At 44.1% G+C, this 288,358-nt stretch overlaps 3 protein-coding genes and 2 long non-coding RNA genes across 11 annotated transcripts; 2 read left to right on the top strand and 3 right to left on the bottom strand.

Annotated features, from left to right (window-relative positions):
* Positions 1–19,956: 19,956 nt before the first annotated feature.
* On the bottom strand, positions 19,957–63,640 carry LOC119176389 (chromobox protein homolog hpl-1). 4 transcript variants are annotated; one of them, XM_037427646.2, is made up of 6 exons: positions 63,458–63,638; positions 63,155–63,328; positions 59,129–59,242; positions 54,387–54,455; positions 33,323–33,541; positions 19,957–23,597 (listed from the first exon to the last, which is right to left on the bottom strand). In XM_037427646.2, the coding sequence occupies exons 1-5, from the start codon at positions 63,488–63,490 to the stop codon at positions 33,368–33,370; spliced, it is 564 nt and encodes a 187-aa protein (XP_037283543.1). In that variant the 5' UTR covers positions 63,491–63,638; the 3' UTR covers positions 19,957–23,597; positions 33,323–33,367. The 4 variants fall into 4 exon arrangements, with proteins under 4 accessions (XP_037283543.1, XP_075733684.1, XP_037283545.1 ...); XM_037427648.2 differs by having other exon boundaries at positions 23,552–26,071; XM_075877569.1 differs by lacking the exon at positions 33,323–33,541 and having other exon boundaries at positions 63,458–63,640.
* Positions 40,490–45,343, top strand: LOC142775729 (uncharacterized). The gene is made up of 2 exons (XR_012886954.1): positions 40,490–40,811; positions 45,268–45,343. It is a non-coding gene; the product is annotated as an uncharacterized LOC142775729 (long non-coding RNA).
* A 5,780-nt stretch (positions 63,641–69,420) lies between the features above and the next one.
* On the bottom strand, positions 69,421–75,964 carry LOC119176388 (uncharacterized). 3 transcript variants are annotated; one of them, XR_005110479.2, is made up of 3 exons: positions 75,752–75,964; positions 72,889–73,027; positions 69,421–72,150 (listed from the first exon to the last, which is right to left on the bottom strand). It is a non-coding gene; the product is annotated as an uncharacterized LOC119176388 (long non-coding RNA). The 3 variants fall into 3 exon arrangements; XR_012886952.1 differs by having other exon boundaries at positions 75,436–75,848; XR_005110480.2 differs by having other exon boundaries at positions 75,599–75,848.
* A 12,051-nt stretch (positions 75,965–88,015) lies between these two features.
* Fitm (acyl-coenzyme A diphosphatase Fitm) lies at positions 88,016–91,255 on the top strand. The gene is made up of 2 exons (XM_037427643.2): positions 88,016–88,183; positions 88,259–91,255. Exon 2 carries the CDS (start codon positions 88,287–88,289, stop codon positions 89,259–89,261), a length of 975 nt encoding a protein of 324 aa, XP_037283540.1. The 5' UTR covers positions 88,016–88,183; positions 88,259–88,286; the 3' UTR covers positions 89,262–91,255.
* Positions 91,256–110,332: 19,077 nt separating this feature from the next.
* Positions 110,333–257,390, bottom strand: LOC119176386 (uncharacterized). Of its 2 annotated transcripts, none has more exons than XM_037427642.2 (10): positions 257,372–257,390; positions 256,024–256,148; positions 255,392–255,468; positions 255,176–255,254; positions 246,745–246,862; positions 231,647–231,783; positions 218,455–218,667; positions 186,594–187,179; positions 159,287–159,397; positions 110,333–129,669 (listed from the first exon to the last, which is right to left on the bottom strand). In XM_037427642.2, exons 2-10 carry the CDS (start codon positions 256,087–256,089, stop codon positions 129,098–129,100), a joined length of 1,959 nt encoding a protein of 652 aa, XP_037283539.2. In that variant the 5' UTR covers positions 256,090–256,148; positions 257,372–257,390; the 3' UTR covers positions 110,333–129,097. The 2 variants fall into 2 exon arrangements, with proteins under 2 accessions (XP_037283539.2, XP_075733683.1); XM_075877568.1 differs by lacking the exon at positions 257,372–257,390 and adding an exon at positions 256,578–257,246.
* Positions 257,391–288,358: the final 30,968 nt, after the last annotated feature.

Genomic DNA, 288,358 nt, shown 5'->3' with positions numbered 1-288,358 from the left:
TCAAATAGATCGGATCCTGCCGGAATGGTCGTCTGCACACAAGCAGACGCTTCCCAAGGGGCTCAATATGAGTAACGTTTATTTCTTTTTGCTTTCAACATGAAAGTGGCCAACATGAAGGTGCCGTAATCCCGGTTGTCGCCTTGCTTCTATGCATATTTAGACCGCAGCTTTCACTCAGTGACGTTCGTCCGATGTTCGCCAACGTTGAAGTTAGCATTTTTTTTTCTGCGCCACGCATAATGGCCAGTCACAAAATATGTGAGCTAAAGCTTCGCGCAATTGGCAGCTCTCACAATTCGGGCTGTTCGCACGGCCGATTAGGTGGGTGAAGTGACGAGTGAAGGCGACGCCCAGGCAAATCCGGTGCAGTATATTAGCATGTATTCGGCTGATTTTAGCCGGAAGACGAAAAGTAATATCGGGGTCTGTTTCCCGCAGACGCTTGTTTCGATGATCTGGTAGCGGCCAGATCATCAATGAACCATCAATGACCAGTCAGCAACGAATGATCAAACAGTGTCAAAAACTGTTACAACGGCTCGTTTAGACTTTATCAAAAGCACTGGACTAGATACTAGACTTTAGGGTACTATGCTAAGTGGCTACTGTACATACGCACCACCTCTTCTTGTCCTCATCATCATCCTTCATCCCTATTTCCTTCCTCCTTCCTTTATCTCCTAAGTAGAATAGCAGGCTAAAGCAAACTAGCTCAGGCCGACCTCCCTGGCTTCTAATAAATTTTCACTCACACTCATTGATCGCAGCTTTTTTGTTTGTTTGTTTGTTTGTTTGTTTGTTTCCTGACGTGCTTCGGTTTTCAACGCTGCGCGTGCATCGATTAGTGGGAAAAGCAAGCTGTTTGGTCCGGTGAACATCAAAGCTTCGACAACTTATGTGGTTCTGATAACAAGCGCGTTGGCCGAACAGGCACAAAAGCTTCACTTGTACCATTATACCACAACGCGTTGGACCTGCATTTATTTCGGGTGCACACATAGACGTTTCGCCGCTGTGAAGAGAACTTTGCCGGTGTGACATCATGCTGCGATCGCCAGATTTCACGTTGAAATTTAATTTCACGTTATTAAAACTAGCCTTTGCGTGTGTGTGTGTGTGTGTGTGTGTGTGTGTGTGTGTGTGTGTGTGTGTGTGCGTGTGTGTGTGTGTGTGTCAGTGTGTGTGTGTGTGTGTGTGTGTGTGTGCGTGTGCGTGTGCGTGTGCGTGTGTGTGTGTGTGTGTGTGTGTGTGTGTGTGTGTGTGTGTGTGCGTGCGGGCGTGCGTGCGTGCGTGCGTGCGTGCGTGTGTTCAAAGTTTAACGAAGTTTTGATATTGCCGACCTTACCAACTTCGCCTTACCGACCTGCCCAGCCACGCGTATGTGTTTGTTGAATTATTTCTCGGGCCACATCAAGCTAGTAAAAAAAAAACTAAAAATCCGCACCCAAGCTCTACGCACAGATGGTTAAGCAGTGAATCTGAAACGTGCGGCACCGCTGCCTATCACTGGTTTAATCACAACGGTTATCTAAGTTTTTTCTCAGTTGTTGCTTACATCTGCACTGAAATTTTAACTGGTGTTTGCCGCCCCGTGTGTTCCCTTCTTTAGTAAGGTAGCAAATTGGGCTAGTTACATGTAATATACTCATTATGGCCAGCGCGCCTGTAGTTTTTTCAGTCCCTTGCCTTGTTTGCGCTAGCCATCACGAGTGTTCTCGTTGTTGCTCGCCTATCAACTGTTCCGTCTTTTGTTTTTGTTTTTTCTAACGGCGCCAGTATGCCCTACGGCATGGCTAGCTGCAGCTGCATCTTCACAGCGTAAAATTGCAGTTATTCACTTCACCACACATTTTGGATAACGTGGTTGTTAACTGCTGATTTAGGAATATTTCCAAGGCCCTATAGAAATTTCATTTCACTTGTGTGACATGACTTTTGCAGTGCCTAAAGCTGTTCCGTATTCTAGGGAATGGTATTCAGTCCAGTGAACTTTCAGTTAAGTGAACTATTTACTTGGGTCTCTTGAAGTTCACTAAAGTGAGAGTTCACTGCGCGAGGTTAGGGCTGCCTGTCATACGACGGCGTACGACACGGCGCGGGATACTAAACTGCTGCGCACTTAACAAAAACGTGAGAAAGTAGTGGATCGTGCTTGACCTACCATCAGTCGGCTAAAAGGGGCCGTCCGCCACTTTTCTGAGTTATAATTGAGTAGTCTCATCATGAGCTTACGGCGCTTGACAAATTACATGCCACAAAATTTTAGAATCCGTCAAGGGCGCGCGACGTTCGTCGCACGTTTCAAGCGCTTTCTCTTTTCTTTCGTCCCAGTGAGCGCGCTGAAAGCTACGCAGGGAGAAAGATGGCAAGGGACCGTGATGCGTCGATATGTCAGCACGCGTTATGACCTTGAGTTCTTTTCTTTTCTAGTTTTCTTTTCGAACAAGTGGCTTACTTGCAGCATTATAGCAAGCGTGAACGGAGGCTTGTAGCGGCTTCCCGCAACGGTCACTGTAACTGCGCCGCTGACGACATGGCCTCCGAGAAGGCAGGCACGTGGCGTGTTTCTCTCCGGCCGTCCCAATCACCACGCTCCCTAGCAAAAACCAACGACTATCGCCTCGCACGGCTCCCTGGATTTCGTGTCGACCGGTTGTGCTCCTGCGATCTCTGACGACAGCGCAGCTCTCGCCGACTGGCTCGCCCTACGCCATCTCCTGACGCCGACAAGAGCTCTCGCCGAGTGGTGCCCCGTCCTCGAACTCCTGCGACCGTGTCCATCTTTCCTATCTCGATTGATTGATATGTGGGGTTTAACGTCCCAAAACCGCCATATGATTATGAGAGACGCCGTAGTAGAGGGCTCCGGAAATTTCGATCATCTGGGGTTCTTTAACGTGCACCCAAATCTGAGCACACGGGCCTACAACATTTCCGCCTCCATCGGAAATGCAGCCGCCGCAGCCGGGATTCGATCCCGCGACCTGCGGGCCAGCAGCCGAGTACCTTAGCCACAGACCACCGCATCTTTCCTATCTTCTCCTTACTTTCGTATGTGGCTGTCCCTGCGCCTCGCTCTCTCTTCCCGCTCTCTCTATCTCTATACCTTTTAATCCTCTCCTTTAAATCCCGCCTTATCCCCACCCCTCGTGAGCTACTGTTGAGGTGTCCTCCCCTTAGGAGACAGTTACGGGGCTCACTTCTATCTTCTTTTCATTTAAGAATCTCTTACTACTACCTCGCGCACCCGGCTACCGCGGAGGGCGCATTAAGTGAGGGTTAAAGTGGCGGCGGAGATCATGGTATACAGCACAGCACATGAGATTTCAGAGTGGGCATGATATTTTTTTGTTACCTATTTTCGCCTTCGAGCAAGAATCACCGCCAGGATGTTCTGGCTGAACTAAAAGAATATATTTTTTATTACTGCATTCATTTTGGTCCAGTTTGCAAAGGAAAGCAGGACAACTGCTGTATTTTCCTGATAGGTCATTGTAACGAGGGATCATTTCGTCTGTGGCAATATTGTTTTTTTTTTTTCATTACGGTCCATTTTGTCTCGGTGCTAAATACCTCGATTTGAGAAATATAGAGGCATTCTAGCATTCCTCCTTTCAGAAGACTTGTATGGGGGAAAACTGGGCTAATTATCATCGTTGAAGCGTATTGCTCTCCAATCCTGACTCATAAATTCACTCTTCTATCGTATACAGATATTTATTAGGTGGTCAACCGAAGCGCAGTTACGCTCTCTATAACCGAGTGTCCTGGTCATTTCATAAAAGTAAGGTACGGGAGAAATAATTTTGCCGGAATAAAGGCTTCGATTAGCCAATCTAGATTTATTCCCCTCGTATTTCACAGCAAAAGCGCCTGAGTTGTTATCGTCTTTTTTTTTTGTCATGTGAATGTTGACTATGTTTTGGTAGCACAATGGCAGTATCAGTGTCATGTTCATTTACTGTACTCTCGACGGCATCCAAATCAAAGGTTCACACATGTGGCATAATGGCGTCTTTCAAACTAAGTATTCACTGAGGTAGACTACTAAGGTAAGGAAAATTGCAAATTGTCATTGCTATGTAACATCGCCATGTTTAATACCAGGTTTATTTATTTATTTTTTATTTTTTTATTTGATTATTTATTTATTTTCTAAATACTGTTAGCCTTTCGGCTGTTACAGGGGTGGGACATACTAAGAATGACAAACATCAATGCATTCAAATCATACAGCAATTTAAACAGCAACACTTGAACTTGGAAATGTTACATCACATACATTGGAAACACCGGCATTGAGGCTGAAGGAAAAACAGTGCAGTCGTAGTAAGCACACAAATAAATTGCAATAAATTAACATTGTAGACCATGCTTACAGAAAAATATTTTTGAGCCCTTCCTCAAATTTTTCCAGTGAACCACAATGAACCAGTGGTAATGGCAAAGCATTCCACCAACGAATTGTTTTTGGAAAAAAAATGAATTCGCATATACATTGACACGCTGTTTTGGCACTTCGTATGTGTAATTGTTACACTTCTTAGGTTTCTTCCGCGGCGTGGCGTTAAGTATTTTGTTGTGTTTGTGTTTAATTTATTTTTTGACAATAAAAACAAGAACTTCATCCTTGCCGATTGCCGTCGTTCGGCTAAAGTGGGCAGTTGAAGAGAGCGTAGAATTTCCGTTACTGACTCAGTCGAGGAGTACTTTGAAAGAATAAACCTAGCAGCTCGCCTTTGTACTCTTTCTAGCATATTTATGGGGCCGATTTCCGAGGGATCCCACACAATGCTGGCATATTCCAATGTTGGCCGAATATACGTAAGATATGCTGCTAGCTTAACGGGAGTAGTAGCAAGTCTTAATTTTCTTCGCAAGTACTATAGTTTTCTCTCCGCCACCGCACAAATGTTTTCCAAATGGGTCCTCCAATTTAGATTACTGGATATTGTTACACCTAAATATTTTATGTCATTCACGGTAGACAGGCGGGTAGAACATTGGGTGTAATTGAAATGGAAGACACGCTTACTTTTGTCTGTGACGCGCAAAGCAACTGTTTTAGTTTGATTACTGACAGCACCAACTACTGACAGCATCAAGAATATCATTAAAGGTTTTTTGGTCAGCCTCACTGTGTATTTCTTTATAAATTAGGCAGTCGTCTGCAAAAAGTCGCACTGTAGCACTTCTATCTATGCCGCATGAAATGTCGTTTATGTAAGTTAAGAATAATATCGGTCCTAAAACTGAACCTTGCGTTACCCCTGAGGTAACGCTTAATGACTCAGATTTGAAGCCATTTATTTCTACATATTGTGTTCTGCCTGTCAGGTACGCACTTATCCACTGTATTATGTTATAGTTTATGGCTAGGTGTGCATGCTAACTTATTAATTAACTCCCTGCGAGTAACCTTGTCAAAGGCTTTGGAGAAGTCCAGACATATTGCGTCAATCTGAACACTATTATTTAAGACACGCGTGAAGTCATCGACTGTTTCCATTACTTGGGTTACAGTGGATAAATTCTGCCGGAAACCATGCTGATTAAGAAAAAATGTTTTTGTGCCCTCAAGATACATATACATAGCTTTGGATATAATATGCTTTAAAAGTTTGCAGCATACACAGGTGAGGGAAATTGGACGGTAATTTTCCACCTTTTCTTGGTCTCCACCCTTATGCGTTGGCACGACCTTCGCCACAAGCCAGTCGTCTGGCACACGCTTTTGTTCTATTGAGGCATTATATATTATGTGTAAATCGTGCGCAACCCATTCCACATACCTTCGCAGTAAATCATTTGGTATGCCATCTGGTCCGATCGACTTTTTCACGTTCATGTTCAGTAATAATGATACGATGCCTTCATAAGTGATCTGAACGTCAGGCATAACTGTCAACTGAGAAGGAATTGGCGTGGATGCATCACCATCATTAGGACAAGCAGTAAACACTGACTGGAAAAGTCTGTTGTGTAGGTAAGCGATGGAAGAGCAGTCGGTCACGAATTCATCATTGACAACAAGAGAATGCACGCGTCTTGAGTGGTCTTCCTTCTGAGACAAGTGACGCCAAAAACGATGGGGGCAAGATTTCATAAATGTCGGCAATATTTCTTCGTAATACCTTGTTTTTGATTCTTTCAGTTCAGCATGCAGAAGCCTTGATAAATTGCGTATCTTGGATTGATCTTTGTTTACTTTTTGCCTCTGGCGGTTAATGGGGCGCTTCAAATGTATTATCTTCCTATTCATCCAAGAATTCTGTTTATTTTCTTTCTTTCTTTGCAAGGGCACAAGTTGGTTGATACATAGCGTGACAATTTCTTTAAACCTTATCCCCATCTCATTGACGTCACTTTCCTCATTGAACGCATCCAAAGAAAACGACAAGTAATCAATCATGCTTGTATCGTCGGCCTTGTTCAAGTTGCGCACATGTCCGAAGCTTTCTTTTTTGCATGGCAAGGCACCATCAATGCTTATCTCAACTGAAACAAGATTGTGGTCCGACAATCTATGCTCAATTGCAACGTTGTATATGTCGATTCGCCCGTCAATAAAAACTAGATCAAGTATGGAATGCGGATACCCTGCTTCACGTGTACTGTCAGCGACGACATGCGTGAGGTCATGACTGAATGCCATGTCTAAAAGCCATTGGCAGTCTATTGCTTCCTTCGATTTAGTTGAGAATGTGGTCCAATGAATTTCAGGAAGATTGAAATCTTCCGCAATATCCACTCTATTGATTTGATTTGTGGGGTTTAACGTCCCAAAACCACCATATGATTATGAGAGACGCCGTAGTGGAGGGCTCCGGAAATTTTGACCACCTGGGGTTCTTTAACGTGCAATATTCACTCTATGATTCCGGGTAGCAATAACATCAAGGTATTGCTGCAAACTTTCTAGGTATGAACTAGGGGCGCCTGGAGGCCTGTAAACAGCTCCCAAAACAAGGGAAGTTTGAGGTAATTTTATTTCTACCCATACACTTTCGTGGCAGGGTATTCCTACCATAACATTTGCTTCAACATCTTCTGCGGGTAGGATCGCCACACCACCACCTCGTGTATCGAGGGTAGCTTTTTCATGCTGACGATGCTCAATTGAGTTAGCCACCGTGGACGTGGGTACAGGGCGCAAAAAAATGGGTATGCATATGACATCATTTGTAAAGAGAAGAGGGAGCGTATTCTAGCGGACTTTGAGAAGTAATTGCAAATTCTAGGCTGCGTGGCATGCCATGATGTTTGGATCGCCTTTTTTCGGGAGCCTCGACTACCGATCAGTAGCATTTCCTGACCATGCTAAAAAGTGTTATAAGGCCCGTTTAATTAGGTTCTCGTTAGCACGATAGAAGCATGAAGAGTGAACACTTGCGCCAAGAAGCGAAACTGTACAATTAATGCCAACATAAGCTTTGGCACTTTAATGCCGGTCTTATAATAATGCACAGTCTCAACGGTAAATCTCAGTGGATGTATATTACTACATATTGTCAATCCACTGACATGCTAATTAAGTGCAGATTTTATCTAGAGCAGGATTTTCGCATAAGCACTGTTGTTTATGAATGTTCTTATAATGGCAGAATAGTTTCTAATTGATTGGTTGATATGTGAGGTGTAACGTCCCAAAACCAGCCTATGATTATGAGAGACGCCGTAATGGAGGGCTCCGGAAATTTCAACCACCTAGGTTCTTAAACGTGCTCCCAAATCTGCGCACACGAGCCTACAGCATTTCAGCCTCCATCGAAATTGCAGCCGCCGCAGCCGGGATTTGATCGCGCGAACTGCGGGTCACTTTAGAGGGCCTCCGCAACACTTTTTGAGCATGGTCAGAAAACGCTGCCGATCGTAGTAAGAGGCTCCCGACAACACGCGAGCCAAATATTATAGCGCAGTACGTGGCCTGGAATTCACAATAAATTATCAAAGTCAGCTAAAAATTGCTTTCTCTTCTCTCGACCAATTACAGAAAAATTGCGGGACCCTTAAGCTTCACCTTTAAGTGACCTCTCAGCAGGCCCCATACTATATTTCATATTTTAGTTAAACCGTGGAAGTTGTTGGGTGTCCGATGAGAAACATTTTGCCACCGAAATTTTTGTAATCGGTTCATTACAAACTGAAAACACAGCTTTTTTTTTTTTTTTGAAGAGGCGCGAAACGAGGATGAGAAGAGGTGAGCTCGAAACCCTTGCCGTTCCTCCGCGTAGCCTTCGCAAGCCAAATCTCTTCCCTACCCTCTCTGGCATTCGACGAAGAGGTCACGTGCGCATGACGTGCCCGAACAAGCCCAACCCCCGTGCACATGAGCGTCGTTTTATTTTGTGTGTGTGTTGACCAGGGGTGTTTTGAGGTCTACTGCATGTTTCTGCGGGATAGTTTGGAAACGCTTGCTTAGACGCGGTGGAATAGATGAGCACAATGAGTGCGCGAACGCGTTGGAGCGTTTCACGGCTGTCGTATATGCTCGATGCGCTGACCATGGGGACACGAACGCATGCGAAACGCCAGCACATTAGCCCCGTATCTCGTTGCAATTCACGAAAAAAAAAGAAAAAAACGCTAAAATTATCCTATTGCTTGTCGTTATTTATCTAGAGATGTATTAATAGCTTCAAGCAACAAATACGTAAACTACGCATGTCGCGTTAAATAATTTTCGTCACGTCACTTGCCACTGTTGGCAACGTCAGAGCAGATTCGTCTACACAGAGGACCAACGTCATTGCTTCGCCGTGTACGTAGGGCCATTCATACGCGCACGTCATGCCCTCATTCTCAGGGCGAGCGCCCGCAAAAGGAATGAGGGGGAGCAGCGTTCATCATGAAATTTGACCCGCTTCCGCGGCGCGTAGCGTTGCAAATTTTGGCAGACGTGATCGTGAACGCCTCATCTACGCAGAGCGCTTGTCAGCTCAAAATTGTCAAACCTGGTGAGTGACCTTTAAGAGTTGAATGCGATAGCGAAATCCGGCCTCTAGTGCCCCCTTCAACCGCTAAGTGCATACTTACTATAATGTTTTCTTACACGCCCGCACACACACGCGCGCACAAACGCGCGCGCGCCCAAGCACGACGTATCTATAGTAATCTTACAGGTTTTCAATCTATTTAACAGCACCTTTATGACAACTTCATGAAACTTCATGGCTCGTTAGTTGTGGAACACTACTTGACCTGAATGTCCTGCAGGCACATGATTGATGAGCAAGACTGTCCAGTGTGGCCACTTCCCTCTGCTAGAACAGCGCTCTGTTGTAGTCGAGACACGTTTTTCCCAATCTCACAGATGGCACACAGACACACACACCCGCGCGCGAATGGTACATACAGATTTTTTATCTAAATCAACAGTCGCATAGCCTCCAAGATACACGCCACGCGCTTGCCATCTCGGAGGGCATAAAGAGTCGCACAATGCCTCACAGATGGTAGCACATTACCTAGCGTTTGCTGATTGTTAAATCAACGCCTCTGGAAAGGCATGATATGTTTTCCGCTAGATGGACATAGTTCTACATTTTTAGAGCTGTTTGAAAGTTCCTGTGTGCTTTTAGCGGCAATGGCTGCTCTATCCCAGTCTTTTTCGACGTAGTTTGATGGCCTCCCAAATACGCCTACGAATCGCCGAATGGGCTCGTTTTCGTCGTGGCATCTGTCGAACAAAATGCGTTAAAGAGACTCCTTCCACTACATGGCATTTATGTAGTGTTTTTTTTTAAAACAGCTGCAAGTCACACACTTTCCAATGTAATAGAGTTAAATTCATCTGTACGTCAGGGACGTTCACTCTCACCTTTGCTTTCTGCAATTTATCTATTATGTTTTAGTGTGTTTCTAAATTCTAGCATAAGAGGCTACCGATATGCTGCCAACGAAGTTAAGGTTCTAGCTTATGCAGGTGTTATTGCCTCCATTTGCGTTGATAAACACGGCGTTCAAAAAGCAGTCAACACTTCTTTACGCTTCTGTGAGGTCCCTGGCACCAACATAAATTTTGATCAAAGTAGAGGGTCCTAGCTAGGCATGTGGGCCCAAACTCCTTCGGCCTTTTCAAATATTCATTGGAATGCGTCCCTTAGGAGGTACCTTGGTGTGCCTCTCGATAACTATCGTAACAGCGGCCCACACTGGACCGCTGCGATAACTATGATCCGCCGAAAGGTGGCAACATGGCACGGACGAGAGCTTTCCATTTTCGCGAGAGCTAAAGCGTGCAATATATTCCTTGCGTCAAGCTTATTTATATTATGCAGGTGTTGCACTACTTGTGTGCACATTCAAGCCTTTCACAGGATGTTTGCCTGCTTTATTTGGAGCTCTTCCGTGGAAGCTATGAAAAGAGACAATCTTTTTCTTCCGCTTGAAAAGGGTGGTCTCGGCCTGGTTCACTTGTTTCTGCGACAGCTGGTGCTACGATTTTTATACCTCAAGGATGTGTGCCACCCCTTACCTTCAGCGGTTCTTCGAGACCACCTATTTTACCACCTTCCTTGTACTCATGTCACAACAGGAGTTGCTAAGGAATTGCCGGTGTGGGGATTCCTAAAAGAAATTGTTGATACAGCCAATTCTCGAAAGTCAGATTTCGTTTATAGTATTTGTATACTATTGACAGAACAAAGTCAACCGCCGCACTTGTGAACAACCTTTTCTCTGAACCCGTTTGTCGAATGCCATATTCGCTTATGTCTGGTCTCGATGTATTATGTCAGGTACGTAGAATGTGGATATCTCCTTCAGTGAAAACATTTTTTTTTAACTGCACACTTCACTCGACCAGCGAAAACGTGGCTGAATGAAAGATCAATATATGTGCCCTGGACAGTGAATTGTAGACTCTGAAACCAACCTGAAACGATCGAGCATTGTTTCATTCATTGTAGCGATGCATTTTATTTATGGGGCATTCTAAAAAGAACTATCAGAAAATAACTTCCAATCACAGCTTATGGTATTAGGTTCCTCCCTTTCAAAAAGAGTCTGACTGATAATGCTCCTTATGACCTGTTGTTGCGACTTTATTCACTATGGCAAAGTCCCATGATAGATAGACACACCGAGCCTCCACGCTCGACGAGTTCCGTCTTCCGAGAAGCAGCTGCTCAAGTACGCAGTTTTTTTTAGACCTTTGACCCCGTTCCGGAGTGGCGTCTCCTTCTGGACGCTTGTGTATGTTTGCATGACCTTTGATGAAGTATGTTGTGCATAGTTCACCATTACTGGTGATTATTTCATGCATTAAAGAGAAGAAAAAAAGAAAACTGGTGGCCTTGTGGTAGGACACCTGCTTGCTACCGGAACAGCCTGGGTTCGATCCTCAATGGGACCGAAAATGTTCTTTCTTTTATTTGCTTCTTTCTCGATTTTTCGCTCACGGACAATTTTTCCCTCACAACCAACGGGACCGACGCCGACGACGAGCTCTCTAACGCTATCGCGTTAAAACGCTCAAAAAACACTCGAAGAAAGCTCATCTATCAGCCGTTGGCTGATTTGAACATGGAGTGCTCCGTCGTTACAGAGATCGCTGTGGGAGGCCACGACTTGTCCACGCGTGCACGCACGATCACACTGATAAAATCTTCGAGAATTGTTCCCTGGAGCAGTCTAGAATTTCCCCAAAATCAAAAAGGGGCAGAACGCCCCGGTTCTGCGGAGGGGCAAATGGAAATACCGAAGACAAAATGCACCACTTTGGTGCGCACTGCTAGCGCCGCCTAGCGTAAGGTGCGCGCTTTGAATTTGCGCCCCTCTGTGCTCCGTCCGGCTTGTAGCTGTCCGTAGTTGTGCGGTGACTCATGCGACTTGTGCTCACCACGGACGCTGACAAAATACTGACAACTCCGAAGCCGCACGTAGGTTACTGGCACCCTAGTGACACGGGCACAGCCCGGATGATTGCACAATACTGAGAACCCTCAAGCGGCACGTAGGTTACTGGCACCCTAGTGGCACGGGCACAGCCCGGATGCTTGCACAATACTGAGAACCGCCAAGCGGCACGTAGGTTACTGGCACCCTAGTGACACGAACACAGTCCGGATGCTCGCACTATACTGAGAACCCCCAAGCGGCACGTAGGTTACTGGCACCCTAGTGGAACGGGCACAGCCCGGATGCTTGCACAATACTGAGAACCCCGAAGCGGCACGTATGTTACTGGCACCGTAGTGACACGGGCACACCACGTACACTTGAAAACAGCGAGAGCCAATGGAAAATATTGCAGGGAAGCTTAAACTGTACGAGAAAGCAAAGCCGCCATATTCAGCTGCAGTCTGGCAACACTGCCCCACAAGTCTGGCAACCAACGACTTATGCAACGCCAAACAGAACCTTATCGGAAGAAAGCCATATTCGACAGTTATAGTTTACCGTTAGCATAATAGCGGAAATTGAGGGATTGGCGTTACCGTGCAGCAAAGGTTCGTTGCGGACAGCGTCTTATAGTTTAGCTAGCGGGACATCGTTTGCGTGCCTCAGGTGGGATGGTGGCGCCACCAATCGGGGGATTCATAAATTAAAGAACAGTGAAAAGGAAATGAAAACAATGATGTTTGCCTGTGTCACTGCGCGAAGCATTGTTACAAGTTCATTTTAGTAATAATAAAAGTAAATCAATATGAACCACGCACGAAACGCGAAAACATTCATGATGTAGCCAATATTTTTTACACCAATCTCCTGAAATGGGAAGCAATCTCAAAAATTACGCGAGTTTATCCGTAATACTCGGTCATCTAAGCAAATTATCTGAAATCAAGCGGAGCCATTTTAAACAGACGTTTGCTGCGATCGAAGTGAATCTTTCAACAACTACGCTTAAATCACTTCAAAGTGGGCGTCCGAAAGCGGATGTTTACGTACACCATGCTAACACTGTAACGTTAAATATGAAAAATACCGTACGCTAAGCGGTACGGGTAACGTGCGTATATATCTGCGCATGCGTACTTCGATCCCGCTATCACGGTAAGCCCGCTTTCACTGCACATATTCTCCTGTTGTTTACACCCATGGAGGAAGGTACACCCGAATCTGAAATAGAAGGCGCGACTTTCTCTCCGGCGCGAAAACCACGTGCACTGCACAGCACGTGGCGAACCGAAACCATCGGAAGGGGGCTCAACACGCTGAGACCCCTTCCTCGGACGAAATCTCGTCCGAGGAAGGACGAAATACTCGGACGAAATCATTTCGTCCGAGTATTAACAGCGAGTAACAGCTCGTCGACAACGAAGCGAGCAAGAGAACGTGCGCTAGATGCACTAACAACGACGAGTTTGGTGTCAGTGTGTTCCCGTCATTATACACGCACTGTGCAGTCAACACGATCGGCCGCACGCCGCCTTCTTGGATTTCGTCTCTCACGCGGCCGACGCGGCGCCCGGTCACCGTGCCCATGTCCCCGTTTGCAACCAAGGTCACCTAAATTTTGCAACCAAGGTCACTTAAATTTGAGCACGGTGCAAGTGACGCTGAACGCGGATGCTCTAACGCCGAGAGAACAATGCCAGGGACGATCATAGCAAGCGAAACAGAAAATGTGTTTTAATACGCATATCCAAGTTGTTACTGTACACACATCGAACATGAAACTACGTATGTGCACATGATCATCTTGCTGGGGTCAAAAGCTCGATCCGTTGTCAAGAGCAGGAACACTGCAGAACTGTTACTGATCTGCCAGGCGTTCGTCGTGGTTCCGTTCTGTCATGGTGCCCAAACGCGATTTCGCTGAACACTAGAAATACTTCATCCGCCACACAGAACATGGAATGTGCTCGTCTGCGCAGTGTTGAGGCCCCATGGATCGCAAAACGTTCTGTAAACGTCAGGAGTACAATAACGGCCGGAGAACAGTGTGTAACTAACGATGCGGCACAGAGCGCGGATATATTATGTCCGCTACGGCTCAGTACGAGGTCTAAGGAGGCGCACATGCCTAGCCTATACACATGACGCCGCCAGCACCCGCCGCTCACTGCCAGATTAGCTGCACTACATAACACGTAACTTGGGTGGTGACTGGGTGGTTAGAATGCTAGGCACCCTAACGTAACCATAGCAACGCCGCCATTGTGCCCAGTGAATATGGTCGCCATGACGTCATTTTCTCCACACTTCACATAGCGCGCCGGCTGGACATGCCATAGTTTCCTAAATATACCATAGAAGTAACTGTGGCGCTAATGTCTATGGGAGCTGCAATGCATGGCATAGCGCTTCAGTGAGCATGAGAATTATGGGTAGTGCACGGACTTGCCTATTCACCTAGTCAGCCGCAATAAGAAACTCGTCTTCTTTCTCCCTGAGAGGGAAAAAGACAGAATCAGAGAAAAAAAATACAGAGAAAGAGATAGAAAATGCGCGAGAAAGAACTACGTAAGAGGAAGAAATAAAAATGAAAATGCAAAAAAAGACCGAAAATGTAGCGAGCTGAGAGAAAGAGAAAGGAAGAAAAAAATCAAAGCAGGCAACCAGCTGCGCACTTCCAAGCTTGGCACCCCTAGTGCGAAGTTCCCTTAATGTTTTTTTTTTTTTCTTCCCCGATGTGGGGTCACGGCTGGCTTTCAAAGGTTTATAGATCTTTTGAAAGCAGTCTCCCAGTCAAATCCGAAGAGTTGGCAGGCATCCATATCTGAAAACTGCTGCACGTACCTATGTGTCATGACAAGGAGATAGCTAGGGCTAAAGGAGAAGTCCGCAACACAATTGGCAACAGCAGCCCCAACTGTTTAGACAAGTGCACACAGAGTTTCACACACAGCAGATGCCTTCTTTTCTATGCAAGTATTCATTTTGGATGAGGCGAAATATATTTATTGCTCCCAGTATACAAATGTTTGAACAGCAACACAAGAACCAAAATAAAACACACAGAACATAATTTTAAATTCAGGACAAATCACTGGCGACAATGCATATGACAATACATAAATGATGATGCAAATAGTAAAGATGTCCACGTTAACAAAGTAACTACGATTTCGAACTTTATCGACTTGTTCCTGTAGCAAATAAAAAAAGTGATGCTTGCATATACAAAATTTCTAATGACATTTCTGTATTGCCAGTACAATAAGGTCCCTCAATGACTGCTGTCATTGAAAAGAAGGCATATTGGACTGAGGTCACCACTACACTTTTGCTGATTCGACTCTTGCTAATTTGATTTTTGAATAATTCCATCATGATTGAACGACCTTGCCATCAGACATGCATTTGAGTCCTCAATGTTTTAAATGATCTCGCCCATCACCGGACAGACTAGCAAAATGGTGTTTGACATTGATCATTATCACATCTACAATTGCTGAGCAATCATTTGATAACTAGAGGTAATCAACCATGCTAGTTACAGTTACAATATGACACGTTGTTATTTGCAAAAGTGGTTTATAGTGATAGAAATTTAAGAAAATAAGGTTTCATTACATGAGGATCACTAAGTCATTCACCCCATTTTTGGTAAGTACCCAATATATAAACATTTTTCATGTTGTACGAGTACTCAATTTAAAGTAGTTCAAATGCACCAATGTAGTAATTTTTAAACTAATTTTGCACATTAAACCAGTGGAATGTGGGTAAACGTTCAGTTCAACTATGTGCTACAACTGGGTCAAATTTTTCGCAATTAGTCAGAAGGTTGTTGCCCTTCTGTGTCCTGCTGGATGTCTCCACCAATATAGTCAGTCCCGTCCTGGTCAAATTAACAAAGCCGAATACGCGCGTGCGTGCGTGCGCGCACCAACATTGTAATAACGAGATAGAGAGACCGCATCTGTTCCTGGGCCAGCTATTCTTTATCTGGTTGTCTTCCTCTCCTTCCAGCCAGCTTCCCGCGCACCTGAATTCTTGCGTGGTGCGGGTCGTTGTTAGAAGAAAAAAGAAGGCGCTTAATTTCTGCAGCCCGGTAGGGAGGACGGCGCAGCACCGTCTTGGTCATTCTTGGACCAAACGTCGTTCTTGGTTATGACACTCGGCCATGATTGCAAGTGCGTGCAGCTGCCGACAATGCTTTCGGTGGGCAACATTGGCTACATGGCAGCGGTCAGTCACGGCAACGCTGCGACACTGTTTGGAGATTTGCCTCTGTTTTCTGTCAGCCGAAATCTGCTTTGCCAATAAAGTCGGTATTTTCCATAATGCGCCGTCTTATGGAAACTAGCAGAAAATGTTTCCGGTGGGTGACACTGGGTGTGGCGCATTGGTCGTCACACGCCTGGTGGACATGCCGCTCGAGTGTGGCGGTGTGGTCTCGACGCGCGCTTCCGCGCAGAGCTGGAAAATGCTAGCGCAACACAGAATGAGTGCGGGCGGGGACTAACCACGGAAAGTTATGATGCGACGAGCCTGCACCTCCCTTGCTGTTATTGCTCTTTGTTCTGCGTTCACTGCGGTGAAAGATGGAACTCTACTGGCTTCTTACCACGTTATATGCATGAGCGCAATCGTAGCTGAATCTCACACCGACGTCATCGTAGTGGTTCGACAAAATCTCGTTACTTTGAATAAGGTGGACACTGCCGAAATTATCAGTGGTGATTTCGATGACAGACACAGCTTTGTGGTGATCAGCACAGCAGTGTCATAAGCAAGAACAACGCTGGATGTATAGCGCGCGGGCAGCTAGTTGGAGGAAGACGAGGACCAGATAAAGAACAGCCGGCCTGGGAGTGTGTGCTGTCTCTCTGTCTCGTTATTACAACACATACACATACATCACAAAGTGCAAGATACTGCCTCAATGTCTCATGTGGCAATGTTTATTCCAGCTTACATTATCACTTGATAACTATGGCTTTTAAGCGCCTCAATAACAACTCCATTACTTATTTTTATTTCCAAGTGTGCCAAGCGAGCATATAAACAAGTACCAGCTACTGCAGTGTTGCCACAGATTTAACAACAGGCAAGAACACTTGTGCAAGTGCCTAAGATATCGTGGTGTGCATGCTCAGTTCATGAATGTTGGGTGCACCCTCTAAGAACAAGTGCTGCTCTGTACATAAAAAAATCATTGTACTGTGGTGTAGCTAATACTATCTTTGCAGTGTTTTTGTGGCCACAATGTCCTATTGTTGATCACAGTGTAGTGGGTCCCATTCCAAAGAGTAGAGTGAAAAAACTTCTGTCTAGTATGCTTTTGGTGTATATGAACCAGGACCACAGACCATCAGCATCTCTGATAGCCTGGAAGTATCACTCGAATGTGAAACCCCACAATTCATGAAGACTTTAGTAGTTCATGCTGCATGGCATTGGTTGAAGCAACTTAATTTGAAGCAGTGCTTTGATGCAGCCACTTAGCAGCCTCAATTAAATTATGCAGCTTACTGTAATAAATGCTGTAAAGCTTTTTTCACTCCCAAAACCTTTGTGTTGCAACAATCTGCCCAAGCTACTTGAAAATTGTGCCAGTTGAAAAGGCCTGTCTATTCGCTGTCAGAGCTCCACAAAACCTCTTCACAGGCCCTGTCACTCATTTGCATCTAACGATGTAGAAGATTTATATCTATTAAACTTAAATATAAAACAAATTTGTAAATAAAAAAAAATTTCCTTCTCAGCATGGATTTATGCCTTTTTGACCTACTGAACACTGGTAAGGCAACCCCTTATAGCCCATAGTGAAAAAAGTACTTCAGGTAGGCTTCAAAAACACACTTCCTTCATCGCACAAATCTTTTGAATCTACATAGACCACCTCCGATACATGTGTTTGAACACAAGCTTTCATTCTGAGGTGTTCTATATTCCTACTATCATGAAACAGGATTTTTTTAATGGGGCAAAACTACACTAAATCGGGCTTTTACACATGGTTAACACTTCTCACAACACTTATAGCAAGTATTTTTCAGCAGAATATCATGGAAGCCCTGTAGTTACAAGTGTACCGAGAAATTGACATGCTGTTACTGTACAAGCATTAGTGTAAAGAAAATGGTGACCTGGCAAGTCATACCCCATGAAATCACGCAGGTGTCTGCTTTTTCAAATGCAGAAAAGGTAGTTCTAACCAGACATTATTCATTCCTATCAAAAAGTTTTGAAAATGAAAGGACCTCTTTAAATAAATGTGACCTTTTTCAAAATGGCGACTTATTCAGTTACATGCATAACAAACACAAATGGGCAGTAGCAGCAACATCAGAATGCTAATGCCACTCGGGAACACCTCGTCAATTCTGGATCTCAACACACTTAGAGGAAGTCTGTAAGGTTTTTTGTTTTTTTTAACACTGTTTCGAAGATTTGAAATGGCAGATTCTCTTCTGCCATTTCAAATGGCCATTTTCTCTTCTTGATTTCAACTATGGTATCCTTAACCCCCGTTTGTTCTCTAATCCACTCTGCTCTGTTCTTGTCTCTTGAGGTTACACCTACCATTTTTCTTTCCATTGCTCGCTGTGTCGTCCTCAATTTAAGCTGAACCCTCTTTGTAAGTCTCCAGGTTTCTGCTCCGTAGCTAAGTACCGGCAAGACACAGCTGTTATATATCTTCCTCTTGAGGGTAGTGGCAATCTACCTGTCATAATTTGAGAGTGCTTGCCAAATGTGCTCCACCCCATTCTTATTCTTCTAGTTACTTCAATCTCGTGGTTCGGCTCCGTGGTTATTACCTGCCCCAAGTAGACATAGTCTTTTACAACTTGAAGTGCACTACTACCTATCTCGAAGCGCTGCTCTCTTCCGATGTTGTTGTACATTACTTTCGATTTCTGCAGAGTAATTTTAAGACCCACCTTTCTGCTCTCCTTGTCTAACTCCGTAATAATGAATTGCAATTCGTCCCCTGAGTTACTCAGCAATGCAATGCCATTGGCGAAGTGCAGGTTATTAAGGTAATCTTCATTAACTCTTATCCCTAACTGTTCCCAGTCTAAGCTTCTGAAAACCTCCTGTAAGCACACGGTAAATAGCATTGCGGAGATTGTGTCCTCCTGCCTTACAGCCTTCTTGATTGGTATTCTGTTGCTTTCTTTATGAAGCAGTATGGTAGCTGTTGATCCCCTGTAGATTTCTTCCAGGATGTTTATATATACTTCATCAACGCCCTGATTCCGCAGTGTCTGCATGACGGTTGATATTTCTACTTCTAGCTTCCAATTATCACAAGCCTATTACGTCATAAAAAATTTTCATTCCCTGACTTTCCTACCGCAATACACAACGCGATGGCCACAAATAGGCTGCAGAAATGAGAAGGTTTTCCTCCTCTTGAATCAACATATACAGATATATACTGATAGCTTTGCCTCATGGTGGCCTTTGCAAACTGTTGCATAGTGCACCTATTATTAAGTTGCAATCGCTTTCAAAATATAACATTCAAAAGAGAAATGTGTTTTAAACTAATAAAGTATAAAAAGTGTTTTGACCTTTTTCCAGCACATAAGGTGTAGCTAGCATTTGAATGTTCAGTGTGAGAGTGTGTTAAGCCAATGAAAAAGCACAGCCACTGGCATCAATGTCGCACTACCAGATGTCACTTCCAATGCTAAAAATCGCTGTTGTGTGTCACTAAAGTCAAAGCAGAAGGTAGTTTGTCCATTCAAGTAAAATTATACTTTGGGTCCAGCTTTCTACTTATGCCACAATATAGCTTATTCGGTATAGCAGGGCCTCTTTAAGGAATTGAACAATAAATTTTAGAAAGGGAGACTGCAACGCTTGGCATGGGAGCAGTGCATAAAATTATTTCACCTCCGAGTACTAGCAGAGTATGTAACAGCCTGGAGAAAAAAAAAGCCTATGACGTTTGTCATGAACATATCCTTTTTTTTTTTGACACCAGCATGCTAATGAGGTCAAGTTAGTATCAAATTGGAGCTATAACAAAGTATATAGATGACAAGATTGTTGGGTCTCATTGATGATTCATCAGTTTTGGTGTGAGTCTACCAATACAAAATATTTGATTTTGCAGCTCTCTTTTATTAGAATTCCAGTGCCCATCTAAATAAGATTAGGAATAAGCCCAACAAGCCAATAACCTTGACGGTGAAAGCAGCCACAACTCTGAAGCAGTGGTTCCACATAATAAAATAATACAAAAAAACAAGCATGGTCTGCATATAACAGATTATGTACAGATGAGCCTCGTTATTTTGTTCCCATTAACATTACAAAAAAGGTAATTTCTACAGCCTTAAATCTTTTTTTATGAGCTCATGTGTTTCTTGAAAACACAATCTTTTGGCACAAATGTTGAGTACAGCGACTAAGTGCAATTGCATGATACATTTACTGGATGCAGAGTCCTCATATGAATGAACAAGATCCCAGTTTCACATGAAAGGCAAAAGACTGATAGTGACGTAACAATGCATTAGACAAATATACAACGTAAGGTTAAAAATATTTTTTTCAGTAAAATCAACTTAACAAGAACATTAACATGCACAGCATCATGTGAGCAGAGGCAAATGCAAACAGATATTACTTGAACACTTGCTGGCATGATGGAACAGCAGAGACAAAGGTCAGTGAATGAATTAAAGTGACTTGCGTATGACAATTCAATACCTTGTTATCCCCATCAATGAATCACTTTTCGGATGAAACTTCAGCATTTTTTACAGCAACTGCAGATTGTCCATTTTCCCAATGGTATGTTTTATCTGATGCTTCTTTATAAAGAAGCATAAATAAAGCTCTACTGCATTAGAACTAAATGGTCAAAAATGTAAAATATTGTTCAACTGCTTAATATCATTCGACTGCAAGCACACAGCAACAAGGTGCAAATAGCTGTATGATAAGTTTCGTGAACATGTTTGTATGAATGTAGGGCAAGCAATACAATAACTCATGGCAAGAGCCATGTCACCTGGTCCACTAAGCAACTCATTGAAATACCCCATATGCTCTGTCATGATCTGGAAGCATGAAAGCTGTGAGGTGACAGTGATAACAATGGCCCCATATTCATGGGAAACACAAGAAATAAAAACAAATTAACCGACACACCCAACAAAAACATTTTTTAACAATTAAGTAGCACAATTTGCTTTTTAAAAGTAAACAGAAATAAACAAAGTAAACAGGCAAAGAGAAGTAAAAGGCAGTAAAACAATGGTAAATAAACTTATAAGGTACAGGGTGAGCCACTCAAAGCGTAAACATTTTATAAATTAATACCTGATGCCAGTTTAACTTAGGCAAGAAACTTTGCAGCACGACAACATATAAAGACATAACCATGTGAGAGTTAACCATGGACATAACCATGTGTGCCCCAGGGGATGCTCAACCCACAATAGGAAATGTTGTGGGTAACTAAAATAACAATGGCATGGTCCTCCTATTGTGATCAACCCTGACAATGAACAAAAATATGTGCCATCATCATTACAATTCAGTGGCTTAGCATCACATGAGCAAAGACTCGTGTGAACATTTGAGCTGTTTGAATATTTGAATGAACATAACAGTATTCAAATACACGTACACCTGAAAAGGTGCTTTTCATGAGACTGGTGGCAAATGTGATGTGAAACTCCCTGTTCAGGTGGAAGCAGAGGGGTAAAGGTGATATACACTATCCTTAAGACGTGTGCATGTCACCTGTGTCTCAATGAAGTATAATTTTTTAGTTTTATTCAGACTTCGTAGGGAAATATATATAATGCATATTTCATGGTGTCTGATTGACACCCTAGTTACAACAGACCCCAAAAAAATGCAAAAAATGTGCACATCTCGTGAAAGTAGAGCACACATTTTTCAGACATGTGCCTACCTTGGCTCCTCCAACAAATCCGCGCACTACATCGTTAACAATGATGGCTATTTATCTAATGATTCATCTATTTATCTAATACAATTCAGCACTAAACCATAACTTTGATAGTAAATACGCAGTGAAACAGCATTAAGTTAGGTTTGAGAAGCCTAATGAATAGGCGCAGCAGTAAATGCGAGTGTTGCTTATCGTGATCAGGACTGAGATCATGCGAGCAGGAATGAAAAGGTGCTGGGCAGGCCTGCCAGCTTTGTCTGTGCATCTACAGAACAAAACAGGTTGAATAAAGTGTGGCCATTCTGGAAAAGTAGTGTTGTGTAATGTTCTCGTCAATTAACACAACAACCCAAGCAATGAAGTTATTGTTATGAGCCACTGTGCATGAGCCCACCATTGCAAATAGAGGAAGAAGCAGACATGCCGCACAAGACACTGCCAGCATTTTAGGGTCATTTTTCATCATAAAAACTACGAGTCGACGACCACTGTGCAGCTTCAATGTACAGCACTCCTTTACCCCACAGCTCAACCAAATTGTAACGGGAATCACAAGTACACGGGAAACATAAGCGAGTATATTTACAAACAAGCAGCGCTGCCACCAGAAGGCTGGCAGCATTTCGCGCGGCATGTCAGCCACCCATGACGGAGCGCTCATGCACAATGTCTAGAAACAGTATTAACAAGATAGCAGAAACGAGACGCAGTGATCAATGAATGAGTTTCGCCAATGTTACTAGACTAGGTTGAGTTTACAAACTGCGCCGCGTTGCGCGGAACCACTACCGCTTCCGCTTCGACTGGCACAGCAATCGCATCAGACTCCCACCCACGCCCACCCGCCCACGCTTTGTCCCGCGTCTTGTCTCCACTAAAACTGCGTGTATTCTTTCTTACGTTGTCATGTGTTCGGAACTTTTCTGGTGTTTCGTAGCTGGTGATGATGACAGCGAATGCGATGAAGTGTTGTGTGTGCATCTAAGCTGACGAAGTAATGCCAACGTGTTGTGTAAGCGGTTGTACGAGCGGGTACCGAAACGACACAAGCCGGTCGGTCTGCTGTTTCTTCGTCACTCCAAGCGACAAGAAACAACGTTCGGCGTGAAACCGGGCCATACCCAACACCGACAAGAACATCACAGCCATGAACAGAGTATGCTCTTTGCATTTTCACGACCAGGACATTCAGAGAATGTATGTGCATCTGATGAATGGAGAAACTATCGAAATCCCAAGACGTAAGTAGAGCCTAGTTGAAGATGCACTGCTTAAATTCTTCCCTAACTTGCTCTCATATTTATCAAAACCAGCGGAGAAAAGGCGAAAATGAAAGCATGAAAACAAGGAAGCAATGGGGCCACTAACCTTGAAACTGCATCACCGCAATCCAAACAAGCTTCTTGCAGCACAACTACTGCTGATGCCGTAGAAGACTATATGCCCGAGTTGTCCGCGCCATCGTTTAACAAAACTGAATGTGCAAAGCTGCCACCATCATGGCAGAAAATCGCAGTGGGGAACGACAGCAGTAAATTTACAGCATTTTTCACACTGAAGTTTGAACTTAAGGCGCTGCAAATCAAGAAATGCGTTGTTGTGGACAGTGACAGAGTGACAACCGCAAGTGGAAGAGGCCGCGAGGCGAAAGATTTCGTGAGCGTGAACATTGGGACTATGCGTGACCTTAGTGACCTCGTGAGCAATGTGCACAAGCTTCATGCATGCTCCAGATATGATGTACAAGGCAACAGCTGCATGTCACTCAGATGCCAGGTACCTTCCAAGCAGCCAGTGAGTTCATTCTGCCGTACTGAAAAAAAAACAAAAAAAACAGACTTTTGAAGAGATTTTCTCAAAATAAAAAAAGCACGACTGATGACAAAAAGTGTCAAGAATCTGAAAAAAAAAAAAAAGCAATCGGGGCTGCAGCCTCAAGAGTGTCATTTTTAAAAGATGTGGCACAACTAAAAGAGCAGCTGACAAGTGAAAGGTGCACATCAATTAGTTACCATTTAATGTCGCTTCCACACCTCTTCAAGAGCTGTCATTCAAGATGGAAACAAACAGAAGCAAAGAGTGTACAGGAAGTACACTACACTAGGAGCTGGGTGCTCAACTGCCTTCTTCACATTTCAAGCCCAAAAGCCTACAAGTTGATCCAGAAGATTAACTCGCTTCCCCTACCAACCTCCCACCAACTTAACCAAGTAATTTCAGGTGTACCGTGCGAGCACGGTTACAATCATGTGGTCCTGCAAACGCTTGAGGCATTTTTGCAGACAAGCGTGATGTTAGAGTATGGCACAATCGTGCTTGACGAAATCAAACTCGGGAAGGGAGTCGAGGTCAATAAGTGAACATACAAATTTGATGGCTTCGTGGAGTTCGAAAGCACAAAAGAGAAAAGCAAGGCTATCTTGGCTGAGCATGCCCTTGTAATTATGTTTGTCCCTCTATTTTATAATTGGGTTCAGCCCATCGCAAGCTTTGCAACTGGAAGCACAGCTCCTGGTGTTAAGTTGGCCAAGATTGTTGTCGAGTCAGTGCTGCAGCTTGAGCGTCATGGTGCGTCAGCTCTGGCTGTTATGAGTGACTGTGCGGAAACAACCGATGAATGTGGATGCGTCTTAGAATATCGGGAAAGTTGCATCAGCCTGTGAACGAAATTCCACACCCTACACTTGAGAATGGACGATTTTTTCAATTCTTGAGTGATATGCCCCTCATCATAAGGTGTGTGAGAAACCATCTCCTGACCCACACATATGCTAAGGTAACTGAAACAAGATTGAACTAATAGTCGCCGATTGAATAACTTAGAAATAACATGTGTGCAACTTAGTTTTGTCTTTTATCCCACTGCTTTTTCTACCAGGCTGGTACCAACTGCATAAATTTTAAGCACTACGAGCTCCTGTACGATGCTGAAAAGGACAGCCATCTCAAGATTGTTCCAAATTGACCTCCTCCCACGTCAAGCCAAGCAAGCTGGAGAAAATGAGCGTAAGACTTGCAGCACAGGTACGTTACCAATGTCATCCCTATAGCTTGCATTTCCTGCTTTTTTTTTCTTTTTTATTTTGTTGGTATGAAAATGCAAATATTTGACGTTTTAAAATCTTTCTTCCAGTTGCTCTGCAGGAGTGTCGCCATTGGGCTGAAGTTTTACAGGGAGCACCATGCACCAGGCTTCGGGGACAGTGAAAGAACGAAAATTTCACGATGAGAATGACCTGTTCCATGTTCTAAACGCCAAACTCCCTGCTGCTGGCATCTGCAAAAACTCTATGAAAATCCAGGTAATGGGTGTTCTTATGCTTGTGGTTTGTTGTGTTATATTGCGAGCCAAATATATTCGTGGAGCCAATCGTTTCCCGTGCTGCAGGTGATAAAAGACTTCCTCATCATGCTGAACACGACCGAAAAGAACAGTGAGAGACGCACAAAGCTCTTTGCATCTCAGCTGACGACAGAATCCCTCCGAGTGGCATTGATGTCTATGCTGGATATAATCAAGCTCCTGCATGACAAGGACCCAAGACACGTGCCGATTGCAAAACTCAACCAGGGCCTATTGGAAGTAGGTATTTTACGTTAATTTGGATGTAGTTTGTGGCTGCCTTGTTTACAATTGTTTACTTTTTTCCTTGCCAGCTCTTTTTTGAAGTCGTGAGGTTGTTTGGCAGTGATGAAGATCACCCTATGATAGGACACTTCGGCTAAATATTTAGGCTTTTAAGCCTCTTCACTCCCTTAAAGATGGTGACAAAAGGAAATCGCGCTGGCGATGCAGATCCAATTCTTGTCAGCGTGGAGGAGAGCTTTAGCACGAAGAAGCTTGAAGTTCTTCAGCAAAAACAGAAATAAGAGGACAAGCTTGGACAGCTCATCCACACAATCGTGTTGGAGAAGTAGCCAGAAGGGGGCCCAAACCAGGACAGTTATGGCCGACGCACTGCAACTGATGCTGCCGTGCACTACCTTGCAGGATACATTGTAAGGAAAGTAGGAAAGTTTTCCAGTTACCATGACTGCAAAACTCTTCTTGCCACAGATGGTGTACCACATGCAGCCATTTTGAGCGAAATGTTCTCCTTTGTCTGGGTGCCCTCAAGCTGCCTTCGAAAATCCCGATAGCACTGCTTACGCACATTGAGAAGGCTATAGCTGTAAGAAGCAAGTCCAACGTGCTGTTTGGAGACTTCTTTTGGTGCATTGTTGAAGACTTGACGAAAGGTGGCAGCCTTGTAGAGGTTGAGTGTTCTAGCCATTCTGAGCAGCTCTCTGCACGCAATTTAAAATTTCATTTAGTAACTCGGATATTTAAAGTTTCTACAGGCACACAGAGACACGAGTGAAGTTAAAGTTGCCAGAAAGCATGCATAGCTTTTGTTAGTACCAAACAAAGCAATAATATCTTAGGTTTTACGTGCCAACCGCTATGCCACTGCGGTGGACATATGTACCGGCCAGTACTTGAGATTTATGGAGTGCGAACTTGAGTTAACAGAAAAATAGAAGGACAACCAGTGCATTTATTTTTTATTTCATGGAAGTATTAGTGGACAAAAGTAAATAGACCTGAATAAACTAATGGATCAAATGCCTGTTGCTTTGTTACTTTCAAATTCATGCTGAATTGCTAGCGAGTGCAGTGGACAAGATTTGCCCGTTGAGTTAGCATTAAGCAAAATTTACATTGAAAGGGGTGTGCTCACAAGCTCGGAAGCCACAGTTGTCAGTTGCGACGTGCATGTGTTTCTGCACAAGTCATTTGTATTTGTTGTATTCGGCATAGTCAGGGGGGGGGGGGGGGGATTCAAACCCTGCTCCTAATATTTTCAATTTTTGCTTGTGCATATAAACACGCACACATATAAATGCACACATGAACATAGATGATGGTTGAACAGGTTGAAAACCCTCCCGAAAAGGTTTCTGACTAAGCCACTAGTTTGTATAGAAATACAAATTTCTAAATGCTTTGTTCAAATGACTCTCGTCATAACCTTAGCCAAATGGCAAAAAAGCAGGGCATGTGGGAAAGCAGTGAACAATGTTACTAAAAGGTAGCAAAACCACGCACCAATGCAAAATGCCTAATGTTTTGGGAGCTGTGAACTCGAGACTGTAGAGCATGCCGCGTTCGCATTTTGAAGCAAGCACAGAATAAGCGCCAGTGGTTGAGATATGTTGCAGTGATGTATTTAAAGTTTCCCCAAACTGTTGAATGTAAACAAACATGCTCATCGGGCGCCTGAGCACAGCCTTGCGAGTGGCGAGGATGGATCTCCACAGAATGCTTCCGCCATCTGTCGACCAAACTGAAAACGAAGACACAAGCAAAGCACAGCGCCAGCAGAGAGTTTGTAAACTGAACCTAGTCAAGTAACGTTAGGGTTTTGCTGCAGTGTAGACTGAAAGCAAAGCGCAACACAGCATAAACCACTTGCATTTCAGGTTTCACTTAACAGCATTGATTCAACACAGCTCGCCAACAAGAAATGTTCACACGAGCTCAACCAACACAAAATTTTATGTACACATTCTTAAACACAAAAGTGACCAAGGGCCTGCAAATAAATTTCAGAAGCTGTTGGCATTGTAAGAAATGATGAACTTGCATTTCTGCATAAGCATATCTTAATAGCAGACCTTTTAAAATACATGAAGTACAGACATGAACCTGTTTTCTTTTAGACTAAAACAATTTTTTTTTTTCGAACTGGTGAAAAAGCTGGCACCTTTGTCCTGGTTTTATGCAAATCCTACAACTTATTCCAATTAGTTTTGAAGTTACAATATACTCTCATTAAATGGGATCCAAAGATACCAGAAAAATATGTTCCATTTAACAGGAGCTTTGTTCACCGAGAGATGAACAAGGGAGTTGCATTCAGGTACAAAACCAATAATATTCGAAACAATTGCTCTATTTAAGCAGCAGTTCCGCTCAAGAAATTTTAGTTTACTGAGAGTCTACTGTATTTGATACAAATTATTACAACCCTCGAAGCAGAAGTAATGTTCACTCAAACCAAGAACACTGGCACACAATAATTACAGCATGTCAAAAAAGGTGTTGTGCAATATTGCAATATGGGAAAAATTATTGGTGAGCTTGGTGCTACACCAAGTGTTTCAAAAATGTGTTCGTAAGCCTAAAAGAAGGAAAATGCAATATCTGCTTAATGCCTTCATAATTACCTGTTCTGTGGTAGCCCACATCTTAGGACTGCTAGAGACATTATTTAGAGAAATTAGAATTACTGACTTTTTAGTTAGAAGAGATAGGTGATCGGGTGAAATGGGAGAATAGAAGTTATTACTGCGGAGAGCTCTTTTCCACTAAGATGCCCAAAAAGAGGCTGTTGGTAAACCTTGCAATAATGAAATTCAACCAAATCACCGGCAATATTGGAGCACCAAAAAGCGCAACTTCCATACCCTAGCAAATGCCCCAGAACAACGGCACTGTTTCCAATAATGATCGCCGTGGTGCAAGTTCTGCATTTGTGGCCGTATGTACGTGAAGCACAATAACATGGACACAGCAGCTTGTACACCCACCAAGTGAAGTAGGTCAATGTATAATAATGCTTGCACATTTTGGATGTCTCGGAAAAGTACGAAAAGTGCGCTTTTTGAAATTTTGGTTTCAATTTTTATGGTGAAATGAGTCGAATTTCATCTCTCTGCAAAAATTATCACAAAACGTTTTTCAGAACTCTCATAGCAGCAATGAGGTTTTTGCAGGAAGGAGTTTTGCAGAAATATACATCAGAATATACTCGTATTTCACAGTCTGAAAATTTCTGAATAACTTACAACATGGTTTCAAAAAGCACAGATTTACTCAGACGGCACTTCTGGCTCGGAATGAAACAATTTTGCAGGCCTCCAGTGCCGGACAGTACGTTGTGGGCATATATAGTATAGACTTTCTAAAGGCCTTTGACATAAGCCATTCAATCCTCCTTTGCAAACTCAAACAATATGAAATACGTGGAACAGCAAACGACCTGCCAAAACTGTACCATAATCAAAGAATGCAATATATTGATATAAGCAGTGACCAATCATCCCTACAATCAATACATGCAGGAGTACCTAGAGGAACCATTTTACAAGCGCTCCTTTTTACAATTTATGTGAATGATATTGCAATTTTGCAACAAGAATACCCAATTTATTATGCCAATGACATGCCCATTGTCATAATGGGCATGTAAATGGCTGATACTTATTGCAAGGCTGACTGGGTGCTTGCAAAAATAAAAGAGTGGGCTGATGCAACTAGCTCTAAAATGAACTCTAGTACTATCACACCCAAAGGCAAAACTTTCCCAAGACTGAATGATATAAGCATGGAAAATGACACCACAGAGGTTAATAATAGTATTAATATCCTGGGTGCTTCCTTCTCAAAAAATTTAACTGGGAATGAGCATGCAGAGTTCCTGTGTTCTAAGTTGCTTCAGCAGTACATCCAATTACTAGAGTATAGAACATGCTTCCTAAAAAGATTAAAATTTTACTCTACAATTTATTAGTACTTTCCCTGCTTCAGCATTGCCATCTTGTATGGGGTACCACAGGTACGGCCTACATGATTAAAATACATTTATTACAAAAAAGAAAAGATTTGCAAGAATTATCGAAAATGCAAATAAAGTATACAATGCACAAGCAACAAATAATTATGACAATATACCCAGCCCATGAGCAAACGATTACAAAGAATCTTTATCTTATACATTTCCCCATTTACTTAACAGGTTACAACACAAATCATTTGACCCGTTATGTTAATTAAAATCACTCTTCTTGTCAGCAATAGCTAAATAAAGTGTACAGGCATAACATCCAACATAGGAGTGTTATCGTGTACGGTGTATTGTTGAATTACTACCATATTTCAATTTCTGTTAAAAAATCATTTCTATATTATTGTTATTTTACTTTAGATATGTGTAAATATTCAAAATTTCAAATATTTTTTGAATAATTTTTGCTATTCAATTTGATTGGCACTGGAAATTTACTATTCCAACTAACCAAAGACAAATACGGTCAACGTCCGATTGTATTTGATGACCCTTTCAGATTTTAAACATGCTTCAACCCATCACAATCTCGCATTGCAGCAAAGCTGCCTTTCAGGCGCTACTACACTTGCGAATGCATTGGCTCGAAAAAACGTTGGTTCCAACATGGAGATTATACGTAGATGGGCAGAAGTGGGGGCTCAACTGATCCTGTTTAGGACCTGGAACTTGGGCCGGGAGTTCGAAAAATCACACACCCGAAATTTGTAGCATCTAAAATTTCTGATGTATTGACATTTACGAGGCTGCCTTAGAAATCCAGACTATAAGCGAGCACCCCTGTCCACCACATCATTTGAGGATCCACAGAAATTAAAGCAACACTAAAGTCAAATAAAAATTTATGTCAGAGTGAAAGCTCAATGTATGACAATGTCTAAAGCGACAATATTATCAACAGAGGTGCCCTACTTAACGAGAAATTAAGGTAAATGCACAAGAACACATACACCATGAGTAGCACATTTACAAAATGATCCCGATGATATCAGAGTCACTGCCTACAATTAATCACTAGTAATCAAACCAGCTGCACTAAATAAAAAACTTTCAGTGCATCAAGAAACGTTATAAAATGCTGCTTGTTCGTTTCTGTTCGGTTCATGAAAAAAAGAACTGCCAGACGTAACTGTGGAGAACGGTGCAACTGGTTCAAAAGTTCAATTTTCACCTGGTTAAACTGGACAGGTCATGCCATCCAGCACAGCCCAGTTGAACCAAGCACACCTGCCATCTTGGAGGCCATGGCAGAAAATTTTTCAATGGCTATTATTGCTGCTGTGACTCCCACTACTTTCGCTCTGCTGCTACTAGTGCTGTTGGCAGCGCAGTAAAGCCGGGCAACATTGTGTGCAAAAAAGTGACGTGAAAGGTTCCACTTGAAGTGAGTAATTTGAAGTATGCTAACGCAATGCGGACCACTAAAACATAACTTTATTTCAAAATGAGCACTTCCTTGGCACAAACGTAGCATTAAGAGGTTTCTGGACCGCTATTTCAGCAATCAACATCGACTTAGTGTTTGACTTTAGTGTCATTTTAATAGAGTAGAAGAGGCCAAATAAATGGAATCTGCTTTTCACATGAAAATTGTTAGCAACACTAGCTGTGCCCCAAATCTTGTACAGGGGATGGTCAAAATTCCAAGGCCACGTTCTCATAGTAATACCTGGGATAGTGGCCTGGGAACTTTTCAACCCTTCCCCATCCCTGTAAATAAACATATTTCAACCTCTTCATTGCCCAATTCTTGATAAGACAACTATGAAACACCCCCCCCCCCCCCCCACTAACATTTCAACCTCACCCAAGGAAACACTTCCATGTTTCTATCTCATAAGAATATGCTGAGTCTTCTCCAACCTTTTTTTTTTTTGCAATTTCGCTAGAAAGTATTAAAAAATATTATATCAATGTCTGAGAAATATTGAAAAAATATTCTATACAATTCACACTCACACTTCAACATTTGAATTTGCTTCACACCAAAAATTTTGCTATTCGCACAGCTCCACTTTATTGTCTTTATGTTTGGGTTTGAGAAGTATGTGTAATCTTTTTGTCTATATTGCAGTGTATCCTTGTTTGTACCAAACTATATTTTAAAAAGAAATACTTTAGATTGTACACTATGTTCAATGTATCCATCATGTATAACCTGCGTGCTCTGCCATGTCATACCAATAACAAAGGGGGTAGGGACGGCTGTGAAGCTGTACTCACAATTTTTATTTCTGCCTCCTCCTCTCTCAAGAGAAATATAACTTGATTTCATTCGAATTGTCCCATTCGACCCTAGCACTTGTCTCCTCGAATTAAAAAGTTAATCAACACGTTTCACATAACTGCTGCATTTAGGTACATGTTGATCCACTAGGGTTCTTCAACATGCACCTAAATCTAAGTACACACACCTCTAGAATTTCGCTTCTATCAAAAATGAGGCCACTATGGTCGCGATTGAGCCCATGACCAGCGGGTCAGCAGCCAAGCATCATAATCCTTAGACCACCATGGCGGCTCGGCCTGAATCAATGTCTCAAGTCATACTAAGGTGTGGGTGGTGGTGGTGATAGCTTTATTTCTCCCATAAAAATAACACAAAACATGGAGGGAGACCATAACAGAAACTGAAAATGCTGAAGTAAGCGAGAAAATGTCAGAGTCCCCTTTTTCGAGAATCATTGGACACATTTTCGAAACATCTTGTATGATGCCTTTGGCTATACTCTGTTTCAGAAGTTCCGTGCAGCACTGTGGAGGCTACAGGCCTTCTCAACCAATCAGGAGGGCAAGCACATCTAAGTGTATCCTTCCGCGCCCTGTCGTCCGCTAGCAACGTGCGCTGCAGCGAAAGCGGCAAGAGCATCTCGGGATACTGTGCAACTGTGCAGTGAGTTGAGCTGTAATTGTGAAAACTGTTAAATATTTTCCTCGGCACCGTAAAAGCACGCGTCTTGGAGACACTTGCACGTACGCATTTGAGGGATAGGGTTCAGTGGCTCATGTTTCGGTGGAAAGCGCCGCACTAGCCAAATTGAATATGAAAGCATCACGATTCGTCAGATTTTATAAACGAAGTGCCACTCGCGGTCGACACAAAATGATGGCTCTATTCTCAGTGCCTCGCCGTGCTTCACTACCCACTTGTACAGCGCACGCTCGCTGATGTTGGTGAATGCAGCCGGTCTCTTAATGAGAGAGCTCATGCTGGCATTTCTGCCGCCCTCCTTACGCAGTGTCCCGAACACATTTAGAGCCAACTGCTCCCCTCCCTTGTAGTAAAAGTTGATCCGGGAACGATATCACACAGGTGAACCAGGCGCCGCCATTTTGACAGGAGTGACCAAATCTGCCACAGCAGACTAATCACAACCCAAGACTGGGTCCTCCCTGACGCTGTGGACACTCGGGCTGTGCGGACTACTCATAAAAGTTTAGACAGTGTCGTACCATTCCTTCATACTTTATAAGTAAAAACATGACACATACGAGCCACAACAGCATTATTTCTTTCGTCATTTGCATGTTATAGCAAGTGCAAGCAGGAACTCTTTCTTCAGTATCATGAAGCCACAAAAATAGTTTTCTACAAAAAATGCAACAAAATCATCATACAAATCACAGCTACAATACGCAGAGAAGCCTTCAAGTAAAAATCCTCCGACGAGACCGCTTGCAAAAGTCACGAGGACAAAAAACGGGCTATGTATACGGGGCACTACATCTTGCTTCGCAACAACCTGCGTTCGAGAGTCGTGTAGCCTTGAATCTGCTGCACGGAACTTCTGGAACAGAGTATAGACTCTGTGCTAGTTAGGTCTTGCCAACCGATCCTGCTGAGAACTTAGGCACACTGTTGCAATGCACACTGACGAGGTACAAAAGACAATGAGCATCACAGAAGGCATCGCTATAAAATACAGACCCACATAAAGCAGCCCAAGAGGGTTCCTTCTTCTTAATTCATTTTCTACAATGAGAACAGCTGCTCCATGTTCCCAGAAACATCACCTCCCTTGATGTATACAGCAAGGATCACGAAAAGCATGAAAAGGCCCAGAAAGGCGACACGATACAGCACATAATAAATCCTTGGGGGCATGCGTTGAGTCACTTGTTCAGCATTGGGTTCATTCTTGCTACCCTGCAAAGCACATCAATAACAAGCACGAAACAATGTTAATTTTATGCATTTAGCAAGGCTGAAAATGGCAATAACATTTTTTTGCTGTACCACCAGATATTTATTTTTTCGGAATTTTATTAAAGGGACCCTAAGGTGGCGTTCACCATTTTGTACGAACACATTAAGCTGGTAAAGCAAGCCCTAAGGATACCTTGCAGACCAATTTCTACTCTCCACATCCTCTGTGTAATTTATTAGTACAAGACTTAACATGCGAGCTGCTACAGATCACAGTGCCAACGCCAAACGAGCTTTGAACTTGCCACTTTCATTCGATGTAGTATTGTTCCATTATACATAACATCAACGAGCGATCTGATAGGGCATGTTTAGTCTGCATCACCGAACCTCTGGTGGACAGCAACTGTCTGCCCGAGTTACAACGCACTCCTTGTTGACGTGAGCTGAATGACAGCGCTTATCTTGAGGATTTTTTTCTAGGGCACCATAAATTGCCCTCGCTGCATTGCATGCTGCTAATCATTCCATGTTGCAACTGGTGACTTGCAAAGCTGCGACATCATGTAAGGCATACAAGACAACTGGTGAGAAGAGTTGCTTTAGCTGACTGGTACAGTAAGCTAAGCATTGGGCTCTCTCTCTCCATATGATCAATGCCAGGCTACGCATCTGTGGCTTTAACTTTACCTCGGAAGATCCAACCAGACTGCCCGAGTTTACACTTATGAGTGATGGTTCTTAAATACATTGTTATGAGCCAGCCGAAGCAGACGAGTAGACAAAGAAGCTGACATTCCACGCAAGATGCTGGCAGCCTCTCGATGGCAGAGCTAATAGCAAATGTTGTAAGTATACTCATTTCTGTTGCTTGTGTATTTGTTTGCAACAGTTATTCGCTTGTCCGCACACTTATTGGTGTCTACATAATGTAAGTGTACAGGAGAATATAATGGCTGGTCGGTGGCACCTCATGGAGCAGATCTCAACCATTCCGTGATGGGCTTTATCTCCGCTTCTTGAAAGGGCACAGCCGAATCTCATACATGCCATAGATAACGGATGCCACAAAGTGTGTAGTGCCCTGCAGTCGCCAAGATGGCTGTGTGTTCGACGAGTAAAGAAGGAAAGGCAGTGCTGAGAAGAAGGGTAATATAAAACTGCCCACAGCTGTCTTGATACAAGGTGCATTGCTTAATTTATAAGGCAGATGATTTGATAATGCTGTAACCTAAACACTGACAAGCAATGACCACCTGCCTAAACAATGACGAAATGCTAAAAAGAAACCTGGGTTCCTTTAAGCTAGGGAGAAAACTGCATGCGACCTATTACTTCTGTTGGATCACACGAAGAGGTGAAGACTACTTGTAAGCAAAGCACAGTGTAAGTTGTGAATGGTGCACATGTTTTGCTGATAACACAGTTACAGAGCCATTCACCAGTTTTTAACGACACTGATTCCTTCCACCCTACCTGAAAGAGAGGGGGGGAAGTAATTTAATGAGTTTGAAAACAGGGAAGTGTGGTGCAGGGGTGGAAGTTGACAAAAAAGAGCGAACAAGAAAAACGAGATGGCTGCTCTTCAGGACCAAATTGTTGAGATAAATTTGTTATCTTGTCTCTACACATTGTTTGGCATCAAGACAACCCTTGGCACCTCGTTGAGTAGTGAGAAACCCAACACAATGCCCTAGGTGTAGCCCCGGGTCAACAAAGATACCAAGGTGGGGCTCCTACGGAGGTGGACGAACCTGAGTTCAACAAGGTGCATTGGTATTCCATCGAGCAGAGATTTTTCACTTACGCAGACAGCAATGCCATAAAGTGCGATACTGCTTCAGTACAGACCAAAACGCAGGGTGTTTTTGAGAGAACGAAAGCTGGAGCAATATTCTGAAATCATCGCAGAAGTGTCACCTCTGATGCGCGTTGAGTGAATATTGAGGAAAAGCAGCAAAGCGCGGGCACCATCTAGTATTTCCGCCGAGGTGATGCACATGACTGGAATAAATGAACCCGCCTTATCACTGTCGGGTTAGTGGTGAAGTCTAGAATTTCAACAACATGGACAGTAGCTTCTAGAAAACCATTCTTGGTGTATGTGAGCAGCATTTTGTACACCGAAGCTTTCAGCGAGCATTAGCTTGTGCCTGTGTTTTTGGTACTCGTTCCCTAACCAGTGCATATTTGTGTGTACGTATGTGCGTGCAATTTGAACCTTCTAGGAAGATGAATCGTATTTTGCGCATGGTTTATCGGGCATCGACGACATGTTCAGATGTTGATGCGATATCGCTGTGGCAGCCCACTAGAGCTCATGATGATGATGATATATGGTGTTTATTGGCACAAGGGCCATGTGATGGCCAAAGAGTGCAATGAACAATGATGAGGGAAAAGCAATGATACATTACTGATGTGATATGTACAGGATATGAACTATGATACTGTTACGTGGCTGTAAAGAGGCCTAAAATTATGTGTCCTGAGGCGGATTAAAACATAGAAGTATTAAAATCATGATAGTGACACGAGGTGTGTATAGCGGAAATAAAAGGCACTATTCGTAGTGATAAAACTAGATTGGGAAAATATAAAATTAGCACAAATGCCTCGTCAATGCATGCCCTTGAGCCCAAGGGCAGCGAGGCAGGTGCTGTTTTTAATGTGACCACCGCAGCCTCGACCTCTGTACAGAGGTCGTGCTGCGGATCACCTCGGAATATAAAGTGAAAACTATGTTTATCTTTTAAAAACATGAACATTGATTCAAGTTTAAAAAGGGGATCCCTACAGATGAACATGACAGGATGTAATGGAAGTTGCTGTCATTAGGATAATAAAAAGAGCTTTTTAGGGACAAAGCTCTTCTTAGTCTAACCTTGTCATGTGTCATGCGTAACTGAGAGAAGAGACGAGAAAGAAAAGATGGCATTATCTCTCGAAGAGTGTAATAGACGGCGCTGTCTCATAGAAGTACATACAAACTGCAGTTGAGTGAGGATATTCTAGATGGCGCTGTACCGCTACTCTCCAATTGGCTGCTGCGCGGGCTGTGCCTGGGTACAGGGAGAACGAATGCCTCCCTGTTTTCTGCATAGACGCCAAACCTGGTGCATCGTTGGTGGGGCATGGATGAAGCAGAGTGGCGGGCGCGTTGAAGACGTTTGCGCTCAGCTTCTTTGACTCGCATCTCGTCGATGTTACCCCCACGCTGTCTGCATTCTCGAACGCGATCGAACACATGCACAGACAAACGGACGAACGGACACTTCGCCCCACTCATCATCATTCGCTTCGTGGATATGCTGTGATTTTTTTCGTAGAGAGTCTAACTCATGGCACTGAACAAGTATATGAAGAATCGTAAGCGGTTCCCCACACCGTTGAAGCATCAACACTTTTGTTCATGCTTCAGAGAGATGTGGTAGCATCGAATAGTGGATCCGATCAGAGCCCACTGCCGTATTTTCAGTGGCGTACCAACTCTTTCGCGAGTGGGGGGGGGGGCGGGGGGGAGGGCGAGCCTATCTCCCTTGTCAGCCGGAAAATACATATATGATTTCGCTATGTTGTGACATTGCCTCGTGACATTTTCATTCTTCCATAAGAACATAATTAAGTGGTTACTGTTGAGGCGGTAAACTTCGCCTTACTTGGGTTTCCCAGCGTGCAGCCAAGAGTGACCATTGTCGAAAGTGGGGGACTCACGCCCCCCCCCCCCCCCCCCTCGGGCTGATACGCCTATGCGTATTTTTACCATTAAAGAGCACAATCTTTAGTTCTTGTAATGTAAGGGGGTTGTTATAGGCTTGATGCGATGCACCTGTGAGAGGCAGTTTCTGTTTTTCTGCAGACTGTTCTTGTTTTAGGAATGTATCAGAGTAGTTGTCTGAGCTGGAAATGCTGTAAAAGTGTTCCCCTAGTATATCCGCTTGTTCTTGTATTGTAGTCTGTACGTCTGGACTTGTAAGAATGGGTATAGTATAGAATGAGTAGTTGCCCTTAACTTGTTCAGCTGGCCCCAGATTCTTTTGGATGTGACCGTGCTATCAATAAAGGATATGTACTCTTGCCACGATATTTTTCCAGCTTGCCTCCTGATATATTGAGCTTTGGCTTTAGCCTGTCTGTGAAGTTCACAAGGTTGCTATATGTAGGGTACCTCCTAAGGATGCCCCAAGCTTTCTTTTGTAGCTTCCTTGATTCAGTACAGTCACTTGTCCACCAGACATTTCGCTTTTTATGGTCATGATTTGACGATTGTGGTATTGCATTTTTCATGGCTGCTATATAATGACCTCAGTGATTTTATCGTTTATGTCATCGATGCTCATGTCTTGCGAAAGTATGTGTTCTAGTTTCGCATTCTCCTGGAACAGGAGCCAGTCTGCAAGATGGATTAGCCAGCGGGGTGGTTTGGAGGTGAGCGTGGGTAGTTTGAGTGGCGATTCGATGATTTTGGGTAAATGATCACTGCCTTACGAAGATCCCAGCAGTTCCCTTTTAATATCGTTAAAAACAGATGGCAAGCAAAATGCTGAATCGAGGCAACTAAACTTCCGTGAGCCTGATGAAAAGTAGGTTGATGCACCAAAGTTCGAAAGAAAGATGTTGTTCAACAAAATGAAATCTTCAACTATTCCTCTTCTATCTGTTCTGTCACTGCCTCACAGCAAACCGTGGGCATTAAAATCCCCTGCTAAAACAAATTGTTCTGGGAGTTGCATCGTTAAGACTTCAAGTTCTTGTAAAGTTACATGTTCGTGAGGGGCAAGGTAAACAGAGCAGATGGAGATGGTTTTGTATGCTATGATGCTAACTGCTATAGCCTCAAGGGAGGTGTTTAATGCGATGGCTCGAGTGGGAATGCCACCTTTTACAACGATGGCGACTCCTCCTGACAGGCGGTTGGCATGTTCACGCTCTTTTTGAAAAACGTCCAACCCTCTCAGGAAGCTTGTTTTTTTTTTACCCAGATACTTTCCTGGAGACAGAATGTGACAGGCGAGAACGTATTGATAATGTCTTTGACGTCACCTAGACTGTGAATGAGGCCTTTACAATTCCATTGTATAATAAAAGCCATGGTGATAAAGGTAAACAAAAAAAGTGAGGCTTAGTTAAGAAACTGATTTTGAAAAATGATGGTGACCTGTGTTGGGGACAGATACATATTGTTAGCGAGAGCTCTAACTACTCAGGTTACAGGTCCCTTTTTTGGATCAAGAGGATTTTTTTTTTAGCGTACTCCAGAAAGCACTGCCCTTTTGGGGTCAGTGACGCCATGGTTCTTCAATAGACCTCCATAGCATTGTACCAAAAGTGAGAATGATATGTTTAGTTTGGAGCTCTGTTGTTTCATCTGATGGAGATGCGTTGTAAATTGATTACATTTTGGTCTTGAAAGCCCTCTAGAAGCTCCTCATTACTCAAGCTCAGAAAGTCGTCTTCTGAGAAGACTCCCCTACATGTGTTCAGTGAGCGGTGTGCAGTGATTGTGACATCAGTGTTGCCGATGGTGACAAGGTCATATAACTTTTCCATTTGACCTTCGTTCTTCAATTCAATGAGAAGGTCTCCACTTGTCATTTTCTAGACTTTGTAGTCTTTGCCAATTGCTTCTGCTAGAGATTTCGACACGATAAAAGGGGACAGTTTGCGCATACTTATTGCTCCTTCACTACATAGGACGTGATAATGAGGAAAGTAGTCCAAGTCAAATAGGATGGTGAAATAAAATAGTACTTCAGTGCAACCTCTCTTGGGAGGCCGTTCTGGAAGGGCGGGGGAAGGATTCTGCCATTTTTTTTCATATTTGTTTTTTATTTGTTTTTCTTCATTCGTTGTACTCTGTATTGTATTCTCCCCCCCCATGTAATGCTCGTTCTTAAGCCCTTAGGGTCAAATAAGTGAAATGAAATGAGAGAATTTCGAAACTCGCCGGGGCTGATAGCCACCCACCACCGAGTCAACATGGGGACGCAGCAGGTTTAAAAGCCTGTAGGCGTCAGCTATACACTGCCACTATAATCAAATATATATACCCAAGACTGGATATGATACACAAGGTTTAACCCTTGCCGTCAAGAAGGTTTGAAGTAACTGGAAGCAAGGAGCAGACAGCACAGATTAAAAGTAAGAGATAAAGACGAAGATGTGAAGAGAGAGAGAAAAAGGCGACTGCCGATTCTCTCTGGGTGGGTCAGCCCAGGCGTGCCCATCTACGTGATGTTGGGGCCAAAGGGGTGTTTTGCCTCTCCCGGGGACCTTAAAGGTCCAATCACCCAGTGTTGGCTCAACCCTCAGAATCTCCTTTTCCCCGACTTTGGCTAAGCCATGCACGGCTAAGCGTGGGAGAGAGTCTAAACCACCCAATAAGCTCGGGTCCCTGGTGTTGCCACACACCAAATGCCTGCTTGCGTAGGCGCCCCTGCAGGATCCCACAGATAGATAGGTCACCGCTAGACAAAAGGGATGAATCTGTAGAGTGTGTGTGTCCTCTCTGTAAGCTTGTAAATGTTACTTGTGTGCGGCATGATCTAGATACTGGTGGCCAATTTCCAAGTATCGGTTTGATAATATGTAGTTTGTTTTCAGTTTGCCTATCCCATAGGCGCTGCCAGCATGCCTTGAGCTCCCGTCGTAGGAAAAGTTTCATGTCAAGTGCAGGGACGGCCATGCATGTACTGGCGGATGCATGGTCATGCACATACGCAGCTAGCTGATCCGCCACCACGTTTCCAGCGATCTCGCGGTGCCTTGGCACCCAGCACACAATGACATGTCATTTTAGGGTGTTTATCGTGCATAACAGAGAGTAAAGTGACACAAAGGATTTTTATGTTTTTTGAGTATCTTCAAAGCTGTTACGACACTCAGCAAATCTGTGTATACAACCGCACGTTGTAGTTGTAATTCTTTAATCTGCCTGACAGCCACAGATATCGCATAGGCTTCTGCAGTAAAAATGCTTGTTTGGGGGTGCAGCATACCAGAATTTGAAAAGGATGGGTCAACAGCAGCATGGGACACACCAATGTGAGACTGACGCATCTGTAAAAAATTTTCGGCATGTGTATTTGTGTTGGAGTTGGAGGAAGTGCATGCGGATATGTGTAGTAGGTGCCTGTTAAGTCATTTCCATAAAAGATATGTCACAGTCTATAACCTGCCACTGCCACGGTGGCGGATATGCTGCAGGAGCCATCAAACGGTGTTCTGGAAGTGGCAGACCTGTTATCCTCAGCGAGGCTTCTCACACGGAGTAAGTATGGCTGTCTGAGCAAGGGACAGTTGTGGAACAAGGTAGAATTGGATAGGTCATTAATTGTCCGCATTCACCCTGAGATAGTATGCAAAGATATGTAACAAATCTGCAGATGGAGTGACCATTCATTTGATTCTGCGTACAGACTCTCTACGGGGCTAGTTCAAAAAGCACCCATAGAAAGGCCAATGCCTAGATAATGGACAGGGTCGAGCATCTTTAAAGCTGCTGCAGGGTGTCACACGGAGTAAGTATGGCTGTCTGAGCAAGGGACAGTTGTGGAACAAGGTAGAATTGGACAGGTCATTAATTGTGAAGTGAGTGGGGTGTTCCTTGTCCGCATTCACCCTGAGATAGTATGCAAAGATATGTAACAAATCTGCAGATGGAGCGACCATTCATTTGATTCTGCGTACAGACTCTCTACGGGGCTAGTTCAAAAAGCACCCGTAAAAAGGCCAATGCCTAGATAATGGACAGGGTCGATCATTTTTAAAGCTGCTGTAGGGGTGCAACAGCTGAAATATAATTGGAGCAATTTTCGGAGCAGCAAAATGTTATTCTTGGAGCACTAAAATACAAATTTGAAACAGGTTACACGGGAAAAAACATTGAATGTTTATCACAAAAGACCAAATTTGAAGCAGTTTGAGAAAAAAAGCTTATATTTAGAAAAAATTTATATATACGTACAAGCCATTCAACATTCCCTAAATCATGCAGAGTGAATATGAGTGCAGCTATTTCAACAAAAGTAGTATTTTCTTTAATCATCCCACTCAGCGAATAATCTCCACATCAGAATTCACCACGCCTGTCAAATTGTTTGACAGAGTCTGAGGATTCAAATGTGGATCTCCCAAGATGGTCACCATGACTATCGTAAAACTGGTAAAAAAAAAAACTGGCGCACAGTTTTATTTGATTTTCTTTTACAGCTACAGATATGTCATATTCAAATCATTTTGCCAGTAACTTTTTTTAGACATCAGCGATCATATTAGCACTCGCAATCATACGGCATATACACGCATCAGTAATTGAACAAACTGTGCTGTGTCTAGAGCCTACTGCTATAAGCCCCTTCCAAATCTTACAACACCTTTCTGCAAACTGCCTGTGTACTGCGGCAAAGACAGCTTAAGCAGTGTTTTTGCACAAGTTAGAACAAGACCAAAAAATTTCCGTACTACTCCCCCCCCCCCCCCCTTTTTTTTTTTTCACGAAAGGGTTAGGTTTAGGGCAGAACTTTTAGGCTCGCTTGAAAGGCGGGTTCGAAAGGCGCCCTTTGGCTTGGTGACGGCACCGGATATCTATCGCATGTGGCATTGCTATGGCAACTAACGTAGTCATGGCATTAACTAAAGCTGAAACCATAACAAACTCGACGTACTGTGAGTTCGTACGCTTCCAGCTTTAGTTCCTACTGGTTTGTAACATGCCATGGCCACGTTTGCCGACTAGAAAATTCATGATTCCCGCGAAGTGCTGCTGGCTATGGCAACACATTTTCGTTTTGAAGTTGCGTCGTCCCACCGATGGATATCCATTGAGGTCAGTGAACTAGTGGGCACGCGGCATTGTTACTTTACCTGGTCGATTGCATTTTGTAAGTTCACTGGCCTAATGAGTAAATGCATTATACCGTGATTTAAGGTTACGGTTTCCATGCCTGCATCCCTAGACTGATGACAAACTACAGGTGGCCAAAGTGGCCACCATGTCTCACTCAAATTAGGGAAAGAGAAAATTTTGAGGCTGATCGGACATTTTGGCGCAGTATGGCACAATTTTGGCAAATTTCATGATTTTGGCACAGCTCGGTGCACAAATGAGGAATTGTATCAAATTGGCGCAGCAGTTGTTGCACCCCTGCTAATCGTGCCGCAAACTGGTGCGTTATAGCACCGTACTCTAGGCGCGTGTGTACCAGGATTCTACAGAAATTCATCAGGCATTTCCTGTCACTACCCCACATAGTGCATGACAACACTTTCAAATATTCATTGTTTTTAAGCACCTGTTCTTTAAATACTTGATGTTGGTATGAAGGTTAGTTTCATGTCTAATATTAGACCCAGAAACTTATGCTCAGATTGTACAAACAGACGTTGACCATGCAGGTCAATCTCGGGATCGGGACGAAAGCCCCTCTTTTGCCAGAGCAAGACGCAAGTGCTCTTTTAGGCGTTTAGCTTAAAACCAATCTCATCTGGCCATTGAGAAACCTTGTTCAAACCTAATTGAACCTGTCGTTCACATAGAGAAAGTTGCATGATTTATAACGAACTGATACATCAACTACATATGTGCAGTCAAACATAGTGTGTGAGATAGAGAGGCACAAGCATTCTGACAATAACTATTCCACCAAGCAACACATCATTTGGTGGATAGTTGGGATACAATTTGTGGCAGCATCAATAAGAAGACCTGTAAAATACTCTACAGCTGCATCTATGCTTAAGTCACGCATATCAGACCAACTTATGTGAGTAGTTTTTGAAATTGTTCTCAGTCAGCCTTGCCTATCTGCCATCTGGGAATCTGTGCAGGACCTTCATAACCTAATCGTGTGCTCAGAATTATCGGAAAGATGTCACTTCCGTAAGAATTGTTAATGATGTTCCAGTTGAGAAGGGGTAGAAGTGTAGGGGATGTGATGCTGAGATCTATGAACGAGTAGGTGTTGTTTGCCAGACTATAATATGTTGGCTGCTTGTACGATTCAAGAGACACGCACCAGGGGAAAAAAGGCACCGTTCGATTAGACGTCCTCGTGCATTGCAGCGAGGGTCCCTCAATAAATTGCTATGTGCATTAAAGTCTGCGAGGTTCAGATAGGGTTCTGAAAGCTCATCTATAAGAGCCTAGAATTCATGTTTTTGGAGCTGATACTGTGGGGGTATATAGCGAGAGCAGACGGTGACGAGTTTATTGAAAGGGACGGCTTGAACAGCCACTGCCTCAAGGCACGTTTGAAGTGGTAAGTGTGAGCATGCAAATCCTTGATTAACATTAATGGCCAAATTGTTCGCATTAAAAGCATTAGCAGGGGGTTTGGAATGTATGGATGAACAGATGTCTTTGTGTAGCTGGTCTCTATTGTTTATGATAGTTTACTGGTAGCAAATGTGAGTATAAGGTGTTAGGATATCTTCATTATTTCTGCAGAAGACAATTCGTTTGAAATTTGTGACTTTCCAGCTTTCGAGTTCTGTTTCGATAGGTCAAAGAGGCCTCTGTCCAATACAACTCCGCGTGCGGAGTTCATGGATCAGTGAGGTGTTACAGCGATGAGGATGTCACCAAAAGTTAGCAGATTCTTCAGTTTTTCAAACTGTTTCCTGTCACGAAGTTCAAGAAGGAGGTCTCTACTGGCCATTTTTACAACTTTATAATAAATTTTTAAGGTGGCTATCAGCGATCGGGATACTATGAAAGGGACATGGTTCTAGCTGTTTTTTGTTAGTTTTTGTTGGGGACGACTCAAAAAGGAAAATTCATCGGTGTGTACTCGCTTCATAGCGGTACGATCGTTAAGTAAAGGGAATGCTAGATACATGATATTGAGATTTGATTTAGCAGCGGTGGCGGCCCCCTACCACAAAGTTCAACATGGGGACGCTACAAGATTCGAGGCACCGAAGACATGCACACGCCAGCCGTACATCACTACTATAACCAAATGCGCATAGACCAAGAGGTTGACAATTTGCACAGGGTTAACTCAAGCCACCTATGAAAAGTGGGAAGTGACTGAAGAGAGTAGGAGACAGGACAGCAAGGAAAGAGAAAAGTAAAAGGTCAAAGAGAGAGATAGAAAAAGGCAACCACCGATTTCCCGTGGGTGGGTCAGCCCAGGGTGCCGTCTATGTGAAGCCTGGGTCAAAAGGTTGTGTTGCCTCTGCCAGGGGGGCCTTAAAGGTCCAAACACACGGCTTCGACTAAACCCCCAGGATCCCCTTTCCCTGACACAGCTCTGCCATGCATGGCTAGGTGTGGGAGGAGATCGAAACCTTCCCATTAGCTTGGGTCCGTGGTTTCACTGCGCACCAAACGCCTGCCTGTGTAGATGCCCCTGCGGGGAGCACACTACAGCTGAACTCTCTGAGTATGCCTCTTAAAACTCTCAACAAAAATGAATTTCACACAGTCACTTTAAATATTATACTGTGCTTTAAACAATTGCACAAAATATGCTGAAAGCACTTTCAAGAAGTTTTATATTTTAAGTAGCCACAGCCAAGCCTGGCCGTTGCGTACAAGCCAGTGTATGCTGAAAAACACCACACTCGAGTCACTCTGCACTCATACAGACGCTCACTCTAGCGTTGTCAGTCATTCGTAAACCAACGGCGAGTGAAACAATGAAAATGCACTGGTCGGTTATTGAACACATCAGCATTTAAGTCACCAAAGCTGATACTGTCGCCTTTCATGATCATTTCAGAATATGGGCCCAAGTGTGGACACTTGTACACCGATGAATAAAGAACAGAGTGGCTCCAGCTCTCGCTAATGCAAAATATATACTTCGTATCCCGTATCAGCTGCATTGGTGGATTCTCTGGAGTCTAAACAGAGTTGTGTTGCTCCTCAAGGTAAGTTCTCTGCATTCCGTGCTTCAGGGTCATTCCACGCTGCGAGTGCTCATGAAGCCCCTTGCTTGCTTCGTTGTTGCATTGTTCTCAAGCTACGCACTTCAACCCGCTCTGAATTCCAGTTTAAAAATAAGTTACTTTCAAAGGTTGGCCATCCACGAATTTCCGAAAACTGTACAGGTGTGGGTGGGCTCCTGTCAAGATGTGGTTCAATTAGGTACACTTACAGGCTGTGGTGATATCTGAAGAAGCAACAGTACCCATACAAGTCTATCTGATGTCAGATTCCAACCTTCGCCGGTATGTTGTCACCGGCTTGGCAATAGGTGAAAGCCCAAAGGAGGTGGTGAAGTGTTTAACTTGTGTGTTGCACCAAGTGGTGAGTGCCCGTTACATGGGCAAAGGTCGTACGTGTCACTCTAGCGAGTCCTCCAACTCCACCCTGCCCTCCCCTAAGGACATTATTATTCTATGGCAGCTAACCGCTATTTTTTCATTACCAGCCATCAGTAGTTCACTGCAACAGTTTTTTTTTTCTAAACCGGGCATATGTGCTCTCCGTGGCCGTTCAGAGTTGTATTCAACATTGCAGCGGAAGACACTCATGCCTATAAGTGTGGCCTGTGTAAATTAAATGAACCTGAAATAACAGACAAGAGCTGCCCCACTGAGCAACAAGCCACAAAATGTAAGCACAACAATGCTCACTGCAAAAACTCTCAGGCCGCAAACCCATGCACTACTTGTGCAGTGCTCAAAACCAATCGCTTTGCGCCACTTGAAGACAGTGATGACAGTCAATCAAAAACTTTTCTTACACCTCCTAATCACTTAGAAGCACAGACATCTCAAAAACACAGGAGATGTGCCCACACCATCTTCAAATGAAGAAATGGGCACAGATACCGCCTTAGCTGAGCTAGATAAATGCTTAGCATCGTTTCAATAAGTTTGTCATTTGATTACGCACCACCCAATCGAACGCTCGAGTGTGTCAACAGAAGTGTTTTTCATGTCACGTTTCAGCTTGTGACAGTCTAACCCAGTGCCTTGTCTGCAAAAGAGCTGCTACTGTTCGTATCTAAACATCGGCAAAACTTATCAACAGTGCTAACAGCTAATCGTCCAAAATGACTTTTCAGCTAATTAACTAGCCTCTCATTGTCATTAAACAATGAAAGTGTTACAGTTTGAAAAAAAAAAGGTTGGCGAGCTTCATCAGTGTAAGCATGAACAAGCCTTGTTTGTGTGTGAACAAACATTCTGTGTGGGCATTCCTTTTACAGGAGACGAGCTCACTGCCACGTCTCTACATTGTTATGCATTCACTAATCCCTCCATGGACCTTTCCAGAAATCGCAGCCTCGCGCCTTCCCCTGGTGGATCGGCGCTGGGGCATTATGGGAGAGCAGAGTGTTGGCGGTCAGAGCAGACGACGCTTTCCCGCTTTTACCTGCTTTCATCGTGCGCCGTGAGTGGTTTTGGCTAGTGTAAGGAGCTGCTATTGTGAAGAAATGCTTCTTCTGATCGCTCCGACTTTCATTCACGCATACTAGACGGTGTTGTTCATCGCAAATAACCATAATGATCACTGAACATGCCGAATAAGGAAAGCGGCGGACACACTTGCTCGGTTTTGGGATGTGATACTACGTGAAAGTCATTGGACATTTCATTCATAGCTTACCCGCTACAGTGGTCTAGTGGCTAAGGCACTCGGCTGCTAGCCCGCAGGTCGCGGGGTTGAATTCCGGGCCGCGTCGGCCGCATTTTTGATTGCGGTGAAAATGCTTTAGGCCTGTGTGCTTAAATTTCTGGAGCCCTCCACTACGACGTCTCTCGTAATCGCATGGTGGTTTTGGGTCGTTAAACCCCAACACATACTATTAGTTTATTGCTTGGTGCTGCTACATTCCTTCGATGTTTGTGGTGCTGCAGCTAAGTTGGACCTTTGTTATCTGTGTCCTCACTATGATTACGGGGCTGGGATTTTACACTTGCAGCTCACCCTGTAACTAACTATGCGAATTTATTAAGGCGAGAGGCTTAGATACCTTGTTATAAACTCACAGGGTCCCCTATTCATCCATCTAAGATAATTTGATAGAGAAGGCCATCTTCTTTTTCTTCTCAGTCGATGTACTGATCCTACCCCACCAGTCTACGACTGTCAGCAGGGTTTTGCTGTGGGTGCGAACCCGTGTTTCGTCGCGGCTGGGGGAGAGCACTAGTGTAGCTTGGGCGTTCGCAGGTGCCGGTGTGGCTTGAAGGGGGCCAGTGCCCCTCTATCACCCCCTGGCCGATGCCCCAGCACACCTCCGAGGCAGTGCGAAACTGATTTTGCATTGCCTTTATGATAAGACCACATTGCACCAAGCTCGAATGTCGTGCGATGACATGATCACGTGAAGTCATGTGATGTTTTGATGAAGTCACTATTTTTGGCGATGTCTGACGTCATATATATTGTCATCACGCTGTGGTTTTTTTTTATCACTCGAAGTCGCCGACGCGGGACACAAACGGTCGAGTTTCACGTTTGATGAGGCATCTAAGGTTTTCGCCTAAAAACAGAAATTGACCGTTGGTGGCTTTGGCGTCTCGCGGCGTCAGCATCAACAGGAGTGATGCAAAAATCATCGCGTGATCGCATCACCATACGACGTCATTGTGACATCACGGATCACTAGAATGTGTAAGGCGATCATGACCCACGTTTCTATAACCGATTATGACCCCATGATGATGTCATGAGATGACATCGTTGCTTTGCACTGCTTTGTTATGTGATCGGCCCACCAATCACGGAGGCTGAGCAGAGCCAGGTGAGGTGCTGAAAGTTTGGAATGCCTCCAGTCAAATCAGTGCAAAGCTAATTTAAATGCAGAAAACATTCGCGGGGGGGGGGGGGGGGGGGGGACCAATAAATTGACTGAACAAAAAGAAAGAGACGGCTGTCGCCATCAGGCCGCCTTGGGTAAATGCATAAGAAACCCTGCGAGGTTTCTTTTTTTTTATTCGCCCTGTTACGTAGTGTTTATTTTGCTGTTTACTGCATGGTTATGTTCAATCGTATCTGCTTTTTATTGACTGTAAACCTAGAGGTCTCGCCTATTTTTGCTTCATGCATCTCTCTTTTTTTTTTCCTGTGTCAAAGCAAAGAGTCCTAGCTGTAGTTTCATGATTATCGGTACAAAAGCTACACTTGCCATCAGTTTCTTTCACATTTTCAGCTTATGTAAGCACTGCTGTGGCCGTCTATACCTTTCCCACACTGAATTGCTTTTAATAAAATGTCATCAGCATCTCTGGGGTCAAACAACACCTGGATGCCACTATTATTGCCACGATCACCAGCTGGAGAAAAATATTAAAGTCCTTCTGACCATCAACAGCCTTCCACAGCAACGTTTTCTGGCTTAAACCATCTGTGCCCAGATAGTCGGTGCTTATTAGCACCGTAAGAATGTTCATGCTACACAACTTTTTCCTTCTGAATACGCTTGAGGCGAGTTCTTCAGATGTTTCGTCCTTGGCCCTTTTGACAAAGGTGACAGTGATGATTGCATGCTTTGGGCAGCTTAGAGAGGTAGGTCTATACAAACGACAAACTACTAAATTAGCGTAATCATAAACTGCAATGAAACAAGAGACCACAGGAGATAAAACAGTAAAATAGAGTATTGTGTGAATTATGCACACTGCTCATTCTGTTGCATATTTCTTCCAATTGTTAACTAGTTATGACCTTTTGCGCAGTCAGGTCCATAGTTCTTAAGTTAATTTCCAACACACAGTCGTGGAAACAGGAACTACGCAGAGACAGTAGGTTTTGCGCTGTTTGAAAGCAAATACTGCATGCAAAGTATCCGCTCTATGGACATGCTTCATATGGCCTGGGGTTACCTCACTAAGAGCCAAAGGTGTCAAATGGTTGTGGAACATTCATAGATGCACAGTTTGAACTGCTGAACTAACCAGACACATGGTGCCGCGATCATGTGGGTGTTTCTGCCTCTTCTCCCAACCTCACTTGGTGGCTTAGTCACTAGACTAGTGCTGTAAGGGCCACGTCACGAACTGGGATACACTTCGCAGTAACCTAAATGAGTGAATGTCAGGAGCTATTGTGACCAGTGGTTTAGATCAATTAAATTCATTCAAACTGCCACTCGATTATATCTGTTAAATTCATTCAAACTACAGTTTCCAATGCTATTCCAAGTTCTTGGGTAGACGAGTGATACCCCACACCTGATCTACAACTGCTAGACTAGTGGACAGAACCCTGTCATACAAAGACAGCTCCTTCTTTTTGACCAGATTCTTTTGCAGATAGATAGAACCTCGGCCGCATTTTCACAATAGCTAGTAGGCATGAGAAGCACATTTATAAAAGCTACCGCAAGCAAAGGTGTGCACTGCTTAAGACCTTACTTTACAGCTTATTCAACTTTGCGTTCCTTTCAGTTAATGAAGCGAACAGAACAAGTACCTAATTTGGTAGTACAGTGAAATCTTGGTATAACGAACTTCAGAGGGCCACGACAATTCGTTTGTTATTTCGAAAGGTTACCAACGTTACCATTCAGAGAAGACGGCATACAGGTCTGGGGAATTACGAGAGTATCTTACAGATCGACGTCAAGTTCATTCATGCAAACAGCGACCATTCAGCATCACCTCAAAACAGGTGTACACAATGAGCAGCAGAGAGTAGCTCAACTACTGGCCAAGTCATTCTATGTAGACGATTTGCTTTCTGGGGCAGATAATTTACAAGCAGCTGCAGAGCTATACACTACCACAAAGAAAATAATGAATGATCCTGGAATGCCACTCTGGAAATACACAACAAATTGTCAAGAGCTGCCAGACATATTCGACTCAATCTAGCTAGCTCTACCTAACAGCGGTGGACAAACATCATCCAATACAAAAGTCGTCGGAATAGCATGGAACATGCAGACTGACAGCCTTACAGCTCCCACAATATCTTGTCACTCCTGGAGAAGGCTTAAGATACAAAGCGCTTTTTTCTGCAAACAGTATCTAGAGTTTATGACACACTGGGGCTCGTTTCTCCTTTCGTGGTACAAGGGAAGTTGTTATTTTAGCAGCTGTGGGTTCGTAAAGTCAACTGGGATGAAGAGCTGCCAGATGATATAGCAGGACAGTGGAAGAGCTGAAGAAGTGATTTGGTTCACCTTCCCAAAGTCGATGTTCCCCGATGTTCGAAGTCAGAGGCAGCTGATATTCGTGACAATCACGTCTTTGTAGACTCCAGCATTAAAGCTTATAAAGCATGCGTATATATTCGCACTGAGCTAGCTAACGGTGACATCACCACGAGTTTCATTGCTGCAAAATCAAGAATCGCCCCATTGAAGCTTCTCTCGTTGCCACGCCTCGAGCTAATGGGAGCACTAATAGGCAGCAGATTTCTGAATTATATAGAAGCATATGCCCCCTTTTTTGACAGACCACTTTCTTTTATGTGAACAGACCCTACAATTGTCTTGAATTGGACTTCAGCAGATTCATGCAAGCAAGAAGTCTTTGGTAAAAACAGAGTCACTGAAATCAAAGCAGTAATACAAATACAGAATTGTATCTGGCAGCATTTCCCAGATGACGGAAATCCTGCAGATTTGCTAACAAGAGGTGAATCACTGGATGTCTTGATACAAAATAATGTTTGGTGACAAGGACCAAGCTGGCTGCAGCTAAGTCCATCTGAATGGCCAAAGAGGAAACTCTTAACCCCCGAGGAGGATCATGAAATAATTGACTCGGCACATACAGCCCTTCAAGTAGTTGACAAAACACATGAGCGGAGAGCACCAATCTTTGACGTAACACAGCTCAAACTGCCGAAAGTCACGGCGTGGGTACGACGCATCATATATAACACTAATACAAATTGCCTGAACTATGGATGCAAGAAGACCGAGGAAGTATTGGCAGCTGAGCGTTGATAGATACACGAAGTTCAAAGTGAAGCTTTTGGTGATAAAATGTTCGCTCTTCTTGAGAAGCAGATGCTACCTAAAAGTTCAATGGTGACTGACTTGTGACCATTTCTAGATAATGAAAACCTGCTAAGAATTGGTGGGCGACAACAAAAGCTCAATGAAAACCCCGGTATTGGTGCTGCCTGACAATCACAATTTCAAAATTCCCAAAAATCGAAATTCCCATGCTTTCACAATGCATGGAGGCGTAACCGCCATGCTAAACCACCTGAGAGAGCACTTCTAAGTTATACAAGCTCAGCGAACAGTGATACGCCGTTGTGCGTTATGTGCTCGCTATAGAGGGAAGGCAAGCTCGCCGCCACAGGCTCCACTTATGACCTACAAGATTGAACAATCTAAGCCATTCGACACAACAGGAGTGGATTCCGCGAGCCCACTCTTTGCCAAAAAAGATAGATAATGCAACCAAAATGTACATTGTAATTTTTACTTGTGCATCAACAAGGGGGATACACTTGGAGTTGGTGACCGACATGATGGCGAAAGGCTTCCTGCTGGCATTCCGAAAATTTACTGCTAGGAGATAACTGTCCAGCATCATGTATGCAGCGTACGCCACAGCCACGCACTCGCAACCAGCCGCCGAAAAATATAGACTGCGGGAACTAACGCGGCAAAAGAAAAATGGCTGCTATGACGTCATCAGAACTTGTTTTGTAGACCGTAGCGTGGTGACGTGACGGAAGTAGGGGGTCACCTCGGGGTCCCCTCCGATGGTGTCTATAACACTATGGAGTCGGTCACTCATGCAAACTTCAATATGAATTTAAAATACCTTCCAAGCTATATTCGCTGTTGATATCTTGCAGATGATATACGAATGTTCACAAGAATCGACCCCACAGGCTATCTCGGCCCCGAAATTTTGTGTCAGTACCACTTTAAAACTTTTGCTTGGCTTCAGTTGGATTGAATCTCCAAGCAATAATAGTAGGCTTTATGCTTAAGAGATGGCGCCAGATGGCCCGTGCTATCATCATCAGTGGCTGGAATGAGCAGACAACATTATTGCGGCAATTTTTGGGGGTGCGGTAATTACTCACAAAAAAAAAAAAAGAAATCGTATTTTTGTTGGGCGATGTGGGGAGTGCGAGAATTATGCAAGAGCGATGATTACGTGAGTAGATATGGTAAATAGAAATTCATCGTGGACACTGCTCTATGGTGGGGCGGTTGGTGGAAAAAACTGATTCGATCGGTGAAGATGTCTGTGCGAAAAGTCCTCGAACGAAATATCCTTTCTGCTGAAGAACTCAATAAGCTACTTACCGAGGTCGAGGCTGTGGTCAATTCTCGACCACTTACTTACGTCTAGTGGCTAAGGTACTCGGCTGCTGACCCGCAGGTCGCGGGTTCGATTCCCGGCTGCGGCGGCTGCATTTCCAATGGAGGCGGAAACGTTGTAGGCCCGTGACTCAGATTTGGGTGCACGTTAAAGAACCCCAGGTGGTCAAAATTTCCGGAGCCCTCCACTACGGCGTCTCTCATAATCAAATGGTGGTTTTGGGACGTTAAACCCCACAAATCAATCAATCACTTACTTACGCCTGCCTCAAAACCAGTGAGCCATCAGCGATTACGCGAGCACATATCCTTATAGGCCAACAATTTACCGCTTTGCCAGATGTTGACTCTACAGAAGATTCAGGGAAATACAGCAGTGTGAAAAAATATTCACGCAGTTTACAACACCACCAAATTTTGTTGGATCATTTAGAGACGTTGGGAGCAAGAGGACATTCTAACTTCATCATTGGTGCATCGTTCTACAGGATATCCTTCCCGCAACCTGGCAGATGGAGACATAGTGATTGTGGACACACCCAAAAAAGCGAAGTTTATGTGGCCTCTGGCAAGAATACCCAGGCAACGATGGCATCGTTCGCGCATGCCTCTTATGCCTGGGTAGCGGAAAAGTTTTGAAGAACCACACTAGGCACACTAGCGTATCTTATGCCAAATGGTGTTACATCAGTGTCTCTTACAAAATGGTTTTACTGTATTTTAAATAAACCCAACGCACCCAAATCGAATTGTGCCTTTCTAAACCATGACAACAATTGAAGGAATTGCTTAACTAAGGCCACTAATTACTACCAAATTAATCAGTTTGGGACATAATACAATATATGAATTACAGTGGGAAAGTACTAACCCCATTCAATCTCACTATGATGATGACACTTCTCCCCAATTGCCCGCAGTACTTATGGCAAATTGCTCTCGTCAAGCAAGAGCAAGTTTTCTTGCTCCGTGGCAGAGAATCCGCGTTCCGCTGGTAGATTCGGAGCAACCCACTACGCGACGAAGTGTTCTGCGTGCTCCGTCTTACAGAGACGAATTTCACCGGAACTCCGAGAATGCGTTGCCATCATTTCTGGTACAGTCGGGCAACTAGGTCTAGTAACACTGTACACTTGTTTACATTCCTAAAATAACTGCTTTCCGTGGTTGAAATGCATGCTTTGCAGTGGGGACACAGTTGCCATTGAAACGTAGAGAGCGGAAAAGAAAATTGTTTCCGGTAAGGGTTTAGAGATGTATGCAAAAACAACTTCCGGAGGGATCTCACGCGGAGCATTCATGCATTCCACTCGCAGATATGGCTTGGCGAAGTCCGAGTGCTCGCTCCAGGATTTCAGCGGCTGCTCCGAATCTACCAGTGAAATTCCCCATTATAAAAGTTTCATAACTGCCCAACAGAAAAGGTGAACACTGTTAAGTATGCGTCCCCTTGTAAAAGCCTGTGACTAAAGCCATACTAACTAGTGCACGTGCACTTCATCTAAGCTTTTCCATTAACAGTGGCTTTTGGATGTCAGAGCCATTCTCTAAAGGACTTGCAGATGGCTTTTCTTAGGGGAGGGCCAAGTTAAGCAGAGTGGTGAAGGCCTCTTTTAATGTTCTGTCTATCTAAAAACAAAACTTACATTTTTGTCCTTCTGCCATTGTTCAATTTGCAGACGCCTTCGAGTAATTATCTCCGCAGCTTCCAACGTCTGTAAGTCATAAAATGCAATGAACAAAAAACAGGACTTTTCTCCGAGGTGCTAGTTTCTTCGTTAGGCACAACCGAATAAATACAATAGATAATTAGGCTAAGGAAAGCATTGGGAACGTTATTTATTACTCTTTACCAAGGGGTGGAAAAGGGCACATAAGCAGGGCACATAAGCAGGAAGCAGTCCTGGGAGCAGGCAAAAGTGCTTTTTGTGGCAAGCTTGGAGCAGCCACAAAGGCCTTTTTGAGCAAGTTTGGAGCAGTAAAAACATTCAGAACAGATTTAGCGCCGTTCAAAGCACTTTAATTGTGAAGCATCATTTGTTTAATGTTGTATTTTTCAAACACTCAGCTAAATTGTGCAATCACCTCATTATTACAAAGGGGTTATATGGGCACTCCTGACGTGTTTTGCTTTGTTGTGCTTACATCTACTGTAAAAAGTCCAAAATGACAACATACCCGTGCGCATCGTATTTCTACCTGGGGGTAAAAGCACGCAAGCGGGGGCAATGAACGCGGATGAAGCAGAGATAAAACCATCTGGCCCATCTCCACCGCTCGGAGGGCACGTGAGATAACATCAGATACATCCACCCGAGGAGCAGAGGAAGCACTCTCGCCCATCTTCGAATAACATGAAAAAACAAGAAAACTATGAACCATGTCCCCGAGGAAACCCTGCTGGGATGTGAAGCAGCAGCGGTGCGCACGGCGTTGACCCAGTTGAAACAGGCATCGACACGGGTGCTGAAAGAACTGTTTGAAGCGAACCTCGGTGTAGTGTTTACACGAGTAAACATTCATTTGAAATGCAAAGACATAAGAAGCAGGACGCATTGAAGACGGTTGCGCTCGGCTTGCTTGGCTCGCGTCTCACCGGTGTTACCCACGTGCTGTCTGTATTCTCGAATGCGATAGGTGTTCTTGACTCGCACCTCGTCGGTGCCGCAGGCCTTCCACTGCAGACACTTGCGTTTGGCTTCCCTGGTTCGCACCCCGTCGATATTGACATTGCCACTCGCGAACGCGACCAGCTTTGCTGACCCTCGCAACAAGGGTGATACGCGGGAAAGGTACGCACACACTAGCGAGAAGCATGCCGCTGCAGGCGCGATCTAGCGGCCTGCAGCGGCGCGCTGTCCACATTGTTGGCGCCGCGAGATTCGCGAGGCGCGCCAGTGCATGCACCTCCCGGCTTCTTCTTGCCGACAGATGGAGAGAGGTGGTGCAGGTGAGATGATGCCCACGTGAGGAGTGGGCTTGAGCGTTGCGAGTGGTAAAGAGGGTGAAGCAAGAGAGAGCTGATACGCAGCGTGCACGTGGCAGGTGAGGAAGAGAGACATCAACGTGCACTGCTAGGAGGGCGTGATGTACTTGACACCGCTCCAACACCTGCGGCAAGGGGAGCAGTGTGGACAGAGGGACAGCGTTACACAGGCTAGTCAAAAAGCAGCTTCGCATCTAAAAAATGAGGGAGGGAGGAGGCAGGGAGGCAACTATAAACTTTGTCTCTATGGGCGTGGCTGGCCGCGATCGCTGGCGCGCACGCTACATCGGCCGCCATCAGCGTGTGACTCGCATACACTTCTACATGCTGCATTCTCATTACGAAGAGACTGTGCAAGAGGTGTTGCTCTCCTTGAAGGGGCACACCAGCGTTTTGTAGTTACGTGATATCATATTCAAAAGATTTAGCTGCCAGCATCCCTTTGAATGACATTGCAATTTGCTGCTATCACATTCATTGTTTCACCCTTGCGGTGCAAGAGTGACCTTATAAATGCAAAGCAGCTCTTTGACTCGCCTGTGCAAGGCTGTCCCGTACGTCTGTATGAACCCGCTCGCCGCAGGCAAACTGGCTGTTTTTGGCAGGCTAGAAACAGTCACAAAGATGTTTTGGAGCAGGCTTGGAGCAGCCACAAACGTCTTTTCGAGTAAGTTTAGAGCAGCAAGAACCCTCGCCGCAGGTGTTGGAGCGATGCCAAGTAAGTCAAGTCGCAGCTGCCAGCCCCTTCGCCGCTCGCAACACACTTCTTTATAGCTTCACCCTCTCAACCACTTGCAACGCTCAACCGCACATCGAGTGTAAACACTAAACAGATTTAGTTGCATGTCCGCAGCAGCCGTACAAATGTAGCCTGCCAGCCATTCGCAATGGGTGGTTGTATCCGCACGGCTGCTGCGGATATGCAACTAAGTCTGTCTACTCTTTCGGCTCGTTTATCTGCGATGAAATTTACATGAAACTGAACCCGCCTCCAGTGTCTTTGCGCTTCAAACAAAGGTTTACTCAAGTAAACACAACATCGAATTTCGCCTCAAACCAATCTTCGAGCACCCACGTCGGCACCCATTTCAATTGGATCAATGCCGTGCGCACAGCTGCTGCTTCGCATCTCATCATGGTTCCCTTCCGAGAGATGGTACATAATTTTTAGTTATGCACAGCTGCCCATGGTATTTAACCTGAACACGCGAGCGTCAGGCGTTGAGTCGATAAGCGCGAAGCACAGCGGCCGAATGAACAGGAATACACACATAAGCTCGATGAGCAGTGATGTGCACTTGTCTTTCCTAGGCTGTTCTGGGAACTATACACCATTCTCCTTCCTTTGAGCACCGTTACTACCTTCCTTTGTTTCTTTTCCGAATGCTACCATCATGTTATTAAAGAAAACAGCTTCACTGGAATGGCGAAGCATTGAAGCAATAGCAAGAAATTGTAAGGCTGGGTGCCAACTTCTTAAAGTTGGCAACAGCCGTACAAAACGCTGGTGTAAGAGAATACGGCCTTGCCAAGGAGAGATGCTCGTCTTGCAGTCTCTTCATGTTGATAGCATAGCACGTAGAAGGGTTCACGAGCTAGTCACGCTGATGCCTGCCATGATCGCGTGTGCATAGGAATCGTGACCATGCCCTTAGGATCAAAGTTCGCGGCTGCTCCTGGAGCGATCACAGCCTGTACAAAATGTGACCGTTTCGATGAAATCCGTTTCGACGAAACCTTGCTTACGGATTTGACACTTGATGGCTTTTGCACTTTGCGGCTAAATTCTGATGCGGCGCAGTACGGCACTGACAGATGAGTTTGGGGCAGCAGGCGTGATTAGGCGCAGGATGGCGCAGGTAAGCAAGCTTGGCGCACAATGGCACAAATGGTGCAGCTGTTCCACCCCTATTTAACTGAAGTATAGCAATTGTGACATCGATTGAAAGTGGATGAAAAATCACCCTTTCTGTGACTGAGATCTAAACCCACAACCTTCAAAATGCAATGAAGCATGCACAGTGCACTTAAAAAGACTTTGAAAGATGCTGCCAGCATAATTCACGCAGCATACCATTCATCTTTAACATCAATGGAAAAAACATCTGACTACACATGCCAAAAGGAAAAGCTGACAGAAGTTGAAAGTGGTTGTAATCATATTTGGAATTAAATTTCTAATGTTTTAGTGTGTGAGTAAAGAGGAATTAAGATTTGCTTGTGGATTTTAAAAACAATGTCGTTATTAAGGAGGCTTCCTCAGCCCCAAATACACTTAGAAGTGATCTGCAAATGGTCAAAATACATTTTGGATCATCCCAAAATAGTTTGCACAAGTCACAAACACCACAATGATAGAATTTGGTGGGCGCAATATTGCACTGATCCCATAACTGGTGATTCACCTTGGAATGGTGTTCTTGAAAGCTGCAGATAGTGGTATTATGTTGTCGTGCTGAATAAGTATGATTTCGGGGGTTTCACATGCAATAAACCATGATCTTAATATGAGAAACACTGTAGTGGGAGTTCTGCATAATTTTAACCATCTAGGGTTCTTTAGCCTGCCCTAACATCTAACAGAACAAGGACCTCAAGTGCCTACCCTCCATTGAAATGTGTCTACCCACCACGGTGGTCTGGTGGCTAAGGCACTCGCTGCTGACTTGCAGGTCGCAGGATCGAATCTCAGCTGCCGCGGCCGTTTTCTTGATGGAGGCAAAAATGCTTGAGGTCTATGTGCTTACATTAGGTACACTTTAGAGAATCCCAGGTGGTCAAAATTCCCAGAGCCCTCCAGCACAGCGTTTCTCATAATCATATGGTGGTTTTGGGATGTTAAGCCCCAATAATTATTATTAGCCATTGAGATGTGACAGTCACAGCTGGCATAGAGCTTGTTTCCTTTTGGGCCAGCAACAGAGCACTGTAACCACTAAGCCACTGTAATTAATGGTCATTGTTTGTGTTAGACGAACAATGACCATGTCCAACACACAATGCACACAATGCATGAACAATGCATGTCCAACAGTACAGTGAAACACCAAATCAGCTAAGGCTGGCAAGTGATTCCAGGAAAACTTCATTGTCATCAACTTTTTTATGATAAGCTCGAAATGATTGTTGGGGTTTTATGCCTCAAAACCACAATATGAATATGAGAAACACCACAATAAAGGGCTTCGGAAATTTTGACTACCTAGGGTGTCTAGAGAATGTGTACCTAAGCCGAAGTAGACGAGCTTCCAGAATTTCACCAATATCGAAATGCAGCCACAGCTGCCCAGATTACAATACAACAATTCCAATTTGTGATTGTTTAAAGGTATGCTTAAAATAATTTATGTAGTTATGTAGCAAAAAATGCATTTCGTTATCAAAGTGAAAATGCAACAATACCTTGCTCGCTGATGCCTCCAATACACTGTTGAAATGTCTAGGAGACTTCTGTGGCGGAGGTGCGGGCATCAGTTCTATCCCATCATCATTCCTTGGCTCCGGTTCCAGTACATCCTGAAAAAAAATTAAAGAAAACAGTGTTTCCACTCTGCAACATTAAGTGTGCCATTATATGAAGGCCTGTTCCATTTTCATTGCACTATAGATGTGCTTAACTGTTTCACCATGTGTACACAGCCACATCCAATCTAGGGTCTGCTTCTTTATGTCATAGCATAGTGTACTTGCTACTGAATACATATAGACGATTGAGTGGCATTTGCAAACCGTGACCATGGTTTAAAAATTGTGTGATACACCAAATCTTGCAGCCTGTCAAACCACACATAAAGCTGTAAGTGTTCTAGTCACATGCTACACAAGAAACATAGGCTAAGCAAGCACTTAACAATTTCTTCAATTGGGGTGGTTGGTACAGTACTCGCCGATTGAAACAGGACACTCGGAGCGTGTGGCCGCCAGTACATGTGCCGCCGCTCGTAGAACCAAGGTGTTCCATTGTGGTATAGAGTGAAAGGTAGAACCCCTAAGTGCAGGATTACTCCTTCAGGTTGCTAAAGAGTCGGCATTTAGCTCACAAAGTGGACACTGCCAGCATATATGGCACTGCAAGACTCGCGTCATTGTTTCCATGTCGCGCGAAGGCAGGCTTGCGGCTCACTTTCTTTTATGTCGTGACTGAAGCCACAGGTAAACTTTCTGTGTTTCTATGCAGATGTTTATCATGTCTATTAACGCATGCAAGATGTAACCTTCTCTACTTCTATGCTGATGTTTATCATGTCTATGAACGCATGCAAGATGTAATCTTTCAGGTGAATCCAGCGTTGCACTTGCACAGTTTGCGTACTGCATCGCCTAATTGCGCAAAACGAGAGGGTCGTCTGCTGGTGCCGCAATATAATAGTATGCAAATGCAAGCCAGTTTGGTCAACATGCCAATGTGCGTGAGCCTCGCAGCAACAGGCGGACAGTGTGCATTTTGAGAACTAAATGCCAACTTTTTAAGGTGGATGCACACGAGGGAACGGAGGAGGAATTTTCGCAGCGGGCGGCACACCACGTGACGTCTTCGTTTAATCCGCCCTCCTCCGCTTGCGGCATGGATAGAAATGTGTCACCGCTATTTCAATTCCTCCGTTTGACAGTCCTCTGCTCTCGATCGAGAGGATTCAGTGTCAAATCTGTCAATATTGGGCAGATCAGTGTGGCTAGGAAGCAGGCTACCGGCTTAAAATCGACATGTTTCACTTTTGCAGCAACGACCGAATGTGTTTCGTGTGACAGTGGAAGAGGTGAGTGGTTTTTGATGGTGGATTGGTGGTTTTCATTCACAGCGTGTGGCCTGCATGACCACATAAGCGCGCTGCATAAGCACAGAAGTCGAGAGTATGCACGAGGATACCGCGAGCGTAGTTTTGGCAGTGTGCATGCGACGTATCCACTGCTGCGCCGGATGAAACTAATGACTTAACTATTCGGTCTGCGGAGCAGCAGGATTTAGCTCGCGTGTGAATCTAGTTTTAGCGACCGAAGGGAGTAATCATGCTCTGCAGGTGTTCTCCCCCTCACCCTATACCACAATGAAACACCTTCGTTCCATGAGCACCCATGAGTGACAGCCCATGCACCGGCGGCCACACGCTCCGAGTCCCCCGTTTCAATCCACGAGTACTGTACATTTTGTTTAACAACAGAATTATTAACAGCATTACATAGGAGAAGTCTATCAACAGGGGGCATGAGGTAGAGCATCGTCACAGCTCCGTGTTCTGCATCCTTTCCTTGCAATGTGTCAGGCTGTTCATTTAGAATGCTGAACGAGCACGTAGCCATTTTCATGGTGCATCAGTGGTGGGAATGCCTTCCAGCATTTTGGGGCAGGCAATCTGTTTTGGAGCAGCTACCTTTGTGTTTGGATACACACGGGCTTTCCATGAAATACACAGAGGAAGCAAATTTGGCGTTTATTTAGTTTAATGTAGCTCAGTCCTAGAGCATCGGACGCATTATTCTATGGTCACAGGTTTGGATCCTGCCAGTGGCAAGTTATCTTTTCATCCACTTTCAATTCTCCACATTTGCATTACAATTACTTCTAATAACAACCCCAGTGCTTTCCCTGTCATTATTGTCTGTTAGTTCTCTGCTGAACATTTTATAACTGGTGCAAAACTAGGAACATGAAAATGAAGGGAGGAGACAGATGGGCACCAAACGTGATGACATGTCTATGATAACTCTTCCACGCCTCTGCACATGTGTGGAAGTTTACCTGTTTTTCAGCCTGTACCGGCAATAAATAGTTCATAGTTTGGCACCGAACTGTCCCTCTCCTCCCCTCATTTTCATGTTCCTAGTTTTGCACCAGTTACGAAATGTTCAGCAAACTGAGACACCAACTCGCCAAAAAACAGCTTCTACTGTTAGTTCTCAATAATTGCACCTAACAACAAAAAATGAGCCCATAAATTTACACTTTCTTTTACTCAGTTTACATAATCACTTATACAAAAGCAGCAAACCCACAAAATAAGCATAATAAGTTAACACCAGTAAGATTATGTACAGAAGCGGTGACTTGAAATAGTGAAGAGCACAGCATGAAGTTCATAGCCACGTGCACGCACATGAAAATTCATAGCTCATTACTGTAAAACCTTATTAATAGGCACATACATGCTGAGAACCTGCCGGGAACACAGCTAACTGTGTACTAAACATTGTATGCATTAACGACGAAGTAGGTAAGTGTGCACCAGGTTCCCTTTTAGGGAGAAGGGGGGGGGGAGGCAATGTTCGTTGCAGTGTCCCCCTTCCTATTATATTGTCATAAGGTCGTGACGTGGCCGAAGGGAGCAGACTGCAGGTTGAATAATAAACTGTTTTTTTTTTTTTTGGGCTGAGCTTGTAGCCACGTAAAAGGAAAGTCAGATTACAGCAAGACACTGGCACTGATAGCGGTGGGCAAAGCGTTGGCCGCCGATCAACTGACAAGTGGCGAAGCCCATGGGCATTTATACCCTTGACATCGTATATTCTAGCGTTATCGCTAGCGGCGACATAAGTTCCAGAATAATCTATAATGCTCGCGAAGTGGGTGTAATCTTAACAAAATGATCTGCTGCGCTCCCGAAGCTTTTCGAACGCTGTAGGCGTGGTTTGAGCTGAGAATTACTGACAGTGAAACGGGGCGATAAGAAAACTTGCGAGAGAATGTGGCTTGCCCCCCCCCCCACCCCCTTGAAAAAGGCATCGTCCCCATGCTTAAACAAAAAACGAAAGTACAATAATAAAGACAATATAAACAATAGGTACAAGCAATAAAGCGCAGCACCAACAGCAAAAAACAGTTCTCAGGTTTGCACATGAAATGGCTTGAGGCGCACAACATGGACGACTTCAGTTCGGGCACGGCGCCGTTGAGAGTTTTCGTAATGTCATCGGGAACCACCGCGTAGTTGAGTGGGCCGAGACGTTAAACTACTCTGTACAGTCCGAAGTATCGTCGCAGAAGTTTTTCACCGAGTCCACGTCAGCGTATCGGCGTCCATACCTAGACACGGTCACTGGGCTGTTGTGACACGGTCACAACAGCGCTGGGGACGTAACGATAGCAGTGGCTAATAGGGAGTTTTCGAATGGAGCACCGCGAGCCCTTGCGGTGCGGTCGCTGCCACTGCGCATGCGCCGTAACGCGACTCGGCGTTCGCGGCCCGCACGCAGCAAATCCGAAATAGCGTGCGGCGATCGCGGCCCGCGAAAGCTATTCTAAAACTCATATAGCGCCCGCTACGCCCGCAGTGCTTGCAAACGGTATTTTGAAACTCCCTATTGTTACGTCTGGACGTGACGATTGTGGTGGCTATAGTTACGTCTGGACATAACTCTAGCCACACCGTATTCAAAAACTCGCTGCTTAATTGTACACTGCAAGCACTATTACAGTTCAAAACGCACACTTACCCCTGCTTTGGCCAAGTTTTCTTCAAACTCTTTCAGGAGTGCTTCACATCCGACGAGGTTTTTTCTAGGTTCCCAGGTGTCTTCACTCGGACCAAAGTTTTTCCATCTTATAAGATACTCGCCGATCTTTCTTTTGCCTTGGCGTCGGGTCCGATACTTCAGTATTCTCTCCACCTATTTCAGTTTTTTTTTTTTTTAAGAATATTGCATTTCAATATTCCAGAAGAACAGCTGTCAGCAAGGCACACTGTAACGGGGAATTCAAACATGTCATGCAATGGCGCGCCGAATTTAACTGCTTACCTCATACACTTCACTCTCGTCAGACTGCGACATTGAAGACAAAATGCAGCACTTTGCAGCGAAAATGCAGCACTTTGCAGACAAAATGCAGCGTCCCAAGTTGCGTTGGTAGCCGCGTCTGCTACCACCGGGTGGCACCAACCTTTTGAAAGCCGAAACGCTCGGTTCATCAAAGCCGCTTACAACCGGCTTGACTTGGCCTAAAAAGTATAAATAGACGGCGACAAAATCGCTGTGTTGGACATTTTTGGGGGACGTTTAGGTGGGAAGAACAAAAGGTCTATCGTAAGGTTCCTCACTAACTTGTGAGGATCTTTACCGTGTGGTGGTTATTTCTCCGTGGTCTTTGCTTGGCCGGGAGCCTTATGCATTCGCGAGAACCGCCTCTGCGCATGGATACGTGGTCTCGTTCTGTAATACTGTCTATAAGCAATGTGGTAACGACTTGCCCGATCATGAACACCGTGTGTTATGCTATTTGTGGATGTATGCCGTACGTATATGTCTGGTAAGTGCGTGTGTTGCGTAAGGATCGATGTGTCGCTTGGGTGAAGTGTATGCTTGTGCCAAAACTTTCACTGAAGCTTCGTCTTGCGTAACTGCGTGAGACAGATGCGAAATGCACAAGTTGGAAGCGATGGAATATTAGCAGGCGTTCACACGACGTTATTTTCCAAGTGGCTTAAATATGCTGTCGCCGATGACGATAATCGGTTTTCTAAGTTATGTCTGTTCTTGTGGGTGTACACAAAGAAAAAAAAAGGAAATAAAATTGAAAGTATGCTGGGAGCACTATAAATCTCCGCTCAAAATTGCCACCTTAAGTGTCTTCTTAAAATTAAACAGTGCCGCAAAGCAGTGGTGCCTTGCGGTGAAGTGCACGCAGTGTATTGCGGTAAAGCATAAATATTGCGCGCGCTCGTGTGTAAATTGGAAATGTAGCACCGACATTGGGCCTCGTGTGTGCACCTAAATTGTACACGCGCTATCCCCTGTCTCATCAGTGACGATGCGGCAGTCAGTATCGTCATCATCTTCAGCTTGTGTAATAAGCCCAGAACAATTTACCTAGTAAAATACATTTTGTGGCAGGCAATTCGCAAGGCATTCAGATTTTAGTTCATTGCAGGATTAATTCAAAATTGTTGCATGGCACCTTCAAATAAACGAAACATGCATATGAGAGGCTTCAGTCGTACTTCAAAATTTGTGCCATGCCTCAAATTGAAAATTATTATAAAGGAAATATATACTAAGGCTGGGTGTAGATTACCATTCACAATTCAATTACCATTCATATTCTAGAAACTTAAAAAATTTGTAGCTCATGTTTTCCTATCGAGTAAGCACGAAAAAAACTCTTGAAGAATGGTCTACAATTACGCGCACAGTTTGCAAGAAATCTTTGAAACCTATGTCGTGCCAGAACTAAGAGCGAGGTGGTTCGAGGAAACTGGTTATGACCCGACATAATAGCGCGTGTTCGAACGTCTTACATGAGCTGCTTGTTGGCAAAATGTGGTGGTAATTAGGTAAGTACCTGCAGGGATCTGGACCAAAAGGCAAAACCTGCTACATCTTTTTCAAAAATTTCATTATTTGTGTCAAGCATGTGTGCACTCTTCATTGTTGTGTTCTCTAAGGGAGCAAGTATATGGCATGCGCTTGAAATCCATATATTACCCCTGCGATTTGGAGATGTCATCACAGTGGACATGAACGTGCAATGTAGTTGAAAACGTTGCTGGGCACAAACTTTCTTAACAATTTGAACCCGCTTATATTACAAAAGTTACCTCGTGACTTCAGTCAAATAGTTTCTAACTGTTGTGGTTACTGTCAGATAAAAGTAATAATGAGCTAGTTCTGCTTGGAGAACAGTCTTGCTTGACTGACTGTATTAAAATACAGAAATTTAGTACCTGCATATAGAACTGACCATTTAGTTAATTTTTTTTTTAATTTGTGGTCCAATTTGTTACAGCTTACTTTCAAAATATTTCATACAGGGTGGTTAAGTTTTAAGTCCATACAGTGGGCAAATTTTATCAGCAGTATTGCATGCTGTACAATCACTGTTACTTCTAGAAAGCATGGTGTTCCACTATTCCGGTATGTCTCGGCTGGGCTTCTTGACCTCGACGACTGTACATGTCAAACAGTTTGCCAAGTGTAACTACTTACTCCCCCATAACTCTAAATTTTGTCGAGCCATAATAAATAATAGGTAGTAAGGACCAGTTACAAAACCCTTTTTTTTTATGAAGTGCTCATTAATCAGGAACCTAACAATTCTATACATAAACGATAACAGCAAACACTTCTCCACACATTGAACATTTAGGTTGTACTAATAAAAGCATTAATATAATCAGACCTCTTTTTTTTTGGAAAGTAAATACAATGCATAAAAAGTCTTACCTGTCCGTGCTTCAATATTGTAGCTAAACTATCACTGAAAGCCAGAGTCATTTGCAAATACTATGTGAATTCTCGGAAAGTGCTAGGTTGCTTAATATAAATTGTGGATGTCTGCAGAAAAGCAAAAAGCCTACGTTTATGTTGAGCAGAAGTCCAAGTGAACATGCCTACATATGTTTATGAACTAGTTCCCTGTGACATGTGGTGCAACAGCTCTAGCTTAAAAGCTTCAGGCGGATTTTATGCTGCTCCAAAGAGATTTTAGTTGCTCCACAAGCTCCGCAAATGCCTTTCAAGAGTCACGTCACTGTGCTGTGAGTCTTTAAAAAAACAGGTTTGAAGGGGATGCTAAAACTTTTTTGTGAAGGGATGAGTACCAGAGATCATTACTTTATTTAAGTCTTCAATTTTATTAGGTTAGCACTGGGGCTTGCAGGTATGTTAAATGAGCATGGTCACTTGAGTAACACCTCAGAGGTCAATAATTTTTGGGTTGACAGCAAGGTATGCATGAGATAGGATTATACAAATTGCAGAAATTGAAGTAATGAAGTTGTTGAGAAGACTTTGTTAACAGTACATTTACAGGCTTCATGCAGAATTTGCTTTCTAGCAGGGTGAATTTACTTTTGCTGATGCTTCCAATGGCATCATTGCACTTCATAAGCAGTGGCTTTATGCACTGCACATGACGATCTTGTTTTTTCAAGGTTCGTGTACTGATTAAAAAGTATAGGATCAAGAAACTTACATGCTGTCTTAAGGCATAATCAGGCTCATCATAGAGATAATTGGTGACATTTTAGTGAGTTGTATGTGGGAGGTCTGTGTACATAACTTCATAGCAATCTTGCAATGCTGCAGCTTTATTTGTGTAACGATTGAAGCTCCTTTTCCTGTTAAACATTCTGCCAAGCAACCAAGTTACAACAGCAGGATTGGCACTTGGGTAAAGCAGGTGGTGAGAGTGAGCTTATTCACAAGCCCTTCAAGAGCACTCACTGAAGGAACTAGTACCTATAGGACAAAAATTCCAGTGCACCAAGAAGGGCAAGGGAGGACGGTGCAGGTTAACATTTCAGGAGGGTATCTTCTAGACATCATCCTTCTCTAGCCACAAGCTTGTATGGCCAATGTTTAGCAGACTCCTACTAACATAAACTAGGTATAAATGTTGCTTCTCTATTGCAAGATGACACACCATATACCTTTTGAGAGTCTCCTCACTACAAGCCCTTACATTAGCCTAACAATATTTTTTTTTACGGTGGCCTTTTTTTGTCCTAAACAGTTGTCTCAAGCAACAATATGCACATTGTGACAGTCTAGCTGGTGCCCAGAGAGATGGCTCCAGCCATCACCATGTATACTCCCCTCAAAACGTAAGACACTGTAAAATCATAGTTTGGTGTGCGTGCATAGGACCTTGAACATGTAAGCAGTGACCACTTCTCTTGTGTTCTCTGCTCTGGCTCATGCTTGTCACACACCTGTTCAAGATTTTGACAGAGAAATCAGTTCTGGCAGTGCTGTCTCAGAGGTAAGACTGTGATACCCACAGGAACACCATGGTTGAGCGAGCAGAGATTCGTATCAAATGTAGTAATAAACTGGCAACACCATGGTGATATAAGCACACTTGAATTAATTTATTGCATTAATTTATTGAGGCAGACATCGCACCGCTAAGCCCAGCTGTGATCTCTTTTCGTTATTGTCTACATAGTTTTCCCATTGGTCTCAACAAAGGAAGAAAAATTTCTTTGTGGGGGCACTATATCTTAAGCTTGCATGACTCCAATGAAACACTGTGCGAACAGATATATTGGAAATGTCAGCACTTCGTGTCCTATAAATGGTGAACTGGTTGTCACATTCAGCCGGTGATCCTGCAGGAGCGCTAGGATATACTCTAAGGTCATTTTGCATCAACAATGTCACATACAATAGTTTAACAATGGTTGTTAATGGGCAAGAGGGTGCATAGCTTCAGGGAGGTAATTAAGTTGAGGGGGAAAATTACACGAAGTTTATTGACGTTTGGGCACCCGATATTGTTCTGAATGACAGCCATGAGAAAGGTACATCGTATTTAAGTATGACTAGGTACAGTATATAAGCACCAAAAGTATATGATCAGCGTTCCATAAATCTTATTTAGGATATGTGCAGCTGTGTGCATGTGCAGGGATTCCAGGTGCCGGCATGATGCAAGCTTGTTTTCTTCGACCAGAACACGGTTACTTGACCAGTCAATTTGAAAGCCTGTATATTCCACATGTTCAGCGAGGGCATTCAAGGCCGCCCATGATTTGGTGACTTCATATTCGTGTTGTTTAACTGTTTCATTGAAATCACAGGTCTCATAGACTGACATGTTGTCACACTCGTGGCAGACTACAGTGTAAACAATACTACGGAAATTTCCGCTCGGCAGCTTGTTCTTCCCATTGACTAAAGCATTCCTTAGCTTTTATGTTGGTACATGCACTATTTTGATGTATGTTCCTTTGACATATCACATACCATATCTGACTTTCCAAGCACAGCATTTCTCACATAGGTAAATTTGTGCATATTTATCGTGGCCACAATTTCAGCTTGGCTTGAAGGCCTTTTAGTTAGGTGCCTATGTTAGAACTGCCATCACAAGAGGTTTGCTGGGCTATGTCTTGCCTTTTATAATATTACTGCTATTATTATTATTGGTGATGCTGCTGCAAACGTCCTCTGCTATGCACTTATTGCAGATATTTCAATAGTAGTGCACTCTCTTCTCATTTAATTTTTTTGAGATGGTGTTATTAAATCCATGAGTATTTTTTAGCATTATGTTCATAGAAGAGTACGTAAACGAAGGTAGCACGAAGATAACCAAAACGCGCAACTTAGCTTCACAAAAAAAGCCTACTGGCTTTTTCAGCTTGTCTTTGTTGTACATAGCATGGTCACTCCTCACAACGGTGTTCATGCTGTCTGAGACACATCTGGAAGCTAAGTTGCGTGTTTTGGTTCCTGACAAGGAAGGCTTCTTTTTAACTCTAGATGGCTCTATGTATAATGACAAGGTAGCCACTGGTTTGAAAAAAAGCTGAATAAATGATTTTCTGAGCAACTGCAGCCAATCAATTTATGTGAATGGACACGCATCTTCACTTTCACATGTAAAGTCTGGTGTTCCCCAGAGATCAATCCTGGGACCAGTTTTGTTTCTCATTTACATCAACGACATTGGACATGGTTTATCATCTACTGTCAGATTATTTACATACAACTACATCATTTATAGAAAAATTGACAGCACCCAAGCTGACGAGTCATTATAGTTGGACCTTAATAAACTCGCTTTTTGGTGTCACCAGTGGCAAATGCAAATTAACGCTTCCAAATCAAAGGCCATGACATTTACAAGAGCACATAAAACAGGAATGAGTCGATATGAAATTCAAGCTGTCCCCATTGAAAAAGTATCCCGGTTTAAATATCTTCATTCATTTATCTTCTGACCTATCTTATAATAAGCGCATCGATATCATAACTAGTGAGGTGTCAAAAGCACTTGGATTTATTAAAAGAAACCTTTAGTTGGTGAACTATACCATTAATATGCCAACGTAGACTACACTTGTCCGTTCAAAGATAGAATATGCATCCATCATCTAGAACCCACATCAATCATATCTCATCGATTAACTAGAATCAATACAAAATGAAGTAGCAGGATTTATCACCAAGTAGTATTCTCGCAACTGCAGCACTACAGATATTACACACTCACTTTCATTACCCCTTCTTCAAAAACGCAGACTGTCGTCACTGTTGTTGCATTTTCATACATTTTATCATTGAAAATCTGCCTTCATTAAGCTTGCACAAACACACCTCATAATATTTTGAAACATATTGATCACCAATTCAAAATACAGCCTTTTTTGGCATACACAATTATGTATCAACACTCACCATCACTTCGAAGCACACATCACTGGAACACACTGCCGGGTGACATCGCTTGACTCATTGATCATGCCGCTTTTGTAAAGCAATTCAATATTTTCTTGGACATATGGCTTACCTATCTGTCTGAGTGTGTAAGTGCATGTATGTGCTTATTTTTACTCTTCTTTCATTGGAAAATAATTTATTCTTAAAGATGATAGTCTTGCTTGGGATACTTCAACACAAAAATTTTGGTCTGTCTGTCAGCAAAAAGGCTCAAGTACGATCACATCCACAGCATCCACCAGTATTGCTCAAGTATCTGCGTTCATACTTGTACGATTGTCGATAAAAAGCAAATATTGAGTATATTTGAGGCACAACATCAACACGTCGATATTCTGCACTGTGTTTCTTTATACTAGAAAAGGCATAAATAAGTCATTCTAAGCACTGCAGCTGACAATGCGATGCTTCGCACGAAAAGGCGAGTCTCCTACACTTTGCTAATACGATACTGTGCTGCTACCTATCTTGAAATCTACAAAATTTGGCCTCCAAGATTGCACGCATGCTGCGTGCTCTCTATAACAAAGGCCATCGTTTCGTTTTTTGAGATTACCGCCAGATGGCGCTCATGTCTCACACAACACTCCAGGATCCCATTCACCAGTTTTCTCGTGCAAAACATCAAATAAATATTTCATTCTATTCACTCTTTTAAGACGAAAGACAATAGTCTTTCGATGACATTTTAGTCAAATATGCAGATACAGAGCCAATTTTTTTCATGGCAATTTTCTGTATATATATTTTTTTGCACTATAGCTGTGTCTCTCTTATTGAGTTTTTATTCCTGCCACAATTTTTTTTTTCTCTTTTGCATATTTGTCTATGAAACTGTATTTTACTTTGTTTACCATTTTAACTTTATAATAACAGTGTTCTGATTTGCAAATTTATTGTATAACTAAAACCCCCTCTGTAATGCCCGAATGGGCCTTTAGGGTATATATGAATAAAAAAAGTGTTGATGCAAAAAGCGGGCGACTGAATGAATAAGTTTGTGCCCTGTTACTGACGCTTAATCGGGAACGAGTAGCGGCAAGTGTGAAAAAAGCAAAAAGGCAAGAACTATCAGTTTTTATTTCAGTGAAGATTCATGTTGCCACTAAGAGCTGTTGTTTCAGAAAAAGACACTTGGTAAGTAAATGTTTCAGAGTATCTTTAAAGAAATTTGGAGCATTTGAAGACTTGTGATCTGCTAAGAATTTCCAAGTCAGAATCTGTCATCTTTTCACTAAGTGAACAACCTTCTTTGTGCCGCAGCACATTCGGTATAGACGTAAAAGATTTATATTATTGTTTGCCTTAATGTGAAGATTTGAAGTGTATAAAGCAGTGCATAAGAGAAGATAACGATGAGTTGTTGTTTCAGTGCCAGTGTGGCATCACTATTGCGTCGGTTTTAGAGCTCATGCAGGCCACCTAAATTCTACTGTTGTGTCTTAGAAGGGAAATAATTTTGTCCAAAAATCTGGCATCTGGATTGAATCATGAATATACCTGTAATTAGTTATATTTACTTGGTTATGTAGACGGGCAGCTGCAAAAGCATTTGAATTGGTTATCATCACACGCTGTATGATATGTCCATGACTTCTTAGTTCTACTGGACATTAATAATAGCTCTCTACTGGTTGCTAATATAAAGAAAGATGTTAAAGAAAACGGGATGTCAGTATTTCACTTTGGATTTGCTAAAAATTCATGAGCTACAGTTTCTCGATTTAAGACAGGCTTTGGTCAAAGATCACATTTATAGCAATACCAATCTAGATTCATAAAGCCAATTCTGAATTTTAATTCTGGCCACTCAAAACCATACAGGGAGCCATTGCGTTAACTTTGCTGGGTGCCTCTCTTCAGAAGTTACGCGAGCACCTTATGGCGCATGCATTTGATACACAAGTTGCTCGCCTTGCAAATTCTGGCTTTCCGGGTGACGTGATTTGATCCTTGTCGGAAAAACTTATTTCAAAGATCGAGAAGTTTTATCATTGTGATTCTAGTGCACCAGAAATTAGCAAGAAAAAGAGGCAGGCAGTTATCCCATACATACACAGGATAGCACATAGTTTGAAAAATGTTGGTGCTTGTTATTGCATAAACATGTCATTCTCAGCACGTAATAAAGTGCATAATGTGTGTACTTTGGTGGATAGAGCATTGTGTCAGCAGCCAGGGAAAGGGAACAAACGTGTCTCCAGTCATGTCCACAGATATGCTCCTTGCACTACTGGCGTGGTTTATGGGATTCCACTGTCTTGCAGCTGCAAATATTTAGGTGAAATAGGGCGTTACATAAACGTGCGCTAAAGAGAGCATGAGCTAATGCTATCAGATGCTAAAATCACGTCTAATATGGCAGCTCGTTGTAGGCCATGTGGATGTGTGCTCAGGGCTGGGCAGAGATGCCCGAAAAAGTATTCTGGAATACAGATATCGAAATGCGTGGTTTGGAAGCCTAAAATACAGATACTGAGATAAATTTGTAATTCATGTGACAGGATTTCAGAGATACGTTTGCAAAAAGACAAAAAAGTATTCCAGAATACATATACTAAAATACTTTTGTCTATGTCGGGGATAGTTATACTCCATACAAACATTTCTTATGTGCAGCATAATATTTAAAATGTGTAGCACATTCAAACTTGCAAATGAAATTGATTTATTATATTTTCGCCATTCTCTGAGTGTCATTAAGGCATTACAAAGGATGCTTACGTTGCACATAATTGTTAATAACCACATATTTACAGATATCAGTTGCAATAAAAAACTATGCCATATGAGAGCATCAGTCACACGCATTGTACACTGAAATACGGAACTCAACAGCAACAGTATTAGTTGTGCTAGAAGGAGCATAGTTCAAGCGAAGTGCTGGAACTATAAACAAACGAACTTCCAGTTGAAGGTTTAGTGTTTTCTAGAAATATCTTAGAAAAGGCAGAAAGAATTAAGAACGGACAAGACAAGGAATGCGAAAGGAAACTCAAGAAGACCTCTTTCGAATCGCTGTTTGGCTATGCTGGCGTTTTTCAGGAATGCTCTGCAGAAAGAAGTATCGTAGATGGCCCACTGCACCAAATTTTTTGGGTGGTTTGTGGCTTCCGCAATAAGCTTCAGTTTTTCAAATGAGCGCTGCAAAAGAAAAGTGGGAAAAAAACGAGAAAAACAATCACTACTCGTTCAATTGGCATGGAAATACATTTAAAAAATGGCGCCCATTGTGCAGTATACAATACTCCTCACAATAAAAATATCTGCACTGGAATTCAAAATAGCAGTGTAACATTGTTGTCACGCTGAAGCAGGCCATCATTCAAACACATTCCAGTTCTGCCTGAAGGAGCACAATGGGATGCGGGTAGCAAAGCAACTAGCTCGCTTTCAAGAAGGTAGGAGTCAGTTTCGCCCTCAGCAGAAATGTAGAAATGGTGGGTGCATATCTTGCCGTGGACTGCCAAGGTCACAGCAGAATTTTTTTTCCCCATTGTCAACACGTCTCAGCTCATTTACGAAAAGAAAAGTAACGGGATACCCGTGTCCTGGATAGTATCGCGATACATGCGATACACCGTAAAAGTATTTCACTACTGAGATACAAATACATCTTTGAAAAGTGCCTCGATACAGCAATACAGACACTCAAAAGTATCTCTTAAATACTATTGCGATACTATCCAGCCCTGCGTGTGCCCCACTTGTAGAAAACAAATATCAAATATTGACATGTTGATTAGCGCATGTGTGAAGTAGCCGAAGCATTTTTCATTAGATCTAACAACAAGTGCATAAGTATGGGGGGGGGGGGTATTGGCGTCTTGGTTATGAAGATTTCGGCTTCGATATATGGGGCAACAAGCGCGGAAAGGTACCGGGTGCGATCTCCCACTTTCCGTGTGAGGTCGAAACTTTTTCCCCGCAAAACATGAAGGTAGTGCGTTACGATGCTGTCAATCTTGCATTGAATGTCGTAGACTTTGCGTTTGGTAGGGAGTGTTCTATCTTTGTTACGCAAAGCTTGCTACCACCTTTTGAATCGCGCCGGATTTCTGCGGAGGTCTGTCACGGTCAACATTAATTGGCTTATACTCCAATCAAGACTAAATGATGGCATGCGATGATTCATTCACTACGCCTGATTTAAAAATTCACATGGTCTCAAATTGTTTCGCTCGTCTGGTCACTCCCCCGGGTTATTTTTATTCGAGGTTAGAACTACCTTTCAAAATGTACTTTGATCATGCTCTCAAATTAAGTTGTAAGGTAAACGACTGTCTCTTTACCTATACTTTTATTTATAATGTTTATGCGCTGTATAATATTTGAGCGTGATAGCGTTAACGAGCTCGTTTCCCAGAAATTCCGGTGTCGAAGTCGCTGTCAGTGTCTCCGGTTGTGAGCGAGAAAATATCATCTTGTCTGTGACAAAAAAAAAAAAATCAAGAAACCTGCCAATAGAATAAATAACAAAAGAACTTCAGTTGTAGTGAGAAACGAACACAGGCTACATGCGTGGCAGTCAGGTGCTATACCACAGAAGTACGCCGATTGTCGAAACTGATCCGAAAAAAAAAAAACTGAATTTCATGTAGTACTAAGTTCTCATTATTACTCTGTACCCAGCCAAAAAAGCGAGGCCTTATGTTTACACTTCTTTTGTTCATGTAGTAGAAGTAATTCTTTCAATATTAAGTGGTAGAAGCGTAGAATTGCGTCAAGTGTATAAACATGCGAAATGCCCAACGAGTGGTTGAGTAAGGCCCAGCAATTACAGGGCGCTCAAACTTATGTCCGCGTGTTGCTTTGCGCACACGTAAAGGCCCCTTTGCTGATTCACAAAAGGAACAATTATGACGCAGTGGACACTTTGCAACTTCCAGTGGACGATATGGCGCGAGCACGGAACGACGACAAAGAGACAAGAAGGACACGAGCGCTAACTTCTAACTTCTAGTTGGAAGTTAGCGCTCGTGTCCTTCTTGTCTCTTTGTCGTCGTTCTGTTCTCGCGCTATAACTATCGTCATGTCCTACCAACTAGCCCAAACTGCCACACTTCTAATTTGCAGTGGACATTCTACAATATACCGTAGAATGTCCACTTCAAACTATGGTTTAAAACTATATAGTTTGAAACAGCCCGTGTTCCACACACAGTCATTCGTTCCCTCACGGCACGGTTGAGGCATGCACCGAGACCGATGCTAGGCTAGTAATTCAGGTGATTCGCACAGGGCCCGGTTACATTATTCCGATCTACTCTTGAAGGCGAAGCTCAAGTGTCCTCCAAGTTTGGTAATTGTTGGAGGTTAGAACTGCCCTTCAGAGTGTACTTTGATCGTTCTCTCCAATTACGTTGTAGGATAAACGACTGTCTCTGCACCTCTAAACCGGCTCTTTGTAAGTGTTGTGTAATTGTTGTCGCACAATATATATAATATTCAACGGCGTCACCTCTGCCATATCCGCCAATTGCCACCGCATGTAATAATAATAATAATTTTTATTTGCACACAATATGCAAGGAGACAGCAAATTTGCTCACGGTCGCTCTTCTGCAAGCCCACCACCGCTGGTCGAAAGAGATCGTGGAGGCTACATATATATGAGGTTCTCAAGCTGCTTATAGCAGCTATTATGTTGGTCCACGGCACTGTGTAACCATGTTTACAAATAAAATAAAATAATAAATAGGCAAACGAACTAACAAGTTGCGTGAAGCGGAGTCGTCATTGCGGTCGCCACTGTTGGAGCCTGGCGCAAATTAAGCTAGTCCGCGTACCTCAATGTAGATAAATCTGCTTATTCTCGCCACGCCTCACTCATGACAAACCCGTTTTGTACAATAAATTATGCAGTACCAAAAACAGAAGAAGTGACGTGGGAATACAGCACACCATTCGCGGTAGCCGCTTGCACGTCGCCGCCGATCACAACAGCTTGGCGCGCCCCGGGCCGCTATAGAGAAAAATTAGAGTTACTGTATATGCTACCTTTAGGTAGCATATACGGTAACTCTAATCACTCTATAAATATAGTTATTCTAATTACTCTATAACTCGTATACAGTAACTCTAAAGAAAATTGTACTGCAGCGCCACTAGTTCTTGGGACATCCACGTGGCCCGCCTCACCGGCGGAGCTTTTAAACCGAGTTTATATATAGTAACGTTGATGCCAACCTGTGGAGCCACTTTTTCCCTCTCTGGAGTAAAAAAAAAATTCCAAGATTTCCCTAGAATTTTGTGGAGAGCGGTTTTTTGAAGACTAATGTGTTTGTGCTGTGGAAAACGATGTCAGAGTTCACTTTTATGGTATAATGGTGCATTCGTTTGAAAATATTCACTCAAATCACTGTGCTGAAGGTGTAAAATGTCGCAGTAAAATTGCAAAGCGTTAAACAACATTTTATCGCGTGATATCACAAAGGCAAAGCGGTCATCACAGGGGGGGGGGGGGGGGGGGGGCATGTATAGCAGTATTTCATATAAATCACCAAGAAAGAAGCGATTATTCCGTCTACACACAACCATACAATTCAAGAAACAGTACCAATTGCATTGCGTATAGGCCGAAGAAGGGATAACTTATCAAAATAATGCCCTGCCGCGGTGGTGTAGTGGAAGGTATACTCGGCTGCTGACCCGCAGGTCGCGGGATCGAATCCCGGCTGCCGCGGCTACATTCTCGATAGAGGCAAAAATGCTGTAGGCCCGTGTGCTCAGATTTGGATGCACATTAAAGAACCCCAGATAGTCAAAAATTTCCAGAACCCTCCACTACGAGCGCGTCTCTCATAATCATATGGTGGTTTTTGGGATGTTAAACCCGACGTATCAGTCAAATTATCTATATAATATTTAGGAACACTGCTAGCTGCTAAATTCAAAACACGGAATATATTTATCTTACACTAGTGCACTTGTAATACTTTCAAGAAACAAAATAATAACGATAATAATAGTAATAATAATAACCAAAAAGCGCAGTACATGAAATAATCCGGCGAACAAGCTTAAAAAATATTTCAATTCTGTTGTTCTGTATTTATTTTGCTATTCTGTTATTTCACAACTCTCCTGCAGAAAACGCTTATATAAAACATGAAGTGATGCATGCTTACATAACTTATAAACAATAATGTCTTGAAAAACGTACGCTCAAGCTTTGTCATGATGTTTGATACAGGATCGAAAAATAGTTTAATCATGAAAGCGTATTATGCCAGTTGGCAGTTCATTCCTCGCAACCTGCTGAATGGTTGCGAAAAGATATGTGTATTAGAAATGTTGACTGCCATGGATATATTCCAAAAGGATGGAAAGGTGGGCTAGATGGTAATTCATAATTGTTCAGCGAACCGGGAGTGCGGGAGGACGAATCAAAGAGGAGGAACACAGCACGAGTGCTCGTGCCGCTGCATATATTCGCTTCAAATATGTCCTTGCAGTCTTCCACCAGCCACTTCTTTTTTTCCAACTTTTTTTTTTCCGGCTGTGCAAATAACCGCATAGATCCAGGATATACTGATCTGACCGCGTTTTTCACAGAAACCTTGGCGGACACGAATGGCTCCATGGGGCAGCTCACTAGCCGTGTGACGGCGTTTGCAAAGAAGGGAAACAGGTAAAAAAACAAACCAAAGAAATAACGCCGTGGGTGAAAGGCGAGAAAATGGGAGGTTGCTGTAAAGGAAAACATATCCTTGGTGGGCTCGGGAGGGAGCACTTTTCTTTTCTCTTTGGTTCAAACCGGGATTCAGGCAATCGACGTCGAACACGGACAGCACAGAATGAACCGCAAAGAAGTGGCGGCGAAGAAGAGAATGCTGACACAGCGTTAAAGGCAGACACCAGCCCTGTCGCCCCCTTGCACCTCTGTAAAAGAGAAAAGGTGGAAGAAGGAACAAAAAAAGAGGTTGTGGGCGGGAGGTCCCTCTGCCGATCTGATTGCTTCACGTGGAAGCCAAAAATTTATTGAGAAGTTTCCCTATACCCTTAAAGGAACACTGACATCAAATTTACTTATGCCAAGATTTTTGCGTCAGCGAGTAGCTATAGCCCCCGTAGCGGCGATTCGCGACATAAAACGCAACTGAGGGGTGAATAGCTATAACTTTTATTGGTTTATATTACTGGGATCTAGCACTATTCAAAAACAGCCGGCAATCCCGCCATTTTTAGCGCTGGGAGCACCAGCAGTGGCACTACCTCGCGGTCACCTCCAGATATGGAGGAAGGGAGTTCCTAACCCACGGAGGAAGGAAAGGTAGAAGAGGCCCTGACGTCACTCGTTGTGAAGCCGCGATGAAGCCGGAAGTCAGCCATACTGACTGGGCAAATTCTCCTCTCTTGTTTATATCCGAATGTAAAGCAGAACGCACGACTCTCTCTCCGGCTCGGAAAGCACGTGAGCTGCGCAGCGCGCGTGTCGTGACGACCCGAAACTAATGGAACGGGGCTCAACACTCTGGGCCAGCGTGACACGTACCTTCGGTGAAATCATTTCGTCCGAGTATTAACAGCAAGTAACAGCTCACCGACAACGAAGCAAGTACAAGAAGAGAACGCGCGCTAGATGCACTGACAACGGTGAGTGTTTTCATGTCATTAACTCAGCAACTGTACAGACAACACGATTGGTCCTGTGCCTTCTACAGTTGCATTCCACTACGCGGCTGACGCAACGTCTGGCCACTGTGTCCGTGTTCCGCGTGAAACTCATCGGCGTCAGCATTCTGTGACCGTGGTGACTTTGAGCATGGTGCAAGTGACGCTTGAACGCGGTTGCTGTTACGTTGAGATTACATGCAATGCTTAGGAAGAGTATACGAAGCGGAACAGAAAAGGTGTTTTAATACGCACATGCAAGTTGTTACTGTACACACACAACATGAAACTACGTATGTGCACACGGTCCTCATTGCGTCTTGCTTGGCTCAACAGAGTCGTCCGTTGTCACAAGCAGGAGCACCGCCCAACCGTCACTGACCTGCAAGGCGTTCGTCGTCGTTCCGCTTCGTCATGGTGCCCAACACAATTTCGCTGAACACTGATTGCTTCATTCGCGTCATCCGCCGCACGACATATGGATATGCACTCGTTCTACGCACTGTTGAAACCCCGTGATGGACAAAAGATATTGTAAACGTTGCTGAGAGTACAGTAACTCTCAGGAGAACACTGAGTAAACAATAACGTGGCGCAGAGCACGGCACGGCTCAGCACGAGACCTGGGGAGGCACACATGCCACCGCCAGCCGCGGCCGCTCACTGCTAGACCAGCTCCACTCCGCAACACGTAACCATAGCAACGCCGCCATTGTGCCCAGTGAATATGGCCACCATGGTGTCATTTTCTCCACACTTCTCACGCAGCGCGCCGGCTGGGCATGCCCTCTCCTACCTTTCCTTCCTCCGTGCACTAATCCATGACGTCATTGTCACTTGATGTGCCATCCTCGCCTATCCTACGCGGATTTCTCCTTCGTGTGAATCCCGCTTTCAACACCACAAATCAACCATGGTGTCAATTCTCTGTAACATCAATATGTCATGTAATCAGTGCTCTTCTTGGTGCCATTTGACACAGTATCTACGAAAACGAGTTCTGGGCACTTCCAAACAAGTAAGCTAGGTTACTTTTCTTGGAAGAGATGAAAGCATAAGATATAATCATCAAGGAATTTCTTAGAAGAGTTGGTGTGGAGAGGTCAAGGCACCCCCCCCCCACATAATTCACGCCTATAATGAATAAATATTGAATATTGAAATGATGTATGAACGACACTGCTTTTGAATACCTGTGAGTAGATGCGAACATGAACGTGAATCCAGCCGAGGCTGATAATAATACTTAAGATGACTACATAGTACCTTAGGTTGGCAAAAGAAAATGGAAGTCACCCAAGAAATGAGACGTTTTTTTTTTTCTAAAAGAGCCAAATGCAGAAACCAAAATTAGGCTAAATTTCAGTAGAACGTAAAGCGTGCCTAAGTATCTTCAATTTCTAGAACAGTTTTAATACAAATGGGGCAATTCTTTAGTGTAACATGAGCTCGAAAAGGTAGTTTCTAATAAAAAATGATCCAAGTACTCCAACTGTTTCCACCAATTTAGTAACCCAGCTCTGCGCCAACAAACATGATCGAAATAACCAACATGGTCCCACCCAAAATGTTTCATTTGTGCCTTAGTTGCTTTGTTATCGTGTTTACGTTTCATAATTAGGTTTTCTAGCATGAGTTGGCACTTATTGAAGGACGTGATGTTGATGACAAAACTCGGTAGTAAAGAGTAAGAGGCTGATTTGCGTACTTATTTTTGCATCTCATTGATTCTTTGCGACGTTAGCGCAACAGTATCTTGTCATCAGTTGACTACTACATGGTATATATATATATATATATATATATATATATATATATATATATATATATATATATATATATATATATATATATATATATATATGGCATAAAACTAACTGAAACACTTTTTAAAGGCCTTCATTTGATGTCAGGAAGAAGAAAACGCTGATGACAGTCCAGAATAGTGCCTTTTTTGCCAGGAAGGACCACTTGCTCTCCAAGTCTAGTACTCTCCATTACGCCCACGCGTCGAAGCATGGTAGTGACGGAAGCACAAGTATGATGTCAATTTTATCGCGAAATATTGCTATACCGTGCATTCGAACCGTTTTACACTTAGTTCACTAACTAACTCATGTCGAAATGAAATGCTTCAATCTGTATGAGCCAAATGCAAACTCCACTCCCCAATACTGACGATATTTGGCTATGTAGATTTTAGCCACATAATAGATTTGTGGTATTTAGGGGAGAGAAACATACTGGCTAAAACTTATACGAGCAGGCCCAACCATATTTCCAGCAGAAAAAAGTGCGCTTTTCTCGGTTTTATTTAAAGTGCATTTAACTCTTCTAAAAAAAACGTCTGAAATATATTTCGCGCTTTGGACTCACTGGAACTCGCCGAAATTTTCCGGAGCCGAACTCACTCGGAATCACACTCAAGAAAATTTAGTTCAACCGGACTCATTCAGACTCACGAAAACGTTACTCAGCCGGACTTACTAAGACTCACGGCATGATCTCAATGAGTCGACTCATGAGCGAATTCGCCGACCTATGCCGTGTTGTTTGCGGAGAATTTCGCCTATATTGAAACACAATGTTCGAGTGCGTGAGGGAACGAGATCTCACGTTAGGAAGATGGAAAGGCGCAAAAAAATCCAGAAAACTACGAGCGCATGTCATTTTCGGAGTAGTAGCCTGCCTCGTATTTGTCTACGATGCGGTTTTCTCGGAGCTGTCTATTTTGCCGGCAACGCACGGAGGAAGGAAAGGTAGGAGAGGGCATGCCCAGCCGGCGCGCAACGTGAAGAGTGTGGAGGAAATGACATCATGACGGCCATATTCACTGGGCACAATGACGGCGTTACTATGGTTACGTGTTGCGCAGTTGAGCTGGTCTGGCAGTGAGCGGCTGCGGCCGGCGGCGGCATGGGGGCCTCCCCAGAGGTGTTCTGTGCCCAGGTCTCGTGCTGAGCCGTGGCGGACAATATCCGTGCCCTGCGCCGCGTTATTGCTTACACAGTGTTCTCCTGGCAGTTACTGTACTCTTAGCAACGTTTACAAAACCTTTCGTCCACCACGGGGCCTGAACAGTGCGTAGAACGAGCGCATATCCATGTGTTTTACGGTGGATGACGCGGATGAAGCAATTAGTGTTCAGCGAAATCGCGTTGGGCACCATGACGAAGCGGAACGACGATGAACGCCTTGAAGGTCAGTGACGGTTGGGCAGTGCTCCTGCTTGTGACAACGGACGACGCTGTTGAGCCCACCCAGACGCAATGAGGATCATGTGCACATACGTATTTTCGTGTTGTGTGTGTACAGTAACAACTTGTATGTGCGTATTAAAACAAAGCAACCGCGTTCAAGTGTCACTTGCACCGTTCTCAAAGTCACCATGGTGGCAGAATGCTGACGCCGGTGAGTTTCACGCGGAACACGGACAGAGTATAGCCGGAGGCTGCGTCGGCCACGCGGCGGAATGCAACCGTAGAAGGCGCACGACCGATCGTGTTGTCTGTGCAGTTGCTGAAATAATGACGTGAAAACACTCGCCGTTGTGAGCTGTTACGCGCTGTTAATACTCGGACGAAATGATTTCGCCGAGGCTGTCACGCTGGCTCAGCCCCGTTCCATTAGTTTCGGATCGACACGCGCTTGCGCAGCTCACGTGCTTTCTGTGCCGGAGAAAGAGTCCTGCCTTATGCTTTACATTCGGAAGTAAACAAGCGAGGAGAATTTGCCCAGTCATTATGGCCGACTTTCGGCTTCATCGCGGCTTCACACCGAGTGACGTTGAGGCCTCTCCTACCTTTCCTTCCTGCGTGCCACTAGTTCACTAAAATGCATCACGCACCTTGTACTGTCGCTAGATGTCATCAGTAGTTGCATCAAAAGTTATTGTAATAATTTTTACACGCTAGGCTCCATAACAATGCTATAATACGAGGGTATCTTAGTTCAAACATTGATTTAATTATATTGATTAATCGCCAATATAAATACATTAAAATATATTTGAAAGGCACGACTTGGCAATGACTTTCTCAAGCGCTCACATAACGCCTACCTGAAGCACCCACCACCTCCGCTGGCGTTGATCCTCCAGCATCATTTGGCCCAAAAGGACCTTCTTTAGCAGAAGCAGTAACTTTCGGCGCTTAGTCAAAACCATGTCGGCGACCCGCGAACAACAATAACAGGCAGCCGAACTAGAGTGAAAGGTCTCTAATCAAACACGACACCCAGTGAGCAAAGCGCCAGCAGCCCTTTCTGGCATTTGTACCTGCCGCTATTCGCCCTGTGGCGCTGCAACTTACCTCGTCCGCACCAGTTGCTGGCGGCCAAAACATGGGTCGCCGCGCTTTTTTTTTTTTTTTTTAGTCTGCTCGCGTGACGCTGGGAGAAAAGCATCAATGTTTACGCGTGCATACACTCTGGACAATTAAAATCAATAAAAACGCCTTTTTGAATAAACTTAAAAGTATAATGACGATCTTTCGCTACCTGTCGCAGCTCGGCACGAGCTGCGACAGGTAGCGACTGCCATGTTTTTATAACTTTGACTTTATATATATCGGCACGAGCTTCTGTCGCAGCTGTCACAGAAGCGTGCAGGTCGGTGCAGTTTGTACACCAGCGAAGCGAGGTTTCTTGGTGCAAATTGACCATCACGATGGTGGTGTGCTGCATGCCTTTCTGCGAATCAAGGCAAGGGAAGAATCCTGATGTGACTTTTCATGAGTTTCCAGTGACCGAGGTCCATGAAAAATGGGTCAAGGTGATTTCTGTGTTGTAAAGGACTACGTGTCTCTAAAAGAGTGAGTTGCTGGGCTGGTTGGTGGTGCATGACAGACAGAAACGCATATTAGTGCAAAAAAATAATAAACCGACATCCTCAAGAAAGTAAACGATGACGTGCTATACTCACAACTGTTTATTAACAAACAAAAAAGAAAGATAACATGAGTGCACATATGGAAACCATGTCACTACATGTGGTTATGCAACTAGGTTTTGAAACACACCCATTGTGTGAAGAATTAGCGTTGAATAAGTTATTTTAGGTGCTGTTTCGTTTCAAAACGATTGCAGAGTGTCTTTAATTGATTTTCTATGTACCTGCGATCTACATTTGCCATTTAAGACGAAGGTATTTATGCGCAAACGTATCTGTATTGGGTTGTTTTCTATGTGCGCCGGATGCCGCGGACACTGTCAAGTGTCATAGTCCTTGCCATTTCTTGCCCAGACAGTAAACTCAAGCAAGCTGAGTGTAATACAACGGCAACAAGTCTACCATTGTATACACACATAGTTGGTATTATGAGTTAAATAAACATTTGGTGGCCAGCGCTTTTTACAACCTGTCTACGTCGTCATTCTTTCTTGTTTTGCACGCTGATACTTGTGTTTGTACCTGATTTGTGATTCTATTTGAAAAATAATGCACTGAAATGTCAACTAAAATGCAAAAAAACATTCTCAAAGTGACATAAAATAAAATGATTCAAGATTGCCGCCACATTTACTCAACGCGTGATGCAACTCTTCTCTAACCGGCGGCAACCCATGCATTCACCGGCGTTCAGGTTGGATGGATAAATGGATGGATATGGCTGTACCCTTTAGATCGGGCGGTGGCTAGCGCCACCAAGCCGAAATACTTAATGAACCAAAAATTAGATTTATTTTTTTTTCTTTAAAACGTGAGTTTGAGGATTCGTACTTTGCAGTGAAGAGTTCTATTTTCACTCGTGCCTTGACTTTAGCCACCAATCAGATAACATCCTTCTAGTTAAGTCTACCCACTTAAAGTCTATATTTCCCTCCCGGTCCCTAAACCCCAGTGCTTTAAAAAACTCTGCACCATCATCTTGAACTATAATGTGAAGCCCTTTACAGAACATTATGAAGTGTTCGGCAGCTTCTTCCTTTCCACACGCACTGCATACCGTGTCTACCCCTTCGTACTTGGCCCGATATGTCTTGGTTCGCAGTACTCCCGTCCAGGCCTCAAACAGTAGAGAACTACCCCGAGTATTATCATAGATCCTTTCCTTGGTAATTTCCTACTTAAAAGTTCGATAGATCTCTAGTGCGGACTTCTTAATCATGCCCATTCTCCACATGTCAGTCTCCGTTTCCTTCACTTTCTTCTTAACCGATAGTTCTTTTTGGTTTGGCCACCTGCTGTTTTCTAAGTATTTACCAGTCAATTTGTCAATTTCCTGGTTCGCTTCCTCCATTTTGTATCGACATTCTTCATGTACAAGTAGCTGAAAACCTTCCTAGCCCAACGCTCCTCCCCCATTTCTCTCAATCGCTTCTCAAATTTTTTCTTGCTGCTAGCTTCCCTGCCCTCAAATGATGTCCATCCTATATCACCTTGTACTCCCTGATTTGGCCTATTCCCGTGAGCTCCTAAAGCAAGCCTACCTATTCCACGTTGCTTAATTTCTAATCTTGCTTGAACTTCTGATCTCATGCACAAGACCGCATTGCCGAACGTCAGCCCAGGAACCATGACCCCTTTCCATACTCCTCTCACAACATCATACCTATTGTAATTCCACAGTGCCCTATTTTTCATCACTGCTGCATTCCTGTTACCTTTAGTCATCACGTATATTTCGTGTTCCCTCAGGTACTCGGTCCCATTGCTTATCCATACGCCCAGATATTTGTATTTATCTGTTATCTCTAGCGTGACCTCCTGTATTCTAAGCTCACTACCTTCGTTGTCATTGAAAATCATGACTGCTGATTTTTCCTTACCGAATCTAAAATCTAACCTATCTCCCTCATTACCGCAGATGTCCATCAATCTCTGCAAATCTTCCTTGTTGTTGGGCATTAGTACTATATCATCTGCATACATTAATGCTGGTAGTGCCTGATCAATAAGTTTTCCTTGTTTGACTAAAGAGAGGTTGAAGCCCAGTCCACTTCCCTCTAATTTGGCCTCTAATCCTTGTAGGTACATCATGAATAATAAGGGTGACAGGGGACACCCCTGCCTAAGCCCCCGTTTTACCTCTGCAGGCTTGGATACCTGTTTTTCCCACTTTATAACTACCTTGTTAGCTTTATAGATACCCTTTAAAAGATTAGTGACTACATGTTCTACGCCTAGTGTGTCCAGTATTCCCCACAATTCCTGTTGAACCACGCTATCGTACGCTCCCTTGATATCCAAAAATGCTAGCCACAGGGGCCTGTGTTCCTTTTCTGCTATTTCGATGCACTGCGTAAGTGAGAACAGATTGTCTTCCAACCTCCTGTGTTTCCGAAACCCATTCTGCAGTTCCCCCAGCACCCCCTCATCTTCTATCCATGCCTGCAGTCTTTCCTTTATAATCTGCATCGCCAGCCTGTAGACCACTGATGTCACTGTTATAGGACGGTAGTTGTTTATGTCAGCTTTGTCCCCCTTTCCTTTATAGATCATGCTCATCCTGCTAAGTTTCCATCCATCGGGAACTTCACCATCGATTATTATTTTGCTCACTGCCTCTCTCAAAGCCTGCTTAGACTTCGGACCTAATGTCTTTATCAGCATAATTGGAATGCCATCTGGGCCTGTTGATGTACTACTTGGAAACCTATTCTCAGCCCTTTCCCACTCTCGTTGTGAAAATGGAGCCATCGTGCCACTAGATCCATCCCTGTCTATTGTTGTGCATAAGGAACTTCTTTGTTGAAAATTTTCTGTCACCCTTGTTCTCATATATTCAATAGCTTCGTCCCCTTCTAGCCTAGCATCTTGAGCTGTAGTTATAAACCTCCGCTCTAGGTTTGTTTCATTTCTTGAGGAGTTTAGATGGTTCCAAAATTTCGCGGCTGCCTTTCTGTTCTTTTTATCTACTTCTGCCAGCCACTGAGCACCCTTTCTTGTAATCTTTTCATTGATCAGGAGGGATGATTCCCTTATAGAGCTTAGAAATATTTCCCATTTTCTTTCAACATCATCTATCGGTTCACCCCGTTGCTTAGCATGTCTGTGTTCCCTAGAGGCTTCCTGACGTTTTGCTATGGCTCTCTTAACTTCCTCATCCCACCAACTCTTGGGCTTGTGTCTTCTTTTCCGGGGTGACTTCTCACGTGCCTTAGCAAGCTCTAGCCCAAACAGTCTAATTAGATTTGTGTATGTCCACACAGTTTTATTATCCCCAGTGATTACTTTCTCAATTTGTTTAGTAGCAATTTCTATTTGCCTTTCTGAATGAAAATTTTTCTGTAGTTGCTACACTTGTCTCCTTCCCACTTTCGCTGCTCTTCCAAAACTTAGCTTGATACGTTTGTGATCACTACCCAGACTTCTGGAGCCACCTTCATCTATGTGCATTCCCCTGAGCTTATCATGCATCCTATGTGACATCAGTGCGTAATCTATCGTTGACTGCAGCCTTCCTACCTCCCACGTTATTTGCCCTTCACACTTCTCGGTACTGTTGCAAATGATCAAATCATGCCTTTCACACATATCCATGATCATTTTGCCTGTTGAGTCAGTATACTCATCTATATCTTCTATGTGTGCATTCATCTCTCCTAGTATAGTTATCTCGCACTCTCTTCCTAACTCCTGAATGTCCTTTGATATACACTCTGCCGTTGCCTGGTTTTCCTCTCTGGCCTTTGCTCCCGTCCCCAAGTACACGAAACCAAGGAGTGTCATTTGACCTGCCACTTGCCCTTTTAGCCATAAATGTTCCTTGCACTCCTGCTTGACCCTTTGTCAGTCTGTACTTTTATCAATGAATGCCCCAATACCACCCCCCTTTCTGCTGCTTCTGTTCTACTACAATATTCCCACGCGTAGTCCGGATTGTTCGGAGGTTGTTCCATGTCCCTGAGATGTGTTTCTACAAAACCGTATACCATCGGCCTCTCTTCCCTTAGCTGTTCTTCTATCTCTTCCCACTTCAGCCCGTTCCTACCACCCTGCATGTTAATATACCCTATGTCTGAATTGGCTCGGCGCTCGTGGCTACGTCTATTTATGCCCCGGACTCTACCTATTTTAGATATTGGTACCACTTTGGAATCGTATCTGTTTATACCACCTGTCGAAGAGTCTCCCTGGTTGTTTTCCTCGTTACTAGCTATCCTGCACCCCGAAGGGCTCGCTTGCCCCCCAAAAAAGCTACTGCGCGTCCTGCAAGTCACCAACCCACCTCATGACCTAGCCGCCCATCGAAGTGAATTCTGTCTCGTTGAAAATCACCCCACCTGTGCACCTCTCTGTTTATTTCCACCACCTCAAAGCCTTTCTCTCGACTCATCCACCATATCTCTTGGTTTGCGTTGACAATGGCTCTTTGCAGGTTGCTATCACGCAGCGGTACCTCCGATATCGTGCATATCACTACCTGTACCTTAGGAGAAGTGGCGCGCATGTCATCGACGTCTGTCGCCAGTGTGGTTGCTAGTCCTGCTGTGGTAACTCAGCTGGGGTAACTCGAGCGCCCCCTAGGCGGCGAAGTTCGGAATTTGAGCCGGCGCAGGCAGCTCCGTAGACCGCCGCCAGCTGGGCAGGTCAGGAGTACAGTAGGTCGTGATCTGTACCAAGCCTTTAAGAAATGCTTAAAGGCTTGAAAGTTTGTATATGTATAAAACGCTGCGCTTGGCGGCTATGACTTTGATCCCCTTCTATGGCTTAAGCTGACGCCTTTGCTCTGGTTGTTCAGGGTAAATCGCCCATTTTCATCTTTACGCACTTGTCTTTACGTCATGACTGCCATGTCTTTATATCTTTGTTTACAGCCGGAGCCAATCCAAACCAACGTGCATCATGGCAGGCAATCAAAAGCGGAGTAGAGTATCGGGCGCTATGAAATGGGATGCTGCTGCTGGGAAACAGACAGCGACAGGCCGCAAACCTCTCGGAGAACCCATGTCTGTCCCACAGGTGCTCGTGATGGTAGGACTGCACCTGTGTCGTCGTGTGGTGGTGGTTGAACCGCGCGTTAAAGTGCCCCTCTACCTCGGTGTTTTGCTGATCGGCTCGGTGATGTGCGACTTCTTCCCCATTCCGCGTACTTACCTCTCGCGCAAGGACAACGTGTTTAATATCTATTTCGTCAAGGTCGCCTGGGGCTGGACACTCACCACGGTAGGACTGTTTATGGCCGTCTCGAGTTGGGTGTACTGTTGCGGCGACCGCGCGCTTGTAAAGCGTCATTTGAGTCGCCTTGCCGTCGGCACTGCCGCGTGGTTCTTCACGACTAATTTGTTTGTAGTGTTCGAGGCGTACACGAGTCGCTGTGTCGTCGACAAACATGGAACGCGGGAAGCGTGCCTGAGGGCTGGCCAACGTTGGTTCGGGTTTGACATTTCTGGTCACGCATTCTTACTGATTTTCTGCAATTTAATGATCGCCGAGGAAGCTCGGAGTTTCTGTGGCTGGGAGAGAATCGGAGACTTGCTTAGAAATGAAAAGTACGACGATGACAGCCCTCTAAAGGAGTTGAGAGTCGAACAGCTGAACCTACTGCACGATGCGTACCCGCGGCTTACGCCATTCGTGCGCCTGCTGTTCGTGGCTTTGACCTTCCTCTCGCTTCTTTGGGATTTAATGCTCGTGTGCACGGTGCTGTATTTTCACAGCATGGCCCAAAAAATACTCGGTGGCTTGATAGCTATTGTCGAGTGGTTTGTGCTCTATCGCGTCTGGTACACAATGACGTGGTCTCCGGGCCTACCCGGCCAAGGACTTTTCAAGTATCGTGACGTCCAGAAGAAGAAATCTCAGGGTTCTCGGAACTGAAGAGTTGTGTGTTCACGCTTTGGCTCTCTCTCTCAGTGCATCAGATGGTGTGCCTTCATCAGCAGACATCAGTAGGCTGTTGCAAGAAAGACTTAAGTGTGGAACACGCGGAAGCCTGAAATGGGTGTTGGTGTCTCTGTGATAATTGGAAAGATGTTGCATCATTATGTGAACGGCGTTTGTGTTCGTGCCTACATAAATTGGAATGCTAGTTAAGGAAGAAAAAGAAATGTTCAGTAAGAGCTGGTCAGCTATCTGTCTTTTTAAAATTAAGCATGCAAGTAAAAATTTAATATGTGAACTGTCTTGTCACGTTTATATTTTCCTGCATAAATTTGAAAAATGTCGGTGCTTTAACATACCAAGTTTACATTAAATGTACATGCCGAATGTCTTTTCATTCATTGGTATGTCCGTGGGTAGGTCTGATGAGTGGCTAAAGTCGTATCTTAGGCATGTGTTGACTACTGTGATAAATTATTGGCAGAATATCTTACAGCTACTATGAAAATGGAATAATATATTGAAGAGTTTGTTTCATGTGGAAACGATGGTTCTTTAAATGAAACATAATGCTTGTGCTTAGCATGCAAAATGTGTGCAGAAGTTTGTGTGATGTTTACAATGCAACAGTAATGGGCCTTTTCTGGGTAGGTAGTCTGCGCATGCGTGCCGGCTTTGAGGTGACACGCGCCATGATTTTCGTGGTCAAAATGTGAAGACACATGTGGACCAAGTTACATCTGGTGCCACAAACATGCAACTGTTTGCCCCAAAGAGAGGCATGAATGCAGGCCTTCGAGACTGCCTACCGGCATGCGGCGGACAATTTCGGAGTCCAACAGCCACCAGTTTTGATTTTAGCGAGCTCCACTGGGGGTGCTGTTCGGAATAGGGAAAGGCCCATTAAGCATTCGTTTTTATGCAGTTTGATTGTAGTATTTTGAGACATAAAAGTTGTACCTGTAATTTTGGTAAACTTTCCAAAAAATTGATTAAAGAACAAGTCTGTGGCATCATTAACTTTTTAATTAGTGCTATGGCTCAACCAGGAGACAGATTGAAAGAAGTTATGCTTTTATCAATTATAATGCCATCTTGTTCTGTGATAGATGCAGATATAGTGTGCAACAGCTTAATTTAATGTTTAAAGGGGCACTGCAACTTTTTTATTAACTGCCTGTTATTAGCATAGGAGTGTGTGTAGTAGTGGATCAGTATTTAGTACTCACCACTCTGTGAGACAGTAAGATGAACACAGAAGGAATCATAAAAATTGATGCATGAAAACTGAAGTTACTGGTGCTCAAAGTTAACTGGGGCATATAATAAAAAAATGTACTCTTTCGTATTTCACTCTATCAGTGACCATCGCTAGATCTACCTAAGGCATGCCTCATGGAGGTCATTGTGCAGTGCACCTAGTGTAATGTTGCAATTGCTTATCAAATTCGATACAATATAAAAACAAATATTTTTCCAGTTCGGTGAAGTATGAAGGGTGCACATATATATTTAGAGCACAATAGCGTGGCGTAGCTGGAATCACATGACTAGCACGAGCCTTGGGCCATCAAGGAGGAAGATGGAAGGACAGGGAGGTTACTCAGTTATGAGACCGGTCGGGCGATCAAGCTAACCAGAACATACAGCCAGTGACATTAGTGGCAAATTGTAAAATGACCAGGTATCACTTCTGATGCCAAATATTGCCACTATGGAGCTGTAGACGAAGCAGAATGTGGTTGCTTCGTTCAAACAAGATCATAACTACTTTGTTTTCGGCATTCCTACTTGTGGTTCAATATCGCCTCATAGGGATCAAGACGACATGCCTAATTTGCGTTACACTAGCCGACTTGTAAACACGAACTAAACACTACTACTGCACTTCTAAACACGAGCCGATGAACTCTCTTCTACATGGTGTTTTGCAATAGCTGGCTGGATGTCTGCAAATGAGAAAAGATTAAAACAGTGTTCACTCTTGTCTAGTTCGACTGTTTCATATCAAAGCATATTAATAGACTTCTAATAAGGCACCTCTGTCTAAAGAATGAACTGCATTATAGAGGGCTTGCTCTTTTGGCCCAGTAGGTACATGAAGTCTAAGAGTTTGGTGGAATCCCACCTGGCCGGGGAATGACATGAACGAAGAAAACACAGGGCCGACTACAGTAACAGTAGATAAAGAAGATATTTTGGCTCTCATACAGGAGCCTTGTTCACAATGAAGCACTTGCAGCAAGTTTGCTTATTTTTAACATAAAACCACGTTTGAGGCAATGAACATGCACTGGCAGAAGATTACCACAGCATTTAGTCCATGCGCAATAGTTATAATGAAGAATCTAGATGAAGCTGTGGAAAGTTTCTTTTCTATGACGATAACGCAAACATCTTCCCAGTTTATCACGTGGCGTGTGAATGCAACATTTGATGCAACCCATTTGTTTTTTTTGTCATTACTGTGCTCACGTAAGAATTTCTTGAAATTACAGGTCACTCCTATATAAACATGTCCAACCTGAGTGATCTGTGATTCAGTAGATGACACCTGCAAACTTTCTCCACTCTGACTTGTCCTTGATGTTTCTAAGTTCCTGAGCAGGTAGAGAATTATTTGTGAATCGCAGGCCTCGTGCTGCTCTGTAATATTTGGCTTGCGTATTTTCAGGAGCCTAGACTATCAATCGCAAGCATTTTATGACCATACCAAAAAAGTGTTGCTGGGCCCTTTTAAAACAAGCTTGACAAGTGCACATATTGCAGCATGTGCTTAATGACAAGTGCACATATTGCAGCATTGTGCTTATTATCGGCAGTTTATTTCAGATTTTACGTGCATTGCGTCACCTTTAACTTGTCTCACGAGGGATGACGTTGCATTTGTTTGGGGCGACGAACAGGAAGCTGCTTTTAATGACTTGCGGCAACGTGGTTTCTTTTTTTTCTTGTACTAACTGCTAATGCTTCTGTCATCTTGCTTATGCTAAAAGTTGGGAACACACCAACTAGCCCTTCGCTCAGCAATCCCCATTTTCGAAGTAGCATTGCAGTCCCGCACTGGGAAGGAGGTGCTCTGGATTGTTTATTATTTGAAAATTGCATAAAGAATCCTTCGTGGCAATATGGTTGATGGGGTGAGTTGGTGATACATGATTGTTTTTAAATGAGAGCGCACTACTTGGACGTCGACAGAAAGACATTCATGCTATTTGAAGCCTTGTATTATGGGTTGCAGGCTCTAGGAAAATACGAAACTTGAGTCGCTGTGCAATCTCTTGAGAGACGTGGCACTGCACCTTTACGACAGGTGAGTGGATATGCTATTTATTTGATACTACTTATTTGATACTATTTAATAAGGGGTCAGAATAAGGAGAGTTTGTATGTGTAGTGCCTGAGTATTATCCTAAAAGCAAGGTGATGAAAAACCACTGTGATGGTGCAAAGTGCTCAGCAGCTAACCAGAAAGATGTGGGTTTGACTCCGACCACTGCGGTTACGTATCGATGGAGGCAAAATGCCAGAGGCTCAAGTACTCATATTTTGGTTCATTACATTCAGTGATTCCACTCCCATGCCAAAGTGTGCCAAATCAGATTTACTGCGTCATCCTGATAATATGAATGGAAACTGCGCGAAAGTCGCATTTGGGAGCGCCTATCACCGGCAATAGCCACGCCAGCGTGTCAAAACATGTGCACCTTGTTCTCGGGGCCCACCAAAGTCATAACCAAGTACCTAAATTATCCCGCTGAATAAACAACATTCGCCCGTGTGTCCTAAGTAATCCACGATGCTGTGCTTGGTACAAGAAAATTCGACAAAACCGCCGGGGAAGAATAATCTTCTCCAGTGGTTTGCATCGTCTCATTCTTTTGTAACATGCACAAACTAGCCCAACAACAAGTTTTGCTATGTTTGGTGCCGATAGAACTTCTGTGGTGCAAGTCCACTCAACGGCTAAACGAGCTCTCCGTAGGGGCTCTTGACGTCTAATTCAACCGATACCGTGAACCTATGGCGGCAATTCATCGGCGGACGTCGTCCGTTCCAGGAGTGCTGCTCATAACTCGTTTGAAAAGTTGTGCGGCATGTAATTAGATCAATTTGCAGTTATAACTGCATGCATTCCGCCAGAATAAACATGAAACGTCGTAAAAACTTCTCAAAATGACTAGAAAGGTATGCGAACATTTTGGTATATTATGTGACGCTGAATAAATGTTTTTCACAGGAAGTTTTCTAGAAGATGTTGACAAAACGTTCTTTACAAAAAATTTTTTTCAAAACCTTTAATAAATGTTATTTTTTAGAAATTTTGGTAGAATTTGCGGATTGATTTTTGATCGCTCCATGCCATATATGCAGGGTTTTTTAAGCAATACATATTTTGCATTAAAAAAACTATGATAGCTATAGGGTAGGCACCCTTGGTCTTGGCAGCCTATTTCTAGGCTGAGGTGGCAACGTTTTGCCACTAATTAGATCACTCCGGACTGATTAACAAAAATATTTAATTGATTTTTTTATCAAACTTAGGGTGCTTATATGGTAAAGCCGTGTTACATCTCAAATTATGACGAGCATAGTTTTTAAAAATTTAAAATATCATGCGTGGTTTCAGACATCCATCGTCTGATGGATGTCTGAAATTAAAAATATATATTACTATAAAATTATATATCTATATATATCTGAAGAATTTTTTCCAATGGGCCAAATGCACTTTGGAAGAGAAGAGACACAACTTAGCAGTTGTCTTAATTTTATTTCCAATGGTTTTGAACGATGAACCGGTATTCTTCAGGGTCTTTCCTATATATATATATATATATATATATATATATATATATATATATATATATATATATATATATATATATATATATATATATATATATGGCCATGTCGTCAGTTACGCCGGAGTTCGTCCAGATCCCGAGAAAGTGGCCGCCGTCGCACAGTTTCCAGCACCATCAGATAAAAAGGCAGTCAGGCATTTTCTGGGTCCATGTGCATATTATCGGCAGTTTATTTCAGATTTTACGTGCATTGCGTCACCTTTAACTTGTCTCACGAGGGATGACGTTGCATTTGTTTGGGGCGACGAACAGGAAGCTGCTTTTAATGACTTGCGGCAACGTCTTCACACGACCCCGTGCTTGCCCATTTTGATGAGATAGCCCCTACAGTGCTCCATACTGACACCAGCAATGTTGGCCTCGGAGCTGTGCTTGTGCAGTGCCAGGACAACAAAGAAAGAGTGATCGCTTACACAAGCAGAACTCTGTCACGCACAGAAGCAAATTGCTCGACCACTGAAAAGGAATGCCTCGTCGTGGTGTGGGCAGTTATGAAATTCCGCCCCTACCTTTACAGCCGCCCATTCAAGGTTATCAGTGACCATCATTCGTTGTGTTGGTTAACAAGTCTGAAAGATCGTTCCGGGCAATTGATACGCTGGAGCCTTAGACTACAGGAATTTGATATAACGATAGTGTATAAGTCGGGAAAACGACACACGGACGTCGACTGCCTGTCTCGATCACCAATAGAGTTGGCTGCTTCTCTTGATGAAGAGACAGCGTTCCTCAGAATCCTCGACACGTCAGCCATCGCAGATCACCAGCATGACGATCCTGAGCTACTTGGCTTGATTAATTATTTACAAGGACGAAGCCAGAACGCACCCAAAGCCTTTGCAAAAGGACTATCGTCGTTCTGTCTACGAAACAATGTCCTTTACAAAATCAACTTCTCGTTAGAAGGGTCCACCTACCTGCTTGTCGTCCCTACCACTCTTCGTTCTTAGGTATAGCGAGGGTGTCACGAGGTTACATCTGGACATTTAGGCTACACGCGCACACTGGGCAGAGTTCGAGGGAGGTATTACTGGCCTAGACTCACTGCTGCCGTGAAGCATCATGTTCGGACCTGCCTCAATTGCCAGCGGCGCAAGATACCTCCGACGAAACCAGCCGGTTTGCTACACCCTGTCCAGATCACCACAATGCCATTTGACCAGATCGGAATGGACCTTTTGGGCCCACATCCGACTTCTATCGCTGGTAACCGCTGGGTTATAGTGGCGACCGACTATTTTACTCGCTACGCCGAGACAAAAGCCATCCAGAGAGGCACAGCTGAGGAGGTGGCCCGATTTTTCATACAGAACATTATGATAAGACACGGTGCGCCGTCGATCGTTATAACAGATCGCAGAACCGCATTTATGGCTGCGCTTTTAGATCATGTGTTGGTGCTCAGCGGTACTATTCATCGCAAGTCGACAGCTTACCATCCACAAACCAACGGCTTAGCCGAGCGGTTTAACAAAACTCTGGAAGACATGCTTTCAATGTATGTGGACATCGAGCACAAAAACTGGGACGAGATTGTCCCTTACATAATGTTTGCATACAATACTGCTAAACAAGAAACCACATGGATGACCTCATTCAGCCTTTTTCACAGACGAGAAGTAAGGACGATGTTGGACACGATGCTGCCACACGAATGCGATGACAACGAAACAAGTGCTGACGCGTTTACTCAACGCGCAGAGGAAGCTCGCATGTCTGCGAATATACCAACAGCAAAAGTATACGCAGGTCGCTATAACCTACATCATACACCTGTAACATACGAAACTGGGGACAGGGTATGGGTGTGGACACCTGTAGGAAGACGGGGACTATCCGAAAAGTTGCTCAGAAGATACTTCAGACCTTACCAAGTGCTGCAACGACTAAGTGATGTTACCTACGAAGTCGTTTCGGATCCCCCAAACTTTACAAGGCGTCGCCAGCACCAACCTGAACTTGTGCACGTAGTGCGCATTAAGCCATACGTCAGCGATTGACTCCGCGAAGCACCGTCGCTTGTACGAAGTGACTTCATGTGCGAATTACTGGCTCAGCTATAGCATCAGGGCGATGCTCTTTTAAGGGGAGGCAAATGCTGCACTAAATAGACAGAATGAAGACGATGTGTGCGCCAACAGTCTCATGAAAAGGGACACTGAAGAAGACGACGTGGTTTTGTTTATGTCTCTTGCTCTTGGCGCCTATATAAAAACACACGCCGTTGGTTCTCGGACTCAACATCTCGGTGATCTGCTTACGTCGAACCGCGACTATATATATATATATATATATATATATATATATATATATATACACACACACACACACACACACACACACGCACACACACGCACACACACGCACACACACACACACCCACACACACAGCCGATATGGCCTTTCTATGTTTCAGCCCACCCTACACGAAATCAGCGTACTAAAGAATTCACTATTGGCGATCTCTCGTGCTTAGTGTCGGTCATTGCTTTACTGATGAAATAGATTGCCATAGAGACAATAATTGATGGGGTTTAATGCTTCGAAACCATGCTGTGATTATGAGAGACACCATAGTGAAGGGCTTCGGAAATTTCGACCACCCGAGGGTTCTTAAACATACACGTATGTACACAGACCTGGAGAATTTTTGCCCCCATAGAAAATGCGGCCGCCGCGGCCGGGATTTGCTCCTGCAATGAGTGGATTGATTGATATTTGGGGTTTAACGTCCCAAAACCACCATATGATTATGAGAGACGCTGTAGTGGAGGGCTCCGGAAATTTCGACCACCCGGGGTTCTTTAACGTGCACCCAAATCTGAGCACACGAGCCTACAACATTTCCGCCTCCACCGAAAATGCAACCGGGATTTGAACCCGCGACCTGCGGCTCAGCAGCCGAGTACCTTAGCCACTAGACCACCGCGGCGGGGCTGCAATCAGTGCAGGCACGTGGTCGAGCAGCATGTTTACTAGACCATCGTGGCAGGCAGTCTTCGCGCGTCACACTCATGGCTGCGCTGGACCCGCTAGAGCAGCTCGAGCGCCGGGAACCGCAGCGAAGCTGCACTGTGGCGGCCACCCACAAAGCCATGCGCTGTTTTTAGCGCCAAGCCAGATCACGCTTCCTGCCTGCCCGTGCATGCATCTTTTCAGTTTCTGTCGAATCCCTCTGCAGACTTGGGCAGAGCCATGCTCCTAGCGAGGACGGCCGAAGAACACCCATACCACTTTGGGCAGTTGAAAAGCGCCCCTTCCCCCCTTCTCTCTTCAACCTCGCCTCCTCTTCCCGGCACCGAGACATCGTCGCAACCAGTCGCAAGCGGTAGTCACTGCTTCGTTATTTTACGTCATCATGTTGTATCGTCTCATTAGCCGACCATGATGCTGCTCTGACTTCCTCTCCACTGCGAAGCCGCCAAAGATTCTCCCAGCTAGCACACGGCAGCTGCGTGTCGCGCTCGCTGCGAAGTTTCATCTTGGACTTCTTTGTGTGTTTTGGGATTTCGCTTGGGGTCTGGTTTTTCCTGTGAGAACTGTGATACCCAACAGGCGTAAGTGTTATCCTTTGCTCTCTGCTTGAGTCTCTTATCAACAGAAGAAAAAAACTATCGACTCCCTATCTCGTCGGCGAAAACATCACCGAGTCAATGCTGCGATTGAGCCGCTTTTTCAAAGCCAAACCGTGTTGGAAGGCAGCCTTACAGAACAAAACTCGTCTGTTCAAAGCGTAGGTAATGTCAAGCGTGATTATTATTATTAAACTTTGCGAGACAAGATAATTTTTAATATAGTACTTTTTGCCAACGGATGCTGATAATTCATCTAGTTCATCTGCCAAAAAGATGAGAAATTTCTACATGTTGCAGCTATCAAGTTCACACCTTCAGCTACGATGTATTGCTAATATGAGCAATGTACACTATTGTAAGATGTGCAAAAATAATTATTATATACTGGACATGAGTACAGCTGCATATAATCTGTAATGCTGCGGGCTTGCTTGTCTTTTTCATTTTCTTCTTCGCATCACCTATCCTAAAACATAACGGTGTTTGTGAATAAAATTGCCTAACATATTGTTTCCTCTCGATTTCCTGGAGATACCGACTGACCTAACTCAAATCATTTTGGTAAGCTGGTGCATGAGAGATAATGTTTTTACTTCACTGTTTTTCGTGCAAGTATTTTGGGGTGGAATTAGAATTTGGAGTGTTGTGGAAACCACAATTTGATTGTTAAGCACAGCTTCATGGTGAAAATAATTAATTTCAACTACTCATGGTTCTAACGTATAGTCTAACTTAGGCACACTGGGTGAGAAAAAAATCAATAGTTCAACTGCTGCTTTTTGGCTATTACAAATTTTCTGCCTTCATATGTTTGCTACAGGACCAATAATGTGTTTGCTAAACTAGCCTGCTAATTTTCATTGCACTGATAGATGTCTACTTGAAGAGAAGAATCTATACTGAACTTTGCCTTTTGGATGTGTGTGTTAAAATAAAAACAGTGGACATTGCGCGCACTTGAGGAAGAGAATGACGAAGAATAGCGTGTGGCACGAGAGGTGGTTCTTGGATCTGCGCCACAATACATAGCAATGTCGGGACGCTCTTCTCTTCATCTCCAGGCGTATTAGTCCTTTAAACCCAGTCATCTACGAAAGAAGTATTCGGATTTTACAGTGTGCTGGCTCCTGGACAAAGTATCTGACCAGCATCTCTGATTGCTTTGTACAATGAAAGTTACAATAAAGCGTGCAAGTTTTAGGACAAAGTATATCATCATTTTCTTTTTTTTATGAGCCATGTGGTCCGCATATCATCAGAATTATTGCTATGTATAATAAAGGCTAAAAGTATGTAAGAACATTATATTTGTTGAAATTTCGCATTTACTTTTGGATGTGTAGTATAATGCACTCCAGTCAACACCAGAAATGAAAATGAGTTGACGTTTAAAAGCCTGTCTTGTCTCCAAGTAAAAGAGATTATCATAATGATAGACGACAGTCACTAAGTCATTTTTCCAACAAATAGGGCACCAATTTTGCTGGTTAGAAAAGCTCCACCAATCAATTTGATACCATATTATGGTGTTGTCCCTACTTGTCACTCTCGACAGTGAACAGCTAAATACACTGATTGCAAAATGCTGACATGATGCAACGAATCGACTATGGGACATGCTCAACAAGTTGGTTTCCATGAAAAAATAAATGTCTAGAAAGGATATTACAAAAATCTATCAAGAAGTTTTCTAGAATTCTGGCAAGAAGCTTACTAGGCTTCTAATAATAAAGTTAAAATAAATGTTTACAAATGTTCTTTGAAAACTCTAGCAAAAAGTTTTTTTATAATTCTTGCCAGCAGTTTTCTAGATTTCTAATAATGTGGCGTTAGCACAGCTACAGAAGATTTTCAAGCTGCTAAGGTCTAAATTAACATCTCAACAAAACTTATAATATACCTTCGGACTATCTTTTTTAATGTTTATTTATTTATTCAATACTGCAGGCTCGAGGTCCAAGCAGGGTGGTAATACATATACAAATATAAATAAAATAATTGCAAAATGAAACAATAAAGGGCGAAGCAGGTTGTTTGGTAGATTAATTCATTCATCACATGTATAAGACAGTTTCAGATATGGTTCTTGGGAAGTAGGAATACTTCAGTAGGTCTGTGCGAGCAAAATATAGAATCAAGGCCTTTGGGTGGTGGTGTCGGGTGGGCCGGCTACTAAGGGGTGTCAAGTACGGGGATGGGTCTAGAGCTATTTTTTTTATTCAAAAGTTGATCAAGGAATTCTAATCTAACTTTTTGTCTTCGCATCTGCAGTAAGGGAATGTTGTTGGCTAGCATTAAATCTGAGGGTGAGTCTAACTTGAAGTACCTGTTGAATGTAAATCTAACAGCTTTTCTTTGAATACGCTCAAGAGTGCATATATTACGTTTTGTATAAGGGTCCCATACTATGCTCGCGTACTCTAGTTTTGGTCGCACAAGGGCTGTGTAAACAAAGCAGTTTAATATTCGTAGGAGCACTTTGAAGTTTAAGTTTAAGAAGACATAGTTTGCAAAAGGTAGATGAACAAACATTATCAATATGGAGGTGCCAAGTTAAGTTAGAAGTGAGTGTCACACCAAGGTATTTGTAGGAGTTTGCTTGTTACAGTGGTGAAGACCCTAATATGTATGTGTACGATTGTGGATTCTTTTGGCGAGTCACTGGAAGGCACATACATTTGTTCGCTTTGAGACACATTCCCCATTTGTTGCACCATTCATATATATTGCAAAAACTAGTGCTCAGATTGTTGAAATTGTTAGCGGAACGTATTTCTTTGAACAAAACACAATCACCTGCAACCAATCTTATTTCCATACTAGGGTGAATAACATCAATATCATTGATATACATTAGAAAAAGCAAAGGGCCTAGCGCACTGCCCTGTGGTATGCCCGATGTGACCTGAAGACAGTCCGAATATTGGCCCCCTACATCAACGTACTGTTCGCGATTATTTAAATACGCAGAAATCTAACAAACGAATATTTTGGGTATACCTATTGTTCTAAGTTTGGAAATGAGTTTACTATGGGGAACTTTATCGAAGGCTTTGCAGAAATCTAAGAAGAGCATATCTGTCCTACCGTGTCTATCGATGTTTAAGTTTTTTAGCTTTTTTTGTGTTTCATGGGAAGGCTGTTAGATTTGTTTCCAGAAAATACAAAAAAAAACTTTCCCTGTCACTGGTAATGCTTACCAATAAAATAAGTTCACTAGAACATCGCCGTAAACTTGGTCGTCTACAGTTCCTACACAACATCATAAAAGGGAAAATTCGCCTTCAGTTGCCTAGTTTTTTAGTACACCTAAAAACACGGTCAACTAGACACAGACACAGTTTTTCTCTTACACCAATATTTGTCAAAAGCAAATCTCACATGAACAGTTTTTTCCCACGCACCATAACAGAATGGAACTCTCTACCTGTTCGCGTCATACAATCGAGAAACTTTAAAGAAGAATCCGAAAACAATTTTTGTCATGAATCCCATGCTGTGTGCAATGCCCTGCTCTTGTCTTAATAGTTTTTTTTTCGTACTTTATCACCTGTGTATATTGTAGTGCAAAGCAAGCGTTCAGTTTTTTGATGGCTTACAATATTAGGCATTTTTTTTTTATATAGTATAGGTTGTACCCTTTCCATGCACAGTTCATTTTTCTTCGTGCGTTGTTAGGCTTTTGTGAATGCTTTGTCATTGTATTACTGTATTTGCCTTTACTGCATAGGCCAACATATTGACCTGCAGTATTGATAAATAAATAAATAAAAAGCGGTCAAGAGAGCCCTCGGGCTTCCCATGTACATGAGCTCGGAGAGGCAGCTGCAATGGCTGCACCTCGGCACGCACAACACACTCGAAAAAATAGCAGAGTCACAAGAGAGGGTGCAGTTTACCAGACTTTCTACCAACAGTGCCAGGAGAAACATCCTGAGAGAGCTTGGAGTTCACTCGACACAATTTGATACCAGATATTGCATATTCCTCGTAAACACAAAATGCGTATTAGCATGGCTCGCATACCTCGGAATGTCCACCCTAAGTACAATGTAGCCAGACGACGCATGGACGACGGGCTTGGGCTAAGGCCGTGTGCCCACGCACATACCCCGAGTTGCTGTTCCCTTGACACGCTGTACACTACCCAAACGGAAAAGCATTCGTTGCACTCAACTTTGATCAAGATGGCATTGTTACTAACTCCTTGACGGTCCGGACCACAACGGCCGAGGTTGCTGAACAGGTCGTAATAGCCTCGGCCTTGCTAGACGATGAGAGAACAACAATACACAATGACACGAGATCGGCAGTTCAAGCATTCGCTAAGGGCACTACCTCAGAATCAGCCTTGCAAATCCTGCGCAATAAGGAAGTACAGCAACACACAATCGTCTGGCTCCCTGCTTACATGGGACATATCGAGGGCGTTTCATCCAACCTCAACGACTGTGCCCATAGAGAAGCGCGAGGGGTCGTCGACTGCGTAGCTACTGAACGGCGCGGCGATGAGGTTCCGAACAACAAAGATCCCACAACCACGTACAATGAACTTACTAAGAATCGTCAAGCATAGGCATATCAGCCGGAGGGGCAAGGGGGTGTGAGCCTCCCCACTGAGAAAATTTAGAAGGCTCAGCCCCCCCCCCCCCCCCTCTTTTCGACGCTCTTCACTGCTCGTTGCACGCTGGGGAAACCAACGCATAAGGTCATCTTTTCCTTCACCACACTAAACACTCAAACATAGTGCTACGTCAAATGAAAATGTGAAGGGGGGCAAGAGTTTCCTACTGAGAGAATTTGGGGGCTGAGCCTCCCCCCCCCCCCCCCAACTTTCGACAGTGGTCACTCTTGGCTGCACGCTGGGGAAACCAACAAGTAAGGTGTAGTTTTCCATCACAACAGTAATCCCTCCATTATGTTTTTACGGGAGAATGAAATTGTTATGGGGCCATGTTACAACATAATGAAATTTTGGCAACATTGCTGCAGTGATGTTTTTCTTGTAAGTTCTTGTCGGCAATTTATATATATATGTCAATTTATCCCAGCTGACGAGTGAGGTAGGTTTGCCCCCCCCACTCGCGAAAGAGTTGGTACACCACTGCCGTCAAGGCGGCGATGCAGACTAGTTGGTTTCATTTACTTGCATTTATATTTGTAGCGCAAAACGAAACGAAACGAAGACACAAAAGGAATACAAATACGAGACGAGCACTCGTCCTGTTTATTTATTTATTTATTTCCCGGCTGCGGCGGCTGCATTTCCGATGGAGGCGGAAATGTTGTAGGCCCGTGTACTCAGATTTGGGTGCACATTAAAGAACCCCAGGTGGTCGAAATTTCCGGAGCCCTCCACTACGGCGTCTCTCATAATCATATGGTGGTTTTGGGACGTTAAACCTCACATATCAAAATCAAATCAATTATTTATTTATTTATTTCTAGATACTGCGTTCTGTTCCCAGATCTTAGCAGGGGTGTTATCCATAAAATACAGACCATTCAGCACACATATATTGCAGGCTTTCTTCAAACATTTGTAAGAATACGAAAGAAAAAAAAAACACTGGTAACAAACAAATGAAATAACACACAAAAATTCATACCATATTCAGATGTTTTTCAAACATGGCTAAAGACTTTTGAGACACTACATCGGTATGAAGATTATTTCTGTCCGTTACAGTCCGAGGAAAAAAAGGTTAAAACAGTTATTCCTCGCGGTAAAAAGAACTATGGTGAAAGCATGCATTTACCTGGTTTCATAACCTGTTGAGAAAGAAAAATAACTCGATGAATTGATGTTATAATAATCATTTACGAGCTGATATAAACATTTTATTCGGCAGACACGGTTGCGCTCTTTTTCCGGGGGTAGTCCACTGCGTTTAACTAGCTCACTCACAGATGTGCGGCCATAGGAATTAAAAGTGAATCGAACTACCTTATGCTGTAGACATTCAAGTTTTTTAACATTCGTTGAAGTGAATGGGTCCCAGATAATCACTGCATATTCCAACAACGGTCGAATGTATGAGTTGTAGGTTAAGAAATGAACAATAGGTGTGGATGACTTCAATGTGCGTCTCAAGAAAAACAGTTTGCACAAGGAACTAGAAACAACAGTATCAATGTGTTTATTCCAAGAAAGACTATTGGTGATCCACAGGTTGAAATATTTGTACTGTGTTACTTCTAATAGCGACACACCATTCACACTATATTCATAATGAAGAGGTCTTTTTTATTGGTAATTCTCATATAAACAAAGTTATCAAAATCAATTACCATTTGCCATTTTTCGAACCATGCAATGACCTTTGCCAGGTCATTATTAAGGCACACCTGATCGTCAACTGAACATACCTTAACATATAATGTGTTCCTTCTGTGTCTTTGTTCCTTCCCATTTAGCACTTTCGCGCTACAAATATTACTAAAAACTTTTATCTAGGGAGGCAAAAGCATTAGCCACCGCACAGTAAAATGCATAGGCCTTAGGCATTGACGCTCAAACTCTTGCACGTCTGGGCATATCTCAGTCCCACACTCTTGCACAAAATTTATCCAGAAATTCATGCACCAGACACATGCGTGCTTTGCTCAGACTTTGCCAGCTTAGATCATATGCACTGGCAGTGCCATGCGTTATGGGTTGAAGACGTTGCATTGTCCAAGTGGGATGCTGCGCTACACCATCTAGATCTAAAGACACAACTATGTATGGGCAGTTCAGTGGGCCCACGATGTGGCGGAGAGGTGAGACATATCTGTCCCGACGTGAGAGCGGCCCACTACGTGCTAGTTCCCACCCCGACGAACCCAATTAAGGTTTTTTTCATACCATACCATGGCATATATATCACAAAATGACTATTTCTTGGCACGGGCCCCCCTTCAGTACAAGGTGCGCCCCCCTCCCGAAAAAAAAAAAAGTTTTGCCTATACGCTGTTGGCGATGGCAAAAACTAATCGAGAATCTCCATATAATTAGTATTGCAATAAAAACAAAATGGCTCTCACCTTCTATGAAAGCTTCTATGAAGACGTGGAATCGGCAATGAGTAAGGTAAAAACACAGTATACTATAGTGATGGGCGACTTTAATGCAAAGGTAGGGAAGAAGCAGGCTGGAGACCAAGCAGTAGGAGATTATGGCATCGGCACTAGAAACGCCAGAGGAGAGCTACTAGTAGAATTCGCAGAACACAATAATTTGCGAATTTTGAATACTTTCTACCGAAAACGAGAAAACCGCAAGTGGACATGGAGGAGCCCTAATGGCGAAAATAAGAACGAAATAGACTTTATAATGACTGCACACCCAGGAATCGTGCAGGATGTGGAAGTGGTTGGCAAGGTACGATGCAGTGACCATAGAATGGTACGGTCTCGAATTCGCCTAGACTTGAAGAAGGAACGACAGAAACTGATATGCAAGAAGCCAATCAATGAGCTATCACTGAGAGGGAAAGTACAGGAATTCAGAGTGTCGCTGCAGAACAGGTACTCGGCTCTTAGTGAGGAAACCAATTTTAGCGTAGATACAATGAATGATAATCTAACGAGTATCATTACGGAGTGTGCAGTGGAAGTTGGAGGCAGGGTAGTTAGACAGGACACTGGCAAGCTTTCCCAGGAAACGAAGAACCTAATTAAGAAGCGTCAAAGCATGAAAGTGTCAAGTACAACAGACAAAATGGAACTGGCAGAGCTTTCGAAGTTGATTAATAGGCGTAAAGTATGCGATGTAAGAAGGTATAACAAGGAGAGAATTGAACACGCTCTGAAAAACGGAGGAAGTGTCAAAGCAGTGAAGAGGAAACTTGGGATAGGCAAAAGTCGGATGTATGCACTAAGGGACAAAGAAGGCAAAATAACTACCAATATGGATAGGATAGTTAAAATAGCGGAGGAGTTTTACAGAGATCTGTACAGTAGCCGAGACAACCATGACCTTAATACTATAAGAACTAGCAGTAACCCAGATGACACCCCACCAGTAATGATAGAAGAAGTCAGAAAAGCTTTGGAGAGCATGCAAAGAGGCAAAGCTGCTGGTGAGGATCAGGTAACATCAGATCTGCTGAAAGATGGAGGACAGATTGTGTTAGAAAAACTAGCCACCCTGTTTACGAGGTGTCTCCTGACGGGAAGGGTACCAGAGTCTTGGAAGAACACTAACATCATCTTAATACATAAGAAAGGAGATGACAAGGACTTGAAGAATTACAGGCCGATCAGCTTGATCTCTGTAGTATACAAGCTATATACAAAGGTAATTGCTAACAGAGTAAAGAAAATATTAGAATTCAATCAACCAAAGGAACAAGCAGGATTTCGAACAGGCTACTCAACAATTGACCACATTCATACTATCAATCAGGTAATAGAGAAATGCTCAGAGTATAACCAACCACTATACATAGCCTTCATAGATTACGAGAAGGCGTTTGATTCAGTAGAAATATCAGCCGTCATGCAGACACTGCGGAATCAGGGCGTAGATGAAGTATATATAAACATTCTGGAAGAAATCTACAGGGGATCAACTGCTACCATAGTGCTTCATAAAGAAAGCAACAGAATAACAATCAAGAAGGGTGTAAGGCAGGGATACACAATCTCCCCAATGCTATTTACCGCGTGCTTACAGGAGGTTTTCAGAAGCCTAGAATTGGAACAGTTAGGGATAAGAGTTAATGGAGAATACCTTAGTAACCTGCGCTTCGCCGATGACATTGCATTACTGAGTAACTCAGAGGACGAATCGCAACTCATGATTACGGAGTTAGACAAGGAGAGCAGAAAGGTGGGTCTTAAAATTAATCTGCAGAAAACGAAAGTAATGTACAACAACCTCGGAAAGGAGCAGCGCTTCGAGATAGGTAATAGTGCACTTGAAGTTGTAAAAAACTATGTCTACTTAGGACAGGTAAAAACCGCAGAGCCTAACCACGAGATCGAAGTAACTAGAAGAATAAGAATGGGGTGGAGTACATTCGGCAAGCACTTTCAAATTATGACAGGTAGATTGCCACTATCCCTCAAGAGGAAGGTATATAACAGCTGTATCTTGCCGGTACTTAGCTACGGAGCAGAAACCTGGAGACTTACAAAGAGGGTTCAGCTTAAATTAAGGACGACGCAGCGAGCAATGGAAAGAAAAATGGTAGGTGTAACCTTAAGAGACAAGAAGAGAGCAGAGTGGATTAGGGGACAAACGGGGGTTAAGGATATCATAGTTGAAATAAAGAAGAGGAAATGGACATGGGCCGGGCATGTAGCGCGTAGACAGGATAACCGCTGATCATTAAGGGTAACTAACTGGATTCCCAGAGAAGGGAAGCGGGTTAGGGGGAGACAGAAGGTTAGGCGGGCAGACGAGATTAAGAAGTTTGCGGGTATAAATTGGCAGCAGCAAGCACAGGACCGGGTTAACTGGCGGAACATGGGAGAGGCCTTTGTCCTACAGTGGACGTAGTCAGGCTGATGATGATGATGATGATGGCTCTCACCTTCGAGTCGTCTTAGGTGTATGCATAAGGTACCCTGCGAGATTTTTTTTCCCCTTTATGCACTGCTTTCTAGAGGACACTACAGGGGTCTTTTGGAGTATAAATCGAACTCCCTAGCCACAAAAAACATCGCTGCAAAAGGAAAACAAAGTTAACTTGTGTAGTTTCAGCACAGAAAGATCTACCAATGCTCCCATCAGAAGACCTCGGTAACACCACTGTATATTCTACTTCAATACTTCACTGTGTGCAGTAATTTCCATTGAAAAACCAGTGCCGGAGGAGGTTGGCTTTACGAGACTAGCTAAATGATGTCACGTTACGCCCAGCAGTATAATCGGTTGCGAATAAAAAGAACTTTTCTTTAACCTTGAAGTAATCTTAGGGGAATGCAGTTGGGACTGTGCAAGTTTCTAGTATTGTACGCCATAACAATTGTCTACCATACCTGCTGATAACCACATAGGTATATTTAGAATGTTGTTTCATGACTGTTTGAAAGGCGACATGATCTGTCTTCGCACAGAAAATCGGTGAAGGCGTGGTAGTGGCCTATTGAATAGGCTATAGCACCCGAGCTCTTTTTTTTATTTTTCGTGCTTCTATTTTGCTCTTCACTTCCCATCTTTTTTCCTCATTCTCCCCTCCCTTAGTGCAGGATAGCAAACTGGATGCTCTAATTTCTGGTTAGCCTCCCTGCCTTTCCTTCATTTTAATCTCTCTCCCTATTTCATGAAGTACAATTTTATTCGACCAGTATACTGTTTATTTGCTAGGAAAATAATCGCTGAGCATGTTTTTCCAGAATGCTCAGCGTTATGATGAAATTATTTTTGCATCATCAACTTAAATAGAGTGTGCTCTACAGATGATTGGCTCCATGAGATTTGCAATGAATAGAAATATTTTTAGCTTTTCATAAGAGCCCCAAAATAATCATCCATGTCCTTGAATGTGAATGCAAGTTGCTTCTCCTCCAGGTTGCAAGTTGCTTGTCCTCCACGTTAGCTGCTCCTGATTGCTCAAAAATGAAAATTTTGCTACTCCAAAAATTGCTCACAATCAGAAGACCTCGGTAACATCACTGTACATTCTACTTCTTCAATACTTTACTACGTGCAGTATTTTACAATGAGAAAAACCAAGGATGGCCACCATTTTTGCTTCTGCTATGCACTGCCAGAGAATGAAATCTGGCTAGTAATTTCATTAAAGGGACACTAAAGAGCAAAATAATTTTCTGCCCCCTTGTCAGTAAAGTAATATTTCACAATCCCGAAAACACCACTCTTACCGTGACATGATGCTTACTAAGCGAAAAAACGCTCAAAAAGAAAATGCAGATGGCGATGCCACCTCAAGATTTCCGCACTAAACACCGTGACATAAGAAATTTTGAAGGCGTCTACAAGGTCCCACATAGCTTCCAATCGATAAAAATGAAGTGAGCGCAATAGACTTATTATACGAAGTTTCAGAAAATGCAATCAAGCCAATGCCACGAGAATAGGTTTTGAAAATTCTTGCATCACATGCAGAAATTTAGGTGTCAATTTAAATATATTTTAACCTTGATTTTCTCTGCTATAATAAAATTATGATAGTAAAACATGGCAGTAGAGTTCTCAGAGTTCAGTTAGTCAATCTAAACCAGGTCATTGTACCTCTTTAGTGTCTCCTTAAGCGTTATTTGGATATATGCACCAGACAACACAGCTCATCTATTACTGCAGTTTTGCAATGGGACACCTTGCATAATGAAGTTTTGGTGCTCCTGTGACACAAAATAACAAGAGCCCTTACTTTGAGCACAATTCAGTTACAGAACAAACACATCCACATAATCTCATATTTAAATTGCTAGTACAGTCGAACCCTTTTATAAGAGACAAGTGGGTATAAGAGACACCAATGTGCCTATAGTAAAATATGGGTTCTTAAGAAAATGCCTACGTGGTTCTCTGCTTATAAGAGACATTTCATATAAGAGACAAGAATTGCTGCCCAGAGCGTGCCTCTTGTAAAAGGGTTTAACTATAGTGCTTTGTTACTGCACTTACTATTTTCCACAAGTATGAAAATGCTAAATGTCACAAGTAACTGTGGGTCACAGGAAGATGACAAGAAGCAGAGAGCAAGTAGTGTAAAGCTGCAAAAATGATCGCACAATGGAAAGTCGAATATACTAAGGATAGCACTTCTGGCAGCTCTGTTCCAGCTATATATAGCTGACATAGATTCTTGTCAATAAATACTATGAATACCCATATTCCTCTGTTTCTAATGCCATTAGCAATTTCACACCATGGAGGCCAGTAGATGATGTAATAATGCTATCAGTGTCCATCAATACTATTTCGTTTCCATTGCCAAAACTACCATAATGGAGATATAAGCATACTAGAGTAGTTTTTGGATGACGTTGGCGCATACTACAAAAGGGTTAATTACCATTCGTAACAGGGGAAAATCGCCAGCATGATGTGAAGTTTTACATTTCATTTTTTGTACACCTCTGCTCACGTGGCATCTGCAATCCATTAGTAGCAACAATGTCAACACTTGTTGCATGCCTGAATGTCAAATGTTCTAGGGTATTGCCAGAAAAGTGCCGTTTTGTATCTATGCCATTGTGCACCTACAAGACAACGAGAGTCATTCCACACCACGATGCACTGGTCTTCGAATTTGACTTCTAAAAAACCTGCATAAGAACATCTACCTTAAAAAATGTGCTTTTGTGACAGTGACCTAATAATAAAGCAGACACATACAAAATACTTTTGAAGGCCGGCCAGGTTATAACCAAGCCCAAAAGGCAGTCTCGTTCAGTGATACATTATTAATGTGCATGTTGTTTTCCATTTCACATGCTTTGTTCACTGTCCTCAAACCTCAAAAGTGTAATAGTAAAAGAGTAAGCTTGAATGCAAAGCTTTCTCGCCCTTCACACAAGATTGCCCTGTACAAAGAGCCCAAGTGGCTTACATGCGTTGTATTGATCTTATTGTTTATTTGTGCTATGTCTAATGTAATAAGATTGTTATATGTTATGCTTGGAAACTTGAAAAAGACAGTGAAAGAAACAATCAAAAAGATTGAAGTAGTCATTCTCAAATGCACAATTTATTAATAAACAAGATGCATCTTGTACAGCTTATAAGTGAGCATAATATCAATAACAGAAAAAGAAAAACAAATATCTGCCTCCAAACATCTTGGCTAACAAATATACAAGGCCAAGAAGGTCACAGCTAAATTATAGGCAACTAATTAGTCCTATTTGAACTTCCAAAATGTACTCAAAAGTTAAGAAATAAAAATGAAATGAGGAAAAGAGGGGGCGATGAGAGGCTTTATTGCTTTGCATCCTGTTTATAAAAAAAATATACAGATTTTCCACTACACAGACCTAATGCTAGTGAACAGCAGCACAATACAATATCCTACAATAAAGGACAGTGAGAAAAACACCAATGCAATGTTCACAATTACGAAGTACAGTATAACCTCATTACAACAGACCTCCACATAGTGACGAGGATTTCGGTCTGTTGTGAAAGGAGAATGTAAATTCAAGTACTGAAACGAACTGATATGTAAAGCCTGAATGGGTATTATAATTAGAATCACAAGTCATAATCAGATTTATCCTCAACGGAGGCTTTAATAAAATTGATTTTTTTGGAAAATCAAATTTTCAACTTTTGTAGCCCTTTTTCCATCTGTTTCAAAAAATATCCACTGAAAACTACTTTAAAATGCTGTTAAAAAATTGTGCACCTGCCTAGGTGGCAAAATTTATTGCGAAAAGTCGCAAAAAAAAAGTGGTTGATCCTTCTTTTATAGGGATCAGTAAAACACAAAAGTAAATCGTGCCCTCGCAGAAGTAGTTCAATGTTTACTGTACATTGTTAAACGAGAGCTTGCATAATATCTATTGGTATTTGACACCTATAGCACTGCTTAACGTTGATGCTTGCACATGTACGTTTAATCCTGCATCTCTCTCCTGATGATTAATGTCCATCATTAATGATTAAATGAACCCTTGTGGTCATGGGTGCTTGTGGTAGCTGTATTATTTAACTGTGAGAACGAAACCAGAGAAAGCGATGTGCATTAATGATTAAATAAACCCTTGTGGCAGCTGTTGTAGTTAACGGTGAGAGCAAAACAAGAGAAAGCGATGTGACAGCCAGAAGAGCGTGACTGATAGGACGATGAACTTGGGCTAAGGTCGCCTACTCATGGCATGTTGGAGTTATTGAACATCCCTGCCTGACCAGAGGAAAAGTAATGCAGTTGAGTCATCTCTTCCAGCCTGGATTATTCATCCGCTTGCTGCTGCCTTGCCTCAAGCTCTTGTCAGCCACTTGTTTTCTGTCTCAACCGAGGCCAGCACCTTGTTCAGCTTTGCAAGCTCTTCCTGCATGATCAATAGTTCAGCCTCACTCTTTTTCAGACTGTGCTTGAGGGTTGTCTCAGATTGTGATGCCAAACTTAGAAGCTTGCCTAGCTCGGAGACCTTTGTCAATAATGCCTTCTGGCCGGCCTTGAGCCCTTAGATTCGCTCCTGGTTCTCCTTACACTCTGCTTCCTTCTTGCCAAGTTCCGAAGTTAGCGCGTGCGCTTGACTGGCCTCTTGATCACGGTCCTGCTGGGCAAGGGCAAGCTGTGCATGGAGGTCAGCTGCCTGCATTTGTAGCTCGTCCAGCAGTGAGTCCTGGAGTGCACGTTGATGTTTGAGCTCTTCTTTGTGGCTGTGCTGCATGTTTGACAGTGCAGTGTCCCTGTCCAGCAACTGATTTGATTGATTGATATGTGGTGGTTAACGTCCCAAAACCACTATATGATTATGAGAGACGCCGTAATGGAGGGCTCCAGAAATTTCGACCACCTGGGGTTCTTTAACGTGCATCCAAATCTGAGCACACGGGCCTACATTTCCACCTCCATCGGAAATGCAGCCGCCGCAGCCGGGATATGAACTCGCGACCTGCGGGTCAGCAGCCGAGTACCTTAGCCACTAGACCACCACGGCGGGGCTGTCCAGCAACTGCCCTTCAAACTTGGGACACTGCTGCTGCTGATCCTTGAGGTGCTGCTCAGCAACTTCAAGCAGCCTCTCCATGGTACTGCACTCCTGCAAGTCCTCTGTTATCATCTGGTTCAGCTTGAAGACCTGTGCTTTAAGGTTAATTTGCCACTTCAGGACGTCCTGACCTCAATGAAATGTTGGCGCGACTCATCCAGCTTCTTTTCGAACTCCAGAGCATGAGCCTTGGCGTGTCGTGTCTTTTCTTTGGCCGGCTGCGATTATTTGCGAGGCAAGCATAATTAGGGAATGCGAAGTTAAAGCCAGGCGAAGCCAGCGGGTGTCGCAGAGCTATTTTTTTCGTATGGATGGATGCTACAGCAAAAAGGTCACAGCTTACCCAGTGCTAACGCTTGGAGTAAGGTCGCCACCTAGGGGTGTGCTAGAGCTTTGACAGAATTGCAATACTCCTATTGGAAACGTGCCGAATGAGACAGGCTCCTAAAAACAACGCATTAAAGGAACTAATCGTGGATGCCACCACTGGCACCTTGTTGCGTTCACAAAACGTATGACTGTGAGGGCTTCTAGAAGCACCTGCAAGCTGAATGTGCCACGTGGACTTATCTTTGTGGACGTGTGTGGTGCCGAAAGTCGTCGGGGTCTGTCAATTCAAGCTGACGCTATGCGGTGAGGGATGCAAACACGTCATTACTTTCGTACAATGTTTCTTGCCTTTCGCCGCTTTCTATAATTAAAAATAATTCGCTCCTTGCTTTTACATCTACTATTTTACGTTATTAGGCTAACCTTAGATATAGCTAGTAGTCCGTATATCTGACTCCTGACTGAGGACCACTTCTATATCTATTTTCTAGAGTTTTAATTACCACTCCAAAACCCCAAGAAATTAGGATACAGCCTTACAGGCAGTGCCAGTCTACTCTTTACCAGTTGGAAACTTTTTGCGATTGCTTTTCATGCACTCCATCCACCTGATATGTATGTGCTCAACGTAACAATCGCATAGAAGCAGCCGATTAGTTCGCAAAACGGGAGTGCGACCACTCGAAATCAGCAAAAATACAATATTGCGGGCACTTTGAAGCCAACAAAGCAAAACTGAGCGAGAAAGGAAGAAGTTAGGAGAGAATAAATGCGTGAGAAGGAGGGTCATCCAATGCACTAAGCCAGCCTAAGCTCGCAAGATGAGAGGTTCAAAACCGCATAGTTTTTTTTTAGATGAAAAAAAAATCAATTAAAAAAAAAGAGCTCTTGCGGCCTTACTGGTGACCATCTGCCATAATGCACTTCCTCACCAGACCAGGATTGGCCACCCTGGTGCAGTACTTTGCCACTACCTCCCCTATGAAAGTACTAATTAACCCTTGGCCCTCAGTCCCCAGCGGCAGTCAGACCTGTCAGATTTTTAGCGCGCAGCAGAGCGTGCTAAAAATCTCTGGGTCTGGACAGGCCGCCATTGGAATCTGAACTTGGCTATGTTTAGCGCTAGCGCACTATCTGGTGAGGCTAGTCTAGCAGTGCTATTTGAGGAATTAGAGGGTGTTCAATGGGATCTAATAGGGCTCAGCGAAGTTAGGAGGGCAAGTAAGGCTTATACAGTGCTGAAAAACGGACACGTCCTATGCTACCGTGGATTACAGTAAAAACTCTTATCCGGATCTCGTGAACTCTGAAATTTGGTTAACTTGGACACGTGGCGCGGTCCCGGCAAAACTGTGTATATTTCAATGGTGTCAAATGCTCATTAATTCGGAGGGATATACCGGTTAACCATTAATTCGGAGGGCACACCGGTTAACTCGAACGATTCCAGAGAGGGCTATCAGGGCTCCATGCTTTCAATAACCAATTCCGGTTACTGAAAGCATAGAGGGTCGGCTTCGCTGCTGTAACCGATGGCGGAACTAAAGTTTTTGAGAAACCGAAATCGAACGAACAGCAGCAGAATATGATACTTATAATAGTGAATGAGAGGGGAAAGTGGCCAGGTGGAACAAGTCACCACTCGGCAGAAGCGCTTAGGCCGCTGGTGCATCCAGTGTCTGCGAAATGCGCCGCAAATGGCGCGGCATGCATGGACGACGGGACAGTTTGCGCAGTCGCCGCTACCCCAGTTGCCCATGACGCCTATGCTGCTGATTTCTTTCCATTGTGACTTCATGCATTAGGTGTGCAGCTCGGGTACACCAAAAGCGTTGACTGTTGGGCGAGTTGGCGCTTTGGCATAGAAATCGTCGTTACGTTGTCGGGCTGTGTTTTTGCGAGTTAATGATGGTGTGGCTGTCGCTGGTTTGCTGACTTATAATGACATAATATTGCAAGTGCTTGAAGAGGATCAGAATCACTGTTCCGTGAATGACATGCAAGATAAGCTGCGGCATCACACCGTGCAGGAGGCCGCCAAAGCCCTCGCTGTCTTCACGAAGTTCAGCATCAGTTCTCGCGACAGCGAGCGTGCACACCACCACCACATAGGGTTCAAGAAGATCGTTCTAGCACTAATTCTGATGACGAGGCAGACAAAGTTGATGCAGTTTTTCATGAAATAAAAGGTATGTGCCGAGTACATTTTCCTTTTGTTTTGATGGTCCATTCGATAATTTCGAGTTCGGTTAACTCGGACATTTTCACCGGTCCCATGAGATCCAGCCTAATGAGCTTTTACTGTAGTTGACAGAAAAGAACTAGACATGGGGTTTCTTAAACACGAGAATATCGCTGGCAAGTATCACAATTAAGTTCAACAAAATGTACAAGATGACGGTGCCACAAGCCTACGTGCCTACATTGAGCCATGATGATCATTTGGTTGAATGCTTCTATGAAGACGTAGAGTCAGCCATTAATAAAGACACAGTATACTATTATGATGGGCGACGTTATAGCCAAAGTAGGCAAGAAACAAGCTGGAGTCCATGCAGTGGGGGAATATGGCATCAGCTCCAGAAATGCCAGAGGGGACGAAGATGGTGAAAAAATCATAAAAGAGAGCATACGAGCTCCTGAAAGGGCCTTCCATACTAGGTGACATCCTCAGTTTGGGACGTCATTGGACAATTCCTCTACTTTTGCTCAGTCAATCAGGGCCTGTTCGGCCCCAAGGTCGGAGCAGCTAAGCAGCATCACCTCCCAGTCCTCTCGCATAGGGTTGGGGAGGGGAGAAATGGCTGTGTTTAGCTGGCAGGCCCACACCATGTGGTAGACATCGGCTGTCTGCACACAGTACTTGCACCTGCCAGTGACTGTGGGGTCAAAATATTGTAATACCGCCGGGCATAGCAACGTGTTTGTTTGAAGCCGGCATAAAATTCTTCCTCCCGGCTTATCCAGACCCTGAGCAGGGGTTGGATACCGGCGATACTGGGAGCTATAGCATTGCACAAGTTCCTTGTACATGAGCAGCGGTAGTTGCGGGGTCACGTTTAAAGGGCTCAAATGAGGTACCCGGGGAACGAGCGCTCGGGCAGCCGCATCTACAGCCTCGGTCTCTCGAAGTCCTTGATGACCTGGGGTTCATACCACACGTTTCGGGGTGGGTTCAGCGAACCTCGTGCTCGCGCGCAGTTTTTGTAGTCAAGGGGTAAAATTTTTCCAGCCAAGTAGCGGGCGCAAGCTTTTCGAGAATCTGTAATGATTATATTAGAAGCGCAGTGCAAGAGAGCTAACGCTATAGCGACCTCTTCCGCCTGTATTGAGTAGCGAGTTATAAAGGAAATATGTTGAAGCAATACTTTTTTGCAGACTAGTTGGTTCATACTGAAAAATTCAATTTTTCAAGTATAAAGGAAAGGCCATCCACCTGCATTTACTTGTGGAATATTTGTTGTATAGTATCGCCTCAGTCCAGGTCCAACAACGTCCACGTAGTAAACCCGTGTTGCTGCCACACCGCGTTTCCAGTGCCCGAATGTGCACTTCCTGTCTTCCCTACTGCAGCTTCGAGTCCATGGTTTTTGGTAGAGGCTGTACAAAAAGTTTGTGCCTCCAAGGCTCCAGTACCCGAGCGAGAAGGTGTCCCCCTGAAGGCCTCTGCCAAGTCGAGTGTATTGGTTTACTTGATGTGCTCGGATGAGTTCCTGCAGCGAGTTGATCACACCAAGTGCGGTCAAACGCACATTGGATGTAGTGATTGGGAGACACAGAGCCCGTTTGGTGGCCTTACGTATTATTGTGTCTATACTTCGGTATCGTGTTTCGTAAGCTGGAGATAGAGAATAGAGTCCAAGACTCTGCTGGTGACGAAGGCCTGGGAGAGCTGAAGCACATCCCTACCTCGCAGTCCTTTGCACTTATTTGAGACACGGTGAATCATCCGTCCCACTTGTTCGCCAGCCTTTTCGAGTTCGGTGATGGTTGAATCAATTTTGAGGTGACTGTGAATGTACAAGCCAAGGATTATAATATCTTCTGCCTCGCGAATGGGTGCCTCTGAGAGGGTCAGGCATGCGTGTTTTGTCGTTTAGGTTGGCTTTGATATGAACAAATTTAGACTTGGCTGGGGCGCACTGGAGCCCACATGCTGGCGCATATGAGTCGACAGCGTAGGCAGCCTGTTGGAGACTGGCCTCAATTTATCCCTAGTGTCCCTGTGTGCTCTATAATGAAATATCAGCAGCGTATAACGCATGTTAGATGCCTGAGATCTGAGCCAGCTCCCTCGAAAGGTACATCAAGGCAATGTTAAAAAGTAGCGGTGAAAGGACCGCTCCATGTGGTGTGCCTCTCGTGCCTATGAGTTAGGGACAATATTCGTCTTCCTCAATGCAAAGAAGGGCCTCCTTATCGTTTCATTCGCGTGTGGAATGAACAGACTGGACAGCTGGGTTGTCGAGAAACAAGTGAGCCCCGTCGTTTATTCTGCGTTGGTAGTTATAGTCGAAGGTGGAAAGGGTTAGAAAAGGTGAGGGCCAGGAGTACGCACGAGGCAATCATGCATGTAGATAGCACATGTGCTTTCATCAGATATGATACATCCTCCTTCCAAACAGTTGACGAAATTAATGCCGCTGGCTTGTCTGCTGGAACTGCTGGTCATAACCCAGACGCTCTGGAGGCTGCGCGTCTGTCGTCGACTGCGTCTCAGTGGTTGAGGCGACGGCTGCTGAGCTTCCGTGGGCGAGGCTGCGGTGGACAATGACGCCTCACCCTGAAATGGGATGTGGTTGTTGGCAAAATCTTCGTCGTCTGATGAACCAACACTATATGGTTCCTTCGTCGCCAGAAGGTGCCGACGGTTGCGCCTCAGCACGGTGTTGTTCTCTGTGCGTACGTGGAAGGACTGTGGGCCGGCTAATCCGATCACTTTAGCTTTCGTTGCCCATGGTGTCCCATTCAAGCGAACCACGTCATTGTCGCAGAGGCCAAATAGGGTGCGCCTATAATGACTTCTCTGCCGGTGTTTCTTGACGAGCATTGCTGACACTGGATTGAAGTCCGGCAATGGTGTGCGCAGCCGCCTTCCTTGCAAGAGTTCGCCCGGCCATCTTCAACAGGACTCGCCCTGTAATTCAACAAGCCCTGGCAGAAACACTCTCCTGCAGCTTTTGTTTTCTTTAGGATGCGTTTTACAACTTGTACACCCTTTTCTGCGAGCCCGTTCGATTGCGGATACTGCGGGCTTGATTTCACATGCTTAAAGTCGTAACGCTTTGTGAAAATAATGAACTCTTGGCTGCTAAACTGTGGGCCATTATCAGTAGAAACCTCGGCTGGTATGCCGTACCTTGAAAATATTGCACTCAGTCTATTGATGACAGTACTGGCTGTTGTATCGGGCAGTAGCTCCACCTCAGGGAAATTGGACATCAAGTCATAGGCGCACAAATAATGTCTTCCCGAGTACTGAAGGAGATCGACACCGATACGGTACCATGGCTGAGTAGGCGTTGGTTGCATTATTAAAGGCTCCGATAGCTGCTTATAAGCGTATGTCTTGCAAGTTGGACATCTTTCGATCAAGGACTGAATTTCCGAGTTTATATTCGGCCAGTAAACCATTTGTCTTGCTCTAGCTTTACACTTTATCTGGCCAAGATGGCCTGCGTGGATCCGTTTCAAGATGTCGCTACGCATACTTGTCGGTATTACCACTTTAGTGCCTTTTAATAGTATGCCGTTTACTACGGATAGCTTGGCAGCCACCGGTTTCAGGGGGCCATCGACAGGCTCTCCCTTGGCAAGCTTTCTTAGCACTGTGCCAAGATATGGATCGAGAGCTATTTCCTGTGCAAGTTTTCTAGCTATCGTTTCACTTACGAGTGATGATACGACCGTGACGGCATGGATCTCGACGTCACTCGTGCCTGCAGCTCCCTTGATTCCAGGAACAGGTGATCGGGACAGCATATCAGCAAGGGCCATCTGTTTACCAGGAATGTACGTCAGCGGGTAATCATATTTCATCAATCTCAAGAAAAATCATTGTACTCTGGGTGGCATATCGCTTATGCCTTTCTTTGATATGTCTATCAGCGGACTGTGATCACTCTCGAGGGTGATGGGGCAGCCATAAACAAAATGATTGAATTTTTCACAACCAAAAACTGAAGCCAAAGCCTCTTTTTCAATCTGTGAATATCTTTGCTCCGATTCTGTTAAAGCTCTCGACGCATAGGCTACCGGCTGCCAGCAATCTCCATGACGTTGCAGAAGTGCCGCGCCGACCCCGCTTGGAGAGGCATTTGCAGTTACCTTTGTCTCCAGATTTGGATCAAATATAGCAAGCACAGGGGCATTACTTAAATCCCGGCATATAGCCTGCCATTCGCTTTTGTGGTTTGGTGTCCAATCAAAATTGGCACCATGTTTCATGACAGAACGTAAAGTAAACGTACGCTGTGAGAGAGCTGGTAGGTACTTGCTGAAGTAGTTTACTCCCAGTAGCCTTTGGACAGCCAATTTGTCCTGAGGTCTTGGCATTTTCAAAAACCGTCAACAAGATCAGGATTCGGCCTAATATCCTTGTCGCTAATGATGTCACCCAAAAAGAGCACTTCTTGTTGGCCGAAGCGACATTTGGATGCATTGAAGGTGAGGCCTGCTTTTTCAGCTGTTTCTAATGCTCTGCGCAGCCTCTCATCGTGCTCAGCCCTGGTCCCTCCCCAAATTAACACATCATCTACGTACACGCGTACACCAGCAAGACCATCAAAAACCTCGTTAAGGGCCTTTTGAAACACTTCGCTCGCCGACGCTACACCGAACGGTAGACGAAGAAAGCGATACCGGCCGAAAGGCGTCGCGAATGTGCATATCTTCGACAATTGTTCGTCTAATGCGATTTGATGAAATCCCGCATTTGCGTCGAGCCACGAGAAGAACTTCGCGTCTGTCAAGTCTGCTTCAATATCCTCTCGGCACGGCATTTGGTAGTGTTCCCTCTTGATGCATCTAGGGTCCATGCAGACCCGCAATTTGCAGTCTTTCTTTAGTACAATGACATGGGGGCTCACCCAATCTGTGGGGCTGCTGACCTTCTGGATGATGCCTTCCTTTTCCATTCTGTCTAGTTCAGAACGTAGAGGCTCACGCAGGGACAGGGGAACCATCCGAGCTGGCTGGACGACTGGCACGACATCCATGTGCAGCTCAATCTTGTATTCACGTGGGGCACATCCTGTTACGTGGAAAAGACGTGGAAACTCCTTGACAATTTCTTCGGTGTCGTTTTTAGTCACGTTGTCAACAGCCCACTGTATGATTTCAAGCTTCTCGCTGGTGTCCAATCCTAAGATAGTGCTGTGGTCCTGCTTTACTACAAAAAATTCTGCGCACACCTTGCGACCACCAATCTCAATAAGCGCTGAAAACTTGCCGATGTGCTAGATCATGTTGCCACCATATGATCTCAGAACTGTGCTACTGGGCATCAGGGTTGTCATCTTGAGCTTGCGAAACATTGAAAGTGGCAGAACATTGGCCTGCGATCCTGTGTCCACCTTAAAGGGGATGTACTTGCTGCCAATGCATGTGTTCACACGCCAGTCCCGTTCTCTGCTTGCGCAAATGCTGGCGACATTCAGTACTTCGAAGTCGTCGCTCTGATGTTGCACTTCATACACGTGCTCTTTCTCACTGCAACAAGACGCGAAGCGGTTGCCGCCATTTCACGAGTAACATACTTTTCCGCATGCCGGGCAGCATCTGTGGGCATGCCTTCAATTGCAACGATTGCATTTTAGGTTGTTCCTGGACCCTCTAGGGGTGCTCTTACTGGCTGTGACAGCGTTCATATCGAGTTCTTCTTTTGTTTCTGCCAGAATTCATTTTGACGAGCTGATGTTTCCGCCGCCTTTCAAAGAATGATTACTTTTTCCAAGGTCAAGCTTCTCTCTGAGCATTTTTTCTCGAAGCCTTATCGAGTTTGTTCCAAAAACAATTTGGTCTTGCACCATGTCATCCGCCATGGTCCCGAAGTTGCAGTGCTGCGCTTGTTTTTTAAGCTCGCGTAGAAACTGCTCAAAGGGCTCCGCCTCACCTTGACTACGGAAACGGAACACGTATCGCTCGTGTATTTCATTTTGTTGCTCCAGGCAGTAATCTTCGAATTTGGAAAGTACGGTGTTGAAATCCTCCTTGTTTTCTTCTCCGCTGAACACCAAATTGTTGAAAATGTCCAAGGCTTCCTCCCCCGCAACGCTGAGGAGCAGGGCCGTTTTCACTGCTGCCGACCTCGGATTAGCTTGGCGTGCCGTCGCTTGCAGAAAAAACTCGAACTGCTGACGAAACTGCGTCCAGTTCCTTCCTCCATCAGCTGTCAAACGTAGCGGTTCAGGCGGCCTCAGGTGATCCATGTTGTTGCTCATACGTTGGCCATTTCTGACACCATATTTCATTCGCGAGTGGAGTGAACAGACTGGACAGCTGGGTTGTCGAGAAACAAGTGAGCCCCATCGTTTATTCTGCGTAGGTAGTTATAGTCGAAGGTGGAAAGGGTTAGAAAAGGTGAGGGCCAGGAGTATGCACGAGGCAATCATGCATGTAGATAGCACATGTGCTTTCATCAGATACGATACACTTATCAGACAGAAAACCTCGTATGTAGGAAAAGGTCTTCTCACTGCAGCTTATGGTGTTTAGAGTAGCTAGGATAGCCCTATGTTTCATGTTGCCGAAGGCACCTTATAGGTCTAGGGCAAGGACGCCCTTATCGTTGCTGCACATAGTTTCAGGCTGTATTACTTCATAGTGAAGTTGTAATAAAACGTGTAGGACCGGTTTGTGTGGTCCGAAGCCATACATTGTGTCAGCAAAGGCACCTGTGCGCTCGAGATACCAGCGTTCTCGAGCCATTGTTTCCATAAGCTTTCCTGTGCAGGATGTAAGAGAAATGAGACCCAGGTTATCTGTGTTTATAGGTTTACCTGACTTTGGTATAAAAGTGGGAGGTCATCTTAATACATAAGAAAGGAGATGACAAGGACTTGAAGAATTACAGGCCGATTAGCTTGCTCTCTGTAATATACAAGCTATTTACAAAAGTAATTGCGAACAGAGTAAAGAAAACATTAGAATTCAATCAACCAAAGGAACAAGCAGGATTTCGAACAGGCTACTCAACAATCAACCACATTCATACTATCAATCAGTAATATTTACCGCGTGCTTACAGGAGGTTTTCAGAAGCCTAGAATGGGAACAGTTAGGGATAAGAGTTAATGGAGAGTACCTTAGTAACCTGCGCTTCGCCGATGACATTGAATGGCTGAGTAACTCAGGCGACGAATTGCAACTCATGATTACGGAGTTAGACAAGGAGAGCAGAAAGGTAGGTCTTAGAATGAATCTGCAGAAAACGAAAGTAATGTACAACAACCTCGGAAAAGAGCAGCGCTTCGAGATAGGTAATAGTGCACTTCAAGTTGTAAAAGACTATGTCTACTTAGGGCAGGTAATAACCGCGGAGCCGAACCACGAGATTGAAGTAACTAGAAGAATAAGGCAAGACCACTTCACTAGCAGACATGTGAAAGCGAAGAAGTCGTAATGTGCTTCATTGAAAGCGATGAATTATATGGCCCATTGGTTCCTTAAAACCACAGACGAGCATTCTGCACATTCGCAGCAGCCAAGCATAGCAGCGGCGACCAGGGTTAGTGCGTCAGCGCCCCGTAACGCAAGACCAAGCACAGTGCATGCCGATTTTCTGTTGCCGTAGCTAGGCATAACCAATTATTAACGAACCAAAAGTTGGCAGCCTTCGTTCTTAAATCGGTACGTTGATATCCGTGACGAGATGTTCCCGTCTCGAAAGTAGTATACCAAGCTAGCAATGTTTGAAGTTAGAAGTTATTGATTTTGGGACTTCCATAGCAAAAAAAAAAAAAAAAAAAAAAAAAAAAAAAAAAAAAAAAAAAGTTCGCCGTAAAGGTGTCTCAGCTCCCTTGCTGGCCTCACATTTTAGTCAATTATTATCTAAATGTCCATTGTACCTAAATACGCAGTAACCCAAGTTCAATCAATGGAACAAATATGGAGATTGCCATAATGTAGTATCCAAATGTCTATTCTAAGCAGATCCATTGTAACGAGGTTATACTGTGCTAGCTAAGCACAATACCAGTCACAACATAATGTTCAGTATATATATACATCATGTTATTACACAACTACATAGCCTAGGAAACTAAAAGGCAATAATAACATGCGCTTAAAGTGAGACAAACGGTATGAACTACAATGTTTCATAGGCTATGCAATAAAGACATTTTCGTTTCATTGCTGACAACAGAGAAAAATGAGGGAGGGTGCAATGTGGAAAGGACACTTTCAAAGAATTTTTCAAATAGCAAAAAAAAAAGTCCGCCGTAAAGTGTCTCAGCTCCCTTGCTGGCCTCACATTTTAGTCAATTAATATCGAAATGTCCATTGTACCTAAACACCTAGTAAACCAAGTTCAATCAATGAAACAAATATGGAGGTTGCCATAATGTAGTATCCAAATGTCTATTCTAAGCAGATCCATTGTAATGAGGTTATACTGTGCTAGCTAAGCACAATACCAGTCACAACATAATGTTCAGTATACATATACATCATGTAATTACACTACATAACCTAGTAAACTAAAAGGCAATAACATGTGCTTAAAGTGAGACAAACGGTATGAACTACAATGTTTCATAGGCTATGCAATAAAGACATTTTCGTTTCATTCCTGACAACAGAGAAAAATGAGGGAGGGAGCAATGCAAAAAGGACACTTTCAAAGCATTTTTCATATCAATCGACATGAGGTTAGTTTGCACTGCCTCTTAACCAGCGAGCACCATCTAGCATTAGGCATTAAGTAAGAGCTCCCTGATACAGCACAACCCCAAAAAGACGTAGACATTTTTCTCTAAAATAGGCAAACAATCAGGACATCCATGTGAGCAGAGGACAGCTACTTTAAACAGCTGAAAGGGCAAGGCTGTTTCACACGAAAATTGCAAGTATACAAACACAAAGTGAAATCAACTCATGGTGTTTTTTCCCTTTCCCATTACAATCCCGAGAGAGGAGATGCTAATCTGAATATTCGTTGCGAGATCAAGCAGTGACTGTGTGAATGAAGCATAGTGTGGATGCCTCGTTGTACTATCAGATAGTGCCTCAATGGATCATGGCCTGTATTTCCTCAAAACTTTATCCTACGATTGTCGCACACTTGGTTAAATTTTGCCTCTCTTTCTTCTCTCTTTTTTTTCTCAATATACAGAGGCATTTGGCCCAGCGTTAAAAGATTAGTGACTGCAAGCGCACCGAATAGTCACTCCCCATTGGCAACTATTTCAATTCCAACCCTGTTTTCTGCTTAAGGGGAGATGCGGGTCGAAAAACGCGAGTTTTTTCAAAATTACAGATTTTTTATTTTCGCCTGTTTTGATAAGATTAGTACCTCTATTGTTATGGAAAAAAAACAGATCGAGACTTAACTGGAAATGCTTTAAAATTGCATATAATGAGCACAAGGTGCCTGTTAAAAGGTCCAAAAAGTGCAGTCTTCGAGCACCTTGCCGCCGATAATGCGCCGCCGCTTCCCATTGTTGATCGCATGAGTCGAAGAGTCGAGCCTAACTTTTCAAATAACAGTTTCCCTCGCTGATGCAGCACAAAAAATAATAAAAATAAGCACGCTTCTGCGCGTTTTTCGAGTGCCCCGACTGGCTTATTACGCGTTACGGATTAGGGACCGCCATTGGCCGCTGCACGCCTGTATGCGCTGTAAAACCTATTTGCGGGGTCCATGTCTTGTCGAGCAGCGCAGCTGGACAATGCTTTTTTCATGTAATTATCTCCGTTATGAATGAAAAAATGAATTGCTCGCAAGTGAAAGTCGTTGTGTGGCGTGCTCTGTAGAAATAGGCTACGAGCAGCTGGTCTGATTTGCGGCAGTTATAATTTTTTGGCTTGCAAAAAAAAAGCCAATGCGTCAAAAGTTACTCACACCCACCAGCGGGAAAGTTCGTGATGCGGCAATGGATGATGTCAGCGCCAATCTTGCGAGGTTGAAAGAGCTCACAGTGAGAGAACTTAGAAGGGACGACATTGCCATTATGTACGATGGTATGTGGCACAAACATGGCCGCAAAATGGCATGACACTGGACTTAGTTTGGATTTCGCAGTCCTGTCGAACTTCTTCCTAGCTTGCAGTTGGCACAAGGCTCTTCCAGATGGAGCGGAAGTTTGGCAAGTGTTTCATGGCCCTGTCTGTGAGCGAAATGTCTGTGAGGAGTCGGCTCGAAAAAGACGAGAGGGACAAACTCACGGTTCTGGCGTATTTTAGTTGCAGTGGCCACTACAAGAAGGATTGTTCTGTTTGGTGTGCAAATTTCATCAGATTTAATGATATCTTTCATAAACAAAAACTCAATTTTAAATTTAAAATTCGTTTTTCTCACAATGCAAATTTTGCCAACTGTTCCAATGTGCCCTTCTTTTTTTCGGGCACTTCTAGTGATCGGGTCTGCGTAAAATTTTGCTCAAACTTTTTTCCAAAGTATGACAAATGCAATTATCTAGTTTAAATTCCAATATTTTATTGTATAATAAAAAAATTGTATGTAACCTTTACTAGGATAGGTGAAATGTAGTTTTTTTACGTCTATTATTTTTCATGTGTATTAGATATTTTGTATGTGCTTCCTAATTAGTTATCTGCATTCTACACTTTATTTGAAATATTATGAACTATGAATAGTAAAAAAATTACAGAAGTTTAGGGATGAAAAGAGGGGGGTAAAAGGGTTAAGATTTTTCACTTTTTCATGTTGCAGAGCTAAAAGTGTGTAACTTGCAAGAAAACTAATTATATATTTGAAATCAGCATAAAAAGTTCCACAAACAGCTCAAATTTCCTAGCTCTAGGGTGAATATTTAAAAAAGTGTCTTCGAGTAGCATCTCCCCTTAAACCACATGATGAAAAGATTTATGCAAAACGATTACTTGTGTTCCTACTCAAGTCATGCAACTCTTTGCAGCTACATGTTCAGTACTTTGCAACCTCTGCGCCTGCACAAGACAACGCTAAGTGTTGTAAAGAACACTTGTGAGCAATAACAAAAACACTCATACCATATTGTCTCAAACACATAATTACTACAGTGAAGTCACAGCATTACTACTATGCAGCCATTACAAAAAGGCTACTTAGTGTTTTAAATAAGTGCTCACAGACAGAAAAAAGTGGTGTAAAGTACTGCATGAACATCACATGAAAGTCTAGTCAAAACATTGAAGGGCACCCAGACATACTTGGAAATTACAAAAAAATGTGACATGTTGATTACATGACACAGGTTGTATTTGTAGAGTATGAAAGAAGCATGGTGCGGCAACAGTTCGCGTAACAAAAAGATGGCCTAGCACCCTTTCTTTCAATGAAGCTCCACGTCAAAAAAGACACAATTACCCATATACAATACATGCTGCTGCTGATGTTGCGCCATGGCACGACTGAACTATAACTCAATGCAGAGAGTGTAAGGCTGCCACTGGAGCAGTCGAGAAGTGAAATAGGAAAAGAATGAAAAATAGAAGCAAAAAAGTAGACAGGGCTAGTCATGGGAGCATGACATGGTTTCTTGGCTTTAGTACATAGAACACAGTGATGAATTGCCTTTTACAGATGCTAGCAAAAAAAAAAGGGAGTGGAGAGACGATGCTTGGCAATGCTTAGTGTCTTTACTAAACCATGCCGTCCTCTAGTGCCCAACTATGTCCGTTTTCACCTGGCTTTCAGGTATGCATCTCTTTGCATTTCAATGCTGAGGCTTCTCCTCAACTATACTGTATATTGGCCTTTACAACGCTAAGTCAGCTAAAGCCCCACATAAGTTTGTTGGTTCACACAAAGTTTCATACGCAGAACTATATTGAGAATTTTTAATCATCGTCAATAACTGGGACAATAATTAGAGAAAATACAGTTATACCTTTTTAGAAGAGATACGTACCGAGGGGCAGCTCTTGTCCTTTATATCAGGTGTGTCATCAGCTTAATACCAGGTTCCCATTTTCTGATCAAGCCCTAGTTTAGCTATTCTCTCTTATGCCCGATTGTCTCTTGTATCAGTGCCACTTAGTCAGCTAAAGCCCCACATAAGTTTGTTGGTTCACACAAAGTTTCATACGCAGAACTATATTGAGAATTTTTAATCATCGTCAATAACTGGGACAATAATTAGAGAAAATACAGTTATACCTTTTTAGAAGAGATACGTACCGAGGGGCAGCTCTTGTCCTTTATATCAGGTGTGTCATCAGCTTAATACCAGGTTCCCATTTTCTGATCAAGCCCTAGTTTAGCTATTCTCTCTTATGCCCGATTGTCTCTTGTATCAGTGCCACTTATAAAAAATTCGTTATCTCATTATCTGCCAATTTTTATCAAATTAAAAAAAGAGAGAAAGGGACGGAGCTCTCAAGGTGTTTTTTTTTTTCATTGCCTCTTACAAAGGAGTTGAACTGTACTTGCCCTTGTTCAGACACTTACATGAGTCTCATAGTTTTTGCTTGTGAAACCTGCAATATTTTTTTAACCCCGCTGTATTTCTTGTATTTAGTTTCATGTAACAGAAGTACAGTTACAGTCTATGACCTTGAGATCTATATATTCTAGTATACCATTGTGTTGCATTATACTTTGTCCTATTAAACCATATTCACATACAAAACTCATTCATTGACACACAGATACCATGGGTTTAGGCTACCATTTCGTAGCAATAAGTGCTAATTATATGCTAATCTTGTCTAACATGCTACATACTGCTATATAATGACGTTGAGAACTTCGGCAAAATGTCACTCTCACTACTAACAAAGTGTGAAAGAAAACTAGCATTTCAAAAGGCATCGCTACAAAATAGTGGCCCACAATGGCATCCAAGTCACAGGTTTCAACAACAGCTATCAGCTGTCAATCACAACACATTTTCACTGTCAGTCCAGCTACACAAGTGTGTATCGACAGCTCTAGGCAAATTTCGCAACGAATATTGTCTAGCATGAAGGGAACTGAGAAACACAAAAAAGGAAAGGATATAATGCGAGACAACTGTGTTCAAACTTTCTCATTCCCTTCAAAAAGCACAAATCGGCCCCTCGCAGTGCACTCCTGTTTCTAGTACACAAATGCAGAAAACAAGTTTCTAGATGTTCTCGTTTTTCCTAGTAACGATCATTCAAAACATGCAGGCAGTTTCGCAGAGGAGTCCGAACATGCTACCTAACTGCAACAGTAAATTTAAATGGATTTTTTTAGAAGCTCAATGACTGAGCTTCGAATTGAGCAAAGCTCAATGAAAAATGAATAACTGTTCTTCAGAACTGCATCAATATAAATGTCACAAAAACATCATGGCCCATAATTCAAAGAGTATTGTATCATACTAACAAATGTGTTACTATAGCAAATATCTGACGAGTACCATCGTACTGTAACATTAGAAAAAAAATGCAAAAAAAAAACATTCAGCAGAAGAATTGGTGCCTGAAAAGCATGACACAGGCAGTCCTAAACATGCTCACAACTACACAATAAAATATGCTACGATGCTGAGCTCATCACTGCTAAAAGCAATAAAAACCTAGGGTGCACCCATACACAATATTTCACTCAAAAAAACAATGCAGCCAAGGGAAAAAAGTTCAATATGCTTCAGACAATAATAATATAGCAATAGTGTCAAAATGTCTACTTCGCAGAACTGTAAACACCCCACCAAAAATACGGCAGGAGTCTTAATAAAATTTCCGCTTTTTTGAACTGCGTGATAAATACAGTACGTGTATATAAAGAAAATAAAAAAAAACATCCAGTTACGTTGGAGCCCTAGCTCAAAAGGATACCAGTCAATATACGTAATACACAATCTGACAAAATTGTACAGAGTCACAACTGCCATACATGCATCATCATTTTGCACAAATATCCTCCTTACATATGACACCTAAGCTGCCATCTTCATAGACTGAAGAACAAACACTTTTACTAGCCGATTTCTAGCCCTGTGTGTGTCTAATATGCATAACACACCCCAGACTGAGAGAGCGCATGGACGGCCACAGTGTGACAGCCAGGTAAAACAAAAATACTATACACAGCAAACTGAAATGAGCTATGTAAAAAAATCTGATGCTCAACAAGAGTTAGATAAATTATTCATTCTGGGAGCTACATGCACAGACTTTAATGTCTGTGGCAGCCCAGTTTCATGGCAACACTCAAAATAAGCACTGCAATTGCTCCAGTGCTCAATGACACCCACTTAGCAGGGAGGCTTTCATACTTTTTAAAATAATGCTGGCTCTTTTTGTAATCTCACTGAGCCTGGGAATAGGCACCAGGAGGATAACCTTGCTGCTCATATGTGCCATAAGCAGCAGCCTGCTGACCAGCTGGCTGAGGAGCACGGTAGTGACTGTAGCCAGGGTATCCTGCAGGGTAACGAAGTGGTGCTGCTGTGCCCCCTTGAGAGTATGCACCAAGATAAGCACCTCCTTGGGGGTAACTTCCACTTGGCCCATAGCCATAAGCCACACCATAGCCTTGTGGGTAGCCTTGGCTGTACTGTGCATAGCCAGCAGAAGCAGAGGTTGTAGCAGGGTAAGCAGCTGCCGGAGGAGCAGCACCTGCTGCTCCAGCAGGTGGGGCCCCTGGAAAGCCAGGTGATCCAGCTGCCTGATAGGGAGTTGCAGGATAACTACTCTGGGCGGCCATCTTGTGGCCTGGATACGGGCTGCTCGGGTGTGGGGTGCTGGCAGGGGACGGCTGAGAAGGTGGTCGTTGCTGTGGTGGGGTCTGGGATGGGCCCACCTGAGGTGAATAGCCTCCATATGGGCTACCGGCAGGTCCTCCACTAGGCTGATGCTGCTGTGATCCCATGGCGGCACCTAAAACGGAGTCAGCCTCATTTGAAGCATTGATTGCAAGGCCACAGACGGTAATGTGTGGAATGAAGAAATGCACAGAAAACTGTTGAACAGACTTGTATACACAAGGCCAGCATCCATAGTGCTATAAGTAAATGTATGCACTCTCCACCACACACTTGTCCCTTTGAAAAAGATTCGGCATTTCAGTGATGGGAATGCCTTCCAGCATTATGGAGCAGCCATTGGAGCAGGTAAAGTCTGTTTTTAGAGCAGCTACCTCTGGGTTTGGAGCACCCATGGGCTTTTCATGACACCCACATTAGAAGAAAATTTAGCTTTAATTTAGTTTAATGTTCTCTCAGTTTACATAATCATTTATACAGAAGCAGTAAGCCCACAAAATAAACACAAAATAAACAAAATTAGGATCCTATACAGAAGTGGTGACATCAAACACTAAAAGGACCAACAAGCTAACAGCAGCATTGAGTTCTAGCAGTGTGTGCACAGACTCACTCACATAGGCGTGTGCACACCATGGGGAGACAAGGGTGGGTCGGGAGGAGGCGGCACAAAGCCGGCCTCATATATTGACATACTAGAGGGGGGGCGAGAGGGAGGCTCAAAGTCATCCCCTTACATTGAGATAACTGGGAGGAGGGCACTGCGACGAACCTTCACCCATCCCTGAAGGAGAACTTCGTGAACACTAATGTCGCTGCCCCCCCCCCCCCCCCCACACTCATTGAAAGGTTGTTACAGTAAAAAATTGTTAATACGTACATACACACCGAGACTGCGCAATAAGCATAACTGCGCAATAAGCATAATATGCATTAATCACAAAATACCAATTCTCTACATGCGCCATCGCCGCTCAGGAAATAAAAACTGTGCCACAGTGAATATTACCTAAAGTGCTCACTACAAAGTAATTTCTGTTTGCTAATTTTCAGAAATAATTGGAACTCCCGCACGGCCGTCCGATGACACATGGTGGCGAGCGACATCAAGGAGCATTTCAAAAATACTGCGGAGTTCGGGATACGCAGCCGATGCAGCGACTGCAGGGGTGCAAAAGCCAAATAGAATATAGAGTAATTTTTGGAGCTGCAGAACCTTACTTTTGGAGCACTAAAATGCAAATTCGAAGCAGGTTACGGGAAATAAAACATGTATTTTTTTTATCACGCAAGACCGAATTTGGAGCAAAGAAGGCTTACACTTAGAAAAACAAAGCATGTGCAAGCCATTCAACATCACCTAGATCATGCGGAGTAAACATGGGCACTGCTGTTTCAATAGAACTACTATTTACATCTACCCCATTAAGCAAACAATGATAAAGTATACATAGCACTTGGTCCATCTGTCAAATCCTTTGACAGAATCCGTGAATTTAAATGTAAATCTACCAACTAGGAGACTTTGAAATTCAAGGGTTTCGTGAAACTGAAAAGTAAGGGTTTTACTTTTTTTTAGGGCTGCAGAAGTGTCATACACTGCTCCAACTGATTGCCAGTAACTTCAGTAACTTTTTCACATGTCAGCGATCATACTAGTGCTCACAACTATGCGGTAGTATACACACATGAGTAATTAAAAAAATTTGCTGTCCCATGATTAGTGCTAACAGCCCCCTCCAAATCATAATACGCTTTTCTGCAGGGCACTGGTACATTGCAGCGAAGGTGGTTTAAGCCATGTTCTGTACGGGTTAGAACAAAGTAAAAAAATTTTCAAACACCGCTATGCCCCTCACTCCTCTTTTCCTTTTTTTTTACGATGGGGTAAGTTTTAAGGCACAAGATCTCTGCTCGCTTGCAAGGTGCGTTCTACCTGATAAAGTAAGAGCGGCGCACGCCCACTGTTCTGGCGACAGCAACGGTTATCTATCACTGGGACGACGCAACTAACACAACTTTAAGACAGAAAAATGTTTTATGTGCCGTTGTTATGGCGACCAACGTAGTCGCCGGCAACGCTGCCATTCGCAGTACGTCGACTCTGTTCACACGCAGAAAACGTGGTATGCGTGCCCAGCTCTAGTTGCTAACATGCCATAGCTGCTTTTGCTGACTAGGAAGTTCATGTTTGCCGCCAAGCGTTCGTAGCTACGGCAACGCATTTTTGTCTTGAAGTTGCTTTGTCCCACCGATAGGTATTCATTGTGGTCAGCGGACCGATGCATGGCTTTGTTACTTAATCTAGTCGGCCGCATCTCACGAGAGCCCTGACCTTATGGGATTAAGGTTAGCGTAGCAAGGTTAGGTTTAGAGTCTGTGTGCTTGGATTTATTTACGACTCAAACTGCAGGTGGGCAACCTGGCCTTCATTTCTTGCTGAAATTAGCGCAACAAAGAAAATTTTCAGGCTGGTCGAGCATTTTGGCGCAGTGTGGTGCAATTTCAAAAAATATCATGGTTTTGGCGCAGCTCTGTGCAGAAATGGGGAATGGTATCAAATTGGCGCAATTGCCACAGCTGTTGCTCCCCTGTGACTAGCATAGAAAGAAAACGAATGAGCGGCTGTCCGCGATAAATCTGTACCACGATCTGCTACTTAGCAAAAACAGTTTTTTTTTTAGACACGATACGATTGCAGACGGCCGATCATCTACAAGCTAATTGCATGCAGCGCTTCGCCCACTTGGCGTGCACACCGCTTCAGACCGTGCACAGATGTGGCGAGAAGCCTGTTGAGTTAAAGCGACAATGCGAGCTTTCTGCAAGCGATGCTCTAGTGGTCCTGGCAGCCTCATGAAAGCGCGTGCTACACTTGCTGCCCCTGATCCACAATGCTCGACTCCACAATTCTCGACTCCAAAACAACCAGCTGCTTTCGTTTCTGCAAAGTGGTGCACGCTGAACATGGTCCCGCACCTCGATTGTGGCAGCAGCGATCTGCGCCTCAGCGCTTTCAGGTAGTCGCCAGCTATTAAAACCAAATTAAAAGCGTGCACTAGACAGCGGCCCTACGCCACACACATAGGCTCTTTGTCGGTGATAAGTGATACAGGCGCGCCTTTCAGTAGTCGCCACATTGCCTTCTTTCTCTGCCACTGATTACCAGAAAAGGCACTGCCGCAATCGTGCAGAAGTTGAAATAATTGATCGACCGATTCTGAGCTTTTGCAGCAGTGCAACTCTACGCAAATGCAGCAGCTATCATGTAATATCCGCTCACAATGCACAATGTAAACATTATAATACTTTCAGTTCCAAAACCTCTTCATGGTGCAGCAATGACGCAAATTAGACAAAAAGACCCTTTTAGAACAACATGGCTTAGTTAACTACAAAAGCCACAAAACGTCGAAATCAGAAAAAGTGCAGGTTTCCCACCAATGGAATTTTCAACGAAGTGCAGTGTGTGACACCGGTACACTGTGTTATAGAGACAGGAAAAAAAAATTGCAATACAACATTACTTTCATGTGTGGACGTTGCTACATCGACTGAACTGGCCAAGGCTCGAAAAACCAACTACGAGAGCATGTGTGCTTGCTCAACGGATCTGTGCCCACTCATTTAACCCAGCACTGCAAAACATGTGGCTGTCGACCAATTCTTAATCTGTGCACTGTTTTGGACACACACAGAGCAAAAAAACATGTGAGATTAGTGAAGCTTACCAAATTCATGCACACTGAAATGGTTGAGTTGGCGTTCCATCAATTTATCAACACTACCATGAAAGCAGTTACTTGACTAAAACGAACAGTCTGTTTTGCCTGTTTTGCCAACATGCCTGATTTGAATTCTAGCCTCTCCTGGAGCATTGCTTTTGTATATATTGCATATCCAAACAATAAACCACTGGTTGTTCATTCAGCCCTTTCGTCTGTCGTTCACTCACCGTCCCATGTTCAGCCCTATTTGTTCAAGTCTTAATCATGCACCAACCAGCCCAATTAACCACACTCCTGCAGTTCTGTTGATTGCCGTTTTCCGTTTGTATGTACTGAAAATTGGGATACGTGCATGTCTACTTTCGTAGAGTAGAACCTAAGGCAAAACCATGGCCTCCACGATTAGCTCTGGCGGAGAATTAGCACTTGCGGAGGCCATGGATTATGCTATTTACTTGAATGACACAGGTGTTAGTATTTGCTAGTTAAAGCTGAAACTTTGAGCTTTCAAAATGTAAATGCAAAATGCTGAGTGGTAACAACCAATTCAGATTGTGGGAGGTTGTGGTGTGCGTGATGTTGATCACTTGCATCTTCAATTTGCATCTAGCTACTCACTCCGTGTTTCATGGCACACACCACAATCGGAGACTTCATAGTCAAGGTCACAACAGTTCTCAGTCAGGCTATGCAAAACAACAGAGCCCCATTATCAGTCTTTCACGTGCGACCGGCTGTGGAGAAAAAGTACAGTAGAACTTCATTCGTACGTTTCCAGAAAAAGGGATTAAAAAGAAGAAAACATCACAAATAAACGTACCACACCAGAAAACGTATGATCCGGATGCAATAAAAATTCAGGCTCATACAGCCCATACTGAGGTGTAAGGGCAAAAACCATATATTTTTCAAAAACATAGTGGCGTCACTTTCAAGCTTCTGGCAACTTGTTGGCAGCCAGCTAGTTCCAGTTCCTCAGAAGAGGTCGCGTTCCCTTGTGTTTAAGTACCGAACAAAAGAGGTGTTCCAAAACAACCTGAAGATTATAAAATTGAACACTGGAACAACGAGCGTAAACGTAAAAAACGCTATCGCCATGACAGCAAGCCAAACATTATGATGTCTGAGTGTTGGTTCTTTCTGCACTGTTGGTTGGTAATGTGGGGCTAGGCTTGCTGATGAGTGGAAGTGATATTCTAAAGTATATGCATTTGGGATATGATCACATACATTAGTAAGATCACGTGCATCTTGCTCAATTGGTGAAGAAAACCGTCACACCACCAACGGTTTAACAGGCTGAACGCAGCACAGAGCATGCAAACCTGCCAACCTAGCAAGAGATAAATTCGTTAAACCCCCCGAGCGGGAAAGAAGGTGGGGTGGGGGGCATGGTCACCAACTTTTTTAAAATTTGTAGCTGTGATAGATTTTCCTATAGCGACAAGCATAATCATGTTTTGCCGCCATTAGTCAAATCAACGCACTGATTTTTTTCCCTGATTTTTGGCACCAAAAGAAAAAAAAACAAAAAAAAACAGCAAAAAACAAGAGGTGAGGGAAGAGAGGGGGGGGGGGGGTCTCAAACGCAAGTGCAAACATTGGTGTTGCGGTCTCGTAATGGCTTGGAGTGGCCAAACACACGAGGCTAGGGCTTCTCACTAACGTGAGTCTCAAAGGGGAGCAAAAATGCTCCCGAAATTTCACGTCATCAACCCAAGTAGTGAAAAAATTGATTTTCACCAAAACAACTCGCATATGTCTTCAGATGTGAACGAACGGAACGGCACAGCTGGCTGCCGCGAAAGCGCGGGTCGAAGCTTTGGCGTTCCTCGTCACTAGATTTTCTGACAGGAACGCCAAAACACTTCTAGCCTTTTTTATGTCTTTACCGCATTTAATCTACCGCTGCGTCAACCACGTGCCCTCGGAGCTCATAGATCACTATCGCTACACCACGACCACAGTTTTGTGCGCAACGATTGGAGCAAACGGTGGTTTTGTTTTCAATACACGTGCCTTCAATACTAAGTCAATTTATGCTATGATCACAACTGCTGCGGCGGTTTTCTCCCTAGAATTTGCGGAAAGCAGTGTTGCTTTGACTGGTCGAGCGTTGGCAGCGCGCGCACACTTTCGGAGCTCTGTCAGTAATGTCGTCACCACTCATGAACGTGTAGAAAGACTGTGGTTTCATTCACAATGATTGTGGCAACGACAACCACACGCACTGTAGAAGACAGTGCATGTGCTGGGCGCACGCGTACTTCCGAAGCTTCGAGCATGCTGCTCTCAATAAGCCTTTATTCAATGGTTTCGGTACTAAAGTTCATATCACACGCCGCAATTAGAAAATGTGTTCGGAACATTCAGATTTGCTCAATGGACACATTTTGCTCAATGGACACATGAATTTGGCTGGGGAATTTCACGAATTCATATCTGCCGCGGTTTCGCATCACTGATACTCTACTGTATGTTTAGATGAACGCCTCTCAAATTCGTTTACAAAAAAATGCGGTGAGCTCGCAAAAAGCCTGAAACGGACTGACCTGCATTTTGTCAATGCGGCCAGACTTCGCACACAAATTTCGATTTCCGGGAGATTTTCATGACAACTGTACAAACCGAAGAAACTGTCGAAATCTGGGAGTCTCCCGGACAATGTGGGAGACAATTGACAGGTATGTGATAATGATAACACCAATACATATTGTTCTCTCCTGGTGGCGGAATATAGCACAACATTTTTTTGGCCTCCGCGACTAGCTACGGCAATGCACCATGCCAATTGCGGAGGTGCTATTTTACCAATATTTTTTTTCGTCAGGAAATGAAATATTTTTTGTAATATTTCAGGCAATATTCGTAATATCGTAAGCACCGTCAAAATTTGTATATTTTACGGGAAAATCGGAAGAGTTGGCAGGTATGGAGCATGCAAGAATCGTAGTACAACACTATGCGAAATCTCATGAAAGTGATAGTTTCCTTGAAAACAACAGCTGCTTGAGGCTATCGCATCCCAAGTTCCACACACGTTCTGATCATTTTGCATCATCTTGAGACATGCCGCAGAACTTTTGCTGCTACTTGTAATCGCAACATTTCGCAAATGCAATAGATTTTTTTAATGCCAGGCGTTATAGCAACGGAGGGTGCAGTCCCTAAGCACTCCTGACAAAGATGGCGGCGAGTGCACATAGTCTCTTTGTGGCATCTAGTAGCCCGAATCCTTCCCAATACCTCCCAGAACAAATTTGCTTGGCCAGATTCTGGCAAGCCAAGGGTAGGTAGAACTGGCAAGCCACAGCAAAACGTTTTGATGAATTTGTTTTGATGCATTTATTGCTCACGTTATACAAATTTACAAAAACACTAGATGACTGGAAGCTAACATCACCTCTCTCGAAAACCAGAAACAGAGAAAATCATCCGGTAATTTTGAGTAGTAGGTTCTATTTCAAGACAAGAAAAATTCAGAAGCTATCATAAAAAGACAGACCAAAATTTAATGCAATTTTAAGACTACATCCACCCTTCAAAAGAATTTTCCTCCAGATTACAAAGACTTGGGTAAAATATGAGTGACGTAATATGTGCTAATTGCAATAGGTGATATGGGAGAAAAAAATTTTTTTCTGGACAGAAACGTGGAACGTAAGTATCCCGCTGTCACACAAGGGGACCCTTAACAGCAAAGGGCCCTTAACACCAAATCAAGGACCCTTAACACCAAAATTCAAGGACCCTTAACACCAAATGTGGAAACTCAAGATGCTTGTGTTATTTGAGAGTCCTACATATGGGGGACAGGGGGGGGGGGCACTTTTGATCAATTATTGATTGACTGATGTGTGGGGTTTAACGTCCCAAATGATTATGAGAGACGCCGTAGTGGAGGGCTCCAGAAATTTCGACCACCTGGGGTTCTTTAACGTGCACCCAAATCTGAGCACACGGGCCTACAACATTTCCGCCTTCATCGGAAATGCAGCCGCCGCAGCCAAGATTTGATCCCGCGACCTGCGAGTCATCAGCCGAGTACTTTAGCCACTAGAGAAACGCGGAGGAGCGCTTGAGCGAACGTAGTCTCAGGGCCTGCTGTGGGGTGCTAGTTTCTTATGATATTTAGTGGGTGTTTCGAATTGATGTAAAACATTCTGAATGAATGATGCTACCATAAATTATACGATGCATTAGAGCATTTACGATTCAACTTCGGCAAAGCTACGAATCATAGTAACAAAGCGCAAACAAAACTTTCCCTGTCAGAAGTCCTTTAAATGGCCGTGACATGGTAACCCACCAAATTATGGTTTTCAGCAAAATATAGCAGTAGAAAGTCTATGGAGCCTGTGCATGTATTAAAAATGAACTCTAAAAAAACATTTCATTGCAATATGAGCCTTAGAAGTCTCCAGCTGTAAACACCGCCCACCGCTGGTGATACCCCTGTTGGAATCACGTGTGTGACATGTGCTTCATGAAATGGAGCTGTCTCCTGAAGTTGCTACCACTGCAAATCGTTCCAATTATCACTGCAGAAGTGAAATAAGCTCTAAGAGCTCCACTGTATGCACAGCTGACCACGAAATAATACCATTCGTTGAATACAGACACTTGCAAAGCCATTGGCTTGTTATGGCACAGCTCGTGAGTGGGCCACTGTTGTCACTCTCGGGCCACTCGCATATTTAGAAAAATTATCGTTATAAATTCTCGACCAAATACGCTGAAATTTTGCCAGTTGTTTGTGAACACCCTTGAACCGACTCACATAACACAAATTATGGACAAAATTTGGGTTCGATTGGTCCGGTAAAAAATATTGATTGATATGTGGGGTTTAACGTCCCATAAGCACCATATGATTATAATAGACGCTGTAGTGAAGGTCTCAGGGAAATTTCAACCACCTGGTGTTGTTTAACGTGCACCCAAATCTGAGCACATAAGCCTACAGCATTTTCGCCTCCATTGAAAATGCAGCCGCCACAACCAAGATTGGATCCCGCAACCAGCGGGTCAGCAGCCGAATACCTTAGCCACTATACCACCATGACGGTGCATACTGTTTTTCTCATTTTTCATTTTTGGTTTTCGTTCTGTTAAAGGGACACTAAAGGCAAATAACAATTATGTCAAAGTGAAAGTTCAATGTATGACAACCCCTAAAATGACTATATTATCAACAGCAGTGCGCTACTTACCGAGAAATTAAGGTAAATGCAGGGGAACACATGTGCCACGATTAAAAGATTCGCAAAATGATCCCAATAACGTCAAAGTTACCATTTACAAATAATCACTAGTAATCAACTAGGTGCACTAAATAAAGAATTTTCCATGCATCAAAAGACATAATAAAATGCTGTTGGTTTGTTTCTGTTTGATTCATGAAAAAAAAAAAAAAAAGACAGAACAGCCAGACGTCCCTATGGGGAATGGCGCGAGTGGTTCAAAAGTTCAATTTTCGCCTTGTTAAACTGGACAGGCCATCTAGCAGGGCTCAGTTGAACCAAGCACGCCTGCCATCTTAGAGGCCATAGCAGGAAGTTGTTCAATGGCCGTTGTTGCTTCTGTGGCTCCCGCAACTTTTGCTCTGCTGCGACTAGTATTGGCGCCCATGCATAAAGCTGGGCAAAGTTGTGCACGGCAACAGGGACGTGAAAGTTTCCACAATGAGGCGGGTATTTTAAAGTGTGCTAACGAAATGCAGACCACTAAAACGTGATGTTTCAAAATATGCGCTTTCTCGGCACGAACGTAGCACTACAAGATTTCTGGAACGCTATTTCAGCAATAAGCATTGACTAATATTTCCTTTTAGTGTCCTTTTAAGCCACACTGGTTGCACATCTGGAAGCACGGCATTGTTACATTCAGTTGGGTGTGAGCAGATGCCACTGGTCATACGCCGGAAGTGTGCCCATTTTGGTAAAATCATTGTTAGTTTGCTTTTTGACGAGTATTCAAGAAGCATCATGATGAGCACACATGTTCCGGTAACTACCTATCTCTAATGAGCATGGATAGCCTATCCACAACCCCAGGTTGTTGGTGAAAAAGTGCAGTTGTCATAATGCTACCTCAGTTATGGTCACAAAATTCACAGGTCAAGAAGGAATGTGCTGTCGAACGAACTCAAGAGGCACACTCCTGCCCCAAAGAACACTTATCCGGCAGACCTTTCTGTCATGAAGCTTTGAAAGCGCCAACTTAATATCTCGAAATTTCACTGGCCACAGGCGCTGTACCTTATGCCCTGTTCCATGAGATGGGTATGAGAGATGTTGATGTTACCCGAGAATTCTTGGCCCTAGCGATGATATTGTTTCTCCTTGGTGCAGATGATAAAGTGTACCAGCACCCAAGCAGAATCTCAACTGGTGTGATGGTGAAATGGCCACAAGTGCAGGCAATAACTATAATAAAAAAAAACTATATTTGTTAGAGAAGAAGGCGTGTGATACGAAGTCATTTAAATGCATGGTGCATTTCACATGTCTCGTCTGCCAGTGTTGTTATGCTTCCGATAGTAGTAGTTGTAGATAAACAGAGCACAGTTTTAGCTTGTCAGTATGTTCTTGTCCAACTATTTAATTTCTGGCAGCATAATTGCTTTATCACGTCGAAAAATTAACCTGTTCACTGTGGCATGGGCCACCAGTTGGTAACAGCCTGTGGCACACCGCAATGGTCTTAGTGGCTAAGGTACTCGGCTGCTGACCCGCAGGTCACGGAATCGAATCCCGGCTGAAGCGGCTATATTCTCGATAGAGGCGAAATGCTGCAGGCCCGTGTGCTCAGATTTGGGTTCACATTAAAGTATCTCAGGTGGTCGAAATTTCCGGATCCCCCTGCTACGGTGTCTCTCATAATCATATGGTGGTTTTGGGACCTTAAACCCCACATATCATTCAACAGCCTGTGCTCCTCCTATGTAGCTGCGATGATACAAGCATGCACTTGCTAGCTGATGCGATAACTGCATCAAACATGAATGCAGAGGTATGATTCATGTTGCAAGAGATTATGAATAATTAGAAGAAATTTTTTTCTGGTGTCAGATGCCATGACCCATTGGTAACCCTACGATGGGTCACGGTGCATTTCGAAGATATGCCCGGTAGCCGATCAGCGGTCACTCCGCTTGTAAAACAAGACCCGAAGAAAGCTTAGCGCAGCGAAAGTATTAAAAGACAGACTTCTCATGCACCCCACAAGGTTATGTGATGCGAATCCACATCAGCGGCAGTGGCAGGGGGGGAGGGGGGCAGATACATGGACAAAGGGAGAGAGATCAAAATACACTAATTCAAGGCTACGCTTATCTGTGAAAACTGTCCAAAGGCAGCGACACTCAGCCTAGCCGAAAAAATGGGTACAAACCGCTTGAATAAGCCCCCTGGATGACCTTCTGCTTCTCCAAGGAAGGTAGATAAAGTTATCTCTGAAAATGGCAGCTACTGGCAGCCTTACTTAGTTAAAGGAAGCGCGAGCAAATCTTTATTTTGAACTTAACAAATCAAATCCAATGGGCTCCCAATAAACAGAGTTCGAAAACTGCCTGCATGTAAAAGTGAAAACGAAACTATGCTTGCAATATCCTTGCCAGTAAAAAAGTCGAACAGTGTCATCGCCCTCACATAATGGCAACAGAGCAGGAGTTTTCATAAGGTGCCTTCGTACAACTAAGTTTTGTGATTTTTGCCGCATAAAGTGCCACTGGAGTTGCCCCGCTGGCATTATGAATGTTTACATGGAGTTGCCCCGCTGGCATTATGAATGTTTACATCAAACAAAAGATATGGTCTACGGTCAGATTTCCGGAACCCTAAGGGACCGCGAAAACATCTGGAAAATTGGGCATTGATATGTGGGATTTAACGTCCCTGGAAAATCGGGCAGTCCAGAAAAATGAATGCAAGCGAAAACAGACCTCTTAGTAGGTATTTTTCGCTGACAGAGAGGCTTGCGGCAGCAGTACAGTATTATGATTGCAATTCAGCAAATGCACCATTTAGGTGCTCTGAAAAAAGCAGATTATATATATATACACGCACAAAAAAAAATGAACGATAGAAAAGAAAATTCAATATCATCGGCAATACCGCATTTGTAAAAACTTAGACACACACACACACACAAAAAAAAGCCTCTTCCTTTGTATGGCGTTCTACTTGCTCGCGATGATGTTGACCTTAATTTAAGCTAATGTCATGCTGTCGCTGAACACCGATTACAGTGTCGGCGCTGCCTTTTCGATCTCTGTGCCTGAGTCTTCGGAACCCTTTGTAACTTGACGACTAATGTAGTTATCGGTCAATTTTGCACACAGCTCGAGGTATTTATCAGCATCAGCAAAGCCTTCAAAGATTATCCTGGCAGCGTGCTGATTGTCGAAGGTAACATCCCCGGGTGGGAGTTCGTCGCACACGTCCACTCAGGGCGAGACAGCCGTCTCAGCATCCAGTATGAAGTCGCCTTCCACAAGTGTGCAAGCACGCAGACAGCGGCAGACCATAGGTCAACAGCATAGCTCTTTCCACTGTCAGAGAACAGGCTGCCCAGCAGCATGCCGACTATGATGCGGCTGTGGTTCAACTAAGCTAGAGCTGGCAATAGATTGGCATGCGCTAGATTGCGGCATTTACGGTTTCGAGATGAATTGGAGGGTATGGCAGCCGCGGTGCTGTGGGTTCAAGGGTATGAAAACCAAAATGACGGTGCCGATAGTGACTTCAAGTCTGCGGTTAGCAATAAAAAGTCCGATTATCAGATGGCAAAAGCTCTAAACGTCTGGAATTTCGGACATTTAACACGACAGTGTTTTATGCCGGGGTCCACCACGGCTCCGTGACGAAATATGAGGTGGTAAAACATTCAATAAACAGATTGCAAAGAAAAAACAAAAAGGAACAGTTCCTCAGGGGGGCATCGAACCAGCAATCTTGCCCTCATCAGCGCACGGCGCTAACCACTGAGCGACCTTTCTCGACCACATTAACGATGAGCCATTTAGATGCACTATGTATCGCTGCAGGTCCTCAGAGCTCGGCACTTCAGCGCTTTTTATCCAATGTAACGAGACGGCATGACAAGCGCGCGTTTTAAAGGTCGTCGAGCCACGCCACCCTGCACGTCAATGTAATGCATATACAGTTGAACACAGATATATCGAACTCGAAGGCGATCACAAAATAGATATATGAAAACTCCGATATACTTGATATAAAAAAAGAGAGGCCCCGAGAGCTTACCTGTAGCAGATCATCACTTCCAAAAGGTGCTTTCAAGAATGACAACTAATTCCGCACACACGCCGCAACAGAATGATTTATTTGCATGAATAAAATTGCTAATCTTGGCTTGCTTTTTCGTTTTTGAAATGTTGAAGACGCTAGTCTCAATCTTATCAAGGCTGTCCAAGAGCAACAGCCAGGTTCCCTCCATGCGGCCGATACAACGGGGAATGATGCCGAACACTGCCCCCACTTCAGCGACAGAGCACGTGCGTGTAGCCAGCGCCTCGTCTGTACGATCCTCCCCTCCTCGTCACATGAGCTGTCGGCCTGGACATAGCAGTCCGCTTCCACGAAGTCGTCTGCAAACACTTCGTGTGGAACTGCTGCCAGGAAGCAGGGCAACTCATGAAACACGTCGTCAATGCGCTCGTCGTCGTCGTCTTCACCGGTTTCCGCAAGTTCCGCCATATCGAAGCCTGCCTTGCGGAAGCAGTTGACCACTGTGTCCATCTTCACGTCTCCTCAGACATTGAAGATCTCCGCGGGAGAAAACTTGACGGGGATTTCTGGCCACTCCTTCGTCATCCACTGCTGGATGTCCTGGCTGCTGACAGTTTCGCTTTCGTCAGAATTGGTTTTGCAAACGATGTTGTAGCACTGCTTAAAATTAGTGAAGCCACCCCCTATTGTCGGCGAAGTTGTTTCACCGAGTGCAGCGGCAAACCAATTGGCCTTGGCGATCAGCATCGGGCCATTCTCCGGAATGTTCTTTGCGGGCACTTCTAAAAACCAGGAATAGGGTGCCTTTTCTACATTCCCTTGGGCAGAAGCGTGCACAGGCTCCAGACATTTGTTTCTCCACTGCCTTTGCCTTGATATCTGCCTTGTTTTACAACAAGGTACTCAGGATGCTTCGAGATAGGTGATAGTGCACTTCAAGTTGTAGAAGACTATGTCTACTTAGGGCAGGTAATAACCGCGGAGCCGAAACACAAGATTGAAGTAACTAGAAGAATAAGAATGGGGTGGAGCACATTTGGCAAGCCCTCTCAAATTATGACAGGTAGAGTGCCACTATCCCTCAAGAGGAAGGTATATAACAGGTGTATCTTGCCGGTACTTAGCTACGGAGCAGAAACCTGGAGACTTACAAAGAGGGTTCAGCTTAAATTGAGGACGACGCAGCGAGCAATGGAAAGAAAAATGGTAGGTGTAACCTTAAGAGCCAAGAAGAGAGCAGAGTGGATTAGGGAACAAACGGGGGTTAAGAATATCATAGCTGAAATCAAGAAGAAATGGACATGGGCCGGGCATGTAGCGCGTAGACAGGATAACCGCTGGTCATTAAGGGTAACTAACTGGATTCCCAGAGAAGGCAAGCGGGTTAGGGGGAGACAGAAGGTTAGGTGGGCAGATGAGATTAAGAAGTTTGAGGGTATAAATTGGCAGCAGCAAGCACAGGACCTTGTTAACTGACGGAACATGGGAGAGGCCTTTGTCCTGCAGTGGACGTAGTCAGGCTGATGATGATGATGACTCAGGATTCTCTGTGATACTCCGAAGTCGTTCGCGACGATCGAGCATTTCTCGCCCACTTCAACAAGCTAATTAGCCTTCTATTTCGTCGCTAAATCAAGGGTCTTGCGCTTCTTGATGCTGATTATAGCTACACGAGAAGTCGACAAGTCAAGGAGCCTACAGCACACCACGCATGCAAAAAAAAAAAAAAAAAAAAAAAAGCTGCACATGTGGTGGTACCTAGGCGACACGAGAGCGGAAGCAACAATGGGCTCGCGAGGCGATGACCACCTGCGAGGGCAACAGCAAAAGGCACGAGCTGTGATTGGCTGATCAAAACTCGCAAAACAGTAACAAGAAATAAAAGAAAAGGTGAAAGGAGGAGGACGTCGGCTCCACTGTAGATCAGTGGCCGGCTCCTTCGTTTGTGCTCTCCGAGCTGACGGGTACGCGGAGAACGCATGAGAGAAAGAGAAACGAAAAAAAAAAAAAAAAAGCCGTTCCGCAAGTTAGAGATTTTGCAGTCTGAGCCCTCTCGCCCTTACCTTTTTTCGAGTGTTTCGAGCTATGGCAGAGGAGTGGTGCCGCACGGAGGTTGCTGCGCGCTGCGAGAGCCAAAACGCGCCCTTCTAATTTGCGCGCGAAGATCGCGGGGGAGTGTTTAGGCGCACCTGCCAGCTCGCGCGACTACTCGATATATCCAAAAGCGAGTAAAAATACCGTTCGATATAAACATGTGAATTTCTATACTTTTACAAAGGAATTTCAAGGGAATAACTTGCACGTTCGATATACCCAAAAATTCTATACATGTGGGTTCGATATAACGGTGTTCGACTGTAGATGTTATCTAGCGTGGTGGCTTGCTCACGCACGCACTTATCTTGGAATTTGGGTGCTCTGTACTTCTTGTACGGTTGCGTTTACAAAACGAGTGCACTACTCACACACGAAGAAGTAAGAATTGTGACCATTGCTTGTGCTCGTCCAGGCGTGCTTGTGGGTTCATTTCGTACATATTTCTTTTTGTTTGAGCAACATGCTTTGAGTGTTGAGCTGTGACAGTTGTTTGTCCGCACTCGTCTTGTGTATGCTCCTTTCGTGCATGCTTTCTGCTTGAGATATGCACTACAATTTAGGGCTGCTTGCCGTTCTTCACGTGACTTTGCAAATGTTACTGCAGCATTCATTCCTTCACGCTTGTGGCGAAACAGTGCATAATGAATGCCCAACTACCTCTGTGAGGACATGTTTCATTTTCATGCTATACCAATTCCTAAAAAGGGGATCAACTGCATTTTTTAATATATTGACTTTATAGGGAACTTAATGGTGCCACAGATAAGTCCGGGAAATCAAGCAAGTTCGGAATTTCAGGCGTCCAAAAATCGGACGTCAACTGTAATCTTCACAGTGAATATAGCTGCATCACAACCTTTTACGTGCTCAAGCCTGTGACTGCGAGTGTCAAAAAAGCAATAGATCAGCTGCATGTGGATCAGAAAAATTTTCACGAACAGAAATGATGAAAATATGAGAATCTCAGAGATAAGTTTTTCAACCTGCTCAAGCTACTCTTTGTGGATAGGTAATAACCCTGAAAACGCACGGGAACAAGGCGTATGGAGAAGTGCATAAAAACCAGGAGAATAAAATTTCCATTCTAAGAAGACATACTGTCTCACTCTTGTTTTCTAATCGTCCAACCTAGGAAAACTCAAGTTCACATTTCGCACCCATAAATATTTTGTCGGCGTTCAATTGAAGTATCAGCGACTTTTTCTTTCTGGTGGAATCGGAATGTTATCGTAAGATGTGGGATCGGCGTAAGATTGCGTCGTATAGCCAAGGTTTTTAATACATTATTTCTATAGAGATTTTGCAGGAGCCAAGCGGATTCGTCATAAAATGCAAGTCATCGCAAAACCAGGGGATGTACCGTATTTACTCGCATAATGAACCCACTCCCATCCTTGGTCTTTGAAAAAAAAAAAGAAAAAATTGTTGTATCCGTTCATTTTTTTTTTTCGGTATGATAGCCAGTGCCATTGACTATCAAAGCGTTAAATCAAGCCATTATATCACAAAATAACTACGCAATGAAAGTCAAAACATAGTTTTGCAACCATGCTACAGAGTTGCTAGTTCAGTAGCGCGAGCACGATCGATGGCAATCAAAATGTGGAAGTCAAGCACCATGTGTTAAATGCAGGAGAAAACTCTGCTGATAGCTCCACACAAGCACATCGGCACAAAAACAAAGCACGTGGCCTCCAAAATGACGTGCACGCAGCGTAGAAACCCGCCGTATGCTCGCTATCTCGGAGGCCATGCAAAGCACAACTGCACCCATCGTGCCGATGGCGCGCTGCGCACCCGCAAAGTTTGTGTGCCGCCATCCGACGTTGTGTTTTTGTTGTCGGGTTTATCCTTGCTAACTTAGTTGGGACACCTGCTGCGCAGGGTGCATTCGGCCGGTACGCTAGCTACACGGCCCGTTACAAACAGCATGCGCTGGAGCATTGGGCTCGTTACAAACAGCATGCGCTGGAGCATTTGAACTGACAGCTGGACGACACTTCGGCGTCGATCCGTGCGCTTTTGTTACGGAAAGAAACAAAAAGAGCTTCAGGCTACAAAAAAGATTCGTCGTGCATTTTACGGGCTGGAACAAGCAAAGCCGTCACGCAATGTTTTCGCTGTACCCTCCGCCCCAATTGGCATCAAATTTCCTTTAAAAAAAAAAAAAAAAGGTGGGTTCATTATGCGAGAAAATATGGTATATGCAGTTAAACTCCTTTATAAGAGGCATACTATGGGCAGCAATTCTTGTCTTTTTTTTTTAGATAAGATGTCTTTTAAGCGGGGTACCTCGTATGCATTTTGTCATGAGCAAAAAAGAGGCACGAGGTGCGTGCCGAACGTGGAATCGCGGCGACGGTGCACGAGAATAGGAGAGTCACCCGAGTGCACGCGCACCAGCCACAAGAGATTGGTTGGATAAAGCGACCCGGGCCAGGAGGAATCATCCCAGAGGATGAGCTGGCGCTGTGTGTTGGGACGCTGAGCTGCAAAGACATGGGAAATGAGCATCGCTACCACAACGAGAGCAGCATGACCGCCCTGTTCTGAAGATGTCGGCACGAATAGCTCGGAAAGTGGCCGTCGACCTCCGAGATGGTTCCGGGCGAGGCTGCCCGGACTTGCCGCATCCTGCCTAGCAGTTCCTGGTGGGCTAGCAGCTTCGCCACATCGCATTAAGGAGGAAGCAGCAGATACCAGTCAGCCGAGAGGACGTGTCAGCGGGGGAGTCCTTGGAGAGCGGGGCCTAGCGAGGTTGAAAATTGAGAGAAGGAAAGAGACACCGGCAATGCGGACGAGTGGATCGTCAAGCGGACGTGTGCAGACGACAATGACAGCGAGGCGGTACCAATTCATCGTAGCTCCGAGGGTGACATGTGAACAGTAAGAATGTTCGATTTTTGCGAGAGTGCATGAGAGCAGCCACCGAGATGCCATTTTGGCAAGAGACAATTTAAGGCTTAGGACTCAACTTGTCTAGGATTGAAGCTAGTTACAGTATCGCTGTATTGGGCGCAAGGACATACCATGATGCCACCATGTGTCGCATCCCTGTGACATACGAGGTTCGATTGCTCCGCCAGTCCTCTCATGCGCAGCTCGCGAACGCTTTCCTGTCTCCTTTTTTTTTAAATTCTTGTTGTACTTTACTCCAGGAAAGAATAAAATTCTGCTACAGCTTCTTAACTGACTGTACAAAGCGCTAAATAACTGCTCCAGAAAATATTTGGTTCTCATGATGCCTGACTGCAAGCGTCGTCTAATATGGCAATATACATGAATACCAAGGGGGCCGAATGTGCTGCTTTTGTAAAAGGTAATGACTCATTCCGTGCCAAATTGAAGCATCAAATGGGTATTACCGCGTGCTTGCGGCAAAGAGAGTTATTTTTGCTGAAAAAAATGTACACAACCACGCCACTTCATTCATTGTAGGTTTACATCAAAAGACTGGTTGCGATTGACACGACAAGCATGCGCAAATTTGCATTTTTCTTTAGCACACACAGCTTTACGAAGCTCAGCGCAATCAGATACCCCACTTTGTAGGAAGTGGCACAGCATACATTACAGCTGCATCCAACCGCAACTTTTGTGGGGGAGCACATGCACCCAGCCACCCTTTCCCTTTTACGGCAGCGTGACATTCTAGTTGCGAGGACATGTCTGTCCCTTTAAGAAACGAGTCAATAAAGCCTCTTGTGAAGAAATGGAGCACCTTGCAGCCCGCACGTGCGATTTCCATTTGCTGGTTAACGGAACGGGTTTTCCCTCCCTCAGCGAAGGAACGAACTCTCATCAGGGAGAGGGAAACCGGGAAATGGATGAAACGAGCGTGCCGACGGTCGGACGCTCTCTTTGGCACTGGCGACCTAGCAGGAGGGACGACCCACAGAACTCCTTGAGAGCCAAAGACGTCAACGACCGAGGTTTAAGCATCTACCCTTTATTATCTGCCTAGAGCGGAAATCCCTCTGCGTTACATTTACACGTTATTGCTAACGTAGCAATAAAGTGTTGTTTGTTGACCTAGCCTGTTGACTTAATCACCTGAACCCATGTAGCTGCCATGACTCGAGCTACGGAAAGAAGACGTTAATCGTGCACGGTATTGCCGTGTGCGGCTAGACCATTAGCTATGCTTGTGTGTCAGCCGTACATAGGACAGGCCCCAACATAACGAGTTTGGCAACGTGGCTAGTTTTGTGGACACGAGCGACCACCGACGCTCTTCCAAACAGAGGACACGGAATTACAAGATTTGTCCAAGTTGTTTGATGTCGCGTTTCAGAGTGGCGATCCTTTGGCTAATGCGGGGGGGGGGGGGGGGGGGGCATTGTTCAGACTTTCTGACAGCGTAGATTTTGGTCGTTTCACGCGGGACGACCAGGAGGAGGTTGCAGAGACCCCGTTAGCAGAGACTAGGCCTACGACGGAGAGTGCCATGCCGGGCGCACCTTCATCTCACAACGCGAACAGAGAGGTGCTGCAACTGTAGGTGAGTCTTCAGGCCACAGTTTGCCCCCGAGCGCGGTACTCTTGCAGAATGCGCTGTCAGTTATGCAAAGTCTGGCGAGCTCCCTTCAGAACAGCGTGAGCCCTGCGTAGAATGTGCGACCATGCGTCAAAGTGGACATCCCTACCTACACTGGCTACTACGACTGCAAGAGCGCCAACGAGCATCTCCACCGATTGCTTCACTATCGGCAGGCAACGGGGCTTTCTGACGCTGCTTTTTCAAGTGCGTGGTCCCGGTAGCTCACGGAGCAGGCGGCTCGATGGTTCCGACTAAACGGACATCGCGCCCGCATGGGCAGAGGGGTTCCTCGACAGCTTCCGCGGCAAATTTCTTTCGGCTAATAGGTGGATAGCAAAACGCCGCGTCGTCTGCTATGGGCACCTCCAGTTTGAGACCAATCCCTTCGCCGCTTCAAGGTGCCTGCGGCGTGGTATAGTCGGGGGAAGAAACATGCAATCCTGCGACGCACTTGTTGCCGTTTGTCCAGCGATTGTGCTCTTGAACTCTTTTTGTGAAAGAATAGACAGTATTTCGCACATTTCAGAGAACGAAGCGAGAAGTGGAAACGGGAAAGCGAGAAGTGGAATGATAAGAGGTGGATTTCCTGCACGTTTATATACTTTGAAACACGCAGTAATGTTTTGCAGAATCATTTCGATTTATTATTTTTGATCACAAATTGGGGCCACCTCAAAATCACTCACATATGTGAACACATGCTTCCAAATGTCAACGTACATTGACAACATAAGTATCCATACTATGCCCAATCAAGCATGCATGCCGATACCGTATAATTACATAGCATATTCTGTATCTCCTACTGTCTGTCAAACTTATGGGAACAGCTTAGCACGTAGAAAGCCCATGGCACAAAAGACTTCTCAGTTAAAGGTATCGCAAGACGTAAAACAATCCAAGTCTCTTTTAAAAAAACGAGTTGCATGGTATGACGTCTTTATTACGTCAGGCTAGTAAGCGTCAAGTGCCGATAGGCTCTGTTGTACACTCAGACTCGTATCCTTAAAGGCTATCTATGTTTTAGAAGTTGTGGGGTCTCAATATGGAGAGCACGCCAGGCTCTTGAAGTGAACACACACAGTAGACACGTGCCCCGCAGCGCAAAGACATGTGCAACATGTCGTGCAAACAACTTTACAGGGGGTGTAGCACCCCCACAAAGTGTATGTTGAGCATGTATTGAAACAAGTTGATTGTGTGTGTGAGTGAACGACACTTAAAGGCAGGTTGAGAGGCGTAAACAAAAGCCACAAAAATGCAAGCAGATTTGATTTTAAAAATAAGAAACAGTTTATACTGTTGCGATTCACTATATCGAACCAGAGATGATACTTTTACAGCACACAAGTAAAATTATTCTATGAGTGAGCAACATGAAAACAAATGAACGGATGTGTCGTGATGCTGTTATGCATAGAAAAATCTACGTATGCCAGAAAACATGCGTGAAAACACCCCTTGCTGCAAAACAGTATGCATGTGCCCGGAGGTGTGTGCGTGCTGCTTGAATGAATGACCGCATGTACTATTAAAGCTATCTCGTAGTGACTGCATTTGTTATTCATCTAAGCTGCATAGCATTCCAATGTATTTTGCAGCAATTTGTTAGAAAAGGCCTCCAGGAGTGCTAGATTGAACTCGCAGGAAGCAACAGCAGCGGCAAGAATGCCCGTTACGCGGCAAGGCATTTCAAATCGGAAGTCGATGCAGACTAGCGCCATAGTCCACAATCCTTTGCGTGAGCCCCGATTTTGCTATCCACCTATTATGAGTGGCGTTTGCGGAAGGAGTTGGAGCTACGCACCCAGCATCCGGACGAATCCTTGCTGGAGTATGTATGGGCAATGGACGAACTGTTTTGTCTCGCTAACCCTCACACCACCAATGCCAAAAAAGTCGAGCGCGTTATGGGACAAGCGCACCCGATTTTCGCGGCACACTTCGGGGGATGCAAGCTCGCAGACCTAGAATAGCTTGACACCAAGACGAAACGCATACAAACACATCCTCGCAGCGCGAGTGTATCGCCCACCTTTGCCCACAGAGCAGTCAATCAAGCCTCGCTGCACGTGGAATGGCGGCGCAGTAGCTTCAGAAACGTTTAGGGGTAACGCGTCAACATCGTTCACTGATGAGCCCGTACCACGCAGTTGGGAGCCGTCAGACCGCACTTTGGACCTCTACGTTTACGCACTCCATATAGCTCACGCCACACCCACACGTGACATTCCACAGCAGGAGCGCGTGGTCGACACGAGGCTTAACGAGTGCAGCAACCCGGAGCGAGGACCACCAGATTGAGGCGACTTACAATCGAGCCGACGTAGTTTTCGCGGCCCTTGCTATCAGTATGGCGTGCCAGGGCATACAGCCCGCGAATGCGACCGCACACTGGGTCAAGAGCAAATGCGTAATTTGGGAAATGTACGTATATCCTCTTCCCCCTATTTCACCGTTAGTATCCAATCTAGGCGAGGCGAAGTACTTCACTACGCTCCGATGCTAGCCGTAAATATTTTCAGGTCGAGATGGACGAGCAGGACAAAGAGAAATCGGCATTTATATGCCACAGAGGACTTTTCCAATTCAGGAGAATGTCCTTCCGCTTGGTGGAAACTCCCGCTACATATCAGAGGCTAATGGACCGTGTTTTGGGAGATGCAAAGTAGCAGCATGCACGCGCATATCTAGACAACATAGTGCTTTACTAGAAAACATTCGAGGAGCACTTGTGCCACTTGAGAGACATTATAAGAAAGGCTGAGGTGTGCGGGCATTACTCTGAACCCGAACAAAGCTCAGATAGCGCTGACCCGAATAACATAAGGATTTACGCTTGAGGAGGGTCGCATTTTGCTGGATAAGGATAAGCTTGAAGCGATACTCAGCTATCATCGCCAAACAATATCGGTGAGCTGAGGCACTTTCTTGGGATGGTAAACTTTCATCGCCAATTAATTCCAGATTGCGCGGCAGTGCAGGCGCCTTTGACGAAGCTCTTGAGAAATGGCAAGCTTTGGGCTTGGAGCCAAGAGCAAGAGGCCGCACTGCGTCACCTCACGAAGTTGCTGGCTAACACGGCTAAGCTGCAGCTACCCGATTTGAACAGGGAGTTCGTGATTCACACAGATGCAAGCGACCTGGGCTTAGTAGAAATTATGTTTTAGGAGCATGTAGGTGCCCTCCGACTGATTGGTTTCACGAGCCATTAGTTGACGCCGGCAGAGAGGAGCTACTCGGTAACCGAAAAAAAAAAGTGTCTTGCGATAGTCTTTGCTCTGCGTAAATTTGGCTTTTACATCGACGAAGTTGCATTTGTGATTGAGTTTGACCACATGGCGCTCTTGTGGTTGAGGCGCTTGAACGAACCAAATGGCTGCCTGGTGCGTTGAGCATTGCTAGTGCAGTGTTACGACTTCACCGTTCACTACCGCAAGGGTAAGAACAATGCTGCGACCGACGCACTATTGCGTGCTTCAGTCCGACACAAGGCAAATCACGACTACCCCAGAACGAACCGAGAGAGAGGCACTCGCGCTAACGGAAACAGCGGAGCAAACGTTAGTTCAAGGCAAAAACGTGAACCACGTAGGGGCTGTCAACCGATTAACAGCCAGACTCCCTGGCCAATCGCGGCATGTGACGTGATGGGCCCATGCCCCACAACTCCTAGCAGAAACAAGTTCTCGCTGGTGATCAGGGATCACTTCACTAAATGGGTAGAACTTTTCCCCCTTATGAAGCTGACGACTCGAGTGGTCTTAGAGAAGTTGATGGAGGTTTTCCCCAAGTTCGGGTTGCCCCAGCTGTTCATTACAGACGAGTCTTATTTCACAGCAAAGGTGTTCGTTGACACGTGCGCCGCGTTGGGCATTAAGCACAAGAAAACAACCACCTACCATGCTCAGTCGAACCCCACGGAGCGAGTCACTCGCAACATCAAGCACATGCTTGTTACATTCTCTGAAAGACATGGGGACTGGGATACCTACCTTACAGTGATCGGTTATGCATTGCAATCAACCATGAACCGATCGATGGGTATGCGCCTTCTTTGAACCTGAGGAGAGAACTGCCGAATCCGATAGAGACCGTCCTCGCGGATCGCAGTGGAATGCCAGTGGCGACATCAGCACGTGCTGAATACGCAACGCAGCTGCGCGAGAAGCTAGCGGAAGTTTCACACAAAGCCCGGCATAATCTTAGCACTGCTAGGGCACAGCAGAAGGCACAGTACAACCGCACGCATCGGAAAGTACACTACGAAGTGGGCGATCTAATTAATGCTGCAGCACTATCCTGTTCTCAGCGATGCTAGCAAACAGTTTGCAGCCTCGCTGGCACCGAAATGGTCCAGGCTGTGCGGAGTGCGAGTGAAAGTTTTCGTGCTCGTTTATCGGCTCACGAACATGAAAGGCAAACAGAGAGGCGGACCGATGCACGTATTTATTTATGTATTTATTTATTAGTATACCCTCAAGACCCAGAGGGTGTTACAGAGGGGTTAACTTGAAACGCTATGTGTCAGGAAAGGAGCACAAGAACTACGGCCAGTCCCCCTCCAGGCCACAGGCAGTGTGTGAGAAGGCTCGACACCGAGTGAAGAGCCTAGAACCGCGTTACTTCCTGCGTAACAGGCGGAGGCAACTCTGCACGGCAGGCCGCGTTTGATATGTTCAACGTGAGGTGCAAGGGTTCGCGCGCAACACATGTGCAAGTGTTAACTTTTCCTTTTTTCCATGTCGACTTTTACCGAGCAGATGGATTGTCGAAAGGAAAAGAGGCGCCGCTGGAACAGCTCAAAAAGAAGACCGCTTTTTCCACCGGTTCACCCCAACACCCTCCATGGTCGTGGTCCCACCCAACCAAGCAACGCCACTTCCAACCTACGCTATCGCCCTCACCACCAGACCTTTATGCAAGAGGCGCCTGGGTGACCGACCGCCAGCCCAGCCGGGAGAGCTAGCTGACTCGGAGCCACTGTCACAAGGACGAGCCTACCTGGCCGACCCAAGGTTGTCCAGGCACCCTTATGGCCTCTGCTACCTCGAGGCCATGGCGGGGCATGCCAAAGATGAAACTCCCTAGCCCGCCAGACCGGGGGAAAGCTGTGACCTGGTGCTGAGACCACTGCTGAATGAGACCCGTCATCAAATGGCCACCCTCAGTCGCCACCAACGACCTGAATGGTGGGGGTCAATAGGGCGCGGTTTAGACCAGAGTGCCACCGGCGCCGGATCCACAGCGGCAGTAACAGCAGTGGAGGTGACAACGATGGCAATGACTGGTCAAGATGCAAGTGGGCATGGCAGAAGTGGTGGCTACTTTGGATGCAGTGGCGACGAGTGGGGGCACCGGCGACACTCAAGGCAGAGGGCCAACCGCAGGAAGGCGCTGATTGGGACCCACCGTCCTAGCCTTTATCGATGATGAATAACAAATTATTTTCATGTTTTGGTCTCTGTCGTTCGGGGGCCTTCTTAAGGAGGAGAAGCATGTGGGGAAGCACGAGCACCCAGCCACCCTTTCCCTTTTACGACAGCACAACAGACTAGTTACGAGGACATGTTTGTTCCTTTGAGAAACGAGTCAATGATGCCTCTTTCGAAGGGACGGGGCACCCCTGGCCGGGGCATGCGATCCACCTTTTCTAGCTCACGGAACAGGTTTCTCTTCTCTCAGCGAAGAAATGAACTCTCATCAGAGAGAGGGAAACCGGGGCAGTGGAGAAAACAAGCGTGCTGACAGCCGGACGTTCTCTTTGGCACCGGCGACCCAGCAGGAAGGACGACCCTTGGAACTCCCTATGAGCCAAGGATGTCAACGACTGAGGTGCAAACGTCTACCCTTCGTTATCTGCCTAGAGCGGAAGTCCTTCTACGCGACATTTACGCGTTATTGCTAATATAGCAATACAGTGTTGTTTGTTGGCCTAGCATGATGGCTTATTCGCCCGAACCCATGTAGCTGCGATGACTTGAGCTACGGAAAAGGGATGTTAATTGTGCACGGTACGACTGTGTGCGGCTGGACTATTAGCTAGGCTTCTGTGTCAGCCTTACATAGGACGAACCCCCTTCCTTCACCTTTCTGTTATGATTGTGAGAAAATGCGAGTCACACACATGCAAAAGCCAGATTCATAGTTTTAATTAGGTGAAATTTCACACGAGGAAAAGTTTCTCTGCGGCAAGATCCTAATATTTATTGCGGAAATTTTGTACCGTTGTCCCATGGTGCTCATTAGATCGCCATTGAGACACACATGGATGGAAATTATGAATTAGTGGCTCAGTTCTACTTTTCCAAAGAGGTATATCATGATAAATAATGCAATCCCAACCGGGCCAGATTACCATAGCAAATGCACTGCGCGCCAGACGTGTCATTTTGCACCCTTGAATGGGCATGCCGCGAAGTACGTCTTATGTAACGTGATCTAAGCGGTGATTTCATGTTTTAATAAAAATGCCAGTGTCCATCTTTTTTCGGCTTCATTCAAAAGCTGTGTGACACTTCACGGTAGCTATTAGAAGGTGAATCAGTATTCGAGGCTGGCCGCGTTTCCGCCTGTACATCAAAACAACATTTGGAGGCGGAAATGTTGTAGGCCCGTGTACTCAAATTTGGGAGCACGTTAAAGATCCCCAGGTGGTCAAAATTTCCGGAGCCCTCCAATACGGCGTCTCTCATAATCAAATAGTGGTTTTGGGACGTTAAACCCCACAAATAATCAATCAATCATCAAAACAACATTGAGAAGTGCCAGTGGCTGTGGGCCCATTCTATAGATGTATAAGCAAGAAACCATGTGAGCTGAAGTTACGGATGGCAGGGGCATAGGCAGAAACTTTTTTCGAAGGGAGCTCCACCTTGATTGAATTGATGGGGGGGGGGACAGGCAGATGTGGTCGACTTATTTCGTGCGGTATATACCATAGAGAAAAATACAGGGGGGGCCCCTCGTGCCCAATAGCCGGTTATTGTGTACATATTTATTTCGTTTTCGAGAGTGGATTCTAAGTGTCAAAATACTGTTTGCTGTTTTGTTTGGTGTGATAAAGTGTGATTGTTTTGCCATAAGCCCGTCTTTCTCGCATTTCTCTCTCAATTCCATCCGATGCAAGCGTTCCTAAGGTAAGTTCGTGACACATTTTCTTATCAACCAGTGTTTTACTGTATGCACACTGATGTCTTTTATACCCATTCGTCTTATATCAGGGTCTCTTACAAAGGGGTTCAACTGTAATGGAAATTCGACAATAGCAATGAACACTTTAGAGACATGGAACTACAACTATGAGCTTACAGGTAACACTAGATCTGTGATGTTTTCTTTACATTTGTTGCCACATGACAAATGCCACTCATAAATGTTTTTTTTATAATGAAAAAATTAAATGCACCTAGGCTACTGGTCATACTTCCAGTTATGTAACACGTGAGAATTTTTGCTTGCTTATGCCCTGCAGCTCCACGATAAAGGTACACAAACCTCCGAAAATGTTTTGATAAAAATTCAGAAATCACAAAAAGGTACACTGCCATTTCCTATCAATGTGTTGAAGATAAAGGACCAATATTAATTTTCAAAACCACCAGTATCCCGGTGTGATAAATTTTCTGAAAGATAAACCAATTTTCTATCAGGTTGCATAATCTCAAAATTAAAATTTTCGGCTGAATGAAGTTTCTCCCCACCTTCAGTGTTTTCGTTTCTTTTGTGTCAATGTGGATGCTCACTGGTACATGGTGAAGCATGACAAAGGAACATGAATTATGAAACATGCATCATCAAAAAGACACTAAAGAGAAAAATGATTTTTCTGTAATTAGTAAATTACCCTCTCAGAGTTCCAAAATCATTGCACTCCCCGCGAGAGGATGCTTGGTAAGTGAAAATACGCGAAAACAGAATGCAGGTGGTGACGCCCCCTAGGAAATTTCTGCACCAAATGCCATGCAGTCAAATTTTTGACAGTGTGTACTAGTCCTAATGGGTAAAATGAAGCACAATGCCTGCTGATGGGCCTATGGGAGACCAGCGCTGGATAGGTGGCGCGCCAAAAAAGAGCACCTGGTGGAGAGTCGTGACACAACTCAGCTGCTCGTGCCCAGACGACCGGCCGCAGTGTACTAATCAGAGAGCATGTGCATGTGCCGCTGCCGTGCTCCATTTTGGAACACAGTTCGAAAAGCCATTGCACTAGTAATACTGCACTGTGGTTTCAAAAAATAACTTGTCCAAAGGCTACTCTCACAAAAAAAACACTAAAAAACGGAGAGAAGCCCTGCAAAGCGGACGGCATCTATGCATATAGTATCGAAGAGACAGTGCTGTGCCCTGATGGCAGCTCCCTCGTCCTCATTTATAGGTTGCTGTTGGGTTTTGGGCTAATGCTAGTGCTGGCTGACATGCCCCCTCCATAAGTCCATGCTGCGACGATAGCATGCTGCCAACATCTACAGTAAAACAAAACAAGAACAAAAGCAGAGTAAGTGGTAGCTGCGTAAATTTTTTTTCTGGCATCATTTGTACGCCCTGTTCGTGGTATGTAAGCACGGGGACGTTGATGAAGCAAACCACCATGGCAGCATAACACGAGTAGTGTTGCGCTGCAATTCTTGAGGGCGTGGGATAGATTAGCGAACACGGCGGCCGCCTTCGATGAAGGTGAAATATAAAAAGAACACCCGTGAACAAATATATATGTGCGCATTGGAGAACACCAAGCGGTTACAATCTTGATATGCCCACTACAGTGTACCTCGAAATAATATCTTGTTTGGTACATGAAAGCGTAGCTATTAGGGATGTTGAACAGACAGCTTCATTTTAGGCCGACACAGACAAGCAGAAAAACTGAAACTGTGTGTTGAACTAAACAAAAAGTAAAAATCGAAACCTGCCTATCGTATCATTCACTTCATGCGGTGGCATAAAATGGAGTTTGATGGTGGTGGTCAGATGGATGGATGCATGGAAACTTTGTTAGTCCTAAAGTGCACAACTCAACGCTCAGCGGGCCAGATAAAAAAAGAAGTTTACACATGTAGTATGTTGCATAATACGCTCCTTTTATTTCGGGCAAAACGCTGGTTAAACTCGACTATTTGGACCTGGTTTCCCATGGTGGCTGTCTTCTCTATTAAATAAATATAGCAGACACGCATATTCGGTTTAGAAATGAGCCCGACAGCACTACACAGGAGAGCGAAAGCAAAATTTTGCTCGCCTGACTGCTTGGTTGCAACGCCGCCTCCTCTTTCTACTACCTCACTCTTTTTATATATTGTTGCACTTGAATCACAGCAGTACCACCAGCGCTCTTTGATTTTATTGCGGTGATGTGTGCACACACCGCCTCTAGCAGCCGCCAATCTCGTCTGCGGGCGCAGCCGATAAGTGTGTGGTCTCACCGCCAGGATAGTCGTGGAAACACCAGCGCTGGTTCCCTATAGACTCAACATGGGGAAAGCTTTGGGAAATATCGTCGAGCCACTGTCAGCAAAACATGACAAATACACCTTGAAATTCTTGATGTCACTCGTGCATAATTCGGCACGAAATTAGAAGTGGTTCTTTGACCTTGATTCTTTTTTCTTATAATGAATTTGTGATGGAAAAATTAACAATGTTAATGTTCCCAGTAGAACTGATCAATCTAAACCAACTCATTGTTTCATTGTAGTATCACTATGTCCCCTAGATATTCCAGTACCCACTCGTGTTGCTAAAGTATCACTATAGCACATTATAGAGAATGCGACCAGCACGCGATGGCACTTTATAGCTAAAAGCACATATGGTCCAAACACTGTACACGGTTTATGTCAGCTATAGGCAAACACCATCAATATGCTGTACGATGCCATACAACAGTTGTAAGCAGCTTGAAGTGAGGACTGGCCTCTGTATGAAAAGAGGGTGCTTAAGAAAGTGGTTACTTCGCGCTACGGTTGTAAACTCTCTTTGTCGTGCACAGCTTTAAGATTTGGCTGAACTGTTGACAGTTGCATTTGCTTACCACTTTTTTTCACTAAGCATGAAAGGTCATACAGAGCCCCTAGTGGCACATTGGTCATGCTGTAAGCACATAAAAGAAGTGCTTACCCTGTTGTCCATGTGCTGAATGCTGCGCATAGCTTTGGGTTGAAAGCGATGAAGGTGGAGCAGGGCTTTGGTTAGGTGTCGGGCTGGATCGGTTTGGTGGATTCAATGTACCTGAAGAATAAGGAGCAGAGTATAAAAAAATATTGGATTTCATTAAAAGAATGTGTCGCCACACTATAGCATACATGAGAAGAGTGACAACACTTAACAAAAAAAAGACCACAACCAACGACAAGTTTAGTAAAATACTAATACAGTAGAACCCTGCAGTTGCGTTCTTCACTGCTGCCTTTCCTTGGCTGTTGTGTCGTTCTCACCAGACCCACAATAGCCCCCATAAGATCCAATGTATAGGAAACCCTGCTGTTACGCTGCCACAGCGGGATCTATGATGCATCGCAAAGTGAGCTCGGAGATGGCTGAGCTATCGTGAAAATGCCATGTTGACATTTAATGCAGCTTAGCCGGGATTGACCACAAGATTAGCCACAAGAGTGGTGCAGCAATATGCATAACATACTTTCAAATACAGTGAACAAAAGCATAGCCTTCATTATTTGAATAAAAAATGGCGTCTATGAGTTAATTGGTTTTAGACTTGTTTATAGTGCTCGCAAAATAAGCCCATCAAGATTGGAGTCAAATCTTGATGTGACAAACCTCTTAATGAATCTTACTGGATATTAGCGGCCAACTTTTTTTTATCGCCTACGCATTATGACACTAGCTGTCATTGTTGAAGGTACCTATTTCTTGTTTGCTTCTTTAGGCTTTAGAATGTTTTGATGTCGCTGAATAGTGTGGGAGTAGACAATGGGATCTTTAACGTGATTACAACACATCGGTGCAGTGTAAACACAGTGTGACTTTCTGTGCCCCCACATTGCAATTAGCACAATTTGGAATAAAAATTGGCCGTGATTACCATAGCTCAATCTTATTAGGCTTTAGCACATTTCCCTACTAACTAACTAACCTAATGACTCCCGCGAACTTGAACGTAAACTTAAGTTTGTTTTACTAATGAAAATATAGGTTTTGTTTTCATAAAATATCAGTTTCGGTTTCAGGGAGGTCCACAGTTACTGTAAAAACCCGGCCGGCCGGCCGGTCGGTCGGTCGGTCGGTCGGTCGGTCGGTCGGTCGGTCGGTCGGTCGGTCCAATCGCTTACGTTTGGGTGCTCCGTGGGCACCCCCTTAAAAGTAAATTAGCATGGGAGGGTAAGATGGTTTGACGAACATGACGCGCATGTGGGTATGTGCTGCTGCTAGGCGGGTATGTGCCACAGGTGATTGACACTTAGTATCTACCCAGGAACGACGAGAACACGCATGGGCAATTTTAACGCGTGAGCGTTAGGAAATACTCCACATCGGTAGCGCCGACCCGACGAATGCAAAGAATAAATGTCAGAGTCCCAGCTGAAATCAAACCCAAGCATTATGAGTGGCAGCGAAGCATCTTACCACAGAGCTGCGCCATGTCTCGGAACTATTTTTCAAATAGACGCTAATCTTCGTGAAACATCAATAGTAGCTGCAGTGCTGCCAACCCAATTTTATGAACATCACATAGGTAATCCTTTGAAGTAGCCGTCACGTCGGGTCAACGTCAAATGTGGTTAGTTGCCATGCGCTGAAGTTGATATATGTATCAGTGTACAGGGCCAACATCCTCGCCAGCATCAGCACTTCATATCAGCGTTTGGCATTGCTAATACGCATGCTACAGTTATCGTTGTGCAAGTGCAAACAACTGGTTATATAAACATCTGCAACTCTTCAACATATGTCTGTGCATGCAACATTTGTACATAAATTAGCGTCATTTTATGGCGTGTCTCTGAATAGAAAATTGCAACACGTCACCTTCCCTCCACGTGCTTCGCATAACGTTGATTCCCAGGTATGTGGGATTGGCCGAATTCTTTTTAACTTTCTTTTTCACTTCATATGCACCATACTTTTACCGCGGCCATGTCAGAAGTGTTCATGTTCATTGTAAAAGTAGAGGCTTTAAAAATATTCGCTGTATGTGCACACAGTTTCAAAGGGTTGCATAGGAATATCGTAAGTGCACCAAAATGTGGTCGTTACAACTGATAGATTGTTATGTCTGGGATCGTTATAAGTAGGTTTGATTGTATTCATGCTGTGCTCTCAATGCCAAAAAAAATTAACATGCTTCTTTATGAAACATTAATCTACGCAATGAACTAGGATAATTGAGAACTGCTGACAACTTTTATGCTCTAAAGTTTGGACTGTATTGCAACCATCTGAAACTGCGTTGTTTTTTTAATTTTTGGCCATAGTACATTAACTAATGATAACAGCCCAAAAAATCTAGTTTATTGCACAGCGTTACTGTACAGCTATATTGCTGCCAAGCCATTTTTCTTTGTGCAATAGCATACCTGCCAAGTTCAAGCATTTCAATCTAGGAGATTTCTGCAGCGGGGGAAGGGGTCCGTAAACACAAGGGTTGCAGTCTTATAATAGCTTGGAGTGGCCGCAAACACATGAGGGTAAAGTTTTCCAACTACAGTAGAAGATGAGAGCCTCACAGGGGGTGCGCAAATATTCGAATCTCCCGAAATATCGAGCCACCAAAACAACTAGCAAAGTTATTTCTGTCAAAAGAACTCGCATATGTCTTCCTGGGAAACACGTGAATGGACGGGATGACACAGCTGGCTGCCGGGAAAGCGCAGCTCAAGGCTTTGCTTGAGGCCAACAGAAAACTGAATGCTGAAGCACAGCCATAGTACACAGACTGACAGGAACGTAGCTAGATTCTTTGGACAGGAACGCCAAAATGCTTTTAGCCTTTTTACGTCCTTATTATCTTTAATTTACTGCTGCATTAGCCGCGAGCCCTTGGCTAGTAGTCGCTATGTATAATCTCATCACTGTGACCACAGTGGTTGCGGGAAATGATAGATACATTTTCCATCCGCGTGCGCTGGCTGTGATCGTGCCTTGAAAACGAAGTCGTTTTTGGCTATTTTGATCGAATCTGCCACGGTTTTATACGAAGCGTTTGTGGAAAGCAACATCCCTTTGACTGGTCGAGGTGGGACGCGTGTGCACTTTCAAAGTTATGTCAGTTAGGTCATTGTTATAAATGATCGTGTCAAGAGTGACAGCGGCTTCGTCTACTGCGGTTGTGGCAAACGACAACCACAGTTCTGACAGTGCATGCACTGGCTGCACACATCCTTCAGATGCTTCGAGTACGCTGTTATCGGCCTTCATTCGATGGCTTTGGTTCACAGGACCTGCCGCGATGAGGAAAAGTGTGCGGAACATCCGAATTTTTACCCAATGGACACAGTCTTCCAAACAATCCAGAAGATTTGGCAGGTACGTCACAGCATCAGTACTACTTATCACTTTTTGCGTGGTGGGCATATTTTGGGTAATTTTTGTAAACAAATTGTGATTATTTGTACTTTTTTGCCTAACATACTTGGTGTGTTTTTAAACAGCCCTGTTTAAAACGAAGACAAAATCACTTTACGATCAAAATTTAAAAAGATTCCCAAAAAGGTGGCAACATACCTATATGAATAATCATCAAAAGAGCGAAGGCGAGGTGGCCTGTGGCAATGAATGTGCCATTTTAACTCATCGCTGACAACCTTATCACAGTCATTTTCAGGTATCTGCTTGACTGCGCATGTATAGAGTGACGGCGATACAAGCGTGTCATGCAGCTTTTCGCAAGTTTGCTACCACCGCGTCATGCAAGGCTGCTTGCTCTTGTTGCTTGCAGAATGTGCCTTCGTTGTGTTAAACGAACAGGCTACTTACTGCACTTGAGCACGATCCGGAGTGAAGCAAGCATGAATGTAGAAACACATGCATACACTGAACTGCAAATGGCCTGGCATACGACAGCGAGAGCCGAGCAAGTGACATGATACACACAACTAGCCAGAGATGATTGGTTCAACGTGCTGTACCACGCTTCAGTAAAATGGCACTAGTTTATTGCGAACATAGTTTATTTCATTTGTGAGCAAATGGGTGTTGCTTACCACACGAAAAGGAATATTTTGTCAGTGGAGGTGTTGGTAGCACTTTTTAGACTGTTTAGTTTATTTGGAGTTCGGCAGCGGTGCGACGCGGGCACAAGCATTGATCTTTCCTGCTCTTTGCAGCTTGGCAGTGCGGTGGCTGGAAGGTGCATCGCAAGCTTGTTTTCTGCGCTGGATAAGACTGCCCTGGCAAGGGGCGTTTTTCCAATATACCAAGCTCGAAATCGACGTCGCCGACTGCTATCAGCTGGACCTGCCGCCTTCCTACTTACTGCGCATGCAACTGCATCCATTCCCCTAGATCAACTTTAAAAAACACCCTGCAACTACCAGAAACGTTTAGTTAGGCAGCGGTGCGACGAGGACACAAGCATTGATTTTTCTTGCTCTTTGCAGGTAAGCTAAACCTTTTTGTACCTGGTTACCCACCAGTTTTTTTTTGTTTTTTTTTCTTGTATCTTGCACTGCTGCCGAACACAGCTATTGTAGACCAGAGACTGATCTTTCTCCATGTATGTGTGCGAGTTACTTGTTTTCTTTTTCGATCCCACTTTCGGTTATTTTGTTTGAAACTGCCTCCCGCGAAAGGAAAACGTGAGGATATAGAGGACCACGACACTTCACGATAAGACCTGATAAGCTTCAGAAAGGAGGATCTTGATGAATTCAGAGCAAAGAAAAGCGTTGAGTACTGCAGTAGTACCTGTGATACAGTGGCTTTGATTGATTGATTTGTGGGGTTTAACATCCCAAAACCATCCTATGATTATAAGAGACGCCGTAGTGGAGGACTCCGGAAATTTCGACCACCTGGGGTTCTTTAATGTGCACCCAAATCTGAGCGCACGGGCCTACAACATTTCCGCCTTCATCGGAAATGCAGCCGCCGCAGCCGGGATTCGATTTCGCGACCTGCGGGTCAGCAGCAGAGTACCTTAGCCACTAGACCACCGCGGCGAGGCTGTGATACAGTGGTTGAAATTCATAAAGATGTGAAAGAACTAATTAAAGAAATTAAGTCACTTAAGACTAGTAATCAAGCTCTGCAACAGGAAAACCGCAGGCTAACCCAGAGAATCGAGAAATTCGAGCGCTATTCTCGAACAAACAACATTGAAATGAAGGGCGTCCCAGCAGACTGTGAGCCACTTGAAGCCATGATGAAGTTGGCCGAGTTTGTCGGTGAGCATGTGACCGAAACTGACATTGACATTTGCCATCAAGTGCCAACCGCAAAAGAAAATGTAAAAAACATCGTTGTACGCTTTGTGAGGTGAGAAAGGCGAAATGCTCTCCTTACGAAAGCAAAGAAAATGCGAATCAGGACAGCTGCGCTGGGGCAAACGAAAGCAAATGCCGTGCACATAAACGAGCATCTCACCTGAAAAAACAAGCAGATACTTGGCACTGCATCAGCGAACAAAAGGCAACTGGGGTGGAAGCACCTGTGGACTAAGGACGGCAAAGTTTTCGCCCGTCAAGACGACAACTCCCCTGCGCTCCGGCTCTTTCATCCTGATGACGTACAGCTCATGACAAACAATAGCGAAGAGCCATGATAAACTTTTCAGCATGCTGCTTTTTTGCAATCATATGCATAAATCTTGTTTTCTTTATGTGCCAAGACGGCTATTGCACCAGCAAACCTAAGAACACTATGAAATAAAAACTGCTTAGCCTACCTTCATCTGAATGCACGATCGTTGGAAAATAAACATAATGATATTGACGCGTGTGTACTGGTGGACCAAAACGACAATAAGGGGATTTGGCGGACACCAGGTAGTGGAGCTCTGGCTGATTGAAGATAAAGAAGGCGATCTTGCTGTTCGGCTGCTGAGAGTCGCTCTGTCAACGTTCATCTGCCCTTGGTTCGCGCTGCACCGCGACACTGGTGGAAGTGCTGGGACGCAGCCCTACCTAATGCTCCATACTCCCACTGGAAGCCGTTCATCTAGCTCGGACGTATTGTCACCCATTGCAACTCCCGTGCACCGGTTCAGTCGGCGGCTGATAGGCCTCGCTCCAGAGTTCACGCCTTCTACGGAACCTCGCAAGTGCCGACTACCTCTCCAAATGGCCAACGCCAGTCCGCAACCGGCGCCCCAAGGCCCCCCGCCAACACAGCCTTCACAGGTAACCATCTTTCAACCGCTGGTTCCCTATCACTTTAGTGGCGGCGCCCATGAGGACGTGGACGACTGGCTTGAGCACTACGAGCGTGTCGCCAAGATTAATCTGTGGCCTGAACAAGAAAAGCTCTCGCGCGCCTATTTCTACCTTGACGGCGGTGCGAAAACTTGGTATGAGAACAGAGAAGCCAGTCTGTTAACTTGGGGCAACTTCCGACAACAGCTTGTCGATACGTTCACCAATATCGATCGACGCGACCGTGCGCAGCAGCTGTTGGAGCTACGGGTTCAAAAACCCAACGAAAGCGTTACTATGTTTGCTGAAGATATGACTCGTCTTTTTCGTCGAGCTGACCCGAACATGAGTGAAGATAGGAAGTTGAGCTACCTCATGCGCGGCGTTAAGGAGCAACTTTTCGCCGGGCTACTGCGCCACCCTCCAAGTACCGTAGTTGACTTCATCAAGGAGGCTACGGCTATCGAGCGGGCGCTCCATCAACGATGCAGGCAGTATCATCGAATGTCTAGCAGCGCCCAATCAATGCTGCCGCCATACCTGAGGATCAAAGCTCCCTGCGAGACCTCATAGGGAGATAGTTCGCGAAGAACTTCAAAAGTTCTGGAATCCAGTTGCTCAAACCCCCGTTGCGTCCGTCGCTGAACTGGTACGCGACGAAATCCGCCACGCCTTTTCTACCGCTGGTCCTGGTGACGAGCACCGCCCCATGAGCTATGCCGATGCTCTGCGACGTTCACCATCTGGTACATCGCCGCCATATCACCCAGTGCCGACGGCCCCTTGGTCACCGCGGCAAGAGCAGACCCTGAGCCGACCGCCAAGCCAACCGACGTACCACCAGGCGTCCACAGCAGCACCATGGACATCGTCGCAAGAAGGGAGGCTCAGACGTCCACCGCTCCGAAGAACAGACGCATGGCGCACAATCGATCGACGTCCACTATGCTTTAACTGCGGAGGTGCAGGTCATATTGCCCGTCATTGCTGGCACCGCAATGATTCGTTCCGCCCGCTTCGAACATGGTCTGACGATCGACGTGCGAACGAAGAATACACACCACGCCGGGAGGACGCCTCTTTCCATGGAGCCCGTTCTCACTTTTACGAATACCGTACTTCTGACGAGGAGGCAATACCTACCCGCCAGCCAGGTTTGGGACGGCAATCCCGCTCTCCTTCTCCCGCTCATTCACCTTCGTCACACCGACGTACCTCCGCGGACCGCAAGAAGCTCACCCAGCCCGCGACGGGGAAACTGAGGGCGGCGACCTCCGGGGGTAAGGTTGCAGGCCACGAAGATGACGACGAAAAGCCCCCATTACACGACGCTTTAAATCCGACAAGACGTGAGAGCGACGACATTGTGACCGCTGACCTGAGTGTTTTTCTTTACGGCCAGAAAGTAACAGCCTTAATCGGCACCGGTGCCGACTTTTCTATCATCAGTCAGGACCTCGCCATGCGCCTCAAGAAAGTGAAGACACCGTGGACAGGCCCTCAAATAAGGATGGCAGGTGGTCAGTTATTGATGCCCTCTGGGAGATGCACAGCGAGAATTGACATAGGAGGTTCTTCTTTTGTTGCGTCGTTCGTCGTTCTCGCCGCATGCTGCAAGGATCTAATTATTGGTATGGACTTCTTACGAGAGTACGGCGCCGTCATCAATATCCCAGACAGTTTGATTACAATCCGCAACAGTTCGGGCACACCTGATTGTACACAAGCGTGACCAAACCAATTGCGTCTAAATGATGACGATGTGGTTCTCCCTCCACGGTCATGCACGCTTGTTTCTGTGGCAGCCGCTGTCCAGTTTGACGGCGAAGGAGTAGCAGACCGAATAACCTCGCTCCTCTTCACACACGGAATTTCCGTCGCAAGAGGTATTGTCAGTATCGCCGATGGACGCACGCACTTGCTTCTGACAAATTTTAGTGATGAGCGCCGGCACCTTCCAAAAGACATGGCCGTCGCTTACTTCAACGATATCACAGACGCAGAAGGCTGCTTGGCAGTAGTCGACGAGGCGCCAAAACTTGATTCGACACCAGTTCTTGACGTTAGCACTACTTTGCCTAAGAACGAGCGAAAGAGGCTTCTTGAGCTACTGGCCGAATTCAGAGACTGCTTTTCGACAACATCAAGAGTTGGCCGCACACCTCTAACCAAGCATCGGATAATTACCGAGGACATGGCGAGACCAATTCACCAAAACCCCTATCGCGTGGCTGCAAGAGAACGCGAAGTGATACAAGAGCAAGTCGACAAAATGCTAGAAGACGACGTCATTCAGCCCTCAAAAAGCCCCTGGGCGTCACCTGTAGTCCTCGTTAAAAAAAAAGATGGCAGCCTGCGCTTCTGTGTAGATTACCGAAAACTCAATCAGGTGACAAAGAGAGATGTGTATCCACTTCCTCGTATAGATGACTCTCTCGACAGACTTCGACATGCTCGTTACTTTTCATAGATGGACTTGAGGAGTGGGTATTGGCAAATCGAGGTAGACCCAAGAGACCGCGAGAAGACTGCTTTTGTGACACCAGATGGCTTATATGAATTTAAAGTCTTGCCCTTTGGTTTATGTTCAGCGCCTGCTACTTTTCAAAGACTTATGGATACCGTACTTTCTGGGTTGAAGTGGAAAACCTGCTTGGTCTACCTTGATGATGTCGTAGTTTTTGCCGCAACATTTGACCAGCACCTTAAAAGACTTGAGGCGGTTTTACAAGCCATACGGTCTGCGGGCTTGACGTTGAAGCCTGAAAAATGCCACTTTTCCTATGAAGAGCTGCAATTTCTTGGCCACGTTGTCAGTCACGCAGGCGTTCGTCCTGATCCTGAAAAGATCGCAGCTGTTGCACAGTTCCTGGTGCCGACTGATAAGAAGGCTGTCCGACGATTCCTCGGACTATGTGCATATTATAGGCGATTCATCGCGGACTTCGCACGCATCGCATCACCGTTGACCCGCCTCACGAGAGAAGACGTTGCTTTCCAATGGAGCAACGAAGAGGAAGCTGCTTTTAAGAACCTCCGCCAGCGACTACAGACGCCTCCAGTGCTTGCCCACTTTGATGAGAAAGCCCCAACGATGCTACACACGGATGCCAGCAATATTCGTTTGGGAGCTGTGCTTGTGCAGCTGCAAGAGGACACAGAAAGAGTAATCGCCTATGCAAGCCGAACACTAAGACGCGCCGAGACTAATTACTCCACGACTGAGAAGGAATGCCTCGCCGTGGTATGGGCGGTCACAAAATTTCGTCCGTATTTATACGGCCGCCCTTTCAAAGTCATCAGCGACCACCACTCACTGTGTTGGTTGACAAACCTTAAAGATCCTACCGGGAGATTAGCGCGTTGGAGTCTCAGGCTGCAGGAGTACGACATGACTGTCGTACACAAGTCAGGAAAGCGCCACATGGATGCCGACTGTCTATCCCGCTCACCCATTGAATCAGCAACTCTATCCGATGAGGAGGAAACAGCATTTCTCGGCGTGCTTGACTCAACCGCTATTGCACAGCAACAACGTGGCGACCCTGAGTTACATGCCCTAATTAATTACCTGGAGGGAAGATCTCAGAAGGCACCAACTGTTTTCATAAGAGCGCTGTCATCATTTTGCTTACGGAGTGGAGTACTATACAAAAGAAACTTCTCTTCGACAGGATCTGCGTATTTGCTCGTCATCCCAGCAGCCCTTCGCTCCGAAGTACTCGAAGCATGCCACAACGAGGTGACTTCAGGCCACTTAGGTTACACAAGAACGTTGGCCAGAGTACGGCAGCGCTACTTCTGGCCAAGACTGACCGTAGCCGTAAAACACCATGTTCGTACTTGCCTCGACTGCCAGCGACGGAAGTGACCGCCGACTAAACCAGCTGGCCTTCTGCAGCCCGTGCAGGTCCCAAGAACACCATTCGACCAGATTGGCATGGATATTTTGGGCCCACTTCCTACTTCTACTGCTGGGAACCGCTGGGTTATTGTCGCGACTAATTACCTTACCCGTTATGCTGAGACAAAGGCTATCCAGAGAGGTACAGCAGCGGAGGTGGCACAATTTTTCATCGAGAACGTTGTCCTGCGGCATGGTGCACCAAGCGTCGTAATCACAGACAGAGGAACCGCATTTACGGCAGCCCTTTTGGAACAAGTCCTCATGCTGAGTGGAACAACCCATCGCAAGACCACCGCCTACCACCCGCAAACGAACGGGCTTACAGAGCGTCTGAACAAAACAATTGAAGACATGCTTTCAATGTACGTAGACGTCGAACACAAAAATTGGGACGAAATCTTGCCATATATCACGTTTGCATACAACACTGCCAAGCAAGAAACAACCCAGATGACCCCGTTCAGCCTAATTCATGGAAGGGAAGTACGAACCATGTTAGATGCGATGCTAGCGCACGAATGGGACGACATCGAACCGGACGCCGAGATGTTTACAGAACGAGCGGAAGAAGCAAGGCAACTAGCACGCCTGCGAATCCAGCAACAAGAGTACGATGCGAGCCGCTACAATTCTCGCCGCAGAACAGTCGTTTACCAGACCGGCGACAGAGTATGGGTTTGGACGCCCATACGGAAACGAGGACTCTCTGAAAAGCTCCTGAGGAGATACTTTGGGCCATATCTAGTACTGCGACGACTGAGTGATGTTACCTACGAGGTCGTCCCCGACAGTTCATATAGTACGAGGCTTTGCCAGCACCGTCCTGAACTAGTTCACGTTGTGCGCATGAAGCCTTATGAAAGGTAGTGACTGCGCAAGACACTTCTTAAAGAACAGACAAAAAAACTGCACTACTGGTTTAGCATCGGGGCGATGCTCATTACGAGGGGGGGCAAATGACGCGTGTGTACTGGTGGACCAAACGACAATAAGGGGATTTGGCGGACACCAGGTAGTGGAGCTCTGGCTGATTGAAGATAAAGAAGGCGATCTTGCTGTTCGGCTGCTGAGAGTCGCTCTGTCAACGTTCATCTGCCCTTGGTTCGCGCTGCACCGCGACAATATAGATATGCTCATGGATTCTACTGGTGTTCACTTTGACGCAATAATGATCTTGGAAACTTGGTGCACAGAACATAACGTTACATTTACGTGCATTGGTTATGAAACATTCGTACTCAACCGTCCGCAACAGCGAGGTAGTGGAGCGTTACTGCTGGTTAGTCGCACTCACGAAGTGCAAGTTCTAAATGAATTCACTATTTCAACCGATAATTACAAGATACTAATGGCGCGAAACGGCCCCGAGATTATATCGGTGGTCTTCCGCCCTTCAAATGCTCGGTGTCAACTATTTCTTGATTTTTTTTGAAAAATTGTTAGAATTTGTCTCCCAAAATAAATATGTATTGTTTCTCAGTGGTGACCTGAACATACACATGTTGTCTATTTCCACTATTAGTAGTGATTTTCAGTCACTCCTAACATCCGGTGGCTTTATCAATGTTATTACTGAGCCAACTCGTATCACTGATAGAACAGAGAGCCTACTTGATGTTTTCATTACTAATGCTTCCTGTGAAGTTGTATCAAGTAGAAAACTTTTGTGCGATATTAGTGACCATTTTCCTAACTTCGCTTTTATTTTTGCGGGAAATAAAGGAAAGTGTGGGCGTACCAGTCCTGTGCGTGTGCAAAATATTACAGATAGTTCACTACTTTTTCGAATGAAGGTTCAGAATCATGACTGGAGTCCCATTTTATCGTGTACTGACGCAGATAGCATGTATCGAGCGTTTATTTCGAATTTTAAATCTACATAACAAACACATTTTCCCGAGATCATAGTTGCAAAATCTAAGAAATCTCGAACGCCTTGGATAACCGCTTACCTTCACAAGCAGATAAACTTGAAAAACCGCACGTACTAGAAATTTGTGAGCAATAGAGATATCGACAAGTTTAATTCTTTCAAAGTGTTTAGAAATAAGCTCAATGCCAAGCTAAAAACCACAAAACAAGAGTATTATCAAGCCTATTTTAACGATGTGGTAAACAATTCTACTTTGTTGTGAAAATAGCTGAACAACCTTATAAAACAGACTGATGTCACTAACATTGACAGCATGCTTGTGAACGACCATATTGTGCACGGGGCAGATCTTTCAAATATTCTAAATGATCATTTTATAGCTGTTGGAGAGTTAAGAAATTGTAACACAATAAGCGTTCCCTCGATCCATAACACAGCAAACTTTATGAACAGCATGTCATTTTTTACCACAACTGATAATGAAGTTAAGAATGTGTTTCTCAGCCTAAAGAATTCAAAGTCACGTGATGTAAACGATGTGCAAATTAGGCCAATTAAATTTGTTATAGACATACTGGTGCCAATTTTAGCTGAAGTTTATAACTTATGCATAGGACAGAGCTGCTTTCCAAAGGAAATGCAAATTGCAAAGGTAGTTGCAATCCACAAAGGTGGAAACAAAAACTACCTTAACAATTTTAGGCCTATTTTCATTTTACCTGTTTTTTCAAAGAATTAGAAAAAATCATGTACAAGCAATTACGCAGTTTCTTAGACAAACACTCGCTCATCTCGACAGCACAATATGGTTTTCTCAAAGGCAGATCAACTGAATTGGCTTAACTGACGCAAAAGGAATTTATAAGTATTGCGCTTGATGCAAAGGAACAGGTCTTGGGTACATTTTTAGATCTCTCTAAAGCATTTGACACAGTTCATCATTGATTGACGATTGATTTGTGGGGTTTAACATCCAAAAACCACGATATGATAGTGAGAGACGCCGTAGTGGAGGGCTCCAGAAATTTCGACCACCTGGGGTTTTTTAACGTGCACCCGAATCTGAGCACACGGGCCTACAACATTTCTGCCTCCATCGGAAATGCAGCCGCCGCAGCCAGGATTCGATCCCACGACGGGGCGACACCGTTCATCATATCACACTTTTAGCTAAGCTTGAACAACACGGAAGACGTGGTCACGCAAACAAGTTCTTGTCTTCGTATCTTCAAAATCGATCTCAGTACGCTAAAAATACTAAACTGACCGCTAAAAATACTAAAAGAATTGCTTATGCAGATGACACTGCGCTTTTCTTTAGGGGCACAAATTCAGACACACTCACAAATTGTGCGAACACTATACTCCAGGACAGCAAAAATTAGTGTGATAGAAACTAATTAGGAATTAATGCTAAAAAAACACACGTGATCATGTTTCGCCAAAAGCATAAGGCCCTAAATTTGACAAAAAAGCTGTTTTTAAACAATGGAGAAATTAAAATTTCAAATGAGATAAAAATACTTGGAGTCATATTTTCCAAAAATTTGCTTTGGAACAAACACGTCGACAGTCTTTACGCAACGCTAAACACAATAACGGGATTATTACATAGGCACCAACAGGCACCAACATGTTTTGCCCACCATTGTGAAACGTACTGTGTATAACTCTCTATTTCTCTCTACAATAAATTACTGCCACCTAATTTGATGTACAACATCAAAGTAAAATATTACTAAGCTAAAACTGTCAAAAACGAGCCATTCGCGCTGTAGGAAATCTTGCTTCCAAAGAACGCATGTTTAAATATTTTTACGAATACACATGCCAGTTGAGTTCATTTACTCATTCCGTCTGGCTTGTATATACCAAAATGCTTAGCGAAAAAGCAATGTTAGCTATATGAATTTGTTTAACATGCATAGTCGGGAAATTCCATATAACACAAGACATGCAGATTTTTGGTTAGCACATTTTTGTCGCACTAACTATTAACTTTTAAACACCTTAAATACGCATGAAATAAACTTGGTCAACATGTCTCCTTGCTCCTTATTCACTCATTTCATTTCGCTTGACCCTGCCGTGAAATTCCAAACAAGCATCAATATGTGAGCGTATACCAAATGTACATATGCGTTTACTTGTTTATTTTGAGTTTGCTGTAGCCATTATGATTTCTTTTCCTTATTTGGTTGTGATTGTTCATTACCACATATTCCTTATTTCTAAATTATTGTGTGTATATCTTATTGATGTCGTGGCATAGCATTGTTACATTTATGAAAAAAAAAAAAATCATTTACTTTATGCACCCCTACGCTATTGTATATACACTTATGCAAAGTGTCTTGGATTATTGTTATCAAGCCATGTACCTTTATTCAGTGCTGCACACTGTCGAACTGCAACACAAGGGGGCCGGGCTTAGTCAAGCTGCAGTAAGGCAGCTTTTTCCCACAACCCCCTTTCTCCTTGCAGATATGAAAATTAAGTTTGATTTGATTTTGATTTGACTTGGCTGGAACCGCTCAAAGGTCCTAAAAAAAAAAGGAGAGTTTGAAAAAAAGCATTCATCAGAAAAAAAAAAAAGCGCTTTTATTGGCACAGTGGCTGGAAAAACTTGTCGATGCATTTCTGCACACAAGCACCATCAGACGACCTACACTGCCTTTATTTCAGCCAGTTTGGCCATAACTGTAGATTGTAGTGCTGTTACAGGCTGCCCCGCGGCGGTGGTCTAGTGGCTAAGGTACTCGGCTGCTGACCCGCAGGTCATGGGACCGACTCCCGGCTGCGGCGGCTGCATTTCCGATGGAGGCGAAAATGCTGTAGGCTCGTGTTTTCAGATTGGGGTACACGTTAAACAACCCCAGGTGGTCTAAATTTCCGGAGCCCTCCACTATGGCATCTCTCATAATCATATGGTGGTTTTGGGACGTTAAACCCCACAGATCAATCAATTAGCTGTTACAGGCTACACTAAAACAGTGATGTTCTGTACTATGCCAAAGAATTCCCGTTCAAAGACATAAAAATTCCTTATTTTGAGGATTTTTCCCCGCGAACGTTGATCGAAATTCCCAGCATATTTCCCTGCACAAAAGTACTGATTTCCGCCCCCATGCATGCACACACATACTATAATTATATGTGTCTTTTGAAAGACAACTTTTGAAATCATGATTAGCTCCTCCACTGTCACACAACAAAAACCATAACTTTATTAATTCATATACTGTTAGTACACTGCACACTGTGGGCTTCAAGTCTAACACCAATAGCGAATTAGAAACCACTCTGCGCGAATATCAGAAACAAATCTCAAAGGCTATGCTTGCGTGGTGGTGCATGTGCCAGTACCCATTACTGCAGATGAAGGTGCACTGTGACCAATAACTATTGGTTGTCGTAGGATAATTTAACCATTCCTGAAGTTCCCTGTAATATCACAAAGATTCCCTTTTTCCCTTTGGCTCAAAATGACAGGTGAAAATTCCCGAAAAGGGGAAAACTCCCTGCACGGAACATCACTGCACTAAAACCACATTTGATAACAGTGGCGTGGGCAGTGCTTCATTGCAGTTACTGTTAACCTGCGCTGGTTCAGGTACCTGACAGACGATCTCCTGATCACCCCACTCGGCAAATGCTCCAGATGAACATCTCATTGAGGTTGTCGCTTTCGATCTGGCAGCTGTATTCGCCATCTTCAGTGTCTTGTAGTTGGTGCGTTTCATCGTTAGCTCCGACGGCACAGAAGGAATGGGTGGCATCGGTCTAAGCCGTGTTAGTAGATCAGGCCTAGCTATAGCTATGCCTGATCTAGGATCAGCTAAACCAAACTCTCAAATGCCAAAAGAAAATGACTGCGAGGCTATTTTATGCGGCAGCTCTCATGATTCTGTCTTTTTTTTTTGCCCGTTTCGCACGCAGGGCCACTTGAACATCATGAGTTCACTTCGAGTGTGGCTTGGTTTGGCTTCTGGTAGCTTGGCTTCATTTGGCTTTACCGGACACTCTGTTGCCTAAAGCCAAAACATGGCCTTTACATGTAGTCAAGCCTTTGGAATTAGCAATTGTTATTTCTGCATTGACAATGGCACAATCTCTAGCCATAGTCAAGTGCATATAGTCAAGTGCATACGCACAACCTTTCAGCATTAGGATCCTAGCAAAAATATTGTAAGCATTGCAAACAGCTGGTTATGGTGTTTGATGTGACACTATCAGGCAGCTAGAGTCAGAAAAATCGAACGGCGCACTGTGGGGCGTCCAAATTCTCGGTCATGAATTTAAAGTACTTCAATGAAATGAGCGGCAGTGCTATGAAGGCGTCCCAACAAACGGGCATTTCCAAATTTTCAGAGTCCGAATAAATGGTCAGCGAGTGCATTCATACACTAGGCGCGTGCGAATATTTGCGCACTTTGAATCTTTAATAGAATATACTCATACCTTATTATAATGAAGACACAACTGCCATGGAAATATAGTTCATTATAAATATAGTTCGTTATAAATATATATTTGAAGCACGGTACAACCAAACTATTCTTTATTTACTTTGTTATAACCACTAGTTCGCTATATCCATGCTTGTTACATCAAGGTTTCATTGTATTACAATAGTCGAAATGAATGAACAGGCTTATATTGAAGTGCGTGTAACCCTCCTGTAAAAGTGGTTTCACTGTAGTGTAAGAGTACTGTGCCGTGAAAACATTCATTTTAAAAAAATCGCACTGCCACGAAACCTTATTTGAAGATAGTTATGCCATACCAACTAGCCCAAGCTGCCTCACTCATTTGAAGGCTAGGTTATATGAGCACATTACCCTCACATTGATTATTCATTTTGCAAGTTTAAAGTAGGGGCATGCGACTATTCGAAAGTTCAAATATTTTTCAAATAGCATGCGTATTCAATTCGATTCGCACTGGAAGAATTGCTATTTGAGCTTTCCAAAGACACTTAAAATCCGAATGAGTCATTTTCAAATTTTGAATATGCTTCACCCCATCACACGCTCATACTACGACAAAGCTGCCTTTCAGGATCTGATAGCGTCGCAAATGTATTGAATCCAACATAGAAATAATAGATAAGGCAGAGGTGGGGGCTCAATTAATGCTGTTTTAACGCAATAGCATTAAAGAGTTCGTGTCGCAGAAAAGCCGACGCTGATATCAGCCTTGTTGGTTGCGAGCGAAAAATTGTCTATGTGTCTGTGACCGAAAAATCAAGTTACCGAGATATGCGCGGGAAGCCGCTACTTGTCCACGCGTGCGCGCGATCACGCTGAAAAAGCCGCGCATTCGAAGAAAAAAAAACTGCTCAAGGTCACAAGGCGCGGTAGTTTCTTTGCCCTGCCACCCCTCCCTGCTTAGCTTCCAGCGCTTTCGTCGGGACGAGAGAAGAGATAATGCAATTGCAGCATGCGACAAACCTTTGTAACTCCACTCACCCTGGACGGATTTTTAAAATGATTGCGGCGTTGAATTCATGAGGCAATAAGCTCTTCTAGTGCATTCATAGCATGGTTACTTGAAAAAGCATTTCAGGGTCCCTTTAATGCATTTTGTTCGACAGGTGTCACGATAAAAACGAGCCTATTCGATGATGATAGCGCGCGCTGGTCCAATTTACTGTGTGCAAGTTTGTGTGCGTGCATGTGTATGTAACAAAACATATGAATAAGTATGCACTTAGCGGTTGAAGGGTGCACTACGGGCCGGATTTCGCTATCGTGTTCAACTCTTAAAGCGAAGCTTAAGGGTCCCCCAATTTTTGAACCTAAAATTTCAGCAGAAAGTCTAAGAAATCAGACACCAAAGATTTTTAGCATCCAAAATTTAAAATGTTATATTGATGTCCATGAGGCAGATGTGAAACTCCAGACATCAACAAATCAGTTGAGTTTCCAACGAAGTTGAAAGGGGAGGAGAGGCCGAGGAAATAGCATCTTTACCATTCACGTGTGAAGTGTTGTCGGCGATACATTTTTTTGCACCAAGTCACGTCCACAAATGCAATTCGGCTTCCACATTGCCTCATTTTCGATAAGATAGCTATGCAACAACCACCCACCAGCGCATTATCAACCTAGCCAAAAGAAACACTTCCATGTTGCTATGTCATAAGAATATGCCTAAGAATCCTCTACAACCTCTTTTCTGCAAGTTCACTTCAAAGTATTTAAAAAATATTTATGAATTATTCGAGAAATATTCGATTCACACTCACACTTCGACATTTGAATTCACGTCACACCCAGAATTTCGCTACTTGCACAACTGTAGCTTATTATACAGATTTACAGATATTATACAGACTTATATGCTCTTAGGAAACTTCAAGATGTAATGTATTTGATCAGCTGCCACTTCCTTTACATTATACTTGAAATTTGAATCCTGCAACTATTCAACGTTGCTTCCACTTCAAACAAAAAATGACATTCACACATGTTTTCTTCCAGTTAAGAAAATATATATTCGGGGTGTGCAAATATTCCCACATTGGAATATTTTTTTTTAGATAGTGTTTTGCTATTCTAACTTGCTGAAGACAAACACCATATTCACTCGCGTAATGAACGCACTCGCATAATAAATGTACCCCCAACTTCAGTCGTCAAAAGTCGTATTTTTCTTTTTCCCGCACAATGAACTCACCCCCTACATTCGTCCGCTGCAGTCCCACTAACCGACACCTGGTACCCCCTTGCCCGTTGGATCTCTTCCGCTTTTTATTAATATGCACCCTCCTCCCCCTTCCGCCCACTACCGCGTGCCATGTAGTTTTGCTTTCTATATGTGCGCGACACGTACCCAGTCCTTTTTAAATATCTAAGCACCACAGTGGGGGTTCATGAGTTATGCAAGTGCAGAGACATCGCAGCTAACAAACACACAGCGAGCGAAGGTCATGAATGGCTATGAAACTTCTTGCACAACACTGACGGTCGCTTCCTGCAAACACGAAACTTTAAGGCCCAATCACATGCACGCAATTTTCGAGCAACAACAGGATTTTCTGTCGCTATGGCTGCCAGGATGGACCATTCGTCACCATCGCTTCGCAGGATTCTGGAAAACTAGAAAGAAGTTGCTTGTCGCCCCAGAAAAGATCATGACTATTTCTGCAACATGGTCCCCGTTTCTCGCTCCAGTTGCAAGCGAGGTGGCCGCTGTATTCTGATTATTAATCTTGTTATCGATGGTTTGCTTTGGTGCTTTGGTGGTAGCTTGCTGCAATATTGGTTGCTTGCTACAATGTCAATGGCATCGTAGCGGTCACTGTGCAAGGCTGCTACGATGATGGCAAAGTGCGTCGTGGCGTCGTAGCGCACGCTTCTGGGCACCCCTCGAGATCACAGCAGATACCACTGTTGTGGTTAAACGATTGCGAGAAAAGATAACCGTGAAACGCTTTTATGACGTGCAGGGGCGCGCGGGAACAGCTTGCAGAAGATGGCACCTTCAACCGCTGAAGATGAGTGATGTGCAACAAAGAAGCTGAACGACCTAACTTTCTTTTTTTTGCATTGCCGCAGTTTTTCTTCACACCGAAAAAGTTTCCATAAAATTTGTCCCGCATAATAAACGCACGACCAACTTTGCTGCGATTTTTCTGTAAAAAAAGTGCGTTCATAGCGCGAGTAAGTACGGCACATTCAACAAGCGATTTTATATGCTTCACCCCACCATTAGTACCATCTCATTATGCCAAAGCTGCCTTTCAGACTTTGCTATGGTAGCAAATGCGTTGACTCAAGAAAATGCAGATTCTTACATGGAGTTACCTTTAGGGCTCCTCTACAGACATAAAGTAGACTCTAGAGAGCGCTGGTTTGAACCTACATGGCATAGGTGGAGGCTTTAATGCTATTTCAGTACAAAAAGTCTAAAAAATCCAGAATTATCAGTATCTAAATTTGTTTTATACACTGATGTCTACAGGGCAGATAGCAATTCCGAATTCGAAGGGAGCACGCCCTTGTTCGTTAAATCAGTTGGGCCTCCACAGACGAAGAGTGGAGGGGTGGGGGAAACAGTCTTTTCCTTTCACGTGTAAAGTGTTGTTGACACCACATTACTTGCGCCAAATCATGTAATAAATACAATTCGGTCTCTGAATTCATTCATCCTTAAAGGGCCCGTAGACCACCACAGATATTTTTTGAAACATTTCAAGTAACCGCGTGCATCATGTGCAGAATGCCGCAGCGATCAACGATTCTTCCAGAACACAATTCTTTCTTCCCGAGTTTTTCGGGCCTTCGCGTGACGTACCGTTCCATATCTTTGACGCACCGAGTCAAATATGCTGTGATTGGTCGAGCAAGAGCCTACGATTTCTGGTCAGTCTGCAAGCAGCTCTCTGCGCTGCTTGTTGTTGTTCGCCATGTTTTCCGTGTGCGTGCAACACATACGGGGCGCGGCATGTCCCCGTATGAGTTTATCATGTTGGCGATTCTTCGAAAGTGTGCACACAATGCAGGGTGCATACTAGCACGATTACGGCAGCCACAGTTCGCCAACAAGCCCGCAGCTACAACGCAACTGACGGAGTGGACGGCCAGAGTTGCGGCAACCGGAAGTACAGTCGAACCCTGCTACAACGAACGTGGCTTCAACGAAAAACTCACGGTTCCCCGTCAGCAGTCCATAGGAGTCAATGCATAAATATTGTCGCCACAATGAACAATTTTTCTTCTGCTGTCCCGCTTTAACGAAATTTCACGATGTGATTCCAGGCTCAGATATTTATTTCTATACAGTAAACCTAATATTTAACATTTTGATGCATTTTCAGAACCTGAAAATACGTCGACGAAGTCTAAAACACGCGTTGGCACCACCAAAAACCACCGATGTTCAGCAAGCATGGGCACCCGCCGCCATCGCTCGATGGTTTTGGTGACGAGTGTTTTAGACTTCTTCGACGTATTTTCAGGTTCTGAAAATGCATCAAAATGTTAAATATTGAGTTTACTGCGAGCCACAAGAGATCCGAAGCTGAAGCTCAGTTGCTTAGTTCATGGTTTCCTTCCCGCAGCTGCAGGGTACATCTGCTGAACGATGTCTTTCCGATTCCAATGCTTATCATTTCGTTCGCGCTTGGCCAGTGTGTCAACTAATCAGAGCGGCTGTTCGTCCGCATTACCAACAAAATCAGCTAGTCTTGAGTGATAGATGACAAGAATGGCATAAAATAAGGCAAAAGTCACCGCTCCACGATACCCTGCTGCCATCTCAGCGTTTTGACGGGGGACAGCTGCTGGTGTTAACGTGTTAATGCAACTGTTTGGTTCGTTCACGAAAGCGGCTGTAGTCATAGTTTCAGCATGCTTTTCACCATGGCCTCGCTATGCATGGATGAGAATCGCGTCGTGACGCTGCTGGGATAGAATAAAAAGCAGTGGACACTTTTTGAGTTTTGAGAATTAATGTTCCATTGTTTTGCTAGTTCAGCTATATTTTTTCGATTTCACTACTACAAAATTTTCGCTTCAATGAAATTTTTTCTGCGCCCCTTCAGTTTCGTTATAGCGGGGTTCGACTGTAGATGGTGTTTCAAGCAGCGTGCCAGGGATGACGTATGGCAGGCGAGCTTGGGAGAGGCATAGGAGGGAGCGCTCGGTGAGAGGGCAAAACGGCTTGGGAGAGGATACCAGCAAAAAGAGCGAAAGAAGTTATCGACGCGGTTTCGATAATCAATGCGTCTAACTCCACTATTACTGCGAAGTTTCGAAAAAGTTTCACGGCTCCGTATTCGTCATACACTAGTGCACAATTTCCCCACCACAACTGAATTTCGACGTCTGGGTGGTTTACGACCCCTTTATTACAAGAACTAAGGAACACCATACTAACAACGTCACCAACTTAGCCAAAAAAAAAACACTTCCCTGTTCGCATCCCATAACAATGCACCTCTGCAACTCTTTTCTTTTTCTGTAATTTCACTTCGAAGTACTTGAACAATACTAAATGTTTGAAAAATATTCAAAAAGTATTCCATTGAATTAGCACTCATACTTTAATACAGTCGGACACTGATATATTGAACTCAAAGGGGATCGCGAATATGTTCGATAAATGAAAAATTCTATATAAAAAAATAGAAGCCCCCGAGAGCTTATCTGTAGCGGATCATCACCTACAATAGGTGCATTCAAGAATGACAACTAATTCCGCACACATGCCAGAACAAAATAATTTGCGTGAAAAAAAAAAAAAAAAAACGCTAATCTTGGCCTGCTTCTTTGCTTTCAAAATGTTGAGGATGCTAGTCTCGATCTTATCAAGGCTGTCCAGGTGCGACATCCCGGTTCCCTCCATGCGGTCAATACAATGGCGAATAATGCCGAACGCTGCCGCCACTTCAGCGGCAGAGTACGCGCGTGTAGCCAACGCCTCGTTCGGACGATCCTCCTCGTCACATGAGCTGTTAGCCTGGACATTGCAGTCCACTTCTACAAAGTCATCCACGGACACTTCGTGTGAAACTGCTGCCAGGAAACAGGACCACAACGCGCGAAACGCATTATCTATGCGCTCGTTGTCGTCGGTTTCACCAGTTTTCGCAAGTTCCGCCGTCTCGAATCCTCCCTTGCGGAAGCAGTTGACCACTGTGTCCGTCTTCACGCCTCACCAGGCATTGAAGATCTCCGCAGAGATTTCCGGCCACCTCTTCGTCATCCACTGCTGGGTGTCCTGGCTGCTTACAGCTTTGTTTTCGCCAAAGTTGGTTTTGCCAACCATGTTGTAGCGCTGCTTAAATCGGTGAAGCCACCCGCTGTAGTCGGCAAAGTTGTTTCACGGAGTGTAGCGACAAACCATTTGGCCTTGGTGATCAGCATCGGGCCATCCTCCAGAATGTTCTTCATGCATGCTTCTAAAAACCAGGCCTAGAGTGTAGTTTCTACAATCCCGTGGGCAGAAGCGCGCACATGACAGGCTCCTGACGTTCACTGCTCCGCCACCTTTGCCTTGCTATCTGCCTTGTTTTTCAACGAGGTACTCGGAGTGCTCCGTATCCCGAAGTCGTCCGCGACGGTCGAACATTTCTTGCCCACCTAAACACGCTAAATATCCTTAAACTTGGTCACACAGTCAAGTGTCTTGCACTTCTTGATGCTGGCCATAGCTACACGAAAAGTAAACAATTCAAGAAACCTGCAGCGGCTTTGCACAACGCGCACACAAAAGAGAAATGCTGCACATGCGGTGGTGCATAGGCGACATGACAACGCAATCCAACAAAGCGTTATAGCTAGGAGATGGCCAGCTACAAGGGCAACAAGAAAAGGCGCGAGCTGTGGTTGGCTGAACGGCAACAAAAAATAAAAGGCGAAAGGAGGAGGACGGCGGCTCCTTCGGGCCTGCTCTCTGAGCCAACCAGGTACGCGAAATAAGCATGAGAGAGAACGAGAAACGAAAAAAAAAAAAAAAAATGTTTCGCAAGCTAGAGATCGTGCAGTCCGAGCCCTCTTGTGCTTATCTTTTTTCAAGCGTTTCGGGTTTTCGCGGAGATGTGTGCGTGTGTGTGTGTGTGTGTACATACTCCGTGAGAATACGAGTGGCAGCATTTATTTCGACAGTTAAGGCCAGAGTCTGACCTTCGAAAACTGTTGAAATAAATGCTTTGTTAGTGTTTTCACGGAGGACCTACATTACCATTTGTAACACTACACCCACTTTTGCCACCATATCAATATATATATAAGGGAAAGAAGTGTATACCTAAGGGCTAGTTTTTCCATGTTTTGACACAATATTAATGAGATCTGACAGACAGTAATGCCAAGGAATGTACAGGGGAAGTTATTAGAACCAATGGAATGTAAATAAGAAAAAAGAAAAGTGCGTGGAAAAATAACTAGCTCACAGCTGGTTATTCTTTCACCCACTTTTCTTTCTCCTTATTTACATTCCATTGGTTCTAATAACTTCCCCTGTACATTCCTTGGCATTACTGTCTGTTAGATCTCATATATATGTAACGGATGAGACATGGCGTCAGTCAGAACACCAGTTTATTCTGACCCTTCGTCTTCCTCCTCTTTCTTCCCCACATTCACTTGTGAAGCGTCACACGTTTCCCCCTCCCCCCGAGAGAGCGTCAACTTATTGGGACAATAGTAGCGATGCAGTTTGTTGACGTGCACAATATCAGTAGTTCTGCTTAACGGAGCTACACATCGGTCGATCTCATAGTTCACAGGAGAGACTCTGCGAAGAATTGTGTAAGGTCCTTCCATGACTGAACTGAGCTTTCCTTTGTTCGGGTGCCAAGGTGTTTCGTAGAGGACCAATTCACCAGGTTGGAGATCTTGTGGTAGGAATTTTTTGTCGTAGATTATCTTGTTCTTCTCATGATAGGCAAGCGTGTTCTTGATTGCACTTTTCCTTGCTTCTTGCACACTCTCCATTGGTGCGTCTAAAATTGTGTCGTATGAAGGAATTCCATACATTAGGTACGATGGTGGATATCGTGTTACTTCATGTGGGGTACTGTTGTATTCATCGACAACATCCGAAAGATGTTTGACCCAAGACTTCTGTGGCTGCTCATTCATTTTGCACTTTAGCCGGGTTACAATAGTCTGATTTGTACGTTCGTTCATGCCATTACATTGAGGGTGTTGGGAGGATGTGAACAATTGGTGGACACCATTGCGTTTTAGAAACTGCTTGAATTTTCCAGCTGTGAAAGCTGGTCCACGATCAGATAGGAACTTCTTGGGTTTTCCTGCTGCAAAGATGGCGGTGATGCACGAAATGTATGCGTCACAAGTTTCGTTCTTGTGGGGAAACGCCCAGACATACCGCGTAGCGTGGTCGATGAGCCTTTGGGCCGCCCTCTTCGTTTCTCTGGTTGTCAGTTAGAGCAGACACCATTTCACGACGAGGGCACTCATTGTGCCAGTGAAACTGACTCGGCAAACCAGCAGATGCACAATGTCGGCACTCACTGTGAGGGGTGCGCATCAATCTTGTAGGGAGCCATGGTCGCGTAGAATGAGGCTCTCGACGCATGAGCTGCCGTTTTGACGAGTGTTGGGAAGCATCTCTGTGGACAGAGTCTTCCGCTTGAAGCGCAGCAGTAAGCCACTTGGCTGGGGTGGTGAGCGTCAATCCAGCGAGGCGCCTTTCGATCTCTTCAGGTACACCATCAGTCAATCCAGATACTATGTGAACGTCTTTTAAGTCTGCGAGGCGACCAAGGTGTGTCTTCTCTTCGTAGTAGTGCCTGATGCGCTGTTCTCTTTTGAGCCTGCAGTGTATGAATTGGCGGAAAGGCTCGCTAACAGGTGTAGAAAATCGTGATATCATGCTTGTTTTGATGCCTTCCCACGTATCTTCTGCGTCGAAAATCTCGGTGAGGTACCAGCGGAATGCCTCACCTTCCAGGTACTCGCTGATGCAGTCGATGCGATCTCGTTCGGACCAGCTGACGTTGCTCGCCTTCGTTTCGAAGAGGTGCAACCACTTGTCAACAGGGACGTCGTCTTCAGCTCCGGTGTATTTCGGCAGCCTGATCATCTTCTTTGGTGGGCTCATGATGTTGCTGCGGTAGATCTTGCCGACTTAGTGTAACGGATGAGACATGGTGTCAGTCAGAACACCAGTTTATTCTGACCCTTCGTCTTCCTCCTCTTTCTTCCCCACATTCACTTGTGAAGCGTCATATATATATATATATATATATATATATATATATATATATATATATAGAAAAGTTATCTTTTCACTCACTTTGTTTTTTCAAATTTACCTTACAATTCAGTCTAATAACCTCCCCTATACTTTCCTTGGCAGTATTGTCTGTTAGATTTCATTAATATTGTGTCAAAACACGGAAAAACGAGCCCTTAAGTATACACTTCTTTCCCTTATTCATTAACGAGGGTCTCGTACTGGCAGACATGGTGCCTTAGGTAGTATACGAGTGACTATTGGTCAGCTGCCAGTTTGTAATAAGTTCACGTGCTACGTGAAGCCACAGGCTCATAAAAAGAGTGTGCCACACTTGCCGCCATGGTTACAGATGGCGCTGACTGACACTCCCACGTTTAAATTCACATATATACCCAATAAAGTGGTTGGGAGGATAGCCGCTGTGGTAGCTCAGTGGTAGAGCATCGAACACGTTATTCGAAGGTCGCAGGTTCGGTTCCTGCCCACGGCAAGTTATCTTTTCACCCACTTTTCTTCCTTCACATTTACCTTACAATTCGGTCTAATAACCTCCCCTATACACTCCTTGGCATTAATTATTGTGTGTTAGATTTCATTAATATTGTGTCAAAACACAGAAAAACTAGCCCTTAAATATACACTTCTTTCACACACACACGCACGCACACACACACATATTGTGTAGATTAGTTGGGTGATGACAAATATGCTCATTTTTCTTTATAATATGTGATATATGCTATTTAAGCTATTCAATTTAGACCCAAATTTCATTACTGACATACCATGAACACACATCAGTTGTGCAAAGGAGTCAAAATACATCTTGTTGCATCTTGTCCTGTACTATAAGATGCAACATTACATGTGGCTGAGAAGTACCAAAGCTCCAAAAGTGCAGGTGACGACCAACCATAAAAAGTCACAGCTGTGTCGCAAAGGCAAAACAATAAATGCATAGCAACAATTTGAAAGATCACACGCAGAATAGAAAGCAGATCAAAACATGCCCCGTGTTTCTCACGCACAAATTACGCAAGAAACTTACTCACAGGTACGGATGCACGCGAATAAGCGTCTCATTTGTTACTTCACCGAGTGAAAAGCACGCGCATTTCGCAAACGGAGACTGCAATGATTGCAGTGACCTTTGTACGCCCGGTAACTACAGCAGAAACATTCCACGTAAAGCCCGAGGCCAGCCAAGGCATATGCTTCTCCTCTCCTCAACCCCTTCTCTAAGCCGGGCAAAGTACGCGTAGGAGATTAGAGTGGGCGCCACTGCACGATGAGGCACCATGCGCTCATTGCGCCATCTTTCTTGTAATGCCGAAAACACAGCAGCAGTAAGTCGTAGGTATAAATAGCTTGCCGTTTGAATGGTGAAGAACGTTCTCCAGGGTGGCTCAGTGGTTAACGCCTCGGTTTTACGATGCAGAGGTCCCACGTTCGATTCCGCATGCAGGAGTGCTTTTTTCTAGATTTTTTTTCTTGTGTTTTTATATATGTAGATACGTATACAAATACAGTGCATGACGTCGACACCGGCGGCAAAATCAGGTCGAGAGTGTCCATATAATTGCTATCGCAATAAAAATAAGTATACTAGCAGTCTCTCACCTTGGCTGCCATATGGCGGATGATGCTGCTGGGAAGGAGGTGAGGGGCCCTGTTGCTGTGGCGTACCTGGGCCACTGGGTGGTGAGGAAACTGGTGGTGGTGAGGAATGCTGTTGCTGCTGCTGAGGTGGCTGTTGTGGCTGCTGCGCCTGGCTGGAATGCTGTGAAGGGTGTTGAGCTGGATGCGATGCTGGATGGGGCACTGGATGCTGAGAAGGGTGCTGGCCAAGATGCTGGCTTTGGGTCTGAGAGGTGTGTGGCTGGCCAGGGTGCTGTCCTGGGTGTGGCTGGCCAGGATGTGGCTGCTGCTGACCAGGGTGTTGGCTAGGATGTGGACCTGGATGTTGTCCTGGATGCTGACTGGGGTGTTGCCCAGGATGCGGGACAGGATGCTGACTGGGGTGCTGAACTGGATGTTGGCCAGGGTGTTGCCCAGGATGCTGCTGGCTTGGGTGCTGGCCAGGATGTTGGCCAGGATGCTGGCCAGCATGCTGTCCAGGATGTTGCTGACCAGGGTGCTGCTGCCCTGGATGCTGTCCCTGGTGCTGCCCACCATGCTGCGATGGATGCTGCTGAGCAGCCTGCATCTAACAGCAACAACACATTTTTTTTTACGTCTTGGCAGACAGGGAACACTAATGGGGGTAGTTGCATCGTTCACAGCAACTGTTCAGAAAAAAGTGTAAGGGTGTTTTAAGAATTTTCAAGGCCCTAACAAAAATTTTTTTAGGACTTAATAACAACACTATTTGAGATACTAGAGAAAGACAGCATCATATTTTACAGCATGGATGCACACTTTTAACATTAAAAACGAAAGATTAAACTCTGCTCTATTCAATCTTTCTGAAGACAAACACCGTCAATGTCTGATTGACAGTGGCCGCTTAAGATTTTTTTATATGCTTTATCCCATCATATTATCACATTATGGTGAAGCTGCCTTTCAGACTCTTCTATGGTAGTAAATGCATTGATTCGAGAAAGCGGCGATTCCTACATGAAGATGCACTTTGCCATTACAGTGGCCCCTTCGTATTTTCAATATGCTTCGCTGTATCACAATCTGGTATGATGGTAAACTTTTGGGGCTCCGCTATAGCCATAAACAGACTGACTGACAAAAGTGCTGGTTGAAGCAACATGCCATAGGTGGGGGCTTTAATTAATGTTGTTACAAACTGAAATGTTCAAAGAAAATCAGATTAAGGTTTTCAGCATCAGAAATTTCAGACGTTCTTATACCTTCATGTCTACAAGACAGATTAGCAACTCCAAATTCGAAGGGAGCACATCTTTGTCCGCTAAATCAGTTGGGACTTCACAGAACTTGAAGAAGAGAGAAGAAAATAGTCTTTTCCTTTTACACATAATGTGTTGTTGACATCGCAATGATTGTACTAAATAGTGTAAACAAATACATCCTTAATATAACAACAAGGAAACACCACACCTTCAGTACTTCAATCTAGCCAAATAAAACACTTCTATGTTCCTATCTCATAAAAATGTGCTTAAGGATCAGATCCCCTGCAACTTTTTTTTTTCTGTCATTTTACTTCGAAGTATATTCGAAATTTATTATATATCATTTCATTTGGTAGACATAACTTTGCTATTCGCCGAGCAATACTTAACATCTTTTTCTGCACACAAGCAAAAGCAGACACATTGTTTCGAATCAATAGTTAACCAAAACAATTGCAGTAACTCTGTGCAAAAAGCAAACTTTTTAGTGCAAATTGAATTTGAATAGGTTTGAGTGCAAAATCGAACAGAATATTTTTTGAGTATTTGTCAAATATTTTTCTGAAAGTTAGAAGTGAATTTGCAGAAAAAAATTTTAAGATTCCTAAGATAGTCTTTTGAAATAGCAACATGAAAGTTCCTTCAGCTAGGTTGGTCAAGCACTGGAGGGGTGGTGTTTTATAGCTGTCTTATCAAGAATGAGGCAATGCAGAAACTTAACTGATATGAGTTGGTGCGACCAAAGTGTTGTCACGAACAATTTTTTTTCTTTAATGCAAGTTTTATTTTACTATATTGTTTTCTGCAGGTATCAGCACATTTTTGTTGGTTTGCTTGAACTGCTTCATTCACATTCTGAGAAAGTTTCAAAATGAATCAGTAAAAAACTGTATGAAGCACAACAATAAATCTTGTCAACTAATTAGAAATATACACATACATACTAGGTTAAACATTCACGAGCGAGCCATTGTCAAGCTGCAACTTTGCTTACGAATGCTTCATATTATAACTTTGTTCCGTCGTACTGAATACAGTTTTGATTTTAGATTATTCTGATATGGTGATTTAATATGCAAAACTATGACTTTAGAAAAACACTTGCTCCCCAAAAGCCACAATGTTACACTTAAAAATTACACATTAAAACAAAAAATAGCTTATTTGAAATCAGAAGAGAAATATACATGAACTCAGTAATTTTCACACAAATCATTCAAAAAAAAGTATTTCAAAGTGCCTGTCCCCCTTTAAACCAGCAAACACTGCTTTCAAGCTCCTTTTGATACCATGCATCTATTCAATGTGGCTTCTCTTTGACTCGGGGTTCGTACAGGCTTCCAAAGCGAAAATTCAAGAATATTCAATAATTTTCGAGGACCTGTCACATATTTTTCAAGGACTTAAAGCAGCACGCATTGTTGAGAATATTTTACTCTTAATTTTTCAAAATTGATTCATTTTTGTAGCACTTATATAGTACATGCATACTGCAAGTATAACAAGCAAGTCTAGTCTGCACTTTAGCTAACTTTAGCTTCACTAGCTTCGTAGCTCGCACATCAGGAAAGGAGCCAGCACCGAAGGGCATTAAAAGTCTCTCACTTCGTTTGTTTATAGTTTAACGCAGTAATACCCTGTGAAGCTTTGGAAAACGAAACCATATCAACTCACACCAAATTACTGTTTCGGAAATGGAGAGTTAGTCAGGTCTATGCCGATCCATGCCTGCCAAGTTCAAGGATTCTGAATTTAGGAGATTTCCGCAACAGGAAAGGGGGAGGGTTGTCACGCAGATTTATTTTCCCCCTTTCTTTTTTTGCACCAAACGAAAAGCACCGCAAAAAGAGTGGGGGTGGGGGGGTCAGTAAACATCGGCGTTGCGCCCTCTCACGCAGACTGAGAGTGGCTGAACACCTGAGGGTAGCGTTTCCCAACAACAGTAAGAAGTGGGAGTCTCTCTAAAAGTATCTCTCTAAATTTTCAACGTCACAACAACTACAGTAGACTTTCAGTAAACGAAAATCTGTTAAATGGAACTGCTGTTTTATTAACACAACTGCCTCTGATATGATTGGTTTCATACTTCAATTCTGCCACCCACTTCACCTCTCAGTAAACGGAGCTCCTGTTAAATAGAACACATTTTCTTGGTACCTTCAGGTTCCTTTAATGAGAGTCCACTGTACTAAAATCTATTTCTGTCAAAAGAACTCACGTATATCTTCCTGGGGCACACACGAACAGACGGGACGACGCAGCCGGTTGCCGAGAAAGCACAGTTCGAAGCTTCGCTTAAGGTCGATTGAAAACTTGTTGTCTAAAGGCGTGACGCCACGCATTGTGTATTGTATAACCTCTCCCCATGAAGAGAAAGGGTGTGTGGCTATGCGATGCTGCATTCTCTCTCTCCCTCTCTCCATATGGGAGACTGCTCCGCACTGCGTAAAAGATGCGCCGACGCGCTTTAACGGCTACGTAAGGTCAGGCCTTAAAGGGCCCGTAAACCACCCAGAGGTCGAAATTCAGTTGTTGTGGGGAAATTGTGCACGAGTGTACGACGAACACAGAGCCGTGAGAATTTTTTGAAACGGTGCAGTAATAGCAGAGCTAGGTGCGTTTTATTATAAAAACCATGACGAACACACCTTTCGCTCTCTCTTGCGCTTCCCTCGACTGGTATCCTCTCCCACACCGCTTTGCCCTCTCGCCGAGCGCCCTTCCTAATCTCGCGTGGCATACGTCATCGCTGACTTGAAACACCGTCAACTTCCGGTAGTCACGAATCCAACCGTCAACTCTATCAGTTGCGTGCTTGTTGGTGAACCGTGGCTGCCGTAATCGTGCCGGTATGGAACCTGCGTTGCGCACATGCCTTCGAAGGATTGCCAACGCGATGGACCCGCACGGAAACACACCGTGCCCTGCACGTGTTACACGCACCCAGGCAATACGATGAACAAGAACAAGCAGTGCGGACAGCTGCTTGCAGACTGACCAAAAGTCGCAGGCTCTTGCTCTACAGCATATATGGCATTTTTGACTTGGCGTGCCAGAGATGTGGCACGGCGCGTCACTCGGAGGTCAAAGGTTCGGAAAAGAGAAGCGATTGTTTCTTCGAATTTGTATTTCCCTGGCGGCTCGTAGCGCTGCCACGTGCAGAATCGTTGATTGAGATGGCATTCTGCACACAATGCGCGCGTTTACTTGAAATGCTGGAAAAAAATATTGGAGGCGGTTTACGGGCCCTTTAAGTATAGCTGAAGTACCCAGATCGACCGGAACAATGTTACTTATTCTTTGGAAAGGAATGCCAAAACGCTTTTAGCATTCTTTTACATATTACGCTGGCACTCCTGCGGTGCCAACGTATGGCACTGCACGAGTGCCACCAGCCGAAGATGCCAAAACAGTGAACAACACGGATACCACGGAACGTTTGGAAAAGCACTCTCCATATGATATGCAGTGCTAACTCAAAACCTAAAGATACAAAGGAAGATTTTTTTATTATTTTTAACGTAGTGGTGCTACCTGGTGTCATGCAAGACCGAAGAGCCCTTTCATCACAAAAGCATTAAAAAAAAGCCAGCACAGTTAGCTTCGTAGCACCCACGAGCAGCTGGATGATGTTAGAAGGGAGGGGGATGAGGGGGGCGAAGCACGAAGAACGTCGGCTCGAGGAACGCAAGCCCACCTGTCTGCCTCGCGCACAACCGCAAGCACGAAGGAACGCCCACTTCACGCTCCATTGTAAGTGAGGCAACCACTGAAGATGCATCTGGCTCCCGCTCATGACAAAATTACATGACAAATTTGGAGCGCTATACCCAAATTGTTGGCGGCAAAGATTCTTTACATCAAGGGTGTCTGTCGCTGTTACTTTGTTATATTGATGTCTCAAATACACGTATTTCTATGCACTATGCAATGATAGCGAGGAATAGAACAACATCATACAGTAGAATCTCAACGGTATGAATTTCAAGTGAGCGGGCAAAATATTAGTTTCTTCCCGAATTCGTATGAAGCAAAAACAAGTTAAAGCTAATCATGAAGGCGAACAAAAACGTTATTAGGGTCAACTACTTTTTGCTGAAGGGAAGTGCATGATGTTTTTATGTACTTTCCTGCCTTCACCGCCTCTAAATAAAGTGCCGCGGCTTCTTCACTTGTGCTCCTGGCACTAAAAGCACATCCACACTTGGCATCAAAGGAAGGGAAAGTGGCATACCTTATTAGAAATTCGCTTGCTTCGCTGCTCAAACGGCCGGAAAATTTCGCCCCAATGTTGACACGAAAAAAGTCAGTCACATGGGAGAATTTAGGCGAAAACGCCAGAGTGGTCGCGAAACCACACCTGCGCTCGTCGAAAATGTTCACATTCGTTTTGCCTACTGCCGCTGCCTTCGCCGCTAAAGAATTGATTCCATTTTGCCCGTTTCCTGAGCATTAAAACTCGTGCCGAGTCCTTGTTATGCATGCAAAGCACTGAAAAAAAAAACTGTTTACACTTGTACAAATGTTGTTTCAGGAGATACGCCAGCACAAACGACATGAGCAGACGCACCGGCAGTGGCGGTGACGGAGCCGGCAGTGCAAAAACGAGACAAGATGGGTGATGCCGACCCGCTGTTGCTGCACCTTCTTCCAGTGTTTGCGGCGATCGTAATCTAAACCAGGCTCTCAATAAACACGTCCTTATCAAGACGGTGAAGTTTGTCTTGCTGCGTGGATAGTTCGCGATTGTGCTGGCGCGAGCCACTGCCTACGCCTTTGTCGCCATGTTGAATTTGCGGCTCGTTTGCATAATGTGGTTTGAGAGATAGAGCAGCCAGTAAAGCCAAAGCCGAGAAGAAAAAAAGGCGGCCTGCTATCATGTGAAGGAAAAAATGGTCTCGGGCCGATTTTGTCGTGTCGGCCTCGAGGCCGTGGTCTTCCAGTCACTGAGGCGGCAAAGCGAGAGAGATTCCTATGAGTTTTGCTGTATTCACTCCTTTCGAGGCACAGTGTGAACAGACTTTCGTCCCACAGACAATCCGCGTTGCACCGTTCGTGTGCTGCAGTCAATCACGCATTCGTATCATTCGTGGTGGCCGAAGAAACCGTTTGTCTAACACCAAATCACGGCGTATTTTATATAATGTAGTCTATCCGAAGCAACATAAAAATTCGAATCATCGCGAAATTCGCATCAACCGTAATCGTATCATTGAGATTCTACTGTATCAAGGAATTCGTTGCACGGAAATTCGTTATAGGCAGGTTTAGTTGTATAAGACATGGTCATTCAATGTGGCATAATTCGTAGAAAGAAGACAGAAAAACCTCGATATCATGGAAAATAATTGTAAATCGAAGGCCAGGTGCTGCACAAAAACGTTTGACTCGCGTGTTCTCAAAAGCCTCGACTACCGATTGGTGTTTTCTCACCAGGATAAAATGCCCCACCGCGGTGGTCTAGTGGTTAAGGTACTCGGCTGCTGACCCGCACGTCGCGGGATCGAATCTCGGCTGCGGCGGCTGCATTTCCGATGGAGGCGGAAATGTTGTAGACCCGTGTGCTCAGATTTGGGTGCACGTTAAAGAACCCCAAGTGGAGTGTCGAAATTTCCGGAGCCCTCCACTACGGCGTCTCTCATAATCATATGGTGGTTTTGGGACGTTAAACCCCACAAATCAATCAATCAATCACCATGATAAATGTTACAAGGCCCCTTAAACCTCTGCGATACCAGTGAAACCACCTATTTAGGTGAGTTTCATGCAGTAAAATGTCTATTCGCTTGTTCTTAATACTCACATGAAAGCCTTGAATAGTTAACATTGATGTCGACATGACAGAGTATAGTATAGGACAACTTTCTGTGGCAATGAAGGGAAGGCTACTTGGGCCTCGTAGCAAAGTACAGTAAACCCTCGTTAACTCGAACTCGCATATCTCAAAATCTTGATCAAGTCGAAACTTTTTTTCGCCATGCATCAACCCACCATAGGTGCCATGTATTTGCCCCCTCTTATCTCCAAATGCTTTTCGGAGAGGACAGCGTATATCGCGAAATCTTGACCGCGAGGGAAAAAGGCAAAGTCCATACCCAACAGGAGGCGAGGGCGTTGTGCAAACGCTTAGCTCTACCTATACGTGCCGAGTGCGCGGTCGTGAAGGGTGAACTTGAAATTCTCGCGATCGCAGCCGTTTGCTATCCACCTCCTCAAGCAACTATGGGAGTGATCATGTTGATGATTTATATGTGGGGTTTAACGTCCCAAAACCACCATTTGATTATGAGAGACGCCGTAGTGGAGAGCTCCGGAAATTTCGACCACCTGGGGTTCTTTAACGTGCACCCAAATCTGAGCACACGGGCCTACAACATTTCCGCCTCCATCGGAAATGCAGCCGCCGCAGCCGGGATCCGAACCCGCGACCTCCGGGTCAGCAGCCGAGTACCTTAGCCACTAGACCACCGCAGCGGGGCGGGAGTGATCATGTGTGTGCACCTGGGCGCGACTGCTGCGTGGTGTGCAGCGCCGTCAGTATGTAAGCTAGCCCTTGTGTGTGCGAGGCGATTGTCCGTGTTCTCAGCGATCTGCGCGTGACGAATCACTAGTGAGTGGTCTTTGCAAAGAACGCTTTCCAAGATGTCCCGCTCAAAGCAGTGCAAATCACTAACATTAGAGGGAAAAGTCTTTTTAATCAAGGAAGTGGAAAAAGCATGTCGAAGCAAGTCGTGCATCACCAAAAAATTCAGCATCCTTTTGTCAACCCTCTCGACAGTGCTTAAAAACAAGCAAACAGTTTTGGAAGGCTTCCAGACAAGCAAACGGTTTTAGAAGGCTTCCAGCAAAGCTTCTCGAGCAAGCGGAAATGCGTTCGAGCTTCCAAATTGCTGGACATCAAGCAGCGCTTCTGTTGTGGCTCGACAATGCTTGAGCAGCCGATCTTCCAGTGACAACCCAATTGATAATGTAAAAAGAAGATGCTTTGGCACTGCAGATGGGTCACGCGAACTTCAGCTGCAGCAATGACTGGTTCGAAAAGTTTGAAAGGAGAAACAACGTGCCATCGAAGCCCATTCACGGCGAAACCGGCATTGTTGACAAATAGGCTGCAGATGCATGGTGCAACCTACGCCCCACTGCACTGCGAATTGAGTATGCAGACAAGGACATTTTTAATCTCAACGAAGCTGCTCTCTTTTATAAAATGTTGCCGGCGATGAAAAGCTGCCACTCCTCATCAATGACAAGTCACTGAATCCCCGGTGTTTTCGAAATGCAGTGCTCCCAAGGGATGTGACTTACCGCGCAAATAAAACGGCCTGGATGACGGCGGCAATTTTCAAAGAGTATGTCCGTGCACATGACAGGAAAATGGCTAAGAACAGTCGGAAAGTGTTGTTCGTTGTTGATAACTGCCCCAGTCACGAAAAAATTAACAACTTGACGGCTGTTATGCTATAGTTATTGCCACCGAATATGATGTCCGTTCTCCAGCCTATAGATCAGAGAGTCTTTGAGATGGCCCGGATATATTATAGGAAAAGCCTACTGCACCGCTTTATGCTGTCATACGACAATGGGAAGAAGTATGAGATTGATCTGCTGGGTGCCGTCAATCTAATGGCCGAAGCCTGGCACCAACTACTCCCGCTGGCAATTGCTAACTGCTTCGCTCATGCAGGATTTTCTCGCGCCCCCGCATCGATCGAAGAAAATATTGGCGCAGAATTCAGTGGCTGTGATGAGCTGTGGAGTGAAGTGCACAAGGCGACCGGCTGTGTGAGCGATGCTGAAGACGGCGAGATTGCCTCTGAGAAGTACGCGTTCTACGAGGCAGATATCCCCGTTACAGGTATGCTGTCGGACGCGAATATCGTTGAGATGGCCGCAAACAATGCAAATGACCACGCAGAAGAGAAAGAACCCTAGAAGTGCCTACGATGACAGAAACGTCTAAAATGCTGTGCTTGCTCTGCAACAAGGTTGAATGCAGCGGTGGCGACCAATGGCTCATGCGATGTGTTGAGCAACTGGAAAACACCTTTCTCGGACTGAATGCGAAACAGGCGAGCATCACTCAGTTTTTTGGTATTCGGTAATAATTTTTTTTCCCCTATGAATTCTTGTGCCTTTACTAGAGTAGCTTTCTCGTTCAGTGGGCGCTTTTCCTGACAACACTGGCTTTTATTTTGCAGTGACCTGGACAAACATTTATTCGGTAATAAATTCTTTTTCCCTGTGAATTCTTGCGCCTTTACTAGAGTAGCTTTCTTGTGCCGTGAAGGTTTTACCGACAACAGTGGTTTTTCTTTTGCAGTGACCTGGGTAAACTCGAAATACCACTTATCTCGAAATTTTCCCCGGATTTGACGGCTTCAAGTTGAAGAGAGATTACTGTAGTCTGGTTCGGCTCGCATTTCGAATGACGGCCACGTTCATGTAATCCCACTGCACACAATTCGACACACCTGCTCACACAGCCATTTGTGAGAGAAATTCGATACAAGCTCCTTCGGCGAGACGTCAGAATAGCTGGAGAACGACGCGCGCTCACCTAAAGATGAAGACTCCATTTTGACAGTGAGGTGCACGTAAAATGTGCGACGTCTTCAAATGGGCAAAAATGCAAAATGACTCTTCATAAAGCAACAACCAATAATGGTATGTCCTCGGCGCGTGATACATCTCTTTATAAACAGTATCTAGTAGAAAATAATGTTCTTTTTTATTACTTTCACACAAGAAACACGGACGCCTTCATGGCTCTATATTCTACAGCAGTGACAATGCCCACTTTTGGCTCCATAGTCTAGCCTTCATATCCCCAGAAAGTTGTCCCCGAGTATAATGCTCGTTTTAAGAGCCGAAGTACTCAAATTCACACAGGCCTATTTAAAAAGGTGTGTGCTAAAAATTAATGCACCAGTTCAGGGAAATACAAGGACCTCAAAAAATTCGTGTTTTCGAGGCCTTGAAAACACTATTTTGAGGTATTTTCAAATTTCAGGGCTTTCAATTTCTAGTGTTCAAGAACTGCTACAAACCCTGAAGGAGAGTGTGACACTGAAGAGCAAACTGAGAAAATTGCATGCATGCTTTTGGCAGTTCTACACCCCTGAATTAACAAGCACCAGAAGATGCAAGTTCATGTTTTCTAACAATTGCTCTGGGGTGGCAGAATTGCTAATAACATGTACCGAGGCATCCATTTTCCACTTGAGCAACGCACCATGCAGCCAGTGCTCTGCGGAGTGTCTCTTGTGGGCACTTGCAGAACTAGCGCGCAAGTGCAGTTACAGCTGCAGGTGGGGCCTTCGCTGCGTCGTCTGCTAAAGCATGGCGTGGCGCCTCCGTTGAATCCCTCTTGCTATGCAGTGCACATGCAAATCAACAATCCCACAGGGTTCTCAAAGATGCGCAGTGACTACGCCTTATTTCATCTGCTTTTTTTAATCCTTATCAATTCTGCTTTGTATGGATGCATTAAATACAACTTTCTGCCCTGTTGATTTTTTATCTATTGTCACACCAATTAATAGTAATTAAAATCTGATTATTAGATTAACTAAATGAGTCACAGAAAAAAGAATTACATTTTTTAGATTGGCATAAAAAATACATATACGTGTGCATTTATATCAAATTTTAAGAATTTAAAAAAAAAGCTTCAGGTACCATGTCCCCCCTAAAATGGTCGAGTGTTGAAGGCGCGCGCACTTTCAGAGTTATGTAACCTCGTCGCCACAGAATGATCGTGTCAAGAGCGACCACAGTTTCGCCCACAGCGGTTGTGGCGAACCATAGCGGCAGTTCTGGCAGTGCATGAGCTGGCCATGAGTGTCCTCCCGAAGCTTCGAGCCCACTTCTCTCGGTCCTAGTTCCACGGTTTCAGCACTTAGGTTCATACGACCCACCACGATGATGAAAAAAGCCCAGAACATCCTAATTTTGGCCCAATGAACATAACTGCAACTTGGCTGGGGAATTTCAGAAATTCCTATATCTGGCAGTTTCGCATCATTGAGATTCTACTGCACGTTTAGATGAACACCTCCTAAATTCGTTTACAATAAGATGCGATGGGTTCGCAAAAAGCCTGGATTCCATTGGGCTGCAATTTCGTCAATGCGGCCAGATCACGCAGAGAAATCTTAATTTCCGGGAAATTTTCCTGACAACTGTACCATTATAAGAATTGGTCGAAATCAGGGAGACTTGGCAGGTATGCCGATCTACCACATAAAGGAGGGTACAATGTCGATTGAGAGTGTTCAGGAAATTTAAGGATTTTCAAGAATGGGAAAAAATTTCAGGACTTCAAATGGCCTTGAAAATGCATTTTTCAAATTCAAGGGTTTTCAAGAACCTGTATGCACCCTGCAGATGAGTAATATTTTGATGATTTTGAGTCCTAGTAAGTCTGGCCCCAGAAAACTCTGAAGAGTTTGAGTCCGAGTCAGTTCTAAGCATAAAATATATTCGAGTGAGTCTGAGAGAGCTCCACAATTTTTGCCAACCTAGCCTAAAAGAAACAAAATAAATCCTGACCTGTGAATGAGTAAAATCTCCAAGCTGTGCAGAAACTCCAAAAACAAAGTTACACAGTTGTTTTGTCAACTGTAGCCAGAATGTTTGCCCTGCTGTTTTTGATCAGCCTAAAGGTTAGGCTCTGCAAAATACATGGTAAGGCCTGAGATAACAGTTTTTAGTGGTTAAGTTTCAATTCATTTCTCACCTGGAAAGAAAAATGTGTGTGCAGTTTGCAAATACTGGAGATTTTTTAAACATTCGCGTGTTACCAGCACCAATGCCTTAATGTGTGAGCAAATTTAACTCAACAAGCCATCTTAACTTGCTACTCATTTGGAACTACACTTCTTCGTACTGTTCATGCAGGCAAATTAAAAAGCATTCTAATTAACTTTTCAGCTTATTGATTGATATATGGGGTTTAACGTCCCAAAACCACCATAGGATTATGAGAGACGCCGTAGTGGAGGGCTCCGGAAATTTCGACCACCTGGGGTTCTTTATCGTGCACCCAAATCTGAGCACACGGGCCTACAACATTTTTGCCTCCATCCGAAATGCAGCCACCGCAGCCGGCGATTTGATCCCGCGACCTGTGGGTCAGCAGCCGAGTACCTTAGCCACTAGACCACCGCGACGGGGCAACTTTTTAGCTTAAAGGGACACTCAAGGCAACTATTAAGTCGACGTTAATTGATATAATAGTGGTCAAGAAACCTCGTAGTGTTACTTTTGTGCCAAAAAAGGCCTATTTTGAAATAAAATCCCGTTTTAGTTGTTCGCAACGGGATAGCGCACTTCAAATTACCCGCCTCAAGAAACAGACCAATCGGACCGACTCACGTCACTGTTGCGTGCACAACGTTGCCCGGCTTTACTGTGCTAGTAGCAGCAGACCGAAAGCAACAGGAGCCACAGCAGCAACAATGGCCATTGATCAATTTCCCGCCATTGGCTTCGAGATTGCAGAAGTTTTTTGTTCAACTGCGCCCCGCTAGATGGCACCACAACTGCGCCCCGCTAGATGGACCCACATGTTCTGTGTAATCACGCAAAAATTGAACTTTTGAACCACTCGCGCCATTCCCCATAGTAACGTCCGGCATTTCTTTTTTCCATGAATCAAATAGAAAAGAACAAGCAGTATTTTATTGCGTCTCTTGACAAACAGAAGGTTCTGTATTTAGTGCAGCTAGATCGATTACTAGTCGCTGGAATCATTTTAAAAATGTCCAACTGAGGTGCATGTGTTTTTGTGCATTTACCTTAATTTCTCGGTAAGTAGGGCACTGTTGTTGATAATATTGTCGTTTTAGATGTCATACATTGAGCTTTCACTCTGACTTAAACTGTTATCCGACTTTAGTGTCCCTTTAACTCATACCAGGCAGTCAGTACACCAACGAAGCACCACTGAAAAATCATTACCTCTATAAACAGGCGCTCAACAAAGCTTATTTCCCTTTTTATTGCTATGCAACCCAAGGCCTGCATATCGCTTTATAGATGATTTTCCGCAGCTGGTTTGTTCATTCGAAACTAGATGGTAACATACCACTTTGGCCTTCTCCCTAACATGGCCGTCCTTCTGCCGTGGCCTTCTCAGCGCTGATTAACATCCGCGTCGAATAATCTGCTCGGCATCCCCATAAGCGTCTGCTGCGCACATAGACTATATGGCCGCCGAGTGAAGCACACGGACGCGCCGGTAAATAAAAGTGAAGCAGACGGATGCGTCAGAAAACTCAACATGGTGGAATTTATGGGAGCACTTTCTTTCTGCTTCAATCCTATAATCCTATCACGTCGTCATCCCGCATTTTACAGCACCTAAGTTCACATGCATGCATTTATTTGCTTTATATTTACGTCCTGAAGCTGCGAGAACAATCTGTTCATCGGTATAATGCAGTGTTTTTAAGATTCATTCTCAAGTTCTCAGACTAGGCTTAGCAAGCATAGCTTAATGTCGCACTTACTCTCGTAATCAACGCACTCACATAATAAACGCACCCACAACTCCAAAAGTCAAAATTTAAATTTATTTTTCTGTAGTGCATTAAAACCCTTCATTTATCCACTGCAGCCCCACAGAGCGACACAGGGCACCTCCTTGCCCGTTAGTTTTAGTTTTTTTTTTGCTTATGCTGCAACCTTTCGAACGCCTCCGCACACTCCCGCCCCTCCTTCGGCCGCTCCTCCGCACCGTTTTGTTTTTCTTTCTTTGTGTGTACAGCATGTCCCTTGTCTTCTTAAATTAACTGTGCACCACAATGGGGTTCACTAACGGTGCGAGTGTAGAGAGACATCGCAGCTGACAAGCACACAGGGAGCGAGCGTCAAGAAATTGCCCACGCCAAGCAACGGTCGCCTTCAGCAAATACAAAAGTTTACGGCTCAACTACATGCACACGATTTTCGAGCGACAATGACAGAATTTCCTGTGACCATGGCTGTTGCAAAGGGCCATTCGTCGTTATCGCTTCACAGGTTTCTTGAAAACCAGAAAAAATCACTCGTCATCCAAAAAAGAGCGTGACGATTTTTGCAATTGGCCGCACCTGATTCTTGCTTACGTTGCAATTAGCTCTTCATGCTCATTACCCGCACATACTTCAAGAAATGCAAGATGTAGGCTATCTCTTCTACAGTCAATTCTCAAGTAGGCAGCGAGGTGGCCCGCCATATTTTGTTGTTAATCTTTCTATCGGTGGTTTGTTTTGATGCTTCAGTGGTAGCTTATTGAAATGTTGGTTACTTGTTGCAATGAAAACGGCGGCGTTGCGATCGTCGAGCAAGGTTGCCACCAAGTTGGCAAAGTGCGTCGTAGTGCAGTAGAGCACCCTTCCGGGCGCCCCTCGATATGATAGCAGATACAACTGTTGCCATTAAGCGATCGAAAAAAACAACAGCCACAAAACACTTTTATGGTGTGCGCGGGTGGCACGGGTACAGCTTGCAGAAGATAGTAACATCAACCGCCAAAGATGAGTGAAGTGCAGTAAAGAAGCTGTTTCCAAACAGTGTACGCATGTCAAACTCGCTTATAACAAACTTGAAAAATGATCGTTGTATCAGTAGTTGTATTTGGACTCGCCCTTCAAAACGCCCGCAAATTCTGGAATATGTCGAGGAACCCCTCCTGCGACAAGTTAAGCCTTTTCACCTCACGAAGGGATGCCCGCTGCTTGCTTACGAACGTACTAAACTGTGTTTGTGTCAAACCTACCGCCACCGACAGACTGCACAATGTCCGCAAAAATTTTTTTTCGGGTGTCTTCAAAATCTCGACGCACGGTAATGGCTTACGTTTCCGCCCATCAGTTGTGCCAGACTCAACGCACCGGGAACTGCGTCGCTTCGTACGGGGAAGAGCGAAGTTCGAAAGTCATCACGATTTGGTATCAACAACTGTGCAAACAAAGTTTCGGCGCACCGCGACTTCTAGATACGGTCGAAACCTGCGATAACGAAATCCCGAGAGAACGAAATTCTCACCACAACGGAATATTTTCGGAGCACCGGCGAACGCCCATAGGAGTCGATGCATTTTGTAACTCGCGACTACGAAAATGATTCAGACCGCAGCCCCTCATTTACGAAACACTAGTGCGCAAATAATCTACTCTCGCAACATTTCCATTCGAAAACTGCTGATATGTGCATGCACGCTACACTTAAATTGTGCAAAACTATCGCTAAGCGCACTTAAGAAGCAGCCACCATCATTGTTAACAAAAAAAACGTAAAGCTGGCGACAATGATGATTATTATGGCTTGCTGCAACACTTGCTCGTTATCACGGGCTACGTACGTAGCCAAAGCCATAATCCTCATGGAGTGTTGTTTGTTGGCTTGGCTCTGTGCTTGGCTTTGTCGGCTTTGCGCACACATGGTCGCGTGTGTGGAGCCATTTGTGGAGAGTTTGCTTGATCGCTTGGTGCAACGTGAATCGTGTGTTGCGATTGCTTTGTCTGATTTCGTTGCCTGTGAAGGTGCCGCCCCCAACGAACAAGCAAAAGTTCATCACGCTGGAAGACAAAGCTGCAACCATCAAAGGTGGAAAAGGGCAGAAAAAAATGGACATCGCCGAAGAGTTCAGGCTTGCTTGCAGCTCGTTGTCCACAATTCTCAAGAACAAGGTTTCCATTATTGGTGCACTTGAAAACGGCACGAGTGCAAGAAACAAAACCGTGACGGCGGCAGCGTTCCCGGACGTGGACAAGGCAGTGTTCGCGTGATTTTGTGAACAGCGTGCCAACAAGGTGCCTTTATCTGGCAGGATCCTGCAACAGAAGGCGCTGGACTTCGTTTGTATGCTCAGCCACGACAACTTTATGGCGAGTCCCGGCTGGCTGAGCCGTTTCAAAGCTCGCCACGACATCGTGGCCAGAGTCATCTCGGGGGAGGCAGCAGCCGTAGACTCGGTGACAACGTCGCCGTGCCTGCTGAGCAACAAAGAACTGCTCGGCCAGTGCAAGCCCTCGGACATATATAATGCCGATAAAACAGCACTGTTTTATGAAATGCTGCCATCCAAGACCTTGGACTTTAAAGGCCAGAAGTGCCACAGTGGCAAGCACAGCAAGCAGCACGTGACGATTTTATTGTGCGCTAACATGGATGGCACAGATAAACGGCCACTGCTCGTTATTGGCAGGAGCAAGAATCCCCGCTGTTTCAAGGGGGATCGAGGGCTGCCAGTAAGCTACACCGCAAACTTGAAGTCGTGGATTACGCAGGCTATTTTTGGCTCCAGTCCTTCGATGCCGACATGCGGAAGGCAAACAGGTCGGTCTGCCTTCTCGACAACTGTAGCGCCCATCACGTCGACAAGCAGCTCGGAAACGTGTGCCTGGTGTTCTTTCCACCAAACTGCACTTCGGTGCTGCAGCCTCTCGATCAGGGAGTTATTCGTAGCGTGAAGTGCGCTTACAGAGAGAGGCTGATTCAGCGTTTGCTGCTAAATATGCATATGAAGCACCCCCCTGACGTGGACTCGTTCATGGCGCTAGAGATGATCGACCCCGCATGGATTGCGACGAGTCGAGCCGTGATAACGAATTGCTTAACACACGCTGCCGGCCTTGTCACTCCACAGGCATCATGCACTGATCCAGCGGAATCCGAAGAAGGTTCGCCTGTAGGCGCACTTGATAACGATACTGGTAACAGCGCAGTGCCGCCGTCACTGACCAGTGCATGGGGCGAACTTTGTGCCGTGGCAAACGAGATTCACGATGGCCTCAGTGTCCATGAGTTCGTTTGTGAAGACGAAGGCCTCGTCATGAACGAGGAAGTGACTGATGAAGCCATCGTCAGTAGCGTTTGTGAGGTGGCCGATCCCGATGAGCAACGACCGGAGCAGCCAGAGAAAACAAGTAGGCAGGATGTGCTGAATGCCTTCGACACAATTCGCTCGTTTTTCGGCGAGCACGATGACGACGTGGCGATGGACTATTTCTTACAGCGCGAGTCAAGAGGCATGAAATTTCTGCATGATAAGGCCCGCCAAAGTAAACTTACTGACTTTTGGAAATAAAATGTGTTTTTTTGTAAATTCCATGCCTTTTCTGCTGCATTCTTGCGCCAACGAAATTCCCGCACGAGCCAAATTTAGTGCTTTCCCCACCGATTTCATTATTGCGAGTTTCAACTGTAGCAGCTAAGCACCAACGCTTTTCAGCGCACAGTGCCGCATTTGTGCCGGCTCGGGGGGTGTGAAGATCAGCTCTGGCGATGGCTTCACTTGAGTGGCAGTTTATACGCAGCAGCGTACAGTTGCCGACTGATTTTTCGGACCTGGCGGTCACCGAAAAAAGGTCCGAAAAATCAAACAGTCTGAAAAATTCGCTTGTACTTTATTGCATCAGGCAGGCTTAAAAAAGTCCATGATTATGACTTGGCTCATACTACGCTTGGAAGTGACTTGGTTTGCCCATATTTGGACCAAGGTGACATCGTCACCGTAAATGTTTGACAAAAGCGTCACCGCGGTGGCGATCTCCGCCGCCAACAGCTGCGGGCGATCATTGTGGTCATCATCCGAACTACTCTCCGGCTGCGGCACCACCTGACGAAGAATTTCTTCGTCTGTGGGCTCCGCGCACGAAATTGTCATCATCCGCACGAGCGAAGTCTTTAAATAGGGAGTTTTAGAATAATGTATGCAGGCGCTGCGGGTATAGCGGACGCATTACGAGTTTTAGAATAGTATTTGCTCGCCCTAGAAAAAAGACTGGGAATTTTCGCCCGAAAGCTACACACAACACTGTGCGGGCCTCGCGGGCCAGGATCGCCGCACATTATTTCGGATTTTCTGCGAGCAGGTCGAGAACGACGACTCGCGTTACGACGCATGCACAGTGGCAGCGACCGCACCGCAAGGGCTCGCGGTGCGCTATTCTAGAACTCCCTAATGTCATCATGGCAGGCACATTCACTCCACCACTGCGCAGCTATGCCTCCTCCCTGTACGGTGCGATGACGACAGTGCTGACCACTATGGCTGACCGAAGACAAAAAGATGGTCTCGTGCCGCGCTTTCTAAAACAGACATGGCCTCCGAAACTTGAATATGATGTTCACTTTCCAATCTCGGAGGCAGGAAAGCCATATTAAAATCAAGCCACTAAGCTTAGTCAAACCGGCGAAAAATCCAACATGGCGACATCCATACAGGTTTGTGGCGTGGCTCAAAACAAGCGATTTAGTCCGAAAAATCCAACTTTTGGGGGCAAATTCGTTCGAAAAGTCGGTAAAAAAAAATGTATTAGCCCTATGGGAACCCTGACAGTGCACTTTTGAAGTCGAAAATATCTAAGAAGTCCGAATTCTTGGAGTCCGAAAAATCGATTGGCGACTGTATAATGTTCATCCGAAATTATTTACACTTAAGAACCTTTATCTCGGCGTACAACATAGGGCTGCTAGTTGCCACAATAAGCACAATAAACAAATAAGCACAAACCAAAAGAAACACACACACACACACACACACAAAAAAAAAACTTCAGGTTCATCGCTGCATTCCAAAGAACTGGGTGATAGAAGTTTGCTTATGCCCAATTGTAGAACTTTTTATGGCCTTTTCCAAGTTCTCTAAGTTACTAACATGTTTTTCTGGTAGTCCCCTCCAAAATACCAAGTCCTTCAGAGCGGCAATGTACTCACTCGCCATTGCAGAGCCTATAGGTGCCGGCGGGGAAATGTCATGATCACTATCCTCATCCGAGGATGGCGCCTCAAGACGGGCTTCTGCTTGCACTTCACAGACAATTGCACTGTCGTCAAGTTCCTCAGTCACCCACACAGCATCATCCGCTGCAACAAAGTCGTCGAGGTCGTCTGCTTCACTCACCAGTTGAGTTTCAATGGCTTCCCTCCATGCTTGCTGTGCATCCTCTAAGACATTCGAAACAACATCCTTGACTGATGCTGCCAAAGTCGATGAACGAACAAAGCCAGTCTTTCAGAAACAGTTTCGCATTGTTTTACGGGTAGCATCAGTCCATCTACACTTATCTATACACCAGCATCCATAAATCAATCTTCAGAGGCTTGTCCTGGCGGATCAGGATCAGCAGCCTCTCAATTACCCGACGACGATAATTGACTTTGAAGTTGTGAATGATGTCCATATTGAGGGGCTATAGCTTTGCTATGGCATTGGGCGGCAAAAAAAGAATTTTGATGGCTTTCAGCTCAGGGTACAGCCGATGAGCGGAGCAGTTGTGGAGGGTTAGGAGGATATTTCTCTTCTTGGCCGCCATCTCGTCATCTCGAGTGCTCTTCGGCCAGTCGCCGAAGAGCACTCGAGTCATCTACGCTTTTTTATTGTGACTATACCGAACAGAGTTAGACAAGGAGAGCAGAAAGGTGGGTCTTGAAATAAATCTGCAGAAAACAAAAGTAATGTACAACAACCTCGGAAAAGAGCAGTGCTTCGAGATAGGTAATAGTGCACTTCAAGTTGTAAAAGACTGTCTATTTAAGGCAGGTAATAACCACGGAGTCGAACCACGAGATTGAAGTAACTAGAAGAATAAGAATGAGGTGGAGCACATTTGGGAAGCACTCTCAAATTATGACAGGTAGATCGCCATTATCCCTCAAGAAGAAGGTATATAACAGCTGTATCTTGCCGGTATTTATCTACGGAGCAGAAACCTGGAGACTTACAAAGAGGGTTCAGCTTAAATTGAGGACGACGCAGCGAGCAATGGAAAGAAAAATGGTAGGTGTAACCTTAAGGGACAAGAAGAGAGCAGAGTGGATTAGGGAACAAACGGGGGTTAAGGATATCATAGCTGAAATCAAGAAGAAGAAATGGACATGGGCTGGCCATGTAGCGCGTAGACAGGATAACCGCTGGTCGTTAAGCGTAACTAACTGGATTCCCAGAGAAGGCAAGCGGGTTAGGGGGAGACAGAAGGTTAGGTGGGCAGATGAGATTAAGAAGTTTGCGGGTATAAATTGGCAGCAGCAAGCACAGGACCGGGTTAACTGGCGGAACATGGGAGAGGCCTTTGTCCTGCAGTGGACGTAGTCAGGCTGATGATGATGATTATGATGATACCAAACAGGCACAAACTGTCGAAAACACCTATGCTTCTCTGATTTTCCTATCACAAAAGGGAGGCGGCAGTTGCTACCATCCACATAGCAGCAAAGCAGCATCGTCCCCCGCACTTTGCTGTTTTTCCCTCCAACACATGTGTCACCTTTGAGTGAGTGAGTTTTGTTTGGCCAGCATCGGATAGAATAAACCAGCCTCGTCCGCATTGTAGGTGTCTCGTTTGCCGAACTGGAACACTGAGCTTATGTTAGCAGACAGATGTTAGCAGACAGTCGTTCGCTGCCTCTACATTGACTGCTGCTGCTTCACCAACAGCTCTGTAGACAATCCCATTGCGTTCTTTGAATCACTGCAGCCATCCTGCTCAAGGCTTGAAAATCTCATGGCCTGGATGAAACACAACGTCACCTGCTTTCTTTATAAGCATGAGTCCACTGATGGGAATGTTCTTTCTTTCCCCTAGCGCCTAACAACCACTTGAACAACGCTTGCATCTTCCACGTCCTTGTATGTTGCTTCACGAACGCGCTTCCGTTGGTTTTCGTCACTGCTAAGGTTGGTCAAGGCGTGCAACTTATTTTCGTCCTTGAGGATTGTGGAGACCGTCGACCTTGAAAGACCTTATTTCTTCGCAATGTCGGCATTTTTCATACCGAATAGAATGTCGCGGATGATGTCCGGCTTCGTTCCGATTAGGATGGCTCTCCTCCTCTTGGGAGCATTCTCAGCCATTGCGCAAGTTACAACATGGAAACTTAGAGGCACCGCGCCCTCACAGCACAAGCAGCTTTGTTTTTTTTCACAAAAAATGTTCAGAGGTACCCCTCCTAGAACGTCGCTCCCAGAGAACCAATGCCACGTGAGTGCAGACAGCACTAGCGAAAAACAAAAACAAAGCGAATTGATGAGAACACTGCTCAAGCCACTCAAGTTCATCCACGTGGTCCGCAAAAAAATGCGACACAGAATACAACGCCACCATACTGAACGAACGGAGCATAGATAAAGAAACAGCACCGGCACGCTCAGCCTTCACAACAGATGAACCCAGTGACCTCTCCGTGACGGGGACGATAACTTTTTTTTTCTATAAAACGGGTGGCCCCTCTAGATTTCTTGTGCAGATCTTAAAAGCTATGCTTTCGTTGACTGAAGGGGCCGGACACTTCTCTGAGAGCCGGAAACACGCCATAGATGTGTTTTTTCGTTTGCGATAGCTTTATTCAATGCGCTAGCAGCTAGCTTCCATAGGCAACCTTAGAAGTCCTCTCGCAACTTCGCCAACATCACCTTGATCGTCTCCTCCACGGATAGAAACATTATGGAGCTGTCGGTCGTTGTTTTAACATCCAAGCCGTTCGTTGACGGCGGCTAATCGTCATGTTAAGAAAGGCACCAGAAAATATTATTCAAAGCTTTCTTGACCGTGCTACCTTTGAAGAAATGCCTACAAAGCGAGCGACATCATTCGTAGCATCTGAAGCCTGCGCGTAATGCGCGTTGACCTAGGATGCTTTCGCCGCGAAAATTGTGGGGCACGTGCGTGTGCACCTCTCCCACTTCAAAAGGTTTGGTTCTTTTTTTTTTTTTTGCTTCGTATGCGCTATATTATTACTGTGTCCATGTTGGAAGTGTTCGATGTAACAATAGGAGGCTTTAAAGCATGTTTGCTATATGTGGACTCAGTTTCAATGAGCAGTATAGGAAATTCTAAAGTGCACCGAAATCAGGTTGTTATAACTGATAGATCATTATATCTGGGATCGTTAAAAGTGGGTTCGACTGTATGTCAATTACGAAAGGCTAAGTGACCAAATGTTTTTTTGCATAGCCACATTTTTTTCTCATCTCAAAAAAGTTTCAACAAAATTTTTTTTCATAATAAACACACCCCCAACTTTGCTTTCATTTTATGGGAAGAAAGTGCCTTCATTACGAGAGTATATAAACACAGCTAACTTCTTTAATAAACATACATAACCAATTCAGAACATAACCAATTCTTTATCCCTAGTGTGAGACGACCTAAAGCAGTAGCTGATTTCACCATTCTTTTATTGCCGTAACGACAGTTGATGAGTAGCAAGCGCGAGTTTGGATGCAAGTGGTCGCGTCTGCATGGGTGCTGCCATGCTGGCTTCCGACCTAAGCTACGGCCACGACCGTTTCGCTGGCCCAATGCGTTCGTTGGCCAGTTATGGTCACGTGACTGAACATGGTAGCGCCTGTGTGCCGCGGGTAGAAACTCGTCTATACATTTCTTGACTCAAAACTTTAGCACAACGCCGAATGATGTGAGAATTTAATTTAGAGTGCAGTGAAACTTCTTTGTACATTCGAATATGTTTCGGCAAACTTGTAACTGGTGAAACAATTGTGCAAGTAGTTGAAATATTCCAACTTTTCTGCACAAAGCAGCCTCAGTAGCCTAGTTGTGGGAGTGCCAGAGCCACTTGGAGATTTTACTTATGGTTTAATACTTGTGCGACTGCATGCAGAAAAGAAAGAAAATACGAGGAGCAAAAGCTGGAAAGAACAAGGTGCAGTCGCTGCGCTTCTCGAGAAGCTTGTCGGATTCTGGATTTGCATGCACATAGCAAGAACAAAGTTAGCTTCCCCGCAAAGCAAGCACGCTTCGGCAGCACTGCCACACTGTAGCAGCCGGCGTTGAGCTTGCACACTAGTCCCAAAAGCGCCCACGATGGGCGTTCCACAGAGCGCTGGTCGTACGGTGCAGTGTTTAAGATGGAAGTAAACGCTTCTGTACATGTGGGAACCTACTGACCAACCTGTATTAAACTTAGGCATGTTACAGCTTTCAAATAAGAATTATTAAATGTTGTGACCCACTAGGCCAATTCAAAGGCTGGCCTGATACAGTCAACACCCAATTTCTTGGACGCCTGAAATTTCGGACATGCCCGATATCCCGGAATTATCTGTGGCACTGTAAAATTCCCCATAGAGTCAATGTATTAAAAAGTCAGAAATTTCGGACGTTTAAAGCTTTCCCCATCTGATTTTTCGAAATCTTCCCTGCTAACTGCAGACTCGAAGTCACTATCGACATCACTATTTTGGTTATTTTTAGACTCTCGAACCCACCACGGCTGCCGTACCCTTGAAACCGAAAATTCCATAATCCAGCGCACGCTGTTGACCTATGGTCTGCCGTCGGCATGCTTACAGACTCGTGGATGGCAGTTACGTAACAGATCCTTCAGAACTGTTTTGAACACGCGAGCTTTATACTGGACACTGGGGCCTGGAGTGGACAGCGTGTGCAACAAACTTCCACTCGTAAATGTTGCCTTCGACGGTTTGCACGCTGCCGGTGTTTCGATTCCAGCCGGGATAACCCCTGAGGGCTTCGCTGATGCTGACGAAGACCTGGAGCTGTGTGCGGAATTGACAGATGACGAAATCATTCGTCAAGCTATGGAAAATTCCAACGACTCAGACACTGAGATCAAAGATGCAGCGGCCTACACAGCCAACAAGCTCGGAGTTGATGTGAGCACTGACACTGTCATCGGTGTACAGCGACAGCATGACGTTCACTGAAATCGAGGCAGACATCGTTGTGAGCAAGTGAAACGCCGTGCAAACAAAAATAAGCTACCTGTTTTTGAGCCTAAGTGTTTACTAGCGCGGTAGCACCGGCCACATCGAATATTTTTGCTTTTCTTTCTTTCGGCTCTTTTCAGAGCCACCTAAACGATGCATTTGCTGAATTGCAATGAGAACCCTGTACTCTTGACTACACGCTGTCTGACAGGGAAAAGTAAATTACTAAAAAGTGCGTTTTTGCTTGCATTCGTTTTCCCGGTATGCCCGATTTTCCAGACGTTCTCGTGGTCCCTCGGGGGTCTGGAAAATTGGACGTCGACTGTATTCCATGTGGCAACTTTCAACAAAATTTCCTTGAGAAGAGATTGCACGTTTTTATTACACAAAGCAGCAACTTTCAAAAGAGTGTATACTATGGCACTAAACTAAGATAATTCACCATGTAATGCACACAGCAATTAGCTGAAACTGCAATCAACCTAACCAGATAGTGTGTAGCAATGTCATTCAGCTAGGTTTGGACAGCAGGTTTGGCCAGTAGAAATAAGTGAGGCATGTAGACATGGCAGAAGAAAAACTAGGCACGAGCACTAGATCATACAGGCAGCCTTGCCAAGTTCACTCTCTCTGGAGCCGCTTTTCTTTGCAGTATTGGCCTGACACATCACCTCAGTGATGTGGCATATTGACAACACATGTTTGTTTTGGCTGCACTGCAATAGTTTTATGCATACCACGTGGGCACTCTGACCTGGTAATCTTGTTTAGCTAATATTATACAATCGAATCTCGATAATTCGAACTCGAAGGGGCCCGAAAACTTGTTCGAATTAAAAGAAGTTCGAATTAATGAAAGCTAAATAAACGGAGGGCTCTCCATGCAGTGGCGCATGTGCATTGATCTAACACACGAAGGGGAGTTTCAGAAGACTTACATTTATTCACAAATCACAGGACATCCATTATTAATTGAAGTAATCGGTGATGCGCATCTGCACACGTTTGCCTTGCAGCGAGTCAATTTCGCACGCAGCTTGCAAAGCATTTCTACTTCGGCTTCACCTTTCTCCTGGAAAGAGAAGTTGCGCGCGGAAATGTGCAGCACCGACACTTTCTGAAGACGACAACGACTGCGCCGCAGCATGGCCAGCACGTGACGAGAAAGGAGGAGCGTCTTCACGCAGAGAGAAGCAGATCTGCATTTGAGAAAACACCAACACTCCACGGCAGATTTTTTGTTTTTGCTCTTTTAGCGCGCATCGTTGAAAGGAGAAGGGTTAAGTGGCAGGGACGGGAAAAGAGGAGCGTGGCACCGGTGCATAAGGGACAACCCCCCCCCCCCCCCCCCAAGGCGCAGAGCCGTGCTCCCGCAAGGAGCAAGGGCTGCAAAAGATAATGCCTTTTTCTTTTCATTCAACCACACATTCATTAAACCGAGCGATAGCTTTCGTTTTTTTTTTCTTCCACCCTCTCTTCGGGCGTGGTGTTGGAAGGAGCGGGGTCTTAAGGGGAGACGCTCCTCGAAAAAGTTTTTTTTTTTATTTCTAGTAATAGAGACTTGAAAAGTTTGTTATTAGTATAGTTTTTCATGCAGATTTCAAATATGCAATCATTTTTTGTGTAGCTGCTATAATTATTGAGTTATGCCATAAACAATAGCAAAAAGTTACATTTTTTGCGGGCACTTTTATGAACTAAACTTTCAGTAAAAGCACTCACTGTGTCTGATCTTATTTGACTCTTGGTAGATTGAAAAGTGCAAATATCTATATAGATATGTCACAAAAATATTGGAACCAAGAAAAAAAAAATTGTATTGAATGACTTATTATTTTTCAATCTCCGTTGAAACAATAAGCTAATATTTTCACAACTAATGCTGGTAGGCATTGCAATTTAGAGTAGATATTTGCATTCTGCATGTGTTGAAGAATATGTGTGCCAAGTTTCGTAACTATACAATGAATATAAGTTTCTAAAAGGCTGCCCGGAAAACGTGAAACTGTCAGAAAAAATGAAAATGAGAAAAACAAGTTTGAAAGTTCGCAAAGTTGGCATTTATTAGGAAATCATTCTTTTTGCATCAAATTGGGGCACAATGAAAAGTACCTTGCCTTGAATGCACTGCAAGTGTCTAAAAGTCCCCTGCACCATAGCTTGGTCCTTCACGGCTCTTGCGGTCAGTGTCCTCAACACGAGCTCTCTTCGCTGTGTTGCGACGGTGTGCCCTCGCTTCAGTTCATCTTCCTGATGCGCATGACGTCACAGTGGTCACCATGTGTGGCCAGATCTTGTGAGGGGAGAATTCCAATGCCTTCGAGCACTTCTTCAAAGCCCCTGTGGCCTTTGTTGTACCAGAGTACAGCAAGAGCGGTGGCTGTCTCCACAGTTCTTCTGGAGGCGAACTTTGTTTTTGGACATAGCAGCCATATCTTGCTGTTCAGCGATTCGGCTGCATTCTGTGTCTTGCCATGAAGGCACCGAATAAGGAGTTTCTCCTCTGTAAGGCGCTTGTAGATAGGCATAATTGCCAATCCTTGAGCCTTCGTCAACAGTGGGGTGTGGCGTGGTGCAGGCTCCCCCAGTGCTTCCGCACGCTTGTGCTTGCACCACGAATTTGGTCCCGCGGGGCAAAAGTTGTGGCTACTGGCACGATCACTGGAGCAGCAATGAAAATTTGATGCCCATATGACAGTGTACATATTTCGGACACTGTCCTTGTTGCTCGTGATGGCGATCTTGTAATATGTTTGTAGTTTTATTATTGTCGCATCTTTCAGTTTTTCGCCTCGTGGCAGTGGCGTTGCCAATTTCCGTAGGGCAGTTCCCAAGCGCTTTGCAACGTGGTTCGTGCACTCTTCTTTGTCAATGGGGGTGTCACATTGGGGGTGTCATTTGCCTCGCAGACTGCAGTGTAGGCCTTGCTGTCACCATCACTTAGGAAGCTGGTGAATCGCAGTGGAGTTTCATAAGACAAGGTCCTCTGCCATATATTGACAGCTGCCGCAGGTTCCATTGCATGGGATGAGCAGTCAGTGTTTTTTAGGGGCGAAGCTCCTTAGGGCGTGGGCTGTGCGTCCCCTGTATGTAGCCACCTCTAGTTTAGTTCTTGCAGTGTTCACTAGATGGCGGTACCGTCGCCTGTATGTAGCCACCTCTAGTTTAGTTCTTGCAGTGTTCACTAGATGGCGGTACCGTCTCCTGTATGTAGCCACCTCTCGTTTAGTTCTTGTAGTGTTTACTAGATGGTGGTACTTGTAGCTGATGATGAAAAGATGCAAGATGTTATAAACTAGAAAGCGGTACTTGTAGTTGATGAAAGACGCGAGATCTTATAAAATAGGAATGATGTCACATATGGCGCGTGTCATTGGTTGAAGGCAATCGTTTGATTTAGTGCGGCGACGTACGCTAGGGGGAGCGATGTAATAAAATCGAGTGGGCAAAATGTACAGAGGATTCATGGTTTACCAGGTTTACCTCCGGAGCTTCGCCCACTCATCATCATTCACTTCGTGGATATGGCGGCACTTTTTGGCAAACTGGAAGATGAAAAGCTCGCCATATCTCTTCATCCTCCCCAAGGTCCCTGTGTATACTGCAAGCATGGCAGTAGTTCGAAAGAACTTCAAAATCGAGGCAGAGCCCCGTGTCCAGGAAGACGACTGTGCCCACTCCATTGTGGCTTTTATGACCTCTTTTCTGCCAGGTGCCATCAAACATGACTGGCACATCTCTGCCGCCGACTGCGTCCTTCCTGATGTTTCGTGCCTGGTGCAAGTTTTCGCTCACTGCCGCCATCGCCACACCATGGAGCTTCTTGCAAATGCCGTGGAATGTCTTGTGATGCATCGGGCTCGGAAGACCGAGAATCGCACAAAATCGTGAAAGTTGGTCGTGGCCTGCGCCTATAGCGCGTGCTGCCAGAACTGCCTTCACGTTTACAGCAAAGCTGTCACGCGAGCTGCCGCTGTCAAAACGAGCGCTCGTTCCTTGGTCCCCGGCCGAAGCAGTACGTCTCGACGTGTGCGTGGACGAAAGTGCAGATTCAGGGCAATCAGAATTTTGACAGCACAGTTCGAGGAATGCCGAAAGTCCTTTGCGCTTTCCAGCTGCCTCTCGCACGCCGAGCTTCCGTTCGCGGCAGGTTGGGCATTGCGCACCCGCCACAAGTGCCGTCAGCGCATCGATTTCGCAAAGCAGCATGTTCGCAGTAGCAGCATCTACCGGTCTACGTTCACTCTCGAAGAATCCAATCTTCCTTTGGGATGCACTGACGAATTCCACGGCAGCGGCTATTTCACAACCACTGTCGCAGGGTTCGGTGACGGTGTTAGGCCTATCCGAAGTCGGAGCGTCGGGGCATTGGTCGGGGGCGACATCGTCGTTCGCTGTCGCTTTGCGAAGCGTCCGACGCCGTTTCCCTCGATACTTGTGGCGAGTTCTGAACTTTCGATTATCTGAACTGCACTTCTTCGGGCTTGCCATGACGCAAAAATGCAGAGAAACGCAGAAAAACTCGATCACGACGTCCGAGGCTTCGCTCTTTTGCCGGAGAGATAGGAGGGGGAGGAGCGTGGAGCGCACCGCCGTCCAATGGCGGCCTCACGCTGTGTGCCGCGATATTCAAAACGCGTGACGTACGCGTTGTTTTTCTCGTTTTTGTTTATTCTGCGTGAAGGCACGAGACTGGCTACCAGTGGATTATGAAGGATACGGCCTTCGCAGCATGCGTGCACGATTGCAAATGGCGGCCAACGCGTTGTTTCGCGACAGGACGACGCGAACTGCGCCGTTTTTCGCGACTTTCGCGCATTTCTCGCGTCACCGCTGCCCACTTGGAAGCATTTTTTGATAATTTCTCGTGCGAATTTCAGCTTGATATTTTCAGAAGTAATAGATTATAGTCCAAGGATGCCAATACAGCCGGAAAAAAAAAGCGAAAATTTTCCGGAAAACCGCGACTTTTCGACCCGGGTCTCCCCTTAAGGGGGGACACGGGTCTTAGAAGGCCGAACATCACAAAAAAATCGACTTTTTGAAGCTGACATTTTCGGAACCTGCGCCTATTTTTGCACTTATCCGAGAAGTTTCTAGCTTGTCGCGTCATTATTTCTAGCGCAAAATAAATTTATAACATCCTTGTGACATGAATGTGAGCGCAAATTGACGCTAAAATAGCGCTTTTTCCACACCAAACTGTTGCCTTTACACACGAGCTATCGTGTTCATCTTGGTCTCGTTTGGAAGGATCATTCTTCATCTTCAATTTCCCACCACCGCTGGCTCACCTTGCTCATTGTTTTTATAGCAAAAACGCGTCATCGAGAAGCACTAGCGCGTGATTCAATTGGCTGCTTGGGGCACGTGACCAAACCTAGGCATCCGATTGGCCAAGGGGCGCTTTCGGCGCCTGCTTCACCATCGTGACGCGCACGGACATGCGCCATTTTGTCATGGTGCTATGGACTGCTTGCGGCAGTAAAGAAGTTCCGTGCTACAGTAAGTTGTGAAGCGGGTGTGGCGGTCGTTCGTTCACTGTGAACTTCAGAAAGATCCCCGCTATGGATCAGGACAATGAGGATAACAAACTCGACGCAGTGAACGACGGTCGCTGAGTCACCGGTGTAGGCCTAAATCACGTACGAGTCCGTTGGTTGCCGACAACGTTACTGAGAATGGCTGTGTTTTGCAGCCTCATCAGTTAGAAGACGGCAAGTAAAAAGCAGAAGTGAAGCTACAAGAGATATCAATCTTTGTAGTGACGGAACGGAAGCGCAGTCTTATCGCTAAACCCGCCGATGTCGTGGTTGACGAAAGGACGAAAGGACCTTGAACTGCGAGACGGGTCGTCAGAGTGGAGTACGCCGTACGTCGACCAACAACAGAAAGTCAATCCGTTCGCAGTGAACATGCTCGCGGCCCCCGCAATGGAGGCTACTGGCAACAGGTAGACTGCTTTTAACGACGTGTTCGCGACGTCGTGATCTCCACTGGAAAATACGGCAGTCTTGCGTGAAAAGGAAACTAACACCTCGGCACTCGTGTAGCCTTGAAATTGATGAGCGAGGGAGCAACTTTGGTTCGCGACACTTACGGGTAACTTATTCGGGACCAGCCGGAAAACATCGCCGCGTTATTCGATATATTGTGGATGATGCACGCACATTTGTCGCACGTCACCGTCAGTCCAGTCACCGAACTGACAAGCGACCTTGAGGCAGACGAGCACACGGCAACAACTTGCTACAGGACTAGAAGAAACGACATCTCGTACAAACAATCAGTCCTATTATATTCCCGGTGCATATTAACTGACTAAAAGTATGTGTGCCATAATATTTTTCTCTCGGAACGGCAAAATTAATTTTTTAACAGCATTATTCTCGAAGCACAGATTTTAACCACTTTCTTTTGCTTGTTCGGTAAAAGTGGACCTAGGACAGCTAGAGCTGTAATTGTTTTGGCACAATGTAGCTAAATGTGCACAAAAAACAATGCTGGCAGCCCATTTTTAATGAGCAGCTTCATTTTTTTTATTTTAATATAAAAATTTCTGTATTTGGTTACATGCAATAAACTTTACTGTGCTGTAATTCGAGAAGTACTCGTTCAATTTTCGATCAGCTTACAGCATTACACTCCTTAGGCTTTCTAGCATTCATTTATATGTCAATGGCTATGTAACTATAAGTGCATACATTTTTACAGTTAAAAATGTTAGAATTATTTGTTTTCATCATTTTCTCAAAATGGCAATTTTATACACCCTGCATGAAAATTACTGCAATATATCTGAAACTATTACAGATAGCAGAATATTTTACTTTGCAGCATGAAGCTATATGTTTGGAGCACACAACATAGGAAGCAGATTTTGATTCCTCTTGATGCAAGTTTTTCAAACTAGTCTTTTGTGTGACCACACAATGGCCACATTCAGGACTGTAAAGTTTAGTGTACTGTAAAGTAAGAAATAATGACCCATTCAAAAAAGTGCTTCTTATGTTGCATGTCTTATGCTTTCTACTGTCATTCCGTATGTTATTTATCAATTTTAAACAGGTGGTTATTTTTCTATTATGGTAAGAACAATAGAAAATGTTATCTTGATTATTTAATGACCTAATGAAGCTACAGAAAAAATAACTACATCTTTAGAGTCCGGAGAACAAACTAAGTAAGCATGCCAACTTTTGTCACATATGGTTCAAAAATCAATGAGAGAGCCCTAAGACCCATGTCCCTCCTTAACGTTGCAGGGGCGGAAAAGGGAGAAGCGTGGCATGGGCTGTCGCAGAGCAGCATTTGAGAGAGAGCAAATATTCCACCACAGCCTTTTCTTTCCTTTCTTTTTCCTTCGCGCGCAGCGTTGAGGTGTCGCAGGTGCCGCCCCGGCATTGGGCGGATTGCTGAGAGCATTTTCGGAGCGCGGTACGTTCGAATTAACCGTCGCAAATGCTTGTGTTCGAATTACTGGGCGTTTTCGCTCATTGGAATACACATAGCTATAGCTTTGACGGGACCTCATCGTGAGTTCGAATTAACCGGAAGATCGAATTAATGAGATTCGACTGTATTTTTGTTTTCTGGCCTCAGTTTTGTTTGCCACACTCCCCGCTAATTTATTGCTTCCTTCGTGTGCATCGATCATGGATTGCCAAAGACTGTGTCTGCAAACTATGAAATGGCTGGATGGCCCAAAACAGTTGAAACTTTAAGCAGACAGTCACATGACCACACTATCAAATGGGACTGTGCTTCTAATAAGCCACGGTCACATGCACGAATGTGACCTAAGCCCCAACTTCCAAAAGAAGTAACCCTCACAAACGTAGCACCGCTACACGGCTACCCCTGCACCAACTGAACATGTTCACCTAAGAACATCAGCAACAGACTGTACATGTCTGAAGCTAGTAAATGGTAATACCTGCTGTTGAACAGGCCCCTGTGGACTGGCTGTATGCTGAGGCATCTGATGGCCTTGACTGGGCTGGTGTGCAGAGCCCATGACAGGCTGCATCACTGATGGGTGTGAGGGTGGCTGCGCCATGTGTTGGCCACCTGGCTGTTGACCCATGTGTGGCTGTTGACCATGCTGGTTCATTGCAGGGTGTTGTGAAGATGGCTGGTGCTGCATTGGCTGCAATAGCCAATAGTGGACCAAAGTCAAGCATTATCAGCAAGCCCAACTTTGAAAGAAATGCTACAAGACAACATTTACCGTATTCACTTGCGTAATGAACTCATTTGCATAATAAACCTACCTCCCACCTTGGTCCTTGAGAGGAAAAAAAATTTTTTAATGTATCTGGTTCATTTTATTTCGTTGTGATAGCCAGTACCGTTGACGATCAAAACAATATTAAATCAAGCCATTATATCCTAAAATAATGACGCAATGAAAGTCAAAACATAGTTTCGCAACCATGCTAAACAGCTGCGGGTAGCCCGAACGCGAACGACATCTATCAAAATTTAAAAGTCACGCTTTCTGCGGCAGAGCGCCACGCAAGCACGGCAGCACGAGAACAAAGCAAAAAACAAACTACAAACTCATGGCCTTTGAGAAGGAGGACGCACAGCGTAGAAACACGACATGCGCCCGCCATCTCAGAGGCATGCGAAGCACCCACGGCGCCGACGTGTCGCCTAGGAGACACCTGTTGCAGAGGGCGGGTTTGACCGGCACGCTAGTTACACGGCTGGTTTCAAAGTTGGTCGAGCATGTGCTGAAGCATGGGAGCCGAGCGGCTGGACGACACTTCGGCGTCGCTCCGCGTGCGATCGTTACGTGAAAAAACAAGAGCTTTGAGCTACAAAAATGATTCAACGCGCATTTCGTGGGCCAAAACAAGCAAAACCGTCATGCAAAATTTTCGCTGTTATAACTCCCATGACTTTTTTTCTCCAGCGTAAAGAATCCTCCCCCTAATTGGCGTCAACTTTTCTGAAAGATAGGTGGGTTCATTACGAGAGTAAATACGGTACATTTTTCAACAACCTATGACATGAGAATCAAAATACTATCTAGTGAAGCTCATGGACTTACCAGAAAGAAATACATTAAACTCAATAGCTAAAGTTTGAGTGGACCTCAGAATTTTAAAAAAATATAGATAGTCTAGCTTTTTTTAAATGCATTTTTGATTTTTCATAATTCTGGTAAGTATGACTGAGCAATACACATACTCACACCGTATTAATGAGAACATACAAAAATGCCAAGGATAGCATAAGAGACGTTATTAGTACTCAGAACTATTAGTATTTGTGAGCTGCCAGTTTGTAATAAAATCACATGCTAAGTGACATCAGCAGGAAGAAAAATAGTGTTCCACACTTGCCGACATGGCTATTGGCAGCACTGATTGATGCTACCACATTTAAATGCACATAGATGCTCCATAAAATGGACGAGCGGGAGGGGGGGGGGGGGGGTTGCTGCGGTAGCTCAGTTGGTAAAGAATCGAACGCATTATTCGAAGGTCGTCGGTTCAGTCCCTAGCCACTGCAAGTTTTACTTCCGTCTACTTATTTCATCACATGTACATTAAATGATAACATCGCCAATACTTTTTTAGGCATTATTGTCTGTTAGTTCTCATTATTATTGCGTCTAACAAAAGAAAACCAGCTCTTAAAATTTCGACTTCTTTCTACCCATATTGTGACATTTACTCTTTTCTAGTGCCACAGCAACATCACAGACAGCTCTCTACATTATTACCAGTAGTTTACAGACACCAGCAATCACACTGGCAATGATTATTACACAATGCATGCACATGAGTATACAAGGGGGTCGAAATATGTTGCTAAAGTGGATGCTTGGGCATGTTAGTACATGGTGGATAAAAAAAAAGCACGAAACTGAGCACAAGAAAAAAGGAGGACATTATGAACAACGCTGACTTACAACAAAGGTTATTTGTTAACACTGTACAATATATATTTGTGCAGTTTCGAACGAGAGAAAGAAAAATAATGATAAAAGCAAGAATAAAAAGAAACTATCAGCAGCATCACTGCTAACTGTGTACACTGCGCATGCAACCCTCTGAAGGCCTGTTCATGCATGCGCTGCCAAGCCTCACTATTTCTAACGCCTTCAAGATTTCTCTTAGCTTATTCTGATGGCATTTGAGAAACGTGCAACACTGATGCTCAGGAATGGACCCACAGTCGCAGCAGTGTATGCTAAGGTGGCCAGATATTGCTGTAGAAACGATGTAAGGGTGTTCCTTTGAACGTTCATTAATACAACAGCCCATTTGGCCAACACTTGCCACAAGACAATGGAAGAGAGCATACCACACCTTCAGCACATTAAACAAACTTGTTCTGATGCTTGGTTTTGAAAGTGCGGGTTCCCCAAGTGTCAGGATTAGCAGCCTGACACAATCCAGCCAGTTCCTTAAGAGCAGAAAAAAAGGCATCAACCTGACATCTGCCGGCTATTCTGGTTTCTGAAGAGAATAGCCAGCAGATGTCAGGTTGATCTTTTAGGGGCGAAGCTCTTTAAGGTGCGGGTCTGTCCATCCTTCGTCGTTGTCGTATGTAGCCACCGGGATGCGAGATGGCGGTACTTAAGAGTGTTCACTAGATGGATGCACGGACAGACTAGCAGACTGTCACACAGGGGTCCCGTTAATTAGGGAGGCGATCGCCGGGCTAATTCCAAGGGCCGAAATATCGGCCCCCTGAACCGCACCACGAAAGCGTGGACAATTTAGAAGTGGTCCTTTTTGGCGCGCCAGCGGACGCCGGCTGTGGTCCAAAGAACAAGTCAGAGCCGAGAGTTGATAAACAAACAAATATTATATTCTCAATAATGGCAGAATCGAAAACAATACACAAGAATGCACACTCCACAATAGTTACAGACAATAAGTCACCAATAAAACAACGTACTTCACAGTACAATCAGCCACACTCAAAACAACGGACACAGACAACGATACGCACTACAATGCAGTCGCATGCATTGAACAACCAAGACACTTAAAGACTAAAGAGATGGAAAACCTATTCAGTCCAAAGTTCTTGGAACCAAAGTCTAGATGATACTACTCCGAAAATCACTCACTCAAAGTCCAGCGTTGTTGTCGTTCCGCGCCCTCGAAGTTTCTCTTCCAGGAAACCTCGCGCCTTCAATTGGCCACTCTCCAAGCTTCAAACTTCTTCGCCGGAAACACGTCGGCTTCACACACGCAGCTGTTGCCACGCGTTTTCGCTCGATAGCGGTAGACACATGCTCTTGCTCGTAGCTCGAGCCTTCACCCCTCAGGTGGAAAACATCTTCTCCTGCTTTGTCTCTACGGACAAAACCTTCGCCGACTGCACGGCGGAATCCCCACGCGCTCTGGCGTTAACTTCCGTCTTCTCCTGATCTCTCATCTCGGCTGCTTGGTTAAATACCTTGCGCGCGACATTCCAGAAGGTTCTCGTCATTTCGTCGGCGCGATACGCAGCGAAGGCTGGGAAGAGGGCGAGACAGTTGGAATGCCCTCCACGGCCGATGACTCAACTCGGTATGACCACGCCCCTTTCGTTCTAGAACTTTCGCGGGCTATCTCGGCCGCCGATGTGGGGTGAGGAGGTTCGTCGGCGAAGCCACGCTTCCAAGGGGAGAGCGCGCGCCCGGGGAGCCTTGGATGTTTGTTTTCTTTTTTTTTTCTTTTGACCTCCCGGCGTCTCTTCCGCGCGTTACCGCAAGAATTTGGCGGCGCGCCCATTTTTAGCGCTCGTTCTGTGACACAGACGGACGGATGGACGGACGGACATGCGGAGCGGGTATGTGCCACAGGGGATGCGAGATGCAAGATGGCAGTACTTGGAGTGTTCACTAGATGGACACACGGACGGATGGACAGACAAGCTAGAAGACGGACGGACAGATGGATGGACGCATGGATGGACACACGGATAGCCGCGCGGATGGACGTAAGCAAGAACGGACGGACGGACGGACGGACGGGCTGACGGACGCTTCGCCCCACTCATCATTCACTCCGTGGATAGGCTGTGATTTCACAGCAAAAGCTGTTACGAGATCACAACTCGGATCAGGCGCTGCGCCGTAGTTGTCCGCCGCCAGTGTCCGTAACCACTATCGCTCGAAATAAGAAAAACCTAGTACCAAGGACACAATAGGATTCGAACCCGGGTCTATTGAGCGCCAGTTCAGTATTCTACCGCTGAACCCCGCCGGTGCCTGGAACTTGACAAACTTGCCTTAGGCATGCTTAATATCGGGTAAGGAATTACGGTATTATGACTTGTAAAGCGTTTTAGAACCGTGAAAGAACAGCCAGTCATCGCACAATGCGAATAGCATAACGAGAGGGTCATGCGATCCTCCAATCCATAACAAAAGCTTGTTTTTAATCACCTATTAACTGTGACACGTACAGACTTCAGGCATAATTCCTCATCGTCGTGAGCCACTGCATCAATGATTGGCTCAAAATTCCTTGCAAGTGTTGAGCGGATACCATGCTTCTCAAAAAATAGCGTAGCGAATGCCAGCCTACTACCCAGAAATTATCATTATTAATGCCGTAGTGAGTTCCCAGCAAGTGTGCTTGCAGCAGTTACCCAAATAGTGTTTAGAAAAGGCTCTGAAAGGCCGCTCTTCCAGCTTTCACTGTGCCTGTGCTGTGTCTTCTGTAAAAACCTGGCGTTTTTTTTCTGCTCCCAAGAAACTGGTCAACTTGTCCACGGCCATTAACCCTGATGCTCGTAAAACACGTGCTTGCAAAACCAAGCATCTGAACACTTTTCTTCCATGTGCTCAAGGCATGGTACACTCTATGCCACTGTCTTGTGACAAGCTTTACGTCGCCAAACAGGCCGGTGCATTAATGAGCACCTAAAGGAACACATTTACAGCGTTTCTACAGCGATTTCTAGCCCCCTTGGCATCTACTCCTAGGCACTGCATGGTTGTCAAGCACCATCGGGAGCTGCTGATAAGAGAAATCTTGAAGACGTTAGAAATAGTAAGGCTTGGCAGCGCGTGCATGAGCAGGCCTTCAGTTGCTTTGACAGGCAAAGAAATTGATTATCTGTCAGATAGTTGCATGCCCAGTGTGCACGGTTAGCAGTGATGCTGCTGATAGTTTGTTCTTTTTATCATAGGTAATCATTACTTCTCTTTTCTTTCATTTGGGACTGCGCAAATATATATTGCATGGTGTTAACGAATAAACTTTAGCGTAAGTCTGCACTGTTTTTAGTGTCCTTTTAACTTGTGCTCAGTCTTTCGCATTGTTTTTTGTATCCATCATGACAAAATATGTTATCCCCAAAATTTTTGTAGCCCCTCCCAAACTTGGGAACTACAGCGAAAGTGAATTTAAAGCGGTACTGACACAAAAGTTTTTCGTCGAATTAAAAGCCACACTCTTAAGAGCCTAGAATGCATAATGGCAAGCATGAATGCACCATGAAAGAGTAATTACAGTCTCTTTTTAATGTACTCTGACAATACTTTCTTCCTAAAACTATGCCTATCGAAAAAGTTCTAGTGCAAAGATGCCCTCTCTGGAACCTCTTACTAATTTGCCAGTGCTTGCAGATCGTGGCGCTGCTAACCGACACAGAAGAAAGCATCCCGTCCCATTAATACCGGCGTTGCACATGCCTGTCGCACTCATTCACAGGAGTAAGCAAGGAAATTTTCATTTGTTGGTGTTGACATATGTATAAAAATGTCGTTAAGTGTGATTTGCTTCAGTTCAGAGTACACACAGCATTCATCATGAGGCACTGTTGCACTGCTATATGCACATCAAGGTCAAGCACCAAGGACGCTGGAGCACCTGTCAAGCTCCAATAGCACCAATGATGGCTAATGGTGGTCCCACAAATGAAATGAGAGCCCAACACAACATCGAATTACTCTATCATTAGCAGTAATGGCTTTCTAATGGCTTTCTTAACTCTGGCTTCAAAGACACCAAAATATGACGAGGGAGCAGTGCCTAGCACATGGAGCAAGACAAGAGGAGAAACTCTGGCGGCACGGTGCACCGTGATAATGAGACCCTGGGAGAGAAGGCTGGCGAACATGCGCGCAGCGATCCTTGCGCCGGCGCACAACTGCTAGTTTTCCACCGCAGGAGGAAAGCGCGCTCGCCCACGGTCTCCAACAGCACCCAAGTAAAGCACGGGTATCGTCTGCTACATCTGCCACTGGCCGATTGCACTGCGCTACTGGATACAGCTATGAAAGTTTTTCGCCAGCGTGGTTTGCCGAAACAAAATGAAGCAAGTAGAGCATTTTAGTGCCACCATTTTTGTTATATGTTGGATCATATGCTCTTCGGACAATGATAGGAGGTGGTACATCGAATTCAAAATGCAGATGATTTATTATCCTAGATATGCGTGTGCCCAAAAAATCACTAATTGTGTAGCTTAAGGATATATTTTGCTCGTTCTTTGATATAACAGCGCCATAAAAAATGCTGATCAGTGTCATGCAGAACTACTGCACGGGAAAGGATGGCAGATTTCTGAAGCACTTTTGAGCAGACGGCAACTCACTGAACAGCAGAACGGAGACTGCCGCTTACTTCGAGCTGTGAATCAATACTTCACAAGAAAATCATTCGAACTACCACAAATAATACTTCTACCCTCGCATGCGAAGGTGAAAGTACTTGTGGACAGCACGTCAAACCATCGCGGTATGGTCTCTCTCCCCTGGCGCTCTGGCTAGCTTAGTGAAAACACGCCATAACATTCTGCCATCTTGTTTAGCGAGTGTATTCTAGCTACGCACAAATACAACGAGCACCGAGCCCAAGCCTAAAAGCAGACGACAAGAGTGGGCTCCACGCTTCTCACGTCAGCTGCTCCTGCGCGAAAGTTCGATCGCAGTAGTGTAGGTGGCACTATCAGGACATTCACCGTCACTACCCGGGGTGACACAAGCGCGGCATGGAAAGGAGCAAGAGTTTCCCCTCCTGTCTATTCTTCCTCTGCAGTCTAGCATATTCCCAGGCTATTCCTAGTGTATGAAGCCTGCACTTGCCAAGTACTCAAAAGCGTGCTCTACAGCTTGAATATGGCCAGAAGGCTAGCAAAAAGCAGAAGGCAGTAACTGATGTCCGCTTTATTGACAACGAAGATCCCTATTACTCTGACGATGCTTCAGTAGTTGTATAACCAGCACTGCGCCAACCAGGCATCGCGCTCTGACACAACTCTGAGAAATGTTTCAGGCATTGCTTCGAATGAGTAAGTATGCACTGTACCTGAGCCGGTGCATGACAAAGTGTTAAGTGCTAAGTTTGAGCACCGCGATGTTTCCAGCCAAAGGTTGTCCTATTGAAAGGTGCGAAGTGGTCTGTAAACATATGTTGTTTCAAAGGAAGTACATTAACTCCCGTATTCAGAAACACTGCTGACTTGAACTTGACTTGCCATCGACTTCAATGCTGCATGAAGGCGTTTCGAACGCGCTGTATTCAGGCAGTGCCAAGGAAGCACAAATGCACAGACACGTTTCAAACGTGCTGCATTGAAGGCAGTTTCAAGTCACGTTCAAGTCAAGAAGCATTTCTCAATACAAAGGTTAGAAGCCGCTAGAAACTAATGAGGAACATACTGCTGGTGTGCGAGTGTACAACCCCATATTGATGTGCAAGAATGAAAAACCAGATGCACTAGCCCATATTGATGTGCAAGAATGCAAAGCCAGGTGCACTATCAAGGTGCTCTTTGTTCAAAAAATTCAGCAAGCGACAACTGAAAAATCATGCTTCTAATATCATAAGAATACAGTTACCAAAATGTATGCAAAGAACCTTTTTCTCCCAAAAGCTGACAAAATTGTAGCATGTCAGGTGGACTCTTGTGTTCTTGACATGCTAAAATAAGCACCACAAATGAACATTCTATTGTTAGATGTTCTATGTGGATGTGGTGCACTTGTAACAATTTGGGTCGTAGGAACATTATTTTGCAACTGCATAATCGCTATGTTATGCAATCATATCACAAGTATCACGTGAAATACTCACTACAATAACCAAGAACTCGAGCAGCTCTTCATTAAGATACTTAATGAAGTAAAAATATAGTACAATATGCAACTTTACACGCTACGTGAGTAGCACAACTTGGGCATGGCATGTACGTAACAGCAACCTTCTCAGCTGCGGTGCACTGCCAGCTAACAGTACTGCGCCAGGAGTGGCGTGTGAACCGAAGTGTCCGCAGCAGCCCCACTATTGGCACTAGAGTCAACAGGCATAGTTTTATGAAGGAGGCATTGACAATGACGTTACAAAATGGTGTGAGCTTCTTGTCACGTGCTCACGCAATATATCATGAAGTTTCCTTTGCCACATTATTCCTGGCTCTGTTGGTTATGCACAAGCAGCCTTACCAAATGTTTTTGTGCCTGCGCGGAGTCATCACAAGCCATACTGGTGCATGAAGACCCAGAATTGACAGTAGTCTGACGACGTGTTAGTTTTGACGTCAGTAGGTGCACCATGCAAAAAGTTGGCCCCTTATCTGCATGTTTCACTGCAAATGTCGTCGAAAGACGATAGTCTTGCGTCTGGAGAGAGTGAAGAAAACATTTATTTGATGTTCTGCGTGAGAAAATCAGTGAATTGTATTCTGGAGGCACTGCATTAGAGTGCCTCGGTCTGTGCAGCAAAGGCGAACGAGTGCTATCTGGCAGTTATCTTCGAAAACGAAGGAAGGCATGTGCGCCTGTTTCGGAGGCGATAAGGTGTAGAACGCAAAGCAACGGGCAGGTGCCATTACCGTGTTGTCTTAGCAAAGCGTTGAAAACACTTGCCTTGTTGTGCATAGCGTTGCATTGTCAGCGCAGCGTGATAAACGCTACGGTCCTTAAAATTACTTATGTATGTCTTCTCTAGCACAGAGACACAAAGAATATTGATGTGCTGTTATAACACCTCAGATATGTGCAATAATTGCTTTTTAATTGACAATTGCAGAAGTATGAACACTGAAATTTGAGCAATATTGGTGGGTGCTGCAGATGGGGTAAAATTTTGGCCATTTGAAGTATTGTTTCGGCGGACAAACAGACAAATGTACAGACAAACAGACCAAAATTTTTTGCTTTGAAGTACCCCAAGAAAAACTATCGTCTTTAAAAGGGAATGCAGGAGTGCAACAGCCAAAATAGAATTAAAAGCAGTTTTTGGAGAAGCAAAGTGTTACTTTTGGAGAACTAAAATCCACATTTGGAGCAGGTTACAGGGAAAAAACACCATTTTTTTTATCACAAAGGACCCAATTTGGAATAGTATGAAAAAGATGTATGCACAGAGAAAATATATTTACAAGCCATTCAACATCTCCTCAACCATGCAGAGTGAATATGAGCCCTGCTATTTCAATAAGAGCAGCATTTTGAATCAGCCCACTCGGCAAACAATGATTAAATCTATATTGGTATTAGCCATGCCTGTCAAATCCTTTGACAGGCTCCGAGGATTAAAACGCGGATCTGCCAAGATGGTGACTGGGAGATTCGTAAAACTGAGGAGTGGAGTGGCAAAAAAACTGAGTCACGATATTGTTTGATCTTTTTTAGAGCTACAGAAATATCATACAGTGATCCAAATTATCGCCAGCAACTTTTTAGACGTCAGCGATCTTATTAGTGCTCTCAATTATGAGGCATACACACGTATGAGTAATTTAACTAATTGTGCTGTATACCGTGACTAGTGATAACAGCCCCTTCCAAATCTTAAAACGCTTTTCCACAGGCCGCCAATGTACTGCGGCGAAGGTGGCTGAAGTGACGTTTTGCCCGGGTTAGAACTAGGCCAAGAATCTTTCGAACCGCTGCACTCCCCCTCCTCTTTTTTTTCTTTTCCCGTAACCCCCCCCCCCCCCCCCTCCGATGGGGGTTAGGTTTGGGGCACTTCTCTGCTCACTTGCAAGGAACGTTTGACTACATAAAGCAATGACTGCACGAGCCCGGCGGCCCGGCAGCAGCACTGAATATCCATCGTATGTGCTGTTGTTATGGAAACTACATGGTCGCCGGCAACATCGGCCTTTACAGCTCGTTGAGTTTGTTCCAAGCAGTAACAGCGGCATACCCTTCCAGCTTTAGTTTCTAACATGCCATAGCCGCTGCGTTTACATTTTTGTCTTGAAGTTGCATCATCCCGCTGATAGATATCCACTGAGGTCAGCCAACCAGTGGGCACGCAGCATTGTTACTTTACCTGGTTGATTGCATTTCGCAAGTTTACTGGCCCAATGAGTAAATTCCTTACACCGTGATTTAGGGTTACGGTTTGCATGCCTGCATCCCTGCACTGATGACGCCAACTACAGGTGGCCAAAGTGGCCTCCATTTCTCGCTGAAATTAGGGCAGCTGAGAAAATTTTGAGGCTGGTCGGGCATTTTGGCGCAGTGTGGAAAAATTTTAGCAAATTTCATGCTTCTGGCGCAGCTCAGTGCAAAAATAGGGAATTGCATTAAATTGGCTCAACTGGTACAGCTGTTGCATCCCAGGGAATGTCAAAATAAAAAAAACAACATTTACCAAATTTCACACTTGTGCTGTGCTGTCGTTGGAGACTAAAGTTCTATTTTCACCTCCAGATACATAAAAAAAAAATAATTCAAACTTGACTGAGACTATAAAGTTGTTCGGATTAAGTGAAGCTTGAATTAGCAGGCAGGCGCTAGAATGAACAGACAATGCGTCACACTGTTTATGTAGAACCAAGAGAAGCCACCTCTAAACTCTTTATAGCAGACTAGGTGCTACTACATGTTTGCGGCAGACGATTTCGTAAATCAAGTGCATGGAGCTCTAGTAGCAAACTTTTTGACCAGTCAGTGATGCGTCAGAAACAAGCACACTCATGCATTCATGTAAGCAGTGAGCCTTAATGAACAAGAACATGACGCTATTCGTGCCCCAAAACACATTTACATGGCAGAGTTGAAGCAATAAAAATTAAGAGCATTAAGTATTTTGCATATGACAGCGTTTCTTTTGCAACTGTATGAGTATAGTGGCTAGAAAGGTTTTCCTAGTGTCGTGAACGAGGCGGAAAAGCTGAAAGAGTTTATGATACAGCCTCCAGAGGGCACAACCACTCGCTGGTGCACGGCATTTACGCGTCATAGTCCGCGCTCTCAGGCATTTTTTGTTTAATACATGCTTTGTGCTAATGGTACAAAGACGCTGTGCTCGTCACACAGGGCGCCGATAAACTGTAAATGAAGGAAAAAGAAACTGATATTTAGAGCATACTGCCAGGTTATCTTCATCTGAACAGCACATACAAGCGGGATATATAGCACGCACGGGACGAAGATGGGGATTCGGGGAGTGAATAGAGAAAAAAAAAAAGGACAAGTATATTTGAATGAAATAAACACTAAACCATGCATAATTATTAAAAATGAGCATCAGCAGACAATAAATTGAACTTCATGCACACATGAGGAATAAGTATTGAATATTAAGAAGCTGCAACAAACGAAATAGATGTACTTACATAAGCTTAGTAAAAAAAGAACAATATACAAAGCGAAGCAATAGCTGGATGCAAACTTCGATTCCTCAGTGCCCCTATTCGCAACGAGACTTTGCAAAAACAAAATAATAATTCCAACAGGACCCCTCGCCTCCCCCCCAGTGGTGGCGGCTGTCCCACTCCCCTCCCATGTATGATCTAAGCTTCACATACTGGTCTTCAAAGAACTTTTGTCACTGCTCTTTTCTGCGTCCGCAGAAGAGCACAATAAAGCAGGTGCACTTCCCAAATTAACAATTGGCACACACAACTCAGTTGAAAATTAAAAAAAAAGGTGCGAGCTGTTGATTGCCTGTGTACTTTTTTTTTCTTGTTGTTTTATCCGTCCAGCAGTTACTATGATCACTCCAGCCTTTGGCAGCTGAACCATCCACCTTGGAGGAGGGTGGAGGTCACGATGTAAGATGCATACCGTGGCGGAGGTTCATCGTAGCAGCTTCATTCCCTATTAATCTGATGTATAGGGAAGACTTAGTGCCCCCCCTGCCTAGTGAGGGCGGATGTCCCCTCCCCCTTCCACCTGCACACACCTAAGCAAATGACAGGCTGATTTTCAAGGAACTTTGTCGCAGCTGCTTTGTGCGTGCGTAGAGAGCACAATAAAGCGGGTATATTTGCTAAATTAACAGCAATTGGTACAGACAGCTCTAACAAATATGTGCATACTCTGTTGCATACTTTTTTTTAGTTGGCGTTTTATTGGTCTGGCAGTTACTTGTTGACAATTCCAGCCTCTGTCAGCTGAAACATCCACCTTGATGGGGGGGGGGGGGGGGGGAGGGAGGGGGGAGAGGAAAGCAAAAATTGTGTGTACGCGGCAAAAATATGTCGAAGTCCTAGTTAGTGCATCTGTAAATGGCTATTCGAATAGTAAAATTATATTCATTTCCTTCTATCCCTACCGCAAAGATAATTAGCAATAATATCAACGATTAAAATAAGTGTTTCGGGAAGCAGTTTTGCGGCAAAGATGCAGTTTTACTGCCGCCAGCTGCATCCTGTCGTCAACCTCCACAGACACTCGCCAGCAACAAACAGCGCCGCGTCGCGGTGTATAGAATCCGGTTTCTCTGCCCCTACTTGGAAGGGAGCCCGTTCACGGCACTAGGCAAACCTTTCTAGCCACTATACTATGAGCATCATTTGCAGCTGACGCAAGAACTCCAGTGCAGTGTCCGAATTCTCATCTGTTGAGAAGTGCTACCATTTTATTGTTTGGCATCTACACTAAACATGGGTTGGTTTTGCAACACATTATGAATACTCTGGGCCGGCTTCTGCAAAGAGCGATGAAAACCAGAGTTCAAATTAGTCATCGTGGATACCCCTGCATTAAATTATCAAGATTTTGCCCCCTAGAAAATACACAGAACATTGCTTGGAGCAGAACATCAGTTCGAATTAACTGTAAGTTCAAAATAACAAAGTTTAATTAACAAAGTTTAATTACTGAGGCTTTACTGCACTACAGCTTGTTTTATATTGAAGAGGCAACACAAAAAGTGTGTTGCATTAGCCAAGAAAATGCACTGAATTAAAATAAATAACCTCACCGTTTGATGATGTGGTTGCTGTGTTGGAATAGCCTGCTGCTGACTGACCATGCTGGAGGATGGAGGTGGGGGCCCAGATCGCCCATAGCCAGACATACCATGGGCCCCCATGGGTGGTTGCACAGCTCCAGGCCCACCTGGGAGGCAACATACAAACCCACTCTAACTACTACACTGCACAGGAGAAACACTAAAAATACCCATTTAAACACTTTTCTCACCAGACAGTGCACATAAAACTTTTAAAAAAGTGCTGCAGTCTATCATGACAAATGAGGTGTTTCAAGAAAAACTGAGTGACATTTTCAAGGGGGCTCTTTTGCACATACTAATTGGCAGTTGCACAGACGATATCCTGCTAGTCAGTGGTGATGACCATACAATAACAGATAGTACATGGCAATTAATCCTCATTCCAAAAAATTATTTAACTTGTAGTTTAACAAATTTAATAGGCTAATCCTAATATGAATATTTAAATGAACTGTTTGTATAAGTACTATAGCCTTTTAGATCTGAAAAATGCAATTACCTGTGCAACTGCAACATGACTTGTTGGCCCCAGCTCACATAAAGCCTTTACTGCGCCCAGGGGTTCAATCGCGCAACAATTCTACTACTTAATTCAACGCTTTTCGCTGTCATTAGCAGTTTGCGTTTGGTCAAAGTGTGCCATTAGCCGTCTGCATAAGTCGAAGCGTCGCTTTGACCAATCGCAGATGGCTAATGGCGGCGAAAAGCGTAGAATGAGGGAATAGAATCGTTCTGAGATTGCACCCCAGGAGCGAATTTGCGCATGGTCATTGTCCTCAAGGTAACACTGCTACTCACATCACCAAATGACAGGCAGCCAGTGGCTGCACAAGCTGGCACGGCTGCAGAGTGGCGAGTGCACTCAGTTAAATGAATAAACAACAACACTGGCTAGAGAGATGGAGTTTTGCACGTGCTCTTGACCGCTGAATTTGTCATGCTACAAATCCAAAAGCTTAATATAAAATTTACCAAGGACCTAACTTTAGGCATACTTGTCATGACCCAAATAACCTGTACAACATTTAAAAATTGAAGCAAGGCCTGTGTAAATGCCATTCTTTTTGGTTCAATGTAAGTCGAAACAACTTTAAATACAGTAGACTCCTTTTAAAAGAAACCTGAAAGGACCAGGAAATAGGGTTTCATTTAGGAGGAGTTTCATTTACTAAAAATAAACAGGGGTATAATATTCAAGTACCAAACCAACCCATTTAAGAAGTGATTTCGTTTAAGAGAGTTTTGTCTACTGTAGAGTCTACTGTAGTAGCAGGATTTGACTTTTAGTAAATGCAAGTGACAACCTGTAAAATACATTGTTTTAAAATTTACTCTACTTAGAGCATATAAGCTGGTATAACAAGCTTTAAAACTTGAAAAATGATAAAACGATGCAAGAATAACAGGTTCATTAAACATTAATGTTAAACTTCACAGCAGTGCTTATTTTTTGTGTATGTTTTCATGGCTTGCACCCCTTTGCTGCAGTAAAACCACCTTTACAAAAGACTTGCATGGAGATTAATATACACCTATTCGTTCATTTCGAATACATCTAAACTTTTAACAATTTAAATTTGTATCGAAGAAAATTCGAGTACAGTAATATTTTTCAAATATTTGAAGCATTAGAATGTTTTCCCAAATTAGAAAACAAAAATACAACACGAGGTTGTATTTCTAGAAGGCAATTTTTATTAAGCACACATGCCATCACCCGAGAACAAAGAGGGGAATGCAAACATTGCAATGAGGCTGTAAAGTCCCTTCGCATTCTTATTACGGTGCCCTTGGCAATCAGCCTTTTTGAAAAACACTATGCCCGCACGTTACAACCTGCGGATTGCACATCAAACATACTGGTGCACTGACAAGTGCTGCACAACGAGCTACATCAGTGCATTGGAATAACACCACCTTTTTGTCACCAGCATGCAAAAAAAGATTGGAACTTGTAAAAATGTGGCCAAAAACGGTCAATATTTGTTAGGAGAAATGCATTGTCTGGGCTTTGGTATGGCACATCCTTTGATATAGCGCATGTTTTGCTCTACTGGAGTTTGATATACAAGCGCACCAGCCCCATACTTTTGCATGGAAAATTTAAGGGGATTTCTCAGCTGCTTCATAGAGCCAATAATTCTACATATCCAAGTTCGATATACCTGGAATCAATTTATTATTAAACAGGTTCCACATAAAATCATTGAACACAAAAGACCACATTGTCATTGAACATAGAGTAAGATGAGCAACATATATATTTGAAATACCAGTACTTCCGATAGAAATCAGATAAAAGAGAAAGCTGAGCATCAAATTACAAAAGTAGCCACAATCACATTTAAGGGGGGCAGACTGGTCTTTGGTACCAAAAAGTGACAAAAAAATCATTTTTTTAAAATTGACGTATTTGGCGTCTGTAAGTATTTTTCTATATCTACAAATTTTCACACACCAGGAAGTGGTAATTTTTTTGTAATGTCATTCTAACTGTCCAGATTCTTGGTACTGTTCACATGCAGAACCTGCAAAAAAATGCGGAATCCACTTCGAGGCTTCTTTATAATTTGCCGGCACCTGTGTTAGAAGCTCTGCAACGAATTTATGAGGACCTCTATGAGGATAGCAAAACATGCAAACCATAATTGTTTTTTGAAGAAGCTTGTGCGTTTTCAGTTTTTTTCAATTTTTCTCAAAAAATTTACGACTGTTCAATTTTGAGGCCTCAATATCTCTGCAACTAGGACAGGTACAACAATAATTCTTTTTGCAATGGAAACCTGTATGTGTGTAGAATGCAAGCATGGGAGCAGAATTCAGAGCACAAACTTTTTAATTATTACTCATCAAAACTGTAACAAGTCCAACTGCTTTTGACAATGAATAGTTTATTTTGCTGTAAGATAATCAAGAAAGGCCAAAAACAAAACTCTTGCATACTTTCAATCTATAATCATTACTCTATATTGGAATATCTTAAATATGACTTTTAATTATGCACTTTTTTTCTATGGCAGCCTTAAACAATAGGAGGTGAACTTAAGTTATATATGGAAACAAGAGGAGTTACAGGAAAACTAATTAAATATTTGAAATCAGAAGAAAAGACTGCATAATCATGTGTAGTTTGATCAAAATCACTGAAATTCGTTTTTAAAAAATGTCTAAGACCAGTCTGCCCCCTTAACACTACCAAAGCAGCAGTTCATGATCAATAAGAGCTTAATTAGTTATTTTGCTCTTTCACCAAAATAGCCCGCATTGAGAATTTCAAAAATAATATAGGCTAATTCAGCTATACATCCTATGTTCCACGTGGCATAAATGAGGCCAAAGCTGATGAAAAGCTATAAATGTAATCATTTACACATCAGTCATCAATGCAGCAGTTTGTAATCAGTACAGTGCCTGCTCACACATATTTCACCAAAATAGTTTGCTTGTCAGGTACCAATATATTGCCACGTTCCTTCCTCGAGTTTTTTTATCACCCCGTTACGCTGTACGCAATTCTCAGCACAAATCGCGCCTACAGTGTTCGAGAAGTTTCAGGACTGCAGTAGATCATTTTGTTGAGATTACGCCCACTTCGCGAGCATTTCAGATTATTCTGAAACCTACGTCATCACTAGCGTTAATGCTAGAATGTTCGATGGCAAGTGCATAAATGCCCGCATGCTTCGCTGCTTGTCAGTTGATCAACGGCCGACACTTAATTTGCCAATATCACTGCCAGTGTCTTGCTGTAATCTCAATTTTCTTTTATGTGGCCACAAGTTCAGCTGAATAAGCAACTTAATCTTCGACCTACTGTCTGCTGCCTTCATCGTTGTCACGACCCCATGACAATATAAATAAGATACATATAGACAATGGCAACATGTACCAGTGTCAATATGCTACTATACAACTACTAATATACAAGCTGCACACTATATGATAGCATACAACTTGTTTTTGTTTAAGCTCACTGGATGTTCACTTGGTTGAAGTTCACCGTTATCAATTTCCCAGTGCCATTTTGATGCAGGTTAAGAACAGTTACTAGTAACAAATACAGTAAAGCTTCATTAATTTGAACTCAGTTATTTTGAAAACCTGCTTAATTTGAAAGATTTTCACGGTCCAAGTTTGAGTGGATAATTTGAAGCGGTGGCCAGCACCAGTCCGGTAAATAGAAAAACTTTGGGTGCCATGTGCCAGTTCCAGAACCCAATTTCGCCGCAAAACGACGGCTATTAATAGCCACAGGCAATGCGACGTATCAATACTAACGAGTGGCAGCTGAAGCACCCCAGCCTCGCTACTTCTAGCACAAAGAAAAAAAAAAATGGTCTCGTGGTCAACCGAAACATGCGCCTGCGGAAAACAAGCTGTGCTTCACTGCAAAACAGCGGTGACACGCGGGCAGCTTATTGCATATTTCTCGCAACGTCAGCGGGTTATGGTTTACCCATTCTTTCTGGGATTGTAAAGAAATGAATAAACGACGGTTTAGCGGAAATCGTGATGTACGTGAACCTCCGATTGCCAGTTGCTCCAGCAATTTGTGTCTCTGCACAGCTGGCGGAGTTCTTACCAGCAACATCTACTTCGAAAACTAAGTTGGAAAGTTTCAACAATAATTTTTTCCAGCCAAAACATATCGTGAGCTTCGTAATTCTGGCCATTATAAAATTCATAATTATAATAGAATGTGTTAATGGTCGCATCATGATGTGCTGACGAAGCGAGAAGCAGGCGACATGCTACCCGCATGTCAGTATTGTGTTGCAGTGAAGATGTCTTTTCTGCAGGCGCACATTTCAGTCAATCGCATCCGCACTTTTTTTTTTTGGTGGCAGCAGCGAGGCCCACTGTTCTTCCATTTTCACGGCAAAATAAAGACCAGGTATTGCTGGAAAACATGACCTTTGAAACCGCAAGGTAGCCGGCACAGCAAACGGCGAGCATTGATTACTTTGAATAGTTCAAGTTCCTTGCATCCCACTTCTTGTATGTTCTGTTAATTCGAAAGCCCACTTAATTCGAAGCTTTCTCGCGGCTTCAGTGACTTTGAATTAACATAGTTCTACTGTAATTACGCTTTGAAGCAATATAGAGCAGCATTTCTCTTTCGGAGTAGTCTAGAATAATTCGAGCAGCACTTCCATCACTGCATGTGTATTGCACCCTTGTTGGGACGATGCCACAGATAATCCTCACAAACTCCATCTTGTGGAGCGTCGAACACTGTCAACGCTGTATTGTGTTGTTCTCTGTTTGTTACATTGGCATTATTAGTAAGATTTAGCTGATGATTGATTGACATGTGGGTTTAACGTCCCAAAACCATCATATAATTATGAGAGATGCCGTAGAGGAGGGCTCCGGAAATTTTGACCGCCTGGGTTTCCTTAACATGCACCCTAACCTGAGCACACGGGCCTACAGCATTTCCGCCTCCATATGAAATTCAGTCGCCGCAGCCGGGATTTGATCCCGCGACCTGCAGGTCAGCAGCCGAGTACCTTAGCCACTAGACAACTGTGGCGGGGAGTAAGATTTACCTGGCAAACTTGCTATGTAAAAGATGCAAATAAATGTCCATTTGTTCGTTTACACTATGGTGTGCTATTCTCCTTATATGAGTAAGGGAGATCCCCTAACCCATATACAGTATAGACCACTTATCACGTAAATCGCGGGAGTCGTGAATATCTGCACTATAGGCTATGTCACATCATAACCAAAACAACCTCTTTCAAGGGCCACACTTGCACAACACGTGTTGGGCATGCAGCCCGCGTGCCCAAGAATCGAAGCATGCGATTCGTGGTGCGTACAAACATTTAAGTTTCTGAATGTTAAAAAATTTTAACGTCTAAACAACCACGTTACCAACGAAATGAATGCGAATGGAGGGGGTGTAACAAAAAGCCCCATCGCGAAAATTCACCGACTATTTGTAAGACTGAATCGATTATGCATGTTACACAGAAACTATGCCGAATGGCATCTGAAATGTCGCGCACTGAAAGATGCCTATCATTCGATTTCCCAGGCGCGCACTTGATTTCAAGACATCGCAATCGATTCGCGAACCACCATTGGAGTACTACATGTGCCACCCTCGTTTTGATTAACGATACGTATTCCCTCCTTTCAGGCGTAGCCATCGCAAAGAATTTCGTTGACTCTGTATCAAACTGCAACAAGGACAGCACACGTACCGCTACAGAAATGCTGAAAAGGCCTAGCCCACTGTTCGACAATTGTCGCAGGAAGTTTGGCGAAGACATGAACACCGGGTGTCGAAAAGATTGCACTCAAGCTTTGAACCAAGAACACCGTGCGTGATTAAAAACTTGTGTTTGAAGCCAAGAGATAAACAACGACGAAAACCCATCAAGCTTATGTAGGATCGCGCACTGGCAGCCAAGGCAAAAGCTTGCATCATAAACCCGTAAATGTTCTAAAATTTGTGAACATGGTAACAAACAAGATATCTAGCAAGCTCAATAACAACGCTTTTCCCGGCAGAAAACTTCAGCGCAGTTGATAACAATGGGATCACACGTGCCGTGTTGCGGCTGCGCGCAGCCGGCAAGCGGCTAGAGCCACGCTAGCGACGCTAGTACGCTGTAGCCGCGTCGGCCATGGTGTAAAGGCTTTATCCGTTACCTAGGCAACCACCCTCCTCGCACACGGTGAGCGTACACAGCATGCCACCGCAGTCATGAGCCGCGGTCTTTTTTCTTTCTCTTATTTATCCTCCCTCCACCCTTCCCTCGCTCGTAACGCGTCCCCTCCTCCGTAACGACCTCTTCACTCACTTCCCTGCAGCACACTCGGCACACATCCTTTTATCGTGCACTCCACACCACATTTTCTTACCTTTTCGGTTTTTCTTAGAAGTCCCCCCCCCCCCCCCCCCTGATACGCGCACTCGCTACCGCGTGTGTCAAAGATTTTCCGGCAACAGCATTATAACTGGCATTTTATCTTGGGAAACTGCAGAATAAGCGATATGCATATACATGGCGTTTTATGGGAAGGTAAACGGGAGTGAAAAAAGACCACACTGTAAGCGGTCACAAAGTGGTCTATATTGTACTGCACATAAACAAAATGAGCATGACAGAGGTTTCGAAATCCACCCACTAATCATACAGCAATTTACCTTTTGTCCTGGCTTCGCTATAGGTACCTCTCTAGATCAAGCAAGCAAACGAAGAGGATATATGGCCACCATTTCTTACCTTCACACGTGCTAAATGTCACTTCCAAGCTCATTCATAAAATACTCATTTTAGTAAAGTACCCGAAGATAATTCTTTCAAGGAACTTTACTCAAGCAGCCATGAAGAAAAAGCGATGCAATCGTTATGGGCAACCTCCAAGGAGTTTGCCTTTTTGGTTTTTAGAGCTTCTTGCACTAGGCTGAAACTACGGTGGAAACAAATGTCTGTCTCCTAACAGACTTACTTAAATACAAAGCACATTAAAGTTGCTAAATATGGCAAATATTGTGGAATTTTGTAGAAATCCACAAAATGGCACAAAGTTTGGGGAAAGTGAAAAACTATTTCACACTTCATGGCAATACAAAGCAGCAAATAAAAAGTCTTCAAAGGAGAAAAAATAGTTCCAGTTCTACCACTCAACCTGAACGATTTTTTCTTATGCCATGAAGCTTTAGAATAAATCCCTATAGAGTTAAAACTCTAAATAAGAGGCATGCTCCAGGCAGCAATCCTTGTCTTTTATATGAGATCTTGCTTATAGGTTACTATGTATGCATTTTCCCATCAACCCATATCTTACTGTAGGCACACTGATGTCTCATACCCATTTGTCTCATTTGTCTCTTATAAAGGTGTTAGACTGTACCAGGGAACAGCTTTCTATGACTATGCAGCCAAACAAGACATGCAGCATGCATGTTATGATAGTGGCATTGGTTGGATAAAGCTTCAAATTTAAAAGCCATCGCTTGATGCAATATAAATGTCAATTTGCGCTCAGATTTTCAGTCTGATTGTCGTTCTGAGATACCTTTTAAGATTGAAGTGTTTTCTGCTTGGCTCCAGTGGGATTTGACGCTATCTTCTGTATTTGCTCGCATAATCCTCACACTCGCACAATTCTCACACCCCCCACATCGCCCAACAAAAATACAATTTCTTTTTTCCTCGAGTAGTTATCGCACCCCCGAAACTTGCCGCAATAATGTCGTCAGCTCGTTCCAGCGGTTGATGAGGATAGCGCATGCCGTCTGGCGCCATCTCTTAAGCATCAAGCGTACTATTATTGCACGGAGATTCAATATAATTTAGGCCAAGCCAAAGCGGCAAGTGCGGATTGCAGCATGTTTTGTATGTTGTGCCGGTAATCTTGTCACGTTATGGGGCGATACTGAAGCTGCACGGCTGCTTTCAAATTGAAAGTGATTGATCATGCACTAAACAACGGCAACAGGGCCGCCGGTAGGCCCTTCGGAGTCGACGAGTTTTGTGTTCGCTACTGGTGACAGCAGCTGAAAGCCACCAAGAGCGGTTAGGCCAGCCGTGTGCCTAAGACTGGGATTGATGGTAAACTTCATTTCTTCAGAAGGAAACTGCGGATGATTCTGTTAAATAGCCATCAGCCCAATACTGACATCTTATGCTTACCCTTTGAGAGCTCCTGTTGAGTGACGAACGCTACCGCTACGCCCATAACGCACACAAGCTTTGCATATGGTACTCTAATTCTCGACTATTTGCTTGCACTTTTTGTCTCAAATAAATCTTGCCTTGTGTTGGACCTCTGCTTTTATTGTTAAGGTAAATTTTAATTAGTACTTCTCAAAGCTTGCTGTTAGTTGCTGGTGTGAGAATCCCAATTTGTGTCCACTTCGTTTTCCTTTTCGCTCTGTACGTTTTCGTAGAAAGGTTTCCCCGCGTAATTCTCGCACCCCCCCAACTTTGCATCAGTTTTCCACCAAAAAGTGCGAGGATTATGCAAATAAATACGGTAACTGCAGCACAATGTTTTACAAATGCCAGTTTTCAGGAGGTCCAAGGAGATGGTGCTACTTTACTGCCCTTCACCAGCGATACCAGCAGAAAATTTAGTAAGCTTGCACATACCGGGCAAATTCTGTATGCAGTATGTGGTATGTATAGCCAGGATGGATCTCATCAACTCAGATTTGGCAAAATCAAACCAGACACAAACCATACTCCACCTAAAGACTGCAGCTTCAAGAACACGACATGGTGGCTATGACAGTCTTTAGAAAAAGCCCAGCAGTTGCTCCGCATAAACTGAACTCTAGTGATGTCAAGCTAGTCTGGACTACATGTGGCGTAGCCCTGGCCCTACAGCTATCACTACACAGAATATTCAGCCAGAGTTTAATTGTGTACTGACCACTCTTACTTGAATGACAATTATTTCACTCAAGTTATGAAAAGCATGCCAAAAAAAAAGAAAAACAACCATGTAAAAGTGTGCATAGTACCTCTGGTAACAAAGGCATCAAATAATTTTATAATGGAAAGGTTATAGAGAACAAACTCTAGGTAGCATTAAGGAACACATTTAACATGCTTTCAGTGGTCATTTGAGGCATTATGTTTCTCTGTGTTATGGATGACGCCCTCCCAACCACCGTGGCAGTAAGCCTGAATGCAGGAGCTATTTTGCATGCAGACTTCCTATACCGTACCTTACAAGTAAACAAACCTCATGGATCGTTCCAGAGCCCTCCACTACGGCATCTATCATAATCATATCATAGTATTGGGACGTTATACTCCACATATCAAAACGTTGAGGAACTGCCTGGAACCCTATAAAGTGTCTGTAAACAGAAGAGCTGCATCTCAATAGCATCATCTCAGAAAGAGAATTGCTTTTATGGGAATTTAAAGAGCAACCTTCTTGCCATGTGCAGTCAGCTTGACACAGTGGTGCTGTACCATTGGTGGTACCAACATGCCCATGCCACAAGTATTGATCACCGTGGCAATAGTGCTGCTAATACCATTGATACTTTCAGCACTACCGGCATTATCAATATTGCTTAAAACCACCAGCACTACACCACACTGTAGATAACACTACCATTCAGTACTATGATGGAAAGAAATGTAAATTTAAAGCTTTGTTTTCTTTGTTTGATACAATATTAATGAGAAATAACCCACAATGATGTTAAGAAAAGTATAGGGGATGTTTTTAGAAGTACAGTCGAACACGGATATATTGAACCCAAATATATCGAATTTTCGGGTATATCAAACTCATAAGCTATCCCCTTCAAGTTCCTTTGTAAAAGTATAGAAATTCGCACGTTTATATCAAACGGTATTTTTACCCACCTCCGGATATATTGAACGCCGCGCGAGCAGGAAGGTGAGCTTCGGCACTCGCTGTGCCCCGCGACATACGCAGCAGTGCGGCTCCGCGTGCAAGCGCGAGATGGGAGGTGCACTTTGGCACTCGCAGTGCCTGGCGACCTCCGCGCGGCACCACGCCTCCGTCAAAACCCAAAACGCTTGAAAAAAGTTAAGGAAGCTAAGACTCAGACTGCGCATTTGCTAGCTAGTGGAATGGCTTTACTTTTTTTCGTTTCTCTTTCTCTCTCTCATGCTTCCTCCGCATACCCGTCGGCAGGAACGAAGGAGCTGACGTCCTCCTCCTTTCACCTTTTACTTTTGTTGCTGTTTTGAGAGCTTTGATCAGCCAACCACAGCTCGCGCCTTTTGCTGTTGCCCTCACAGGTGGCCCTCGCCTTGTGAGCGCTGTGTTGCTTCCGTATGCGGGTCGCCTACGTACCACCGCATGTGCAGCATTTCTCTTTTGCTTGCGTGGTGTGCAAAGCCGCTTCAAACTCCTAGAATTGTCGACTTTTCGTTTAGTTATAGCCAACGTCAAGAAGCGCAAGACCCGTGACTTTGCGACAAAGATGAAGGCTATTCAGCGTGTTGAGGCAGGTGAGAAATGTTCGACCGCCGCGGACGACTTCGGGATACCACAAAGCACTCCGAGTACATTATTGAAAAACAAGTCATATGTCAAGGCAAAGGCGGCGGAGCAGCGAACTTCGGGAGCCTGTCATGTGCGCGCTCCTGCCCACAGGAATGTATAAAAGGCACTCTATGCCTGGTTTTTAGAAGTGTGCGTGAAGAACATTGTGGTGGATGGCCCAATGCTGATCGCCAAGGCCAAATGGTTTGCCGCTGCACTCAGTGAAACAACTTCGCCGACAACATCGGGTGGCTTCACAAATTTAATTAGCGCTACATTATCGTTTGCAATACCATTTCTGGCAAAAGCGAAGCTGTCAGCAGCCAGGTCATCCAGCAATGAATGACGAAGGAGTGACCAGAAATCTCCGCTAAGTTCTATCCCGTGAAGATCTTCAACTCCTGGCGAGACGTGAAGACAGACATGGTGGTCAACTGTTTCCGCAAGGCAGGCTTCGAGACAGCAGAACTTGCGGAAACTGGTGAAGACGACGACGACGAGCGCATAGACTACGCGTTTCGCGAGTTGTCGTTCCGCTTCCCGGCAACAGTTCCACACGAAGTGTCTGCGGACGATTTCGTGGAAGCGGACTGCAATGTCAAGGCCATTTCGAGCCTCGCTGACGAGGACACAGTAGCTGCGATCACAGGGACTCAGGATTCCCAAGCCGACAGCTCATATAACAAAGGGGATCGTCTGGACGAGGCGCTGGCTACACGTGTGTACTCTGCCGCTAAAGTGGCGGCAGCGTTCGCCATCATTCGCCATTGTATCGGCCACATGAAGGGAACCGGGCTGTCGCACCTGGACAGCCTTGATAAGATCGAGACTAGCGTCTTCAACATTTCAAATACGAAGCAGGCCAAGTAAGAGATTTTTTTCACGCACGCAAATAAATCATTCTGTTGTGGCGTGTGTGGAATTAGTTGTCATTCTTAAATGCGCCAGTTGTAGGTGATGATCCACTACAGGTAAGCTCTCGGGGCCTGTATTTTTTTTATATAGAATTTTCCATATATCGAACTAATTCGTGATCCTCTTCGAGTTCGATATATCCGCGTTCAACTGTAGTTGTAATGTAAATGTGACAAAAGAAGTGGAAGAAAGTCAGTCCCTGCCAGAGGCAACTTATTTTTTGTCTCTTTTTCTTTCTTTACATTTACATTACAATTACTTCTAATAACATCCTTGGCATCTTTTTCCGTTTGTTCTCATTAATACTATGCAATGCTGTGTAAGAGAATACTGTCTTGTGGGATCACTACATGAAAACAGCCCGAAAGGGACATGAAAGTGGCTTCTGTTCCAAAACAATGCTAAACACGCAAAGAAAAGGATAGACCAGACCATCAATTTCGACCATAGGTTGGCAAACGTACTCGTGAGTCGACTCACTGAGACTTACTCAGACTCAAATTGGGCCATGAACCAGAGTCTGAGTGAGTCAAGGTGAGTTTGAGTTTGAATTAGTCTGGTTGAAGAAAATATTGGTGAGCCTGAGTGAGCCGCAAACGCAAAATATATTTACTGAGTGGGTCTGAATGAGCTCCACCATTAATACCCGTCCTATAATTTTGAATGCCTCACTTCTTCAATAATTGAGCGGCAATTCCATAAGTAATAGCAAAGTCATTCAATGCTTCTTACAATCACGCAACTACTATTTCAGTTTCATATGCAGCCAGCAACTGCTGTCAGAGGTACAGCTGTGCATGAGAGGCGATGCGAATGCTGCTATCGCTGGGGTTGTGTGTGAAACAGCCTAGGTTTTTCAGCTTTTTAAGCTTCCATGACAGTCACTTTGCTTTGACGCATTTACTTTTACCACTCAGCATGCATAAATAACTAGTTTCGATACTATGACAGGTAATCTTTTCAATGAAACTGTACAATCACAGCAAAGTTCCAGCGGTGCCACATTAAAACAGAGGCAGAAGTATGAGCTGTTTTATGCGCATTCGCCCGCCACAGATTCTCAATTTGTTAAATTGTGAGTAGTATCTAAGTCCTTCTGGCTGCACTTTAAATAGAGCTCAGTGTATTCAGAGTAATCCGAAAAAAATTCTATAAACACCTGCCGGTGAAATATTTGACCATTTGAATTTATACAATGAACTCCAATTTGCAAAAGGCTGTCTCAACATTCTAAGGGCATTTTCAAAGCTGAAAATCATCAATCAGAAGGACTGCACCTTCGCCAGTGGCAATAACCTCGTAAAGTATGCTTGCATCTATTACAAGCTTTAAGGTTGTAGTACAAATAAACAAGTTTTGTTTTGAAAGTATTTGTGCTTGTGTGTATACTTTGTCCTGCATCAAACCTTTCAGACATATTAAATACACTTACTGGGTTAGCATAATGCTATTTCATCTCAAATTTCGGGGTGTTGAAAATAACAATAAATAATAAGCCCTTCCTCATCAAGGCGATGAGGGAGGCTGGGAGGAAAAGTCGAGGAACAGCTTAACCCCCCCCCCCCCCCCACAAAGTACACTGGCAATTATACAACGGTGCAAATGAACAGCCTCATCAACAGAGTAAATAAACAGCAAGTGAGAGAAAAAACATGAAAGAATGAAAAGGCAGGATTATGAGCAACAATGCAAAGTTTTTCATAGGAAATAATTATCAAGACAACATTTCAACAACTTATAACGCAAAATTAAAAGCCAAATTTCTGAGGACTGGAGATTTACCAGTAATTAACTCCGATAAATGCTGAATTTGCCCCATAAAACAACATCCACAATACACTCCGAATTTCAAGAAAGATACACTCCGAAAACACAATGCCCTAATCTTAAGAGATCAAAACAATCGATAGTGGGTTATTTGTTTGGTTTAATACACAGCTGTTTACAAGAGCTTAAAATATTCTCATCTCACTAATGTTGATATTGTCATCCTAGTCAGAAGTTAGAGGGGGAAAAAGCTTGATAATTCAATGAAAAATAAAAAATAAAGCCATGTTGCTTGTGCAAAAACAAAATACAGGCACAATCATATCTTAATTTTCACACACAAACCACATACATAGAGTACCAATGCATCAGGTCCCGAATAAATTCTTTAAGCAAATTATAATATAAACATTGGGGTTTCATGCCCAAGACCACCATATGATTATGAGAGATGTAATGCAGGGCTCCGGAAATTTCGACCACCTTGGGTTCTTTAACGTGCACCTAAAACTAAACACACGGGCCTCAAGCATTTTTGCCTCCATCGAAAATGCGGCCGCCAAGGCCAAGATACGATCCCGCAACCTGCGGGTCAGCAGCCGAGTGCCTTGGCCCCTGTGGTGGGTTTCCTTAAGTAAATTGAACATACACACATGACATATGGATGAGGGTGCCGAAGCGCCTTCAACTGTTTGATTTTTTACCACCAACTGCAGGACATAAGCTGCCCCCCTTAGCTCCTGTCTGTTTGTGACTCAAGTGGTCATTTGATTGTTCGTTACACTGACGATGAGTAGGAACGGGAATTGCGCTTCATGAGATACGAAGGAAGCACTTGAAAAATTCTTGAAACGACATCAGCCTTCAGCGTTGGCTTTTCATGTTTCAGGGAGATGGATTCTCTGCCGACGTTACAATCATACGCAGTGACAATGTCAGAGGCGTCACAATGGTTCAGGCACAGACGTCCATCTCTAGGCACATACAGCCACTTCCATTTCTCATGCTGTTGATATGGTAAAGAGAATACACAATTGCTTTGGTTTCCTTGTAGCCGGAACGGCACCTCTGCACGCAACACCTGTTAGGCATCCTTGTACTAAGACATTTCCGCTAACATGAACACATCATATCCAGCAGCTTGTCTCGCACTGCGCAAGCATTTAAATATGCGGAAGGCAAGGAAGATTGCCTCTGGCACCACGGCATTTTCGAGCAGCGTATGAAGCTCGCCTATAGCATGGCGGCACAATTTCGCGACCATAAGAAGTATTGAAGGGCTCTGGTAATAGTATGAACAGAATTTCCAAAACCTGGACATACAAACTGCTTCAGGAAGAGAAAGGCAGCTGAGGCCACTGCCAGTTCTATTTGCAAACTACCTGGGGCTGCTTGCTGCTGTGACTGCATAGATGGCCCATACGATTGTTGACCAGGCATCAGGCCACCTGTAGCGGGGCTGCCTCCTTGATCAGGCACTCCTGGACCACATGGTGGTGGCTGCGGTAGATAGACAACTGCTCATTACTTAACCTGATCTCACTATAGTTTCTTCAATGCCATTTTTAATGCTTTCAGATTGGTGAGCACTACTTATTAGGGACCATAAACGGAGAGGCTTAAAAAAGCACCAAACTATTTTCTCTTAAAAGATTAAAAAATGCCTTGGAATGAGTTAAGCGCCTCCCAAAAGTTCACAGTTTAAATACGACCTATAGCCTTATACAACTTCAGGTGACAGTGGCATTTCCACTTCAAAGGCACATAAATATGTGCTTCTACCAATGAGCACACACTCAGGACTGAAGGTGATTTCACTGACCAATAGAGTGGAACTTCAGTGAACTCTCATTTGACTAAACTTCAAGGGTCCCAAAAAAATAGTTCCCTTGACTGAAAGTTCACTCAATAGAATAGTCACTAGAATAAGCAACAGCATATGGTGCACCAGATGTAAAGCTGAATGTGTGAAATACAATTAACTTTGAAAAGAATTCTGTAATTTACATTTGGACTGGCGTGAAAGCACAAGAAGAGATAAAGCTGTTTAGAGAGTACATTTCTGTGCATTACCCCTGGCACAGCTTGCTGCTGTGACACCAATTCTTACAACTTTTTAAAGGGACACTAAAGAGCAAAACGATTTCTTGTGTATCAGTAAAATACAGTTTCACAATCCCGTAAACACCACTCTTACCATGACATGACACTTAGTAAGCGAGAAAATGCACAAAAAGAAAAAAAAATGCCAGACCTGCGCGGAAGGCGCACAGTGGTGGAAGTGGCTTTTGGCATTTCGGAGCAGGAACAGTGGAAGTTTGGAGCAAGAATTAGTGTGCTTGGAGCACAAAAATGCCTTGTTTATAGCAAGCTAACTACTGTTTGGAGCAATCTCACCGCAGCAGGTAGGTACCGATATGTGCATGGAACACGACAAATAAATTTTATCTTAAAAATAATTGCATTTATTATTGATCATATATTGCACTTAACAAATTTACGAACTAAAATATGAACACATTTACTGAACACACAACATTTGCAGAATGCCTGTCATTTTTGCACTATCAGGTATCATTTTACAGGTATTACAATGTAATAATACCACAGAAAAGCTCTCACATGAGTCTTTAAACAGAGTACTTCAACTCTAAAAAAAAAGTAAACATCACAGTGAAATTCACATGCAAACCTCATAACTGAGACTAGTCCTACCGGCGCGCACAGCTTTTCTTTTTCTTTGAATCTTCAAGCTTGCTAAGATTGCTAGCAAGTTTTGCCTGACCCTTTTTGAGCAATGCTTGTCCACTTTCAATATCATCAAACTTCCTAGCCTTCATCCCTTTTACAATAAGCAGCTCTGCATTGGCTAGCATCTTCTTAGCAGAATCGATATCTATCTGTATACTTCGCTGCTCATCCACTTTGCTTCCTACGGAGTCCTGGTGAAGCTTCGCTTTCTTGGCTGAGGGTTCACATTTTGCAGACACATGTTCCTGGTACTTTTTAAATGAGCCCTTTACCGCTTTTATCATATCAGGCTTTAGAGGAATGGCTGAGGCATCTTGGCCATACCGGCTACAAAATGATTTAGTCGCACGCAATCCATTTAAACTTGCAATTGAAAGGTTACTTCGCTCATGGATAAGACGGCGATTTTCACTAAATCCCCTTTCAACGTCAGCATTGCCATGCGCAAGCGACAGCATAGCTTTAACAAAGTTCCCTGTTCGGGAGTACTTGGGACCACCGTCTTTTGACAAGAGGCTGAATATGTGTTGCCACGCATCGTCGAGACGCTCGTGTGGATTAGAGAAAAACTCTTCTGTGGAGAGGAGCGTTAGTTTGTCCATCAGAGCAGACACTTCCTGCGGTGGTAACAATTCTGGCACTTGTTGTGCCAAATTGCTGAGTGCCACAATGGCGCTCTCCTCCTTGACAGCACTTGGATGAATGCTCTTGAGATCTTTATTGCCAAAGGGCAGCCTTGAAAGCAGATACTTCGCAACCTGAATTTAAAAGCTACGTGCACCTATTCTAAACATCTCTTCAGGCGTGAAAGAATTAATGGAATTTTCAGTGTCTGCACCAATTTCAACTACCTGTTTCCAATTCGCAGAGCACTCTACATTAAAGGATTGAAGTTCCACTCCCGTGAAGTCCCTGTATGCACCGATCAGTAGGAAACGTCCCAGAATTCTTTTCACAAGCTTCACCATTTCTTCATACAATATATGAAGGAGTGGCTCCCGTCGTTGAAATAACGTCAAGAACTCAACAAACACATCTGCGACATTTCGAAGAAAGATTGCCTTAGGAAGTAGATCCTTTTTCATTAGATTTTTCTTTCAGATGCCTATAAATATTGCCACCCACTCAACTTTTTTGTTGGGCACCCAGAACTGTTTCCTTGACAGCTTCATGTTGCTGGATAAATCGATCCAAAGATGAACTCAGCGTCAGCCATCGCAAGCTTACATGCCGCAGAAGGACATTTTCAGGCAAGCCTAGGAATCTTTGTGTTGCCTTCAGCGTAGCACTTTGTACGGCTGAATTTTTGAAAAAGTGATATATGTCAAGCAACGTTGTTTCTACAGTATCACCAAATGCTTCGAGACCTTTTGCAAATGCATAATGCACCTTGTGCAAACTACATTCACCAATGTCCAGCAAAGCTGGATTCACATCTTCTTTCAAACGTTTTTTCAAACTTCGCATGACGTTGGGCCCGTCACTGTAAAAGCAGAGCATGTTCCTTGCAGGCAAATCTTGCAGGGCTTCTTTGACATGTGCCAGCAAGATTTCTGTTGTTGCAGAGCCCAAGTGATAAGAGCGCAAATGCTCAACAATAACATGCTTCTGTGTATCAGAAAAATATCTTGCCATCACGTCCAGCTGTTGGCAGCATTGCTCTGGGAGCGGTGTTTCGTCGTCTGAATTGTGTAATATGTGTGTGGCCTGTTCAGTTCATCTGTGACTGCCTTCGTAAAATATGGACCTAGGCCATCTGAAATTATGTATGATAGCTTCTTCCTACCACACTGGAACTCCTTGGCTATATTAGAGTCTGGAAACATCAACGGCATCATCTTCATTGCTGCATACTCGTATGTATAAGGGATCCCAGATAACGCCACTCCAAGCGCAAAATAAGTATGCTCGAGCAGCACGGTCTGCCTCCGTAAGTCCTGGCCCAGTTGCAAAGCATGATTCCAGCTGAACTTGCTTAGTAGCAGGCTTCTTTAGAACACCAGAAGCATCTCTATGTTGAGTGCACAACTCAACGTGACTCTTATTGGCAGCATGACGCTTGACAGCCGCTACACCATGCCGTGCACAGTTTATGATAGTGTTGCAGATGGTGCAGAACGCTTCCTCTTGTTTTATCCCTTGCTTGCACCAAACAGAGATGACGTCACTGTTGGAATCAATCTCATTGAGCACTTGGTTATTAAACTTGCTTTGACGACCTGAAAGAAAATGTTACCCTGATTACACAAACTTCTGATAATACAACTTAAACACAAACTTGGACATCTATTTTTGCAAATGCACGGTAAATTGAGCCACACTATAGCACAAAAAATAATTAAAATAGGTATCGCAAGGCGCGGTAATATCATTATACAATGCTATGATTATATAAAAATCCACGGCGATAGGCGCGCTGTTAATTTTCACAATCGCATTTCATATGCTACCGACCAATTTTTAAAAATCCAAAATTCAATATATTATCAGTTCAGTCAGTACAGATAAGCGCGATATGGCCCAGATCAAGACTACATGATAATAACTTCATGCGCACATCAATACATAACACGTGGCTGCTGATGCCGCACGGTCACTTCGTACGAACTACAGCCGCTGGTGCGCTGAACCGTGCTGCGTGGAGACAGTTACAAATCGCAAACAAACAATGTAAAATAATGAGCTGTGATCCCGCAATACAAGTCTCCACGAATAACTTGCTAATAAATGCAGCTATTGGCACTCGTGCCTTTTATATTTTTTTTTTCATGTCAGTTCATAGCTAATAATGTGCGATATAAAAACAGGACTTAAATACTTGTGTCGAACAAAGAAAAGACGAGCCCCTTGATAATTCCGGTGCTTTTAGGGGCTACTGATGTCCCAGGAGGGGACATCCAAAGCAAATGCGCCCAAAAACAGCACGAAATGTGCGTCAAAAACGCGACAATAAACAGTAGGTTTAACAGCACAATAACATCAAGGTTTTTACAAATAATTACAATGGGAGGCTCAAACACTTCAACGTTAACTTTTCAAGCATTATATCCACATCAGCCAACACAAAACAGGCGTCAATGACATATGTCGCAGGTTTACCTTTCCTCGTAAAAGCCATTTCATTGCCTGACGGAACGGCCAATGCGCCCAGCACGTGTGACTGGTGCGACGTTCTCTGGCCACTAGCCAACGCTTCCCACACGACTAGCAGTGGCTGAAGATAGGCTTGGCTTGGCTGCTATTTCGGCACTGTTTCGGTTCCGGAACCATTGGCCGTGGAGGCGAGCGTCACAAAACGTTAGCCTCGGCGCAGGCATGGCGCAATATACGTGAAAAACAGCCATTTGGCGCAGCATGTAGCAGCATTTCTGTCTTGGCGCAGTTTGGCGCAATTGGTGCAGCACTTCCATCACTGGATGCAGCACAGTCCCAACGAAAGCTAGAAGAGCGGCCTTTCAGAGCCTTTTGAAAACACTTATTGGGTAACTACTGCAAGCACACTTGCTTGATACCCACTAGGGCATTAATAATAAATTTTTGGGTAGTAGGCCGGCATTCGCTATGTTATTTTTCGTCATTCTTCTGAGAAGCGCGGTACCCGCTAAACACTTGCAAGGAATGTTGTGCCAATTGTTCATGCAGAGGCTGACGACAATGAAGAATTGTGGCTGAAGTTGGTATGCACCACAGCTAAAAGGGGAACAAGAACAAGCTTTTGTAATGGGTTGGAGAATTGGATGGCCCACTCGTTACGCTATTCGCATTGTGCGACGACTGGTTGTTCTTTCACTGTTTAAAACGCTTTATAAGTCGTATTAACGCAATTGCTTTCCCGACATTAAGCCTGCCTGAGGCAAGTTTGCCAACAAGTCGCAAGCACCAGCGTAGCTCAGTGGTAGAATACTGGGCTGGCACCCAGCGGACCCTGGTTCGAGCCCCACTGTGTCTTTGGTGCTAGGTTTGCCAACAAGGCACAAGCACCGGCGTAGCTCAGTGGTAGAATACTGGGCTGGCACCCAGCGGACCCTGGTTCGAGCCCCACTGTGTCTTTGGTGCTAGGTTTGCCAACAAGGCACAAGCACCGGCGTAGCTCAGTGGTAGAATACTGGGCTGGCACCCAGCAGACCCGAGTTTTGAGCCACACTGTGTCTTTGGTGCTAGGTTTTTTTTTTCTGGCTCAGTGATAGAATACTGGGCTGGCACCCAGCAGACCTGGGTTTTGAGCCACACTGTCTTTGGAGCTAGGTTTTTTTTTTCTAATTTCCCGCGATGTGGTTACGGACACTGGCAGCGGTGGTGGCAGCTGCAGTGGACAACTGCGCGTGACCTGAGTTGTGATCTCATAACAGCATTAGCTGTAATACGGGTGGCGACGCTACCTTGGAAATTCCCACACCACACACCATGACATAAATTTTGAAGGTGTTTACTGTGTCCTATGTAACTTCCAATAGATAAAAATTAAGTACATTGCAATCTGTGGGTTCCATAGACTTAGTGTGTTTCATAAAATTTTATAGAGCGAATGCTATGAAAATAAAATACATTTTGAAATTTCTTGCATCACACATTGCCATTTTGGTACATTTAAGAGCGGAACTTCCACATTGATTTTCTCTGCTAATAACGAACTTATAATACTGAAACCTGACAGATTTCTCAGAGTTCAGTTTCTCAATCTAAACCAATTCATTGTTTTTCTTTAGTATCCCTTTAATACTATGTCCTACAGCCTTGGGGCTAGAGATACAAGGTTTGAACCTGCCTCAGCCATTAAAACTGCTTTGTCATATTATCTCTAGGTTCCAGATGAACAGTGCAAACATTAAATGTGATAGTTCTGGCATGTACTGAAGCGCACATGGCTGGTTTTCGTCTGCTGCACAGCTGCTTTGTCTTGGTGGCGCTGCATGCACAAGGGATGTTGTACAGCCACCGATGAATGGGCAATTCATGGGCAGCTTGTATTGGTATGCCAGTGCAGCAAAGCACGAAACTTCATTGAACTTATCTGAAACGTGAGCTCACGTCCACAGATAAAGTTCATAACCTGAAATATTCGACAGAAAGATTTTTGCACAAAATGCATAAAAAAGTGTTGGGGATCTTTAACAAATCATTACTGTGAAATTTTTGTTAAACCGACCTTCGTGCAACTGAGAGTTCATACTGCTTTAATCATGGAAACAATCGGCAGTTACACTGCATTCATCTGGGCAGCCTGCAAAATATGAAATAAAACCCTATGACTGCACTCATGCACTACCAGATTGCAACCCTCCAAACTATGCTTTGGTCGAAACAACCATGGTTGCAGAATGTGAACTAACTGGCGGCTGCAGCACGAAACCATCTTTACGTCGGCACATGATGAGGAAGAGCCATCGTCCCTAATAAGCAATAAGATGGTGGTCCACAAACATGGTTGCTTCACTTGAAACATGGCTGAGAGGCTTGAAATATGTCAGCAGATCAGCACAGTCACATGACTATTTCCTATATCACCATCTCTTATCAAACACTGACAAAAAAAGAAACACCACGCAGCATGCATGTTGCCACAAAAATGAATTAGTGATTTCGGAATGCCCACTACAATGTAGCAAAATACAATTGCCACAAAAGTGAATATTAATATTTTGTATCATCAATCAAGTTCAATATAAAATATCTTAACTAGTACCACACGACAGCTCATGTCAGTTTCCGACAGTTGTGGTAAAACAGTTTTTTAGATCCTTGGTTGCTGTTTTGTGAAACAGCCTGTATATAATTACAGTTATTTAGATCCTTGGTTGCTGTTTTCTGAAACAGCCTGTATATAATTAGACTCCACATTTTATCTTACGAGATGGTAATGGAAAGTTCTTAGATGGCTTTGATGACTCTGCAGAGGTTTCGTAATTTATGTATGAAACGGCATTAGCCTCCCCACGTTTCAGTGAAATCTGCTACAGGGTTTGTGGAGGCATTTGGGATTCCTGCATTAAAAACTGCAGCATGCTTTAAAGGGCCCGTAAACCACCTCGGATATTTTTTCAAGCATTTCAAGTAAACGCGCGCATCGTGTGCAGAATGCCGTCGCGATTAATGATTCTACATGTGGCAGGGCTACGAGCCGCCAGTGCACCACAAATTCTAAGAAACAATCCCTCCTCCTTTCCGAGCCTTTCTGGCTTCCACCTGACGCGCCGAACCAAATATGCTGTGATTGGTCGAGCAAGAGCCTGCGATTTCCGGTCAGTCTGCAAGCAGCTGTCCGCGCTGCTTGTTGTCCATCGTGTTGCCCGCATGCGTGCAACATATGTGAGGCATGTTGTGTCTCCATACAGGTCCAACACGTTGGTGATCCTTTAAAGGCGTGCGTGCAATGCAGGATTCATACCGGCCCGATTACAGCAGCCACAGTTCACCAACAAGCATGCAACTGACGGATTCGACGGCTGGAGTCGCGGCCCCCGGAAGTAGACGGTGTTTCAAGCAGCGCGTCAGCAATGACGTATGCCATGCAAGATTGAGCTCGGCGAGAGGGCAAAGCGGCGTGGGAGAGGACTACAGCGGAGGGAAGCGCAGGAGAGAGCGAAAGATGTGGTCGTCATGGTTTCGATAATCAAACGCGCCGTAACTCTGCTATTAGTGCACCGTTTCGAAAAATCCTCACGGCTCAGTGTTCGTTGTACACTTGTGCACAATTTCTCCACCACAACTGAATTTCGACCGGTGGTTTACGGGCCCTTCAACGTGTTACTTGTGTTTATTCTCTCTCCCAGCTTTACAAAGCACACATTCACTACAGGTTGCGACAGCCGCGAATACAGGTAGCAACTTTTCAGCACAGTGAAACCAGTTGGGTGTATTCATGCCAGATATGGCACAACTACTACTAAAAAGCAATAAGGGTGTATTATGAGTTATTCACTTTTAGTTGTTATAAATGAATAAAATCACAATCAACAACTGACCAAAAGGAATAACATTACATTGCTATTACTTCAAAAAATAAAAACTTGGAAAATTATTACTTTAGAAAATCAAATCAGTGTGTCCAAAAGTAATACTTACAATTGATGCCTGCACCATTGGACCAGCATCTGCCACTGATGCCAAGTAGACTAGATTCCTGTGTAAAATTTGCTGATACCTAAAACGTGGAAAGAAAACTACCTCTTACAAAACTGTAACACTCAAAAAGAGTGCATTAAAAACAAAAGTACAGAAGTTTCTTTGACACATTCGAAACATTTGAAACAAAAGCAGCGGCTGGGAATCCATACTCACTGCAGACATTCCGAAGCTTTCCCTTTGTTTTGATAGTCGACAATAGCTTGTATGAGTTGGCTGTTTTCATCCAGCATCTACGGCGAACCAAAAGAGCCGCAAAACTTTTAATGCACACAATCTGGGCACACTTTCTCATGATACGTTCTTGCTAGATTAGTTTCAAATGTAAAAGACTTCACGTTTGACAGCGCATGCGTTTCAGTACCGAATTCCTCAAAAAACCCGCACAGAGCAACACTAACACAGTTACTGAAAAGTCGCGAAATATGAGTAATCGTGAGCCCATGTGTTGTTGCCATAATGGTTTAATTAAACCAGCGAAACATCAGGCGTGACAGCCCCTGCCTTATAGTACCAGCATTCATCGCTAGGCAGGCACGCAACCGCACTCACTAGAGACAAAACCAGCAATTGCGCTATGGGCTTTTGGACGTTTAAAAGAAGCGCACAACGTGTCTGTCACAACATTACGCATACGATGGACGCTCGTGCACATTATCACGCCCACCAGTTGTCCTTCAAGAAGTGAAAGCCACTAGAATCATTCAATCGCTTTGCGTGCAAAATGAAATGCTGCTTAACGTATTTTCTGCGCTTTAGAAAGCTGAACACTGCTACAAAATACCGACCTTTTGTATCTGAGCTGGACTCGGGTTATGTCGCCCTTTCTGCTGTTGAGCAAAGGCGACCGACATGTCACTTGGGTTAAGAGTGTTGGATGCAGACCACGTAGGGTTATTCACCTCAGCAGCACCTATTATGAACAGAGCACAAAAAAAATGAGAAAATTGAGACCTGCCTACATCGGCAGTACAGCGAAGCCAAACAATGGTTACGCGAAAGGAAGCGCGGTCAGGCGCGATGCAGGGATGCCAACCAATGTCAACCTTTTGTCCCTAGATTGACCCCCAAAAGCACCCTAAGTCTCAACAAAAATCCTTAAATTGAGTGTATAATGTCCCTAGTCAGGCTAATTCGCCTTTCCTAAAATATAAGGATAACTCGTACTGTGCTTCAAATTCTCTTAATCTTATCTTACTGAAGAAACAAGACACATATTAACAGCCACTGAAATTCTTTTTTCTACATTTTCTGTGAAATAATTCTACAGAAAATGTAAGTTCCCACCACTGAGAGATGGAGCGAATTGCTACAGAGACAAATATGTGCAATTCTGTAGTACCTTTCATGTGCTTGCCGTCTTCGAGGTCTACAGTGGTCAACGTCTAACTATATATTTGCAATCAACGTTACATTGCATGATTTGTAGTTGATGTGCAGGGGTCCATTTTCACTATCACTTGGGACACCTCCGTACTTAAGTTTCAATCAGTTTCAAAGTTGGCCCAATATTTTTGTCACTATTTTCGGTCCTATGTAAACGTTGCGACAGAAAAGCTGAAAACACACAGGCCTGAAGTCTTTAGGTCTTTTACGTCAGGCCGACTTCATAACAATGAGGCCACCACAAATTACCCAGCTGTCAACCCTCCTTACTGTGAGTCTACTGCAGGTCCAGCAGTTATTAGATGTAAAGATTTGGCACGGTGAAAGCACATGGCGAGCATAAACATTTCCATATTTATTGCAAGAGGAAATTTTCTCCTTTCACAGGGTAGCTTGCATCACACAGAGCGCGTGAATGCTAAACAGTTACGACGACCAGATTTCGCTTCACCCTAGTATTATGCGTAAAAGTTTCGCCTTCACTCTGTCCAGCAGACCAAATCTTTTTTTGACAAAAACCAGCAAATTTTCCTAATGGTCTTTCTAGTTGAAAAAGTGGCATTATTCAGTAACTTCTTTCATTAGGCTGCGCCATGTAACACCTTAGAGTGACATAGTAAACGGTAACACTTGCAGAGCTATAGCGCGAGAACAAAACGATGACATAGAGACGAGAAGGACACGAAGGACTTCTTGTCTCTGTGTCGTTGTTTTGTTCTCGCGCTATAACTATCGTCATGCCATACTAACTAGCCCAAGCTGCCACACTTCCAGAGCCTTTGAAGAATCTTTAGATTCCACAAAAAGACGCTAAATCCTTAAAAAAAAAGCTACGAAATCCCTAGATTTAGCAGTCTTTGGCGCCGTACCCAATGTTCCTTGACTTCAAGTGCACGATTACCCAGAACCAGCCGCATTATTTCTTATAGAGGCTGGTGATCAAACTTTTCTAATAAAAACTTTTTGTTTGTTTGTTTTTGTTTCAGTTCAGTAAAGCTTTTAGTTAACTCCACAGTGAAGGAAGTAGTGGTTCGAACCAGATTGAGCCGGGTTGTATTATAGCCTAATAAATAAACACGGCTGATAAAAACCCCGGCCAACTACTGTACCACGCATGGTCGCAACATAGGTGGATACAGAAAACTTGCTGGAGTGGAAGGGGCGCTGTGCGAGTGAAGCCAGCCGCCGCCATCTTGCCAGTGGCAAAAAGCGTGCTTAGCGCCATCGCGAGCTGCTGATTTCGTCCGTTCTTGTTTCACCTTGTCGGCATGTAAAGACAAATGGTTTACTATGGTTGCCTCTTGCGTCGTTTACGGATGTGCCAACAGGTTGAAAAAAGATTGTGGCCTCACATTCCACCTGTACGTACACGAAAACGTCTTCGACATAGCCATTCCGCGCTCGTTACTGACGCGACAACATAACATAACAGTCCGGATTTGTTTTACAGGTTTACTAAAGATCCCGTAACGCGGAGCCTCTGGGAGTGGGCCGTTCGCCGTGAGAAGTAGAATGCGAAAGACTGAGATCACTTCGCTCTGTGCACTTCGCGCCAGAGTGCTTCCACCACTTTGACATTGAAGGGAAGCATGTGAAATAGGGTTATGAAGTGGCATTGAAGGCACTTCAACGTGAAGAAGAGTTGTGGTTCAGAAACAAACTTACAAAAGTCCACGTCTAATGGGAAAAGCAAGAAAATTAAGGTATGATATGCTGTACAACTGATTGAGTGCGTCAGTTGCCGACGCTTTGGACTTCTGCGAACAAAAGCTAAAGCTGCCGCAATTCAAGGGTGCCAGCACAAGATCTACGTTTATTAGAACTTTTGATCGCTTGTTTGACATCTTAAACTCCAGAAACCCGCTGGCAAGGTCCTGCAAAGCGCCCCTTCGGCAGGGGAACGAAGCATTCTGGAAGTCGTTTTTTTTGTGGAGACTCGAGCATACATAAATGGGCTGAGAGATCCGGCAGTGACAGAAGGACTGAGAAAAAAAAAAAAAAAAAAAAAAAAAAAAAAAAAAAATTTGGATTCATTGGTTTTTGGATACGCATGGCAAGCACGGAAAGAATGTTTGACAGACTTGTCAGCCAGGGTCAGCTGAAATACTTACTGACACACTCAGTCAAGACTATGCCGAAAACTTCTTTGAATAAATACGTGGATGAGGCGGGCATAACAACAACCCAACAGCTTCGCAGTTTATGGCTGCATACAAGCGTCTATTAGTTCAGACGGAGTCACGTCTTGAACTTCTGGACACTGCTCCCAAGATGTTCTCTCCGTATTGAATGCAACGACTCCTGCAGCCATGGTAGATCCAAGAAGTAATCTCACTGACATGCGCAAGGCCCCAGTCCTGCAGCTCGATGACCACGACAATACGCATCGCATTGAGTAGCCCGAAAGTTTTTCTGCTTTTGTCGGTTCCGTGGTGCCATACATAGCAGGCTTCATTGTTCAAAAGGTCGAACTGCAACTACCTGTGAAGAGTGCATAGCAGCCATGCACTCAGATGAGCTGACACCTTTAACAACGCAAGAGGCGAGGTGGTCTTGTTTCACCGTCGCGAGATGTCATTAGCCTCTGTAAAGATGTCGAGGACTGAGGCGGCTAGAGGCTGAATGTGATTCCACCACAACGGTGAAGTCAAGAGCAAAACACCTCATCCTGAAAGTTCCATGAGCTTCCTCCGAGAAAAACTGGTTCCATAAACTTGAGCAGCACGTCCTAGACTTTGATACGCTTGATAATCAGGTTTACAGTTTGTGCAGGCAAATCGCCGAACAATACGTAAAAGTGAGGATACAACACATGACGAAGGAAAAAAAAAAAATGAGAATTGGTCAAAAGTAAGGTGGGACCACTTTTGACAAGGGCAATAATTTTCAACCACCAGTAGGGCACCTATGTTTTCGATGATGTGTTTGCTTTAGGCATCGCTATTTGATGCATATGCACTTTAATGGAGTTCTCTACATGCCACTTGGCTGCGTACAAGTCGCAATAAACATTTACAACCAGAATTACTTGTTTACATTGCTTTATAAACACACGAGTCACTTCACCCGCAGGGCGATGAAGCATAAATTTGCAGCGCTCGGCTCTTTTCTGCCACTGGCAACATGGCCGCCACACGCTCCGCGCGACTTCACTCTCTCCCGTAGCTGCGCATAGGCGGCTTCCACTCCAGCAAGTTTCATGTATCCTCCTTGGTCGCAACGCATACCACCCTCCTGTGTGTAAGTACGCTGCTCCGAGAGCGTCACATCACGTACACTATCCCAGAACAACAACGGATCGCATTGTCTTGTGGAATTCATAACGCGGTTCCAATTCTGTAATTAATGCTTCATCCCTTGGACCAGGGACATTACGCCATAGAGATTCACACTATATGTCAGACAGCGACGCGAGCACAAGGCGGACCTTCAGAACTGGTTTAAGAGAATTTTATTTCCAGGTATATCTTACATAACTTATGTGCATACAGAGAGATGACAATGATGATCATGCGTATGTACAGTGCACAAGCTGTTATAAACAGCGAAAATAACTTATTGGCGTATGCAGTGATGTACAGAAATTGTACAATAAGGGCAAGACATTCATGAGCATCGAGATAATTAAAGTTATATAAATAGGAAGGCTATATGCAGAAACACGCGTTAACACAGGTTCATGGGGGGAGGGTTGAAAAGTGGGTAATGAAGAGTACAGGGTGCTATGGGAGAGCTTAAAGCCGTCCCGGAATCAAGAGGACAATGAAGACACGGAGTTATCAGCGAGTTTCTAAACTTATGTGTTTAAATTAAGTGGTTAACGATTTAGAGTACACAATACTCTACTATGGGAGAGAATGAAACGGTCCCTACGTATACCGCAGTGCCTATAAACCCTAGTTTAGCTGAAAAAATCTCTGCTGAAATACAGCTTTAATCAAAATGATTAGCACCCAAGTCCACAAACGTGGTGCTGTTTTTTGTTGTAAAACTCACAAATGCCGACAAACTTTATCTGCTATTGTGACATCCATTCTTAGTGCACAATAATGCCTTGGTCACAAAACGCAAACCTTTATTTCCAAGTATATACTTAATAGTTATTATCAGCGTGAAACAAATTATGTAATTGCCTGCACTTTTGAAGCCCTGATGAGTGCAGCCTCTTATTTTCTCACAGAATCTATCTGGGTTATTTGTATGTGGAGTGGCTGTGGTAAAAAAAAAACTGATGAGCTAACAAACACTAACGCTAAAGGTATATATTTCTGTTCACTTTTTTTATCGGAATAAGTTTTTGAAAGAAAAACAAAATGTGAGGCTTTTTTTTTCCTTCCCAAACGTTGCGATGACCGCAGTTATTTCCTTTCTCTATGATGAGCACTTGAGCGTCTCTGCCTGCTTTGAGCACGTTTGAAGCATTTACTGAGCGCGTTTTGTAATTTGTATACTGTCTGTAGTAGCACTGGTACTCGTATGAGCTGAATGTTTTCATAAGCAGATATGGCCAAGTTTAGGGTAAAGAGACGGTTGCTACGAAAGTTCTAACGCCATCGACGTGAATGTTCTAACTTTTTTTCTTCCTCCATGGTTCAAACCAGCAATAGTAGAGGCGCTGTTCGAACCGTCGGTACAGCCACTGTACCGTTGGCCATGCGGAACCTTGCGAACTTGAACGAGACTCTTTACTGCGCGGTAATGTGATAAAGCAGGAAGTTCTATTAAGCTGTATTATGGAGCTGTGATTCCCCCTTGCCGATACTGGCGAAAGTGGTGAACATACCAGTGCCGCCTTTTCGCATTCTGGCTATCAAAACATATCTGGAAAGCTTTGTGAACCTGCTAAGAATGTTGCATTTCAATCAGTCATGAGTGCTGCTGCTGAAGTACTACGTTGTGTTGTGCCAAGTAGTGAATGTGTTGTGTCAGTTCAAGGTACAGCCGGCCATTTTTCTAACCTGAACGCGCGAGCGTCGACCGTCCCTTCGATAAGCGCCGTATAACGAAGCATGGCGGCGAAAGGAAGGACAATACGCACATGTTCCTGATGAACAGTCATGTGCAACTGCTTTCTGCATGGCTGCATGTTCAGAGAACCGGACTCCAGGATGCCGGAAATCGGCGTTTATTGACCCAGGTCTAAAAAAGAAATGGGCGGCTGTATGTACCATTGTGGAATTCACCGTTGTGGATACCAACGCATTTGAATTGCAGACCCCCCCCCTTCCCGCCCCCATAGAAATAAACAGGGTGCTGCCGGGACCAACGTGTCAGTTCAAATTAACTGTAAGTTCTAACTAACCGGGTTGAAATTGAGCTTTTTCAGTAACGGTAATCAATGTTAAAATTGTTATTTTGCTAAATGAGTACAGTAGCCTTCTTACAATGGAATGAATGATCGCAGTGCAGAAAGAGATAAACTTCAAGAAATGCGAATGGTGAATATAATACTTAATTAATTTAAAGTAAATTGTGTCGGGAAGCAAAAAAAGTACACTGCATTTCATAATGTTCCTTCTGCTGTCCGGTGAGGCCTGGCAGATTTGATTGCCACTTTTGACCGACTTGTCTACTCTGGCAGAGCGAAAAAAGATATTTGAGCACTACTTACTCTCAGTGTCTTGCTGGGCTCACTCCAGGGTTCAGTGGCAAGTCACTGTCTCCTACTTAATTTTTTCATTGTTTCTGTGTTTAATTTCTTGAAGGCTGTCTCTTTACATTAATTGACATTGTAGCGTGATTCCTTTTCTCAGGGAAAGCTGTTATGAAATCACAAGAAGAGGTGCATGTGGTGCCGTAGTTTACTGCTGGCAGTGTTTTTAACCACTATCGCACGAAATAATAAAAAAGAAATGGAAATAAAAACACTGAGAACAGAGCGAGATTCGAACCCGGGTACCCTGCTTCAGAGCCCAGCATTCTACTGCAGAGCTACCCCGTGCCCGTAACTTTGTTGCAAACTCTCCTTAGGCAGGCTTGATGTAGGGAAAGGAATTGCATTACTATGAATAATAAAGCGTTTTAGAACAGTAAAGGATCTACCAGGCGTCACAGCGTGCGAATTGCATAACGAGTGTGTTGTTCAATGCTCCAACTCTTACAAAAGCTTGTTCTTGATCATCTATTAAGTGTGGCGCATACCCGCTTCGTCGTCGCCAGCCATTGCTGCACAAAATTTGCACAAAATTCTTTGCAAGTGTGTAGGGGATACCAGGCTTCTTCGAAGAATGACGAAGGATAGCATAATGAAGGCCAGCCAAAACCGTGGGCCTGCCTACTGCACAAATGTTCTGATCATTTGAGGCATAGTGGGCACCTATCCAAGTGTGCTTCTTGTAGTTACCCGAAAGAGTGTTTAGAAAAGACTATGACAGGCCGCTCTTCCAGTCTTCGCCATGACTATGTTGTGTGTTCCGCGCAGATCTGGCGGCCGTAATAGAAGTGCTGCTCCGATTCCTCCACACTGCTGCAAACAGTCATGTTTCTTTGGAATTGCTCCAAACCTGCTACAAAATGACACCTAGAGAATGAGAATGATAAATTTTTGTGTTTGACTGACTAGAGAAACTGAAAAAAATATGTGTACTATCATCCCAGTCTGCTACACGTGCGCTGCATTGTCACCTCTGATCTCATTTGCGTGACAAAAGCTGGCATATTTAAGCATATATCTCATTTAGCTGTTTTTTTTTCTCTGTTAGACATGCAGGCTAGTGTGATGAAATGTGAAAATTAGCAGGATTGTGTTTACCTCATACCGATTATCTACTGCTTATTTGGCAACACTTATATTGGACTGTGGTTACTTCTAAAATATGGCACTCAACTTTTCAAGTTTTGATTTGATTTGTGCCACAAATACTAGTATTTTGAATTGTATCTTATTTCAGAGCAAATTTTTGACAACCTGCGATTGTTTGCTTCATGAAATTTATATTGATTGTTGTTTTTTGAATATACTATTAGTATTTATGAGATTCTTCGCCAATGCTCTGAACTTCTTTATAGTGTGGGCAATTTTCTGCTTCTAAAATACCAGTGGCTACTCTTAATTAGCATTTTTTTCTGCTTCGTAAACATTTACGGCTGCTCCAAAGTAGTACTCTTCCTGTGAAATGTTAAATGTCACTTCCATCACTTCTAGGGTGCACGCCTTCAGACTTTCAGAATAAAGTTTTCCCAATTGAACCAAACTTCCATCACTGTGGCATTTTTTTTTCTTTTTTTTTTCAATGACCGGGAATGCTTGAAGCATCTGTTTAAAGCACAAAGAGATCTGTGGAAGATTATTCAGCAATGAGAAAAGAGTCCTGCTCTCTTTTTTTTTTTTTTTGTGATAGTTTTGCTTGAGTGAATTCTGCCCTGAAGGGACAGATGAAATCAGTTGGTATATCTAGTAAGTTAAAAGGACCAAAGCACATCGTTTACTCAATAAGAGCATTTGCCCTAGTTGTAGCGTGTTCTTCATATTGTTACGGGTGGGCACACAGAGAAACGAGGTTGCCCCGCCGCGGTGGTCTAGTGGCTAAGCTACTCAGCTGCTGACCCGCAGGTCACAGGATCGAATCCCGGCTGCGGCGGCTGCATTTCCGATGGAGGCGGAAACGTTGTAGGCCCGTGTGCTCAGATTTGAGTGCACGTTAAAGAACCCCAGTAGGCCGAAATTTTTGGAGCCCTTCGTCTCTCTCATAATCATATGGTGGTTTTGGGACGTTAAACCCTATAAATCAATCAATCAAATCATCAAAAAACGAGGTTACAGCTAAGATATATTAGCACGACGCCAAGCCTAAGCCGAGATGGCAAGCGAGAGCGTGCCCCACATCCCAGAATCACGTCGTCTTTCTCACTTTCTGTCTTGATTCTTTAGCGTGATGTAGTCTTGCTACATGACCCCCGAGTGCAGAAGCATCGTCTCGGTGCTTTCTATGGTGTTGCGGAGTGGTAGAGCTTAAGTCGGGAGACATGAACAATGTCTGTAAACGATGGAGCAGAGGGAGGTGACGAATTCAGCGGGGCTATCTCGTAGGTAACGTCGGTCAGCGGGCGCAAGACGCGGTAGGGTCCTGAGTACCGGGAAAGCAGCTTCTCAGAAAGACCAACATGCCGAGTCGGTGTCCACAACAACACAAGGAAACCCGGGGAAAAGGAGGCGTCACGATGATGTGCGTCGTAACGTTGCTTCTGTTGCTTTTGCGATGCTAAGAGGCGCTTCCGAGCTACTTCTTGTGCTTTGCGAGCTCTGGTGATAGTGTCACAGGCCTATTCAGTCGGCCAATCGATAGCTGTCGGAAAAATGGTGTCGAAAGGTAGAGTTGGGTCGAAGCCAAATAAGAGATAGAAGAGTGAAAACCGAGCGGTATCGTGGCGTGAGGAATGGTATGCAAATATGACAAATGACAATGCAACGTCCCAGTCTAGGTGGTGCATGGAGACAGGCATTGAGAGGAGACGTGCATGGAGAGCATGTCAGTTAAAGTCCGGTTGAATTGTTCGGTAAGCTTAGTTTGTGGATGGTAGGCCATCGTAAATTTATGTTTGGTTTCGCAAGAGCGAAGCAGGTCGTCAATAACTCAGGAGAGAAATAGGGTCCACGATCAGTGAGGAGTTGGTATGGAGCACCATGATGGAGGATGACATCGTACAGAAGGAAATCGGCAACATCTGCGGCACAGCTGGTTGGCAAAGCCCGCGTGACGGCGTATTGGGTTGTATGATCCATAGCGACAGCTATCGATTTGTTTCCGGAAGTAGACTGAGGGAAAAGGCCTAGGAGATCAAGACAAACTCGAAAGAAGGGGTCAATAGGAAGATCAAGTAGCTGGAGGAGTCCGGCAGGACTCATAGGGGTTTTTTCCCGACATTGGCACTGGTCGCATGCGACGACACAGCGGTGCACAGAGGGATAAAGCCTGAGCAAGTAAAATCGACGCTGAACGCAGTCGTAAGTCCGAGCGAGACCAAGGTGATCGGCGGTGGGGGCATCATGGAGCTGGGTGATAACACTCGAATGTAGGTGAGAAGGCACCACAAGGAGCAGTTAGTGCCCATTTGTGTTGACATTGCAGCGGTACAAGGTGCCTTCTTTAAGTACAAACAGTCAAGTAGACGGATGGGGCGTTGGAGAGTTCAGCTTTTCAATAATGTCATGCAAGACGGGATCTCGGCGCTGTTCATCACGGATGTTGCTCAAAGCAGAGAGAGAGAGCACACATGGCGGTGCTTCATCTAAAGTCTCAGGAGGGTCCACTGGATGGCGGGACAAGCAGTCAGCATCATGGTGTAAACGGCCAGATTTGTAAGACACTGAGTAGTCATATTATTGGAGCCGTAGTGCCCAGCGACCAAGATGCCCAGTGGGATCCTTTAACGACGAGAGCCAGCAGAGGGCGTGGTGATCAGTTGTGATGGTGAAACGACGACCATGTAAGTAGGGCCGAAATTTGCCAACTGCCCAAGCTAGAGCAAGGCATTCCTGTTCAGTGATAGAGTAGTTCCGCTCGGCCGCAGATAGCAGACGGCTGGCATATGCAATAACGCGGGCGCAGCCGTTTTGATACTGGACCAAAACAGCACCAATTTCATGACCGCTGGCATCAGTGCGGACTTCTGTCGGGGCAGACATGTCAAAATGGGCCAGAATAGGTGGTGGTGTGAGCAATACAATGAGGTTGGAGAACGCCGAAGCCTGCGCAGCGCCCCAAGAGAATAGCACATCTTTCTTCAGAAAGTACGTAAGAGATCGGGCCACGTTCATAAAGTTGTTTACAAAATGTCGGAAGTAAGAACATACACCTAAAAAGCTGCGGACTTTCTTAGTGCTGGTCGGGATGGGGAAGTTTTGCACAGCTCGAACTTTATCAGGATCAGGGCGTACGCCAGAGGAGTCCACAAGATGGCCCAACATGGTTATTTGCTGGCGTCTGAAGTGGCACTTCGATGAGTTCAATTGCAGTCCTGCGTTATGAAAAACAGAAAGGATGGAAGAAAGGCGGTCGAGATGTGTTTCGAAGGTCGAGGAAAACACAATGACGTCGTCTAGGTAACATAGGCAAATTGACCACTTGAACCCGCGCAAGAGAGTGTCCATCATTCGTTCGAAGGTGGCTGGAGCATTGCATAATCCGAATGGCATAATATTAAACTGGTAAAGACCATCAGGGGTGACAAAAGCAGTCTTCTCGCGGTCCATGTCGTCGACAGAAATTCGCCAGTACCCTGAGCGAAGGTCGATGGAGTAAAAATACTTAGCACCATGAAGGTGTGATGTAGTCTTGTAACAATATATTATGTGTTGAAAGGGTGCAAATTGCAGTTCACTGTCTAAACTTGGCAGACAAACATGACTTTTTGAGCAAGAAATACACTATCCCATCTTTTCTTCTGGTAATAAGAAAACGTGAAGCCAGAAAACAATAAAATTTTCATTTTATGTTATGCAACCCTCTTATGCAGCACTTCAGCACTATAAAGAAGAAAATATGTCCTACATACAACTGCCAGCACACTTACTGTCCTCCATTGATCGAAGGACTTCTCAGTAACCTCGAATGGGATGTTAACACATATCAGATGGACCACTTTGCTTGTCTGTCCTGTTATACATGTGATTCTCTGTAATGCCGAGAATATGTCAGGCAGCTTCTTGCCACTAGCTCAATAAGTAATATAAATTTTCGCTTGAAAGTGCACTCTTCGTTAGACTCAAAAGGTGTCTAATTGTTTTCATTTGCTTGAACTTGCCCTTTATGGTCGCCACCTTTCGACACTGATGGTAATAAACATTAGTAAGGTTGGTCCCAACTAGGTTACTGTGAACGCTGCTTTGGTATTCTATCTCAAATCCCGCAGCCTAAGGAGTGTTTGGACAAATGTTGCCTAAAAAGCCTAAAAAGAAAAGAAAGAAAGGCATGCATTATAATAGGATTGATTTGTGGGGTTTAACGTCCCAAAACCACCATATCATTATGAGAGACGCCGTAGTGGAGGGCTCCGGAAATTTCAACCACCTGGGGTTCTTTAACGTGCACCCAAATCTGAGTACACGGGCCTACAACATTTCCGCCTCCATCGGAAATGCAGCCGCCACAGCCGGGATTTGATCCCGCGACCTGCGGGTCAGCAGCCGAGTACCTTAACCACTAGACCACCGTGGCAGGGCGCATTATAATAGGATAAAAGCCGTCATTATACCGTGTGAGTGTATCCGTTATTGTGCTAGAATCTTCTTAGGGCATGCAAAAAGAAAACAATTGAAGATGATGATGTGTGATTAATGCATTCACTGTTCCTCAAGCAGCTGGTTGCAGTGCAAACTGCAAACTTGGCACAAAGACAAAAGGAGGCACAAAGAACACATGCACACCTACGGTAAATGCAGGAGAATTATATGCTGCTGCTACTATCAGAACCATTGTTTAACCCCCCATTGAGGTCAGGTGCATGCTAGAGGATCAGTCCAGTTCAAATTATATAGCAGAGTATATTTTTAGGGTCAAAATATTACAATTTTCGTCCCATAAAATTGTATTTTCTGGGATTTGGGATGTGCTATTTTACTCAATCAGTATTCTGTCTATTTGCTATGAAAATAGTCACTGAACAAGTTTTTCCAGAATGCTCAACAGCATGACATTCTGCATCATCAACTGAGATAGGGAGTGCTCCTAAAATGATTTGGTTCTATAAGGTTTGCAATCAAATAAAATATTTCTAGCTCTTCCCAAGAACCCAAAAATAATTATTCATGTCCTTGAATGTAAATGCAACTTGCTTCTCCTGAAGGATGTGAAGTTACCTGCTCTGGATTTCTCCAAAATTGAAAATTTTGCTACTTCAAAGTGCTCCAAAATGCAGATTTTTCTGCTCCAAAGTACTCCAAAATGTAACATTTCAGTTCCAAAAATTGCTCTAAATCAGCAGACCTCGGTAGCATCACTGCATTTGTTTCTAGCAATCTTATCCAAAAAAAAAAAAAAAACTTTTTACTGTTTTGCTTATCAGCCTTTTTTGTCCAATCCTTGCTGCTGTTATGCAGTCTGCTTTTACAGGTATATAATCTATACTTATTAGTATCCATCCCACAGGAAATGTGTGGTTTGGGCAAAATGCATTCAGGCATTAATTTCCAGATGTCTCAGAAGAATTGTCATTTGGGTTAGGTAAAATTGATAATGTATGTTGGAGCGGACGGCACAAAAAAAATGGGGGCATGAGGAGTATTACACATCATATCACATAATCAGTGCTGTGCAGTGTCTAGTACGTCCAGTTTCCTCGCTTTTTGTGCTGCCCATTCCAAAATGCATGCAGATGTTTCGTGCACCACAAATTACTCGTTCACAGTGGTGCTGGCAAATTTAGTGGATCTTTTGTTAAGGCGAGTCTAGCGTATCCTCCAATTGGTTTTTCTGTTTCTTTCTTCACACCAGGAAGCACATTGCTTGGTCCAATCTATGGTTTTCTTGGTAGAAAGAGCTCTCAAATGACACCGAAAAGGTAAGCATTTAGTAACTACTAGTATATTGCTTGTTTGTATTTGACTTCACCTAGATTATCAAAATCTTAGTTATTAGTGAAACTCTGTGTTTTTAATATTTTACATGCATGATATGCCATAGTTTCTCATTGCATCATTCAGAGGGAAATATAATGCCTCAGTCAGTGTCATAATTTATGTTGTACATTTCAGAGCACCAGACCACGAGCTGAAATGTTAGTGTGAGGCTTGTGTCCCTTGATAGGGTCCTGAGCAGCCCCTTTAATTTAATAGACATTGTGTTAGTTGGTTTAGTAAGGAGCTGTGAATAGTTTGGCCAAGCTTAGTTACAGGAAGTTCATAGAGATAAACAGTAAATAGCTCATACTTCCACATAAGGCTGCTTCTTGCAGTTTCTGAAAATACCAGTTGACCGGTGTTCCCATAAATTCAAGCCATACAGTAAACCTTGCACATTACTTCTTGGCCATAATATTTCCCACCGAAATGCCTCCCTCTGTCCTTGTTTTCAATGATCCTTTTTCTAACTGGAGTTGTTTCATCGAAATAGCCAAAATGTAGACTTGGCTACAACTTAACTAGTGAGGACAGGTATTGTCAGTCCATAAAATTGCAGCGAGCCGATTCAGGAATTTCACTGTTGCAGCACCAGCAGTCTTTCATTTCCGAGTCGTCTTTGATTTATTCTGCTTGCATAATTCCTCAGTTCACTCAGAAGTAGTGTTAAAGAATGCATTGCACCCAGCTTGTTACACCTTTAATATTGTGACCTTCCATGATGAAAATACAAGAACATTCTTAATAATGACTTTTGGTATATGTGCTGCTTTTGTTTGTTCTTGTCTCTTTAGCACTACTGTCACATCTGATCATAGAGAGCCCAGGTACAACGAATTCTGCTTTATATTTATATTCAAAGTTGTAGTATCATTATTTATGTGAAATGTACATTTTGTAATTATTTGTACTTTGGGTATATCGAATTTACCAAATCCATGAGTACTGTTGTAGACAATGGCGAGTTTGTCTGTCTTTGAAACGAAATTGCTGGTGTTCCTTGCACTGTGCCTCGAGCATTCACTTTGAAGATGTTGTCCTTGTCGATGAAGAGGTAGCAATGATGTCAGTCAGCTGGATGTGAAAATTATTGCTGACAGGTTGGCTTCAGGTTACATGGAAAACAAAGAACTGCCATTTGAAAACGTCAACTGCACCCAACATTTGCTCGAGCTATCTCTGCATCACATGTGCTGCAACACTGTGTTGATATACAAAAGAATGGACTTGAATCGCTCGATATGTAGAGAGTTGAAAATGCAATCAGCGTGGGTGTAGCAAGGCACACAGTGCAAACCAAGAGAACCTGCAAATAACTACACATTTCACTGTACTGACTATACCATTGTGGCAAACCAACTAGCCTGATTTTATACCTTAGCTACTCCTTTGTTGCTCTTTTATACAGCCACTTTAAATCCACCGCAGTGACATAAATGTGGCGTAGCAGCTACCACAACTGAAGAAAACTAAAGAGCCGAAAAGTTGCAAGCTGAGTAAATGCAACAACTTTATAACATCATTCACATTAACCCATGCCAACGTCAGCAAAAGTGTTAAGGTACGGCACTCACTTGGATAAAAAATTCTTGAATAGGGGGTGCTGCTAAAGCCAACTTTGTGACAAGTGGTCTTGTTTTCAAGGCAGCTGCCCTGAAAACGAAGACTGGAAGTCATAATTTTTACTCTACCGACACCCCCTGTTCAGATTTTTTTATCCCTTAAGGCTTCTCTTCGCCCCAACTACAGCTTTAATTGTGCTCACTCAGCGTTTCAAGGCACAACTAGTGATAGCGTATTTCAATCAGTGGCGTATTTTTTGTGAACACCTCATTTGCATAAACTTAGTCGAATGCATTCAGTTAATTTGCTCATAGAAGGTACCAACTTTTTTGCTCTATAATGCCCAAATATGGCATATTGTTTAAACGATGGGTGTAATCAGTTAGAGATGCATGCATAGTACTATTGTGTTGAATAATAGTTGCAACATGTATGATGTTTTTGGAGCTCTCTCGGCCAGTGTGATATCACCCATTTGAGATTCATTTAAGGGAGAAAAAAATGGAAATGTTCGCAAACCAAGAGGGTTCAAACTCCTCTCTTTCACATTTTCTGTCACCCGATTCTTTTTCTCGAAGTGATGCTACTTTTTCGCTGAGCAGTGCAACGATCTTTGCCTTTGGCTCAAAGGGCTTTTTTGCAAAATACTACACGCAGCATTTGAACAAGATGATAAAGATGGTGAGCCGGGCTCTGAGCTTGTTCCATCCACTGTTTAGGTGTTAGTCCCCCTTTTCATTTTCACATTGTACTAACTCTTTCCGTAAAGCTTGCAAGAACAGAGAAAAACTAGTACAATACTTCATGGTGATTTTTTGTTTTTAATGCTTCATTTTTTGAGCCAGAAGTAGAACTAAGAAAATTGATTTTTAATAAGTCATGTGAAAAGTTTTTTTTTCATTGCATTTCACATTTAAGATAAAATTTTCTAAAAATTTAGCCTTGATTCATACTTGTGTGGCATAAATTTCAGAAAGAATTTTAGCAAAATTAACCACAGTCTTGGCTTAATTTTTGGTTTGCCTTGCATGGCTGTAGTACTGCAAGAAAGGGGCCAAGACACTGAACAAAGAAGGAATCTCTGTAATGACTCATTGCGTTGAATGCCCTGGCCAAACAGTGCGCAACTGCATACTGTGGAGGAGCACACTGGAAGACATGATTGCCAGGAAGGAAATGCATACTCATTTGGAGTCATCGTTCGTCCAAGTCTTGCCAATTGCTCTTAATTGCAGCGAGCAATCACGCCATGCTCCATTCTCAGAAACCGTGCTCTAAGCTGGGTTTTTACTCACTCGGAGAGACTTCTGTGGAGTAGTCGAAGCATCATCTGTAATCCTTTGATGTGTTGTTTTTTGTTCTTTCCTTTTAATATTTGTCATCTGATCTGGTGGGCTTCTGTCGTACTCTCAACTTTATTGTAGTACTGTTTACAAAAGTGTAGTGTGGTGCCAAATATGATGGAATGTTAGTCCATCGGAAACTTATCAATAATCACACATTTGAGTTGCATATTGTGGTGGTTCTGGGCCCTCAGGCACGAACACGAAACATTTATCGACTGGCTGCAATAACAAACACTCTGATTGGCCAAACACTACAAATATCAAGAAATTCCTAACCCTATGCTCCTAGCCCACTCAAGCGCAACAATCGGTGCATCTCAAAATAATTGTTCGTCGGAAGGAAATAAGTGAGCTCATTCTAAAAAAAAAGGATGGGACTAGAATTTACTTGCGAGGTGCCCAGCTTTGGTAATTTGCAGTTTCTTGGTACATGTTTATAAAGGGACACTAAAGAGGAACAATGACTTGGTTGATGTTGACAAACTGAAATCTCTGTGCGTTACATTGAAAATTTCCTAATTTATTTTCGTATTTTCACTACATTGGCTCAATGAAATATTTTAAATCTTCATATTCAAGGTCTCTGGCAGACACAGATGTCAATGTACTTTATTTTTATTGATTAGAAGCCACATAGGATCCATTAGTTGCCTTCTAAATGTATGACATCAAGATGACTTGGTGTGGGAATTTCAAGGTGGCGTCTCCACCCGAATTTTTTTTCATGCATTTTCTAGCTTACCACGCCTCCTGTTGCAGCAGGAGTGGTGTTTTCAGCACTGTAAAATTGTACTACACTAATGCGTGGAAAATCATTTTGCTCTTTATTATCCCTTTGCTTCACTGTGAGTATGTTTGCGTGCCCATAGTCCGAATACAGCAAGACCACGGTGTTTAATTTTACACCGGCGTATTCGAATGTTGTTAAACAAGAAACTGTGGCATCATGCTTACGCATGGCATCTGGGGAAAAAAAAACTTGCGCACATAAGATAAGCAGTAGTTTCCAGCTGTGAATTGATCGCCACAAAAAGGCAGGGTATCCTGCGTATCGTTGCATCAGTTTGCTGAAATTTGTTCGCATGGCAAATAAAGATAAGCACTGTGTCTGCTGCTACCAGTAAAAAATGAAGCAACTAGAAATATCACAGTTATTCTATGTATGTATATGAAGTGGCATAAAGTGAAGAATGTATATCGAAGTGACTTGGAAATCTATACAGTAGCGTTTGTTTGCCCAAATAAGTTTAGCCACATTTGTTCCGTAGTGCACACAAGATCGCAAAGGTTTGCAGTGTGCAAAGAAAAATGCGGTCAAAGGCATGTCAATTGTATCATCAATATTTGTGCACAAGTTAAGTGCAATTATCCTTCTTTTTCCCACATGCACATTGAACAAGTTGAGGTATTAACATGCTTCTCAGCAAGCATCTAAGTCCATTGAAAGGACCCTATGATCTTGCCTCTCTAAGTCAATAATGCAAATGTAATTCTATCTTCAAAAGCAGTGATTTTGTCACTGTGCTTTCAACAACGCAAGAAATTTTGGAGGCATATCATGTCACAAATAACATCGCAATCTGTCCAAGTCAAATTTCTTGTCATGTAGTGATAGAGAAGGTGAGCTTCATTAATCAACAGTAAACACACAGCTTTGTTGTTTGACTTTTGTGCATGGGGGTGATGCGTGTGTTATAAAGACACACGCTGCACCCCAATTTTTCAGATACTTCTTTTTTTTTAACACGTGCGATACTTTTATAGTTGTGAGTGGGTGCTAGATGGTGTATGTGTTCTCTTACTTGTCCGGCTTCTTTCTTTTTCCGCTCTAAGCTTTATTCCAACCTGTAACTGTACGTACCAGGATGGGGCAGTATGGAAGATACATGTATCTGAAATACTATCTTAGATACTCTTTGAGTATCTTGTATCTCAGATTTGGGTGCATATTAAAGAACCCCAGGTGGTTTAAATTTTCGAAGCCCTCCACCACGATGTCTCTCATAATCTTATGGTGGTTTTGGGACGTTAAATTTCACATATCAATCAATGAGTATCTTGCATCTGTATCACGATACGTCTCTATCTGTATCTCTATCTGTGTTTCCGTTACATACATACGTAGATGAGTATCTCTACCTGTATTTCCGTTACATTCGACAATGTATCTATCGTGTATCTTAAGATACAAAATACAGCTGTCGGAACGCTATACCTAGTAAAACAATAATCGCTGACCTAACTCCGCTGCTCAGGCTAGTGCTGGTGCCACTAAGCCATCTGAATAAAACTAAGGGCAATGAAATTTATCTTTTCGTCCCACTCCGACAGTCAGGGTAGGCGATGAGGTGTGCGCGTCTGTTTCGGTGAAGCAGGGCTTGCATAGTCTTTTTGTTTTCGAAATTTCTTCCCTCGGTAGTTGCGTCAGAGCCATGAAACTTAGCTTTGGCCACTTGAAAGCGCCGCGTACCTCAGTGCGTGCGGTGATGACAGCACCAATTCTGGTGCCGCTTCCAGTGAACTATAGCACCGCTGGCACTGATGCTGTATCTAAAATAACAAGTACTTACCTATCAGACGATATCTTGGAGGTCTATGCCGCTTTTCCCCTGCTGTTTCTATTGAAAGAGCTCTTGAAATTATAATAGGATTGTTAGCACTAGTGCTTTGATTGATATGTGGGGTTTGACATCCCAAAACCACCATATGATTATGAGAGACGCCGTAGTGGAGGGCTCCGGAAATTTCGATCACCTGGGGTTCTTTAACGTACACCCAAATCTGAGCACACGGGCCTACAAAATTTCCGCCTCCATCGGAAATGCAGCCGCCGCAGCCGGGATTCGAACCCACGACCTGCGGGTCAGCAGCCGAGTACTTTAGTCACTAGACCACCGCGGCGGGGCAAGCAGTAGTGCTTTCTCATTTGTTCTTCGCTTGCATCACATATTCACCTAGTGCTGTGAACGGTTTTTTTTTTCGGTCTCGTGAATGCAATATGCCTTTTGTTTTATCCTTAACTTTATTTGTCTGCTTCATTTCTTCTATTACTTATACATTTATATTCCTTCAGGTTTGCTCTTCTGGCAAGGCAATTTCGGAAACAAATACGTCTTTTGTGGGCAGGCATTATACATCTCCAAACATTCTGCTTAATGCTTCATAAAGTGACCAAATTCAGTTAATAATATTAATGGCAATAATTAGGAGCTACCGGAAAGATCTTGGAAGAGGTATTCGAGAAACATTGTTAGGTCAAATTGTCCGTTTCTTATGAACGTCCCAACAAGTCATTTAAAGTAATTTTTCATAGGCACCAATTTCTTTATTGTCTTCCTTTGACAGGTACTTTGACGATACTTCGTGATTAATTGCCATAGCTATAAGGAGCGCCACCTGTATCGGGTATCTCGATTTATTCACAATGACTGCTTGAAACAGAACGGCTTTTCTATTTTGGTTGTAATTGTTTTCCTTCGTTAGTCTACCCTATTTTATTTTTTATTTTTATTCTTGTTATTACTAACTGCCGGATAATCGTAGCTATGGGCGGCTGTAAGCGGTATTGTCCCGTGACAACGTGTGTGTGACTGTGTCGCCATGCGCTATTTTTTGTTTCTTTGTTTGGTTGTTATCGAGTCTAAGACACAAAAAACTTATGACCGCTCGGCGCAAGCCACCTGCAATGTTTCGTAAACTTTGAGATTGTCGCAGATTGTGCAGCTAAGATTCCGCGCAAATCCTGCTGCGACAGCCGCATGTCGATAGAGGTGAACTGCTAGAGCCACATGCACTTCAATTTGATTGCACGTTGAAGAATACCACATGGTCAAATTTTCCGGATCCCTCACTTCTGCGGTCCTCACAATCATATCTCAGTTTTTGGACATAAAAGCTGAACTATTATTTTTCAGATTACGCGCACTACGCGTATTCTTACGAATTCGCGAGCTTACGTGTGCAACAGCGATAACACTGGAAGGTGCGATCACTGCTGTATAAATACGAGACGCGTTCTGCCAATATTCAGATTACCGAAGGCCTACAACACTTAATGTCGCTATCAGAGTACAGTGAACTTCCTTTGTACATTTAATTGCATAGTTTTCTGGGAGCAAGTTAGCTTATGGGGAATTTAATTCTTACCAGAGTGACTGGCACTTTATTCAGGATCACCATCACGTGACAACACAGTAGGTCTGAGGCGTTTATGAGGTACACACGTCTTCTCGCTCAAGAAAATTGATTGCACCTTAGTGAGTATATAGATAATGAACGATTTATGCCAGCAGATATTCAGAATAAAAAAAGGAATAGTAGCCTTATGCGCTCTATGCAGGCCTTTCTATATACACAATGTTCCATAAAAAATATCGTTACCAGCAATTTTGCTGCTGTACACCAGTGATTCGGCATTGCAAGACGGTCTTTTATGAACAAGCTGAAACTACACACTGGTATTTGCACCATCGTGAGAAGGCTTCTAATTGAAGCTCGTGTGGCGATTCGCTAGCTGGTCGGCAAGCTCAGCAGTGGCTCCCAGGAATTCCAGAACTGACAAGCAAGAAGCACTGTCAGCAAATTGTCTACAAAGAAAGGGTGGCAGACTGGGCTAGTTGGTACTCCATATTCAGAAACATAATAGCAAGGAAGTAAACAAAAGGGAAGAAAAGAATACGTTCCTCAGAAGTAAATTATTGAACTATGAAACAAAATTTTTCATATACCAATAAAAATTTCATTAAAATGAAATTGGGCAAATTTTAGATGTCTTAAAGCCATCGTTTTCGTGCACATGCGTTCCCTAGTACATTCTGGGGGTCTATAACAACAAATTTGCGAAAGTATCAAAGTATCTTAAGATACTATTCGCAAGTATCGTATCGAATACAATTTTTGCAGAAGTATCCTGTATCTGTATCTCCAATACTTTTTGTCCGAGTATATTGTATTGTAGCGTGATACATTTTCAAAGTATCCTTGCCCAGCCCTGTGTAGTACCCAAAAAGGTTAGTAAAGGCTTATTGTTCATTTTATATATACAGTAAACCTTTGTTATTTCGAAGTTACTGGGACCATGAGTCGAATTAACAGATTATGCAAAAAGTGGGATGCAAGGAACTTCAAATTATTCAAAGTATAATCAGTGCTGGCCATTTGCTGTGCTGACTAGTTTGCGGCTCCAAAAGTTATGTTTTCCAGCAATACAAGGTCAGAGTTTTGTCGCAAACAAAAAGGAACGCTGATCCTTTCTGTTGCAATCGCAAAAAAAGAAAAAAAAAACAAAGAAAAAACATTGTCGTGATCAACTGAAATGTGTGCCTGCGAAAATTATTACATATTCACTGCAACACAAGCGGGTGACTGCGCGTGTCACCTGCTTTTTGGTGCATCAGCACGTCATGATGCGACTATTTGCCTATTCTTTCTAGTAAAATAAAGAATTTACTAATAGGTAGTGTGACGAAATTCGCTATGTTTCGGCTGGAAAACATGATCATTGAAGATTTCGAACAGAGTTTCTGAAGTAGGCATAGCAGGCAAGAACTCCGTCAGCACTGCAAGTGCACAAATTGCTGGAGAAACCGGCACTCGGATGTTCGCATACATCACGAATTCTGCCAGACTGTCCTTTAATAGTTTATTTGTATTCTCATAAATAATGGGTAAATCATGACACGTTGACGTTAGAAGCATGCGACATGCTTCGCAAGAGTCATCATTGTGTTGCAGTGAAGCACATCTGTTTTCGGCAGGCGCACATTTCAGTTGATCCCGCCAGTTTTTTTTTTCTTTTCAATTTCATTTTTCATGCTGGAAGTATCGAGGCTGAGGTGCTTCAACTGCTATTCAGCAGTATCACTACAGTACATTGCCTAGTGGCTCTTAAGGGCTGTCGTTTCTGCGGTTCTGCAGCTAAATTGGGATCGGGAATTAGTTCACTACATCCGAAGTTTTCGAATTAACCAGAATGGTGCTGACGACCGTTTCAAATTGTTCGCTCAACCTTACATTGAAAATACGGGATCGCTGAACTACTTCGAATTAAGCGGGATTTCAAAAATAACCGAGTTCGGATAATGAGGTTTTACTGTAATTTGATCAATGTGCACACTGTTCGGTGAGTGTATCTTATTTCACCAAATGCTGACAATACTTTCTAGCATACTATTTAAATATCATAACCTCACTTTGGACAACACTGTCATCGACAGTGTTGATGGACGTTGATTTCAATTAAACTACGAATCGTAGACCACTCCTGCAGTTCATAGGCAAATGGGTTGTGTATGTGTGTTGTAAAACACCCCAAAAATGTTGTAGACACATACACACACACACACACAAAAAGAAAAGGGGGGGTGACACTTCTGAGCCTATTCAGCTGGTTCAACAGTGGGACTGATGAAAATTCTTGAGAGGCCATCACAGCTAAACATTGAAGTTGGTGACTGAATCGCGCAGTAATGTGTTGTTTGTCAAATTCACTGTATCTAAATAGTTCCGCCACGGTGCAAGTGGAAGGCTAAAGCGTCAAACCGCGCGCTCATTCTGACGAGATCTGCGGCATACCCGCTATTCTCATAAACGCTTGCATGCCCATTGGTGGCGCTCATGTGCTTGAACATGGTGTATTGTTTTATTGTTTTACCAGTTATTGTGTTGGAGTTGAATGCAAATTTCTTTTTGTCCGCATGTGCATTGGCCAAACTGTTTGATGTATTAATTTAATGAAGCCGACGTAAAGCACAATAAGTTTGCACCATCAACCTAATCTGAGAGAAATTTCAGAGGTGATATACAGAGGCCAGATTTTTAGGCACCAAAAACAGGCAGACAAAACATAGTCTTCGGCATCCAATATGGTAAACATAGACACAATAAATTTTTGCAATAATTCCCATTTTCGAAGAAATGCGTGCGGGACCTGTCTACAACAGGAAAGCAATAATGCTTTAATTTATTATGATGGAAAGGTGCAGTTCAGCATAGCTATGCTTTTTTATTTCCGCAGTGTTTGCAGAACACGATCTCTCCTTTTATTGTCCAGCATGGTTAGTTCAGTGTCAATCATCAATTAAACACGCTTCCTGGGTGTCTTTATTTTCAACATGGCTGAGAAGGGCAGGAGGAGCAAATAGCCAGACCGCTAATAGGTCAGAAGGGTCTTGTAGTACCTTATTAACCAGGTATGATTGCACACGATCAATTTCTCGTCTGTCTGTGAACACATTAAAGGGCCCCTCACCAGGTTGAGCATTATGAGCAGTCAAGAGAAATGCATGCACTGGGCGCTCACGGTGTCATCTATCAAGATTTGGAACACTACGTGCCTGATAAAGAGGTAAAATGGCAGACTCGGCAAGGAGTGGTTCTCCGTACGTCAAAGTAGTATGTGACCCATCGAGAATTATTCGATGCTACGTGTGTAATTTGTGAAATCTGTTGCTTGAATAGAAGTATCAAGGTTGATAGAAATGTTAAAACATACAAATGAAATCTGTGCACGTAAATATTTTATAACTCCGTATTGAGCGAGATGTTAGACGAAACTGCCTCCTTTTCGTTTGTGTTAGTGTTCTCCTCGTTCTCGCATCATGCTAGTGTCTGCTCTGACAATTCTTGGCGTATTTCTGCTGCATCGTCTCTTAGAGCAGTTACAGCAGTGCGACACTGTGTATCGTGGTAAAGGTACATGGTCTATGCCAGCCTTTGCAAACATGTACGCATAGAGGGAATAATTCCACATAAACAGGCAGTACAATACAGAGAACACTGAAACGACACTGCTTGCGTGCACGACCTGGTTTTGGCATGCTTTGCGAACATAACCTTACATGCACATTACGTGTTGATGCGTCTGTGTCATGTTATCTTCCGGCTCCGCGTTGCTCCGATACCGAAATCGGCAGGAAAGGTATTTGACTTGCGAAGCGTACCCCCATCAAGTGGCAGTTTCAAGCTCACCTCCTCGCATCCTGCTTTCGCGGTTCGTAATGAACCAGTTAAAAAATTCTTGTGGCACAAAGTTTTTCTTTGGGCATGCAAAAACTTACATTGTCTTACTAAAATTTCTCACATGAACTGTTCCTTACACATGAGAGCAGATGCTACGGAAGTGCTGATCAGGCAATGCGACACAGATGAATACATGTGTAGAGGTTAAAAGGCCTTCCTATTGGCTAAGGGGCCTTCTAGCCTTGACAGTGCTGACAGGAGCTTCGAGATGGAGTATAGGTTGCACCCCATAGAGTTCTGAAAGCCCTATTTTGCCTGATAACATGAATACTGGTCTCCCTGTACTCGAAAACAAAATTCGAAACCAAATATTGCTTATTTAGACACCGAAATGGAAAATTAGGCATTTATAGGCGTTTATAAAAATTTAGGCACAAAACTCGGAAATAGGCATTTATAGGCACTATAAAAACGTTAGGAAAAGCTTTCTTAACCTCTAATTCATGCTCATATATCAAAGTGGCACAATAGAAATGCAAGAAACAATATAGGCATTTGCCTACATTCCAGTCTCTAGTGATATATCGTGTCACAAATAACGCCACTTTATGTCACTTTGTATAAGTCTACCTTGTCGGTCGTTACAAGACATGAAACTCAATATTAATCAACTTGAAACATGCGCCTTGGTTGCTTAAATTTTTGTGGCTCTTTGACACATGCGCTGCACCCCCTCCCCCCTTTTTTTTGCACATGCTATGAACATTCAGTTGAGTGACGGCCATGTTGTGTGTATTCACCTCTTTGTCCTGCTTTTTCTTTTTTCGCTCCGAGTGTTATTTCAACCTGTGGTTGTTGTGCTAATGGAGGTTAATAGGCATTTATAGTTCGTCACACATATGGTGCGAGCAACGCACATGCCGATTAGTGGATGTATCTTATTTTACTAAATGCAGACTATACTTTCTAGTGTACTCTTTCAATATACACTTCACATTGTGCTTATCGACAGTGTCGATGGAAGTCGATTCCAAATGCATCCACGAATCGTAGATATATTTTTCTCTTTTCATTTATGCTGTAAAGCACTGGCACCAAAAAAAAAAAAAAAGTCTCCTCTGAGATGCTCATCTGGTCCTACAGTAGGACTGATGAAAATTGTTTAGAGGTTGTCTCAGCTAAACACTGAAGTTTGTGGTTGAATGACACAGTACATACTAAGTTGCACCTTTTAAAATTCACTGTCTAAAAAGTTTTGGCTTGGCATGAGTGGCAAGCTAAAGTGCAAGGCCCATGCACTCATCATGGTAGCTGCTGAGATGTACACACTTTTCTGATGAACGCTTGCGCACCCTTTGGTGCCACTTGTGTATTTAAAAAAGGTCTATTGGGCTAGTTGCCAACTGAAGCTGTGAACACAGGTCACTGAGTAGAAAATCTTGCTGCATTTCTATACAATGTTCTAAACTACTGCTTTTAGAGTAAGTTATCACTGCAAAGATATTGCATGGGTGTGGGTGTTTCAATGCATATATAAATTATATTGCATTGCCTTTAATGCCTTATGAATACCATCTAGATGTACACTATAACAGTAAAGGTATATTAACTTGGACTTTAATAATTGCAATTAGCTGGTGATGGCTAATGCTGCTATGTAAATTTCAACTGTAAGATCTTAATTTTTAGTTTTTCAAGCTATATTAATATAATTTAGTCGTCAACTTATTGAACTTCTAACTACACTTCTATTATTGAAATTAGACTTTGTGGTAACAAACAGTCGATTCTTTTCAAACAGGGCCTCAATGTGCTTGGGAGATATGTTATATTTAACAGGAATTTTGTTTGCAGAGACAGATGTACTATAGGAGTACAGCATCAAAGTACAAAGCCAGCCAAATTGGAAGCGGTCTGTCTGAATGTTCTTTCTGTTTAAACAGTTACAAAGATTTCACTGTGATTGAAAAGTATCAGATTCTGTTTACTCTGTGTTGTGGTAAACATAGCTGCATAGCAGAAACATTGTAGATAAATGCCATTTTAAGATTCTGAAAGCTTGCAATGCCTACGGAAATAGCACTGAATATACTTTGTAAGCTCTGCAAGTACACAATGTTTTTGAACACAAGATTATTATGATCCTTGCTGAAACAAATGGCTCTCCACGTTCAGTAAGCCTATGGGCTGTAGCTTTTTTTTTCGACATTTTTAAGCTACATATTTGAGCCAGCTATGGGTGAAATTTTCTTATTCAGTTGATCATGCATTTTCAGAGTTGCCCTTCATTTTACTAAATATGAGTGCACATTTGGTTTTGTTTAAACAAGGCATGCTTTGCATCATGCTAAAAAAAATTGGACTGACAATGTTTTGATTAGCTTCATTTCATCGTACAACTTCCATTACTACCTGTTTTCTTAAAGTGGCTGCGATGCCTTAACATTGGCTGGTTGTTTCCTCCAACTTTCAGGACTTCATCAGGGCCAAAGAAGATAAATTTTTATTCAACTATCATGAAATGACCTGGGCACACCAAGAGCCTGCATTATTTTTGTTTATTTGCTCCTTGTGAAATTACCCGGCGCCCTCCAGTGCCTGCATTGACTGTGTATAAGGACCGATGCTATGAATCCGTGGCTTTGTTTCAATAAAACATGGCATCAACAATTTTCCCCACCTAATCAAGCTAGTGTAAGAACTAGGTCGTGCCTTTTTTCACATTTGCTATCTTCAGTGTTATAGTACTCAGCAATGCTCAATTTAATGGTTTATCAATTGTTGTAAAAAAGGCTGTAAGTGAATTGTCAAGCCATTATTAGTATAATGAGCATGTTGCTGAAGCAAAAACACCACTATTAAATTTTAAATTTTATGGCTTTGTCTGTAGAGTTCAATAACCCAGCACCTGTGTTGATTGTATTGCATGGCTTATGTTTGTCTCCCAATTTCGAAGTCTAGCACTGGCAGGACAGTTCATGTGCAACTGCTTTATATTGATGGCAAGGGTAATTTATGTCAATCCGTGCACTATGTTTATGCAAGAGTTTAGCTGTGCACCAATGTAGCCTCTGTTAGAGTGGTAGCAAGCTTATTCGTCTTGATTTTTATGCAAATGTTTAGGTCACCAGGGCCTTTGTTTGGAAGAATTCATTTCTTTTCATTCTCTTTATCACATGTAACTGTACATGTTCATAATGTTAGACAAAAAAAAAAAAAAGAATCATCTTAAAACATAATCTCCAGTCTTTAAATATAAGTGCAAGAAACTAGCTGCTTGTGTCCAATGAAAATTTCATTTCCATCATAGTGGAATTTTTGCTCAGTTTATTAGCTTCCTCACCTTCTTTTTCTTCTTTTTTCTTGCTCTCTCTCTTTTTTTAAAGGTATACTCTCACGCTCCATGATTATTCTATCTATAATCAAACAGCATAAAAAAAAAGTTCAGATTCTTGTACTTGTTTTCTAATAAAATGTCAACTAATAAATTGGGGCATTGTTAGGTTCTGCAAATAGTAAGAAGTACAAAATTTTTTTTATTAACTTGTCTTCATTTGGTGCCATTTGAGTTATATGTACAATTTTTTTCTTCCACTTGAAATATTTTGGGGCAGTCTTACTAACATTGCAGTTTCTTTTGGAGAGACGGAAGATAGTCAAGTGTACTGGTCAGTACTCGGTTGTTAAATTACGCAGCTCTGATATTCATTTTATAAGTGCTTCAAGGCTTACATTTGATACAACAAGGATGTCTAGGTTCCACTGTTTGGTTGTTTGGTTGCACAATTTCATACAGAACAGGGCCATTAACTACGATGTTGTTTCCCAGTAGCACAAAATCTGGTGTGCAAGGTGCCAGTCATCGTCCTCACTCAAAGGCACTGCTGCTGGAGAAAGGCAGGAATGTACTTAAGGATTGTAGTGCCCAGTGGCATACCAACTCTTTTGCGAGTAGGGGGGGGGGGGGGGGGGGCAAACCTACCCCACTTGTCAGCCGGAATTTATATATATATGATATGACGCTACAATGACTAGGAGACGTGGCCTGGCTCATTCGTCATGTGTTTATTCTATTGCGATTCTTCCTTCTCTACTTCTACCATCAGTTACTGCCTTCCTACATCACAGAATTCCCCCTCCCCAGAAAGAGTGCACGAGCTACAAGCTATAAAGCATGAACAAATGGAATCTCATGATAAGAAATAAATGACAGAAAATGCAGTAGTTCCATGTCACATGAGAGTTGCATAAACTTGCACCAACATTTCACAGGAGAGGGCGGCAGCCCGGTGATATCTAGTGGAACTCCGGTGAGCGAGGCTGGCTTTTGTGTCCTGGCCAACAGAACCACAGCTTGAATGCAGAAATTGGTGATGACACAGCAGTTCTTGCGAGGAATGAACTAAGGTGGAACGCCTTGGTACACTCATAGCTGGAGCTTTGTAGACGTTGTGTTCTTTGTCGTGAATGGTATGCATCGGGCACTACCAATTTGCATATTCATTGGCTGACGTGGCGATGCCTGTGTCTTTCCGAAAAATGGGGTGTGGTTTTATGCCGTCTGTGTCATCTTGTCTCCTGTTCCAATTGCATTGATTGTAGGCTCTGTTTTGAGCTCTGCTGAAGAAAACCTACTCTATGTCCCTTGCGAAAATATCCTGGTTTTAATACTTGCCTTGTCGCGAGCAAGACATCTTTAATATGTCGTTGCTTGACTTTACTCTCTTGCAAATGTCTTTCCTTGAGCTGCGAGCGATCTTTCGATGACTGTGGTTGTCCTTGTAGAATAACATGTCACTTAACCTGGTCAATTTGCTTGGTCTTACCTTGCCGGTGTAGGGAAAAATTCTGAAGTGGCAGCCCTACTGGAAGAGGAAAATATTATTTTAGAAAATGGAAGTAGTGCTCAGTTGGTAGCCGTTGCAATGCTTTTCGGGCAGTGAAGTTAGTAAGACAGACTTTACTGCAGGAATATCCGTGGTGCCTGCGACACCGTTAATTACAGGGGCTTCTGGCACCCAGCACCCTGTAAGTGGTGGTGCTTCCGAGCCTCCTGTGTTTGGATTTTCACGTGCCTGCGCACTGAACAGTGACACCGCAACAGGCAAGGTTTGGTCAAATTTCAGTTGGGAATGGCTGTAGTTTTATGGAACTAACGATGTGAGCTGTTCTGGCGCATGAATCTGGACAGTAGGTTCAGGGTTTGGCTGAGTATCTTCCAATTTCGGCAGCTCTATCTCGACCGTAGTGGGCGTGTGAGATGTGAGGTGGGCGTTGTGAGCGATGGAAGAGCGAAACAATAGAAAACCAGGAGGTGGGCCAAGAGTGCGAGACTTGGAGTAAGCTGTTCCAATGCGTGAAGACTGAGTTTGACAGTTCGAGTCGACATGGCGTAGTTCGGTATTTTCTTTCGTCTACTCTGAACAAGGCTTCCTTATGACATGAATGGTGAGAGTTAGCAGCACTTGAAGAGCTGCTGCATGGTCAGTCTTCAAGCCGGACTATAAATGCGAGACAAAGCATGAAGGGCATCAGTAGTGTGAGCAACATCTCCTGTAAATGTTGGAGCTACGACAGTGAAGGTGCCGACTTCCGTGCAGAAGAGAAACCTCATAGAAAGCTGTGGCTTTTAACAAAAGAGCGTGAACTGCGGCGGCTGAGTTGCATTGTCTCCAGATTGTTGGTAATAAGGAAGTACTTGTTGTGGTCATTAAAACAAGCAATCATCTTTTGATCTTTAACCATGATTCATCATTTTCAAATATGTGCATGGGGTAGAACTTGAAAGCCTCGCTGAAGATGTAGTCAGTGAAGTTGGTGATCATCTCTCATTCTGACTAAGGTGCAGCGGTAGCGTGGAGCTCAAACAGGTCGAACCAGTCTTGTACGGGTCCATCGTCTGCTGCTCCAGTGTATTTGAAGATGGAAAGGTCAGTCGATGGTTCCGTCATGATGCTTGTCATTGTGTGCTGCTAGGATATGCTTTGGTAGACCGAGTGTCTTCAGGGCGTCTAGTTGAAAACGTCGTCCATAAAGTGACAGGCAGGTCTTCATCCTGTCAGCTTATATGATGCTATGATGACTGGGGGACGTGGCCTGGCTTATATGCTATGTGTTTATTGACAAGATAGCGTTAAAGAGCTCATTTCGCAGAAATTCTGGCGTTAGCGTTGTTGGTTGTGAATGAAAAATGATCATCTTATGCGTGACAGAAAAATTGAGAAGGATGCAAATAAAATAAATTAATTTTAAAAACTCCTGGAGCAGAGTGGGGACCGAACCAGGGTTGTTTGGGTCCAAGTGGCTATCAAACCCTGGTCGTGTGCATGGCAGGCAGATGTTCTACCACATGACCATGCCTCTGCTTGCGAAAACAGTGAAAAGAACTTGCTCTGTTTAGAAATGCAGTGAAAGTAGCCCTCATGCTACACAACTGTTCGTGCTCAAAGATGGCACATTGTACCGTTACAATGTCTGCCCTGATGGACACGAACTGCTCCTTGTGGTACCTTCCCACTTATGTGCGAGCGTGATCGGCCAGCTCCACGACGCTCCCACTGCCGGTCAGTTCGGACTGTCTCGGACGTATGATCGTGTACACCGTCGATTTTACTGGCCCAGTCTTTATTGCTTGGTCCGCAGCTACGTCGCCTCATGCAACCAGTGTCAACGCTAAAAAAACCTTCTGTGAGCCCTGCCGGGTTCCTCCAATCACTTGACATTCCCTTTGATCCGTTCTTTCGACTTGGTCTTGACCTCCTAGGCCCTTTCCCTGGATCCACTTCTGGGAATAAGTGGATAGCTGTTGTGACGGATCATACAACACGGCACGCCATTGCACGGGCTCTACCGACCAGCTGTGCCACGGACGTTGCCAATTTTCTCCTGCACAACGTCATACTTCATCATGGCGCCCCATGCCAACTCTTCACAGATTGTGGGCGCTATTTCCTTCCCCGAGTTACCGACGACCTGCTTCGCTCCTGCGAGACAAAACATAAATTTACGACAGCCTACCACCCGCAAACTAACGGACTGACGGAGCGATTCAACCGGACTTCAACTGATATGCTCGCCATGCACGTATCGTCCGACCACCAGGACTGGAACGTTGCATTGCCCTTCGTTACATTCACCTATAATCCTCACGCCACAATGCAGCTGGTTTTTCACCTTTCTATCTCGTGTTCGGCCGTGATCCAACTTTACCATTTGACACCATCTTTCCGACAGCCATCGACTCGATGACCGAATACGCCCGCAATGCTATCACCACAGCTAGAAAAGCACGAGAAGTTGCCCGTCAGTGCCTTTTAGCATCGCAAGATCAGCAGCGGCAGCGTTACAACTCCCATCATCGCCAAGTTTCCTTTACTCCAGGTTCTCTTGTGCTATTGTGGACTCCGACTAGGCACGCTGAAACTTTTGAAAAACTGCTTTCCTGCTACTCGAGACCCTATCGCATATTGTGCCAGGTGAGAGATGTGACCTACGAGACAGCCCCGCTCGAGTCTTCCTCCTCCTCCCCTTCACTATCTACAGACATTACACCACTCGGCAACATCATAGAAAGCACCGAGACGGTGCTTCAGCCCCCGGGGGTTATGTTATAAGACAATGTCCCACTAAAGCGGTTAGATAGGCGCTGAGAAAGAGGACGTGATTTTGGTGTAAGGCACAGCTCGTCTTCTCCATCTTGGCTTGCGCGTTGGCACTGTGTAAATATATCTTCAAACGCCTAGTTTCGTGTGTGCCTTCACGTTACATTATATATATATATATATATATATAGATATAGATATATATATATCACTTTAACAAAAAAGAGACTTATCAAAAGTATTACGAAGATAATAACCAAATGCCTGTCGCAAAATAAACTTCTTTCATTTTGTTTATGTGTACGCGTACATTTCACACTTATGTCTGCACAAGAGGCGTGTAAATGCCGTGCATTTTGTCATCCTGTGTCCTCGTTAATTCTCAATACGACCACGGCACCAGATTACCTATACTTGTCACTGCCCAACTATCCGAGTTTTAGAAGCCTGAAACGAAAAGAAATAGACATAAACAGTCCCTTGCGAAATAGCCGTGAGACAGGATGGCAAAAATTTCTTTGGCTATGAATGAGAGCCTTAGCCACGCTCTTAAAGACTATGCTGGGCCAACGCCGAGGCGAAGGCGAGGGGGGGTCTCTGCCTTTATGATGCAGACTGCCTCCATGATACGAACCAAGACTTATCGGGAAATACAAAGGGGTAGACACAGTATGCAGTACGTGTGGAGAGGAGGAAAAAACTACCGAACACT

The sequence above is a fragment of the Rhipicephalus microplus genome, chromosome X (genome assembly GCF_043290135.1).
Source record: "Rhipicephalus microplus isolate Deutch F79 chromosome X, USDA_Rmic, whole genome shotgun sequence".
Lineage (NCBI taxonomy): Eukaryota > Metazoa > Arthropoda > Arachnida > Ixodida > Ixodidae > Rhipicephalus > Rhipicephalus microplus.
The sequence above is the reverse complement of the archived record's forward strand: the minus strand, read 5'-3'. Positions and strand labels throughout refer to the sequence as shown.

Bases quoted from the DNA above. Each gene is read 5' to 3' on its own strand.
- LOC119176389 (XM_037427646.2), bottom strand. From the start codon at position 63,490: ATGTCGCAGTCTGACGAGAGTGAAGTGTATGAG. The intron at 59,243-63,154 runs GTAAGTGTGCGT...ATTTTTTTTCAG, and splicing joins AAAACTTGGCCAAAGCAGGG to GATGTACTGGAACCGGAGCC. The intron at 54,456-59,128 runs GTATTGTTGCAT...TATGACTTACAG, and splicing joins TGGAGGCATCAGCGAGCAAG to ACGTTGGAAGCTGCGGAGAT.
- Fitm (XM_037427643.2), top strand. From the start codon at position 88,287: ATGGCAGGCAATCAAAAGCGGAGTAGAGTATCGGGCGCTATGAAATGG.
- LOC119176386 (XM_075877568.1), bottom strand. The intron at 231,784-246,744 runs GTAGTTTGCAAA...GTTGCCTCCCAG, and splicing joins ACAGCAGCAAGCAGCCCCAG to GTGGGCCTGGAGCTGTGCAA. The intron at 159,398-186,593 runs GTGAGAGACTGC...CTTATTCTTCAG, and splicing joins TCCGCCATATGGCAGCCAAG to GTACATTGAATCCACCAAAC.